The sequence below is a fragment of the Amblyomma maculatum genome, chromosome 6 (genome assembly GCF_055883805.1).
Source record: "Amblyomma maculatum isolate TAMU_Amacu chromosome 6, ASM5588380v1, whole genome shotgun sequence".
NCBI lineage: Eukaryota > Metazoa > Arthropoda > Arachnida > Ixodida > Ixodidae > Amblyomma > Amblyomma maculatum.
The window spans coordinates 154,028,690-154,317,047 of record NC_139349.1 but is presented as its reverse complement, the minus strand read 5'-3'; the positions used below and the strand labels follow the sequence as shown (position 1 = coordinate 154,317,047).

The following is a 288,358-nucleotide window of genomic DNA, read 5'->3' as shown; positions in this document are numbered from 1 at the left end:
GCTTGGGGCTTTGCTTAATATTGAAAAAATTTCAAGCATGTTTCACTAATTTGTAAGAATTGGCGTTGTACATGGTGGAAGTTTTCATCATGCGACACAGATAGCCAACAATTAATCGAATGTGGCACTAAAATTTGACCTTGACAACATATGCTATATAGGCTCACGATTCATTTTTGTATAGCACAGCCATCATTTTGCGCCTGCAGTCGTCCATGGCCCCTTTTCCACTAACTGTCGACCGCACAGCGCTCGCGCAAAATAATCTCAATGACAAGCATGCTTTAACATCATTTTTTTTTTCTTTTCGTGCATTTTATACTTATCTTTACTCTGCATGGATGCCAGGCGAATGGGTTCGAATGGAAAGCACTATATATTGCAGTCTCCTTCATTAGTTGGTTGCTTAAAACGCATGGTGGGAACACAATTCGTTCCCCGTTAATTTTCTTGCCGAAAATTGCATAATGAAGATGTTTTCATCTCTTTTTGACATTCATTCCTGCTAGAATGTGACAGTGTCGCCTTCAATATTGAAAGCCGGTTCATGAACACTTGTTGATCTCTGTATTGTAAACTTTGAACTGCGTTCTATCAAATTTGGCTTTAGATATACTGTTTGGTACCTACCTGTGTTTTTTTTTTTTTTTCAGCATATGTCATGGTTTGCATACGAGTGAAATATCTGAGCCACTTACCTTGCGCTGGAAAATTAATTATCATACCCTATTTGATTCCGCGAGTAGAATTCAGGATAACATGACAACTTTGTGGAAAATTATTATCAGTGTATAAATTCTATTTTCCGTAGTACGCATTGCAAGGTCAAAGAAAGTCCGCAAACCACGGGTGACGTCTCATCTACTCAGCCTCATTAAAAAACATGACCGGCGTTTACAAATCTTTTTGAAAGCAAATGCCCATCAGAGCATGCCAGTGCATGCTCTGCCAGTGACCCATGCCAGTGACCCCAAGCATGCCAGTGACCCATCTCTATTCATACAACTTAGCCGTTCGCTACAAACAGCACATTGCTACCTCTGAATCTGCAGTATTTTCCATCGCCAATTTAAGAGCACTTGCACGAACATACCCTTCACGTTCTACAGATACTTGGATTGTGCCTTTTGCGAGAACAACATTTGGCCAGCAAATGCTCGCATATCTTTTGCCCTCTCTCTTAAATTATCTTCTCCAAAGTAAAGTTGATATTGAAAAGGGTAATAAGAGAACAATACATTTATTTTTTATGTCACAGATGTAAATATGATTTGCTGTTTTCTTTCATTCTTTTGTATTTTCTGGATTTCATGCTGCATTCATTTTGATGGTATTCATTGGCCCTGTTGATATTTCATGTTGTGCAGTTATATTAAGCTTTTCCGCAGACTGAATTATGTGGAAAAGGAAGATGTTTGTAACTCTTGTTTAAAACTACGATCTGAATTTTGGATGCACCGATATTGTAATTACTAACCCCTCGCTGTTGCCATGTATTGGGGCCCGAGCGCCGTCAAGTGAATTAACGTTCACTTTTTGTCTCGGGTCCCTCATTTCTTTTTGAAATGAAAATAAACTTCAAACTTCAAACTTCAAGAGGCCCCAAATCTTTTCAAAGGCATAGAAAACACGTCATCAAAAACTTCGTGCGACAAAAAACATCATCACTATAACATTTTAACTTGCATCCAACCATGCTATCGTGACATTTGACAGAAATTAGGTCCAATTTTTTTGCAAAACACCTGATATTCTTACAAATATGGTCCATGAAGTGGCTCAGAAATTTCAGGAGGGCACTTTGCTATCGCACTGAGGAATCCCTTTTTCTCTCAAGGTCCAGTGTCGTCTGACGGTGACTCATCAATCAGTAACCTTTCTGCCAGCAAACTATTTTTGGAACCGTTCACAAAATCTGAAATATTAACTGCGTTTTACAAGCTTAAAATATGGCACATCTATGAACCGTCTGATTTCTATATACTTTCAGTGTTTTCAAAGGGAGTCGAAAAAGTTGTTCTCAAACGACTTACTTCTGTCATACTCATCACTGCAACGTATCGACTGACACACTGTATAGGTAATGGTTTCCTAAGGAGTATATGTCAAATAAACTTGGTCCATAGTGTTTCTTTTGAGTTTACAAAAGGCGGTCGATCAGATTATTCACTGAATTCTTTTTTTTTTTTTTTTACATATTGCAACGTTATGGCATTCGCAGTATAGCCATTAGGTTAACTTATCGTATACCTTCAACACTTATCCAACTTAATATTGATAACTAATAGTCATTCTTATATTGTAAAACCCGTTGCGCCAAGCGTTCATGTATAACGGAGTATCAGGTTCTTATCTATGAGCTAGATAGTAAGCACAGATCTCAATGCCGAGTACATAATTTGCGTTCACGTGACATATTTGTTCTCGCACTTCGCACTTCTGGCGTAACGGGCGCACTCTCACCGCATGCGATGCAAGCAAGGTCCGATGTTGCAAGCGCGCGTCGAAATTCAGGCACGTGCGCCAAAGCGATGGTCGGGACGCACCACTCAGGGTCCAAGGGGCGGACGGCCGCCGCCCAGGGTAAGGAATTGCGCAGTAATAAAATACGCAATAAAAGGCGATCGCTAACTGGAGTGAAAGTGGAAACAGAGAAATAGGAGTTCGCGTCGGGGTAAATCAGTTGCTATGCAGTCTTACAAGGAGAACTATTACATGCCGAACCTTAAGCGCAATATTGCAGTATTGCTTGGGCAACTTACCAGGTTTAACCAGAGGTAAACTACTGCCATTTTTTTTTTTTTTTACAATCCCCCATCTGTATTTGATATCCCAAAGAGACTAAGACTATGAGGGAATCCGCAGAGGAGATCTCCGGAAATATCTATCACCTGGGATTCTTTAACGTGCACTGACATCGCACATCGGACGGGCGCTTTGCTTTTCGCCTCCATCGAAAAGCAGCCGCCGCGGTTGGGATGGATTCGATCCCACATTCTTGAGTACAGCAGTCGAGTGCCCCAACCCCTCCTCCACAACGGCGTGCTGTTCTCTTTATGCACAGCAATAATGCCGGATGTGGGCATAAGAGCGCAGAGCCGCGCAGGCACCCTCTGTTTTTATATTCTTCCTATCTTCTTTCGACAGCAGCCAGAATATTGCTGCTTGAGCGATAACGTTCTCTGAGCAAAATTTAGGTCTTTCTCAGAGGCTGTATTTCCTATGCAGAATACGAGAACGGTTGCGCATTCAAAATATAAATATTCTCTGCACACTGGTCTGGAAGAAAAATTCGTCGGACACATGCAGATTAAAATTTTGTTGCATTTTTTATTTGTGTTCAGTTCCCTATAGCTTTTGGTTTGTTTGGTTTGGTTTTGTTTGCGGGGTTTAACGTTCCAAAGCGGCCCAGGCTATAGTTTTTGTTTCTTGTGTTGAACCTTGAGTTCCTGCCAACCACATCCTCGAGGCTCCTCTGCGCTTGCGCCCTTCCGCGTCGAGCGCAACGGCGCTTTGAAGACTGCAGGGGGCCGTGTTGAAACCAAAAGTGGACGACCCTGTGCATGCATTCCCTTTGCTACTAGCCTAATCACCGCTCTCCCAATTATTGCCACTATTATCGCACACATACTCATTAGTCTATGAAAGACCACCTGACATAGATGTATAGTATATATAGTCACCAAGTTGTACGGCCGTGCGCGTGACCAACTCGGTATCCAATTAAGGGTCAGGACAGAATTCCGATCTCGTGATTCCTTCCATATCAAGGGCCAAGCTGGACTTGACAGCGCCTGTCAACTCGTTCATGGTATGTGCTCTTCTGATGTCACACAATCCGACGACCATACAAAAGAGCATTGAACAAGGGTAGAGGGAGAGCCGCAGGTGGAGCCGAAGTTTCGACAAGTGGACTTGACTTTGACGAGCCCAAGTGGACTTGTCTAAACGTTGACTCCACCTGCGAACTGAGGCTTCTCCCCCTCCCTAACCTTGTTCAGTGCTCTTTGATACAGAGTAAGCCATCTTCTTCCTCTCGTTCTATTCACTGAATCCGATGATCAACAGTACATAACCATGCCAACCGTCACCTGCCGACCTGCCCATGATATTTCGCGCGCAAGCTGATGTCGACAAACCCGGCGCCGAATTTTGTGTAGAAAAGGGGCTTCTATTAATATCGTCTTAAAATGTTTCTGATTACTGACAGGGCAGGATATTCTGTAAAAGATTCTGGTTAAGTTCGACCAAGAGCGGGTATATCCATGTCCAGAACACGTACTACGTTTGCTTAGTAATGCATACTCACTGTGCTGCATATCGGTAGCAAACAATTTGTTTAGCTTCCCGTTTTCGGTTCGGCGAACGTCGCTTGCTTCCCTTGAAAACCGCCGATAAACGATCTGCGGTGTGCGTGTGGGCAGCAACGATGACGGACCACCCTTCCGCGCCTTTTTAACGGACGCTTGTATCTACTCGCCGCGAAATAACTTGCTTGACAACGAATGTCGAATCTTTTGTTGGAAGTTTAGGAGACAGTGTCACCCTTCACGGTGGTGGTGTCGGCTGATCCCTGCAGAAAAGCCCGACTCTAAGCCCCAGAGGTAACGGCGCTTCGAGTGGCGCACGCGGAAAGGGAGCCTGTTTACTCGGACCTTTTCACGGCGCAGCCGAGGACACGCAGTTTGTTTATCCGATCTCGACTGCACCGCCGTCGTCTTTGCGGCCGGTGGAAAGGAGGCAGCTCCTGACAAAGCGGTGCCATGATTGGTGCCCGGGGGAAGCCGCATTCCAGGCGTGGGGACGATCGCTTTTCGCTTCCCACTGGGACAATTACTTTGCGCGCCCGAAAAGTGGCCCCCAATGGACCCACCGCGGCGCGCTGACCGGCGGCACGAAGGGGGCTCGCTCATTGTGACGTCCGGAGGGACCAATTTCCCAGCCAACGGATTTGCGACCTCTTCTGGAAATCCGCAGAACCCCTTTCACGGAACACAGCGGCGACTTTCTGGCGGGGCGGCTCCGTACATCAGCGAGGGTCTTGTGGCGCAGTCAGTGACGCGCACAGATGCTTTCTACGCGTGAAACGGCGCTTGCTGAAGGGCTGGGTCGGGACTCGCATTCAGGCTTTCTTCTTGGTCTTCTAAGCCTCAAATGCTTACTCACGTACTCTTTCGCACGCTCATCACACGGCGGCGTCATGCGAGGTGGTCTGCGTGTCGTAGCTGAATGCTCACAAGTAACCGCTACACAGGGTGGAATTATCGAGAAAATAATCAAGTCGTGTTCTGTTACCGCAGCATATTCACAGTATATGCCTCTAAAACGCTCACTTCGGGACCAACGCATCTTCACATGACTCCGCTGTGTCCAGCACTATAGGCGTGACTATCTTATCCATTGCAGACTACTACTCGTTATTAAAAGCGCACCACTACTCGTCAGTAGACATTATTTCAAGCACATACCTGCTGCTGTCAAGGGTATACTTAAGGTATGTCATCAGCTTTCTGTGACTCTAACAAGTAATAATAGTGAGCGTTTCTGTCCTTTAAAGGAGCAGCTCAACCACGAAAGCCATATATGGCAGCTATAGAGGAGCATTTATTCGCACATTCAATCCCACGCCTTGCGAATTTTCTAAGTAAAAATATTTTCCCCACGAATCAAGACAACCTCAAGGTCAGCTGTCCGACAGAATTAAGTGCCGTGTCCAGTCAGGCATATCGCCCTAAACGTTCGCTGAAAGCGCAAATGTAGCATTCTTCAGTTATAGCCCTCAAAAATGGGGTATAAAGCGATACATTCCGGGGCCAGGCGGTTTCTGTCCGAAATAGACAGAATGCATAACGGTTGTCAAGCTCTTTTGCCTCGCTACAGAACAGAATTAATTCGTTTCGTACTTGTGCAAGTAAATTACTCTTGTTCGCTTTCGCAAAAAGGCAAAAAAAAAAAAAAAAAACGAGCTACCGCTGCGCAACTCGACAGCAAATTTTAGTTTATATAAGGCTGAGCATTCCAAACCGACTCAGACTATAAGAGCGGAAGGGAGAAACATTTGCCGATGATCACGTAAGTTCTTAACGAGAAATTTGAGCGCAGCTGATCAGCTGTTTCGGCTTTTCGATGGATTAAGGCAAAGAATTCGAGCAAGACATGTATGCAGAATTGCAGACTTTATATTTTTCACACATATTCCATACCAACTAGTTCCTTTTCCGCGAGTGGCAAGGGCTTTCCTTTCCTGTGCTCTGAGTTTTCATATGGAGGCGACACGAAGTGGCGTCTGTGTGCTGTGTGATGTCAGTGAACGTTAAAAATGCCCAGGTGGCCGAAATGATTACGGAGCCCTTCACTAATGTTACGGACGACATCAACGAAGAAAAAGCGGGCAGTGGCGCGGACAGGAGCGCTCGCGCTAGACCCGGCAATTGATTGATTGATTGATTAAAACTTTAATTTCCACCGATTTAGGAGGCCCCCTACTCCCCGCTCCTGGCACGCAGGCCTGAGGAACGGGGGCTGGAACCTCCGCGACTAAGGACTGGCGAATATACATTGGTTATTCGTGGCCTCAGCCGCCAGGCGGACGGCTTTCTGCTGGTCAGCGGGGACGTCGCTTCGCAGCAGGGTTACCGAGGCTTCTCTACTTTTAATGTTGTCCCTAGCGCCCGGAGACTTAGGGCATTCCCAAATAATATGGTCGAGGGTCCCCCTCGCTTCGCAGGCTTTACATTTATCGTTTTTTCTCTCCTCTATCTGGGTGCGAAACAACCAGACAGGGTTCGGGAAATTTCCGGCTTGTAATCGCCGCCAGGCTATGGCCTCTTTATTATTTAAGCTAGGATCCGGTGGCGGCATCAGACGTCTTCCTAATCTATAATTTTCGATTATTTCTTTATATGTTTGCAAACGTTCGTCCATCGCCTGGCAGTCGGGCGGCTCCGCGTTTGCCCGGAAGTAGAGATCTCGGGCTAAATCATGGGCCGCCTCGTTGCCGGGGACGGACGTGTGTGCTGGGACCCAAATTAGGGTGATTTTGCGATCAATTTTAGTTGTAGCTTTTAGAATTCGGGCGGCTTCTTGTGAGACCCTGCCTTTTCCGATATTCCAGAGAGCAGTTTTACTGTCGCTAAAGATCAATCTAGCCTTCGTTCCAACGCAAGCGAGCGCTATTGCGACCTCTTCAGCTGTGTCTATGTTTCTACTTCGGATGGTGGCGGAGACGACTGGTGCGCCGCTACCATCGACTACCGCGGCGACTGCCGCCCCTGATAGGCCGCTTGCAGCGTCTACGTAGGCCTTCTTTTACTCAGAGTTCTTTTGCACTTTTAACCAGTGCTTCTGCTCTCTTCTCCCGTCTCTCCTTGTGGTATTCTGGGTGCATGTTGCGGGGGAGAGGACGGACAATGATGTTCTCGCGACATTGCGGTGGTAGGGCAACCTTGTCGGCTGTGCCCCTATCTATTTTTCGACCCACCCATTCTAAGTTGGTTCGACCCGTGCTTGACCTACTTAATCTTTCATGTTGGGCGATTCTCACCGCTTCAGCAAGTTTCGTCCAGCTATTATGCACTCCCATTTCTATCAGGCGTTCCGTAGAAGAGGAGATGGGTAGACCCAGCGCCCTCTTGACGCAACGCCTGATGAGTGCGTCTATCTTATCTTTTTCATTGGTCCTGATGTTGAGGAACGGTGTGGCATAGCATATTCGACTTATTATGTACGCCTGCATCAGTCTCAAGAGGGTTCTCTCTTTGAGGCCTCTGCCTTTGAATGCAATCCTCCTAAATATTCCTGTTACTTGCGTCGCGTAGGTAGTGAGTTTTTTTATCGTTCCGTCATTATACCCGTCCTCTTGAATAAAAAGTCCGAGGACTCTGATTTGCTGGACTCTTGGTACGGTTTTGCCGTCGACCTTTATTTCTACGTTAAAGTCGCCCTTGCACCTCATTGATTTTGGATTATATATGAAAAGTTCGGATTTTTGCGGAGAGCACGAAAGACCCCTTTCGGCCGCGTAGGACACAATGGTGTCCGCCGCCGCTTGTAGGCGTTCCTCTATGCTGCCATCGCTGCCGTTGTTCATCCAGAGATTAACGTCGTCCGCGTAAATGCTGAACTTCAGGTCTTTTATGACTTTAAGAGCGGCAGGAAGGCCTCTCATCACCACGTTAAAAAGGAAGGGGGAGAGCACCGAGCCTTGCGGAGTTCCTTTATTTCCCAGGTGGACAGTGGGGGATTCTAGGTCCTGAAACTTTAGTTTCAACGTTCTGTTTGTCAGGAAATCCATTACGTAACTATATGTCCTCTCGCCGACTCCTAATTCCTGTAGTCCAGCGAGAATTGCCTGGTGTTTTACGTTGTCAAATGCTTTTGTTAGATCTAGTGCTAGAATTATCTTCGCGTCTCTGGATTTCGAGTCAATTATGTCATGTTGTAATCGGAGCATTACATCCTGTGTGCACAGGCCCGGTGGGAACCCGACCATCTCATGCGGCCACAGGTCCTTTTTCTCCATGAAATTAGTTAGCCTTGTTTGGATTACGCGTTCCATTAGCTTTCCAATGCATGAAGTTAGAGAAATAGGTCTGAGGTTTTCCAATTTCGGGGGCTTGCCAGGTTTTGGAATTAGCACAACGTTTGCAGTTTTCCACTGCTGGGGAAGACGACCGCTACTCCATACTTCTTGCATGTAGTTGGTGAGTGCCATTATGGAAGCGTCGTCTAGGTTTCGTAGCATTTTATTTGTTATTCCATCGGGGCCGGGAGCTGATCGCGTCTTTAAGCTAAGGATTTCGGCTCTAACTTCCGCTTCTGAGATGGGCGCGTCGAGGGCCTCGTTCGGTGCGCCCGCGTATTGCCTAAGAGGGAGGGATGTTGTATCGCCGACATATGTGTCTACGAGTTTAGTTATTAGTTCCGCGTCAGTCCCCTCGAACGCGTGTCTTGCCTTTGCTACTGTTGTGTTTGACTGTGTTTTCGAATTGTCGGGATTAAGAAGATATCGTAGCAGGCTCCACGTCTTTGAAAGGCTCATGTTGCCCTCCCACCGCACGGCTTCTCTGATTCCTAGGCCCGGTAACATTTTCATTAAACGTCATCTCACTGTCATCGAACATTTCTCTGTCCTCTGTTCTTCTGTTTTCATCGGCTTGCCGCTTCGTAACATTTGGTTGGAGGTGCTGGTACTTCATCATCACCCCCCCCCACCCCCCCATCCTGGTCCGGAGCGTCAGCGCCCTGCGACATCTTGCGCCGTCGGTGAAAGGTTAGGAGGCACTGCATGGCTGTTCCCCAGCCTGCCGGACCCAGCAAGACCTTGCCGTTCCTCCACCCGTCCCCCCTGCCCCGACCACAAGACACGACGAAGGAGAGACTGACCCGAGACGCCACACATGACCACAAGACACAAGGAGAGACCCGAATGACCTAATGTGACCCCACTGACCTGAAGTTCCGACCAAGGACCCTACGACCCAAGACACCGCTACACTTCAAGACATTCTCCCCTGCCTATGCCATGCAGTGCGTGCCTTGGCCTTCGCCATCGAGTCGTGGCAACGTCTGGCCCGAGAGTGTCCTGCCAAGGTTCATCGCGAATCATCGTGCCGGCAAGCCATTCTATTCTTCCTTCTTCCTCTTCTTTTCCAAGCATCTAGACACGCCCATCATCATGCCATGGAATCATCAACATCGTGCATTTCCTCGTCCACGATCGGGACGATCGCTCGGTGGCCCCGGGTCATGTTACGGACGTCATCAACGAAGAAAAAGCGGGCAGTGGCGCGGACAGGAGCGCTCGCGCTAGGCCCGGCAACATTTTCATTAAACGTCATCTCACTGTCATCGACCATCTCTCTGTCCTCCGTTCTCCTGTTTTCATCGGCTTGCCGCTTCGTAACACTAAGATATCCGTTTCTCTCTCTTACCGCTTTCACTCCCATCATCCTTCCTTTACGGCGTGGTTCAGGCATCCACAGAATGAGTATCACAAACATTGCGCCTTTCCTTTTCTGTGAACCAATTATTATTTTGGCTCTAACTAATTACGTAATTAAACCACAACCATTTTGTCACTTGCACACCTTTCCTTGACGCTCTATCGTTTTCCCGATATGCCAACTATAGTTCCTCTTTTACAGCGCCATCTTCCTTGACGCTCTATCCAATGGTGTCGTGCGCCGTGTATAAAATGAACGACACAGCCGCGCGTCTTTCTTTCTCTCTTGCTTTTCTTTCTTCTCTATATTCTCTTCTATCTGCACGAGGCAGCGGAGGTGGCTCAGCCACAGAGCCAGTAGCAGGCCCGTGCATTTTCTTTTCCTTCTTCCTACAGCCACAACAACAACGTTGTGCCTTATTGTGAACAAGGCTGTTATTGTTGTTGTGGCTGTAGGAAGAAGGAAAAGAAAATGCACGGGCCTGCTACTGGCTCTGTAGCTGAGCCACCTCCGCTGCCTCGTGCGGACAGAAGAGAAAATAGAGAAGAAAAGGAAGAGGGGGAGAAAGACGCGCGCCGTAACAAACCGTCGTCCACCACCTAAGCGATGGCGGGTGCAATAACGGCCCACAATAGATAAAAATTCTGTGGCAGGCTAGCCCCCGCCGCAAGCGGCGGTGACCTACCTGTCCCAGCCCCATCAGGGGAGTGCCCCTGAATAAGACTCCCGCGGGGGAGCCGAAAGTCATTCCAGTCCCCAGGAGGTCGCAATTACTCCGTAGCCCTCCACTACGGCTTCCCTTTCTCTCTTTCCCCTTTCACTCCCACCTTCATTCCTTCCCTTGCAGCGCGGTTCAGGTGTCCACAGAGCAAGTGTGACAGATACTTCGCCTTTCCCTTCCTGTAAACCAAACAACCAACCTTCAGAAATCATTTTGAGCATGCGCGGAGGAAATGCGACACAAGCGCCCCCATTCTGGTTGGAAAGCAAGCAGACGAAGCCCCTGACACGGCCGGTCGCGAGGAAGCGTAATTCCGTCTCCTCAACGGTAGGGTCCCGCAACTTCTTTTATGCGAAGCATATTACTAGAGCTAAGCCTCAGCTCCTCGAGCGCGGCCACCATTGACCTTTCATGACCTACCACGTGATGCGTGACGTCACGACAGAGGAGAGACCGGGCTGTATCTCGCGCCGTCGAGCGCGGCGTCGCCACCAAGGAGAACCACGTGATGCGTGACGTCACGACAGAGGAGAGACCGGGCTGCATCTCGCGCCGTCGATCGCGGCGTCGCTACCAAGGAGTACCACGTGATGCGTGACCTCAGAGCAGAGGAGAGATGGGCCGCCGGCTCGCGCGGTCGAGCGCGGCGTGGCTACCAAGGAGTACCACCGAGCGCTAAGCATAGCGCTAGGCCTAACGTCGCAACGTGGTCGGGGCTACCCGACGCGCGTTAGACACCGAGACCGGCCAAGATGGTCACAGAAGAAAAGGAACAAGAACTGGAATGCGTCGATATGACGGCACCAGAAGATGAGGCTGATAAGCCGGCCTTTCAAACCGGCTGGTTTCGACGTGAAGGCAAAAGATACGTGTCGGAGGAGGATGGAACGCAAGGGCTAACCAGTCAAGGCAAGTTCAAGCCCAAACTGGGAAAAAGGCTGGCGGAGAGAGCGGTGGAGAGGAAAATGATTAATCTACCAAGCGGCGCTATAAAGCTGCTCCTCAGACCGAGGGGCGGCATTACGGCGAATTGGAGAAACATAGAAGAAGCATAAGTTGCTGGCGCGCTAGCGCAAGAAGCTGGAGTCGACCTCAAGGTACTCATGAGAGAGGACGTGATCTCAATTAATATGACACAACAAACCATCCTCGTAGCGTCAGCAAACGAGGAAAGGGCAGTGAAGCAAACGAGGAAAGGGCAGTGAAGTACCAAGGAGCCAAGAAACTGGTGATCAGAGGGAAGACCGTGGAGGTGAACAACCATGCACCGATGCCGGAAGATACGGGAAAAGGAGTCATCCACGGAATTCCCATGACCATGAGCATGGAACTGATCAGAGAGACGCTGGATTGCGGCGCTAACCCACCGATATTAGGCGCGCGGAGACTCTGGGACTCCGGCTCGCTGCTGATTCTATTCGAGGGGAGCGAGGTGCCTGACCTGGTAAAGTGCTTGGGATCATTTAAAAGATGCTGGAGATACAAGAAGAAGCTGGAGGTGTGTGTGACGTGTGGCCGACTCGGACACCGAGCCGACGTATGCCCGGACCCGACGAAAATAAAGTGTCGCGGCTGCGGGAAAGAAGACCCGGAGCAAGGGCACACGTGCACCCCCGTATGCCAACTATGCGGGGGAGACCACATGCTGGGCGACAGCAAGTGCAGAAAAATATACAGGAAGCCATTCGTGCCGACGAACAGGCTGGAAGATGAAAAAGGCGAGGCTACGTTATCCAAGAGTGGGCCCAAAGGAGGGCCTGCATCTGGAAGGAGACCCAACTCCGGGAAACCCAACCCCCGGCCGAGTGTGGTACTTGCGGACGACAAGGAGTTCCCGTGCCTACCCTCCAGGGAGGGCTTGAGACTACCCAAGACGGGGCCCCAAAAGGCAGCGGTAAGCTACGCGAGCAAGGCCTCCCAGGCTAGCCCAGAAACTATAGCGCTAAAAAAAGAAAACGCAGAGCTAAAAACAAAAATAGGAAAACAGGAAGCCGATATAAAAAGGCAAGGATCAGAAATTGCAGAGCTAAGAAAAATGATGAAAGAACTTATCAGTAACAAATCTAGACCGGAAACGCCTTCTGTTCACGTTGCGGTAATACAAAAACCAGCAGAGGCGAAACAGGTAACAGAAAAAGGGGAAGGAAGAAAAAATGGACGCGGAGGTAACTAAACCCTCACCAGTAAAACGGAAGGCGGGCGAGTCAGACCCTCTCTTGGTACTCGAAAGGAAACTAACAAGCAGATTCGGCAGCAAAATTGAAAAGCTAGAAACGCGAGTAGAAGAACTAAGCACGCGGTTTACACAGCTAGAGGGACGAATAGATGCACAAATGCAAGAAATTAATAACAGGTTTAACGCCTTGGGCGACATAAAGGGGTCGATAGACCAAATCCTTGTGGCGCTAAGCAGCATCGCTGATAGGATGACGAAACTAGAACAAATAGTATACTCCAACAATGGACAAGAACCGAAATAAGAGGCAATGGAATTGCCGGGGGTACCGACGCAAAAGGGCACTACTGCAGCAGTACCTAGAAAATCTAGACGACAAACCGATTGCTATAGCACTGCAGGAGACCGGAGGTAATCAAGTCAAATTGACCGGATACCAAAGTTTTTGCAGCAATCTGGGAGAAAAATGCAGGGTGGCCACACTGGTCCAGAGAAACATAGCAACCTTAGAGCACGATGTTAGCACTGGAAGCATAGAAGCAGTCTTGGTAGAAATGATAACAGGGCGAAAGAAAGCAAAAAGTATCTTTTTGCTTAACATTTATAGCAGCCCAAGACAAAATAAAACCAAATTCGGAACGATATTCAAGAAAGCCATCAAATTGGCCGGGTTGAACCCGTTGGTGATAGTGGGAGACTTTAATGCGGCGCATCAGGAGTGGGGGTATGTAAGGCAGGACCCAAAAGGTAGACTTATCCTGGAAGAGTCCCAGACTCTTGGCTTAACCTTACACACAGACCCGTGTGCGCCCACTAGAGTCGGCGGCAGTGTAACCAGAGACACGGCGCCAGACCTCACTTTCAGTAAAAATGCTAGTAAAGTCGAGTGGAGCAACACCATGGAGAACCTGGGCAGTGATCACTACATAATAGCCACCAAAGTGGGAGAAGGGGTGAAACTGAGGAAGATCAAAAAGACCAAAATAACGGAGTGGGATAAATTCCGAGCAATTCGGAGAGACCGCGGAATTGAAGAAATCGAGGATATAAATACCTGGGCTAAACAGCTTAGAGAGGATGCTAAGAGCGCGGAAATGGCTGCCGAAGGGGTAGACACGCCGGAGATAATGGACAGCAAACTAATGAGTATGTGGAAGGAGAAGGAGAGACTTGGAAAAAAACTGAAATCCCAAAAATGGAACAGAAACCTAAGAAGAACGCTAGCCAAGCATATGAAAGACATGGAAACCTACGCGATAAATTAAACGAGCAAAACTGGTGCAGCACGTGTGACGAAATGGATAGGAATATGAGCTTAGCCAAAACGTGGAACCTACTGAGGCACCTCCTAGACCCGAACAAATCAAAACAGACAGCTAGCGTCAACCAAGTGAAGGCGAGACATGCTTTCCATGGGACGGATAAGCAACTAATGGAATGACTCAAAGAAATATACATAGGAGAAACAACAGAAATTAAACAAGCGGAATATGGGGTCTAGAGAATGGCAAACTAGATGCAGATATCATGGTAGCAGAAGTCAGAGCAGCTATTGCGGGGTTAAGAACTCGCTCGGCTTCTGGTCCAGATAAGATATCAAATGTCATGCTTAGAAGTCTATAGATGAAGGCTCGGTGGAAGCAATCACACGATACATAAACAAAGTATGAAAAGAAAGTAAATTACCGGACAAATGGAAAAAGGCCGAAGTGATTCTCATTCCTAAGCCGTGGAAAGAACCAAAGTTAGAAAACCTAAGACCAATCTCTCTGACATCGTGTGTGGGGAAGCTCATGGAACACGTAGTGCAAGCGAGATTAACAAAATACATGGAGGATGAAAACCTATGGCCGCATGAGATGGTAGGCTTCAGACCTAAGCTCAGCACGCAGGACATAATGCTCAGACTAATACATGATATCATAGACAAGAAAGGGCGAGACACTAAGGTGATCCTAGGCCTAGACCTCACGAAGTTCTTCGATAATATCAGACATGACGCGGTACCAAAAAGGTCTTGAGGAAGTAAACGTAGGCAAAAGAACATACAAATACATTAAAAACTTTCTTTAGGGCAGAAGGGCGGTGATTAAATTTCAGGACGCAGAGTCTCCCAGCATAAGGCCAGGAAGCAAAGGAACCCCTCAAGGTGCCGTGTTATCTCCATTTCTATTCAACATAGCAATGAGAGGCCTCCCAGCTAAGCCGAATGAGATCTCTGGAATAAAGTTCAGCATGTATGCTGACGATATTAACATCTGGATGAACAATGGAAGTGATGCAGAAATTGAGTGGAGCCTGCAGAGAGCTGCAGACGCCGCGGTGAAGTATGCAGCCGACAGAGGACTATCATGCTCACCGCAGAAGTCGGAGCTCTTTATGTACAACACCAACAGCAGAGACAAAAAGCCAATAAACATCAAAGTGGTAGTAGAGGGCCTAGAGGTGCCGAAGGTCGAGGAGATAAGGGTCCTGGGTATGGTTATCAATCATAAAGGCAACAATACCAATACCATAAAGAAATTAGCAACATATGCGGATCAAGTGCAAGGCATATTCAGAAGGATAACAGTAAAGGGAGAGGCCTAAAAGAGAGAAGCATCTTAAGAATATCACAGGCGTACATACCAAGCAGAGTCTGCTATGCAACGCCGTACTTAAATATGAACAAAGAGAACATGGATACTGAGGAAATGTGCCAAGAGGGCTCTGGGACTTCCCATATCCACATCAACGGAACGTCTTGAGAAAATGGGTATCCACAACAGATGGGCAGAGCTAGCTGAGGGAGTTAGAATAGCTCAGCTGGAGCGACTTAGCCAATCTGAAACACGAAGAAAAATACTATAATGGATAGACATCCAACTGGGATACACTGCTCATAAGACAGTGGATATCCCGGAAGAGATAAGAGCCAGGATACGCGTCCCGCCTACGCCAAAAAATATGCACCTCGAATATAACAAAGAGAGGCGCGGGCATAGAGCCAGAGCCTACGAGAAAAGAATGGGAGAACAACCAGCAGAACAAGTGGCCTACGTAGATGCTGCATGTGGACGGCAAGGAGCAGCCGTATCCGCAGTAGTTGGCGGAACAGGAGCACCTGTAGTATCGGCTTCAAGCCGCACGAGAGACGCCAACGCGGCGGAGGAATTGGCAGTAGCGCTCGCTTGTGTCGGTACCAAGGCTAAATTAATACTATGCGATAGCAAAAATGCGGTCAGAAATTTTGGGAAGGGAAGAATATCAGAAGAAGCGAAACGAGTCCTCGAATCGAGGCCGCTTGAGCGCAACGTGGAAATTGTATGGATACCAGCACATGAATCCATCGCAGGGAATGAGGCTGCTCACGAGTTTGCCCGAGCTCTCTATCACCGGGCGGCTGCCGAGCAGCCCTCTTGCATGGATATAAAAGATAGCCTAATCACGCATAAAGAGGTTACAGAGCACTACAAACTAAGCAGAAGGGTCTATCCGCCGCCAGACCGTTCCCTCGGAAACAGGGAGGCAATTGCATGGAGGAGACTACAAGGGGGCAATCATATTAGTCCCTTTTGGGTATATGCAACAATTTCAAAAGATGAAAAGGATCTACATTGCATAACATGTGGGAGATGGGGCACTCTAGATCATATATTTGGGAATGTAACAACAGCCCAGGAGCTAAAGAAAATATAGATAGAGACGCCTGGGAGACCCTGCTGCGAAGCGAGGACCCCGCTTAGCAGCAGCAAGCCATCCGCCTGGCGGCTGAGGCCGTGAAGCAACAATGCATATTCACCAGACCTTAGTTCGCGAGGCTCCTGAGTAAGGCTCCATCAGGCCTGCGTGCCGGGGAGTCCGAAACGGAGCTTCTTCTCGGTGGAAATAAACGTTTTCAACAACAACAACCGCGTGATGCGTGACGTCAGAGCATAGGATCAGAGGAAGGGGGGTGCGTCTGCTTCTGCTAGGCATACACGGGGTTGAGGTGCCTCCTGAAGACAGGGCTGCTCGTTGGAATTAGAAGCGAAAGCTGCGGCGTGCTACTTAGACCGATGAAGAGCGTGGAGAACGTCTAGCCAAGCGGCGTGCTCAATATGCGGCTCGGCGACAACGTTCTGCAACAACTGAAGAACAAAGCGAGGAACTTGTCAGCAATGCTTGCACTAGTGCGGCCAGTGAGTCTGACAATACTTCTACCAGTCCGGAACGCTGGAATGCTACGAAACGAATTAGGCGTGCCCGGGAAACTTCTGAAGAGCGACGGCAGCGACTTGACAAAGAACCATCAAGGCGAGAAAGGGAAAGGAGACGCGGAGGAAACGACGTATCCTTCGCATCTGACAAATATGCTTCGCATCTGACTAGGCTTAACCTTAGCTAAGCCTCAGAATTTTTTTCCTCACTGGTTGCCTCTCAGCGGGTTAAACGATGATAATTACCGAAAGGTGTCTCTGAACGCAACCTAAAGGTAACATACACTCACTGAAGACAGGAAATGATTACGGTGAAGGTAATTGATTAGTGTTACCATTGTCATGCCATCACCTCATGGCTCTGTTCCCGGCTGCTTTTGCGGCTATTAAGAAATGAAAACACTACTTATTGCAACCTAAAGGGGAACAGTCCCCAGGAATGTTCTTGTAGCTTAATTTAATGTTGTAGATAAAACAAAAATAAAAAATTCAAAACAAAAAAGTTGCTTTTACAGGATTCGAACAGAAGACGCGCGCCGCAACAGCCGTCGTCCACCACCTAAGCGGTGGCAGGTGCAATGACGGCCTACAACAGATAAAAATTCGGTGGCTGGCTAGCCCCCACCGCAAGCGGCGCTGAGCTACCGTCCCAACCTAGTAGGGCCATAAACAACCACCCTCCCTCCTTTCCCTTTTTTTTAACGGCTGTGGCTGGCTGTGGCTGTAGGAAGCCCTGCCGGGGTGGTACAGTGGAAGGACGCCCGACTACTGTGCCGGAGTACCCGGGTTCGAACCCGACCTCGGCGGCTGCGTTTCGATTGAGGCGAAACGAAGAGGTGTCCGTGTGCTGTGCGATCGCACGTTAAAGATCCCCAGGTGGCCGAAATTTTCCGTAGCCCTCCACTACGGCTCCTCTTTCTCTCTTTCTAGTTTCACTCCCACCTTCGTTCCTTCCCTTACGGCGCGGTTGAGGTGTCCACATAAAAACAAGTGAGACAATTACCACGCCTTTCTCTTCCTATAAATCAATCAGTTTTTGTGGCTGTAGGAAGAAGGAAAAGAAAATGCATGGGCCTGCTACTGGCTCTGTAGCTGAGCCACCTCCGCTGCCTCGTGCAGACAGAAGAGAAAATAAAGAAAAAGAAGAGAAAGACGCGCGCTGCAACAACAGCCGTCGTCCACCCCCGAAACGGTGGCAGGTGCAATGACGGCCTACAACAGATAAAAAATCTGTGGCAGGCCCGCCGCAAGCGGCGATTACCTACCTGTCCCGGCCCCATCAGGGGAGTACCTAGCTTACGCAATGCTTATACAAAGTACCCCTTTACTCAAACTAAACAGTGTAGAACTTTGGTGTAAAAAAATTGTAGTTATGCCTTTTCGCAGACAATCGTGTCTAATGGACATTCATTGCAAGTTGGTCCATGAAACTGAAAACGTCATCGCGTCTTGCTGTTTCAATACTTCTCTTACACACTTGTACGACAAAGCAATCACTGACCGCGCATCCAAGTCGCAGTGTCTTACAGCCATCCTACTCCTCCAAATGCTGTAGAGGCCCAATAGCATGATAGGATCACATATACTACTGGACATCATTTACAGTGGTCAGGCAACGAATTCCACACGGTGTGAATGGCAAGTCTTTTTTCAAGGTTTTTTGAAAAAGATTCCCGAAGAACACCGCGTCCCAGCAGTCCGTGAAAATGTGCTCTACTTTTTCTCGTTTTCCTACACTGCAGACAGTTTAGGCCCCAAGGTACAAAAAAAAATCAAATTCATGCAATAAAGCAAAAGAAATAACTGGTGTATCGGTAGCGGGCTCGTCTCGCAATCAGAAGGCGCGGTATGTTCGGAGTATTCGCGGACACTTTAACCGCGACGTAACTGATTGATTGATTTACAGGAAGGGAAAGGCGCGGTAACTATTTCACTTGTTTTCTGTGGACACCTCAACCATGCCGAAAGGGAATGGAGAAGGAGGGATTGAAAGTGGAAAGAGAGAAAGAAGAGCCGTACCACCTGGGGATCTTTAATGTGCGCGCGCTCATATCGCACAGCACACGGACGCCTCTTCGTTTCGCCTCCATCGAAACACAGCCGCCGAGGTCGGGTTCGATCCCGTTACTCCGGCACAGTAGTCGGGCACCTTACCACTGCACAACCCCGGCGGGGCTAACCACGACGTAAGGGATGGAGAGAAAAAGGTGCCGTAGTGGAGGGCTCCGGAGTTATTTCAACCATCTGCGGATCTTTAACATGCGGCAGACAGCGCACAGCACACGGACGCCTCTTCACTTCGTCTCGCCTCCATCGAAACGTATGCCGCCGGCGGTCGGGATCGAACCCGGGTACTCCGAGTCGTCATCGTAACCACCACTACCGCGGCGGGGCCTCAACAACAATGCCGACGACGGTTTTTATGCGACACGGGGCCGTATGGAGTAATAATTTACAGATGGCATCTATGCATGCTGCTCCCTTTTCCACATTCAGTTCTTTATAATATCGGAGTTGCTTCTTAAGATTCTGCTTGATACTGTATATATCATAACAGCTGCGTGCACTGATAGAAATACTTTGCGAATGTCGCACTCTAGCTTCGTTAAAGAGAACATTTTGTTTTCTGTCGTGATATAAATAAATGCTGGTTTGAAATAGTAATCGGGCTTTGTGGCATAAGGTGCAGGCCCCTTTACGTATGAAGGTTTGGATTCGTGTGAGGTTACTGTAAATATTGTGGTTGGTTTGGAAAGTTTGGTTATCGATGTGTTGTTTGTAAGAGAGTTAATAGACTTTCTCTGTGTGTTTTGAGTGGCGGCGTCGCGGGGGGTCTTACCCAAACGCTGACATTGTCCCGACTGATCGCTGCTCCAACTGCAGTTTAGAAGCGAAAAGCTTCATTCACTACCAACGTTTATAGAAGTATATCTATAAAGATTGTTCACTACGAGGGTCGGAGCCGAGTTTCGCGTATGCTGTATGCCGCGACAGAGTGACGTCACAGCCACGGCTAGCAGTGCAGCCCCTCTCCAAGCTCTGCCAGTGTTGCCTAGTAACGCTTAAGAGGTGTGCGACACCTCCTCATTAAAAAAAAAAATAAAGCCTCCATCCGAGAATCGAACCTCCAATTCTTGGATCCCCAGCCGAGCGCTGTACAGCTGTGCCACGGCCCGGGGGTATTTATTTTTTTTTTTCCGTCTTTATTGCCTGACTTTGGCACACGACATAAGACGAAACTCCGATAAAAACATAAAAACAGACACACAAGGTAATATACATGAATGTTATGATCAGCCAGTGTTAGACTGACCTCGTCGCATTAAAACTCCCGCAGCAACAAAAAAGGTTCTACCCTTGAGAGCCATTCAGGAGGTTCTGCAGCCACTTTTTGGATAGTAATAAACCACTCCATACTCTCTCGAAAATAAATTCAAGCTGGTCTGGCATCCTTATCACTGATAGCCTGCGCCATTCTGGAGCGCCATATACAGTGGAGGCCCATAAACATAGTTACGTCAAATGAATACATTCTAAAACAGCGCAAAAGAACAGGGACGAGAGAACAAAACGTACAACACGTGTTGTACGTTTCGTTCTCTCGTCCCTGTTCTTTTGCGCTATTTTAGAATGTATACATACCAACTCGCCCAGGCTTCTATTTTGTCAAATGAAACCTCATCCTCACTTTCTATGCTTAAATATCGAATGCCGTGCGAGTCTAGTGGAAAATCCTTCTTTATGCACCGTTGTAATACATCGTAGAAATATTCCGCTTGTCTGCCGTGAGGACGATAGCGGGATTCCGCGAGTGAGAGATACTGCGATTGGCGCGGAAGCAGCAGAAGTACCAAAGACTAAAATAGTTAAGTCACTCAATTAGGGTGACGTTAAGGATGTGACGTCACCCATCTGCCGTCAGCTATGAGAACCAAGTGGGAACGAGTGCGCTCCAACGCCGCCGGGCGGCGCTTCTTTCCTTCCGCAAGTATAGAGGAGCCTTATCCGCAAGTGACAGATGCGCGCCTTTCCTTAACGAATTATGGAACGCCGGTGAACTTAGACGCGCTCGACATGGAAGCCAAGGAGAGTTTAGCTGCTGGCGAACGGCGAAGAAGACTGGATAAATTCTTCTGATCCCGAGGCACGTATATCTTCTACGTATATCCAGGCATAGCAGAGCTAAGCCACCTTTCATTTTTTTTTTAGTGGCGGTGTCACTTGGGAGTATTACATACACGCCGGCGGCTCGCGTCTTGGGGCATTGTCCCGAATGATCGCTGCCCTAACTGCGGCGCGACAGAAACTAGAGCACGTTTTCTTCCATTGTTCAGTGGGACGCGTCATGTGATACCTTGTGAGTACGTAAAGGGCCCGACTTCGTCTGCCCTTAACTGCCTCTTAACTGTTCCTATAGAGTGAGGAGTTCATTTATGAGGGGTCTCGGGACTGAGCTCGTAATTTAGGATCAAGACTGGTCGTCAAGTATGGCATGACCTTTTGACCGGCATGCTTCTCTTAGTGAACTTCCGATGTGTATTGCGTGTGCATTGTCTTTATGTGATGTGTCGCATTCTTTGACGGATACTGGTAGCATTGACCACTATGGACTGTCTTTTAATTACTGAAAAGATTTCTCTTGGTGTAGATGTTATCAACAGCTGTCAAAAGGCCATACCGTACTTGACGGTCAGTCTTGATCCTAAATTACGAGCTCAGTCCTGAGACATCGCATTAATGAACTCCTCACATCCTGGCCCTATACGGGATTGGGCGCCTTTTGTAGTAAATGAAAATCCATTTTCCGTACTGTATCGCGTTGCTCCTGGCCCGGTGCCAGGAGCAGGAACCTTTTGACCGGCATGCTTCCCTTATAGTGGACAATTCCGATGTGTATTGTGTGTGCATTGTCTTTATGTGATGTGTCGCATACACTGGTAGCATAGACCCCTGTGAACTGTCTGTTAATTATAACGGAAAGCTTTCACTTTGTGTAGATGTTCTTCGGCTGCTTTACACACCTTGGAAGCTCGTCTAGTAATTAATGGTCTAGTAACCGACCCCGTAGCCGTGAGCCGTGGTATATACGACAGGGTTCTCCGTTCTCAACTGTCTTTGTGCTTTGTATGCAGCCGGTGTTAAAACAAATTCAGGATTTCAAACCAATGCATGGCTTCCCTCTCCCAGGCCATGGTGAGGTGAGAGTAGCAGCATACGTGACGATGTTTCCCTTTTTATTACAAATACAGATAGTTACAGGGTCTTCGTGTGGCTATTTCACACGAATAGCTGCCTGTCATAGAGCGCGGCTTAATCCATTTAGTGATGAGTTTCCCGACGGTGACCAAAGGGTAGAGGAAGCGAGAGTTTTGGGCGTCATTTTTCTGCCGTCTAGTGAAGTACCACCTGGGATCAAAACTAAACGCAAGGCTGAAAAGCGAATTGAAGCTTCCGGAACCTTTCGCTTACCTTTTTCTGAACGTGCGAACCTTATCAAGGCCAGTATTGCAACGTCTCTATACGTAGCTAAAGCTACGCGCCCTCTTCGTCGGGTTGTGTGTGTTGGCCTTGAGAACCGTGTGGGATCTCTTCTCAGACGCAGCATACCGTGGCAGAGATCTCACAGCGTACTTAATGGGGCCTTACGTCATTTATTTGGTCTGGCAGCCTAGACGGGCCCGGGGCGGTCACCAGCGTTTTACGCTTATGTAGTGAGGTCGCTTTGCATATTGCAAGAAACCTTGCCTGATTGTGAATTGAATGAGGTGTCCCCCACTGAAATATGCTAATATGTAGTTTCAAAACCTTAAATGTGGACCAGCGCAGGTATTCACGCGTAGAAGAAGGCGGAGGCCCGTAATCCCTGCCTCCCTCCCGCTTATGTTCGCGACTTCACCTGGCTAAGAGAATGGGAAGCGCTGCCAACGGCCGACCGCCATGCGACATGGGGCGTGGCGCCATCCGCTTCATGTCCGCAATGCGGACGGACAGAAACTCAAAATCATGTATTTCAACGGTGCTCTGCATCACGTACCTTTTTGGCGTCTATAGTAACGCGCATGCTCTAAGTTCGAAATCAGTGCCAGAGCAGAGATATCTTGTTGAATTAGTAATGTGCATAGGAGCATACGGCGTATATGTAAGTGGATAGGTTTGAAGGTTTATTAAAACTAAATACAAATCAATTATAAGTGCATAAAAAAGTTAGTACAGTAGGAGGTCCCAAAGTAAGATTGTCTGGGGGACCTCCCATCAGAATACATGAGTATAGATACATAAATGTGGCAGAGGGTCTGGAAATAGATATAGTAAAATAGAAACCTCTTAGTAAAATTTTCCGCAATGAATAAGTTACACAATACTTAGCGGTAAGGACTCCGGAGCCGGGGGGGGGGGGGGGGGGGGGGGGGGGGGACGCCCTCTCAACTTTTATTCCGAGGGGGCGGCGGCCCCCCCCACCCCCCCAGCACCTTCCCACTGCCCACACTAAAATCACTTTTATGAGCGCTCAAATTCTAGGACGCTAAAATGTAGACTGTGTTGCAAATTAGCTAGCATGCACTGCCACCATTCTGAAAACTTTCTTTGCGTGAACTAAATAATACTCTGAAAAAAAAAAAAACAAGTATTGAATGACTAACCACAGTTGACCAGCAAGAACCAGGGGATTGAAACAGGCCATGCGCGAACTTCCTTAACTCAAGTGTATATTGTTCGCGCGTATACTTCTTTGAACTAAGTTTTTTTTTTAAATATATTTCATACCAAATTAAGGCCCTTTTTCATTTCTTTGCCCAAGTTTCGTTCTCTGGCTTGAAAATTGACAGAATGCAAGAATAGGGCACCCCTGAGCCAACAACCCATTTCTTCTCGCAAAGAATCTAAAGGCAAGTAGCTCTTAAACAACCTTTTGTTGGCTGCCTAAAGTTATGTATTCTCTTAAACCAGCTGTCGATTCCTTGAACTTGAATCATGGTGGTAATTTTGAGTGAGTATAGTAACGAGTATTTTGAAAGTATGAAGTGCGATAGTGTTTTAGAAGGCTGTATTTGCGAACAATTCATGGCCTCATTCTTCTTTAGGGTAAAGCAGGCTTTCAAATCGCGTAAAACTAAATTTACAAAGTGTAAATTTGGGGCTAAATTTAATTTAAAAATTAACATAAAATAATAAAATGAAAATAGAACCAAATTAAAATAAAAATAAAATCAAAATTACCTGAAAAATATTAATTACGACCTGACAAAATTTGCCCCCCCCCCCCCCCCCCCACCCGCCTCCCACTCAAAAAAAAAGTTCTGGAGTCCCTGCTTAGCGGGCGTAGGTTTTCAAACAAAGAAAAAAAAAAGAAAGCAAAGGCATACAACCGGCAAAGCGCAAGAGCATGATGAAAAACACAAAATATATCAGAGACAGAATGGGCAACGAATGGATGCAAAGATAATAAAAACGGAAGCGGAGACAGATTAGAATATTCAAAATGACAAACACTTTGACCGTTTTCTGTCGGAGTAGGGAACGGAAAAAATGATAAGGCAACCTTAGGTAAGGTATGTTCTCAATTGTTTGATAAGAGGTGTTTTTATTGCGAAAATAGTACTACGCTTGGTCTAACCGCTCGTCGCTGCGTGCCGTGTCCGTGTCCGTGGTGCCCGATCCGGAGCTGCGCCTAACCGAAGAAAAAGAAGAAAAAGGAAAAGAAAAAGAAGAAGAAGGAAAAGGAGAAGAGAAATAAAAGAAGAGAAAAGAGAAATGAAAAGAAAAAGAAAGAAGAAAAAAAGGAAAAAAAAAAGAAAACCAGAGGAAGAGAAATAAAGAAAGAAGAAAAAGAAGCAGAACGCTCGGTCACCCGCAGCTAATGCTTTCGCTCTATATTCGGTTCAGCAGCGTTGAACCCTTCTAATATTTTTAGTAGAGTGTAGAAAGGGGGGTGTGAACGTGCTGATTTAACTGCTAGTGGTAATGAATTCCAAGTTTTTATGTCGGAGAAAAAAAAGTAATTTGTTTTCCATAATTCGTGCTCACTTTTAGTAGTAGCATATTGTTTTGTTCAGAGAATCGAGTGTTATTACTATTAGCGAAGAAAGATTCAGCGAGACAGAGAAGCTGATTATTATCATTGCGAGCGGAGTAAATTAGAAGACCTAACCTAAGATTAAGGAAGCATTTTAAGGGCAGAATGTTTAGGTCAGGGTGAAGGGGTTAAGCAGAGGATAAGGCTGAAAGATATAGTTCGAAACGCTTGGTTTTGAAGATGAAAAGTACATGATAAATGGCATGGATAGGTATTACCCCATGATGATATGCATTATTTAAGGTGACTATTAATGAAGGTGTAATACAGGAATAAGAGAACATGGCGTTGAAAGAAATTTCTAATTTTTATTAACACCGTTATTCCAAACAAAATGTTTTTACTGACAGATTTGGTGTGTAAATTAGACCTTAGATGGCAATCGAAACTGATGCCGAGAAATGTAACGGATTCGGATGTTGAGATATTATGATCTCCCACACCAATGTGTGGGCTCGTAATAATTTGCTTTTGATCACAGCGGAATATCTTGAAGGTGGGTTTTGTCGGGTGAAGTTGTAGCATGTTATTTTGGCACCATAAAACAATATTCTGTAAGTCTATGTTTAATTTCTTTATTAAGCGTGTGAGATTAGAATCCTGCAGTGAATATCGTTGTATCATCCGCGTGTTAGTTAGGGACAAATGCAAGTAACTTATGTAAATGAGGAAAAGAAGTGGACCTAAAATGGAACCTTGTGGCGCTCCTAAATTTCTAGTTACAGGGTCAGAGAGCGTTTCTTGTAACTGGACAACTTGTGTACGGTGAGTAAGATAACTACGTAAAAGAGCTAAAGCAGGTCCACAGATGCCAAGGGATTCTAATTTTATGTATAGTATTGTATGGTTAATTGCTTCAAATGCTTTCGTGAAATCTAAGAAAACAGCACCGGCAAAAAGCCATTATCTTTGTTTAATTCTGTCTGCGAATTCGATTAAAGCTAACTCTGTGGAGCAATTAGGACGTATTCCAAATTGCTAATCTGCCAACAGTTTTAATTTAAAGAGGTAGGTCATCATGCGATTAACGATTAGCTTTTCTATTATTTTACTAACGGAAGGTAATATAGTAATTGGACGGTAATTAGTGACGCACTCTTAGTTGCCTTTCTTAAATATCGGTATCATCTTACCCTTTTTAAGTTCAGTGGGAAAAACACCAGTCCTAAATACTAAATTAATTATGTGACTGAGAACATTTGACAGCTCACGACCAACCAGGCGGCCACTTTTCGATGTAGGCGAAAAGCAAGGCGCCCGTGTGCTGTGCGATGTCAGTGCACGTTAAAGAACCCCAGGTGGTCTAAATTTCCGGAGTCCTTCAATACGGCGTCTCTCATAGCCTGAGTCGCTTTGGGACGTTAGAGCCTACAAACCAAACTAAACCAATCCAAGGTAGTTAAGTGCGGTACTGTGAACCTGGGTTACACAACTCCATTATGAAGTATCGTGTGCGCTTTAAGGGCCATGACCTCAACTAGCAGACTTCTCGCTAGCTCAAGCAGATTACCCTGAGCAACTGCTGATTAAAATAGCAGATTACCTCTTGATGAAGCTCATAGGAGGTGTTGCAGCTCTAGACAAAGAAAAGGTTACTTTGGTACCCCACCTGTACGCGTCCGACAAGTTTTCCAAGCTTCGCACAGAGTGCTGTGCAAAGTACAGACAAGGACATTAAACTATGGGCCGTCCAGCAGGCCCGGGATGCGCTTGAAAAGCACAAGCCTGACAACCCATCACAAACGGGCCAAAATGAGGTAACCCAGAGTAGGGCAGAACCCCGGGTCGACGGCCAGCGGCGTCATGACGCTTTAAACCGTCGTTTGAGGCATTTTAATACATACATACATACATACGTACATACATACATACATACATACATACATACATACATACATACATACATACATACATACATACATACATACATACATACATACATACATACATACATACATACATACATACATACATACATACATACATACATACATACATACATACATACATACATGTACATACATACATACATACATACATACATACATACATACATACATACATACATACATACATACATACATACATACATACATACATACATACATACATACATACATACATACATACATACATACATACATACATACATACATACATACATACATACATACATACATACATACATACATACATACATACATACATACATACATACATCTCGCTCAATCGACGCCTGCAATAATATTTCTTTTTTGCTGACAACTATTCGAAGTTACCTGCCGAAAAAAGAATCTGTTGAGGCGCTTCTCGACGACCACGGCACTGACATCGCAGTATCCACCGAATCCTGGTTAACACCCGATATAGATGATATCGAACTTTTGCATGACATTCAGTCATTTCACTCCTACCGGGGAGACAGAATGGGTCGTCGGGGAGGCGGCATTCTTGTTCTGATGAAAACTAGCCTTTCTTCTACTCGAGTTGATATTAATTGCTACAGCGAAATATTGTGTATTAAATTTTGTTTCCCCTCTTGCACCAACTTTCTAATTGCATGCTATCGAGCCCCCGACACGGATGCTTCTTTCTTTAATGACCTTCGCTCTGTTCTAGAGGACTTGCAGTCTCGTTTCTCTCATGCCAACTTCATACTCTGCGGCGACTTCAATGTTCCCGACATTGATTGGAATAACTTGACTGCACCATCTCGTCCATCAAAATACTTCTTAGAACTGGTCCTTACCTTTAACCTTACTCAAACAGTGTGTGGCCCAACTCGAGGCTCAAACATGCTAGACCTCGTCCTTGTATCCAATCCAGAATTAGTCCAATCGCTTTCGTGTACTAGTGGTCTAAGTGATCACTGTATCATAACTTTCAACCTGTCAATTGAAATTCCTATACGCCAACCGTCTGTTAAATACATCCATAATTATTCCAAGGCCGATTTCACAAGCATTAACTCCCACCTTGAAGCATTTTTTCATAATTTTTGAAATTCTATACATGCCAGATCCGTGAATGACAACTGGTGTCTGTTTAAAGAGACAATTCTATCGCTTATAGAAGGTCACGTCCCGTTTATCTGCATTCGAGGGGATGCCAATAAACACTGGTACTCAAATGCACTGAGGAAGCTGTCGCGAAAGAAAAAACGTCTATTTCGTAATGCCAAGAAGTCAGGATGCGCTGCGAAGTGGGACAAATACATTGCAAGCCTACACGAATACACGCAGTTATTACGATCTTCAAAACGAAAATTTTACTGTCACGATCTCATAGAGATAATGCGCGTAAACCCTAAGAAATTTTGGAACTTACTCACGCCCAATAAAAACAGTTCGCACAATATTTCCCTGGAAACACAAGACGGCTCCGAAGTTCCAATATCCGAGCGCTCCGATGTAATGAAGTCCTATTTCACCTCCGTGTTTACCCAGGAAGCAACAGTAAGCACTTTTTCCGTGCCAAGTCTAAATTATGCACTTATGCCACCTATCATAATCTCAACAGAGGGAATTTCAAACCTCATTGACAATCTAAAGACATCCACTTCCCCTGGACCAGACAACATCCCTGCTAAGATTTTCAAAGCCACTAAATATTTCACGAGCCAAATCTTGCAACTCATCTTCACCCAGTCATTTAATACTAGTCAGATTCCAGACGACTGGAAATTAAGCAAGGTTACACCAGTCTTCAAAGCTGGAGATCGCTCCGACCCCTCAAATTATCGACCAATTTCACTGACCTGTATCTCTTGTAAACTTTTCGAACATATAATATACTCGCATATCGCATCTCACCTTGACTACAATTGTTTTTTCTTTCCCAATCAGCATGGTTACAGGGCAGGTTTTTCTTGCGAAACTCAACTATTCGAACTCACAACTGATCTTCACTTAAATCTAGACGCTTCTTTCCAAACCGATATCATTTACTTAGACTTCGCCAAGGCATTCGATCGCGTTCCTCGCCAGCGTATCTTTTCCAAACTCTCAGGGCTGTCACTTGACCCTCTTGTCTTATCCTGGATCCACTGTTTCTTAACTAACCGTTTGCAATTCACCGTCATCGCCAATCACGCATCCGAAACTACTAGAGTAATCTCCGGGGTCCTTGAAGGATCGGTTCTTGCTCCGTTACTCTTCCTAATTTTCATTAACGATTTGCCATCTGGTATTTTATCATCCGTCCGTCTCTTTGCGGACGACTGCGTCATTTATCGCCGCATCATCAATAGCAGAGATCAGGAAATATTACAGGATGACCTAACCCGAATTCAGAAGTGGTGCTCCGACTGGCTAATGCAGCTCAATGTCTCGAAATGTAAACTCATGCACATTTCACGTAAACGTTCCATTCTTCATTTCTCGTACTCCCTGAGCTCCATAGCGCTCTCTCAAACAAATTCACACAGGTACCTCGGCATCGAAATAACAACCAACTTAACTTGGGCTGACCACATCACCAAACTATGTGCTAGTGCTTCCAAATCACTCGGATTCATCAGGAGATCACTTTCCATGTCCACCGCAGCCACCAGACAACTAGCATATAAAACGTACATTCGGACTAAACTAGAATACGCCTCACCAATATGGAATCCTCACCAGACCTACTTGATAGATTCACTCGAAGCCATTCAGAATCGGGCAGCACGCTTCATCACCTCACAGTACAAATCGCAGTTCAGCATCACAGTCTTGAAATCATCTCTCGGTCTCAAATCATTAGCTTTCCGCAGGAAAATTTCTATTCTTTGTCTTTTTCACAAACTGTACTTTAACTTTCCAGCACTTCGAGAAAATCTTCTACGAGCTCTGGTACGATCATCTCGCCGTTTATTTATCTCTTTAAGCTTACAGCGTTTGCACGGCTCCACCAATTCCTTCAATAAATCCTTCCTTCCCAGTGCGATAGAAAACTGGAATAACCTCCCCGAATACATTGTCATTGAGGCTAATCCTTCTAGATTCAGACAGCTCCTGATAGACTATCTCAATGAAAAATAATCTTCCTGTACCTTATGTCAGCTACGAAGCCCTGCAAACTGACCAGCCGGTTTTACTTCCATAGCTGTTATTTGAATTTGTTTTATATTTTTGCCACTCTGCCATGACTTATCTGAATTTGTTACTCTTGTCTTTGTTCACCTTGTTTTGCCTGCTGTTTCTATTTTGTGTATTTATCTTATCTTGTTATATATATATATATATATATATATATATATATATATATATATTCTATACTTCTATATTACTTTTATATTTATGATCATGTATGACTGCTGAACAACCCTGTACCACCCCCCCCCCCCCTTATGTAATGTCCCGAACGGGACCTTTAAGGGTTAATAAATGAGTTGAGGACAACTCAGAGGGCTATGGAACGAAAAATGGTAGGGGTAACATTAAGAGATAGAAAGCGTGCAGAGTGGGTCAGAGAAATAACTCAAGTTACCGACATTCTAGTAGAAATTAAGAAGAAGAAATGGACATGGGTAGGACATGTAGTGCGAAGAGAGGATAACCGATGGTCGCTGAGGGTAACAAACTGGATTCCAAGGGAAGGAAAGCGTAGCAGGGGGCGGCAGAAAGTTAGGTGGGCGGATGAGATTAAGAAGTTCGCAGGGGTCAAGTGGATGCAGCTAGCACAGAACCGGGTTAAGTGGAGAAATATGGGAGAGGCCTTCGCCCTGCAGTGGGTATAATCAAGCTGATGATGATGATGATGATACATACATACATACATACATACATACATACATACATACATACATACATACATACATACATACATACATACATACATACATACATACATACATACATACATACATACATACATACATACATACATACATACATACATACATACATACATACATACATACATACATACATACATACATACATACATACATACATACTGTGAAAGAAGGCTAGGTTGAGACGGCAAGGTCGTGACGGCAAGGCCAGCGATGCCTTGTCTAGCGTTTTAATCCGATGACCAAAAACCCAGGCGCGTGCCGGAGCCGGCGCCACGGGACGATGATGATGGTATGTACAAATGAAAGAGGAAGATCATGGAATGACCAAATTAAAGAACATCCACGGAAGGCTCACAATACATACATACATACATACATACATACATACATACATACATACATACATACATACATACATACATACATACATACATACATACATACATACATACATACATACATACATACATACATACATACATACATACATACATACATACATACATACATACATACATACATACATACATACATACATACATACATACATACATACATACATACATACATACATACATACATACATACATACATACATACATACATACATACATACATACATACATACAGAGTGACCGTACCTGCAGTGGGAAAACCAGCTTGCACTGTCAAGCACCAGTCACCTTCAGTCAGATACAAAACTGGTATGTGGTCTACGAAATTCCCTCAAGCTGTGCCAAGGCTATCTATATACATAGAGCAAAGCGCGTGTTTACCTAATGAGAGTAATGGGGTGGCCTCATAACGTTTACAATAATGCAAAGAGGAACCTGGGAGTACATTGCTTAAAGTGCCTTTCTTCCAAACCTTTCTCGAGAAATGCACGTCAAATAACTCTCGCAATCAGAAACCGCCCAAATTATGAAGATAAGAGAACACGATGCCTGCCACCCTCTCATTAATACTATAGAATCCATCTATATTCCATCTATATCTATATAGATAGTCAAAGTAGCCGAGGAGTTCTATACAGATCTCTACAGTAGCCAAAGTAGTCAGGACCGTAATGAGATTGGCGGTAGGGAAAAACAGTCAGACGTTCCACAGTGACGAAGGACGAGGTCAAGAAAGCACTAGAAACTATGAAAAGGGGGAAATCGGCTGGAGAGGATCAGATAACCACAGATTTGCTGAAGGACGGTGGGGATATCGTGCTAGAAAAACTGGCCACCCTGTATACGCAGTGCCTGGTGTCATCGACGGTACCAGAACCATGGAAGAATGCAAACATTATCCTCATTCATAAGAAAGGGGACTCAAGGACCTTAAAAATTACAGACCAATCAGCTTACTGTCTGTTACGTATAAGGTATTTACTAAGGTAATCGCTAATAGAATCAGGACAACCTTAGACTACAATCAAGCAAAGGATCAAGCAGGATTTCGGAAACGGTACTCTACTATCGACCATATCCATACCATCACTCAGGTGATGGCAAAATGCTAGGAATATAACCAGCCTTTATACATATAGCATTCATTGATTACGAAAAAGCATTTCACTCAGTTGAAACCTCGGCGGTGATGCAGGCATTGCGAAATCAGGGGGTAAACGAGCCGTACGTGAAAGTGCTAGAAGATATATAAGTGGATGCACAGCAACCACAGTTCCGCATAAAGAAAGTAACAAAATTCCTCTAAAGAAAGGTGTTAGGCAAGGAGACACAATCTCCCCAGTACTATTCACAGCTTGCTTAGAGGAAGTATTCAGAGACTTGTAATGGAAGCAGTTGGGGATAAGGGTCTACATGGAGAACACGTCAGTAATCTGCGATTTGCTGATGACATTGCCTTGCTAAGCAACTCGGGGGATGAACTGCAAATAATGATTGATGACCTAGACAGGAAAAGTAGAAAGGTAGGCTTGAAAATCAATATGCAGAAGACTAAGGTAATGTTCAACAGCCTCGGGAAGAAACAGCAGTTTACATTAGGTAGCGAAGTACTGGATGTAGTAGGCGAATATGTCTACATAGGACAGGTAGTAACCGCACATCCGGACCATGAAAAGGAAATAACAAGAAGAATACGATTGAGATGGAGCGCATTTGGCAAGCACTCGCAGATTATAACTAGCAGCTTACCGGTATCGCTCAAGAGGAGAGTATACAACAGTTGCATCTTGCCTGTACTCACCTATGCATGGGGCTGAAACGTAGAGGCTAACCAAGAGTTCTGCTTAAGTTGAGGACAACCCAGAGGGCTATGGAACGAAAAATGGTAGAGGTAACATTAAGAGATAGGAAGCGTGCACAGTGGGTCAGAGAAATAACTCGTTACCGACATTCTAGTGGAAATTAAGAAGAAATGAACATGCATGGGCAGGGCATGTAGTGCGAAGAGAGGATAACCGATGGTCGCTGAGGGTAACAAACTGGATAACAAGGCAAGGAAAGCGTAGCAGGGGGCGGCAGAAGGTTAGGTGGGCGGATGAGATTAAAAAGTTCGCAGGAGTCAAGTGGATACAGCTAGCACAGAACCGGGTTAAGTGGAGAAATATGGGAGAGGCCTTCGCCCTGCATTGGGTATAGTCAGGCTGTTGATGATGATGATGAAATCACTTTTTGGCTCTTTTATTTGATCTTGTTTGTGTGATGTCGTTGAATAATGTTAATCGGTTTCAGGTTTCATTGGCTGCCACGTACAGCTGTATATTGATTGCATCTATTTGCTCCTTCCTTGCATTTTCGTTTATGCGCAGGTCATGTGGTGTCATTGCCGTGTCTCTTTCAAAGTGAAAGCCTTTAATGGCTCATGCTCGCGGCCACGATCGTGTCCGTCCGTCCGTAAAGCTTTCGTTACGCTGGAGGCGGTAGGTGGCAGCTGACATGGCCGAGCACTACTGGATGTAGGGATTCCTGACATTCCATTTTGCAGGAGCTGCCAACTCGGGTCCCTCGTTTCATATGGGAGGTGATATCACAATCAGCCTGCCAAGACGTTTACATTCATGTTATCCCTAGGCCACGGTGGAATAATATCTTGCACCGTGCCCTATAGGCCATGCAGGCACATTCATACGAATCAGTTAAAGTGGGGCTTTATATGTTGGCTGGTAGCTTACGCTATCGCGTCATACTGATTCAGGTGTCCATACGGCGCCTTTCATTTGGCGCTTCCTCGAACGCCGAACCACACAGCATGCAGACACAGTACAGCAGGCATCAGCGGCGTTTAATAATGGTAATAAGATTGGTTCACAGGAAAGGAAAGCCGCAGGCAGCGGAGGTTTCAAGAGTTCCCGGGTTCGAACCCGACCTCGGCGGCTGCGTTTCGATGGAGGCGAAACGAAGAGGCGGCCGTGTGCTGTGCGATGTCAGCGCACGTTAAAGATCCCCAGGTAGTCGAAATTACTCCGTATAATCTTCCAATATGACTCCTCTTTCTCTCTTTCCACTTTCACTCCCACCTTCCTCCCTTTCCTTACGGCGCGGTTGAGGTGTCCAGAGAAAACAAGTGAGACAGTTACCGCGCCTTCCCTTTCCTATAACAATCAGGCAGCGGAGGTGGTGGTGGTGGTGGTAGAAACATTTTATTGCCATTTGGAACAAATATTGGGGGCGAAGCCCCCTGCATGGCACTTGGGTGCTCCCTTACTACATGGGAGACACCAAAAGAAAGTCCTTGAAGTGCGATCCTCCTCGTAGCACTGGAAATGGTCTTCCGTTGGTCTTGACTTGAGATGCTCTTCATGAGAGACTCTCAGTAGGACTCTGCTAAGTTCGGTGATAGGGGATGAGGAGAGGTGGGGTATGTAAGAAGGATGTGTAGGAAGTGTCCTGGTTTGTCACAGAGTCTGCATGATGATGAAAACTGGTCTGGGTATCGGGCATGTAGTAGTGTAGGATATGGAGCAATCCGAGTCTGCAAGCTTCGCCATTGTACTGCCTGCGCTATGGTGAGAGAGGGGGCTGGGGGTGTATATTCCCTTCGTTTGTCTGGTAGTACAAGAGAATATCGCGGAAGGAGAGCAGGCGCTCCTCGGCCTGTAGAGGGGGCTGCATTCCTCTAGCCCGGAAAGTAAGACCTCGGGCTGGGGAATTAACCTCCTCGTTGCTAGGGAGACCAGCATTTGCTGGCGTCCAGATGAGGGTAATGGGGTGCCGGGGCTGCCAGAAGCATAGTATGCGAGCAGCGCTGCGGTATACAGCCATTGGCATAATTTAGAATCGCAGATTTGTTCAGAGATAATTTTTGTGGCAGATGTAGAGATGAGAGCAAGCGCAATAGCTGCCTCCTCTGCCTCTGTGGTGGAATTGGCTCAGCTACAGAACCAGAAGCAGGCCCGTGCATTTTCTTTTCCTTCTTCCTACAGCCACAACAACAACGTGCACTGATATCACACAGCACACTGACGCCTCTCCGTTTCACCTCCATCGAAACGAGCCGCCGGAGGCGAAAGGAAGAGGCGTCCGCGTGCTATGCGATGTCAGCGGCGTTTCAAATTGGTTTACAGAAAAGGAAAGGTGCAGTATCTGTCACAGTTCTCCGCAGACGCAGAGAAAGAGGAGCCGTAGTGGAGGGCTACGAAGTAATTTCGACCACCTGGGGATCTTTAACGTGCACTGGCATCGCACAGCACACGGACGCCTCTTCGTTTCGCCTCCATCGAAACACAGCCGCCGAGGTCGGGTTCGAACCCGGGGACTCAGGCACAGTAGTCGGGCGTCTTACCACTGCACCGCGGTGCGAGTCGCTTTCGCACCGCGGCAGATTTGACGCGAGCTATCTGCGCGCTCGCTAACGCCAATGGCAGCCGGAGAACGCCGATGGCAGCCTTGCGGAGCGGAAGCATCTGAACGAGCTCCGGAGGAATCGCTTTGCATCGGTGGAGATTGATGTAGGAATCGTTGGTGAAAGAGCTGGTTGGACTTCGAAAAGTGAGTGCTTTCGACGGAAGTCTTTATTTCGGTGGAGCTCAGAGTTTTTCTAGACTTTATTTAGAATTTTTGCATAAGCGGCTGCGTGGCATACATGGCAGTCTGATGCGAGGCGCTGCTGCCGGGCGCGAGGCTCTGGATGCGATGAAGGCGGTGGACCTTATGGAGGACAATGAGGAAGAAAATGTTCCCTTGCAAGCAGAGTGGAGAATGTAGATTAGAAAGAAGTTTCTGCCTGAGGACGATAAGGATGCTATCGCGCGAGAGCTTGAGCGAAGAGAAGCCCGAGCGGTATACCGGAAGACAATGACCACGATAGGAACTCCGATACCCCAATGCTGGATTAAGTAGTAATTCGCCCGGAAGGGGGGGAGGGGTCACTAAATGATAAAAAAATTTGAACTGGCGGATTTGACGGATGTCATCGCTTCAGCGACGGGTATTACGGTAGACGAGATGAAACGAGACCAAATCGGTGAACACGAAAAAACAGACACTGATGGTGGCGATGGACGATGAATCAGAGGAAGAAAATAGGCTGGAATCATGAAACTCAAGTATAAAGGAGGAGAATGCCAAGCGTCCGCGTACGTGGCGAAACCGGAAATTTTGGTAAGAGGAGTAATCCATGAAATTCACCCAAGGATACCGCAGGCCAAAATCAAAAGAATTGTTAACACTTCAGGAAACCCAGAGGTAATGGAAGTGCGGAGACTTGGAATCAACACCGGAACCGTACTACTCTGCTTCAAGAAAGAAAGGGTGCCATGGACAAGCATGTTTAAAGCAACACCTATCAAATGTGTGCTATTCAAGAAAAGTGCCAAGTGTACTTTAAATGTGAGAATTTTGGGCATCAGGCCGACGTGTGTCCAGATCCGGAGGCGCACAGATGTAGGGGATGCGGAGTAACGGACCCTCTTGAAGACCACACTTGTGTCCCGAGATGCGCACTATGCCAGAAACAGCATAACCCTTGATGGACAAGAGCGGCAGCAAGATTTATAGGACACCACATACAGTCATCAAGAAGAGATGCGAGCAAAAGCTTCAGAAATAGGAATAGGCCTCTGCAGTTGGATATGTCTCCCTTCGCAACAAGTTTGAGGGACTGAAAGACCCAACTAGTAGGGCAAGTTCTGGCTCCAGGGACAGGTCCAAGCCTACGCCCGGGAGAAGCAGCTCCAAGGTGCGGCTGACCATTCCCGCGCAAAGAGGCAGGGCTGATGGGTTCGGAGGTGCTGGACAGAACCTGCGGGCTAAGAAGCCGGCGGCACAAGAACAGGGATCCTCCAGGAGAGACCCCAACAACCCCTGGGACCTGGAAGCTGCGAAGTAACAGGTGAACCCGGGGATGGGGTTATTCTAGGATAAAAGTAATGTTTCCATCTTCCATCGAAAGGAAATTGGAGAAGTTAATCAAAGAAAATACAGAACTTCGGAAGGGACTTAGAAGGCTTGCAGCCATGGAGACTTAAGAGCAGGAGATAGTTGACACCCAGATGTGCAATGAGGAGAACGAAGAGCAGGGCCGCAGACCTGCCAAACGTAGGATCACTGAAAGGGAAAGTGAAGTAAGCGGCTCGGACAGAACGCTATTCAGTGTACAGTCGAATGAACCGTGGATATTTTGAATAAAATAGATGACCGATTGTCCAAGTTAGAAGAGAGACAAAACAGAATAGAAGGGACCATGCAGATGGCTAAACTTAGACAAACATACTCGAGTCTATGTTCTAGACTGCACTCTTCCAGACAGAATGGCCCGTAAGCGTTTGAAAACGAGACACCTGTATTATTTGGCAATGGAATTGCAGGAGCTATGGACAGGAGATGGATACTGCGATAGCTATTGGGGTCAAGCACAGCTCCCCACATAGCCATAGCACTCCAGGAAACAAATTCGGATAATATCAGTTTTAGAGGGTACAAAGGATACTGTAGCAAAAATGAGCGAGTTTCTAGGATTGCCACACTGATGGAACACAACACGGCAGTTACTCCGTACCCAATAAATGAACGGAGCGTGGCTGCTTCTAGCCCTGATGGAGCTGGAACAAATAGGTCACTGCCGCTTGCGGTGGGGGCTAGCCTGCCACCGAATTTTTATCTGTTGTAAGCCGTCATTGCACCCGGTGGTGGACGACGGCTATTGCCGGCGCGCGTCTTTCTCTCCCTCTTCTTTTTCTTTCTTCTCTATTTTCTCTTCTGTCCGCACGAGGCAGCGGAGGTGGCTCAGCTACAGCCAGTAGCAGGCACGCGCATTTTCTTTTTCTTCTTCCTACAGCCACAACAACACCCAATAAATGGGATCATTGAAGCCGTGCTTTTAGAACTACACTCGGGTAACGAGAATAGAGAAAACCTCTTCATCCTTAATGTGTATATAGTCGTCAAAGCAGAAAGCTGGGCTAGTTGGTGTGTCATGGTAAATGCTCGTCCTGTCTTCTCCTATGTCTGTGTCTGTGTTATTTGCGCTGGTCTTTTTATTTACCGTGTATATAGTCCTCCGAGGCAGAGTAAGGTTGACTTTACACCCCTTTTCCGGTCCATCCAACCCTGGCTCTGCGAACAGGGTTGGATGGACCTGTGCGACCAGGTAGGGTCGAATATGGGTCTCTCGAGAACCTTGGCGATTTTGCGTCACCTAATAGATCGAAGTCGTTCGAAGCGACAAACTAGGGTAACTCAGATTGCTTCTAAGCACTACTTTTAGGGCTGAAACGAGGAACTACTGGATCACTTTAGAAAGGTATATACATCAACCGAGAACAAGGCATGCTTCTCCCGGAGTACTCGGGCATACCCAATGCCGAACTGGACGAACCCTTCGAAGAGGCAGAGGTAAGAGCGGTCTTGGCCGAGCTAAAGAAGCGTTCAGCCCCGGGCCCAGATGGAATAACCAATACCACACTTAAGCGTCTAGAAGGCGATTCGATCACGTATCTGACTGAAATAATGAACACGATTTGGGAAACGGGGGAAATACCAAAGGAATGTAAGCAGTTCAACCTAGTCCTTATTCCCAAACCAGGCTAACCTCCGGACGTGAATAATATGAGACACATCTCCCTCACTTCCTGCTTGGGGAAGCTGATGGAGAAGGTAGTGCAGAAATGACTCTCTAACTACATGGAAAGAGAAGGGCTCCGGACGGACGAAATGGTTGCGTGCAGGCCAGGTCTCATCACACAGGATGTATGCTTCAGTTGAAACACAGTGTCCTAGATAAGGGAGAACAGACTGGCACAAGAGCGATTCTCGGGCTGGGCCTCATGAAGGATTTCGATAATGTGGAACACAGGGCAGTACTCGAAGGTACAAATGATTCCAACGTAGTGAAGTGCTTCAGGTACATTAAGAACTTCCTTTCGGGCAGACAGACTACACCAAATTCTTAGATCTCAAGTCCGAATCTTTGGCGATTGGGGATAGAGTAATGCCACAAGGATCTGTTCTATCCCCCATGTTTTTCAACTTCACACTGAGGAAACTCTCCCCTCTCCTGCGACAAATAGAGGGGATCCAAAATAGCATATACGATCACTATTTGGACGACCGGGGCTCAAAATGCCGATATCTCGCATAGACTTCAGATAGCGGCGGAGACGTACGGTAGAAGCCAGAAGACTATCCTGCTCTCCGCTTACGTTTGAAATTTTTATACTCTCATCGAAGGAACAAAAAAAGGAAAGAAAGACGCCTGCCAAAACGCTACCCGCTGGTGGAGGTGCTGGTGGGGGGGAATGGGATACCTAGGATGCCAGTAATCAAAGTTCTAGGCTTCCTTCTCCAAGAGAATGAAAAAAAAACAATATAGTCATAAACAAGATAGCCAATTATGTGCCCCTGATAACTGGAATCGTCCGTAGAATTTCACTCAAAGATAAGGGTTTACGGGAGCACTGCCTCTTGCGCCTAACACACGCGTTTATTAGCAGCAGGATCGCGTATGCAACCCAACCGGATATTCTGATTAGGAGGGCACTAGGAATTCCCAGCAACGTCTCAACTGAGAAGCTGTTGAAAACGGGGGTACATAATACGTGACGTAAAATCGCTACAGCGGTGAGGGAGGCGCAACTCTGGAGACTGAGTTCCACAAGGGCAGGAAGAAAGATCCTGGCCAGCATAGGGGAAAACCAGAGGAAGCTGTCATACGTGGCAGCAGAAATAGATCTTCAGGCTCGAAAAAGACCGAAGATCGCTTCAGTTCCGAAGAATATGCATCCGACACACATCAAAGAGAGCAGGACACAGAGACAAATATATAAGGAGGGGTAGACTCTACTCAAATTGCGTACTGCGATGTGGCCTACGGCCTAGAAGGCGTGGCTCTATATGGCAGTAATCAATGGAGGCTACGAGACAGTGGTCACCGGATCTCTCAACACTAGAAACTCGCTCATAGCGGAAGAGGCTGCTTTGGCGTTAGCCTGAAGGAACAAAAATCCAGATTCATAGGCTTTGCGACAGCAAGAGAGCAGTGAAACTTTAATAAGGGGATCGTTTCGAAAGAAGCAGTTAGGATGCATGGACAATCGCTATTGCATAGAGAGATCTCCATCATCTGGGTCCCTGCACACGAGGGGATTCCAGGCAATGAGACTGCTAACAGTCTCGCCCGATATATCTACACCCGGGCGGCCATGGAATCACCCTTACCCTGATTGAAGGATCCGCTCATAACGTATACGGAAATCACAGCTGCACACAGAAATGAAAGACTAGGCCTCCCACCTCAAGATCGGTCTCTCACGCCTAACGAGTGCAGAGACTGGAGAAAAGTACAAACAAACCGATTCTTTCCATCTTATCTATACAGGGAGGAAGAGGAACCTCCAAAGTTCTGCACCAAATGCGGGATAATAGCCAATCAGGGTTATCTCATTTGGGAATGCCCCGATTCTCCCGGGCATATTGATGGAATCAGAGAGAAAGAAACTTGGGGTGCCCTCCTCCGGCGCCGGGCTCCGGAGCAGCAAGCTCGAGTAATCGGTCTGTTACGGGGCGCTTTGCGAAAGACGTCTCCCTGCGGGGCTCCCTCTCCCTTGGAGGCCCCCTAGGGTCTTCCTGAGGACGCGGAGGGGCCTCTACATAGATGGCAATGAAGTTATCTTGAACTTGAACTGATCGAACTTCTCAGGCCGTCGTCACGTGCTGACAATTTGAGTGCTACCGACTTTTCCATTCTATTTAAGCAATCACACTGCCTTCGGAGAGCGAAACCTACATGAGCGTTCATTGAGTGCCATGCCACTCGCAAGAAGGGGACGCATCGTAGTCTACTCGGTTGTCGCTGTGCGACTACAGTTATGTCTAGCCATTAGTCCTCTGCCTTCGTGCTGATTCTGCCGTAAATATGCCCTCTGTATAGTGTATAAAGACGCCCTTGTTCATATAGTCGACGCTGACTCGGTTTCATCGCTACCGCCAACGCCAAGGGAGCAGGCAGCTCTCGATCACGAAACGGGTGACGTGAGCTACGGGCTATACCCCTTCGGCATAGCATCGTCTATAGTAGGCAACCGTTTACTATAAAAAGAAATACAAACTTGAAAAATTTTGATGAATGGCTCACTTACTAAATGTCCAAAATAATAGATTCTCCCTACTCAGCGCATGACGACTAACAATTTGGCAACACTTGAAGTGCGAAAAACGACATGTACCATTATCTTTCAGTATTCTCTACTAAATCGCAAAAACTGGAAAAAAAAAAAACCTGGCGCAAAAAGTAGCACACACAAAAGAGAGAGACAAGGGGACAACGGACAGGCGCCAAACAGGTCCCAGTTCTTAAAAGATGTTAGACCAACTAGCGCAGCAACATGCTTTATTGAATCATAAAAAAAAAGTTTCCTTTAGATCATTTTGCAGACTTACTTCGCTATCCACCCGCTCTAACCGACACAACCGCACGCCCTCACTATGGCTATATTTGCGAGAAATAATTGTTATAGATTTTCTTTTTTTTTTTCGTGTATAATAGGAACAACCTTATGGCTTTTTAAGAACTTGAGTAGAATAGACTAATTCTTTTTTCCCACATCTCTGATTTTGATCTGTATTGGTGTTTTGAAGGTTTATTCAACTGTAACTGTCCTGTTTAGACCCTCTTGTGGTCTGAAGTATGTAACAAAAATGAAAGTAAGGAACCAAAAAGGCAAACTGGCCCTTGTTCTGTGCACTTCTCGGTTTATGTCCATGTTTGCTCATGCTGCAAATGACGTATTCGTACGTATTGAAGTTCACTGCAGCAGCTTGTCTTGCAGTTCATTGTAAAAAAGTTGGCTGTGGTTTATCTCTGGTTAACCATAGTTGAATTGCGAAAGCAACGGCTGCATGGCTCTGCTTGTGGCTGAATGAAGAGTCGGATGCTTAAAGGCCCACTGTCCACCCTCCGGTCGAAAATATTTTCTTCCCCGGTGACTGTGAGACTTCGCCCCTAGAACGCAAGGCCGCAAAATGTTTTTGAAAAGAGTAGCTAATAACGCAGTTACAGCCACCGCAATCACCCGATTCTGTCATGCTTCTCTCCTTCCGTTCCCTCGCAAAGGTTTTTCACTCTCCTGCCCGAGGTCTCTAGCCTCCGCAAGACAAATTCCCCTTCCACCTCCGCGTTTGGCGGGAGGTGGGGCGTGGCACTCCGCGAGCGCCAAAAAAAATAAAAGAAGAAAAGAAACGGCCGAGGGAGCGCGCGCCGCTGGATTCAGTCCGGCCGCGGCGAGGGAAAAGTGCGGAGCGAGCGGTAGACACCCATCCTTCTCCCGTCAGTCAGCGAGACGGACCAATGGACGTCGTTCGCGGTACGTACGTCATTACTGTGGTCCGTCGGGCCAGCGCAGGAAACGGGGAAGCTGGCTTCCCAAAGGAGAGCATGAGAGAGCTTTGAATTGTATTTTCGATGCTTTGCGGCGCGCGTGTCACTGTAGCATTTTGCACAGACTATCTCCGGTACCTGATCGAAACACTGGGCTCCTTTGCTTAAAAGGGCCTTCCCTGGACAGTGACCCTTTAAGTTCACTTATCGGTGTTAGATCATTTTTATGTCACAGCCGGTCGCACACAGAACACACACTTTCAAAGGGGTTGTTCGTAAAGCGACGGTGACACTCGCGTGGCCAACTCGTGCTCGCCCACCCTCTCTGCAAAGTCTGCGCGTTGACCACCTTCGAGGTCTCCAGGCTCAACGATTAAATCGACCAAATCCCTCTTCACCCCACAGGGGGCACCTGTTAAAGCAGGTGTTTGTGTGTTTTGTGCGACACCACGGACCCCGAGCACCAACGCTGAGCCGTGCGTCGCATCGTCGTGTCTGGGGAAAAGGGGATCCTGGTGGTTGAGCCGATGCCGAGTGTTTGGACCTTTAAGGCCCCTCGGCGAGGGCAACACACCACTTTGGCCCACGCTTCCCATAGACGGCACCTTCGGGCTGACCCATCCGGGGGAAATCGGCAGTCGCCTTATCCTATCCTCCCCTCCATCTTTCACTTTCGTATCTTCTTTCTCAGAACTTTCCTGCCTTCTCCTCCCTTCTCGCTTTTTCCTTTTTCCTGGCGGCGAGGGTTAACCTTGTGTGGCTAACCACCCTGCGTTACGCCGTATTTGGTTATAGTCAGAGTGTACAGCTGACGTGGCCAGGACTTTTTATACAATCTCCTTTCCCGTCCCCTTGTTGGGCTCCATGGTGGGTGGCTGCCACTTTGGCCGAAAAATATCACATTTTATGGCTGCTTCTCTTCCTGGAACTGATCGCCCTCTCAAAAGAGGGCGGACCGATGTAACCCAAGAATTTTTCCAAAAAAACAAAGAAGTTTTCCCAAAGTACTATGTGATACATAGTGAAGAAGAGCAAAAATTAGCGAGGATTATCTCCCCATTCATAGTTGAGAAATCACTGACAAGTGCACTAGGTGCAGGTTACAGGGTGAAAAAACTCGCAAGTGGAACCTACTGCTAGAATTGAAAGACTACGTGCAATACTCGAAACTGTCCAACATTGAGTCTATCGGGGACATACCTGTCTCGATCACTGCTCATCGATCACTGAACACTGTCCGAGGTGTGATTTCAGAAAATGATTTCATACACTTGACAGAAAAAGAAATGTTAGAAGGACTTGCCGATCAGAACGTTGTAAATGTCCAGATACTTAAGATAAGAAAAGAAAACAAAGAAATCCCGACGAAGCACATTGTCCTTACATTAGCTTCAAGTGCTCTCCCTGACACCATTGCAGTAGGCTACCTGAAGATAAGTGTTAGACATTATATACCGAATCCTAGACAATGTTTCAACTGCCAGAAATTCGGCCACGGGTCACAGAGTTGTCGCTGTCGCCGAACTTGTGCGAAATGTGCTTCAAAAGAACACTCAACTGATGAATGCGCCGAAACCACATTGCAGTGTGCTAACTGTGAAGAACACCCTGCTTATTCAAGGTCTTGCCCCACGTGGAAAACTGAAAAAGAAGTAATCACTATCAAAACAAAAGAAAACTTGTCATATAAAGAAGCGCGACAATAACTGGCTACTACTCCCGCTTTTCAGTTCACTGCAAAACCAAGTTATTCTGGCATGGCGCAATGGTGCGGGGTGCCACACCAGTATTTAGCACATGCCCAGGCCACACAGAGTGAGCCTCAGGCAGGGCTACCCGCGCCGCAGGTGGAAGTGGCTCATGCTGCTCCCCCACCTCCTTCTAAAAAGAAGGCTATGCAGCCCTCCGGGTTGACAAGCCTGAAGGTTTCTCCTCACGAGGTGAGGCCCACTAAAGAACGCTTATCTGGGGCGCGGTCCTCCACTGCCTCTGAAGAGAAGGCAATGGACTCGAGCCCCGGTAGGGCTGTGCCTTCGACGTCAGACGGACGGCGGCACAGCTTAGATCGTCAAAAAAACCTAAGCTTGTTTTCACATCTTTATAAAATAAGATGGCGTATATAATACATTGGAATTGCAGAGGACTACTAAATAATTACAGCGACATAAAGGACCGGAAAGCGTGGCGTGACATGGTCCATAGGGTCACGAAGAGTCGGACACGACTGAACGACTGAACTGAACTGAACTGAACTGAAAGGACATCCTGGCTACATTCTCCTCATTGGCTTTATGTCTCCAGGAAATCAACTTAGGTCCTCAGAACAAAAATTTCCTTAAGAATTATAAAATTATCCGCCGGGACCGAAAGCTGTCTAGCAGACTCTCGAGTGGTGTAGCCATCTTCGCGAAAACTGGAGTCGCTGCTCAGGAGCTGCTAATACCAGACATGAAGCTGTAGCAGCCACATAACACATAAAACCATCACAGTATGTTCAGTATACCTCCAACCACACCTCAAGATAACACTAGATGATTTAGAAGACCTTTTACAACAGCTTCCCCAGCCATATCTTTAAGTTGGTGATTTTAACGCTCATTTGTGTCTTTGGGGCAGCGAGCAAACAGATACTCGTGGTCAGCTTATAGAAGATTTTATTTTATGCAGCAACGTGTGTCTCCTAAACTCTGGCAATCCAACATACTGCTCCCCAGCCACAGGCAAAGCGAGTTGTTTAGATCTGTCTTTTAGTTCACCGTCTATTTTTACCGATTTTAAATGGGAAGTTTTAAATAATCCGTACGGAAGCGACCATCTCCCTGTCATGATCAGCATATCATCCTCACCATCAGTCATCCCGACAAAACCCAGGAGGTGGAAACTGCATTTAGCTGACTGGTCTTTGTTCAGGCAAGAAGCCAGTCTAAATGAAATATATTAAGAGAAAAGTGATATAGACAAAATGAATGAAATGTTTACAGCATGCATTCTTGCGGCAGCACGTCTGTCTATTCCCCAATCCACAGGAGTAGTGCACCAAAACCACAAAGTCTGGTGGACACAGGACTGTAAAGAGGCCAAAAAAGAACAAAATGCAGCCTGGGGTATTTTTCGGAGATACCCAACCCATGAAAATCTGACAGTTTGTAAAAAAGCAAGAGCTAAAGCTCGATATATTCGTCGTAATGCCGAAAACAAATCATGGCAGAAGTATGTCACGTCTATAAACAGCTCCACAACATCAAACAAAAATGTGAGAACAAATTCATAAACTAAATGGCAGCTTCTCCCCATTCACAATTCCAATCCTCACACCTCCTAATACACAGACAAGCATCGAGGAACAGGCTAATATACTAAGGGAACATTTCCACAAAATTTCGAGTTCTGCAGCATTCTTAAAGTATAAGGACAGGGCTGAAAAATATAGGCTTCCTACGAGGGGCAGCACAAACACACCATACAATAGGTTGATTACGCTGCAAGAACTGAAGAATGTTCTCGCTTGCGGTAAAAAAAAAACTGCACCTGGTCCTGATGAGACTCATTATGAGATGTTCGCCCATCTATCAGAAGCGTCTGTAGAAGCGCTTCTGAAAATTTTTAACAAAATCTGGGTACTAGCCAAAATACCGGAGGCTTGGAAAAGAGCCATAATTGTGCCATTCCTAAAAGTCGGCAAGCCGCCAACCTGTCCTGGGAGTTACAGGCCTATAGCCCTAACTAGTTGTTTAGCAAAATCTTTTTAAAGTATTTTAAACACTAGATTAACCTTTATTTCAGAATCATGTAAACTTTTCAATATTCATCAGTGCGGTTTTAAGAAAGGATGTTCAACTACAGACCACCTAGTGCGCCTCGAAAACACTGTCCGAGAGGCGTTTATACAGAGACAGCATTGTCTCGCTGTTTTCTTCGATCTAGAAAAAGCATATAATTTTACCTGGAGGTTTGGCATCCTACCTGATCTAGCAGCGTTAGGCATCCGCGGTCGAATGCTCACTGTTTTAAATTACGTCGTTCATTCCAAGTGCGCCTCGGTACCACCTTGTCAAGAAGCTTCGTTCAGAAGAATGGGGTACCTCAGGGGTGCATTCTAAGCACAACACTTTTTGTCGTAAAAATCAATTCCATTACCAATGAAATTCCAAATTCCATTATGTGTTCACTCTACGTAGATGACCTCCAGATAGCCTACACCTCTTCCAATATATCAACATGTGAGAGACAAATACAAATAACAATAAATAAACTAGTGGCATGGGCCGACAAAAATGGATTTCAGCTTTCCCCACAGAAGACGGTGGCAGTTATGTTTTCACTGAAACGGGGTATTCAGAACAACCCTGTCTTGCACTTAAATAGAACCGAATTACCAGTAAAAAATGAGCACAAATTCCTAGGCATTACTTTCGATAAAAAACTCACATTTCTACCTCACATAAACACACTAAAAAAGAAAGTCTCAAAACCTTTTAACATACTGAAAGTTCTTTCGCGAAAACATTGAGGTTCCGACAGAGCATGTCTTTTACATGTATACCGTTCTGTTGTATGCTCCCGCTTGGACTATGGGAGCATAGTGTACGGTTCAGCTAGGCCTTCATATCTCAAAAAACTGAACTCGGTACATAACTTGGGCCTGCGCCTTGCATGCGGGGCATACAGAACATCCCCTATAAGCAGCCTGTATGTAGAAACAAATGAGCCTTCACTGGAAGACAGACGAATAGCCCTCACATGTGCTTACATTCTCAGAATAAGGTCACAGAAAAAACACCTCTGTTATCCAGTTATCACAACTTGCCCTTCTCAATTAATTTTCACAAATAAACCCGAAGCAACAAGGCCACTGATCATGCGATTCTAAGGCATGTGCAGTGAGCTGCAGATCCTGGACACCTTGCCTGATGTCGCACAAAACAACACTTATACCTACATGGTACAGTCTTCCTGCAATCTATGACCTCACTCTCACACAGTTTCCAACAACTAAAACCCCACAGGAGCACATTATTCAGGAATTCCTAAATTTGCAGAAAAAGTACCCAAACTTCACAGGCTTTGATACCGATGGATCTAAAACCACCATGTACACTGGAAGTGCAGTTGTGCGAGGAGATTCTGAGGAAATCATAAGGCTTCCACACTGTGCATTTATTTTCACTGCTGAATCCCATGCCATTTCTGTTGCCGTAGAGAAAATATTAAAAGAGAATGTCATAAGCAGCATTATATGTATAGACTCCTTAAGTGTTCTCACAGCTCTAAATTCCAGAAATGCAGCCAATCCTTTACTCGGCAACATAATACACAATATAAAAACAGCCATAGCTCCAGGATACAACATAAAATTCTGCTGGGTCCCGAGTCACGTGGGCAACAAAGGCAATGACAGAGCAGACACAGGTGCTGCTGAAGCCCGCGACAAGCAAATAAAGAGTATAAGCATACCTTACAAAGACTGTACGAAACTTGTACATCTCAAATTAAAAGAAAAGTGGCAGTCTGCCTGGGACAGTGAAGTGGGAAACAAACTACACTTAGTAAAGCCCATATTGGGAGAATGGATGTCGTGCCGGCATCAGGAGCGTTTTATAGACGTAATCTTATGCCATCTCCGCATTGGACACACGCACCTGACACACAATTTTTTGTTGAAAAAAGACCCGATGCGAAAAATGCGTAGAGGAACTAACTATTAACCCCGTTTTATTCGCATGCACAGGTCTTGAAAGGATAAGAAAAAAATGTTTTGCCAAATTTTACAAAGAATACACTCCCTTTCACCCTAAACTGATTTGAGAAGATGATGTACTTGTTGATTTATCTTGTGTTTTCAGTTTCATAAGGGAAGCAAGTGTTTTACACAAACTGTAGAAACAAAATGAAGCATACTTCACTAAGAGAAACTGAAACCTTGTGCTTCGCACATCACGGTGTTGGCAGGTTAAGCGCCATTGAATCTAACACAGCTCAAGTTTTTAAAAGGAGACTTTTTAAACAAACTAGTTTTTAACATACTCATTTTCCCATATTTCGCAAAACAAAATTTTCACCTTGCTCGTGGCGCATGATAGCCTTAGTTGCTTATGCGCCAAAAAAACCCAGCACAACACATCACAACACAACACAAATGCCTCTTCCTTCTTTTTTCGAGATGTGCAGCGCGCTCTTCACCCGTTTCTTCTGCCTGCCGTCTCCTGAGGGTTTTGTTGCGCCTGTCATATGTGGCTACGGCATACGAGTTTGGAGCGAAAGCTTTGGCTGCGGACGACCGAGCATTGCATTGAACACAACCAGCGTTCCGTTGAACGCATCAAATTTCACCGGCGTTTTAGGTGGCGATGGTAAAGGCGTTTACAATTGCATCTAAACATGGGGACACTAAATCTCTTCCTTTCAATGTATGACGCGATAGCGTAGGCTATCAGCCCACATATAAAGCCCCGCTTTAACCAAGCCATATGAGCGCGCCTTAGTGACCTCTAGGAGTAACGTGAATACGAGGGTCCTGGCAGGCTGAGTCTGACATAACCGCCCCATGTGAAACGAAAGACCCAAGTTGGCAGCTCCTGCCATTTACTGCTATGGCATACAATCATACGCGACGAGCCGAGCTGGCTGACGTAATGTTGCTTTCGCTACAATATTTCGCATTTCTCCGTTTCATAAAATGTTTTTCCACGACATTACTTCTCCAGATTAATTATTTATTCAACCATCGTGTGTTTCGTCTCGTACACATCATCGCCATACAGTAGAAGTATTGCTATGTCGTCCAAAAGCTTGCTTCCAGTTATTCAAGGCTGAGGCTTCGCAAAACTGCTTTCCTGGCCATGAAGACAATATTAAACCTCACCAGCAGTTCTGTGCCGCTACGTCTAGCACTTAGGCATTCCCATCTTTCTATAAGGACTTTAATTATGTATAGTATAATCTGGAAAGTAATCAATCTAATGTATAATTTACGTAGAAAAAACGCCTGCTGTAAAGCAGATTTCATTTAATGAACGATAACTCATTAGCATCCACCTTAGCGTACAGCCTTATGGGGACACAAAGAAAAACTATATGTGGTAATTGTGTACATATGACTACAAAGGAATTGTAGCTTTTGATTAAGCTTTTTGTAGCCATATACATCTGACTGTAGCACGCCTCTTTTTGTGCCGTACTTGTATGCATTAATGTCATGTGATATCTTGTGCATTAGTGCAATCTAGTATATACATAACTTCCTCGCATTCTGTTTTTTTCAATGCAATATCTGCTTCTCCTAACCTCTCTATCGCCTCATGGCCCCGATTATTTAATAGCTGAAATTAAGTTAACTAGGAAATTTAGAAATGGGATGCAAGACATATATCACGCCGGAGCAGGGCGTCGTCGACCCATCGGCAACGTCAGCTTAGGGAAGTCTGTCGAATCACGCCAAACAGCCGCCGCCGTAAACGTGAAGGTGAACTGGCCGAGGCTGGTTCAGAAAAGGTGGCTGGGAAGGGGCCATGAGCCGCCTTAATATGCTCCTCGGGACATTTTGTGCAGGCATCTGCTACATTTGGCGGCAACATGGACCACAAATTTTCGCAGTGAACAGCCCTTTGCAGGCATCCGGGATAATTTCTTAACTCGATCACCAGCTCTCCCTCCTAGGGAACGTTGCCTCAATTGCTCGGAAGAGTTTTGAGTGAAACACACGCCGAAACATTCCTCCGTCGAGCGATCCCACGGTGCTCCAGAGAGAGAAGGAGAGAGAAAGAACTTTTATTTCTCCAACAGAGTGACTATCCCGCTCTTCGGGGGCTATACCCGGAAGGTGAGACAGTCGCCTTAGTTGCAGGCCGGTAGTTCTTGAACCCCTGCGGCATCGTCGGCTCTTTGGGCTCTTGGGTCTGAGCTTCGCAGACGGATCTCTGAGGTGTCTTTAGTTATATTTTTAGCCCTGCCTGGTGTCTTCGCACATTCCCATATTATGCAATCTAGTGATCTCCTTTCGTTACATATAATGAACATAGATCTGATCGTATTACCGGCCATATATGGTTGACTATAGAACTGTTTTCGGGTATGTATTTTGTCTGTAGCTTTCTCCGTCCTATTGCTTCCTCTTTGCCTAACGTGGGGTCTGGTGTTGCTCCAACAACACGATGGTCATTCAAAGCCAAGAAAACGAAGCTTGTGAAAGTACGAGTGGTACGAGATCTCGTGACTGCTGATGCCATCTGTCGGTGGTTGGATATAACGGTACTACCACACAGCGGTGACCATTCAAGCCATAAAAATGAAGCTTGCGAAAGTACAAGAGCTCGTGACGGCTGACGCCATCTCTAGGAGAGTTTGGGATCATGAGCTTTGCTCGCTCTCGAGTGTTTCTTATAAGGTATCGCTTATTTAGAGAAAAGAGCGAGCTTCCCTGAAAGGCAATCAAGGCCGTCCCCGCCTTCGCTCGTTGAATCGGATAGCCGCGATGGTCCTTCACTCTCAAGAAGGGCCCTGTGTGGCCGAGTAAAAAGAAGCTGCTACCGGCGGGAAGCCGAAAATGCAGCAGTTTCCGAAAAGCAGACGACAAGCACAGAGCAGACGGCCGGCGTTGCGCCGTAAAGATACATCCTGGAGCAAAACAAGCTGCCGTCGTCCCGCCGGGGCGCGGCGATCATGAAACGTGCCGAGAAGGGAAGCACCGGGCTGAGGCAAATTTAGACGCACGTCAGTCGCGTTCGACGAAGAAACGCCGCCGGCACTGACTTGGCGGAGATGGGGAATGGAAAGGAGAAGGGGCAGAGTATATGGCGCCATCTTGAGTCCATTAGCGGGATCGCACTGACCTGCGGAGATCTGCAAACAAACCGCCTCGTCGCTTCGCATTGGTGCAGATGTGAGACGGTACGGGCCTGGTATATGTTGGTGGCCGTGGAATGCCGTATGCGCCAGGGGCTTTTACGTGTCGCCCGTTCCAAGGCGGCCGTGATAGAGGGAAGGCGAAAAGAACGCTTATACAGAGCGCTGGGACAGGAATACTCGCGACGGCGCGGGGCTTGCGCGCACACCAAATTGCCGTCCATCGACAACAGAAACTACGCCTTCTTTTTATGGCTGGAATGGTACTTTTTGACTAGCTGTGCTACATATGCGAATGAATTTTAGTGCTTTAGTGCGAATACACTATTTCACGAGGTCTAACCGAGCCTTCAGGATGTGCGCCTCAGATACTGCACCTTTCCTTTCCTGTAAATCAATTATTACTATATTATTCAGTTGTCCACAAAGAGCGAGACAGATATCGCACCTTTCCTTCCCTAACCAATTACTAATGAATCCATGACTAAGTCTGGCTTGGTTTATGGGGTTTAACATCCCAAAGCGACTCAGGCTATGACATGCCGTAGTGGAGGGCTTCGAAAATTTCGACCACCTGGGGTCCTTTATCGTGCACTTGTACGGTATGCAAAGATGATAAATAGTGATAATGGTGATTTAAACTAACACTAATAAAATAATAATCCATGATAATTAGTGAGATAAAAGAATAAAATAAAAACTGGAAAATAATAAAAATAAAATAACATCTTGCTGCCCCTTCTACTATTAGCCGCAGAAGCGCGGCGTGTGCGGTGTGCTGAGTTTGAGCGGGAGAGAAGACGTCATAAACGTGAACATGTTGTCCAATGTATTTATATCCTTGAGCGTAACCAAATCGAAACTTAGGGGAGAAAAAAAAGGAGAAAACAAATACCGACCAACAGCTAAACCGGGTTTAACCGCCGCTTTCGCACGTTTAACCTTAGTTGAAGCCTTGCTAATTTCTTTAACAGCGATGCTGCTTAAGCTGGAGGTTGTTCAACATACCGTTCTCAGCTGAATGTGTTCGCAGTAATGACGTCACCGTGACCGAGGATTATTAAATCTAATTTTGCCAAAAGTGCATTTTTTGCCGGCGTACACAAGTAAGAAATAGATAGATGGCAATTTTCAACCTGAACAATATAGTTTCATGGCGTTGTTATCAGTGCCCATTTGTGAGAAGGGCTCAGCAAAAGCGACATATATTCAATTTTGTTCGGAATACGCGTCAAGTAAGCCCCGAAATTTATAAGCACCCCGATATGCAACAGCACTTAGGAGGTACCTGCACTGTTCGATGAAAAAAAAAAAAAATGTTTTGCTTTCTCATGTTAACCCCACCCCTTATGTAAAAACCCCAACAGGGGGTCTTTAAGGAAATGAAAATGAAATGAAGTAAACACCACCATCCCGAACGCTCTTCTCTTTCTTCCGGCTGTACACCATAAAAAGAAAAAAAAAAAACAATACTAACAGCAGCGTGCTTCCTAGTATAAGCGAATCAACTTCCGTCTTGGATAAGGTCAGTTCAGTATGCAGCACTTTTCAACAATACGGATATATTTTTGTATCGAGGCACATCCTTCTAGATTCCGAACAGGTATAAATAAGTTAATATTATTACGTGGCGACAAAGCGAGCAGACGGCACAACATGGCGACAGGGTGGAAGATGATTTAGAGGGCTCCTCTTCTTTCCCTTCGATGCATAATACCCACAGTGGGGGATTGGCCAGAGTTCACTGCAAATGTAAGAATAGTATTCGTGGTGTCGGTTTAGACTGTATGATAGATAACCTATTAATAACCTGTTAATTAGGAATTAGTGTTCCTAAAATAATTTGGGAAATTTTGAGGTGACAGGAATAGAATTCAATAAATGAAGGGTGTGTGTGGGTGTGTGTGTGTGTATATATATATATATATATATATATATATATATATATATATAGATTGTAATGATTGAAGTTTAATGATTGAAACCGTTCAAAGCGAGATATATTTAGCAAAATAATATTCGGTACAACATCTTCAATAGGCCCATTGAGAGCTGAATTTGCTAAGAAACCGGCCATATTACATTAGAAGTAATGCCGCAGTGCCCTGGAACCCACTGAAAACGCACTTCCTGTAAATGTAAGGGAAGGAAAAAGGTTTGTTTTTAAAAGACGCATCTTTGGGCTTTCCAGTGCTGCTAAGACTGACAGGTAGTCAGAGAGATATATGATTACGCAAGTAACGTTACCAGGAACTACTTGAAGGGCCAAACCAATTACAAGCAATTCAGCAGTAAATATCGGTGGGTAATCTGGGATCCGTACAAAGAAAATTCAATAGAGTGCCTGGAAATAAATATCTATTGCTGCTTCTTCATCTGTTGTGAGGCATCTGTGAAAATAGCTATACGTGTCATGGACACTGTAATAGATAATCTTGCAGGTGGCCATTTATTACAGTAGTTGTCAAATGCTTTGCATTAGATGGCAACTACTGGTTAAAAAACAGTGCAGAAGTAGCTTGAAAATTACCAATTTTGCACAGCAAGCGCTGAGTAAATACAAAGTGTGGTTGCTTATACTGCGGCCAATGATAATCTATAGAAACTGAACTTGGTGTGCAATAAAAATGGGAGAAGCCACTTCAGACAGCGGTTCAAGTGCTCGTAAAAGGTTCGCAAAGTGATAAGCTCAAACCGAGAGTTCAAGTCTCGTACACGGGCCGCTATATAGAGGTCTGCATTTGAAACTTTTTGGTAACCCCAAACATAGTCGTAAAGCGCGCCTAGCTCTCCAAAAGCAACAAATGTCATAGTTTGTATCTAGGACTGCCAAAGAAAAGAACACAACCAAACTCCAGAATTGGTTTCACATATGTGTTATAGAGAAACAAAAGAGTATCTCCGCGCATACCGAACTTCTTATGGCTAGTTCTAATCAGGCGACAAAAGGCTCGCTCGCCTTTCCGGCAATTACTTTTGATATGAGGCCGTCAGCCTAATTGGGAGTGGTATAATACAACCAAGTATTTTAAGGATTCAACCTATGGGATCTGTGAACCGCAATACGCAAGGTATATATAGAGTGGGTGTGCCGGTGGGAAAACGAGTACTGAGGATTTTTTCACGTTAAGAATTAATTTTACCTTACCCAGCCAAACTTCAAGGGCATTCAAGTAGGCTTGCAATAACTGATATAAAGAATGAACATCTTTTACCGAAGAGAAAAAGGCAATATCATCCGCATACACATACACATCTATATTAGGATGAACAGGAGTATCCCTCATTAATATATTAAAAAGCAAATATCACTGATCCCCGAGGCACACCTCTAGTTTGGTAATAAGTTTCAAAGTTAAAGACCCTCTAGTGCAGAAAACTTTCCTATTCCTTAAGAACTCTTTTAGCCATGCAATAATGTATAAAGGTGGCCTAATTTTATCTATCTTATTCAACAGGATAGAGTGTTCTACACTGTCGTATGCTTTGGCGGTATCCAAAGTGACCAATGCCACACTTCTTTCTTGTCCATAGCAATCCTTGTTCTGCTTTCCAACGCTCCTTTCGCGCCGCTGCCGATCTTCTTCTTCCTAACATTATCATCTGCGTATTTAAGTATATGCGCCCTTTTGATAGTATAAGTAACAAATCGTTAACAAAAACATTAAACAAAAAACGAGCAAGCACTTTGCATGGCGGAACACGTTCACTATACTGTGCACTTCCGAGATCTCACACCAGAAATGCGGACATAGTTTCTGCGTTATGCTTTCACATACATAGAGGAACACTTATTTCATCCTTAATTTGTTTGGAATGACTTACTAAATCGAAAGCTTTAACGACATCCAAATATACACAGTTAAATTGCCCTCCGTTCGCAACTATTGCAGTAGTACATGAGCGAGAAAGGTCACAAAGCAGATTACTAATCGTAATCGATCTTTGTTTCATAAAGCCATGCTGAAAAGAATAGAGTTTTCTTTTTTCTCGAAGTATAGAAAGCAAGTGGCTTTCGGAGGAAAATTTCAAATATTTTTGGGAAGGCAAGAAAATAAACAAAGCTCGTAATTAGTTTTTAACATAATTGGAGTTGGCACTTTTAAGCACCAGAATAACCACTGACCTTTTCCAGTTCTTCGGGAATACCATTTACGATAAGCATAGATACTCCAGCCCACCAACAAAGAATTCACTATTAACATTTTACAATGAAAGATGAAACGCTGTAACGGGCAAAAGACAGTTTTGGTTTCATCAAACGAATGGCTTCGAAGACATCATGCGATGAAATAGACGGTAATACGATGTAGTCGGCTTCAAACTCTTCGAAAATGTTCCGCGCAGTGCATAGATAGACATGTGGGATCTGCGAACGCCTGCGCAACGGAAGCTGGCCAGGAGGATAACTTCAGCGGTCTTAACTTGCGATTTGTTCTTACTATATATACGCACACTTTGCCGAAAGAACTATGCGGATCATCGTTCATGCATGTGCTTAAACGTAACTATCATGTGTCTCGACAGATCTGAGGAGTGACACCTTAGACGGCTCCAAACCGAATGTTTTCTAAATCCCGCCATGGACCCGACATTCACGGGCAGGTGCAAATTCTTCGGGCAGTATGCTGACTTATACTACACTGTGCGGGCCTGCCAGCAAAATACAAACATAAAAGTTATAAAACAGCAAACCAGGAAGGGCTGGGAGGCGGCGCTGTCCAGCTCGGACCTGGAGGCGTGCCCTGGTCCAGAGAGCTCGGGCAGCGGCGGCGGCCAATGGCGTCCCGGAATTGGGTCTTCCACGCAGTGCCACAACTATACGCACCTCCCTTTCCCAAATAATTTCAGTAAATAAATATTTTCTCCTCCTTCTACTCCATCGGACAGCTCTTGGCTCATAACAGGTCTTGGTGCATGTGCACTGCTGCTCTTTTCAGGCACCGCAAAATGCTCGAAGGGTAGCGTAGTGTAGCTTTCGCTACAATTAACAGCTTTAGTTGCATGCACCCTTAGGGTGCTAAAATGTTGATATAAGCCTTCGATGGAATTTTTCTTCCACTCCCTATGGCATTTCTGAAACAAAAGGCCAATCAACGTTTCTTTTTTTTTTTTTTTGAACTTTAGAGATCTGTGCATTCGTAACTGCAGTAACAGATATAAAACGGCCATATTTGCATCATTCCAGTCAAACACCGGAGACCAGCCAACAGACTCTATTTGCTTGGAAATGCTATAATAGTCACCTTGTGAAGAAGCATATCGTTTTGTACAGCTTGTATTTACTGTTTTTAAGGAACTTGAAACCTTTCTAGGTGGTACGGTTTCTCATTATTCATTATAGCGTTCCAGAGATGAACACTAAAATAATACTGCATTCACTCTTCTAAACATTTTGCATTTTTGTCTCAGCATCCTCTTGCAATAGACGAGAGTAAATAATTTAACTGAATTGAAACGAACGGAAGTGCAGAGCAATTGGAACATGTCTTTCCTCTTGTTGCGGTAGTGGATCGAAGCACTCTTCAATGCTATTACCGCGAATATTTACAGTATAAAATCTAAAATATGCCTGGTTGGATTAGTAAAGTCGTTTAATTGTACAAGTGAAAGTAAAGACACAAGAAACAAGAGTGTGACAGCTTTGGCGCTAAAGCCATCACAACTCGAATCTGAATTCACTGAGACCAATATTTGACACTTGGAACATCGAAGTAGTCTAATAAAACAACACGATACTTAGTCACGTCTTTAGTTTCTCCTAGCCTTTCACCCTGTACATGGGAATCATAACATTAGACACTCGGGGCAAAATAGCAGCATTCAACAAATACGTTACGTCTCTCGGAACCTTTTCGGCACGGTAAACGATAGCGTTGCATTTCCGAAAAATCCACTGGATTTAATGCGAAGGCCCAACATGTTCTGGTATAACAATGAGCATTCCTCTGCTGCTTGCATTTCTGGTGTCTATATTTTTTTTCTTAACGCGCCGAAAAAAAAAAAACTTTGAAAGCACTGCAGAGATCTGCATTGGAGAAAAGTAAAAATATGTACGTTAGCTGCTCTTTAGTAGCTGCTAGAGTGTCATGACTGATTTACTTGCGCAAGTCATAGACTCTATAGTCATGCACATCGTATCTCCGATCTGACTGGCTCATGACAAGTGACTATGACTCATTGCTAAACTATAATGATATATATATATAAACTATAATGACATGACATTTATATACCGCCTGTCATTACATACACATTCATGACCACTAGTCTCATCTTGATGTGACGTCATAACACACGTTACATTTTGCTTCCATGTCGCTTCCACGCTTTGCTTCCACGTTTTGCTGACACGTTTTCGCAAATACAGCTAAGTAAGGCTTCCCCTTAGCACACACACATGCACACGCACTCACGCACGCACGCACGCACGCACTCACACACACACACACACACACACACACACACACACGCACACACACACACACACACACACACACACACACACACACACACACACACACACACACACACACACACACACACACACACACACACACACACACACACACACACACACACACACAAACAAACAAACAAACAAACAAACAAACAAAGTTGTAAACGTGGTAAAAGATTATGGCGTACGTCGCATATCGCTGTGGCGATGTGCTATCGAAGGTATGCTAATGGATATGTAGCTCTCTTGACAAATGTTGATGACGTCTCCTACTTGTTGATTTGTTGATCCAAAAGCTGTGGAATACATTCATGCGCTCGGCAGTGTTTTGCTATATATAGTTCACTTTTGATGGCGCCCTTTGGGGATCTTTTGTGCTCTTGAAGCCGTTCGTTCAGACAGCGCCCTGTTTTACCGATGTAAGTACGCCAGCACGTCGTCACAGATCGATCAACGGGCCCGGGAAACAGAAGAAGCCATCGACATTTCTCAAAACAGTGACGTCAGCATACCTTCGATAGCACTTCGCAACAGCGAAACTAATCTCGCGTGCGATGTCATAAGCGCGTATACCACGTTTACAGCTTGTATGTTTTATGTGCTTATAAATCTTTTTCCTTTCTTATCCGAATGATGGATGAAACTGATGAAAGTGCAATAAAATCCGGTTATTAGGCAACATCATATCCTTTCTCTAATCTGCCTCGAGCAAACGCTGTCTTTCGCCGCGAGACCACGCACCAACCAGCCGAACTTCTTACCTTGATATTTCACATAATGTTTTTGGTCGCCTACATGAAGCAGCGGAACGCGGAGAATCTTCTTGCACTTCGTTTTGACTGCACGCGCCTTAGCATTTCCGCACAGATTAGATAAGCATACATTGCATTTCTCAGATTTCCGCCACACTAGCTTGTCCATTCATCGAAGCGAAAAATATAGTGCAGGCGATGCATCTCATCAATTCTGATCGATCGCCATGAGAGGGAAACGACGTGGTCAGTAGTCCAGCTCGGGAATGCATAAACTGTAGTGAATTAGAATATGTCTTCTAGTTCACTACAGGAGCATAAGCAGAGCATATTGGGGCGGCAAACGGAATGTCACTTTGGCAAAATTCGGCATCTACGCGAGCACTAGCGACGCCTTCAGATCAATGAACTTATGGCAATGAGTAACGAAATTGAACTCTCGGCACGCCTTCCAGTATCAATCGTTCATTTGGAGTCACTGTGTGGTTATCATCACTAGGACGTCGCTTCATGGGCTTCAAAGGCAGTAGACAAATTAGGGCTGTACTTTATTCTATTCCTTTATTATGTTCATTTCTTAGTACAACCACGTGATGACTCATAATGCATTCTTTCACTTTATCGATCGTTCCACGAAATGCATTACCTCTGCATGTAAGGTGTAGAAGAAATGTTTTTGCGCATTTTTGTTACGCTCTTTATGGTACCTTGTAAGCATGTGCAGAATGTGCACTGAATGCGAAAAACGTCTAGTTTATTACGTTTTCCTTTGTTCCGGTGTTGAACACCAATACCGCGTCATCAGCTGGGGCGGCTTTTGTTGCACGAAATGAATTCTACGACGGCTGGTGCTTCCACACTTAACACGCGGTTAGAGAGACTACGTGCCTGATTTGAATTCGTAAGATGAAGAGAGGCTGCCAACAGCCCTCCTCAGTGTTAAAATGTGTTTCTCGTTCAATATGGGCAACCTGAAAACATAGTAGCCGATAAACAATATAGGTTTTCAATTTCAAAGAACTCTGTCATTACAATAAATATTTGTTAATTTGGTCCATCACTATGCCTTTTTAAAACAATTAAGGAAATTAACGTACATGATCGCTCTTGTTTTCGTAGCCTTCCGAGCTCACGCGTGGTGCAGTGCACGTGAATTCATTGACCACGCAGCGTTTGAATTCGAAAGAACTTTAGTCCAGTGCACGTGACATCTATACATCTTCAAAAGCGCTTGATGCGGCAGTATAGCAGGAAATTTTATTTAATAATGAGCACCCTGGGCAGACATTCTTTAAAATGAGCGAGCTACCACCTCTGCACAACCTCGTCAGTAAACGCATCCGAGACATATCATTTACTCGAATTATCACAGTCGCCTGATGACTTTCAATGCACCTCATTTAAACTTCTTTCTGCCCGACGTGGTACATTTTGAATATAAGAAATATAACAGCGTTTGTGTCTCGTTATGTGGCTGCATTTATTAGAACTGTTATGCTCCCTAAATTATAGTGTACCTGTCTAAATACCAATGCTTCCCGGCTTTTTAACAGTCATTAGAGCCTGAGAACGCAGAGGACTCACTCTTAGTACGAAATCACTACTTTTCTAAGTAGATCGGATAAAGAGGAGGTATCTGTGAAGTTTCGAGCACACCTCTGACAGAAGCAAATTGGCCGGTGTATGGTCGTGCACTGACATTGGATTCGGCAGGAGCTGCAAAAGAGATAGGAGGGCATACATCGTCGGAATGCATCCTTCTAGGATATATATATATATATATATATATATATATATATATATATATATATATATATATATATATATATATATATATATATATATATATATATTACTCTAATATATGTTCTGGTAACTTGCTATAATATATGCTAATTAGTACGCGTGCGATAAATGAGGCACAGTTTAAACGAATAGCAAAGTGCATATATACGTGGACGAGTATTTACGAGGAGGGCAGCGGAAGGGAGACTTATAGAGTAACTCCGGGTAATTTTTTTAACATCTTCAGTTCATAATCACAATACATTCCTTACAGTCCCCTCTATGCAATACAAGGACCTTTTTTTTTTTCTTCAGAATACCAAGTAGAGATATTTAAAAAAGAAAGCAAGAACGATGAAACCGGAAGCTCAGCCAACCTAAGGCGCCTCGACATACCAAACTATGACGTCACGGATACAGCAATGAAACCACTGGTGCACGCGTTAATTATAGAAATTGGTGATTATGACAGCTCGGCTCACTGTTCTTTTTTTTTAATGACTAAAAGCAAGCTCGATATTTTTTTGTTGCATCAAATTCAGAGCGAATATCGGACGTGCGTCAAGTTGTACCATGCACCCAAGGTTGCTCCTCTATAGACCTCCTTCACTCCGGCTACGTCACGAAAATGCGGTGGCGCTGTCGTCGATCGTTAGTGACTTTCGCGTGGTAGGCAAAAACACGCTTCAGTCGCTTTGCCTACCGTGATTGTGCGATGGCTTGCTGCTGCCGGGGAATGCAGAGCACCATGCCGACTAATCGCGTCGCTATGACATGTGTTGAAAGACACACAAGAGGAAGTTTAGTAAGCTTGCATAGGTTTCTTGCCGACAATGGTCGCCGTAAACAGTTGTGGGCCGCCGCGGTGAAGCGCCAAGGCTGGATACCGACGCCTGCTCATCGAATATGCGGCAAATACTTCGTCACGGCTAAGCTGAAACTTATTCACCTTTACTCCAGAGCGGTCTACCGGATCAAAGGTCGCGAATATCTCGAGTTTGGTTTTTTACGACGCGTGATGGGATCTTGGTACTGTTTTAGTGCTGGTGCGGGCGCGGGTGCGCAGGTAACATATGTACCTGCGCGTTTCTTTGTTGGAGCATGCGTAGATGTTTACCTTTGTAAACTGTTCCTCAAGCCCGCTTTTTCACTGTGTATGTAAGCGCAGTGAGCTGCTACGCAAGTGAACTGTGTAGCACTCCTCGATCCGTGATGTACCATATTGCATGGCTAAACTTCGCCGCGTTCACGCCAAATTATTTTAATCTACTTCCTGATGAAGATTGCCACTTCACGTTGACAGCTACTGATTTGGATTGGAGCTGCATTTTGTATTTATGCCGAGCGCTTTTATTTGTATTCACAGCGGCTGATTGTGAATGCGAGTTGTGGGGTTTATCCTACATTGAAACGCGGTCACAGTGGCCGAGACCGAACTGGGCCGCCCTAACTACGGAATCACGGGTGAAGGTAAAAACGGCCCCAGAAAAGAGTTCCTCAGAAGATACAGTCCCGAAAAAAAGGTCTCTGAAATATATAGCCCCGGAATAATCGTCCAGAAAGGTCCTATCAGGAAGCGGCCCCTAGGAAAAAATGTCACCGAAGAAATTGGCTGAAAATCTGCCCGGAACTCACTCCGCGAAAAATTTAACATCTTATTGGACGCCCCTTTTTTTTTTTAGAATAGATGTAACTATTGTTTGGGCATTATGCCCTCTGTGTGTTTTACAGGTTTACAGGAACTGGAGAAGGCTTGGCGAGAAAGCATTGCAAAAAAAAAAAAAAAAGGAACCCCACCACTATAACATCCAGCGAGTATTATACAGTGCATAGTTCCAAGTTTCCAAACTGGGAAATATCGCTCTTTTATATAGGTCTAATCACGCGGCTAATATTACACATTCGAGAGACGTGTTTGCCCTCGACAGCACAAATTTCGGCGCCATAACGTTTTTTTTTTCTTTGCGAACACACGGCATCAGTGCCATGTTTTGCAAATTTCAAGCGGACGGGTAGAAAGAAGCACTAGACACAAGGAAACTCAGTCTACGTTTTTAGTAAACAGAACTACAGAACGTAAAAAAAAAATAATAAAACGGCGGGGTTCAAAATATACATATTGTTCGCTAAAACCATAAACACAATGTAAGATAAAAACAGTGAAAGATTACAATGAGCGTAATTCATCGCTGATAAGCCAAGCACCAGGCAAGGGGAAAGCTCGACTTTGCAGTACGTTTCACTGCATCTGTTTGGAGAGGTTTTATCCGGGGCCATTTTTTTCCTGGGACGTTTTTACCGGAACCCACGGAACCACAGTCGCCGCTGCAGCTCGTAATTGTAATGCAAGCTAACAGCGCAACTACCCGTAATAAAATTGCTACCTTTAACGACGACAGCCGCCCACGAACAAAGCAAATATAACAGATGCGCAGCGTTGTGATCTCAACCAATAACGCAATGATACGCAAACCGTGCGGTGTCAAGGCTACCGTTGCCACGCTGACCTAAATCATCTTAACCATACAGCCGCTCGACGCTAGCGAGGTGCTTCGTGCTTACCAAGAACGCTCATTTGCCGCTCGGTGTGAAGAATCATCCGATTATGCTATGATGCTTCGAGCGGACTATTCGGTTTGCGAGCGCTATTTATGAGCGAGAAAAATCGCCGTCAGCTTACTCGACTCAAAGTACTTGTAAGCATCCGAAGCTTTGTAATTTTCGATGTGTTCCATGTATAATTTTCTGGGAGAAAACAGAAAATAGATGCCAACGTCGCTCATTTTCCTCGGCTGGCAGCAACGCTTCTCTTGTGCGCCTTGAACCCAATCCCCATCGGTACGGCGTGCGGGTCCGTACGCTGCACGCCGTGTACGTAGAGTTTTTCAGTGTATCCCTTCTGTTCTCACCGCTGAGGCTCACGAAATACTAGCACATATGGTCACTTCGTCTGCCTAGAAGGCGCCTGCAAATCACAATAACACGGCCTTGACAAGCTCGGCCACAGTGCCCCGGCTAGCCACTGTACACCGGACGCGGTCGTGCTTTTTGCCTACCATGGGATCGCTGACGAGAGCAGCGCCACCTCGATCGTCTTGTTTGTTTGCAAACATGAAGGAGGTCTATAGAAATTTAAAGTTCATTTGTGCTGTAATAATGCATTGCATCGTTGCGAAATTTGGTACATATGATATGAAAAGTAAACAGAGCGTATCATGACAGTTTCAGTAAAATCCTGGCAGGTTGCAAAAAAAAAAAAAAACAAAAAAAAAAACAAAGCACGAAACAGTTGTCCTTTGAAAGGGAGGAACCTCCCCATCAAAGCGGCGTGGGCAACAGCGCGGGAGAGAGGACAATGTCATACACCTGCTATATAGCAAGACAGACTACGCCACACTAGCATGTTACACTGCTGGTTTAGCCACGTTATACCTCTGCAGCGTGTTTTCTTTTTTTTTTTTTTTTAACCTGAGTGAATGACACCCATCGCATCTTTTAATCATAGCGAGTGATACTTACTCATAGTCTTCGAATACACGAGTCGTTCTTTAGGTCGTCGCACAGTTAGCGCTACATATTTCAGGCAAGAATGACGCTCGAACTCGGTCACATGGACGTTTCGCGCAGTTCGTAGAGATGCCCCACTCTGCTGCTTCCCTCGACATGATGCTGCCGAGTTGAACCATCGCCACCGGTATCTTGACAAGCAAGCGCACACCAGCAGCGTCACGACTACTGAATGGGCGATATTCACCGAATGAAGCTGCGAGCTGAATCTGAGTCCAGTTACGAGATGTTCCCTCGCATTGTACTCCCCTGTTGCTGCCTTTGTTTTTGTTTTTTTCGTTTTTTTTTTTTTTTTTATTTTTTTCAGGTCACATGAGCACCGGTTCCCAGAGAAATCTATCGCCAAGAAAATAATCTTTCATTTCTTGCCCTGATTCTCCGCTTTTATTATTTGGAAGCAAAGCTGTATATAAACCATGTCAGTGATGATTGCGCTGACCAGATGTAGAAAAGTCTCTTGTTGAAACGTTGGCTTGCGAACTGATTACTGAGGTTCCCCGTCCATCCTTGCTTATCCGTGCGTGCAAATTTGTTTGCCGACTCTTTTTTCCCCGTGCGGTATAGTCCTGGCGTTTGCTGCTGGAAAGAGGACAGCGGAAATTTAACAGGCGTTTCTTAAACACAGCGCAACAGACGAAGGACAAGCGAGTAGACGGGAACAGCGCTGACTATCAACTGCTTGGTTTATTGAAGCAACACGTATATGTACAAAATGTTGAGACACCAAATGCACATGTTCGCAGATAAAAACGACAATTCACTCCAACCAGTTTCGTCATGATATCAGATTTCGTGGAGATGAATGATAACCGATGGGGTGCCTACGCACGTGTCAGAATTTTTGTGAATGAGATAGGCCTCTTTTAATTCTCTTGTAAAACTTTTCTCCGTGCTCGTACAGCACTGTTGTTTCCTTGAACAGGAGAGTGCAAGGAGGGTGGAAAGGGGGCTTTTGGCTACACTCTTTGTGGTGTAGTGCCAGGTTCGATGACGAGGCTTTCTCTAGGGAGTTCTCACGTTCTCGTAGCCTTATGTTGAGACATCTTCCTGATTGGCCAGTGTAATTCTTGCCGCATGTAAAAGGTACTCAGTACACCGCTCCTTCTGTGCACGGAAGAAAAGCTACATCATGCTCCACTATCTGTGTCATTGTATACCTGCAATCCACCTTTTCTTTTTTTTTTTTTAATTTGAGCACCAATTGCATTTAAAAAAAGGGCAGGTGTGTGCATTGGGTTCAGTTTTGCACCAATTTTAAGTGAAATTTATCGGAGTTATTTTGACAAAGCCATCAGTAATAATGTTGGTCCTTTTGTGAAGAAAGTGTTCAGATACATGGACGATTACCTTCTTTTTGTAGAAACGGGTGGCATATCAAAGTGTATCGTAGAGATTCTAAATGTTGTTCAAGACTGCGGAAAAGGCCTGAACTTCAAAACACCGTCTGGCGATACTCTTCCCTTTCTTAATTGCAGGTTGAATTTAGGGCAAAATCACGTCTGTTGGGCGTTTGCATCAAAATCGAAGAAGTTCAATTTTAAATCTGACCGTCCCAAACTAGTTAAGTGCGGTATAGCCGTTTCATTCAAGTCTTCCGACCATGCAATTTTCAAGTTCTGTGACCATGTCATCATGACTATATAGCTTCAAAGATCAGGTAGATAGATTGAGGTCAGCAGGCTTCCTCGATGACGTAACCTTGCTTGCCTGCAACAAGATCCTGACAAAAGTAAAGGCTTCTAGCCAACGACAGGATCCTGAGACACCCCGTAAAAAGGAAAATATTGCCGTCATACCGTATGTTCATGGAATTTCACACCACCTACGGCAATTTGGACATAGGTTTCGAGTACAAGTCATGTTTTCTGCGCCCATAAAACTGGGCAGCATTTAAGGTAGACTGAAAAATAAATCACAAGAAGCGACGTGCAGTGGTGGTGGTGGTGACAAACGTTTATTGATTTAAAAGGGGTGGATGTATGCATGGACCAGATCTTTGAATATCCAGCCCTTACAGATACAAGATGGGGTCCCTAGTACGGGACCCCAGTGGCGTCGGCCGCTGCCCGGGCGCGCTCGACCAAGGCCTTTTGGGCCTGCAGGTCATAGCAGCCGAGCAGGGTCGCCTCCCAGTCCTCCCGAGTGGGGTTGGGGTGAGGAGGAATAGCTGGGTTGGATGGGCAAGCCCACACCATGTGGTAGATGTCCGAAGACTTCTCCGCACAGTGCGGACAACTGCCCGTGAAGAAGGGATTAAAATGTTTTAGTGCTGCCGGGCACAGCAGAGTGTTGGTATAAAGACGGAGTAGAAGCCGCTCCTCCGTCTTAGATAGACCTTTACTCGGGCGAGGGCAAAGGCTATGACAAGATTGATAATAAAGAACAATGTCTTTAAAAGAATACGCGGGTTCGAATTCGAGATCCTGATCTAGGGGGTCGAGATGGGAAGCCCGGAAAGAGAGCGCTCGGGTGGCGGCGTCGGCTGTCTCATTCCCCTCGAGACCCATATGAGCAGGAGCCCATACTATTTTCCGGTAAGCGGGGTCCCCGGTATAGGTGCAATTTTGAAATAGTCGGTAGGCTAAGTATGGCGCCCAGCCTTGCTCGACATTCCGACAGGCCCCTCGCGAGTCGGAGATAATTGTTTTGGAATCCGTGTGGGTAGCTGCCAGAGCAATGGCGACCTCCTCCTCCGCGTGGGTTATGTTACGGGCGCGAAATGTAAGCCCGTTAACAGTTTTAGGCTGGTGGACCACTGCGGCCGAGTACCATCCCCCATGGTGGGGGCCGGAGGCGTCCACGTAGCAATTATGCCGGGTTTCGACCCATAATGGCGGCCCAGGGCTTCCGCCCACGCTAGGCGCCGGCCATTGTGGTCTTCACGTGCCATGTTTTTAGGAAGAGGGCGTACGTGGAGGGCGCATCGGAGGTCGGACCGTGTAGGTCTGCTTCGAGTAGGCTCTGCTCAATCTATGCCTTGTTGGCCGTCTACGAGCATTGCATTGTCGCAACGTGCACCTGAGAAATTGCCGACACTTCTGGGACGCCACGACTACCTTCCTGACCAGGTGGGCTCGCTTCCCGTAAATTCTGAACCCCGAAACTCAGCAGTGGCCTGCAGCTAGGCCTAACCGCCTGAGCGCGGGCTTCGGCCCCAGATCCAGGCGTATGCTACCACCTACATCAAGATGGCTACCGTCACGGGATACGACCCCGACGCAATGCAAACCTCCACAATCCAGGTGAGCGATTCTCCAAAATTTAACGCCTACACGGAGACGCTACTCGAAAGGCAGAAAGAGATATGGACCCAAGTGCGTTCCAGCCAACGCCACGTCGCAGCGCCAAAAGGTCAGGAAGCGTCCGGCTCTGCAACGACAGACAGTTCACCACGGACGCGGCCGCCCCGCTGGCGTCCTTCAACACAGGCAGAGATCAGCAAGGACGAAGCGGTCGTAATTATAAAACCCAAGGATACCCTCGATCTAAGCCAATTCAAGAACAGCGGAAAGATCAGCCACGCGCTTCATGAAGCTACTGGAATTCAGCCGCCGGCGCGCTTACTGAGCATCTGGCCCGAATGGAACCAGAATCTCATCGTCATAGGAGCACGCAACGAGGAAGCTGTCCGCAAGCTCTTGAACATCAAGCACATTAGGGTCGGAGGTAATCTGTACGCGGTGACTGCATACCTCAAGCCTCAAGATGCGACATGCAGAGGAGTCATTCCTGTCGACTTGGAAACCACGGAAGACGAAATCATGCAAGCCATTTACTCTCCACAAGCTGCGGTCACCGGCGTTCGCCGCCTTGGGAAAACAGTCATGGTAGCCTTCACATTTGACGGGCACAAATTACCCCGACACATCTTCTTCTACCAGCAAGCGACCCCGGTCCGGCTATACAAGAAAACCACACCGACGTGCCTGAAATGCGGCCAGGTAGGCCATCGCCAAGACGTCTGTCCTCATCCGGACGCGTCATGCTGCCCCTCCTGTGGTGTTCAGAACCCATCTTCTGGCCATGAGTGCACAGTTACCTGTTTCACCTGCGGAGGCGATCACCTCACCAACTCAAACAAATGCAAACTTAAATATCGGACACCAACCCCCCGAGGTCAGCGATCTGGCACCGATCAAACCAGCACCCGCTCATCAAGGGACAGACAACGCTTGCAGCACCATGAGCCACATAAACATCAGCGCCTGCGGTCGTCCAGCGGAGGCTCTGCAAACTCCCGGCGTTCCAGCACTTCACCTGGGCGGCGAGGCGGCAGTCAAAGAGAAGACAAGCGAGACGGCTCCGCACAAAAGGTGAGCTGGGCTAAGGTAGCCATTACTTCCCCTCAGTTGTTGGCACAAACCAAAATGCAAGATAAGCTCAACACGCTCGAAGCCGAAAACCGCCGGTTAAAACAGCTCCTATCTCAACCCCAAAACAACACATCACCCACGCAAACCAACCCCCTACCCTCCACTGACACTAGCGCCTCTCCACTCGCACCCAACCCCCCTACCATCCGATCTGAAGCCACAGGGGAACCCGAGCTGTATACCGAAATTAAAACGTGGGTAACCCAGGCTATAGATAACCTAAGGACAGAACTTTTTCAAAGTATGCGGCAGATGATTCAGGAGGCTATGCAACCAGTCGTGCCACAGATGAGGGAAGAAATTAAGTTCTTGCTAGAACCTATGTTTCAAAACCAACGAGTTCACGACGCAAAGATAGCGCGCCTACAACAACAGGTGGCGGAACTCATGCGGTCTGCCTCCCCACGATTGATAGGCTTCCGTCGCCGACACGCTGTCGCGGACGAAGACTTGGAATCCTGCCTCGAACCCACCCTCGAACCTATGCGTTCCATTACCGAAGAATCTTCTCCACCTGTGCCATGCCTACCGCCCGGACAGCAACCACCCACAACTTAAGCGTCCTACAGTGGAACTGACGCAGCTTCCGCCGTAAGAGAGCCTCACTCCAACAATACATTGATTCTCTCCCAAACCAACCAGATGTCATCGCTTTACAGGAGGTTAACAACTCCGCAAAACTCATTAATTACTCCACACACCAACGCACTCAGGCAACTTGCATTATGGTTCACAAGGATTATACTGCACTTGCTTTAGATCTAGAAGAAGAAGATGATGTAGTGTACGACTTTGTACAAATCCTACCTAGACACCGCAACGGTACGGGCACCTACATTCTCAACATTTACAGTAAACCCACCCAAATTGCCTTTCCTTGCGCCAGGGTGTTCACAAAGGCACTCACTGTCGCCCGAGGAGCTCCGCTCCTTATTTTGGGCGATTTCAACACGCAACACCCATCCTGGGGCTACCCGAAAGTAAACAAGAAAGGCCGCATCCTAGCAGACACCATATCAAACCTCATGCTTACCATGCTGAACGACCCGACCCAACCTACTCGACTTGGCAACAGTGTCACGCGTGACACCAGCCCCGATCTCACACTAACCCACGGATGTAAAGCTTGCCTATGGGAAAACACACCGGAAACTTTAGGCAGTGACCATTTCATTCTGATCATCCATCTTGCAAGCAAAACGCATCGACATATGCGCGGTACTGCCAAAATCACTGATTGGACCGCGTTTCGAAAAGAGCAAGCTGACCTTGATCACCAAGATATCACTGAATACGCTTCCTGGGCATCGGACCTTAGGCACCTGTCCTCTAAGTACACCCGAACCCTGAAAACATCTTTAGACCGCCCTGCTATTGACTCCCATCTCCTGCACCTGTGGGACGCCCGCAGAGGCCTGGTGAAACGTTGGCGCCACCAGCGCCACAACAGAACGCTCAAACGCCGCATCGCAACCCTAACGCAAGCTGCAGAGGACTATGCATGGAACCTTGTTCAATCAAATTGGCTGGCAAGATGTGATTCCCTGAGTGGTAACCTTAGCTCGAAACAAACTTGGAGCTTACTCAGATGCCTCATTGACCCAAACAACTCCAAAAGCGACCAACGCAAGAACCTTGCTAGGGCTCTACATGGTTACCGCGGCTCCAATAGGGATCTCGTACAAACCATCAAACAAAAGTATTTCTGCACCACAGTCGACACGGACCCCCTCCCTCCATATAATGGGCAGCCCAGCGAGAAACTAGATGCAGAATTCACCGTCAAAGAAATACACGCCGCCATCCTAGCCATGCGCAGAGGCACAGCTCCTGGGAAAGAAAAGATCACGGTGGGACTCCTCGCCAGTCTCCACGACGCAGCCCTCACGCAGCTCGCGAATTACATTAACAACTGTTGGCGCATGGGCCGGTTGCCAAACGAGTGGAAGACTTCGGAGGTGCACTTCATCCCCAAACCGGGCAAACCCATAAATATTAACAATCTACGGTCCATCTCTCTCACCTCCTGCGTAGGGAAAGTTATGGAGAAGGCGGTACACATCAGGCTCACCCGATATCTTGAAGAAAACGACTTGTACCCACACACCATGTTCGGATTCCGGCCTGGCCTATCCACCCAAGATATACTCCTGCAGCTTAAAGAAGAAGTCATAAACCCCCCTAACAAGCCTTTCTTCAGGACAATTCTCTCTCTTGACCTCAAGGGGGCGTTTGATAACGTAAAGCACCACTCTATTTTGGAAAATATGAGCCACATCAATTGTGGTGCAAGGACCTATGCATATGTTAAAGATTTCCTTCACGGTCGTACAGTCTATGCCGACCTAGGTCTGGCAGAACCCAGCCAAATACAGCTAGGCACACGTGGCACGTCACATGGTGCTGTTCTATCACCCTTACTTTTCAATATAGCTTTAATCAAACTCCCAGCACAGCTAAATCAGGTATCGCATCTACGGTACGCCTTCTACGCGGATGACATCACTATTTGGACCACGGCCTATTCTACAGCGAAAATAGAAGACCGCCTTCAAGAGGCCGTAACCATCGTGCAAGCCTACGCCGCTAACTGCGGCCTTACTTGCTCCACCGAAAAGTCGGAGTTGCTGGTACTACACAGCTCCCGCCAACGCAGACCCACTGTTGAAGTCAACCTCAATGGAAACCCAATCAGAAATGTGTACGCCCTCACTCGGCTCAAAAACACCAGTCTGCAGGTTGCGCGTATGATAGCCAGGGTCACTACCAACAACAGGGGTATGCTCGAACAAGACACCCTGCGCCTGGTTCAAGCATTCATCATTAATAGAATTGTGTATTCGACACCGTATCTGCACCTCAAAGCGGGAGACTATAAGCAAATCGACGTCATTATACGAAACGCAGTTAAAAAGGCGCTGGGCCTGCCCCAAAGCACTTCCACAGAACGTCTTTTGCAATTAGGGGTGCACAATACGGCCGAAGAACTCCTTGTCGCCCAACGCGCCACCCAGATAAATCGACTAGCAGCAACCCGCACGGGCCAGACCGTTCTTATGGACCTTAATCTGACTAGCCCGCAAGGTCTCGTACAAAAACAGGCTATACCGCCCGGGTGGTCAGACTCGTTCATAGCCAATCCCCTACCCCGCAATATGCCTCCTCTGTTCCACCAAGGGCGCCGCAAGGCGCGGGCCAAATACATCCAGGAAAAGTACGGGACGGACACTGCATCCTACTACGTAGACGCAGCAAAGTCAGAAGCGGGGTACACGGTAGCGGTTGTGATTCACCAACAACAACTGGTTGATGCCCTCACCATCTGCGATGACAATATAGAAATGGCGGAGGAGGTGGCCATTGCTTTAGCCGCCACGCATACCACCTGCGCCTATATAATAACAGACTCTATGGCTGCCTACCGCAACTACATCAAAGGGCGAATATGTCCCCAGGCTGCCAGAACATTGAAAAATTATGGACACCCCGAACAAGACAAATGCCTCGTCTGGACACCGGGACATCAAGGCGTGGAAGGAACGAGTGCGCCCATGCCGCTACCCGAGCTCTCCTCCCCCGGGACTCGACCCCTCCATCCTCCACACCGCCCTATCCCGGCCCTCTGGCGACGTATGCGGAGAGGTTACAGCAATGCAGACTCTCTCGCAGAAAATATCCACCCCCAGCCAAGGGGCTCTCCAAAGCGGAAGAAGTTAGATGGCGACGCCTACAGACAGGTACATATAACACACCAGCCCGTTTAAACACAATACACCCCGGGTTCTGCGACCCCAAATGCAAATATTGCGGGGAAAAGGCAGGCCTGCACCACATGGTGTGGACCTGCCCACACAATCCTCCAGATGATCCGAATGCAGTGCCAACAATTGAGGGGTGGGAGGCTGCCCTATCCAGCTCTGGACTAGAGGCCCAACGGGCCATCGTGACACGTGCGCGGGTAGCAGCGGCAGCCGCTGGAGTCCCGGACTAGGGACCTCACCTACCATCCCCCTCCCTTAAATATACTTAATAAAGTTTTTCACTCGCTCACTCACTCGAAAGGGAGGCGTACACGATCTGCCATAAGGGTGGTATGTTGGATGTGTAGCCGGGCAAGGAGACGGTGACCCGACAGTGTCTTAGAAAGACGTGTGTATTGGTTAAGTGAGCCTCTCGGATCTCCCGGAACGTATTCACCATGCCCAGGCCCAGTAGACGCTGGTTGGAGGTGTTCACGGGGAGATCGAGGGCTCTCTTAAAAATTTTGCGCAGGACGACTTCGAGTGCATCCTCGTCTTGTTTCCGAAGGTGGAGGTAAGGAGTCGAATACAAGATTCGACTGGTCACGAATGCATACGCCGCAAGGCGTCTTTGCACCGCAACCCCCCCCCCCCCCCCCCCCGTTTGTTAGAAACCCGGCAGACCATGCGGCCCACCTGGTCACCCCCTTACGGAGTTTCGCCAAGGTAGTGTCCGACCATTTATGTTGATGAATGAAGAGCCCCAGTACCCGGACTTCTCTTTTTAGAGACAGGATTAATTCCTGAACGACGTGCAGGCCGTGGTGGATGCCAGGTAAAACATAGTGTGGCTTTTAAGGCGAAATACTTTAATGGCTCATTGTTGTCGTCAGCAAAAGTGTCACGCTTTTGCGGCGGCTCTGATGCTTAAAAATATATATTAATAAACCGTGTCTCCCATCGGAGATTCGAACTTCCATCCCTTGGATCCCCAGCCCAGCCCTTTACCACTGCGCCAGGCCCCGGACTTTTTTTTTTTTTTTGCTTTATTGCCTGGCTTTGGCACATGGTATAACACACAACGAAACTCCGATCAGAACATGAAGAAAGACACACAAGGCAATGTACATGAATGAATCGTGAAACGCTCTTCATAATTCCCCTTGTCTACAGTGCGAATGATAGATTCCGCGGGTGACAAATACTGCGCCTTTCCTTTCCTGTAGACTAATTATAGAACGCCGGTGAACTTTAATACGTTCAATGAAATGCTGGTGATGGTGGTGTTGTTGTTGCCACTGAAGGAAGAAGGAAAATAAAATGCACGGGACTGGTGCTGGCTCTGTAGCTGAGCCACCTCCGCTGCCTCGAGCGGACAAGAGAGAAAATAGAGAAGAAAGAAGAAGAAGAGAGAGAGAGAAAGACACGCGTCGCCAATTCTAGGCCGATCCCCCTGTGTAGGTAAGTGCCATCAAATTAGAGAACAACAGCAACAACCGTCGTTCACCACCGAAGCGGTGGCGAGTGCAATTACGGCCGACAATAGATAAAGATTCGGTGACAGGCTAGCCCCCGCCGCAAGCGGCGGTGACCTACCAGTCCCAGCCCCGTAGGGCTAGGAGCAGCCACCCGGGCATCTATCTCCTGGTGTTGTTCGACAAGGGGATATACGCAGCAGGGAGATTAGCAGGGGGTTGGATCTGGCTGCCTTTATTGCTTTCCGGAAGACTGCCCTGAATCTAACTGTAGGAGACTTCAACGCTTGCCCCCAAGAGTGGGGATATAATAGGCAAGATTCAAAGGGCAGGCAGTTATGGGAAGATTTTCACGAATTAAACCTCACCCTGCAGACGGACTCTGGCTGCCCGGCGAGGGTGGGAAACAGTGTGAGCAAAGACACAACCCCAGACTTAACATTTACCAAAAACATGGGGAAGCTTAGGTGGAAGAACACAGAGATCAACTTTGGGAGCGATCACTACGCTCTCGAAATAACGCTTAAACGGGGAGTCAAAGTAAGATGCGTAAATATACTAAGCGAAATCAAATGGGAAAAATTCAGACAAATTAAGGAATCCTCAAATATAGAAGAAAATATTCAAAACATCGATGATTGGACAGAAACCCTCATGCGCCACGTTAAATCCGCTACCATTACTCTAGAGGGGGACGATGCAGAGAAAACAGTCCACAGGAAACTCTTACACATGTGGGAAGCAAGAACAGGTATAGAAAGACGCCTCCGCTGTCAGAGATGGAACCGAAACCTATGACGAAAAATAGTTAGGCACAATAAGGAAATTGAGGGTTATGCAGTTAAACTCTGCGAGCAAAACTGGTGTAACAGGTGCGATGAAATGGAAGGCAACATGAGCCTTTCCAAGAAATAGAGCCTGCTACGATATCTTCTCGATACCGACAGTGCGAAAACACAATCGAACACAACAATAACAAAAGCAAAACACGCGTTCGAGGGGACGGACGCGGAACTAATAACTAAACTAGTAGATACATATGTCGGTGATACAACATCCCTCCTTCTCACGCAATACGCGGGCCCTCCGAACGAGGCCCTCGACGCACCCACGTCGGAAGCGGAGCTTAGAGCCGAAATCCTGAGCTTAAAACGCGATCAGCCCCCGGCCCCGATGGGATAACAAACAAAATGCTAAGAAACCTAGACGACGCCTCCATAAGCTCTCTACTTCCAGGTAGCCGTCGAGCCCCCCGAACACTGGGCATACGACGAGCGTCTGCAAAATTACGGGGAAATCATCGACCGTTATAAATTGGGACGTAGACTAGCACCTCCGCCAGAACGGCACTCACCAATTACATGCAAGAAGTATGGAGTAGCGGTCGTCTTCCCAAGCAGTGGAAAACTGCAAACGTTGTGCTAATTCCAAAACCTGGCAGACCACCGAAATTGAAAAACCTCAGGCCCATTTCTCAAACCTCATGCATTGGAAAGCTTATGGAACGCGTAATCCAAACAAGGCTAACAAATTTCATGGAGAAAAACGATCTGTGGCCGCACGAGATGGTCGAGTCAACCCCAGCTTGTTTCCTCCTTTTTATTGCTTCTAATGCTTGATTAACATCATTCTTCGTCATCGGCAGAACGTTTGACAGGTCTGGACTAAGTCGTCTTCATAATAGTCCTGACTCAATTTTCAATTATTTTATTTTTAAATTTATGGTATCAGGGTGGTGGTGGTAAAAAATTTCCAACAGATACAGGATAGGCGTCAACCTATCCTCAGGGTTAGCATCAGTATTAGCATCAGGGTTAGCATCAGTTAGTATCAGTATATTCTAGGCACTATAGTATCAGGGTTAGCATCACGGTGGAAGAAAGAGGTGCTCCGACGGCGCCGCGGGGAGCGGCCACTTTGTGTGAATTTTACGCATGACGCGGCCGCCAGGGGCAGCACCGGTACTGGGGGCCTGTCTCGTCGCTAGTTTCGCTGGCGTTTCTATGGGCGCGCCTAGGCCGGGCGCTTGATTTTGACACATAGGGGCGTTTGCCTGCTTGAAACAATTTTGTTTTGGTTGGAAATTTGTAACTTTATATCTCTGCCCATTTTCTGGGTTATAATTCGACTCGGGGCCGCATGAATGATTTCTTAACTGATATGCAGCTTTGCGGTTTAAGACAAACACGAGTAATACAATATTTTCTGAAACCACTCCTGTGAGCTGTGCGTAAAAAGCATCCAAAGAAGTGCAAGATGACTATGTGAGCATTCACAGCTGCCAACATGTACAAAGTTTCAGGTACTGTCGCACTGAAAAAAAAAAACAAAAACGAACACAGTTACGTTCACGCACTCCGCTGTTTGAATTTCTTCTCACCGTTCTTTTTTCCGGTTGATTACAAAAACGCCCTAATGTCCTAATTTATTGCATTGCATTAATTTATTGATCTGTACAAGGCTTTTGCTGCAACCCAAATGCAAACATGACGCAAGAAATTTAAACAGCGGAACCCGTAGGCGCGCCTTTGCTCGCATTTCTTTTTATTACCATGTACACATGCGTGCCGTGCATTACAGCACAATTTGAAGATAGGTTGCTATAAGGCGATTCTATGTAACATCAAACAAAGGATGGTCGGCTGACCTTATAAATTGATTTTAAAATTTGATATATTGTTGCCCGATGACTGCAAAGAAGATACCTGCAATTGATTTTGCTGCCAAAAGCTTTTTCAGCGGCATAGGAAATTAATAACGAAGGAGTGGAGTGCCACGCGCTTATGTTCTCTGCTGTTTTCGACAACTTTGGTCATTGATTACAGAAAGTATAATAAAGTTAGGTAGCTGAAAATGGTTTCAATAAAAATATGCATGCTTTTTGCTTGTATTCAGATAATTTTTTTTTTTGGGGGGGGGGAAGGGGGAGTGTAGATTTTTTTTTATTTACATGAACAATAAAGGAGAGGTTGGTGCCGCATAGCGGTTCTCCTTTCAACCTGATCTGTTTTTATAAAATTTCATAAAGTATAATAATTGGTTCACAGGAAAGGAAATAAGGCGCAGCATCTGTCACAAATCTATTCTGTGGATACCTGACCCGCGCCTAAAGGGAAGGGAGGAAGGCGAGAGCGAAAGCGGAAAGAGAGAAAGGGGTGCCGTAGTGGAGGGCTAAGGAGTAATTTCGACCACCCGTGGATATTAACGTACACTGACATCGCACAGTACACGGGCGCTTCTTTTCGCCTCCATTGAAACGCGCAGCTGCTGGCGGTCGGGATCGAAGGTACTCCGGCACAGTAGTCGGGCATCTTAACCACAGCACCACCGCGGCGGGGCGAAACGGCTCAGGAAATGAAATTTTGCCTATTTTGCAGGCCTTTGTCACAAAAAAAGGTTTGTAGTAGAGCGGCAATACTTCCACACTATGTTCTCAGCATATTTATCTATCAAGCTGCGAAAGCTTGTATTTATATAACGTTTCAATACAGACGTACGTGCGGCTTCAAGAAAACAGCGAACAATGAAAATTTCAGAAGACAACTAATTTTTTTATACTTCTTAAACTTTGTCCACCTATTCTCCTTTACACCAGCTTTCAAATTCACTGAAAACATATTGCATAATTTCGTTGCGCTTGTAATTAGGGCCTCCGGCCAATAACGCCCTTGCGCAAGTCTCAGCGCGCGACGCAGGTTTAAAGATTCTACATTTGTGAATCGCACATTATTTTTCAAGACACCTTAGTGAATTTTTCTGAAATTTGTACGCGTAGTGTTCCTGGTGCGCTAGTGGCATCGGGCTGCAGTGGGATGTTTTTCGAATTTTAGCTTCACCGAAACACGGATTGCACAAAAATACGATAAAATACAATGAGGAAGCAACCTATTCCAAATATTATAAGTGAAATGAAGAAATTGTGAAGGTAATGGAGAACCGCCTCATTAAAACAATGTTTCTTGGCTGCAATCGTTTATTTCAATCATTCGACGACGCAAATTGTCTTAATTCCTGCGCACAGTTTCTTTGTTTCTTTCATACAATCCAGGCTATGCGTGCCAGCAGGAAGTGTGAATCACAGATCTAACGCGCGGCAAAAGACCCAGTCTGACCGTGTGGATGCCGTCGTCTGAGATAGGTACGCGCATCTGGCTACAGATAGCCTTGCTTTTATTGTGTTCGATACTTCGCTTTGCCACTGGAGCGCTCCGTTCATTCTGATACCATCTGGTACAGCGCAGTTTCTTATTTGACAACGGTTGTCGCGTCAGCGAGGGTGAAGCGGGCGCTCAAATCTCCCCGACAGTGCTTTGATCTTGCTTCCTTCACCGCCGTGTTATCGGCGTCTGGTTGCGGTGCTAGCAAGGGGCGGATAGCATAGCGATGCTCCATTGCACATGCGTTGAACAACTACCCAAGATGCATTGCAGCGGCGGCATGATGTCATGAAGCTGCTTTTTTTGGGCAAGACGTGGCAACAATTCGCTTGAAGCGCGCCCGGTCCGTGCTCAGGAGCGGCGAGCGCAGCGTGTCGTCTGCTCGAGCAGACGACGCGTCTCTGTTCGCTCGGAAATGGAGTAATTTGTTTAGTCAGCGTTACGAAAGTTTGTACCTGCTCAGAAGTCGGGGTGTAAATATTGAAAAAGAAATATCTAAGCGTTGGGGCTAGTTCGGCCCGATTGAGGTGATGGTACGGGAGGTGGTACGTGAGGCGACTGATGATGAGCGCCTGAACTATGCGCAGCGTGTCCCTCTCGGTTGGAAACCCGTCTTATCATATGGGTGATTTGAGACATTTGTTTACGGAGAAGATGTACTGTGTGTGTGGCTCTACCATTAGACTGGAGGTGTAGCCCCAGCACCCGAAGCCTCTCCACTTGTGGTATTGGCGCACCTTTAAGGAAAAGATCGATCTCTGGAGGCTGTTTTCTCCTTCCATGGCTGTTCTTGCGTATAACCAACAGTTCGGACTTCTCCGCTGCGCAGATTAGCCCGCCAGCGGCGGCGTACGGCTGGACCACATCGATGGCTTCCTGAAGCGGGTCTTGCACATCACCGTCAGAGCCCCCCGTGACCCAGATTGTGACGTCATCTGCGTAGAGAGCATGACGAACCCGGGGAATGTTGTCTAGCAGAGGTGGCAGTTTGCCACCGCCACATTGAAAAGAGTCGGAGAGAGGACCAAGCCCTGTGGCGTCCCTCGGCCTGTAAGAGCGATATTGTCGAAGCGTAGTTCGCCTAGTCCTATGGTGGCCGTACGGTCCGTCGGAAATGCTCTGATGTAGTTGTACATCCTATTCCCACAATGGGACGATGCCAGGTTGTCAAGGATGAGGTCATGTGCAACGTTATCGAAAGCGCCTTTTAAGTCGAGCGCAAGTATCGCCCTCGTTTGCAGCTAGCTAGGATGGTCCATTACTTCCTCCTTCAGTTGCAGCATGACATCTTGTGTGGATAAATTTGGTCGGAAACCAAACAGCGTGTCCGGGAAGAATCTTCGTGCTTCGAGGTGGGGGTGGAGCCGGGATAATACGATGTGTTCGAATAGTTTTCCGATACACGAGGTGAGCGAGATTGGCCGAAGAGTTGCGAGTGAGAGTTGTTTGCCAGGTTTGGGAATGAGTCAGTCCAGGAAGCTGTGGACCCGAGCCATCTCCCGAGTTCGGCTGACCAGACTACGCTGGTCCTCCAGGCTGCGGCTTGACAGCAGAGTCTCCCACTGCTCTTCGGTTATGGCCATGGTGGTTATAGTACCAGTTGGTCCCTTGCATCTACACACCATATGTTGTAGGATTATTGGTACGTTGCAAAATGCGCATTCATATCTGTAGGTGGTGGGCGAGATTCTGTGTAGTAAGGTGCTGTGGACGTGGCTGCTGTTTCGATTTTTAGGAGGGTAGGAAAGAAAAAATTAGAGGGTCTCTTAGATGACTCTTAAGAGGAGAATGGCGAAAGCCTACCCTTCCTATCCTATAATTTGCCTCCCATCGTTAGCCTCTTGTCGGCATTTGTTGCAGTGCTACATATAGGGTGTTGCACAATTAGAGGCGCGATGTAGAATGCTTCTCCCAGCTAAACCGCGGAATCCTCGCAGTTCAAATTTTGCACAGAAATGGTATTTTGTCGCTAGTATTTTTTAATATCAAATTTGTTTGGGGTACTTGCCTGATTCGATCAAAAGAAGTCAGATGTTTCCATCTTATGCGGCGGCGACAACGCCAGACGAGCCACTGCCCCAACAATGGTACTGGTGGCGCCACCTCATGCTGCTTACAACAACTCAAACCTTCTGCCAACACATTCGCCCGCTCTTTTTCTGCTACAGAGTTGTAAGCAGCATGAGGTGGCGCCACCAGTACCATCGCTGGGGCAGCGGCTCGTCTGGCGTCGTCGCCGCCGCATAAGATGGAAACATCTGACTTCTTTTGATCGAATCAGGCAAGTACCCCAAACAAATTTGGTATTAAAAAATACTAGCGACAAAATGCCCTTTCTGTGGAAAATTTGAACGGCGAGGATTCCACGGTTTAGCTGGGAAGAGCATTCTACATCGCGCCTCTAATTGTGCAACACGCTGTATAATTATAATTGGTTTACTGGAAAGGAAAGGTGCAGCATCTAACTTTCTGCGACAAGTGCGAGTTTGGACGGTACACCATCGCTCCTGTCGCGCGGCGTTCCTTGGCGCGCGTTCGAGTGTGGCATTGTTGTTGTTGTTGTTGTTGTTGTTGTGGCTGTATGAAGAAGGAAAAGAAAATGCACGGGCCTGCTACTGGCTCTGTAGCTGAGCCACCTCCGCTGCCTCGTGCAGACAGAAGAGAAATAGAGAAGAAAGAAAAGGAAGAGGGGAAGAAAGCCGCGCGCCGCAACAACAGCCGTCGTCCACCACAGAAGCGGTGGCGGGTGCAATGACGGCCTTAAATTAAAAATTGGTTCACAGGAAGGGAAAGGCGCAGTAACTGTCACACTTGCTCTGTGGACACCCGAACCGCGCCGTAAGGGAAGGGAGGAAGGTGGGAAAGAAAGTGGAAAGAGAGAAAGAGGAGCCGTAGTGGAGGGCTACGGAGTAATTTCGACCACCTGGGGATCTTTAACGTGCGCTGACATCGCACAGCACACGGACACCACTTCGTTTCGCGTCCATCGAAACGCAGCCGCCGCGGTCGGGTTCGAACCCGTGAAGTCCGGCACAGTAGTCGGGCGTCTTACCACTGCACCACCCCGGCGGGGCAAGACGGCCTACAACAGATAAAAATTCGGTGGCAGGCAAGCCCCCGCCGCAAGCGACGGTGAACTGCCTGTCCGAGCCCCGTCAGGGGAGTCCTGTGGCATTGCAGATGGTAGGGACGCATCCCGCCTCGGCCAATCAGAACGCCGCAAAAGTGGGACGCACTTTGTCTACGACAGCAGGAGCCATTAAAGGTTTTCGCCTTAACATGCACTGACATCGCACAGCACACGGACGCCACTTCGTTTCGCCTCCATCGAAACGCAGCCGCTGGCGGTCGCGGTATCGAACCCGGGTACTCCGGAAAAGTAGTATGGCGTCTTACCACTGCACCATCGCGGCGGGGAAAAGTATAGCTAAAAACCAAGATTTTTTAACGTTTAGCATGCACATTATTTAGAGCAAATAATCATTAAAAAAAACGCCGAAATGTATACTTCAGGAGGCTTTGCAGGTCGGCATTGTAAAAAAAAAAACATTAGCGGGGATTTAACTTTGGTTAACCCTGGATGGAAGCTAAAGCTTCATGTGCGTGGCTACGCTCACTGTTACCAAGCTTGGGTTAAACACATCGTGAGACATGTTAACTTTTCACCCCAAAGTATACTCCGCCTTCCTTTCCCCAAGACATTAAGTCCAATACTCAAAGCCTAATTCGAGTCGTCAGCGTGACGCCGATTTACACCTCCAAATACAGATACTGCGCCTTTCCTAAACCAATTTACAGTTGAAGCTAAACGTTCACTACGCTACTACAGTGGCTAGCTAGCCACTGTAACGCTAGGTTCGCGTGGCACTAAATTTGACCGACTTTGACTTAATGAAGTGCGGGTGTCCACGATTCCGTGGTGTCCACAAAAACAGAATGCTGTTATACAGCTTCCTTATTAGTCAACAAAGCCCCGCCGGGGTGGTGCAGTGGTACGACGCCCGACTGCTGTGCCGGATCGTACCCGGGTTCGAACCCGACCTTGGCGGCTGCGTTTCGATCGAGGCGAAACGAAGAGGCGTCCGTGTGCTGTGCGATGTCAGCGCACGTTAAAGATCCCCAGGTGGTCGAAATCACTCCGTAGCCCTCCACTACGGCTCCTCTTTCTCTCTTTCCACTTTCACTCCCACCTTCCGCCCTTCCCTTACGGCGCGGTTGAGGTGTCCACAGAAAACAAGTTAGACAGTTACCGTGTCTTTCCTATAAATCAATTATTAGTCAACAAAATCAAATCTAAAGTAACTGAACAGCAAGTAATTAAACTGTGATGAAAGTACTTTACCAGAAAGTCTGGTGTATGAATGCTAACACATTAGTGTACGCCAATGAAAATAATTAAAACATTTCAAAGTTAAAAATTGGCTGAGGCTTAGCGTGGTTAAGCCTGGTCAGATGCGAAGCATATTGATTGCTAAACTCGGCTTTCCATGGTTACACTTGGCTAAACTTTTCTTTCCTTGGTTGTATATTGTATAGTATTGGGTACACCTTTCATGAAACCCATATCTCTCTCAATAATGTTTTCGACCTTTTCGGGATTCTCCACATCTTCTCTGGTCAACTTCTCTACTCCCCGGGTATTCTTGAAGACGGCATTAAGGTTATCACACACGCGATGAAGTATCACCTTCATGGCCATATAAAGTACATGCATCGGTAAAGCTCCTCTTCTATCACTACGCCTAATCTCGGACGTGGCCATGGTCGTGATAGTGGGCTTTGCTGTAGCAGGAAAAGAGGGGGCGAACGTTTTTTGCAGAAGGTTTGAGTTGTTGTAAGCAGCATGAGATGGCGCCACCAGTACCATCGCTGAGGCAGCGGCTCGTCTGGCGTCGTCGCCGCCGCATAAGATGGGAACATCCGACTTCTTTTGATCGAATCAGCCAAGCACCCTAAACAAATTTGGTATTAAAAAATACTAGCGACAAATGCCCCTTCTGTGCAAAATTTGAACTGCGAGGATTCCGCGGTTTAGTTGGGAGAAGCATTCTACATCGCGCCTCTAATTGTGCAACACGCTATATATATACTGCACCTCCCTTTTTCCAAAACCTTAAGTGAACGCAGCTCCGATCCCGACCGCCGGGGGCCGTGTTTCGATGGAGGCGAAACGAAGAGGCGTCCGTGTGCTGTGCGATGTCAGTGCACGTTAAAGATCCCATGTGGTCGAATTACTCCGGAGCCCTTCACTACGGCACTCCTTTCTCTCTTTCCGGTTTCACTCCAACCTTCCCTTACGACGCGGTTCACAATTTTTTTTTACCTTCAATGTTTTTCCTTTCAAGATCAAATTTGCTTCCACGCTGACGGCTTGAAAACCTGGCGTAGTGAAACCTTCGCTTCAAAAGCAGAAACGATTCCTTGGCGTCTTGATGCTATATCGGGCTCACGACACATGACGTGGCATTTAGGCATATGCCAAAATGAACCACGAATATAGCGCTTTACAAGGCCGGGGACCTCCACATATCATGCACCAAGGGCAGCTGATAAATCCCCCCGCCGGGGTGGCGCAGTGGTTAGGCGCTCGATTATGGTCCCAAGGACGTGGGATCGAATGCCGGCCTCGGCGGCTGCTTTTCGGTGGAGGCGAAAAGCAAGGCGTCCGTGTGCTGTGCGATGTCAGTGCCCTCCATTACGGCGACTCTCATAGCCTGAGTCGCTTTGAGACGTTAAACCCCACAAACCAACCAACCAGCTGATAAATCCGCTTTTCACTGTAACGGCATATCGATGCACATGAGCAGCAAGGAAAAGCGGACTGGCGAAAGCGTTCACTTTTCGTTTGCTGCCTCGATCAACACAAAAACGTGCACAGTTTTCCCCAATATAAAGTGAAGACATGGACGCGCGCACCAAAGGCAGACAAGTGATCGCTTCCATTTCTCGACCGTACAGCCAGAAACATAGCAAAGGCTCATACGCAACTTCACGCGAAGTCATTGACGTTATTCTGGAGAAATCAGATCAGTGAAATTTACTAAACAGTTACCGTACCTGTCATCATCATCAGCCTGATTATACCCACTGCAGGGCGAAGGCCTCTCCCATATTTCTCCACTTAACCCGGTTCTGTGCTAGCTGCATCCACTTGACCCCTGCGAACTTCTTAATCTCATCCGCCCACCTAACTTTCTGCCGCCCCTTGCTACCGTACCTGTACAGTGGCCATATATACTAGAAGTGGTCATTGCAGCCTTCGGGTGCTTCGAATCTCAAACAGGAATTGCGTGCGTTTTTGGATATCACGCGAAGCCATGATGATGAAAAACATTTATGTATTTATATACAGGGAGGGTACGGGAGCGGTCCAACGAACAAATTATCAATGCGGACGAAGCTGAAGAACCAAAAAACGCAATCCGCAAAACAATGAACAAGCCATATCCGAAGCCTTGTCTTTCCGGCATGCATTTTGCATCCATGGTGATGAGCGTGATATGCACTACCGCCAGCTTTGGTTTTGGTAGTTCAACGTCCCAAAGCGACTCAAGGCTATCAGACGCCGTAGTGGAGGGCTCAAGAAATTTCGACTACCTGTGGTCCCTCAACGAGTGACAGCACAGAACACAGGCGCCTTGCTTTTGACCTCCATCGAAAAGCGGCCGTCACGGCCGGGATTCGATTCCGCATCATTGGGAACAGTAAAGCGCCCTACCTAACCACTGCATCACCATGGCGGGGTGCACCGCCAACTTTCACTGTAGTTTTATGGCCTGCGTGGGAGTGAAGCTAGCACTCTCAACTGCCTGGCCTTCAGCACTCCTGTTTTACCACCATTGATTGATTGATTGAAAACTTTATTGCCACCGATATAGGAGGTTCTCCAACTCCCCCATTTAGGTACGCAGACCCGAATAGGGGCTGGAACTCCACAACTAGAAGCGCGCAAAGAATACACTGATTCTTCGCGGCCTCAGCCGCCAGGCAGATTACTTCTTTTTGGGTCTCAAGGTTTTCGCTTTGTAGAAGGGACTTCCAAGCTTCCGTGTCTTGAATGTTGGCCATTGTCCAGGCGAAAAGGGGGCATTGCCAGATTATGTGGTCTAGTGTACCTCTCTGTCCGCAGTGTTTACAGTTTTCGTGTTGTCTGTCCTCTACTTTTAAATGGTGCAGCCATACTGGGCTGAGGTAATTTCCGGCCTGTAATCTGCAAAGACTTTTGACCTCTTCGTTGTTCAGCTGTTTATGTGGAGTGGAGAATGTTTTTCTGTTGAATTTTTAGTAGTCATAGATCTCATGGTAGGTGTTTAACCTCTCCTCGGGTTCTGTGTTGTCGACCTGCTCGACGTTCGTTCGGTGGTAGATATCTCGAGCGAGCGTGTGAGCGGCTTCGTTTCCAGACCTGGGGTACATTTTATTGTGATCCTCCGTGAGACCTCCTTGGATTCTAGAATTTTCTTCACCAACACGAAGACCCGAGTGCGGAGCAATGGGAGAGTCGGCTCACCAGCGGCGAGCTCGCGACCCAAAGGGCCTTAGTGCAGCACGCGACTGATGCAGCACGACTCAGTAGAGCCTTGGAATAGGGGCCCAGCCTTGCTGACGAGAAGCCTCAAGTCGCCAGCGCCAGAGAAGACGACGGAGACTTCACAACCGCGAAACCCTTGAAATATCCAATAGAGTTTTCACTCACTAGCCGCGGCTGGTACTCCTCTTTTTGTGAAGTTCGAAACGGCTGTTTTGCTGTCGCTTATCATCACTTCAGCTTTTGTGCCGACGCAGGCTAGCGCAATTGCGCTCTTTGGCGACGACCGCATTTCTTTTTATCGATTCCGTGAATAGAGGGGTACAGGTTCCGTCCACCCCTGCCGCGACTGCAGCTCCCGATTTCCCGGCACCTGCGTCAGTGTAAGCCACGAAGTTCGGGTCAAGCTTGCTCATCTCCTTTTCGATGACTTTGGCTCTGTCTTGTCTCTGTTGTGAACGGGGCTCATGTTCTTGGCATGGGTGGGATGTACTTCAGGATGGTTCTGCAGTTTTGGCTGAGGTTGGTCTTGGTTGTCTCTCTGTTGTGCTGGAGCCCGGCCCATTCTACAATTTGCCTTCCCGTTTCGGATTGACTGAGTCTCTCCATTTGTGCTATTCCTCTGGCTTCCATTATTTCTTCCCACGTGTTCTGCACTTCCATTCCCAGCAGTCGTGGAGGTGTCGCTGGGAAGGATGAGTGTGCTTTCGATGCTTTTCTTTATTACGACGTGTATTCGTTTCCTTTCCCTTGCTGTCAGGTTTAGATATGGTGTTGCATATCGAACCCTGCTGATGATATAAGCCTGTACTAGTCTTAGGATCTTTTTTTTTCTTTGTGCAGTTTTTGAGATTTCCTTCTCATGAGACCAGTTACTCTCTTCATCGGGTTATTAGCGTCTGCATGGTAGCGCTACAGTCGCAAAGCTAGGAAGCAAGTTCAAGATAACTTTATTGCCGTCTATGTAGAGGCCCCTCCGCTCCCTCAGGAAGACCCTAGGGGGCCTCCAAGGGAGAGGGAGCCCCACAGGGGGACGTCTTTCGCAAAGCGTCCCATGACAGACTGATTACTCGAACTTGCTGCTCCGGTGGAGGCCATCCCAGGTTTCTTTCTCTGGTTCCATCATATTGCCGGGAGAATCGGGGCATTCCCAAATGAGATGATCCTGATTGGCTATTATCCCGCATTTGGTGCAGAACTCTGGAGGTTCCTCTCCCTCCCCGTATATATAAGATGGAAAGAATCGGTTTGTAATTTTCTCGTCTCTGCATTCATTAGGTGTGAGACTGATCTGGAGGTGGGAGGTCTAATCTTTCATTCCTGTGTGCAGCCGTGATTTCCGTGTACGTGACGAGCGGATCCTTCGACCCGGGTAAGGGTGATTCCGTGGCCGCCCGTGTGTAGATATCTCGGGCGAGACTGTTACCAGCCTCATTGCCTGGAATACCCTCGTGAGCCGGGACACACCATGATGATCTCTCTCTCCAATACCGATTATCCAAGTATCCTAACAGTTTCTTTCGAAACGATCCTCTTATTAAAGTTTCTTACTGCTATCAGCGTCTAACAGAACTGTCGCAAACCGAATGAGCGCGCCAAAGGATGCGACAGGCACATGACGTAAGCTAGATCACGCACTCCGCATTTCGTTTGGTACCGATCGTACTTTGGAATTTGCTATGAATAGTCTGCTGAGAAAGTTTCGCGTAACTTTTTTTTTTCTTTGCGGTGGTCAATAAACGTGAGAGCACTAAAACGGCAGGTTTTATTCTTGTGCACGCGCCCTACCCTGCGAGTCGGTTTCACTAGTGCAACCACTAGTGCAACCGAGAGAGAGAAATGCGAACGGACATTTTTCATGGCCGGGAGGGTTATACGCCGTACCAATACGATGCATGTTCACGGTTTTGGGAGTTTAACGTCACAAAGCGACTTAAGCTATGAGGAACGCCATAGTGGAGGGTTTCGGATAATTTCCACAAACTGAGCGGCGCACAAACAACGTGCGCAAGCATTCCTTCCAAACGACACTAGATTAGCGTATGTTCTAATACGGCAGCTTCATGTCCGGTGGAGTTCTTCTGGGCAAAGCGGAAAATTTCCGCGCGACAGTTAAGTAACGTTAGCGCATTGCCCGAAAGTGTCCAGAGTGCCGGGCAGGTATACACGTGGTAGATAGGGAAATAGTGTCCCGTTTATTGCAGCCGCAGCGGGAGGAGGAAAAGGCGCCGTCCTAGGGATAGCCACCGTCGTCGTCCTCGTCCGCCATCTCCTTGGCGTACTCCAAGTCCTGCTGCTCGCGTTCCCGCCTCTCCTGCAAAACAGGCATAGCACAAGCGTGGTAGGTCTGCAAAGCACCCCTTGGGTGCAGCAGAGATCCAACGAATACAGTACCACCCTAGGAAGCTCTGGTACTTATAGTACAGTACTCCAAGGCCATGATGAGCTGATAATTGTTCGGCAAAAAAGAAAAATGAAAAGCTGTTATATGGGATTTAATGGCGCATAAGCGACTACGCCTATCATGTGCAAAAACAAAAATAATCAGTGCGGTTTAACTGTTCGAAACCAAGTAGGACAAAGCGAAAGCTCCGTTACGCTAGGCTACACATTGCGAAACCTAACCTAGCATCGCCAAGTGTAACGGAGCTTTCGATCTGTCTTACTTTGTTTAGAAGAGTTGAGCAAGCTTAGCCTTGCGCATAATTTCCAGTGAAGTAGTTCGCCGAGCCACATCTGAGAGGTGGTCTGAAGCAGCCTGGCGCCCACGCAACAAAAATAGCTGCTGTCGAAACCACCGAAGACGGCCCTACAAGGCTCTCGTCCGCGGCGGGAAGCACGTCTAAAGCCCTTCTCGCACACCCAACCACAGGCTACCTCTCCTTTTAACCGAGTGCCGAATCACGTAATTCGTCACGTGGCCACAGCTGGCGAGGCAGGGTTCGGTGCGTTGCAGCGGCTGCGGCGCGTCACGTGGCATGACTTCACGACACACCCCGGCTTGAAGTGCACCTTATCGCTAAAAAAAAAAAAAAAAAAAAAAAAATTACGCCTATTGCCGAGGCAAAGTTCGTCTGTTCACGATTCAAATCTCCGGTGAGATGAAAACGGAATTTAGGGCCATAGTCGGCATTATACACGCCAACAGGGGAGAGGCTCATAACGAGAGTGACGAAGCACGGGCAGAACGCAGGATCCCGTATACCAATTTCCAATGGCCCTACGAAGAGGGAAGATAATGGCGGGCGAATTCTCGCTCTTCACAGGCAAGAAACCCTGCTCAGGTCGGCACAACGAGGAGACCAGAAGAGTTCCCCTGATAAGGTGCAAAACACGACGGGTATCCCATGGAACATGCATCGAGCAGGATTGCGTTGCCTGTACGGAAAGGGCGTGGCTTCTTTCCTTCATGTATTTTAACGAGTACCCTCATTTCCCCTTCATTTATCTGCTGACAGCCGGAAAAGTAATTTATGCCTTGGACAGCGCTCACTAAGGGACGATGTAGAACACGTGCTGAGCTGTGGGCCTAAGTTATTTACTGAACCGAGGCAGTCACCCGTTTAACTGGTGTTGCCAGGTAGGAAAGCAAGTCCTTCCTGAGGCTGTGCATTACCGTCCAAAAATAGAGAACCTGAAAAGAGCGCACGTTTGAGGAAAAGCAGCACCTAGAAAACAATAATCTTGTCCGGATGGTAGCCAATAAGGGTTCTTCCGTCCAGCCAAAGTTGCGCAGCACTAAGATAAAGCGATCCTTAAATGCCGCTTTTTAAAAGTAAAAAGTAAGGCATTGACAGTGCATGACAGCCTTCAGTTGTTATCGGCATTCGTCTGCACTGGGCTGCTTTCTGATCTTAATGCGCTGAAAAAAATAAATCGAATTTAATTAGGCAGCAACAATCAACTCCCCTGTCTCTCAGCGTCAGCAGGAACACTGTCGTCCACCGAAATACCTCACCGACATCGACTGGAGGAGGCGGCGGAAAGCGTGTGACAAAGTTATAAAACGGTCATACGTGAAAAAAAAAGAAAAAAAAAAAACCGACCCGCTCTCTTGCTGCCTACACTTGGGCCGGCCATTCCATGGCTTACAAACATCCTTATCCGATCTCGCGGGGCGGAATGGACGGCACTGCAGGCAACGAAGTTCCTCGTATGAAGCCTGTGCTCCACGCAATTTGATGGAGCTCGGATTTGCAAACAAAACGCCGGCAAAACTGCGTGACAAAGGCATCGCAGTGCTCTTTTTCAAGGCACGATAAAGATGATTGTAGGCGTCTTTTAACACTTTCAAACGATCGTTAATCACGACGCGGCTTCATTTCGGGACCAATTTGGTCAGTGCGTTTCAGAACCGTAAGGCCGCAACACGGGCTAGAGACGGGTGTCCTAATGGACACCTGTCTAATGAACCGTGTCGTAACATGGTCAACGCAAAGGGCATCTTGCTCAATGGCCGCTGTGATTTTGAAAAGCAGAATGCCCTTGCATGACAGCGGAATGGACTGCGCAGAAGGTTAGCAGTGTAGTACGCAGTAGCAATTAGTCACAATAACAATCACTAGTAAGGATAGAGTAATCGCAATAGATAAAAAAGAAACCAGACCGGCTCAACAGCTTTTTAGAGCAGTCTATTTCTACGGCTTACGATATAATAAGTAAAAAAAAAAAAAGCTTTAATATATTGCTCTATACAGCACTGTACAGTAAAAACGAGCACTATACAGTAAACTGTAAAGAAAGAAAGAGCGCACAATAAAAAAGGCTGGCGCTTCAGACGAGCACCAAGGAGAGTAAAAAAAGCCCTCCCCTTAGTCGTCTTTCTTTCTAAATCAAACATTAGCTTGTCTATTCTTACATATATATAAATAAATAAATAAAAAGTGACATACAAAAAGATGAATTATAGAATTTTTTGCTGTGTCTAATGTAGGCCTAGACATTTTTTACCACTCAATTCACGAAAAAAAAATATTTGGGGACATGCGCAGCCTTTCTCTTTGCTTACAACGCACTCTCAGGGTAGCGTGCTTAACCATTTTTCACCCAATAACATTTTTTCTTAATTACAGCATATATTGCATATGTTAGTGTGGCTAATAAGTGTCCCTATTCAATAATGTACAAAACCAGGTTATGCGATACTAAGAAAGCAACTTTCATTCGCGAAATTCGGGAATCTCGCACGAACATTAATCAAATGTATATATATCCACTCAGAAAGCAGGCAATTAAAAATCTAAATATACGTCTTGTGCGTAATTTTGTCAGAATAAGAACTAGCGTTAAATGTTAAAGTACTCTTCTAACTGAAATTACCGCCGTCAGCAAATTAAAATATTGATTCCTCGCGCAGAGAACGCTTTAGGCTACTGCGCAGTGCAGCGCTAAGGTCGACTCCGAACCATTTTCCGCCACATTGCAGGTGTTAGGGCTAGGCAGAGTAACGGTATCCGTCCGAAGCGCTAACGGACGTCATATTTTCGCACGAAGCTGTCGCTTGCCCCTACAAAAACAGGTGTCCATCGCTTCACGCAGACAGGCCATATTTATTGAGGCCGGACATGGTCTCCTCCTCGCCAGACGCAACTCTGCGGTGTCTCAGCCCTCTTGCGCATGCGCCGCTATGATCGGACCAAGCAGACGATCTCGCGTTGCGCCTGGCCAGCGCCATACGTCGCGGGCTCCCAAAACCGCGTGCAACAGAGAATACAAACTGTCACTGTAGGCGTCCAAACCTTTCGTCATCCGTGAAACGGAATGAGTGCATAAAAATGAAAATTCCCAACGCCACCCGGCCGGCTCTGTCTACAACATAGTCGATATGGGCGATGCAGACGACACGAGGCGAAGCATGACTAAGGGGTCACAGTGGCCCTTGCGAAAGCATGCGACTTCCTCCCCATTTTTAGTTATGCAGCCCGAATAGCGAAGGCTTCTCCTAAGCTTCCTTCTCCACGCACTGTGGGCTGAGAGAGGCCAACTTTCTCAGCGTCGCTTTTGAAGCGCGGGATACGTGATGCGTTTTCTTGGACAAAGTGACGCCCAGATAGATGTTTACAAGCGAAGTTCGGATCATTCCTTGAGGCGAAATCAGATGTGATCGCACACACACACAAAAATTAAAAGCCAATACCGACCTAAGAGAAGAGCAGCGACGCTGGAACCTGCGTTAAACGGCTACTTGGAGGGTGTATTGACATGCGCGCATTCTATCATTCAGCTAAAGCCGAAAGCAGTGCGGTAATATTAAAACGTGCCCGTTTCGTGGCCTCAGTCCAGACGATTTCTGCGAGAAACACTACGCCTGTGACATCACGACTTAGTATCTACGTTACGGACCATTCCCAGGGTGACCCCGCCGGGGTGGCGCAGTGGTTACGGCGCTCGACTACTGTTCCCAAGGACGCGGGATCGAGCTTTTCGATGGAGGCGGAAAGCAAGGCGCCTGTGTGCTGTGCGATGTCAGTGCACGTTAAAGAACCCCAGGTGGTCGAAATTTCCGGAGTCTCTCATAGCCTGAGTTGCTTTGGGACGTTAAACCCCACAAACCAACCAACCAACCATTCCCAGGGTGAACAAATTTTGAGGCCTTTATTAGGCCACGTTAGGTATTTACATGTGACGTGATTTCTAGCCTCAATTTATCGCATTCAATGCGAGCTGTAGTTTTTTCCAACACTGTATGTGACGTCACCGATTCGTAAACCGAAACTAGTTTCCGATCATGAAACCGCATAGGTTTACATTTGCTCTTTTTTTTTTTTTTTTTCGTTTTAATAATAGTACTATATAGATGATTCCGTTTATGGGGTTTTAACGTCCCAAACCGACTGAGGCTATGAAGGACACCGTAGTGGAGGGCTCCAGAAACTTCAACCACCTAGTGTTCTTTTAACGTGCACTGACATAGCATGGTACACGGGCGCCATGCTTTTTGCCTCCATCGAAAAGTGGCCGCCCGGATTCGATCCCGCATCTTTAGGAACAGCAGTCGAGCACACTAACCACTGCACCATCGAGGCGGGCAGTTTACAGAATTTTGGAAAACACTTTGTTCTGTCACGGACAGGGGACATCGAGGAATGTGATGCAATCAACAAATCAGTGGCGAAAAAAAAAAAAAAAAACGACCGCAGTTGCTGCTTAACAAAAAACCGCAAGTGCGCCCAGGTCGCACACCTCACGAGCGCGTTCTGGCCGAAGTGCAGCTCGAATTGAAGTCGGGTCCACTGGCTCAGTATCAGTAGAGCGTCAAACCGCGATGATACAACCGAGTTGCGGCAGGACTGGCACGCAAAAAAAGTACTAAAACGCCGGCACTCCACTGAGCCCGGAGAAATATACTTGGCTTAGCTACAAATATGCCTTACTGCATTCGTCGTAAATGGCCCCCGACTTATGCACTGTCCGCGTATGGCAGCGCTCGTCACTTATGTTTTTTACCCCTTGGCCTGTACAGTGTTGACAAGGGTTGTACCTAATACTTCGCAACTCACATCCGCTCCACAATACTGTATATACTCACAGGATACCCTCTCCCCCTGCTGAGCCAGAGAGGACCCGGGCTTGATCCCGGACGCTTTCTGATGGAGACGAAACGCAACGTGCCCGCGTACTGAACGACGTAGTGGTACGCTTTAAAGAGCCCCATGTGGTCGAAAGTGTGCGGAGCTTTTCACTTATACTCCCCCAGAGCCGGAGTAGAATACGATAAAATAAAAATCGGTTCATCCCAACCCGAGCCTTAATCTTTTAAACAAGCCATTAAAAGCCCTGGGATAACTGTCTCCCCTTGGCGGTCACCAGGGGCGGGAACTGACAACGGGCTATTTGCAGCCGAATAAAATACGATTTGAAGCAACAATTTCAGGTTTTGTAGCACGGAAAATCGCATTTTGCTCCAGCTATTGTAGCAGAAAGAAAAAAAAAAAGAGGTTCCACAACGAAGTACTGAAGCACACAGAAAAGGGGAGCTGCAGCAACATTTCCGCTTCTGGGGGGCAGCACGTTCAGGTTCTTACCGTGACATCCCTCCCTCTTACGCGAGCGCACCGCGCACGCACGAACAAAAGCAATAAAGAACCTACACAAAAATGTCATCATTACACTGGCCTTCACAAAAGAAAAAAAAAACTATAAAAAGGAACTAATACAGAATTCTGCTGAAAACGGTATTATCTTTATTCAGGGCGAAAAATAACTAGCCAATGCCGCCGCATTTCAACGACTAGCATGGGAGAGCCAGCAATTCTTCTCGGTGCGTTATGAACGCTCGAATGATCCCAGCCTGCATGTTTGGCAGTCCGTTACGAGTACCGCACGAAACGTCTCGCGGTGTTCCATTTGTTCACAAGAGTGGCGGTGATGTCCGAAGACATATGAATACCGCCTTTTCAAAACAACCTCGAACATCAAACACGTTCAAGACATTTTTCGAAATCATGGTTCGCGTGCAGCGTCAGTTTAATCGCAAGTGGTGATGTAGTCCCATTCCTGCTGAGGCGAGAGCAAATCACACAACTGCACGTGTGAAAACGAAACTATGCTGGATACTCCTGCGCGACCTGGCTCAGAGGCTATTGTTTCAGACTTCTGCTTTTACCAGTGTTTCCTAACTGGGCGTCTGACCACTATATAGTAGCACCACCATATGAAATTCGGCGCAGTCCGTGTGAGCGGTATTTTCCCTCGGAGCACCGAGATCTATGCATATACCACATCTTCCATGCACTAGTTTAGCAATGCCTGCCTCACGCGTCTTCTAGCGATCTGCGAATGCTATCTGCACCCTTCACCTTGCGGTGGAGTCTGTTCGGCAACGGAGTCCACTGCTGCGGGAGCTATTGAAATCCCTCTTCTTCGGTAGGGCCATGTTTTCTCTAGCTGTATAGTCAACAAGAGGAGGTTCTTCAGCAGTCCTGGGCCATTTTCCCCCTATTGAATATTTCTCGACACCAAGCCGAAGGCAGCATATCATGGTTGATAACGTAAATGGAAAATAGAATAGAAAAAAAAAATTCGGGTGCCGCAATACACGCCCCACGTCGAGGATGACTTAAGACTGGTCCTTTTCTGCTGATTTCCCTGTAACCTAATTTGTAGTGTGGATGCATCTATTGTAGAGTGCCCTTCCTGAAAACCTGGTACTCACTCACATAAGGCTGCTCCAATACTTTCCACTACCTTGCAATGAATGGAGAGTAACCTAATTGTATCGAATTGGCCCTGTTGCTATTTTACCCTTCAGGCATGTTCGAGTGCAAGAAGCGCTGCATACACAGCGCTGATCATAACCGCAAGTCATTCAAAACATCTACCATTAACTAATCCTCAACTGCTGCTTTCCCCTTTGCACTGCTTGCAACGCTTCACTTTCCCTTTATTTGAGGAATATCTGTCTCCGCGGCAGCAGCGCTCGTACTGTTAGAGCAATTATTTCAGCTGAACCGATGTCCACGATGACTGACAACAATGTTTTATTTTCGCCTTCCTATTTTTTAAAGGAATTTCTGAAAGTGAAATGCCCAGCATGTGTTCCTCCATTAGCATACTTCCTTTTCCCACTTGCCTACAATGTCTGATAATGAGGAATACGAGGACCCACAGTGTAGGCCTCTGCACTTATTTCAAGCATGTGGCTCTTTATTGTGCACCAATATTCTACACAGATGGAAGCCTTGCATTTAACCTCCATTAAAGCCTGCTGGTTGCCAATAGGATTGCACGGCCCTGTCCTTATGATCAGCAAGTGAATAGGCATTCCCCAATTGCATCTTTCAAATCAAGCTTGTCCGTATTCTGTCAGCATTTCACTTCTTTGCCTGCTGTGTGCTTGCAGCATGACAGCCAAACAACTACAAGCACCTTTACATCCAGAGTTCCTGATCTGTCTCAGCTTTGGGAAACCCCAGCAGCTTTTGAGATGCTAAGCGACCACATTTCTTCCTGCCCCCGCACAAAAAGGAGCACGCGGGCACCTTTGCTCAGCTCAATCACTGGCTCAGTAGCAGTGCATCACCACAGAAGAGTGCATGCAGTCCACAGGTGACACAGAATGAAGATCTATCCCCATTCACAGTTTCTAAGCCACTGGCAGAAACGATTAATGAAAAGGGGGAGACACCACCACTACCTCCACTGAGCACTATGTCATACCGGAGAAAGGATGTTAGCAAACTTTATTTTGGCAATAAAAGTGTTCCAACATGTACAAACACACACTACAAAGGCATATGCAATATGCAACAGACTACCCAGCAGCCCTTGCCCTGGTGAGCGAGTTAAACTTGCTGATGTTGCAGCATCACAGACATGAGGATTGCACAGCTCTCAACATGGCACAGTGCAACAACTACCGCACAGTGCAAAAACAAGATCAAAACGGGGGCCAACAACTTTCGCCGTGCATGCACGCATGACTTGTGGGGCCATTTTTCTCTCCTCTGCCCCACTGCTTGTGACACTGCTGCACCTCACAGCAGGCAGAAGGCATACCGATCCTCTCGATGACTGAAGTTGACAAATGACATTCCGGTGCAAAGCAGCAGCGACAACAGTCTTTCATGCACAGCAGAACGGAGCAAAGGAACAGCGCAGAGGACTGCAGCAGCTGTGGGGGTCAGCGGGCCAGTCTTCGCATGATCCGGATGCGGGCAGTTCTGCGCGGCTGCCGGCACAGAGGCAACAGTGCGACCACATGCGGCATCAAAAGAGAACGCTGCACGAGCGGACCCTCACCAATCCGTCCCCCCTCCTTGCTTAGTTTGGCAAGGCTTAATGCTCAATTCATAGCCATTCACTGTGCCCAAGATGAAGGTTACAAAAAACAAACAGAAAAAAACAAAACATTGTGGGTCTACTTGACATTGCTGCCCGTCTTTCCCGCACCACTGTTTTCTTCACATCGACCATGTTTAACGGACACTGACAATGAGGGGCCAGGCAAGTGAATTTCAAATAAAGGCTGCATGCACACACAACTCACCATTAAACACTCTTCTACTGTACATAACATAAAAGGGGCCTTAAACAACTTTCTGTCTCATGAGCCAGTAACTGGTGAAGGGAGGCAGAGGGGTCCAAGGCAAATGAAAACAGTAATGAAAAAAAAAAAAAAAAAAGCAAATGATTCAAAAGTTCTCGTTAAATTACTGTTCCTTCTTTTCCTGTCATATTCAAAGAGCCTAAGCATTTCCCAATGAAAAGCCAAATAGTGAGAAAGGCAAGAATTGCCAAACATCAAGGAACTGTTACTCATAGCTACAAGGCATCGAAAGAAATGGGCAGTGAGTGACACCCTTCCAGAACAAAGTGTCTAGGTCCAGTGGGCTGCAAAACAATGTTCTGCTGGCTACGCATTTCAGACCCCAGACTTCAGGGACCGCACATGCACCTCCCCCATCCCCCTTCTACTCCCCATGAGTTATGATCTGATTGCTCACAACCTTTGGGCTACACATTATTTGATCATGTATTCTTTGTTTTGTCAGTGTGACTGTGCTGACTTTGCCGGCACTCTTGAAGTGCCATTAGGTTATGCACTGTTCCTATTATGCAGGGCATGGTCAATGGCACAAGCCAGTATTCTCCGAGTGATACTCAGAGCACAAGTTCCTGACTCCTGAGAGTGAATAAATGTTATAAGGTTCGATACAAATATGCTTGATATTCTCGTCTTATTAGATTGGCAAAACCCCCAAACCCCAATACCTGTGTGGCCCATACCTTAGTCACCATGTGCACGAGTGAACGAACCGAGTCATCTTATGTGCCATGCCGCCTTCATACCTTCTCGCTGGTGCTCTAGGCATGCATATAATGACAGTGTGCAGTGTCTTGGTATGACGCTAATTCCTGTAGTGTAGATGATTCCGATGCTGATGGAGTAAAACTGAGTAACGAGCTAACCTCTGAAATTCATTTCAACAAACTAGGTAATGTGCTTGGTCGGCACACATAACAAGAAATGGGTCAGGGGAAGGTAGTGGAAAGAAGTATGTGTGTGTTGGGGAGGCAGTGGAGTAGGAACTCGCGCAATGCAGAAAAGTAGCTCCCTTGGGTTCCCTCGAGTTGCACGGAACTCTCGAATTCTATGCAACACAGTTTGTGAACATCTGATACAGAGGTTTCACTGGCAGGGCAAGCAATTGTGCTTAACTACCGTATAAACTGTAATACAGGCCGAATGGGAATATAGATCGTCCCCTTTACATGAAGTAAAAAAAAAAAAGTGGAGGTGCGCACATATTTACAACATTGGCTGTGTTCCTAGATGTCGGAAGATGACCCTTTACTGCTCGCTACCTCCCAGACTGTGTCACCTAGTTCCATCAAGAGTGTTGCTTACACTGCATTTCTTTAAAAGTTGCATGCGAACAGCTGATCTTGTCCAAGGCACCACACGCTCTTTTCTGAAATGCCAAACTGTCACCGAGAGAGTGCCCATGTTGCCGTTCGCTTCAGCAAACATCACTGTGAAAGCCACTGTAAGCTGTTTCCACATGCCATTATTCATTGCTGAAGAGGCATTTCATACTCTCATAGGTCAAACGAAAGAGCACCCGCAAGCGAAGATAAATGCGCTTGGGACGGAAAACAATGCAAGCAACTGCAGGATGTGCTGGATGTCTATACGGTTTTGGCTATCCGTTCACGAGCATTTTGGATTTGGATTTCTGGCTTCCGCTTTGTAGTGGGTGGTCCGTATGGCAGTGTCCTAGCCCAATTACGTAGGTGACTTTACAGTCTATAATGCTTCACGGAGATTTCCCTCCGCAATGCAAGTCGATGCTTTGTTGCTCTCATGGTTGCTTCCACATCCCCAACCACGTCCGCTGTCTCTCCTATCCCCGCATCCCCGGCAGTTGCTGTTGTTGGAGCATTGGACAAAACAAGAAAGCGTGTTCTGTGGTCTCTTCTGCTTGCTGGCACACCGTGAACATTACGTCTGTTCTGTCCGCATGCTGACTGCCACACTTCACCCACCAAAGCTTTGTCCTCAGCACCCCCAGCAAGCACGCCCCTTGTTGCCAGACTCATATAAGGGTTTCTAGTGCTGAGTGTATAATGTTCACTAACCGTTAGCCTTTTGCTTCATTTTATTCTAAATGCAGTCTTTTCTCCTTTATACATTAAACCAAGTATCCCTTTACGTCCTGTATAATAGTTTGAAATTGTCGCATTTATTTCGCTCTGTGTTACATGGCTTTGACACTTAGTTTATACATTTAATTGATATGACGTTGATACTGAAGTGCCTCAAATAACACTGCTTTGTATCCAGTATTTTGCTAGCTTTTTTTTTTTTCCCCTCTTTAAAATTTTTATTCCAGTCTGCACGTATTACTCGTGTGTCCTTCCTGCTATAATCTCCTGCGAGATTGGCAGTATTGTTAAATAAATAAATATTCAGCTAAAGACCGCTATATAAGGCGAGGGGTGACTTCAGCTTGCTTTTTTTGAGAAAAAATGACCTATATTCTGTTTTACACGGTACCACCCACTGAATGGTGCTGTAGAGAGCTCATGGAGACAGAACTGATACCAGTCACCTGCTGAACCCAAGAATAGATGTTTTCTCGCCCACTCCTACAGCCTAGAGCTGGCGTTGCTAGCGACCGTGCATGCACAGTGGCTACTCAATTTCCGGTACTCAGACTAGTTCAGAATAATTAAGACTAATGCGATATTTTATATCAGTATTTAAACAGCGCCAAAAAGAGTAAGACAGAACAAGTACGAGAACACGAGCGAGACGTGAAGCATTCGCCACAGCTGCACTGCTGCCACTCGCAGAGCGCCGGGGCAGGGTGGTGCAGTCAGAGGTGCTCGTCATGCTCACTTTCTTGTTGCGAGCTTTCTCTTTCAGTCTTCATGACCATTGCTGCCCATGAAAATGCTATGAACTTTTCTTCACCTGCTGCAGAGAGTCATTTGCAGCATGACCTGCAGCCATGTCGCACTGCCTGGCACCATGAAGTAAGGTGGCGCAGAAATGACAAAAGCATGACCGTTGCTCAGACACAGCCCATTATTAGAGAATTAACAGCATAGATCTGCTTTCACAGAGTGCCACTGCCGCATGCGCAGGTTACCTTAATGACGTTGCATATCACCATGGGCTGATCTACAGCTCAAACGTCTGCTACGCTGCAATCAATCAGCGCATGCAGACTGGTGACACGTAGAAGCAGGTCACGGTAGTGGGTTAAACTACTGTATAAACGCGTGTAAGGGCCACACCTGTGCACGGGCCGGCCCCCTATTTCCTGAAGCAAACATCATAAAGAATGCAGCGCAAGGGTCGCACCAAAACTTTTTATGACCTGTGCGGGAATAGCCTTCAAAATGCAAGCGCACAGAAGCTTCCAGATGCCACCCACGGATGGCACTCGAAGTCGCGGGTCATCATCATTGCATATTTTTCCTCTGCTGCGAGCTTCCACAATCCATGTCGGCATAGGTATCGCCAGCCCCTGCAGTTCCAGCTTTGCTTTGAGACTTGCGCAGTCAACTTGACGGATAGGATTAAAGAACATCTGCACAGTATCCGCACCGACATTGCCATTATTCCGGGAGGCCTCACCGGCATGCTGCAACTCCTGGACGTCAGCATCAATCGGCCTTTTAAGGTTGAATTTTGAAGGCAGTACTCAGAATGAATGGCAAAAGGCAATCGCGACTAGACGTCGACTGGTGGCTCAAGAGGGCACCGCTTGTGACTGTGCTTAGCTGGATTTTGTATGTGTGGAACTCCGTGTTTACGGGCATTATATCCAGTAGTTTCAAGGTGACTAGGATTTCAAAGAGTTTAGACGGGACTGAAGGCAAAGAGTTGTGAGGTGAACGTCCACCAGAGCACAGCACCAGCTCAGAGTTGGAAGACACTGCGAGTGACGATTGGATGGTAAATGAACGTAGCACATTCACTGCCTGGTTTTTCTTCATGTAAAGAAAAAAAAATAATAATTAAAATTTTCTTTTTCGCATGTTGCGTTGGGCCGCACCCTAAAAATTGACCCTGGAATCTGGGGAAAAAAACAAAAAAACAGTTGTGATTTAGCTTGTGGTTAAAACTGGAGTTACCGAGATAGCTATCTGCATTGCTACGCTTAGGTTCAGCTTGAAGTAAGAACATGGCTTTTGCACATATAGTGGTTTACTCTATGGTTTCAGCTTTATTTATGCTTTATTTTGACCGCTAAAGTTCAATGAGGCGAAAGCCTCTATCGCGCAGTGGTCCGAAGCCCTCCACTACTCCGTGTGAACGTGCCTGCGCGGCCTAGGGATAACTTGAATGTAAGGGTCTTGGCAGGCTGATTCTGACATAAACATCCCATATGGAAGAAGAGGCCAGAGTTGGCAGCACCTGCCAAACCTAATGTCAGAAAACCCTACGTCCAGTTAGTGCTCGGCCATGTCAGCTGCCAGCTACCGCCTCCCACCACTCTTTGTTGTTCTTTGCTCTTCGGACAGGCACGGTGAAATGGCGAGACTGTCAACAATGTAGCTCTCGCTACAAAAAGTGCAGCCCTTACACGAGTTTATACGGTATGCTCCTCTCTACTGTAACTTACAAACAGAATGATCTGAATCTGAGCTAGTTGGTGCATATTAAAGGTGGAACTACAGCCTAACATGAAGACATGCAAAAGGAAGACAACAGGACATGAGGCTGAACTGACAACTCAGCCTCAACAACTCAACAATTCAGTTGTTCAGCCCCGTGTACTGTTGTCTCCCTTGAGAGTGTTTCCATGTTAGGCTGTGGTTCCAGCTTACAGACAGAAGGTGGGGAACAGTAAAACTAGCAATTTTTGAAGGAAATTTTTTTTTACAGAAAAATTATTTTATTATTGCAAAAGCATTACTAACTCCGCGAGACAAAATTTCATTGGTAACTGTTATATTAGAGGTTGACATAGCCCCAAAAAGATCATCATATCATGGTCGACCATGCTATGATGAGTCATCTTTTATGATGTTGTATGATGCATCACAGCACAGTGGTGGCAAAGCTAGGTAACATGAGGCATGCAGCCGAGCGAGGTCATTACGTCAGGGCAAAGCATGCTACAAGAGAAGCAGATGGCATAGCATCTGGTGAGAGTAATGGCAATGACCCTTCAAGGCAAAGTACACTGCAAAGATGAGAGGCCACGCCCAGAACTGGCATAGCACTTTGCTTTTGGCACTTCTTTCGCTGACATGGAAGACAAATCATTCACACCTGTTTCAGCGGCTGCAAGCGCCCAGCCCGGCAACTGTGCACGCGCAGGCGAGGCTTGCAAACACAAGAATGAAGCTCATCATACAAAGAGAGCTGCGTTCACAAAAAGTAATGCTTTTGCATTCCCGCATGTCAGTAGTTTGGGACTATTGATTCTTTTTAGTCCATGAATTTTTGAGCATGTTCGATTAATCAGGCCATTTTTCGTCTCTTGCCAAGTCCAAAGAAATCATTACTGTAACTCCTATGCCTCTGCATGCGTTTAGAAGAAAGCGTAATAATGATCGGAGGGCTTCGGTAACTTGACGAAAGGATTAACAAATTCGTTTGAGGCATTCAGGTATCTCTTAAATGCGGTAAGACGAAAGCCCTTATGAGGCTCTTTGTACTCACTTGCCACGTTTGACCTTATTTGTTTCTTTCGCACTCATGTGCTTCTTTTGTGTATTAAATACGCTTTTCTTTACGATGTTTATTACCTCGGGGCATTTTTTTACTCATTTTGTGAAATCTCACACTGCCTAGACAATTTTTCCACTCCATGTTACGTTATCACATAAGTTTCTTCAATTTTTACCCCAATTGCAGGCCCTTCAGTGATCTTTAGTAATAATTACTTTTATTTACAAATTATTAATTTAATTTGACCCAAATCTGGCGCTTGTAACTCAACTTTGATATTTTTTGCACTGTTTTGATGTCCAAGCTGTTTTTACGTCCCCTAACTATGTTCATCATCATCATCAGCCTGACTATACCTACAGCAGGGCGAAGGCTTCTCCCATATTTCTCCACTTAACCCGGTTCTGTGCCAGCTGCATCCACTTGACCCCTGCGAACTGCTTAACCTCATCAGCCCACCTAACTTTCTGCCGCCCCCTGCTAGGCCTTCCTTCCCTTGGAATCCAGTTTGTTACCCTAAGCGACCATCGGTTATCCTCTCTTCGCACTACATGTCCTGCTCATGTTCATTTCTTCTTAATTTCCGCTAGAATGTCAGTAACTTGAGTTATTTCTCTGACCCACTCTGCACGCTTCCTATCTCTTAATGTCACCCCTACCATTTTTCATTCCATAGCCCTCTGGGTTGCCTTCAACTTAAGTAGAACTCTTTTGGTTAGCCTCCAATTTTCAGCCCCATAGGTGAGTACAGGTAAGATGCAACTGTTGTATACTTTCCTCTTGAGCGATACCGGTAACCTGCTAGTCATAATCTGCGAGTGCTTGCCAAATGCGCTCCATCCCAATCTTATTCTTCTTGTTATTTCCTTTTCATGGTCCGGATCTGCGGTTACTACCTGTCCTAAGTAGACATATTCGCCTACTACTTCCAGTACTTCGCTACCTAATGTAAACTGCTGTTCCTTCCCGAGGCTGTTGAACATTACCTTAGTCTTCTGCATATTAATTTTCAAGCCTACCTTTCTACTTTTCCTGTCTAGGTCATCAATCATTATTTGCAGTTCATCCCCCGAGTTGCTTCTTTCTACTTTTCCTGTCTAGGTCATCAATCATTATTTGCAGTTCATCCCCCGAGTTGCTTAGCAAGGCAATGTCATCAGCAAATCGCAGATTACTGAGGTATTCTCCATCTACCCTCATCCCTAACTGCTCCCATTCCAAGTCTCTGAATACTTCCTCTAAACAAGCTGTGAATAGTACTGGGGAGATTGAGTCTCCTTGCCTAACACCTTTCTTTATGGGAATTTTGTTACTTTCTTTATGCAGAACTATGGTTGCTGTGCAGCCACTATATATATCTTCCAGCACTTTCACGTACGGCTCGTCTACCCCAATTTCGCAATGCCTGCATCACCGCCGAGGTTTCAACTGAGTCAAATGCTTTTTCGTAATCAATGAATGCTATGTATAAGGGCTGGTTATATTCAGAGCCAGCCCTTATACATAGCATAAGCAGATTTGGCATTTGTGGCTCTAATTAATAAAATAACTTTTTACAGTCATCAAACTTGGCTTCTAGGTTCATTCTTTCACCCTCTATCTCATACAATCATTCTTTTTCTCCTATCTTTATTCGTTGAAGCACTGGCAGGAGTGGGCACTTCGTGCAAACTAGACGCACATTTCCTACACACACACACATGAGCCTAGAAATGCTTTTACTTTACAAAAAAAAAAAAAGTTAAAAATCAGTACAGACAGTTCAGACTGCTTACATGTGGAAACGCAAAAGCAACACCTTTTGAGAGTGCCGCTCTCTTTGCATGCCAAGTCTCATTCTTCCACTTGCATGCCTCTCCCGCAAGCAGCTACAGTAGATGTGCACGCTTTGCCTTCTATCTCTGTGAAAGATGCACCAAAGGCAGAGCCCTATATCCCCTTTTGGGGCATCCCTTCTTTGGCAGTGGCACTCTCTCTTATGCAATGCACTAAAGCGCGCTTGTGTTTAAAGGGTAGCTCTTCTCAGATGTGACACCATTTGATCCCCCTGTAGAGTGATTAGCCTTGACACATCGCAGGTGCTTCGCCAAGCCACATGCCTCATGTTAAGTAGTGGCTCTACCCCAGACAACAGTGCAATGAGCCACCTTGGTGAGACCATCTCCGCCTCAACTAGGCTAGGGATAGTAATAATTTTTGCATTAAAAGTTTACAGACGAAAGATTCACGTGGCAGGCATACACATGTGAGCATTACTTTTCTACAGCGTGCTAAATGATTATGTTATCATATATGAAGAGAAATGACAGAGACATAATGCTTGCTTCGCAATCACTGATTGTGGCAATTTCATTTTAGAAAATCTTTGACCAATTATTGCCCAGCTATGAACCTGCCAACTATCCCATGCCAAGGCATGCTAGTGATTTTTTGCAGCTGCGAGCATTTAGACGGTGTTTTTGAGAAGGTCCCGGGGTGTCAGATTCCCGTCCCACCCATTCCAAATGGCAATTTCGTTTTAGAAAATCTCTGACCTATTATTGCCCAGCTATGAACCTGCCAACTACAGTGTAGACCACTTATAATGTAAGTCGCGGGAGTTGCGAAAATCTGCGCTATAAGCGGTACCGCGTTATAACCAAAACATCGCGTTTTTAGGCTGTTACGCATGTGAAATCGAGCAGCTTACCTTTTAAACACAATTTATTGCACATTTCACATACACACACACACACACACAACAATTGCAACTCAGCAGGAACGATGTTTGTCACAAGTGAATTATCTGCAGAAAAATGCGGTGATCTTCGTCTGGCGGCGTTTTTTCACTGCACTCCGAACGATCGCGTCTTCAACAAAGCTTAAGCACTGAAGCGCCTTATCGCTCAAGCTGTTTTTCGCGCAGTAAATTTTAACTTTGTTCAGGCATTCGAGCGCGTCCTTGCAAGGCACATCAGGCATCGGGTCTACATCGTCGTCGTCAGATTCATCTTCGGTCGCAAGCTCCGCGCCACTGCGCACCGCTTCGACAATCGCATCGTCCGTGCTCACTTCCTCGCAGACAGCCAGCTCATTTTCGTCAGCATCGACATATTCTTTAAAAGTTTCTGTCGCAGAAACAAAGTTGCTCTCAATGAGGCCGGACCACACGTCGTCAGCGTCGACTGCCTCATCGACAACGTCGCCCTGCTCCTCAGCTTCAAGAGCCTCGGCATTGCACATGAAGCCAGCCTTCTGAAAGCATTTGCTTATCGTTGTGGCCTTCAACTGCCACCACGAAGCAGCAACCATGTCAATTGCGCCCCTTAGATGCACCTTGAGGGGCTGCTGCTGCTGTATGTTCAGCAGAACTCTCTCGCAAAGGCGTTTCTTGTACAGTGCCTTTACAGTGGCGATGACGCCCTGGTCAAGGGGCTGACTTTTAGCGGTAGTGTTAGCAGGCAAAAATTTCAAGTTGACTGCAGTCAACTTTGGCTGGATGTTATGAGCTGTGCAATTGTCAAGGATAAGCACAACCCGCCGCTTCTCTGCCACCATATCTTCATCAAACTTACAAAGCCAGCTTGTAAAAAGCTCTTGCGTCATCCACGCTTTTTTGTTCGCTTTATATGTCACTGGCAGGTACTCACTCTTTTTGAAGCAACGCGGCCTCGCCGATTTGCCAATTACGAACAAGCGACGCTTATCGGTGCCGTCCATATTTGCGCAAAACAACACTGTGATACGCTCCTTCGAAGCCTTGAGGCCAGAGCAGGGTTCGCCTCTCAGCGCGAGACTGCGGTTGGGCAGGAGGTTGTAAAATAAGCCAGCTTCGTCAGCATTGTAGATGTCCCTGTCCGCATACGACGAGAACATAGGTTCCAAATTTAAACGGAGCCAGGCTGCGATGGACTCGTCGTTCACTTCGCCGCTTTCGCCGCAAACAACTTTGCAGCTGATGCCATGGCGGTCTTTGAAACGTTGGATCCACCCATTAAGTGGATTAAAGTCGTCGTGGCCTAGAAGAGCACCGAGGCACCTAGCTTTTTGTTGGAGCAGGGGGCCACTTACTGGTATGCTCTGAGCCCTCACTTCTCGAAACCATCTGAAAAGTGCTGCGTCCACGTCCTCATACTTCGACGCACGAATTCTCTTTCGCGACAGCGAAGAAGAATCTTGCTGCAGTTGCTGCCGCACCTTCTCCCGATTCTTGTAAATAGTCTACACGGTTGTGTCGGATATGCCATACTTTGCCGCAACCGACACTTTCTTCAACCCGCTCTCGACGTCCTTTATAATGCATTCCTTCGTTTCGAGCGATAAAGCATGCCGCTTTTTCACGTCGCTTGAAGACGCAGACGGCCACGCCGACGCCATGACAGCAGAATCAACAGCACAAGTAGCACAAGTCACGACGACGGACACAACGAAAAGACTGGCGGGCCGGAAAAAAAAAAAAGGCTGCGCTACTGCTTCTACCTCGCACTCCGTGCCGCGCACGCTCGGATTGGGCGCTGCCAGCATGACGTACATGCTCCATGGTTACCATGGTGATGTACGCACCTGCCTTTCGTCGGGTGCTTCGGGGTTCCCTTCTCCCTCTCTGTTTTCGTCGCGCGCGTCCGCCCAACAGCCACTGCGGCCACTGCTCTCCACCGCGGACTGCGCTCCGGCGCTCCCTCGAAGGGCGCGGAGTGCGCCCTTCAACCTCCCAAATACCGCGCTATAACCGGTATTCTGGTTCGCGCGCCTGCGTATTATGCGGTCTGCCTATACATTGAGTTCTATGGTACGAATACCGGGAGTCAGAAAAGCCCGCGTTATAACCGGTTCCGCGCTAAAAGCGGTTACGTTATAAGTGGTCTCCACTGTATCCCATGCCAAGGCATGCTAGTGATTTTTTGCAGCTGCAAAGCATTTAGACGGTGTTTTTGAGAAGGTCCCGGGGTGTCAGATTCCCGTACCACCCATTCCAAATGAAGATGGTGCCCGAGCTGGCAGCTCATTTGAACTGGACCGAGACATCTGGTCTCATAGCATTGTGCAGCCCGCCAACCAATCGTTACCTGTCAATTAGCACCCACCAGAGGCACGCCGAATTTTTGAGGCTGCGACAGGCAACAGCAACGCCGCCGCACAACATCTTATGGGCTGCGGAAATGTCTACAGGAAATGTTTGCATGAAGTGACAATTAAGGAAACAAAAATTTGTCTCCACAGAGAAGCGAACCACTATACCTCCAATCCCCAGCTGAGAGCGCTATCCCACTACACGCCGGGTTCGTGGGAAACAGTTTGCAATTCTCCTTATCTAGTATGAGAATAATAGTAGCAATGACAATGCAGTCAGTGAAAATGGTAACAATGATAGTGGCAATGACGATGGTGAATTTAGTTGATAGCAGTGATAGTCATGATGATGGCGGTGGGGATGGCAATGACGATGCAATTAGTGAAAACAGTCGTGTAAAGTGGCTTTTGCCATTTCTGCTCTCACGCTTACTTTAGAGCAATCATGAATTCCCGTAGCTTTTCGAGGCTCCAAGGCTTATAACAGTTGACGTCACTAACACTGAAAGACAATTTTTTGGCATGTTCTAACACCCCAACGTTAAAAGCTGTGCTAGCCTGTAGCAATGGCAGCTGTCAGCTGACGCTTTCGCTGGTCATCCAAACACAGCTGCGTGCTGCTTCCCAGTGCCAAATGGTGGGTCGCTGGTTTGACTTCACCAAAAGCAATTGGTTACGTGTCTGCCCGGTCCTCCTTACATGTGTGCCTGTGGCAGGTTGTATGGCATCATAAAACCACGCGTCGTGGCTGAATTTTAAAGAGCTGCCAACTTGGGCAGCATATACAGTGAAAGCTCGTTAATTCAAACCTCAACAATTTGAATTTTCAGACAATTCAAACTACATCACTTGGTCCGGCCAAGCCCCATAGAGATCTGCGATGAAAAAGCCGGTTAATTTGAACGCGAGTCTGTTCCGCCATGAATAATTCGAATTATGCTCCGCCGCATCTGGGCGGCTTAGCACGCAGCACGTGGCAAAAAAAAAACAAAAACATGACACATCTCCGTGAAAGAGCGGCATAGTTAAAGGCTGCGCACGTCCAAAACAGGGACAGAAGATGGAACCAGGTAAAACCATGGAAGGGTGGATAAAGCCTAAATAGCGCCATGACTGGCGTGGCGGCCAGCGGCGCCGGAGGGTAGGGGTTGGCGGCCACGGTGGTGACTGCCTACTCTCTCTTCCTCTTCCACGCAACCTCCGAGACTCGCATCTAAATACTTGTTAATTAGAACCCTGTTAAATTGTAAATATGGATAAGTACTGTCAGCACAGTCCCAGCCAACGGCCATGAAAGGCTATGACTTCGGACGGGCACTACAAATTACGCAGAAAAAACTTCCTTTTTGCGAGTCTTCAATGGAAGCACGCGGTCAGCCGCGATCATGATGCTGGCTTTTTAGACACTGTGATGTTATCTATCCCTTCGCAGCATCTTGGCGCACTGCCAAGAAATGAGTTGTGGACCATGACAGTGCGAAACGGAGGGACGCGCTAACGACTGACACCCCTTTTTTTTTTTAATTCTTAGGCAAACATCAGGGATGGGTGGGTTCATATGTAAGTGAGTTCGTTACGCAAGTAAATACTTGGTACATTCACCGTAATGCAAATGGTTTTTGTCAGTTTTTTCGAGGTCATTCGATAATTCGACCCCCCCCCCTCCCCGTCCCGTGAAGTTTGAATTAACGAGCTTTTTACTTTATCGTATGATACGTCGGCCATGGTATGCATCTGATTGAAATCAAGCAAAACATTGAAAACTCAAGATAAATTGTGCAAAATTAGAACCATGCTAGTGCATGATAATTCGCATTTACTCGCTATTAGCTAAACAGCTGTAACTTGTTTTAGCTGTCTTATCAACGTTGTGCAAAGCCAGCGTGCATCCCCATTCGCTTCGCTTGCACTGTTCTTCGAGCACACTAAAACTGTGCGCTTGTCACCAGTTTTTCACACTCAGCGTGATGAAGGTTCACAGCGTTTTCAATTTTCAGCTGCTTCATTTACATATTTTTTCAAGTGTGGATAAGTCAGGCCTTTCTTCTATTGCCTTCCAATCCAAATAACCGAGATTTATCGCCCTCCATGTTGGTTACAGCTTCCAGTCCGGAGTGCATTCACGAATTTTATTTTACCACTCATTTTGAATGCATGCACTGCATGCTTTTCACTGGTATGTCGCCTAATTAAGTAATATACATTTCTGTACATATGATATTTTCCATATGGCACAGAGTCAGTCTAGTTTTGTTTATTTCAGCAGGAAAAATCTACTTACTACTATGAAGAGAAAAAAGGAGGCTACAACAGCTATCCAATTTTTCTGAAATAATTTTTCAACGCTGGACAGATATTGACATCAATATTCTAAGCTTTTTTTCTTCTTATTTGTATTTAATTTTAATATTCGCATGCCTGTAGGAACTTCTAGTTGGTTACATTTTTTACCCCATTCAAGCTTGCAAAAAGGAAGCTTTAAGTTGAATCTATCCTTTCCTCTGGGGCCAGCTGCAACGAGTGCAACATATATTTTTGGGATCATTAGCTCTCTTCACTAATTCCCTCCATTTTTTGCGGTGACATCATGCACTTAATACAGGCGCCTGCAACTGCTCGTTCGCACAACTGCGCAGGAAGGCTGACACGAGCGAACGCTATAGGATTCATGTTACATATTCAAAACATGAGAGGCAAACCTGTAGGTGTGCTGAACTGAACACAACTGAAGTGATGGCTTGTACATGCCACAAAGACTGACATGAAAGGCTGACCCTGACAAGCGAGCCCGATGTGTTTACAGAGCCTCAAAGACGTCAATGCGCTAGTCTCGAATCTCTGGCTTTGGCAAAATTAGGAAGGCAGAGGCTCAACGTGTTTGAAAACGCAGCATTTTAAGACATGCGTCCCCCACATCGACCTCCTCAATGCCTCGGGTGGCACTGAATCGAACAGAAGGCGGTGACAATCCCACACCGTGCACTCAACTTCCCTTAGGCACAAAACCGACTAAAGTGGGAACCTCTACAGTTGAAAGGCGTTTCAGTGAGCTTCCATCAGCAACCAAGAGAATGCATTTCTATCTCGCACATCGCACTCAACGCACCATTCCGGTACTCCCCACTGCAGATGCTCCTGAGAAAACGCCTGCCCAGGGATACAAGGACAACACTTTCGCTGCACACCGAGCTTTTTGCAAGCTCCTAAAAATAAAATACAAGTGTGTCCCGAACCGGAATATTTATCTACCGAACCGTGACACACGGACACGGTCTCTTTTCCAAGCAGAATCTCCACGCCAAGCTAGATTCTCTTCCAGCTGGATACCACGAAAACCTACTTTTACGTGGAAACGAGGTCCAGGGTTTGAATCGAGCTTCCTTTACATAGTGCATGCAATGCCCCCAGCAAAAAATGTTTCGACAAACATCAACAGGGCTACGCAATCAGCTCCTTCAATTCAGCATAAAAATTGCAAGCATGTTGCCCTTAGAGTTAATCTAGAGCTGTGCCATGCTAGAAAGCTTGGGGGTTGAGGGGTGGGCAGATTTCAGTATTTCCTGGCACTGCCCTCCTCCAGAACCCAGGCTAGGCTGTTGCTGCTATCTTTGTGTGCAACCGAGAGCTCTTCCAATCCATGAGCTGCATGCACAAACGCAAGTGGTGGATCTCTCCACTGCAGATGCTCTTGAGAAAACGCCCGCCCAGGGATACAAGGACAACACTTTCGTTGCACACCGAGCTTTTTGCAAGCACCTAAAAATAAAATATAACTGTGTCCCGAACCGGAACATTTATCTGCCGAACCATGGAAACCCATGCTTTAGAAATACAGGTTTCCAAAATCTCCTTATAAAATTCGGAAACAGCTTTTCGAAGAACTTAAACCGATTCAATTAAATGTGAGCCACGGTAGCAACACAACATAGTTCTCGCATCAGCACGACCACGGCTAGGCCTACTCGCTCCGCTCGGAAACGCACGTGAAACGCACGACGAACACACAGAGGAACAGGCAGTCAAAGCAGCGTCAGTTTAGCTGAGGAGCGGCACGCAAGGCCGGCACCGGTTTCGATGCTATCGAATGAAAAAGTAAACAAACAAGATGGCGGCTACATCGCTCAAAATGTGTGGCAGTTGGCCCGGCTGACGCCTGGAATGTCCAAAAAATCGAATAGCCCTCCTTATAGTGTCCGAAATTTTGAGCAGCATAATACATTGACTTTATAAGGTATGTCCTGGGGCTGGGAAAAAGTCCGAATAATCAAGCATGTCCGAAAAATCTGTCGTCGACAGTATGCACGAATCGCCTGGTGACGTCATAACCTGTCGTGACAGTACATCGTGTGCCCTTAAAGGAAAGGAAAGGTGCAGTATCTGTCACTCGCGAAATCCCGCTATCATCCTCACGGTAGACAAAGGGAATTATGAAGAGCGTTTCACGATCCGGGGCACGGCGCAGTTGGTAAAGCGCTTGACTGGGGATCGAAGGGATGGAGGTTTGATTTCCGGTGGAAACAAGGTTTATTTTATTTTTAACTATCTCCCTCGAAAGTGGGACAGCCTCTGCTGACAATGATGAGGCATTAAAGGCTTCCGCCTTAAAAGTCAGCTGCCCTTGGGAAGCCATCTACCCATCCTCTAACCACTTTAGCCTGCCTGTCACACATTAGAGAAATTCTGCAACACAAATGAGGCCCCGCTTCGAAGTAAATGCATTTGTTAGTTTTGAAGGCATGAATTATTTCCTTGGTCCTTTTATGCGTCCCTGCATTCAAATTCCCGCTAGCCTTTGCAATACTGTTTGGCATTGAGGGCCTCGAACAAAGTATATCGTCTGACCCACTGCACACTTCTAGCCACCAAACCAGCAAAAAGGTAGAATTACCGAGCGGCTAGCAGCTTCAAGGGCAACGAACCAATGCTACCGAAGGAGTTTTTAAGTATGCCAAAAAACATGAGTGTTGCACATTGGGCAGAGTATCCTAAAGTGACGAACACTGCAGACACTGTTGGTTGTTGGCATATTGCACACACGATGACAGAACCAGAGAAATTCAGTCCAGCGAATAATTTGAGCAGAACGTGTGTGGACCTGACACATTGATCTGGCACACTGTTGTTGCCCGAGACAAGCAGAAAAATGTGGCGGCATGACCAAGAATGTGTTGCAATTTCTGGAGACTTTTCTAGAAACTTCTCTCAGCTTCTCATCCATCGTCTCATTCAGTATGTGCTGAAAGCATGGCTCTCTGCTGTTCAGCATTTTTGTCGAAAGCACCTTTATCTCTCTGCGAAAAGTCTGGAACCCAGGGTTTAATGCCGGAATTAAAACTGGTTGGCTGGTTCATATGGTCTAGCGTCCTGAAGCGGCACAAAGCTATGAGGGATGTCCATGTGGATGACTGTAGAAATTTCAACCACTTGAGATTTTTTAACGTGCCCTGACATCACACAGAGCATATGGTCACCTAGCTTTTCGCCTCCAACAAAAAGCAGCTGCTGCGTCGGGATTTTATCCCACGTCCCTCAGTTCCGCAGTTCCCTAACCACTGAGCCACCACGGCAGGTTAGAGTGCGGACTGTGACAGATTTGAGGCAGATAAGTATTTGCAACACGATTGCGGTGTGTGTGTGTGTGTGTGAAAAGAAGAAATCTACTAACCTTTGTTAAAGATATACAGGTTGGTGGGCACGCACACGAATTTTAGTGATGTATGGACCATACAGGAGGGATAGTGGGTTCAAATGAAAAGGCTATAGTGCCATGTTGTGTGTCTCCTGTTGTCATCCTATTCATAGAATAAACTCCTTTTCCAGTGACGTTCTCACTTCACTGCTCAGCTCCAGCAATGCCTGTGTCCCAAAAGTTTGTTACAATGATGTTTGATTCACAGGATTTAACATCTCAGAGTAGTATCCCAGAGTGACCCCGGCTATAAGGGGTGGAGAGCTTCACATAATTTAAGGCGCCCAGGAGCTCTTAAATGTGCGCCGACAATGTGCAGCACACAGGTGCCCCCACCTGAAATGAAATATGGGCACTGCAGCCAGGGTAGAACCAGAGTCCCCAAGCTCAGCAGCCGAGTACCCCAACCACTAAACACGGCAGCAGGTAGTTGAGAACAATATGAAGCCCTCAAAGGCATTCCTGCCTTTGTAATGTTGAAAAGCTCACACATTTATAGAAAAGAGTACAAATGGGCGCGGCCGCATATGCTTTGCGAAATTCCAACTTTGGTTATGGACATTTGACTAGCAAGCCTAAGGACATGGGTTTAATCCAACCTTACTTCAATGCGGCAGCAAAATGGTAGGTGTAGTTACTGTATATTGCCGCGTATAAGTCAACCTTTTTCCTTCCAAAAGTTGCCGGGTCAACGTATATGCGGAGTCTTAAAGTCAGTTTATATGCGAGGTCAAAAGTAATTTCGACCGAGTCGCGGGTAATATCACGCCCCGTGCGTTTCCATAAAAGTTGTCAGACACAATGCGAAAGTGATCTGCTTTAAAAAAAAAAAAAAAAGAGAGAGAGAGAGATTTTTTAATCGAGATTTGCACCAAAGGTTTGTTTTAATGCGATAACTTGTTATCGACAAACCGTGGGCGTTCCATGAAACAAACAGCCGAAGCCGGGCGGGCTTGCAATGTTTGATACAAATGAAACAGCTACAAATCCAATCCAATCCAAAACGACCACACGCGACCAGTCACATGAGCAGAGAAGCAGTTTCGCGTGTTGTGCAACGTTGTGTGCATTTCGCCATTTCTTCTCGTCGCACCGCCTGGACTCTAGCCGATGTGACAGCTAACAGCGGTGTATGTGGTTTGTGTCACTCGACGGATGCCTTGCAAGATGCCACCACAACCTCGGCAACAGTACAGCGCTGCTTTCAAGCGGCAAGTCATCCTCTACGTCGAGTCGGAAAACAATGTCGAAGCAAGGCAGAAGTTCGACGTCTCAGAAAAGTGCTTGAGAGGCTGGAGAAAACAAAGAAGTAAGCTTTTTCCTTTTGCGGGCTGAAGTCCGGACAATACCCTGCCGTTCAGGAGGCGGTTCAAGGTTGGGTTCACGACCAGAGAAGCAAGAGCCCGAGTGTTTGCTACAATGACATTGAAACAAAGGCACGCGCTGTCGCGGAGGAGATGTGCATCCCGCGTACCAAGTTTAAAGTGTCTGAGAAATGGGCGACAAATTTCATGAAGAGGAACGGCCTAAGCCTAAAGCAACAAATGACCGTATGCCAACGGTTGCCCGAAGCCTACGAATAAAAACGGACCGCCTTTCTGCGCTATGTGAGTGACCTGCGGGCAACACATTCATTTCTGCTTGGTCAAATAGGCAATGGTGACCAGACTCCAGTCTGGCTTGATATGCCTAGCAATAGGACCGTGTCCGCAAAATGGGAGCACCAGGTCCGCCTGCTGACAATGGGCAACACGCACAACCGTTTCACGGCCATGTTATGCTGTACGGCAGATGGGCACAAGTTACTGCCATTCCTTCTGTTCAAGAGGAAAATGATCCCGACGAAGGAAAAGTTCCCGCCAAGAGTCATCGTGCGGGTGAATGAGAAGGGATTTTTTAATGATGAAATGGTCCTCGAATGGTTTCCTTTCGTGTGGTGCAGGCGTCCGGGGGCACTGCTGAAGCCCCGCAGCATACTCATCCAGGACTCTTTCCGCAGCCACATAACCGACCGTGTGAAAAAAGCGGTAGCGGACGCGGAATGCGACCTGGTCATCATTCCGGGCGAATTGACATTGTTCTTCACAGACACCTATTCTTCAGCCACTGGATGTGGCCCTGAACAAGCCATTCAAAGACCGCATCGGTGCATTCTACAACTAGTGGCCCAGCAAGAAAACCCAAATACAGTCGCCGACCGTTTTTTCGGACTTGAAGGGACCCGAAAAATGGTCCGAATAATCGAACAGTCCGAAAAATCCGTGAAGCACAAAAAATCACTTTATTCAGAGGAAATCGGCTTAAAAAAGTCGCAGATTTTACCTTGCGGCAAATTTCTTTTGCTGGCAACGATTTGCGCTTGTATTTGCGCCAAAGTTGTCGTTTCGCTGTACACGCTAGACAGCAAGTTCACAGCGTTCGTAATTTGTGCAAGCGATGGCTGTGGTAGGCCGCCTGAGTCGTCGTCGGAGTCCGACTCGTCTTCAGGTTGAAGAACCTGGCGTACAAGTTCGTCGTCCGTGAGGTCTCCTTATCTTCTTATTTTTCACGTAATCCGAAATAGTTTGCTTCGACAGTGCGAACTCCTTGGCCACGTCAGCTTGCGTTCGCCCACTCAGCACTAGCTTTATGATCGCTGCCTTTTTCTCAAGGGTCATGGTAGAATAGCTCCCACGCTTCTTTGACGGACCCGGCAGCACCGGCGGGGCCATGTCCACAGCCCGAGTGCGCACCACACCGCTCGTCAAACACGCAAAAATGAGGCACTTTTCGTTCAGAGCGGTGGAACCGCCGGACGCAATCACAAAACGGCCAAAGGATTGACGGCGCGCCACTCGGTTGACGCGGTCGGAGAAACTCGTGTGACAACACGGCGGACGTATGAGACAAAGCACAAAGAGATAGCTGCCCGCGTCAGCGTTGGCGACAAAAGCAGGTTGACGGCGATGACAATCCGACTGCCACCTCGAAGTGGCAGAGATTGCAGGGGCCTCTCCTGGCAAAAATGGGGCACCGAAACCATGTCAAGCCAATCCAACTGCGGAGCCAATCCACCTCAATCCAAGATGGCGCTTGTTGCGCCGGCGAAAAGCCGATAAGATGGCAGATTTTGGCCTGCAGGGGACTGAAATTAGTCCGAAAAATCAAACTTTCGGACTTTTAAAGTCCGAAATATCCGTCGCGAATATGTATGCGCTTCTATGGGGTGACTGACGGTGCCTCACTGAAGTCCGAAATATCCTACAAGTCCGAATTATTGGAGTCCGAATTACCCGTCGGCTACTGTACACCGACAGGGCTGCTGAAGCGAGCTTCTTTGGGCGAAGTGGCTCAATGGGTCAACGATGCCTGGTATGGAATACAAACAGACATGGTCTCTGCGGCGTTCTCCACGTGCGGCATCTCGGCCCCGCTTCCGACGACCAGCGGCAGCAGTGGCTCATAAGATGATGAGACTGTCCTCACAAGCGACGACAGATATCTCGTGAACGAATAACTGTTTATGACTCGGCCTTCTCAAATACTTTTTGGGCAAGCTAGGACCGCAGGGTGCGGCAGTGCCGACCTAAATTCGGAGCGTAACTTTTTGCCCAAAGGGGGTCGCGAGTTGGGGGGGGGGGGGGGGGGGGTCGACTTATCAGAGTCGTCTTATAATCTGCAATATATGGTATACTGCATGATGTCAACAAAAAAACCCCTGGGCAAGTCAAATTAATGTGAAGCCCTCCCCTGCAGCGTTCCTCATAGCCTATGTCTCCATACCATACCATCGTAATTAGCCTGGCTACATACACTGTGCACCTCAACCCTGGCCCTGGTGCATGCATAAGGCAAAATGCAAAAGGCATCCATCCGCTGCGTGGTACCAGCAAGCATAAAAGAATTCCAGGTGGTGTAAATTACTTCAGCCCTGCAATACAACATTTCTTTGGGATGTTGAACACCCACAAAATTTACATCCACTACAAGACAAAGGCACTCCTGAAATCTTAAGGGAAAGGAAGAAACAGCTCAAACAGATGGGACGTGTAGAAAGGCGAGACAGACAGATGAGCTCATGTGTCATCGCCTTTCTACAAGTCCCGTCTGTTTGAGCTGTTTCTTCCTTTCGTTCAACATGAACCAACCAGCCCAACAAAGCACTCTTCCTGAAATCTCTCCGCAGGTCTCCTGTGCCAGCTGCAGTTACCTTATCCCCTGCACTCCTATCTGGCTTCTCTTGGAACCCGGGTAAACGAAGATTGTCATGCCTTTGCATCGCACGCCATGCCAAAGCCAATTTCTTTTCCTCCCTGGTTTCAACCAGGATGTTAGCATGTTCCCAGACCCCCTCAGCTCCATTTTCCACTGCTTAGAGGCACTAGACTGATCATATTTTTCCCCATCACAGTAAGGTGCTCAGGGAGTTGGATGAGTGAGGGCAATTCTCCAGCAGCTCAAATTGAGACAAACTGGAGCAGTTTACGCAGTCACGCAGGTGCCAACGCCACTGGTGTCTGCTCCTATACCGCAAATCCACGATTGTCGCAGCATGCAAGCAGAGACGTGTACCCCTTACCTCGGCTGACTCCAAGTCTTTGTTGTACGACTTTGGTGGGAACCGCATGGCCTGGGGAAAAAAAAGAACGAAGAGAGGGAGAAAGAGAGAGAGAGAGAGAGAGACATGGTTCAGTTCACGATACAGCAGAGTGAAATTGCCACACTATTCCCAACCCCCTGCCAGTTAAGACTAAAAGCTGGAGCTATACTGTGTACAGATGGAAGCAATATGAAAGGAAACATAGGAGCGCGTGGCCTCCGCGCTTTGCAAAGCGGTGCCACCAACACAACACGAGAATATGTGGCACCAGCAGACGACCAAGCTTACTTTGGATGCGTCTTTACCGCTGATTCTAATCACCTGTTGATGGCAGCACATTTGAAAGCGTGGAAGCCACGCGCTCCCATGTTCCCTTTCATATTGCTTCTAGCTGTACATATCCCATCTTGCACACTCTTCAAAGACCCCAATTGCCTCCAGTGCTATCTTTCTCCACACAGTGTCACATTACAGAGCTTTTGCTTCAACTTTCAGCATGTTTTTGCTACACCTGCTTCCTACATTTGCGACGACAAACAGCACAGACTAGATGAAACACAACAGGCAAGAAAGGAAGGCACTAGTTCATCGCTTGCCCAGGATTTCTTACAAGGTCAATTTGTTTAATGCATTTCCCCTTAAACCCCATTTGAGCCTTGTTTTACACCATCACTGAATGAATAAACAGGTGTGTAAAGTCGCTGATCGAAATTTGAAATGGAACCTGCTTGAATATTTTAAATTTTTTCAGCACCACGTGACCCACCCAGGAAGCTAATGTAAAGGAGCGGCTAAAATTTAAGGTTGATCACAACTGACTGCATGATTTTTTGGAAGTCATTTTCACTCACCGCAGCTCTGCCGCCAATTGCCCCGAAACCATTTTATGCATTTTATTTTGCCCATCAAATAAAAGCAACTCGCAAAACCAGACAATAGCAGAAACTTTGCAGACATGTAACGTCCAATCTAGCTATTAGGCAAGTGGAGTTTGCCCTTCTAGCCTAGATTCAGGAAAGAAACTGACTGCAAACACTTTCTGCGTTGTCCTTAAGGAGAAAAAGCACAGGTCTACCGCCTTGCTCAAATACAGTGGCCACGTGATTTGACTCACTGCGCACTTGAAAACTTGAAGATGGGTCAGATCCGTGTCTTTTCTAGCCACATGAAGTTCTTTACTAGAGTTTCTCAATAATTTCCCAATCATTTTCAGCTGTAATCTTTTCATTCGTAGAATACAATCAAGATTATTCAGATTGTGAAAAACACAGAACTCATTCTTTTTAAATGCGAATTTCTGTGGTTTGGATCCATGTCTCTCTACAATGCACCTGGAACAGATCCGTGTCTTTTCTAGCCACATGAGTTCTTTACCAGAGTTTCTCAATAATTTCCCAATCATTTTCAGCTGTGATCTTTTCATACGTAGAATACAATCAAGATTATTCAGATTGTGAAAAACACAGAACTCATTCTTTTTAAATGCGAATTTCTGTGGTTTGGATCCATGTCTCTCTACAATGCACCTGGAACAGATCCGTGTCTTTTCTAGCCACATGAAGTTCTTTACCAGAGTTTCTCAATAATTTCCCAATCATTTTCAGCTGTGATCTTTTCATTCGTAGAATACAATCAAGATTATTCAGATTGTGAAAAACACAGAACTCATTCTTTTTAAATGCGAATTTCTGTGGTTTGGATCCATGTCTCTCTACAATGCACCTGGAACAGATCCGTGTCTTTTCTAGCCACATGAAGTTCTTTACCAGAGTTTCTCAATAATTTCCCAATCATTTTAGGCTGTGATCTTTTCATACGTAGAATACAATCAAGATTATTCAGATTGTGAAAAACACAGAACTCATTCTTTTTAAATGCGAATTTCTGTGGTTTGGATCCGTCTCTCTCTACAATGCACCTGGAACAGATCCGTGTCTTTTCTAGCCACATGAAGTTCTTTACCAGAGTTTCTCAATAATTTCCCAATCATTTTCAGCTGTGATCTTTTCATACGTAGAATACAATCAAGATTATTCAGATTGTGAAAAACACAGAACTCGTTCTTTTTAAATGCGAATTTCTGTGGTTTGGATCCATGTCTCTCTACAATGCACCTGGAACAGATCCGTGTCTTTTCTAGCCACATGAAGTTCTTTACCAGAGTTTCTCAATAATTTCCCAATCATTTTCAGCTGTGATCTTTTCATACGTAGAATACAATCAAGATTATTCAGATTGTGAAAAACACAGAACTCATTCTTTTTAAATGCGAATTTCTGTGGTTTGGATCCATGTCTCTCTACAATGCACCTGGAAAGAACATTACAACAGGCACAACAGGTAATTTAAAAAGAAAAAGAAACACCATGTACCATATTGGTTCAATTCTCATGTGCCTTTAATGGTGACGTGCATCAAAATTTCATACTGCGACGAAGAGACGAATCCTCTCTAGAAAAAACCAATCCTAACTGCAACAGCTCTGACGTCCCGATGAAGCAAATCAACCGCACCACCATCTCAATCGTCTTTATTGACGATACCTGTTTGCCTCCGAACTACATCTTTAAACGAAGTTTCATAATCAAGCACCTGCTCACTTTTTAAACTCTATAAACTTTTCTACCTCTGCATCTGCTCATCCTGCATCTAAGGTTTCAGAAACATCAAGCACACCTGATGGTAGTCTGATTGCCACTTGCCTTTCTGCTCATAAGATGACCTCATTCAAAGGGGCAAATTAACTGCGAGGCGTCCAAATAAATGAGCTTTCGACACTATCCACTAACATTGGCGCTCGGCCTGTTCAACAGTTCGAATTATCCCAATTAAAGGAGGCCAAATTAACGAGGGCCTCTGATAATGGCGGTAAAGCCTCTGGTGACAGCAGTGGCAGTGTTTCTGCGATCCTTCAGCCATAACTGCTTTCGAAACAAACTGCTTACATGGTTGTAAATGCCTAGTCATACTTTTCAGGTTCAGGGTGCACATTATATGCTGGATGGGTTACACGCACTAAATAATGCTAAAGAAATGGCAGCACTTTCTGTTCATCAGCACCCGTGGAAAACGCACCTTAACCGACTGGTTGTGGATGTCCAGGCAGAAGCAGATGCGCTGGTGGAATGCCGCCTGGGGCTCCCGGGTGCAGTAGATGTCCATGTTGTCCTTGGACTGCATACAGCCCCGCTCGTGGTCGATGGTGGCCTCAATCACCTCGTCGCGAATCGCCTGTCCAAGTGAGATCTTGAAGTTACAATCTTGCTTAATATGTTTTTCTGCATAACAGGCTTTTTTCGTTACCAGCCGGTGCCCCATAGAGGTAATGCATTTTCTTATAGATAACATGATCATATTCCCATGAGGGCTTGGATGATTTGGTCCTCCCAAACTGCATGCAAAACTTGTGTGGTTTCGAATTTCACTACAAGGGGCAGATACAAAGTCCCAGCAAGGGGAAATAAGAGCCATAGCAGTGGTAACACTCATGGCCAATTATCGACATTCGATAGAAATCGAATTTTCTCCTGTAATGAACCCACCTGCATACTCTGTTGTTATTGAGAATTTAACTCATTTTTTATTTTTACTGCCGATAACATCTCCAGGTGTTTATCCTCTGATGTGATCTCTTGTAGAGATGATCCTCTGGGGGAAGTGGGCAGAGAACCAAGATTTACGAGTTTTAGACGCTCTTGGTGGCTTTGCTGCTGCAGGTGCAAAACTAAGCAATGAACCTGTTTTTTTATATATATTAGTTTCACGAAAGCTTGTTTCTAGACATTGAGAAAGAAGAAGCCCAGCGGAAAGTGGGAAGTGCCTAAAAAAAAAGTAAGCTCGGTGCCAAATATGTTTCACGTGAGACTTTTAGAAGCCTGTTCTGCATAATACAGTTTTCAAATAATATATATATAATAACAGAGTGAAACGCTGAGCTAGTTGGTCACACATCTCTTGGAAGAAGGCAGCAGAGCAGGTAACAACACAAAGCGTAAGAGGCACACACATGCACACAAAGACAACGCTGCGTGGGTGTGCCTCTTGCACTTTGTGTTGTTACCTGCTCTGCTGCCTTTTTCAATATATATATATATATATATATATATATATATATATATATATATATATATATATATATACATATATATATATATATCAGGACTGTACCAATGAGATTCCACTGAAATAATGGAAAACTTGTTTATGCGACCTTCAAGAAGCCATGAATATTCTTGCAATTTTATTTATTTATTTATTTATACAATACTGCAGGCCTCGTTTCGGTCCAGGCAGGAGGGGCATACAAAGTACAGAATTATTACATTAGCAGACGTAAGAACAAAAGGACCAAATTATTAGTGTGCACAATAGTACAGTAGAACCCCGCTGTTGCGTTCCCGGGTGCTGCGTTTTCCCGGCTGCTACGTCCTTGTGGTCGAGTCCCAGCATGACTCTCATAGACTTCTATGTATTAGAAACCCCGCTGTTACGTCGTAGCTTGGGACACGTTCCCGCATGATACGTTGTGAACTCGCACTCCAAGCCAACCCGAAAAACAAGCAGCGACGGCCATGTTTACTTTTTCGGCGAATTGACTTGGCCTGGCTTGGCCTAGCGTAAGTAAGTAAGTAAGTAAGTAAGTGAGAAGTCCTGATCCCTTTTGACTCAGGGCAGGCGCTTGTCAACGCCACGGGGGAAATGGATAGTTAAAGGAAAAGAGCAGTACATCACACATTGCGTCACTGTGCACTGAAATATGTCTTTCGTTACACTATTGCACTTTAAAGGCACTGTCGGTCGAACGGCCTCATGAAGCCTCACGAATCCAATCCGGTAGCCACGTTCAGGCCAAAAGCCAAGTGGTGTGTGTGCGACTGACTTCACGATTGCCGAGCTTAGGACTTTCCGCGTGTATTTTCCGGCTGTGAATTCGTTCCGCGGTCGTGTGCACACGCGTCCAGCGCACTCAATCGCCCACCTGGCGCGTGCCAACCGTTCAGCACGTAAATACAGCAAGATGGCATCAAGAAAGCGCAAAGCGCTATCCTTGGAGGATAAACTGAATATTCTCCGCACTGTGGATGCAAACCCAACGCGGAAGCGGGTGTGCATCGCTAAGGAACTGGGACTTACGCCATCCACGCTCAACTCTATTGTTTCGAAAAGAAACGAGATCGAAGCAAATGCCCGGTCCTTTCACATCAAAAGCAAGCAAGCCCGCGGTGCGGAGCACGTGCAGCTTGATGAGGCGGTGTACAAATGGTTCAAGCAAGCCAGAGCTGCAGGTGTTAATTTTGATGGCACCATTTTGCGCGAAAAAGCACTGGAGGTAGCAGACAAGCTCGGGATCGTCGATTTCAGTGCGTCAAACGGCTGGATCGACCGATTTAAACGAAGGCACGGAATTTGCTACCGAACCGTGAATGGGGAGGCCGCAAGCGTGGACTTGGCTACTGTAGGCAGCTGGAAAGAGACCGTGGTGCGCATTATTGACGGCTACGAACCTAGGGACATTTTCAATGCCGATGAAGCGGGCCTCTTTTTCAAAGTACAGCCCTCGAAGACGCTTAGCTTGAAAGGCGAGGCTTGCCACGGCGGAAAATGCAGCAAAGGCCGTTCTGATTATTAACCATTTGCATGCAGTACGCTAGGAATTCAAGGATTTTCAAGAAGCAGAAAAAATTCCAGGATTTTCAAGGGCCTTGAAAACAAAATTTTCAAATTCAAGGGTTTTCAAGGACCTGTGCACACCCTGAAAGTATAATTCTGGCTGCGATAGTCTAACAGAGAGTCACATGCTTCCTGGCGACATACACACCAGACACGCTGGGATCAACCGGCGCGTGTACACTAGTGGCCCACGGCACTCGATCACACTAGCTCGCGGGCACCAGTGGCGCACACAAGCAGATCACGGTAGTGGAGGGCTATGCTAAAAATTTCCTTTGTTGAAATATACAGTGAAAGCTCGTTAATTCACAACTCGTTAATTCGAAATTTTGGATAATTCGAAATAGTCATCTTGGTCCGGTCCGCAGTGCATAGAAGTCTATGCGCATAACAGCTCATTAATTCACTCAAAAATTGGCGCCGCCACCCATAATTCGAACTGCGCGCCGCCAAGCGGCGCTGTTAACAACCATCGTTGGAAGCTTTCACGGCAGAACGATAGATGGCACAACCATCGGGGCGCCGCTAGGGTGCTGGAACAAGTACTAAACAGTCTTTCCTGCCGCGACTCCTTCGAGGAACGACGTTTTAGTGTTATCGACTACGGTTTCGTGTTGCATTTCGTGAGCCCTCGTTTTGCACGCCGCTTGTTGTGAGCTTGTGTCCGCGAGATGTGTTCGCGTGGGAAATACTGTGCCAAGACGGTGAAGGAGAAAGTGGCTATTTTACGCGAGGTGGATGAACGGAAGGCCAGCAAAGTGGAAATCGCGAAAAAGCACGGGATTCCACCAAGCACGTTGTCGACGTACGTCCGAAATAGGAAGGCCATCGAGGATGCCTATGAAGCCGAAGATTTCGCCAGCAACAGAAAAAGGCTTCGGTTAGCCAAGTATCCGGAAATTGAGACCGCTGTGATCACGTGGGTGAAAGAAATGAGAAGCGCTGACATTCCACTGAGCGGCCCAATTATCATGGCGAAGGCGGCCGATTTCGCCCTGCGCTTGAATGTGGAAGATTTTGTCGCCTCCGAAGGATGGTTTCACCGCTTTAGAGACAGACATAATCTTGTCTTCCGGGTGTTGTCTGGAGAAGCCAAAGAAGTGGATGCAGAAACTTGTGCCACGTGGCGAAGCGGTGCTCTGCAGCAGTACTTAGAAAGCTACTCGGCACATGATATATTCAATGCTGATGAGACGGCTTTGTTTTATAAGCTCCAGCCCGACAGAACAGTAACATTTAAAGGGGACAGCTGCGCTGGCGGCAAGCGAAGCAAGGAGCGGATTACTGTTCTGGTCGCCGCTAATATGACCGGGACGGAGAAGGTCCCTCTTTTTGTTGTCGGCAAGGCACATAAGCCTAGACGTTTCAAGAACATTAGGACGCTGCCGACGGAATACTCCGCCAACAGCAAGGCGTGGATGACGGGCGAATTGTTTAAAAAATGGCTCTTGAAATTCGATCGGAGGATGGAGCTAGGGAAGCGTCAAGTTCTCCTCATTGTGGATAACTGCTCGGCACACAAAGTCGACGCCGAGCTGAAAGCCACAAGGCTCGTCTTTTTGCCCGCCAACACGACTGCGGCCTTGCAGCCGATGGATCAGGGGGTCATCAGAAACATCAAATGTTTCTATAGGCGCCACATGATCGAGCGCATGACTTTGTGCACTGGAAACCAGAAGACCAGCACCATCACATTGCTCACAGCAATGCACATGTTGGTGCGTGCATGGGAGCAGGTCACGCCGTCCACAATTGCAAACTGCTTCCACCACTGTGGCTTTGCTGCCAGAAGTATGAAAGAAAGTGGCGACGATGGGAGTCCGGAGCCTCTGCCTGCGGCTGTGCGTGCTGTGCTGCAGGACGTCAGTTTTGATGATTACGTTGGAGTAGACAGCGATGCAGCAGTGTGCGGTGCCCTAAGTGATGAGGACATTGTCGCTGAAATTGTTGGGGAGCAGTCTGTCCCAGAAGAGGCAGAAGACGAGGACGACGACGAGGAGCAAGAGCCCGTGCGTCCATCCGCGGCAGAAGTTATGGGAGCGCTGAATGTCGCGCGCCTTTTCTTCAGCTTTGAAGAGGGGGAAGAAGACTCCTACGTCGCATTCGCATGCTAGAAGACCGAGTGAGTACGGTAGCCCTCAGAGAGAAGAAGCAGAAGATGATAACAGACTTTTTTGCTAAATAAATGTTTTTCGTGCCCTCCGGGCATCAAACGCCTTCATTTTTGCTCACTTTCATTAGTTCGAATTTTGGTTAATTCGAACTGGCCTGGCGGCCCCGTGGAATTTGAATTAACGAGCTTTTACTGTACATGAAACATGGCGAACGGCAAAGTATGCAATTTTTAAAGCCCCTATTTTTTTTTTTGAAGGTGATTGTTTTTTTAATGTTCAATGTTCATGAATTATTTGCATCCATCCAATTATCCGGACCATTTTCCAAGGCCAGCTGAGTGAAAAATTGGTCAGCAACTATATTAGCATGTTTGCAGATATATTTACAATGAATAATGGATATAACAAGCTAATTTTCACACCAAACCCAACTTCGTTTATACAGTAGAATCCCTTTATGGTAAAGTCACTCGGACTGGCAAAAATCTTTACTATATCAGTTGTTGGTGATGACATGGCCCGGAAGATGCTATCTGGGTATTTACATGGCTACTTACTAAATGTGTCTTGTTCTATGACAAAAAAAAAAAAAAAAGGATACTCTCAAATACCTTTCATCCCTCTTATCCGCTTTTGTAAAATTTTCTTTCCTTTTGCCAGTTATAAGATGTTTTGTTTATATCTTGTCAAAGTACAATCAAGGACAAAAGTTTGCGGGAAGCAGATTTGCTTCTTCGTTGCCTATTTTTTCATTTTAAGGGGCATTTATGCCTGCCCACGATTTAGCACATTTCGAAAATCCACTAAATCTGCCCAACTGCAGAAAAATATTTTCCATGAACTCTCGTTCCGTAAACTTTTGTCTCCGACTGCTACCTCTTTAGCATGAATGCAATGTGGCTACAGACACAGCTGAGTTTGGTTTCAAGTAAAAAACCAAAGCCTTGCATGAACACAGCATTGTCTTCCGCTATTTCTGTCATTTAAGAAGCAATAGGAGAGAAATATATGCGACAGTCGAGTGCGTCAAAATTGCAGGTGCTGCGCCTTCACTTCTTTCCCCCCTGCCTCGTGCCGCACAGTGCAGCGAATATTTGGCCATTTCTTTCCTTCCTTACCTGCTTCACTTTTACTCCAATTTCTGAACGAACCACGCCACCTTCTTTCCCCGTTTTAGCTAGCATTAATTTTTTTTCCCTATTGCGCCACATCTTTCCCTCACGGCTCTAAGGCCTATGTGAAGTTGGCTTCTCCACAGAGCTGGGGCACCCGATGATAAAGCCAATTAAAAAAAAAAAAACAAGCGCTTGGAGAGTTTTAAACAAAAATGTTTCTTAGCAACCAGAGGTATAGTGCGCGACATATGTGAATGTGCTGGAATCACCTGTTCATCCACATTTTGTAATTGTATAACTGCCATATTTAATCAATATGTTTATTTTGTATCTAGTACCCACTCCTTATGTTTAATTTGTATAATAATCTTCATACATGTACTCACCCCTTATGTAATACCCCTGAACTGGGGGTCCTTAAGGTAATAAAGTGATGTGATGTGAAGTCATTTTGTGGGAAATTAGGTCACTGTGGACACACTTTACTATTTATTGAAAATGTCTTTACTATAAAGGGGAAAAAAATGTAGTCATTTATGGAAGATGACATGGGACTTCAGTTTCACTTTACCATATCAGAGTTTACTACAGCAGGGTTCTACTGTAATGAGGTTTGACTACATATGCATTTGGACACTGGCAAAAAGGAGCAAAAGAAAATATCTCTTCTGAATAGAAGGGCAGAAGGTTAGAGCTAACACAATAGGCACAAGCAGCGATCAAAAGGATGGGTTTACCAACTAAGACAGAATTACAGGACGCACACGACTGTACTGGATTTAAGGAATGGTTCCTCAAAACTGGTGTGCTTCACATAATTCAGGAAACTACATTTGACCTTACTTGCATGCAGAAGTGGCATCAACATTTATAGACAAGAACAGAGAAAAAAAATTGGGCGCCACCATACTAAAAGTTCCTCAACGCCATCTGTTCAACGCATAGAAAAAAGTAGAACTACTGAATCGCTATGGGAGGTGACAAGACACAAAGCGCACATGAAAGAAACGGCTGGTCAGCACTTTTTAAGCTCTGCACGACGCTTTAACACAATTTGCAGTGGACGACATTTCCCATAATTATGTTAGTGAATGATAAACACAATATGACAACCACACAGTTACGCCGACTGTTTCAAACACATTATCCACGATTACTTGTCCGATCCAACTTCCCTAAAAATTTTTTTTTTTTTAGTGCACCATAGACATCCGACCTTTCTTGACATGGGCACAATTTTTTATGCTTGACAGTAAACAATGCAGGTTAACACTCTGCGATGGCTAAGCTCTAAAATACAGGCACTTCTCTTCCCCTGGTTGTGACGACATCCGTAACAAAGCAGTGGTGCAGGCAGGAGTTCTTGTACTTGCAGGAGCATGACATGGAGAAGTATATATATTCACAGGGAATACAAAGCCCAATTGTTCTGCAGTGTTTTGGCAGTCCAGAGAGAGATGACGCTTGAAGTTTGGATTTGAGAGTATGTGCGATTAAGTTCGAAAGTACTGTATTTCAGCATATAAAGTGTTTGTTTTTATTAATTTCACAGGCTCTTTTCATACCAAACTCTGATCCCTTCAGTGATGAGCTCTTCAAATCAACTTCTTTATTTGATTCGTGCAGCTTCAGAGTTGCTCAAAATTTTGATTCAGAGATAAATACTGCTGCAAAATGATGCTTCTGCTCCAAGAACTTCTCCAGAATTTTATATGGTCCGACCTCCACTTGTGTGTGCCATTAACTTTTAAATATAAATTCTGGTCACGTAACACAACTCTCAGATTTTATTTTTTCTTGCCTGCTCGCTAAATGTGGTTTGACAGCAATGTACCTGCAGAGAATCTGAACTAGCAATGGCAGCAGAGTACAGAAAGCTGACAATAAACTTGCAACTGAAATGATAGGAAAAAAAAAAAAGAAAAAAAAAAAAAGCACAAAGCGCCAAATGGGCATGCCTCTCGTCAAACCCCTCGAGCACTTGAAAGCAGAAGAGGGAGGCCTCACCTTGGCGACAATGAACTCGGCGTCCTCAGAGCTGTCCAGTTGCAGCTTTTGGGCCACGTCGGCGAGAGAGATGCGCAGGTAGGAGAGGTTGATCATGCGCACGCCCGTCTTGATCACGTTGTGCCGCAGGCGGATGATGAGCGTGAAGGTGTGGTCCGCCTGGAACTTGGGCCCAAAGTTCTCGAGCACCTCGTTGAAGCGAGCCAGGTTGCCCGCCCGCACCGCTGTACCGCAAATAGAGAACATCAGTGCACTGCCGCTGCTCCTGCTACTAGATGGACGCTGTGCTCTGAAAGACTCTGCCCAGAGGCGAAATCGCTTCCACTCAAGAAACTGCATAGACGCTACTAGTACATAGTTAAACCTCACTGCAACAGTCTTGCCAAGTTTGTGTTTAGAGAATAATATGCATTTTTAGCTTCAATGAAGTGCTACACTTTCAATATAACCAAGGTTGACTAATCGCTCAATACAAACCCGAGCAAAGATTGCACCACAAGCTAGAGTTGTTGAAGCACGCAGCAGTGGGAAATGCAGTGACGATGCTCACGTCTCCTGCCCATCAACTGGGGTACTTAGTATGGGAGAGGCTGATGGTGAACCCACACTAACATGGCGACCTCTTCGGCCAGTTAGTACGAATCTAACACACTGAACCAGCCAAAGATATGAGAACATAAGGAAAAGAAGCACACGAGACAGCGCTAGATTAATAACTGGTTTATCGGAACGAACTGCCAGCCCAGGAGATCAAACGACTCATGCATAGCAAACGCGTGAAAAGCGACACATATGCATGGTGAGTCATCACAGTACTTTGAGCATACCAACATTCATAGGCACACAAATCAGTTTGGTTTAGTTTATGGCGTTTAAAATCTGAAAGCGACTCAGGCTATGAGAAACGCCCCAGTGGAGGACTTTGGAAATTTCGACCACCTGGGGTTCTTTAACGTGCACTGACATCGCACAGCACACGAGCGCCTTGCTTTTCGCCTCCATCAAAAAGCGGCCATGGCCGCCGGGATTCGATCCCACATCGTTGGACACCGTAGTTTACCGACCTAACCACTGCACCACCACGGTGGGGCCATAGGCGCACAAAACACGACGTATGCTCCTTACAACTTACATGCACACACCGTTGCAAAATAACCAAACCTCTTTATTTCTAAATAGCAGTGATGGTGCACTGACGCACTTGCCAATGCCTTGCAACCTAATACGATAGGCCTCTACAAGCTCCTTTTCCTGCCGACACTTTCCTTTTTCGATAACTGAAATTCTGTCGAAAGCAGAAACACAGTTTTTCCTCTAACTGGGGTAATTCTTGCTAACACTCAAGGAATTGTCCTTAACTTTGCCATTCCACCAAATAGTACAGCAAAAGCGTGTTTATTCCCAGGTGCTGCATTTTCTTGACTGAAACATTACTTTGAGTCCCAGCATGGCTCCGATTGGGCAGCACGCATTGCAAACCAAGCTGTTCCGATCACGATACGCCGTGATTGGTCGTTCAAAGCTGTTTTGTGTGCCAAGTGCCAATGGTTATGTTTACTTTTAAAGCGCCTCGGCTTTGCTTGTTCTGTAGTGTGTAAGACAACCACGGGCGTTGTGCCCTACAAGTGGTTCACCTTAGCATATCTCTATTCCCCAGTGCAGCTGACTGTCAACACGCGCTTACTGAAACTAGAAGGTGTGCTAGCCCCATACTCCCATTTGCCAGCTCCCACAACTAGGGAGAAGTGACCCACCCTGGGTGAGTTGAAAGTAAGGTGCCAGGGTGCGGCGCAGGGGTGGCTGCCGGAAGATGGACCGGTCGGGGATGTCCCCCAGCAGCAGGTCCACCGTGGTGGCCAGCTTGTGAACCGTCTGCTTGAAGCCCAGGGCAGCATGCTGTGGGGCCTTGCGGATGGCCTGCAGCAGATGGCGCCGTGCTTCCGAGTAGTCAAGCTGGATGGCCCGGATACGCCCCAGGTAGTACAGGTAGCGAGCCCACTCGTTGTTGGAGGCCGCCTCTGGGAAAGCCGACTTGGACACCAGCTTCGAGGCCTACAACAGTCATCAACGTAGGAAATCGAAAGGTTTAGTACATCTGCACAGTGGGAGGGTGTTAGAATGTTTCTTGATGTACAGTCTAGCCCAGTTATAACGAAGTCGGCAGGAATTGGATATCGTTTTGCTATATCCGCTATTTCATTGTATATCTGGACTACGAAAACACCACTGATACAGCAACATAAATTGTTTTATCGTCGCCGGATGAAGTGGTCCAGCGTTCCCTGAACACGTTTTGAAAGTGCAGTGTTCAGGATCGCGGCCTCCCTACCGTCCAACTGCAAACCGAAGTTTGCTCAGAACTCCCAAGGTACATCCGTAGTGTGTCAACAGCTGCGATGACCACTGCGGTGGTCACCGACAGGGCGCAACCAGCGTCGTCGCAGTCACTGTCGGAGGAGCTATCAGTCCCTTCCGTGAAGATTTCGTCAACCATGCCAGCCAGCTGCTCCGTGGCAACAAGTTCTTCGTGGGTGGAAATGAAGCCCATGTGGGACAGACCTGGAGGCACAAAGTCCAACTCGTTAGCGGACTCCCATAGCTGCTCCAAGCAGGCTGTCATAACGGCACCATCAGCCGTTGTAGCAATGTCAATCGCGACAGCTTCGTCCTCGGCAGGTGCAGTGTCCGTGCTGCTGCTTCGGGAGAAGCCAGCTTTCTTAAAGCAGTGAGCAATAGTCAGGTGCATCATGGCCCCCCAGGCTCTGCTTGCAAAATAAATGGCTTTCACCAAAGGGACCTTCATCTCGGCCACGTTGTTGGTAGAGCAAGCATCGACCAGAAGGTGCTCGATCACTCAGCGCCGGTAATGGACCTTGAAGTTAGGAATAACCCTCTGGTCCATAGGTTGCAGCTTGGCAACTTGGTGAAGCCCAAGTCTTTTGACTTCACTAGCATGATGGGTCTACTGAGCGGGATGTCATTTGATTGGGCATCCAAGAACCACCTGTAAAGTGGGGCTTCTACATAGGCGTATGCCACCGCACCGGATTCTCTTTCGGTCCCCACTGCCAACGTAGTCGTCGAGAACGGCGTTGATCTTGCTACCGTTCTTGATTATCGTTGAGAGTGCAGACTGTGCAGTATCATATTTCCGTGTGATATCATACGTCATGTTTCGGTGCACTTCGTCTAGAATGGCGCGCTTAGTCTTCAATGACAACACTTTTCTCTTGCCCGTTGAGATGCTTGGGCTCACAAGACTCGACATTGCCGAGAAATCGAAGGGTCGGGTCCGAGAAAGGGGATAGCCGAGTAGGTCCGTTGTTTAAAAATTGTCCAGGCAAAGTTGGGGGTCGCGAGATATCAAAGGTAAGAGTGGAACAAAGCTGGAAGGCGTAATGGTATCAGCGAGAGAAGCGCATACAGAGGTCCACGAAAGCGGCGGAAACTCTCGCTTCTCTCGCCCCCTCTCACTCCCGCAACGATTTCTCCCTCACTCTCTCCTGGGCCCAGAACAGAGTAGAGAAAAATTCAAGAACTGAGATTTGCCAAAGCGACTGCTGCTCCGTGACGTCATCAAAAATTGTCTTTTATTTTCTTAACTTTTTACCTCTCGCGCAACCGGCTCGACGACAACAAGCAAAGCGATGCAGTAAAGCAACCTTTCGCTTCGCGGGAGTGCGCATGCGGCCGTCAGCCAAACTTTGTCCTTACTTTCGCACAATAATTTGCCTGAAGGCATAAAGGTCTCCTGATTGATAGATTACTTTTCATTTGGTACAAAATTACTTCGCAATATTCACTGACTTGCGCTTATTTACTTCGTTAAAACTGGACCCAAATTGTATTGAAAATGCAAAAATGGGAATGGGAAATTGAACTTCCTTTGTTATAACCACTATTTCGTTATGTGTCTTCGCTATAACCGGGCTAGACTGTGCAACTGACAGTGCAAGAAACTGCCTCAAAAGTAATCCAGGGTGGAATGAGACTTGATTATCCTAAAAATGAGGGAAACAGTTTCCTTAACTCTTTCGTTACCGTGAAAAAATGGGCATTTTTCACAGGTCTCAGAAGATACTTTTTTCCCAGTAAAAATAATACTACAGTACATGTCACAGCATACAAAATTCCACATAATGAAATGCTCTTTCCAAAAGCATGTTACAAAAATTACATAAGTTATAAAGATAAGGTAGAAAAGGCATAATATCTACAGATGAATTAAAAAAGAAAATTTAGAATATATTTTGAAGATCAATGACTCCGGAACGCTATGTAAAAAAATATATATATCTATACAGCGCTGTTCTTCAGCTACACACACACACAAAAAAAAGCTAGAGGTGAAAACACTCATTTCTCATGCCATGCGGTGAAGCAGTTCCTGGTTTCCGTGAGGCACCAAGCCAAACCTTGCAAACTGGCTGTAAATTCTTGGGGAAAAAAAACAGCGCACTCTTGAGACATTTGCAAAGAAAAAAACAACACAGTGCAGATTTCTTTTTGTCACTTGTGTAGTTTCTTTCTACGTCTATGTCTCAAAAGTGTGCTGTTTTTTTTCCCAAGGTGAACTACCGACTAGCCCATTCTTCCACCCTGGCTGTAAAGGCCCGGTCCACCACCTTTCCGGTGGTCGCTTTCGCCCTGACATGTTGTGTTGACCGTCCTGGTTAGCTCAGTTGGTAGAGTGACTGCCCCTTTCCAACATGGCAATGTATTTATTCAGTCCCTAGTGCAGTTTGTTTATCAGCAGCAATTCTTGAGCTAGGACTAGCGTGTCTGACTCTGGGTCCAAGGGTGTGTTTGAGTCCGGTGTCAGAGAAGGTACCCAAGTTGGCTGTTCCTGCCCTGTTAATGGTCTCGTGATATCACACAGCCGCAAACCATTCAGTGACTAGCACGTCATCAGCACACTTACGATTTTCCATTCGCAGCCCTGACAGCAGACTTTGCGCGGAACGGGTTAAGTGCCCACCTGTTCGTAGAGGTTGTAGTGCAGATAGTTGCGCAGAAGGCAGTTGACCAGCACAGCCTGGCCCTCGTAGTCACTGCGCAGGGTTGCCGTGCGCAGGCGGCTGTGCAGGAAACTGCGCAGTAGATAACAGATGAGGACAAACAACATTACAGCCGCTGCCCATGTGCCAATATCCATTCTCATCACTGCCGCTGCTTCAGCACTAGACATGTACACAAACGAAATTTTGAGCCTGTGCCTGGCTCGGGCCCGATGCTGCAGACCCGAGCCCGGCCCAGCCCGACTCTGAAAGGGCCCGAGTCCAGCCCGGAGCTCAGGTCCGGGCCCGGCCCAGCCCGTCATGCCATATTTGCAGTTGAAGCAATGATACAGAAGGAAATCATTTCAGGATGAAAATTTTATCCAAGACCTTGAAATTATGAGTTCTCACACCTGAAATGACAAATTTTCTGAATATATAGACCGACAACACATATGTAGAATGAACTTATTGTGCAAAAACCACAAGTTATGCATTCAATTCAGGCATTAACGGTGCCCTGAAGCCTCTGCTCCGTCATTGGCGGCTACCAAAGGTACATTCTTGGCGAGGAGGAAAGGCGGGTCAACGCCGGAAAAGAACTCTGAAGCTCTCGCATGGGCAGGACACGGGGAAAATGCTGTGAATTCTGGTTATCACACAATGGCTGCATTCATGCTTTCGCAAAAGTTTCATGTTGTGTTCGTGATCAGAGTGTACAGCCCGACCCGGTCCGCCCAAGACAAATATACCTTGGCCCGGGCCCGCCCTGAGCCCAAAGGGTTGCCGAGCGGCCCGAGCCAAGCCCGTGGGCCGGGCAGGATACGGGCTTTCGAACCAGCCTGAGCCCGTGCACAGAGCCCCTGACAAGCCCATGGGTAGCAAAAGAACAAGCCTGCTGCCTGTACAGTTATATAAGGACCCTGCCTCAGTGTTCAAAATTTGTCACACACACCACATTGGATACAGTGCAATATGAATAAGATCCCACTTAATGCATTCCTTTTTTTTTTTTTTCGCTTTCCAGTCGACGCTATTGAAAGGATGCATTTTTGCGCAGCTGATACAATGGCAGTAAATCTCGTTACAAGAGACAATCGGTTATAAGAGACACTTGAAAATGATTTGGTTAGTTTTCCTATGTTTGCCATGTTAACAACATTGCATACAAGAGACATGATTACAGGAGACACTCTGTTACTAAGGACAACTTTTCCAGGTCCCTAAAGTAATATTTTCACTATTTATAAGAGACACAACCCAGGTACACTCATGCAATGCAGCTGACTCGTACCAACTTGTATGTGTGACAGTTTAGATTCCCTTATTTAAATTCTGTTCCATATCAGTGTCCTGTTTTGTTGCAATATGTCAGGAACCAAGGAGGAGTGCCTCCTCTTTACTGAGGAGTCAAGATGTCCCTGTTGTTTCGGTCCCACAGGAATGTGATGATAGTGGCTGAAACAATAAGGACATTTTGACTTCCCAGTCAAAATGAGGCACTCCTTCTTGGTTCCTGACATATTGCAACAAAACAAGACACTGATACGGAACAGAATTTAGATAAGGAAATCTAAGCTGTCACACATACGAGTTGATAGGAATTTTTGGTTACAAGAGACACTTTTTTGGGTTTCCTTGAGTGTCTCTTGTAACGAGGTTTAAATGTATTTCCATTCAGGTTTGGATAATATGACCACCAAAATGTACAAAAAACGCATATGAGCTTCGAATTTCACTCAAAGAGGTCATGAAACAGTCCTTGCGGAAGACAATGGTAGCCACTGTGAAGACAATGCTCCTGGCCTATGTTTGATGTGATCTTCAGTATACTATACTGAATTTATTTAATCTTTCTTTTCTTTTTTTTAAATTTTTGTAGCATATCTCTCAGTATTACGATGTCGTCATTGCAGTCAGCAGCGTCGACTTTGGCAGCTGCCAAGGTCCTGTGCAGCTAATACCTCTTGCTCCCGGGGAAATTGACAGAGCAAAAATTTTAAGGTTCTCTTTGGGGCTTTGTTGAAGGTATGAAGCTAAGTGATGAAACAGCAATTGCTTAATACTAGTTTCATGAAATCTTGCTTCAGGACATTGAGAAACGAAGTGCAGCTCAGATTGGACAGATTATTTCAAATTGCTGCAATAAAAGCAAGTTCTGTGTCAAGTATGTTTCATTCCTAGCTTTTGGAGCCTGTTTTAAGGACTATGCTTTAATTTTAAATGCTCATAAGAACTGGATCAATGAGATTGCGCCATATTAGGAAGTAAATTTATACATTAACACAAGCTACTGGTATCTTTGCATTGACTTGAGTAACCATCATATCTGCCCTACGAAAAATGGTAGAAAATTTCAATTGCCAGAATCGAGCTCTGCATTATTTTGGCCGGACCTATGCAGTTTAGGACAGGAAACACGGACCATGCTTCTATGTTAAATTTCTTTCTGTTCTGTGTAACAAAAATAGAAATGTTTAGAGGCTTTGTGTGCGAAAATACAAGTTACTACTGGAGATAAACCACAATGTATTTAACTTCAGAGTAATGAAATGCTTGATATGCAACAAAGGAGGCATTTCTTTTTTCACTAATCTATGTCCATAGGACAGCATGTATTTTAAGTTTCAATATTATGAAGTAAATTTTGCCACACGTTAAACGCAACATATTTCAACCAGTGCATCTATCAATTCCTTTCACACAATTTGAAGGAAAAAAAAAAAGAGAAAAAGATGCTTACATGCAAGGGTACGAAATCATTACAGTCCCACCAGTGAAAGGTTTTTGAGTGCAGTTTTTGACATGTACTATTAAAAGTTCTTTTTGCTAGTACTGTATTCGGTGTTAGCATTTGCGTATCCAATGTAAACTGCATTCGCCAAGACCTCAGTTGAAAGCATACAATAGGGAAGTAAATATGTAGTTGGTTCAAATCTGCCACGAACTGGCCTGCAACTTGATTAATACATGTACACTGCAGACTTTTCAGACCTGATTACTGCCATACTGCTGACTGCTTTATGTACCTGGCAGTACCAATTAATTGTGACAGGTGGGAGGGGGCAAGCAGTAGCTCACACTCGGGGAGTGTGGGTTCCTCAGCACTAATGACCCAGCAGCCTCACTCCCCACCTACCACCTCCTCTCTTTACACCTCCACAACCCTAGCCCAAACCACTCCCTACGGCTATATATAATACATCCCCTACCTAGTCTCTGCTGCTCCATCTAGGGATCATCTGGAAATGCCAGCTGAAGAAAAGCAGTACAGCAAGCAATATGGTGACAATCAGGTTGGAAAAGTTTATGCGCAACAAAAAAAATCGCATGACATTACCTGAAATGCTGTACGACAAATGGTTGCATCCCAATTTTGATACAGACATTGGCAGAAACAGCTCCATGTAGAGATCAGCCGGTGGCATGTATGCGTAGGCAAATAACACGTATTGGATTGCCTGAAGTTGCATCTGCCTCAGTCATGGATGGGTCTGGATGCTTCCAGTGAGGCATTGTGGATGCTTACTGCATACGTCATACAGCAGCTTGATGACCAATAATACTTCATGCCAATGTTGGGACTTAATTTTAAACGCATCCTGCGAGCACAACAAACGAATGCTGGCGGCGGCTTTTCTAGTAATGGGACAAGTACCGTAAAAACCTGGTGCATGATCGTTTTTTTTTTTTTTTTTTTTTTTCAGATTTGATCATGTCAGATTTCTGCCTCATATTAATGTGAATCAAAACAAAATTCAGCCTAAATTAGCAGTTCCAACCTCGTTATTAATCAACACCATCAGTATCAGGCTTCTAGTGAGAGAAGGTGCTATCTAGCAATAGCGTCAGTCGACTGTTTTGATGGTTTCTGTTTCACCACGTTGACCACGCAATCCTCACGACCGCGGTGCCCGCGACGCACACGCATCCAGAAGGGGATCAATTGCATTTCGCACTCGGCGCGTTACATGGCTCTCTCACAGCCTATACTGGCCACGCCCTATACAGCCAATTCGTGGAAGCATGACCGTATTCCCAGAGAGAGCGTCGGTCGCGCTTTCAAGAAATGCGGTGTACCGAAAGCGTTCAGAGGTACCGAAAAAGAGTTTCTACAGAAAGATGTCCCTAGCAAGGGAGCAGTGGGCAGATGATACATGTACTGGAAAACGACGATCGCGAACACCCTTAACCCGAGAACACTTCTTGAGCCCACACACCATGCATGTTTGTCTGTGCGCAGTGCTTGACACGAACAGGTGCGGGCCCAGTGCATGATGACAGGTGCGTCCGAGCTGGAAATGGCTTACTGGTTTCATAAAGTCGGAGGACCAAGTGGCTTGCTCGATTGCCACAGCGAATGCGAGGTGCTCTGCTCCTCTGTGTGCTAGAAATTCTTCGATCGAGCGTGTTGGTGTGAGAAGGGATGTGAACTAGCACCGGCAGATGGAGGTCCACAGCACTATTCGATGCTTGGTGCGCGATTGCTTTGGAAGTGGAAGCACAGAGCGCATACAAGTCGCGGTGTAACTGCGAAATATAGTGCAAATAAATACTCTTACTAATCTTTTCTCGCTCTCATTCTACACGGATGCAACTTTCTTTTCCATTTTTGCTATCACGAAACTACGGTTTGTATGTGGGCTTGTATTATACGTGGATTTTATGGTAATGCTCCCTCATTAAGCAGCAACAAAAAGCAGCCTGGGCACTGCCAGCTCCGGTACCTGCGGATGTCGCTCATCTTGTCTGTGAGCTCGTAGCAGCGGCTGTGGTAGAAGTAGCACTTGGAGGCCAGCAGGTCCAGGGTGCGCCGGTTCTGGGCCTGAATCTTCTGCATCAGCAGGTCCGAGCATTGCACCGCCTGCCAAGGACAACCGACCCTTGTAGTAGCTTTGGTAGCAGAACGTTCAACATGTTAGGTGGGAATCCTCGCAATTGCAGCAAAAAAAAAAATTTGCTTTGAAACAAAACTTCGCCTTTGGAAAACATTAAATTCAGTTCGCTACAAAACTTCAGCTCCTAGAGCTAGGAAGTAGTAAAAAAGTCACCAATTCGACTTTCAGGGGATCGGAAGAAAAACAAAAACGAGTTGATGTTCGAATTATCGTTTCAAACAGCCTTGAAAAACTGACAGGCACCACTTGCATTTGAGCAAATTTATTTGGTGAATGATTGCAAAATAGCTGACTGCTTTTAAGGTAATAAAAGCGCGAGAATGACTTTTTTTTGTATTCCCATCAATGCAAACTGCTGGAGCTTCAAAAGAGGCTTCGCTGCACAATGCACTGAATGACACTTCATGAGAGCACATTTTCGGAACAGTGGTACAACCAGACGAATGGAGGCACGAAAAACGGCCTTTACCGCCAATGATCATCCGAAACGATGTGTGACTGCAGTCGGTTAGCTAGCCGATTCGCAAACTACGCCGCCACGAGTTGGCGTGAACAGTGCGAAGCTCATGACAGCGAAACAAACTAAGAGTCATCAGCATATTATCGGAGAGAAGGCTGTCCATGTTTCGTAATGCTTGCAATTGTGAGCACGTCATAGGTGCCCGGTCAACTCTGCAACATGCAGTTTAAATTTGAGGAGTGCTATTTCAGCGATTGCTTACAGTGTCAATCATACCAGGAGGCGGTACTATCGTTGCAAGAGCCGTAGTGCTGTTCCGTGGTTTTACCTTGTTTTATCTTCTCACCCATTTTGGAGGCATGCAGCCTCATAACTATGCTGCCCTATGCTGGGCTTCAGGCTGCCTAGACATGTAATTTGAAATATTGGTGAAAGAACCAATTCACATTTGAATTGATGGGATTTTTGACACAGACTTTTATAGAGCACGGCTAGACCCAGTAGTGCAGTTCAAATTATCTGTCGAATTATTGAGGTTCAAGTTAACAAGCTTTCACTGCATTCTGAAATTTTCATTACCATTTGTTAATTTTATACTCAGGCTTTTATAAACTTTTTCTGAATGTTTCTTCTGAAAGTTCACAATCAAAGAATTCTCCCCATGTTGCATTTAATTCTGAAGAGAATATTATACAAGTTTACTAGAGCATATTTAAACAGCCATATTATGGTATAATTAAATCAAGGTTGTTGAAATGCTGTGAAAGTTGGCACTTTTGCTAGTACTCTTGTTCTGTGCAGTACAGTAAAACCCACTTATAACAATACTACGAACAATACATTGGATATTATATAACAATGTACAGCCGTAGCACTGCCAACTTTGCCAAAAATGCAGCAGGTGACGATAATGAGCATAGATGAATAATTCACAACAAGAAGCTTTTATTGCGAAGCAATACTGCTTTAGCTACCACCTCAGCCCATGCCATGTCGCGGCCGCATAGCCACGCTTGACCTTTCGCGTGACTTTGCTGCGTGACGTCATACCATTTGTGTAAAAAACGGGGCACCATCTCACGGCGTCACCTAGCGCGGCGCAAAGCCACGGCTGCGGCCTGACTCCCGCTCCTCTCACCAGGGGCGCTGCGCGCTATGTGACGTCATACCATCTGTGTAAAAACGGGGCCCCACCACACGCCGTCGCCTTGCGCGGCGCATAGCCACGGCCACGGCCTGACTCCCGCTCCTCTCACCAGGGGTGCTGCGCGCTATGTGATGTCATACCATCTGTGTAAAAATGGGGCCCCATCACACGCCGTCGCCTTGTGCGGTGCATAGCCACGGCCGCGACCTGACTCCCGCTCTTCTCGTCAAGCCCATGAGATGCCGCCTCCAGCCTATAGCTTCGGCAGGTTGCAAAGAGAAAGCATCAGTGAGCTACGGAGACAGAAGAAGAACGAGAAGAAAGGCTTTCCAAGCAACGAGCTCAAGATGCAGCCAGGCGAAAAAAACACTCAGTGTATTCGGCAGCAGAATCAAGTGAGGAAGTTATAAGTTTGGCTGACAGTGTGGAATGTGCATCTCGTTCCAGCACTACTAGTTCGGAACGCCGGAACGAAGCCAAACGGGAGCGATGTGCCCAAGAAACTCCGGAACAGCGGCAGCAGCGACTCGAGAAGGAATGTTATCGAGATCACCGAAGCGTATTTATAGGTTTGAATAAAAGATGAAAACGAGTAACATAAGTGTGTCGTCATTCTTGTCTGTGCGTATTTACCCATGCCAAACATAGCAGAAACATAGAACAACCAAGAGTATCACCATAGCCATATTAGCGTAAGCATAACCAGAGCATCTCCACAAGCGGTACAATAGCAGAACCCACGTATTGCTTCACAATTACCAGGCTTAACCAAGCTAAGCCACAGTAAATTTTTTTAGCCAATCCAGTCTAATACGGCTGCGCATGCGTACGGCTTTGCAGCACAGCTCACCAATCACTTTCGTGCTGGCAGCTGCCGGCACGGTTATTCCTACTTTTTGTTGCGTACTTCTCTCATCCAGTACTTCCGCATATTTTATTGAGTACCCACCTCACATGCATACTGGTGCTTCTACTGTGGCAGCTCAGCCACGAGTTAGCGTCAAAGTAATATATTACACATCACTTTGCGGCGCCAGCACATGCACACACAAAACAAACCCTGCATGAATAACATACTTGTGCGCCAGCTTAAAATGAAAATGCACTGCAGGATATATAGTGCCATTTTCCCTGACTCAGCGAAATTTGCGATGGTTTCCCTGGTTTCACAGATTTTTCCCAGTGCACAAAAATTTCCCTGATAATTTCTGGTTTTCCCACAAATCCTAGGAGGAAAAAAAAACTTGCAAACACTGCAACCATGCCAGCCAAACCCCACATAAAGTCCTAAGAATGGCCAAGTTCCCATGGGACAACATTTGTGCTAAAAATATTTCACTCAGCTATGTGCAATAGTTGGATGCCCAGCAGAGAGATAACAATATTGGCGTAAAGCAGTCAAATTAAATTTAAGCTGATTGATTATGCATTTTTAGCTGCAAATAAGTGAAGAGTTTAAGCTACTTTCTTTTTAATTAAATATCTCAAGTTCCTCATGTTTTCTTTGCTGTTTTGGCTTATAACAATTACTGGTTATAACAATGATAGTTTCGTGGCACTTCAATATTATTATCAGTGGGTTTGACCGTTTTCTTGCCAGTTTTTTTTGTGACTTCTGTCCTGTAGAAGTTTCCTCCATAGCGTGCAGTACCTGGTGATTAATGTGTACGCCAAGTATGGCAAGGTAATGCTGCTCAAGAATCAAAGAACGACCTTGTCGTAGCGCTGGACGTCGATGAGGTAGACCAGCACCAGCAAGTGGATGTACACGTCCAGCTCGGGGAGGAGCGGCAGGTGCAGGGTCTTGGCACTGCGGATGCGGCCCTCCTTGCCACCGGTGCCACCCTCCGTATCCATGGGCTGTAGCAGAGGAGAAGACACTCAGCATGCCCGGCATACCTAACCTTACCAGTTCTCAGCCGGCACTCTCACCTCCTGGCTGACACCACTCTCAAGGAGACTTGAAAAAACATTTATATAAAAATCTGTCTGTTTCCCCAGTCCTGTGAAAGCCAAAGATGAGCGTACACTATCCTAAACAAAGTTACACCTGTCATTTCCATATGAAAGCGGATGGCGTAAACCATGCAGAGCTTATCATTTTTGCAAGTGCCACATACACCTGACCAGTTAAAAGCAGCATTTGTACTGCGCAGGGGTCACCACAGGATCAGAGTCGGACTCTTCCTCGATTTCGTTGGCAGGGCACACCTCACCGACAATGCTTACCAGTGTGCTTTCTAGCATGTTGCCATGTCACTGTCGATATAGTTATATTCATCAAATTGGATGCCCATGGCAGCAAAATTCGCCAGCAGATCCTCCTCGGCATCTTGCACTTCAGGCTCATACTGCGTGCATGGCTCTTCTGCAGTTGCAGAAATCCTGCATGCCTAAAGCAGTTTCCAATGACTGTGCACCAACCTGCCGCCAAGCATCATCCAATTGGCCTCGAGATCGAGCAGAGTTACCACCTTGCGGCTCAGCGGCGAAACCTACTCAGTGTGGATGCGTTTTCGCATCGCGTGCCAGCCAGCAGTGATCTACGTGCGCGCATGTGGCATGTACAGGAGTGTTTTTGTTTGTTTCGCAGTTCCTGTGAGCGTTTGCTTACCTATATGCCTCTTGCAAAATAAATATGAACAGTCAATAACCCCACGCTTCAATAAAAAAAAATATATACTTGTCCGTATCGAGCATGTCATGCTTGGATAAGGACATCATCCATCACGGTCTTCGGCGCTTGAAATCCTTTGACATGCAATGTCTCAAACGAAGTGGTACTGTCGTTACCGCCGTGTCAAAGCAAAAAAGGTTGTTGCAGTCAATAAAAGTTACTGCAAACGCTCAGAAATCGCATATTCCCGTTTCTGTTTGGAATATTGCAGCTACTAAAACATATGCCACCGCAGACTGCTTTATATAGCAGAATGCAGTTTGAACAGACCACTCTATGCCTACTACGCCGTCTGTATGCATGATAGAGTTATGTGAGTACTTTTGTTTTTGCTTTTAAACCTCTGTCGCGGTGTCTCAATGGTAAGGGCGTTCGACTGCTGATTTTGAGAACGGGGGACTCAATCACAACCGTTTCGAAAGGCGTTCCCCTGCTGTGGGATTTGACTGCACAATAAACAATCTCACGTGGTAAATGTGGTGTTAATGATGAAAAAAAAAGACACCAAAACCAGCCTCTGCAATCATCAGTCATAGCCGATGTCGCTTTCATGCGTTAAACCCGGGTCAATATGAATTTCTTTTTTCTTTTTTGTTGTTGAAGGCTTCTGTGCCTCCGTAAAAATTTTAGTGAGCACATTTTACTTTAGAGAAATGCTCGAATGTTTGGGAAACATATTCCCTGCACCTAATTGTTACCCCAAATATTACATAATACACCTAGATCAATGTACTTTACTGGTAGCCTATTATAATCATTATAATCCCTTTTCGTCCAAGTGCTGTCTTCCGACAAAACTCGTCATTTCTGACAAGGGGAGTAAAACAGCTTCCTGCGGGCTTAAATATCAGTGTTTAGTTCGGGAATAAATACATTTTTATAGTCGCATGATAAGATGGCCTCCATTTCTTTCGGAATAGTTTTATATCCGGCATCTGTTTTGGAAGCAACCCTAATATTTTACTTCGCATAAGATTTATTCACTGCTAAATAATTACTGATAAAGGAATTTTCAGCCTGTAAAATTGCTTCCCAGAACATAACAGTGCCCATGCGCAGTTTATAACTATGTCTTCGCAGTGAGTAATTCGTAGCTTGCACTTTAACGTTACTGAAAATTAATCGCTGATTATTGTAAATTCTGTCAAGTGTGTAAAAGTTCTCTCACACGGGGAAATTTATTCGCATTGCAAAACAAAATAATTACACTACTAATTTACCGTTATCCCTTATACTTTCCTCGGTTTCAGGAAATCATTTACAGTTAGTGGCACATGCATTAATACACTATCACATTCTATGACAGTGGCCGCAAAAAGCATCTCGGCAAATTCAATGCACTCAGCGCTGTACACGTGAACAATCAGCTTTCCAGTGCGGCGAGGTTTTCTGTATAGTGTCGGCGTGATCTCATTTTTGGGGAATACTTGTGCGTGGTTGTCTGGGCCAGAGTTGATGTGCACTCTGTCTAAAGCAACTCGCCATGCAGTGCGCTGCCAATGCTACATTTAACCTGCTTAATCCTCGAGTCAAGTACGATATAATGAACCAGGCTTTCTCGATTCAATCTAAATTACTGCAGGTCAGAGCACGAATCTTGTATCTGCGTGGGCTTGACACTAAATTCGCCGGTCTCACTCGCATGAGACGCGCAAACTGTTTAAAAGTCGATAAGAAAAACAAAGCTGTCATTAGACAGGCCCAAGCATTAGGCGCGTGAGCGCAGTACAGCGCAAGAAACGTGCAAAGTAAATCTAGAAGACTGGTGGTTGAGTGTTTTGTTTTCCTAAAATCCGCTCTTCTTCCGCTGCACTGGCGAAATCCTTGGATTTCTTTCTGCAATATTGCAGAAATACTGCAGAAGACATGTTTTCATCGCCAACAAACCCGCCGTAAACTCGGAAGCAGACCTACGCAGCGTGCGTTTCTGCGAGCGCCGCCGGCTGCCGATCCACACTACCGGAGTGACGGTGGCGCCACCTCTAGGTCAACCTCGCGGCGAATAGGTAAATGGCATGCAGCATATCCACCTTGTACTTCCTCCCCTAGTCCGTGCACAACAGCATCCTCCGACGACTTCCCTGAAAACGTGTCTTCACTGCTTGGATCACACCCTGATCCATGGGCTGCAGCAGTGCTGTGGAGTTCGCTGGCAGGAACTCTAGCTGTATGAGGCACGGCACAGTTCCATGTCACGGGCAGTTGTCAACGAGGAACAAAACTTTCTTCTTCTGTCACGTGAAACGTGCATCCTTGCGATGAATCCATTCACTAAAAATGTCCTGCGTTATCCCCGACTTGCTGTTGGCTTGATAAAAAATGGGCTAGGTTGCAATGTTCTTGAAGCACCGTGGATGCTTCGGAAAGAACGCAGACGTCACCCGAACACATTCGCCAAACAAGCCGCCAAAAAGTTTCCAAACCAACTTGTTCCCCAACAGCATGTCATACTACACGAACAGCCAAGAAGCCGAACAGGTTGCTGCAGTGTTGCCTCTGTGCGACAGTGTTCGGCAACCAAAACAAGCAGGAAACAGTGTCCGTCAACGCTGTTTGGCCCGTTCACCGGCTGGGCGAATTTCCGGGAGACAATACACCAACCAAAGTACTCATATTTGAGCTGATTGACTTATTCCTGCACAGTTCCTACTTGCATATACTTTTTTTTTTTTTGCAGACAGTTTCCTTACAAACCATTCCCCATGTTGTGGCGTTTTGCAGACAGCGCATGCAGGCGAGCGATCACGTGGCGACGGTCACTCGTCCCGTTGCCAAGGGCATGAGCAGTCGAGTGAGATTGCTCCGGCCGCACACCGGCGCTTCGTGAAGATTGTACGTTCATGCTGCGATGTCAACAAGTGTCGAGTATACCTCATTATAGCTAAAACTATACTTAATTGCCCTTTTCATTCACTAAAATGGTGAAGACTGCTGCAGGCGGCGGGCCGATGGTCTACGTTGTTCGTCACCACAGCCGAGACTGTGGAGCAGCGCAGCATATGCAGCGCCGCTTGGTTTGATGCAGTGCATGTTTGTATCAGAAAAAAGTTGCTATCAGGATTGCCTGCTATACTTGTGCAAAAGCAGCATGCCTGCACAAAGTGCGGAGCTCTCGGCGACGGCGCCTTTCGCGGGTGCGCAGGCGATAATATGCGCAGCTGCCTGCCATGCTCAGCCCTAGGCCTAGTCTGTTTTGGCGAACAGCACTCCCGATTCCTGAACAGGTCAACGGTCTCAGCATTGTAATAAAGATTCGTTTTTCGTTATCGCTTTACAGGGAAGCTCATCTCGGTAAAATACGTCACATAAGACGTGCGTTCGGCAGCCGTACTTAATATCTTCCCCACAAGTAGTGCCGACGACTGCTACTGGCCGCTTGTGGTGGACCAGGTTGCTCGTATGCATGTCTTGCGATGTAAGCAATCATTTAATTCAGTTCACTGTAGTTGATTCTATACTTGATGGCTATTATCATTCGCTAAAATTTGCGAACTCTGTCCACAATCGGCAAATTTTTTACACAAGAAAGCAGCGCTCAAGATTGTGCACGAAAGCGGTGCCTCAGTGCAATGCAAACTAAAGCCCAGCAAGCATTTGCATGCTCTCCTTCATCGTTGAAGCAAGCTCAGACTAAGGGACAGCCTCTTTGGCTGTCTAATTTTTCCCAGCCCCGCATATAACGCATTAATTTGAACGAAATTGTAGCGAAGTGGGCGGCTCCTGACATCGGCGCCGCAACGAGCAGCAAGTTTCCGCGGTGCGACATGGTGTTGCCCAACTGTCAAAGAGCAAGTTCGCGAACGCTGTTGGCGTGAGGCGACAACATGTTTCTGAACAGTTCGTGTTGGGGCAATGCAACAGGGCCACCAACACTACGTGAACACGTCGTTGACAAACTGAGTTGACTGTTTCCGCAGTGTGACTCCACCTTTACGGCTTTAATTTGTTGCTTCCCGTCATGTTAGCCCTGATGAGGATGGTCAGCCTGTCCTTACTAAGCTTTTCCCCGGTGCACCTCTCTCCTTTGAGCACGAAGGATTTAGAAGAAAGCAACTTGAAAAACAGTGCTGTCTCATCTACATTGTAGATGTCCTCTGCATTGTACTGCTGCATTATTTCAGGGGGCTGTATTGCTCGCCACTCTCCACATGCCGCCGTGTCGGCGGCGCCATCTTCCCCTGAAACGGCATGAAACACCAGGCCATTTCGTACCTTAAATCAAGTGAGCCATTTTTCACTGCAGGTGAATTCTTCAAGCAAAGCTGAAGAATGAATTCTTCCGCTTTTCCACGAATAAGTGGCCCACTGATTGGAATATTTTCACACCAGGCTCTCCGCAGCCAAAGCATGAGGCACTTCTCAAAATTTTCGTGATTAGCTGCTCGCAGTCTTTTTCTCTCAAGGCCAAAATGTGACGTTTGGAAAGCTTCTCGCAGCTTGTCCTTATCCTGCAGCATCTTTGTCAAACTGCCCTTATGGCATACTTCGTCACAAGGCCATTCTAGTGAAGCAATCATTCTCGAAGTAGTTGATATTTTCGGTCTTCCTTTTTACGGAAGCACACTGTGCAGGCACTTCCGCGCTGCCAGCGGACACTGACTGCGTGACGACACGCAACAGAAGCTTAAAGCTTAAGCCTAATCCGAGTGCGACCACCAGCGATGATAGCGAGGAAGCGATGGCAGCGCAGTGTGCGAGATAACCGGAAATCACCGGTGATGAAAATGAGGAGCAAAACGAAAGGAGGGTGGGGTGTAATGATGGGTACCGCAATGGCACTGTGTATCACCAATTAGTTGCAGTTTCAAGCACATTTTCAGTTCCGTTTACATGGTGATCAGAAAATTTGAGTTCCAATTAATGAGGTTTTTTTGCAATGCTTTATTAAAAACCAACCAATGCCGGTAAGTTTGTTCTCGTTAACCGATTTTCGTTTATCGAGATTCTACTGTAACCAAATATTCCTTTATTGCACATAGCACTGGGGGGGGGGGGGGGGGGGGGGGGGGGGGCTTATGTAGAAGCGTTGCTGTTGATAATCGTGGAGCTGACGAAAAGGCTGAAGTAAGAAACATGAGCTCAAATGCTCACTCAAAAGAGAACAGTCCAGTGATTGAGAAGAGCAGCAGCACCACCAGTCCGCTCTGCTCACCGACCAGATGTAGCTACTGGGCCCCCCCTCAAAAAAGGGAGGCAGCCTGGAAGCACAGGGCCACCTACTTCACCTAATGCACTGAGCATTCTACAGCCCCACCGTCTCACTCTCCATACCCCACATGGCTTGCCAAATCGTTACCACCCTTCGTCACTGTCAGAAACTTCCTCGTCACTAAGAATAAAAAGCATTCTCTTTCACGAAACCAAACATTATCCACTAGCAATAAGCACACTGAAGCTGGGCTACACTAGGCTACACTGTCGTGCGCTTCTCAACTAAGGTGTTTTACACTGTTGTATGCTGGAAGTTTGCAGGGAGGAAAAGTTCCAATTGTTTGGAGCCAGACATACATCAACATTACTACAAAAGGACACAGATTTAAAGTTACATGCTGTCTGCCTGCCACCTTAAGTGTCAGCATTTCAGCATACCTATATAGAAGGCAACGCTCCCTTGGAAGGGCCCGATAGATGCGTACCTCTTCGAGGAAGGCCAGCAGTGCGTCCCTGTCCTGGTTGGAGTGCGTGAAGAAGCCCGAGACAATTTTGCGGAGGACTTTGTCATTGAGTCGCTTGCGAGTGGGCATCAGCGCGCGCAAAATGCGCAAGATGAAGCGGGGCTCCTTGCTGTTGACGGCCTTCTCGATGTGCCGCGCATGCTCCTTGATGTCTGCAAAACACGAGCACCACTGAAGAGGCAGCCATGTCACTATGCACTATGGCAGGATATAAGCAGCTCTAATTTAGGGTCAAATTCTAAAGTTAAAGCTCAGCTACTTTGGTCATCTGATGAGAAGAGAGGAGTAGCTGGAGAAAGATTTGATGTTGGGAAAGGTTGAGGGTCGCCGGAGAAGGGGTAGGCAGCGAACGCGATGGTTAGATGGCATTTTCGAGGCATTGCAGATGAAGCTATGTGATGTTAAGAAGATAGTGAGAGACCGGAAAGCGTGGCGTGACATGGTCCATAGGGTCACGAAGAGTCGGACACGACTGAACGCCTGAACTGAACTGAATGCCCCAAAACTGCAAATAGGCTAAGCGGCAGCTCAATGTTATTCTCAGCCATATAAAGCTCTTTACATGCACTGACATGGCACGAAAAACAGGCTCATCACTCCTAAAATACTGCGTCTACCATAATTTGGATTAGATGATGCGGCCCAACCAGCATGAGCCAACCGTGTTGAGTCTAAGCAACTGAAGCATTTTCTTTAGGTTGCTTGTGTGCTGTACTGACAAGGCTCTGGATACACAGCACAGCATCTGCATTACACTATTCACAGTATGAAACTATCATGGCTACAGGGCACAGTCCACTCTCAGGTACTGCAAATTATTATGGATGGTATAGCTTTTACTGGAGCATGTGACAACACTGCCAAAAGTAGAAGCCAAGCTTTGATGCAATAAAGCTATACTGGATGCCATGAATGTTTGAGCTCCAGCTTGCATATCTGAAAGTTTACACTGAAATATTCGTCGACGTGATGTTTACATGAGTTAAATACTCTACCAACTAGTGACCAGAAAAGAAAGCGCCACACCACAAGGAGAGTTGAGGTGGTTCACATGGCTGCGTTGCCCTGATTCTGGAAACAAGCTCCTGCTCCACCCCACATGAATAGAGGCTTGTCAATGGCCCCATTCTGATTGCCAAGTAGCTCCGTGTGACGCATAGCAGGAAGCATTACGAAAACGTTTAGTGCGCAATTCCCAGAAAAAACGGCAAAGGTTTTCGAGGGTGTGACAAGTGCTATTTCAAGCAACTAAACGCTTCAAGATTTGTCACAAACAAGAAAGATTTCACTTACTCCAGATTAGCCATCGTGATAACAGCAGAATGGGCAGATATATACACACCGAGTTATAAGTAATGCGCAAGAACCGAACAATGCATGTCCAAGCAGTAGCAGCTCTAACCTTCGATGGTCAGCGTGTCGGGGTCCGCCTTGGCTGCTTCAGCCTCGTTGCCTGCGGCAGCAGGACTGTCCACATTTTTCATTTCCACGTCTGGCTGCTCTGCAACCATCTTGACCTGGCGACAACAATGAGCCCTTATGTCGAGTCACCTTGTTCATTTACGAAAGAACAAGAGTGCCCGCGCTGGTTCGCGACTGCCAAAAAAAAAAGCCCTTTGCTGGCGATGTCTAGGCCCTTCATTATCGAGGCGCAAGCAGCCAAAAACAATGCCAAACCCCGCCAACTCGCGAGGCGGGTGGCTTACGATGCAGTTAATACGAGTGGCATATTACTGCAAATTTCTTCACGCTGGCTGGCGTGTGAGCTGCCAAATGCGAAGTGAGGATTAAAACAATGAAGTAAAAAACAACGAACGCTATCCACTGCTTGCTTAGAAAACGCCGGGTCAGAGATCAACTATTTTTTTGCAGACAAGATACCCCCCCGCTAGCTTATTAACAGTAAAAGGAGGACTCAAAACGAATAAACGCGGGCAGCAACAGGTTACGTCTTCAAAAAATCCTATTGAAATGAAAACGAAACATGCACATCAACCTACGCGCTGTTCTGGAGCTGGCAATTTAGCCACCGCAACCTATACTTCAGAATAAAAAATAATTAAAGAAACTAAATGCATACATGCGCGGGAGCCCTTTGACATTGCAAACACATAACATCACGTAAAAATATCGCAAACAGCAACAGAAATTGTAATACATACCGGCTAGAACGCAAGTAATGCCAGCGGCGGAAGCCCTTAGTAATGATGGCTGCCACAACAATTGTACCGCAGCAAAAATTTAGGTGTTCTAAATCAAATTATTTAATCGCCAAAATTTTTTATTTGCATCAAAAAAATATAAAAAATTATTTAATGTGTGTTTAAAATTTACATTTTATTAGTCAAATTTCATTATAGTTCAGAGTTTGCATCAGTGAGCCAACATGGCAGACGGCAAAGGTGGATCGTTTACCAAGGTCGTCCAAAAACATGCAGGACGTGCAAAAGAAAGAGTAAGTTTTCATCATTTCTCTCAGAATACAAGACTACAAACCTGTTGTTACGGCTGCACCCTTTTTACTTAAAATTGGGTGTCATTTGTTCCTGCTAGCGATCGCTGTACCAGACGCTATCGTTGGACCTATTCCTTCTTTCCGCACGGCCGTCGCTCCTACGAGCGCCAAGTTTAGTTTTCGCCGCGGATTTCGCTGTGCATTGCAGGTTGACCTAACGGCGACCGATTGTCTCTGGTGACCTGTCGATCGAACAACGTTAGCAACGTGCGTAGTCGTTGCGCGTGGGACCGGAGACGCTGTCTGTTCGGAAGAAGTTTCCGTACCGCATCGCGGGAACGCCTCCTTTCGAAGCTTGTACGCCGAGGCGCGCGTTGTATTCGAGACGTACTGCGATCGCTGGTGCGGGTTCCTGCCCGCAGCGTCGCATTGCGATCGGGCCCACCCGACACCGGTCGCGGAAAAAAAGGGCCGCTGATCGTGAAGTGGGTTACGCGGCGCGGCGCATCTCCTAGCTGGTTGTCGTGTTTACGTCGGGTGTCAGCGGCGGCCTTCCGACCCGTATAAGGGTGCGCGTAGGCCGAGCATATATTCATTCGAGCGAGACAATCGCTGCGCCGCTCTCTTGTCCCGTGACGCCTTTCGACAACTACTCGTCGTAGTATCGCGCACACGCACGGGCGGCTTCGTCTACCGCGATGTGCGGCGCCAAGAAACGCGCAGCGTCGTCTGCTGCCGCCTTACCTGTGTACGCAATTTGCGTGAACAACCCTGAAACTCGTAGCGAAAGTGCCCAATGTGTCGCCTCACGAACCCCGTATGAGTAGGTTGCGGCTGCCACGTGGTTTCTGCATGGGGATGGCCGCATAGCTTATTTGAATGATAGCAATGAGTTTTCATGTTCTGGCAACGATAGTGAACGTCGATCTTCGCTTTCGCGTTGTTTGCGATGGCAGTTTGCCGGTATGTTTGGACAGCGGTAGGCTTTCGCTTTGGAAGCTTTTTGGACTAGCAGCAGCAGCACGAAAATGGTAGTTGCCGTCTACTGTGCTTTACTTAAAGTAATATAGACACACTTAATTTTGGGTTGCGCGTTTTACTCTTTAACGCTGACGTGCTAGATATCAGAATGCACGGACCACCGCGTGGTATTCGCCTGCGACCGCTGAATTATTTATTGAATTTCTCTGCTTTGTTTTGGTTTCGGTTTCAGTAGTTGAGCGAATGCTCGTGAAATTGACGTTATTTTTTCACTTGTTCTGATTATGGCTTCTAAATGAAGGCTGTATCTGGCATTGCAGTGCATAAAAGAAAAGAAAAAGTTGATTATATTGCTGTGTGTGCGCGCGCGCGTGCGTGCGTGCGCTCGTCACGTGACCCAAAAATGAACCTTACGTCACAACCATATTTATGTTTATGAAATGGAAACAGCAATGCGGAAGAAATGAAAAGAGTATGATCATGGAAAACAGTTTGGCTAGTACCTTTTGTCGCTGTCCTTTGTGTTTTTTCACGCTAGTTGCAATGTCGCAGTCATTAACGAAGAAATGAAATTACCGCAGTTGAGGCACCACAAAGTGGTACCTGCATTCTAATATCTAGCGTATCATTTGAGATAAGAAAGCACGCACTGAATTAGTGATCTCCTTAATAACTACAGTGTGGCAGACGGTACGAGAGAGAATGGACGCAAGACTGCTGCTTCCTATCTGTCGCGTTGTGGTTATTGAAGACCGTCACCAACTCCCCAAAGGACTTGTTTTGTCGAACTAAAATCAAGTGTCTATTGCCCTCTAAAGACCCGCGATGAAAGTTATTGGTGGCATGTTCTCCGCCACAGTCGTTGTCGATGGGTGGGATACCGCCCATGGAAACGCCTCTCGGACGCTTGTCTGCTGTGGAGGGTGCCAGCTAATAAGGAAGTACCCATGAAAAAGCATAGCGCGAACGTGCCCAGCTAGCCATTACTTGCGGGGTCGCCGTACAGCATTTTTGCCTTAGTGATCCGCAGCTTGCTGAAACACTCCATGGTCCCATTCGGACATTACATGGCAGAAGAGGGGAAGGCGTAACAGTATCATAACGGATATTTTCGTTGCCTATAGATAAGTCAAGGTAATATAGGAGCTGAGCAAATATAAGATAGAGGAGTGTTAATTGGAAATATTGTGGCGATCCGGAGCATTCATATATAACTTTATTTTCTGGTTCCGGAGCGATACGTTGGTGATCTGTTGGGCGGCAGCTGTGACCGTTGAAAAAGCGAGGAGCGTGCCTCGCGAGTCGCACGATCAGAGCGGTCGGCGCCAGGCCCACGTGGAGATGCGGTCGCTGTTGACCCTGGAATATCGTTCTCCCCGTCGAATCTTGGCACCTGCACGCCCATTCCCTGCCACAACACGACCTAAGTAGCGTTCTGCTCATCGTAGCTGCCGCGAAACGTGTGGGCTACTGAGTAAGGTAAACCATGTTCGACTTGCGAAACTCGCAAGATGGTTCTTTAAAAACAACAGCACGAATAGAGGGCGGAAGAAAAGGGCGCTACAACCATTTCTACCCCGTCGTCCCACGTCTGTTGGCGCTGTCGTATTCAGCACCTGTAGTGACTCACGTTATTGCCATTCTAGTGGAACAAAAAGAAATGGGCAGGACATATAACGCGAAGGGAGGATAACCGATGGTCGCTTAGGGTAACAATTGGATTCCAAGAGGAGGAAAGCGTGTCAGAGTTAGGTGTTTGAGGATGAGGTTAAGAAGTTTGCGGAGGTGAAGTGGGTGCAGCTGGCACAGGACTGCGTAAATTGGGGGAATATATGGGAGAGGCCTTTGCCCTGCAATAGGTATAGCCCGGCTGATAGCGATGATGAATGAAGCCTGGTAGCAAAATGTCCGAAGCCACTGCAGAAATGCATAGTACAGTAGTCCGAGAGGTAAATGAGGAGTAGCTATAACATATTACCGCACTTCCTCATTCTTTTTTGTTATGGCACAGAAAAATACACAAAGTTCACATTGATGGAGTATCTGGATCATTAGCCGGTGACTAGTTTCGGATCCCTTACAAAATGCTATATTCGACGACGGCTGGCGGCAGTTTCCGCTCCCAGCATGTGTATCGGCCACAACAAGATCACGTCTGGCTAGGTTCTCAGCAGGCCGTAGCCGGGCCGCACTAAATCGTATCGGCCGGTCACGGCAGCCGTGGCCGCGCTCGGGTTTACCTGTTTACGTCTGTTTCTTTATTGCTCCAGTCTCAGGCTTTTGCCCGGACATGTTAGTGGTTGTCCAGTGGACGCATTCAGTGCTGGGAAAATGGCATTTAAAAAATTAGCAAGGCGCTTAAGCTTAACGCCACGTTTTTAGTTGGTTTGTTTTTTTTTGTGTGTGAAAGTAAGGCGCAGTATCTATTTCACTCGTCGGTGGACACCTACAGTTACAATTAATGGCGTACTAATAGGAGGCACATATGTCGTCGGTTTGAATTCCTGTTGCAACTAGCCTCCATATTGACTATATACATATGGATGCTAATTGGGAAAGCGAAATGAGGCTGCACAAAGAACGATTGCGTCACAGTTTTGATATGGAATCGCGTATGTGTTTTCTCTCGACATGACACGCCGCCGACGGCTACTCTTACTAATGTACGCTATCGCGTGAAATGTCATTTCTTTTTCGCCGCCGCTCGTTCCAGGTTCGTGGCGTGAGGACGTAAAAAGATTCCATGATATCGATTGGGAGCTGTAAGAGCAACACGTGCACAGGAAATTACCTTTTATTCAATTTTACTTTCTAACGTAGACATTGGACAGTTACTTTCGAAAGGTGCTTCAACGACAGTATGTACTATGTTTTAAAACGAAATTAATGACCGCAGGCGGTGACTGTATTCCGCCCCGTAGGAATAGAGGACGTGCTACGGCTCCGCAGCTTCATTGCAACAACAACGAGAGAGCTCCGTTTGCTCTGAAAGTATTCTTCGTCGTAATTATACAACATATCGGTACAGACAGGTCTAATATTTTGTGCATAAAAGAGTGTGAGCACCAAGAAAGGTAGGGTATGCAGATTAGTGAACTTACTCGTCAGCAACATTGCGGTGAGGGTGATAAGCATTTATTTACTCTTTGTACAAGGAGGTGTTTGGACCGAGGCCCTATTGGCCCAGGCCCTCACAAATCTAGGTGGAGCTCCTATTCCGGGGCCCCAATGGCGTCTAACGCCGCTCGCGTCCTGGCGCCCAAGGTCTGCTGGGACTGTAGGTCATGGCAGCTGAGCAGCGCCGCCTCCCAGGCCTCCCTAGAAGGGTGGGTAATAAAGGATTGGGAACGGTGGGGATTGGCTGGACAGGCCCAGACCATGTGGAAAACGCGTACAAATTGCACTGTATAGCGGAACATAACTATAGACTTCTCGCAGCATTGTCAGGGTTCTCATTCCAGTTTCCTAATATCCGCCGGGGAGAGAAAAACGGAAATCTGTATCAGTCTGAGGAAATAGAAGGGTTACGGAACTGTAAAATTGGATCGCTGAGTTTGTCTCGGAACTATACGAAAGTTGTCCAGGTCGAATTTATCATGTAGGAGAAGAAATTAAGGAGTTTATTTTGCCAGCTTTGTACTTTCCATTAGAGCAGTCTGCATATTCAGTACCTTCGGGATCATCTCTGTATCATTTATGTTCAGTCTAGTATGCTAGATGTATGCTGCACATGTTCCAGTTGAAGTGTAATTCGATGTGTCTCCCCCTGAAGAACCACAAGTGGCCGGAATGGGGGCCCTTCACACTGTATACTGAATATCTCACGCGACGACTTCCGGGCCTGTGTGGTGTTACATAGCTCGCGAACGCCCGAGAATGACCGTGCACGCTCGTGTCTTAGAAGCCGTCGCCTGACGCTCCTATAGCTTCATCTGCGGTGCTGCTTCTTGGAGGCACGTGGAAGTCCACTGAACCCTCTTCCCCCCTTGCTTTGGCGCCGCCGCGGTGTGGTAGGAAGTGTGCGGGGCGCGCCATTTACTTGTTTTACCGTGGAGATTGACGTCGTTGAAGTGTTTATTATTTCGAAAATCCTGTTCAGAAACTTCGAGGCAAACGAAACGGGCTCAGCGAGCTGTGGAAATGAGTGATGGATGTAACGGTAAGAGATAGGAAGGTAGCTGAGTGGGTCAGGGAGCGAGCCGGAGTTAACATCATCCTATCCGAAATCAAGAAGAAAAAAAAAAAGGAATTTGAGGACTACATGTTTGGACCAGCCAACTGAGGCGGCAGGAGTTCAGGGTTGAGAAGTTTGCGGCGATGTTTCGGTCTGGCCGCGGTTTACCGATACAGCACGGGTAATTAATTAGAGGGATGCAGGACAGGTGGAGAAAGAGGCCTCTGCTTTTTTTTATTGAGAAACGCGAGCTTTTGTAAACGTGAATGAGCAGTGCACAGACTCGCACAGTGTCTCATGATGCTGAGCAGAGTCCGTTACGCCTCTCCCAACGTCCGCATACGAACAGACTGGAAGCGAATTGCGACTTAGCGCTTCCAACCGTTGTCGGCGGGCAATGTACGAGAGCTCTTTTCCAAACCGCAGTGCCGTGGCCGAGTCATGAGGTAGCGTTTACTGTGGGTGCCATGTCCCACGCTTCAGCGCTTAAATCCTTTTGCCCGGCGAAAAGCAACGGATGTGGGATGTATATGAGAGTGATATATTTACTTCTGCCCTCGCACACGACGGCGGCAAACATTTCCGTTGCGCAGCGCGACAGAGGTTTGAGCGCGGAAGCGGGGCTCGCTTTGTTCCGTCTGCGGCCGTATGTGTACGTTGCGGCGGGAAGATAGAACGTGTATTATTATAAACACGCTCAGCGTTTGACGCATTTTACCGGCCCCCTCTTGGGTATTTTAGTTTTATTTATTTATTTTATTACTGCTCAGTGTATGGCCTGTTAGCCCATCTCTAGATGTCTCCAGCCGATTGGGGGCAGCTTTCGGCGGAGAGTGAAAAGCCGAAGTGGACCACGAGTGGCCACAGGAGAATCGCCAGCAAGTTTCTTCTGCTTGGTGAATGCAGTGCGCACCATCTTCCTTTTTTTTTTTTTTTTTGCAGTTGAATTATTGTCGATAAACTTGCTTCTTTATGTGCGCGCTGTCTCCAGACACAGCAACTGCAGTTGCTTGCGTGAAAGAACTCCAACATTATCCGTGTCCTCAGAAAGTGCCTGAGAAATTACAGACCGATCAGCTTACTCTCCCTTCATTACTGAGTTAATTGTCAGCAGAGTTAGAGAAACCTTAGACTTCAAGAAGACTCAGTCAGCCAAAGCACGGGGCAGGGTCTCATATAAAAGTCTACTCGACAAGAGACCGCATTCGCATTGCCAGTCAGCTGATAGAAAAAAATGCGCAGGATGTAGCCATAATGGAAACATTTGATCGGTCGAAACCTCAGCAGTCGTACAAGCATTGCGTAACCAGGGCATAGAAGTACTGGCAGATGTCTGTAGCGGCTGCGCAGCCGCAATAGCCCTTCGCAGTCAAGTAATAAAATTCGAATAGGTGAGGGTGTTAGAAGCAGGGAGTCACGATTTTCTGAGTCTAGTGACCTCTTGCTTACAGGCAATGTTCGGAGGCCAGGACTGAGATTGGTTGGGGAAAACAGTTAACAGAAAACGCCCTAGTAATCTGCAATTCGCAGACGGCATTGCATATCTGATGGAGCCAGATAACGATTTGCAATACGATCATTATGGCGTAGAAAGGCGAAACATAACGGTACGTTTAACCGCTAATACGCAGAAAACTAAACGTGCAGCAGTCTCGTAATATAATAGCAGCTTACAGTAGGTAGCGAAGCATGACAAATAGTAAGGAATCTACTTGGGGCGGGTAATAGTCGTTTACCCGAACCACAAGGGCGAATAATAAAGAGGATAAGAAATGGGTGCAGTATTGTTTTGCGGGATACTATAAAATTATGAATTAAAGTTATGAACAGAGGTTAACAAAAAGGGCTCAGCCCGAATTTAGGGCAACGCAGCGAGCTATGGAAAGTAAAATGGTGGCAGTTTTAAACATATAAGGCAAAAAAAAAAAAAAAAAAGCGAGTTCATGGTATTCTTGTTGAAATCACCGCTAATAATATTTTTGTTAGCGTTGAAGCCCCCTTATTTGGAGACGGCAGGTATGGACGGATGAGAACGGGAAGTTTGCGGAGTATGGACGAGGGGTGATGAGCCGTATACAAGTTGCATTCGGGCTGCACGCGCTGCATCTGTGGCGTTCCGAAGCGACAGATGAGTTATATGCGCCGCAGCAAAGGCCACAAGCGGGCTTAGCGTTAGAAACTAATGGCTACGTCTACCGTTGCCGCTATTCAACGACAGCTGGGGCATTTGGACAGCAGATTCCGTGTGCTGTTCTGAGGCGGGGCATGCGGAAATACTCGGGTACTGAACATGAGTGCGGAGTCGCTCTTCTCCACAAGGGACGGGTGCACAGAACGTTGCGCAAACTCTTTCGAGCGAAAGGACGGGCTGCCGTATATAGCCGCAGCAGCCGAACATGCTAGGAGGACGGATTGCCATCTAGCCAGTAAGTACAGTCGAGGTCAGAAGTCCCCGCGCCGTATCCATGTTGCAGTGCACACACAGGCGACACGCGACGATGCTCATCTGGAGTCGAAATCGTAGCGCTGCGCTGTCAAAACTTGCTTCTTAGACTGTAGGCCAGGCAATGTTTGGGAACAAGTAACTCCCGTACAGCTGCAGCGGAGAACACCTAACTCAACTCGAGCAGAGTGAGCTCATAGCGGGGAGGTAGGAGCAACGGCCACTGTCCAATAATCCGAAGGTGTATACACATCAACATTCGATCGCTCTGCGGTCGGAACACTAGTAATGGCAGTGCTGGAGTTCATGCGCCCATACTGAAAAGAGGGGAGGGTCTTTCAACAGGTCATGTATAGTTTCTCTCCTCCTGCTTTTCGTTTGCGGGAGAACTCTCAAAGATAGCCTGGCCACGTATATAGCGGTTTTCGTCGCCCCTGTCGGAAGGATATGCGTCAGCGACATTGGCTGCTTCTTCCCGATGCCCAGGTTCTGCCCCCCCCCCCCCCCCCCCCCCCCCCTTTTGCAGTGTTCGCCCACACGTCTCGCTCTCCTCCTTCGCTGGAGCCATTTGTTTCCTCCCTTCGTCGGCGCTGCTTGTGTTGTTCCGCTTTGGAAACAGGAAGAGAAGCGGTGTAGCTATTCCTCCTCCTCCGAAGCCCCCAAAGTGGGAGAATGGCCCGTCATCAGCCACGGAGCTCGCACTCAGTACCTGTGTGGGGGGAAAAAAAAAGAAAAAAAAAATCCTTAAAGGATAGTTCGTTCGCCCGAAAAGTTACCGTTGGCGGCGGCGTGGCAGCGTCGGAAGCAGTGCGCACGTGAATTGGTACCAAAATTGTGACGTATACCCATTCTTTGTGCGGTGTTTAGGGTGACGTCATATCATGTCGCTTCCCATTTACCACCCATCTTGTAGTCTAAGTTGGAGGATAGTTTGCGATGTGGAATCGAACCGTCGACACGCGTGCCTCCGCTTGTACGCTGTTAATTGCAAGTGTAGGCTTCCACCGGGAAGTGAGACAGATACTTCGCCTTCATTCTCCCCAAACCTAAACAAAGTAAGGACGTTTAGCACTTTGCCAAACTCTATGCCAGTCTCTCGGTGCAGTAACACCGATGTTTGGGCCAGTTGGTAATGATCCATATTGAAACCCATTCGCAGCACGAATAAAACAACGACAGGTAGAAAACACGCACGTGTTTTCTACCTGTCGTTGTTTTATTCGTGCTGCGAATGGGTTTCAATATGGATCATTACCAACTGGCCCAAACATCGGTGTTATTGCACAGTATTTCTTCTACACTGGGCTCTTTCCTTTCCCACCAAGCCAGGCAGAGCCCCATTGTCACGTCGTGCGTGTTTTCTACCTGTCGTTGTTTTATTCGTGCTGCGAATGGGTTTCAATATGTCTCGGTGCAGAAAATTCGCTCAATGATAAGGCGGTGTTAATGAATGCCATATCGCCTATACTCTTCGAAGCCTGAACTTCATCCTATTTTGGTCTTCTTGAAGTGATGTGTCATATTGTACATTAGAGTGTACGTACACGCTCTATCCGCCTACGAATTGGAAGCGATTTGTTTTCCTTCATGCCGTTATTTCATCAGCCCAGAGGTGGATGTGACCCGCGAGGAGTGTTTATAGTCGGGGACAGCTTCGTGTGGCTATATTGTGGCTGTACAGCCAAGGCTGCGGAGGCGAAGCTTTTCCGATAGGGTTACTGTAATGGCAAGCATTTCAGGTATATCTGGCCTCAGTTACGATTTAGGTTTCAGCTCTGCCGTGACGTTGTACTAATTGCTCTTAAGCTGCCAACTACGCAGAATGTGCTCATTTACGTCACTGGGGGCCAGTGTGTACGCAAAATCGTGACCAATGAGTAGTCCACAGGATGTACAGCCTCAGAAACAAACCTCGAGGAGTCTGTTTCTCAGCCACTTCGTGCGGCTTGTTATGTATTTCTAGTGTTCCGAATCTCTTGACGGTTAGAATTTTTTTTTGTCCTACCCTCTTCAATGAAAAGGACTTCCACTAATGCTGAATGAGCGCCACTACACGCCTCAGAAGCTGACCACCTGGGCTCTACACTTTTGGCAAAGGCTATACGTCGTCAAAACAAACGTAGTAGCGCGCAGGAACCGGCAGGAGAATATGTGAAACGAGATGGGTTCGAAAAGTGGTTCGAAAGCTCCTTCCCAGAATTTTTCCACAATTGCTGCAATGACGCTTCGCGAGATAGCTGAGAGGAAGCGCAACCGTTTTGTTATACCAAAAGTAACGCTGTACTGGCTGACAGTGCAATATAATCTTTATGTAACGTTGATCATTCCGTCGTGGTGTAATGTTCGAGAGCAAGTTTTGTGGAATTTCTGGGCTGCTGCGGAGGGAGGTGGTGCACTCGAGCTTTGTAGCTTTCACTGCATGACCACAGAAAGTTGTCCCCGGTCAGACGGGTAGGCGGGTGGGTGGGTGGTCATTCCTGCTCAGTCTTAATTTTTAATATTTTCATATTTCTCTAAGCAGTTAACTTTGACGACTTGATTGGTCTCGCCTTATTTAACAAAGAGAAAAGCAATTTTTAATCCTGATCTGTACTGTCCTTACTTTCCCGCCCTCCAATTTAACCAGCAGTCTTCCAAACGGTTGTTGACCTACATCTAGTGCATGCAGATTGGGCACGATATCCGCCGCTGGAGCTAGCGGCGCTCTCGTCGGCGTAGGTAAGCAAGTGGGATCACGTGACCTCTCCTTTTGCCACAGAAGCATTATCCCATGTGTTCTGCAAGTTATAGCGATTTCCAGCACTGCACGTTTCGGTCTTTCATCGTCGCTGTGGCTGCGACTTGTCTCACGAGTGGCGGGCGTAGGCAAATAATGTGACCGGAAAATGTGAATTGTAACAGCAAAAATATAAATCGTTTTCGTGTACAAATTGCGAAGCAACTGTTATTTGTGCAGCGTTCGCAGTGATGTCATACCATTTCGCGTTACATTTAGCAACCGTGTACTAGTCTAGCTGGAGGCTAGTTTGCGATAGTTGTATGCCGTTCATTGTAGGAGACAAGCAGCTAGTGCGTCTTTCATTTCCCCAATAACCAAGCCAACTATAAATGCCTTTAATTCTACCAAACCAGTCTTTCAATGATAAACCGCAAGCAAATCATGCCAAACACTGATATTGCATACCTTAGTCGGTAAAATCCCTGTTCATTTTTTTTTTAAGTGGTTACCATACCGCTCTGTATTTCGGACGTGCGCGACGGGACCCTACGCAAGCTCCCATTTATACCTGAAAGTTGCGAGAAGCTTGCATAATCAAGCGGCAAATGGTTAAAAAAAAAAAAGCGAGTGGCCACTCGCGTGTGCAACAAGCATCTCAGCGAACGAGATTTCGTAAAGCATTTGGCGCTCAGCAGTTCGGCGAGCAGCGGCCGGAGGACCGGCGCACGTTTACGTCCGCACGCTTATCCATTAAGAAGGCAGCGCAGGCTCACTGCTGGCATAATAGTAAAGGCGTGCCGGCTTTTTCACTGGGCAGTACCCCACATGAAGGTTGGTCCTAATACCAGGAGGCCTCAACTTTTATCTGAATGAAGTCTCTGAATTATGCTGGACAGTAGAAGTTTCAATGAAGCGAACTAAAATATCGCTGCCGCAACGTGCCACGGTACGTACGATGAATCGTCTTATGCAGCTTCAACAGTATTGTAGTAGTGATATCAAATGACCGACAATAAAGCAAATAAACATAGCAAGAACATTACAGGTTGTGATCTTCCAAAGCAAGGGTCAACAAAAATATTCTGTGCGGTTACCTCGCGCTCCATCTACGGTTGAGCAGTGGAACGATGCCGCTTCCGCGAGCGCGCTGTCCGAAGGCGCTTGGCACCTGCCAGGCACCTGACAGCTCCGCTCCGATTGCAGAGAAATCAACCGATATCCAAGGACCGCTCACCTCTGACTGGTGGTGTTCTTTCCAAGACAAGAATGCACATCCATGTGCATCGTCGCCGCAGCAATTAGAACTGGTCGGGCAACACTTGGACTGCTTGCTGACTCAGTGGTTTGCTGTCTTGCTGAATGAGCGGGCGTAAAACTCAAACATGTCCAGCCCGTTGGGTACCCACAGTACGTCCTCGCGTCCTGTAATGGGGCGAAAAAGTGCAGCAGTGTAATCGCGTAATTCAGTGCAGTTCACTACAACGCTTGCCATTCAGGAGCAAACGAAGCATCAGCGATTACATTGCGCGGCTGGTTTCATGGTTTGGCTGACGCAAACACGTTTTACGCGCGCCACAACCACCGCTCAACTGCCGAAAAGGAAATACCATAAGGAATTCAATTGTAAATTATTGAACGGCCGTATAGGTGAATAGCCCGGAGTGATCCACGTATTCTGTAACGTCTAAAGCAACATATTAAACACGCAATCACAATTTTTGCATATCTAATCTCTTCGTAGAAACCACTCCATCCAATCCGACGCGACGGCATCGAATCTTTCGGCACGCGAGGAATGGCTGCGCGTTGCCGGAAGGTGTCCCGTAATCGGCTCTCGTTATTTCTCGGCTGAAACGGAGAGAAGGCCAGCCTGTTTCGCGAAGGCCTTGTCAGCGCTCTTCCCTCACGGCCGCCGCCATCAGCTGAGAAAGCCTGCCGTGTAATACGTATTCACTGGCCGTCGCTCGACATTCCTCGCCGCGAGTGGCGAGCATTGACGCCGTTTCCGCGTCGCGCGCGTGCATTGCTTTCGGTCGGCCAAGAGTTGGCTATCGTTCCCGACCAATTGGCAGCGTGCTTACAAACGGTGTTACGCGGTTAAGGGGTTAGGATAAAAATCTCTGATTCGCTATGGTTTGACATTAAGTGGGAGGAGGGAAACGTGACCACCTGCCGCAGTTAGCCGATGGCGCGGCTTCTCAAAGACGCCGCCGACACCTGACAGTGTGTTCGTACGAGTGAAGAACACATCACATTCTTCTGTCTTGTTAGAAATAGCCCTGGGATAACACAAAAGAGAGGGCATCACTAACAGGGACAGCTGCAGACACCAAACTTACTAAGCGTCGCTTTACAAAGAAAAAAAAAGAAGTCACAGCCGTCAGGTCATTGTTGCGTGCCAGAATATCGAGAGACTGGCGAGGTGCACGGGCCATATGCCGGTGAGTCCGGTGCGACGCTGATGACAGTTCTTGTCATTGCGGAGCCGTCGGTTTGTTTCTTCTTGTGTCCATAGCGCGGGCTATGGACACATACAGCGGAAAGTCGACAATAACTGACGGGCAGCTGAGTGGATAAAGTGCAAAACGAAGGAGGTGAATAGGAAGTATTTTCCGCCTTCTGAGCTGATGACGAGCAATAAGTAGAGCGGTAAAGAGTGATTCGTGTTCATTGAACCACTGCTGGAACGTCTTTTCACAGGCGAACTGAAAGAGCGGGGCAAAACTAAACTAAAGCGCATTTGCTTTCGTTTTCTCGTGTTCCTCGCCCATGCTGTGTGCCATAAAGCCGCTCCTCTGTGAGAGTGAGAAGCACTGTGAAGGAGCATATGCGCACTTCAGTGTTGGTTGTGACGGTTGGATGCTAGAACCGGGACAGATGGGTTAAATGTTGTTTGTTATATGGTATCCTGGGCGGTTGCGCATTCATATCGTTGATTAGACTAAGGTTGGGGTCGAACGCCTCGAGGCACTTATGGTGTCGAGACGCCCGGAAACCGGTTCCGCTGTCCCCTATTCCAAAGAGACGCACAACAAGAGCAGCGCGCGGTCGGCTGCAGGCAGAACGCGCCGCCGATGCGTGGGTGCGTCCTGATCCGGTGTTCGAATTAGTTTATTCGGCGCTGCCAGCTACATTTTGGTAGTCGAGGCAGAAAAAAAAAAAGATATTGAATGTCGAGGCGAACAGAACAAGTGCGCAGATTTTGTTTGTTTTTTTCCTTTCTTTAAAGATGTGCATGACAGCAGATAACGCATGACACGTGATTTGACAAGCAAGCTGCGTATTGCGGAAGCTCTTTCATCGCCTTGGTTAAGGGAGCGACGCGACTGCTTTAATAGCTCCCCTTGCGGAATCTCGTTCCCCGTACATTGCTGCTTCCTCCTTAATCCCTCAACTTGTGCTGCTCTCAGACACATTCTCGTCAGTGTGATAAGTGGAAAGAGCCGCTTTAAGCAAGCCATGTGCGAGCGTGTCTGTGTGGCCTATATAGGAGCAGTGTGCTGATTCGGCATTCAAGGGTCCTGGTTTCGGTTCCCATCTCACCCGCAGCAAAGCTCGTGCCAGTTTGGCCGTGCGTGTGCTGTCGTGACGCAACAGAATGGCCGACGAATGAGTACCTGCGAACCCCCGCTTGTCAGAGGGATATGCTCGTGGCTTTTCGCTGGACGGGAGCTTGACACTGTCCCGTCAAAATGAAGCTAGAGGTTGGCGCTGAACCTCCGACTGTCGCCATGGGGATTTCGGACCAGCGATAGACTCTCCTGTGTGGCTACTGAAAGCGGGGTCTGTCTGCCCGCCGAGATGCCTAGGAGGGGAAAAGGTGGCGCCGTTTTATATATCTATATATATGCCCTCCTCTGGCGGTTTTTCCCTTCCTCCGCGTCTGGCCGAAAATAACCGAACCGCGCCTCAGCAGCCGACAAGAAGTGCTGTGTGTGCGCCGTGCTTGCGGAGAGCTCGGGGCCGCCTCGCGTCGATTCCTTCTCGCCCTTACGGGGCGAGCAAGGTAGTTGCAGAAAAAAAAAAAAAAAAAAGAAAACGTGTTTTGGCGTTGCGATAGCATTACACGATTTCGATACAACTGCTTGAATGCGTACCTAACGGAAGTCTAGCAGCATACAGCTTATTCCGTTCGTGTGGGCTAACTTCAACTTTGAAACAGCTAGGGTGTATAAGTAGACGAGCAGGACGCATTGCTGTCCAAAGCAGGAGCTCCGCCCAGCGAACTAGAAAGATATCGCAGAATAGCTTGTTGCTGGGATAATCGTTGCGATTGTGGAATCGCACCGACTCAATTGCTCGGAAGCATGCTGTTCTTTAGTATACGTTCCCAAAGCGCTAAACGCGATTACCTTGGAGGTGAAGTGCCTTCTTGGAATCATCACCAATGTGGAGTATAGGTGCCCCACGGCGACGCCACAAACGATGCTGAAAAAAAGGCTGCTGGGCATCGTCCGAAGCGGAGCCTGAAAAGAGGAGTGAATTGATTTAATTGGTTGGAAATTAGGCAGAATCCTAATAAGACAGCTGTGAGGGAGACCCTGTGGGAACGAACGCTTAATTTCACAAGAAGTGATGAAGCGATGTGACGGTGTCTTATGATAGGTGGAAGCAAAAAAAAAAAAAAAAAAAAAAAAAAAAGAAGAAGAAGAAGAAGAATTGCCCAAGGTGACGGCGATGCCAGCACACGTGAAATATGAAGCTGAGCGACGCCATTTGCTTAGAAAAGAGCAGAAGAGCGAGGACGAGCGCTGGCCGTCTACTGAAAGAGTTCTATTCGAGGCTCGTCGAGGCGTTCGATTTCGTGAATAGCACACGTGCCCCGATGGTTTCATTTCTTTTGCTATTCTTTCATCTCTGTGGTTGCAGGACACCAAGCCTGGTTTAAACATTGGCGTGCAAGGGGGTTGTGGCGGCACTTACCAAGTTCTAGGACGGGGCGCTGTGCAATGAATTGTTGTGGGTTTACATAAACGTATACGTTGAGGCACCTATACTGTTTGTCCTATGTAGTTCTTTGCGCTTGTGAGGGGAACTCTGTGCGCGACACTTTGTACATATTTCACTAGGAATTCTCTACGAGTCTACAAGCAGTATAGTTGTTTGCCCACCACCCGTCTCCTGTCGATCCTAGCTCAGAGGCTATCTGACGTGCCGAGTGCAGCCGGAGACCAGAGCGTCCGCTTTGTCCGTCTTACGCGTGTCAGAGTTCAGTGATCTCTTGCGCCGTTTGTACGAATGCGAAGAAAAAGGTGAGCACATTTTCACAGCACGTATCCGCCCAGATGTGGACGCAGTCTCACAGCCAGTATTCGTGCATAAAGTGATTGCGTCTGGTTTGGAGGCTCAATTGCGGAGCAGTTCTGAAGATTTGTATCCTTAAAGAAAGTAATTTCCCAAGTTTAAAGCTGGTTTGGTTTTCTGGGAAAGGAAACATGCACCATCTGTCTATGTTCTGGGTGGGCACCTACACGTACAGTGAACGGCATGCGATTGGACGTGCATACGTCGTTGGTTCCAGTCCCCATCGGAAACTATTCTCCAACTTGACTAGTGCACGGTTGCTAAATGCAAAGCAAAATGGTATGAAACTACCCTAAACGCTTCGCAAAGAATGGTTGCGCCACAGTTTCGATACGAAATCAGGTGAGTATTTCTTCGGACACGTTTTTCTCAATCCCCAGGCACGTTGGCACACGGAACCACGTCGTCATTTCCGGGAGACGCGCTTAAAATCCACCCTCCGCGATACCGTCGACAGTTTGCTTGTGGACTCATGTGTGTCTGCGTAGCATCGGCAGCAGTTACACCGCACTTCCCGAGCGTCGTTCGTCGTCGTGTCCGCCTCGGACTGCGCTCGGGCGGCAGCTGCCGCCTGCAGCAGCAGCGTCGGCCGGTCTCTCTGCTGGAGCAGGGCGACCTTGACCGGCGCACGGCGGCTTTCGTTCGCCCAAGAGAACAGGAACGGCTCGTTTCCGCGTTCTTGCATGCGCGCACTCCCGTTGTTTCTTGGGCGGAAGGGAGCGTTGGTTGCTCCTCTCCCCGTTGCCGCCTTCTTGAACGATCGGGCAACGCGTCCGTTATGCGGCGAGAAGTGCGGTATCTAATGGATGTGCGTGGATTCTACGCTGGTGTGTAGCGGTACTCTGGCAGCTCACGGGTAATGTGCGTCGAAGTATAGGCGGTTTTGGCTGGAAGCGAATATGGTTCGGTCGTGCTTCTTGCTTAAAAAAATGGTGACTTATTCTCTGGTGTTCTCGCTTTGCGGTGTTGTCTTAACATGTGGCTTCACGGCTCGAGAAGTTGTTACGCTCACCCTTTCGTCACCTGTTGTACAAATCACGGTTTGTTGGTGGCCCGTGCCAGACAGTGCCAAAGGCGCGCATGCTCCGATATCGTCGACCATTTTTATTTATTTATTTATTTATTTTTCAAAGAAGGGGAAGGACTGCATGAGTGAACCGGGCCCATTTCCGCGCGAAGTCGCCTGCCTGGCGGGTGATGACGCGCGCCTCAGTAACAGTACGCGTCGTATGGTGTTCTTCCATCCTCCCCCCAATAAAATCAATGAGTTGCTAGAAGAGCCAGTGCCTCTCTCCTTCTGCTGTCCACTTGCGTTGTGAAAGTTGGTTGGTTGGTTTGTGAGGTTTAACGTCCCAAAGCAACTCAGGCTATGAGAGACGCCGTAGTGGAGGACTCCGGAAATTTCGACCACCTGGGGTTCTTTAACGTGCACTGACAACGCACAGCACACGGGCGCCTTGCTTTTCGCCTCCATCGAAAAGCTGCCGCCGATATAGGCCATTTCAATAGCATGCTGAACAACGTTGGGTCGTAGAGATCTCACGAGGCGTTGTGTATACCGCCTGTTTGAAGGAAGTCCGCCGCTGCTTTATAAAAAGGAGACTTTTCAAGATGGGAAGGCGACCTCTCCGGCGCAGCTGTGCCGGTTTTGGCGCACACCAGAAAATAGGCGCAAACGAATAGGGGCGACATTTAGGCTTTGTTTCTAAGAATGTTGCGTTACAGCGTTAATCTAGGCTGCCGTCTGCATGCAACTCCTCTTGCAACACGGATCTTCATTCGCACCTTGCTACATGGTTTAATCATTATTCCCTCTTATTATCTTATTATTTGTTATCTCATATGTGCCTCTATTCGTAAGATATATACCCAGTTATGAGCGACCACTCGACATAAAGACCTTATAAAGAAAACCCCTTGAACTATGTAGCCGTACGGACGTGCCTACGTGGCCTAGGCAGTTTTTCGTTGGCACCCATACGAGCCTCGTCCCGGCATGGCCTTTGTCTGTGTGGTGATTCGCTGCAGCGTTTGAGTTACGCCTTAAGGTGGCGGTTCTACGGTCGCCATCTTGGAAGTAGTTCAGATTCTGCCACCAGGCTACGCCACTAATCCATGACTGAGGAATTGAGTACCCAGCCACTCAGCCCTCTCGACTTGAGCTGCCTGAACGCTTTTCTTGTGTTGCTGCGTGGACTTTCAAAGATTTTTGCGGCTCCACAGCAGTGTCCAGGCAGAGAAGGGGAGGATTTTTGTCCCCGTCCTGCGCAGCATGGGCTGCCCCATTGAACTCCCCTCTTCAACCCACCGCACCACTACTTCGAACAATACGCGCCCTGACAATTGGACAAGAGGCTTCCCTCTCTTGCCTATACTTCGTCTCACAAGATGTTTGCAGCACAGCGAAAAGCAGAGGCACCCCAGCCGGTCCAACCAGGATCACGCGTACAATAGGCAATTGTGCTTCTAAGCGCCTCTCGCCCCCCCCAAATTGGCGGGGGTGAGAGTAGGAGCACAATTCTCTATTATAGTGCGCACAGGCTAGAGGCACTTAGGAGCACAATTGAAAGGGCTCCTCTGCCTTTCGCAGTGCTGCAGATATCTTGTGAGACGAAGTATAGGTTCCGCTGTAGAGCCACGAACATTGCTCCCACCCGCCGAGCGTGAGGGGGTTGGACTGGACTGCAGTAGGCTAGCTTGACTGAACACAGATAAAACAGGGTGTCAACATGATTGCACAGTGCAATCTTAGTACGAGTGAAAAGGAAAAGCGAATGGCACTATTTCTGCACACTTCGTCAATGAACCTTAGTTGAAGTCGGCGCCTGTCTTGTGTTCTTTTGATCCTCGTCTTTTGGGCTGTGCAATCGAGTGATCATTAGTGAGCTTTAGAATACGGCGACCCTATCCGTAAGTGGGATAGAGTAATAGCGGAGCATGCGCGCTATAATAGAGAATTGTGCTCCTACTGTCAGCGGCGCTATTGCCCTGTCCCCCTAAGCGGTAGGGGTACCATATTCTAAACCTCCCTATTGTTGATGCCATAGATATAGTAAGGATCGGAACACTCCTTGACTGTAGTGGAAGCTGTCAGCTCTTGCGGTCACCAGAAATTTGCTTTATCAAACGTGATTACAAATATGATAATATAGCTATAATTAGCTGAACTTCAGTCAACAGTCGCCCTTGTTTATTTTTTGTTCGTGCTTGTCCAATCTTGGGAACTAGAGCTGGTAAGTTACAATGTGCAAATAAGTGAATGATTGCCATTTTTTTCCTTTTGAGATGAATCGATATTCCGAAATAGATGTGAAATCCACCAAGAGGCTATGTATCGCGCAGGAGGCCGGCATGTATTCATGCTCTCTTCGGCACTGAGGAGGCGCATTCACACTAAACTATGTGGGAAATGGGGGAAGGGGAGAAGGGGTTGTAAAGGAAGGTTGTCAGAAGAAAGGACCTAACGGGGACAGTTTTTTAGGCGCTTATGGCGGCCACTTCCCCACTCCCAGTTGGATGCTCCACAGTCTTCATTTTATTTATTCGCTCGCGCGTGCGTGCGTGTGTGTGTGTGTGTGTGTGTGTGTGTGTGTGTGTGTGTGTGTGTGTGTGTGTGTGTGTGTGTGTGTGTGTGTGTGTGTGTGTGTGTGTGTGTGTGTGTGTGTGTGTGTGTGTGTGTGTGTGTGTGTGTGTGTGTGTGTGTGTGTGTGTGTGTGTGTGTGTGTGTGTGTGTGTGTGTGTGTGTGTGTGTGTGTGTGTGTGTGCAATTAAAGGAACACAGTATTTTCAGGCAATTAGAATAAAATTTTAACAATCAATCCCCTAGAAACATTTTTCTCCTGCAGAATTTCACTCGACACTGAAATCTGATGTGAAAAGTAGCATGCTATGGAAGACGCTGACCTGTCCTGCTGCAGCTTCCCGTGATGATGTATGCGCTTTCTGAACCAATATATTGGGTGGACTACTGTAGCCTGTAGCCTACTTTATTGTACTCATTTTACAGGGCGCACACCCGTATGCAACAAGTATACTTTAGTGTTGAGCCCGCCTTTTGGCTTCATGTGTTGGTAGTAAATAATTTCGTGATGTGGCACTTGTACATTCACACATTTGCAACATAATAAGCAGAGCCCAATTTTTACTCCATGCAAGAGCGCCCATGCTTACCAAATGTTTTCCTGCAAATGCCAAACGATTAGGCGCATCGATCAGATCGCGTTCGGTCAGATTTGGCATGTGCTATAATTTGTGAATTTGTCCATACCAATGCAGTACAGCGGTTTTGCTTCATGTGGTCAAACGGAAGCACGTTCTTTGTATGCTTCGAAATTCTCGCACGCTTCTATGTCACTTTTGCTAACATGATCGGATACCTTTCAGAGCACAGGAAGTCGAGTTGCTTCAAACAAGGTTCAAATATAAAGTCAACAAATTGGGCGTTGAGACGGCGGGTGAGTGGACGCCTGGCTGACACGGTATCTACCTTACTCGAGATAAGGGCCCCATTCTTTTGGAAACGCTCTGCCTGCCGACGGGCTTTTAGAGCGTTAGCTCTGTTGCTCACTTGCGCGAGTGGCGCGTTTTTCTAAGAATCGTAAACAGAGCCATCACCATAGCAACATTGCCGTCTTCACTGTGCCCAAGCAAACTAGACCGAACTCTCCAAGCCCCCGGCCACAGCGGTAAAGCGCGGTAGCAGGCGATGCTAGGCAAGTACGGCATTATAGCAAAATGAACGCCAAACCAGCTTCCCTGTCGAATGCATCAACGGTTTACCCTAGACGCCGTAATGCTTCGGACAATCCGCGGTATATCCCCCTCCAAGAAGCGGAATTACCTGGGAAGAGGACGGGACATCATGCACGTATAAAATAAATAAAGTAAGCGCAAATAAAAACATCAAACGGGAAACCAATTCAGTGTTTTCTCTCATATATATATATATATATATATATATATATATATATATATATATATATATATATATATATATATATATATATATATATATATATATATATAGGGCCATTGATCAAGTCAAAGTATTTGAAGAAGATATAAACGAATGCTTTTTGTCTGGTTTCTCGAACAAGGAAGCTGTAGGGCTGCCGAAACGATAGTACGTTTTCATGAAACTTTGACTTGGTCAGTGAGCCTGTATATTTTTTATGCCACCACCTGATCATACTGCATTTCGTCGAACTCTTGATTACAGTGGTTTCTCTCATTTGAGCTAAGCTCGACATTCGGTTCAGCAGCGTTGAGCCTCATCATTTTTTTTTTATTTTTAGTGAGGGAAATGACGGAAATGCAGTGGCAAAACCCGATTCAACATCACATTTTTGCATTGGAGAAGCTTCACATGGCTGTTTCCTACTTGCCCATTCACCGAAAACATCCCCGGCAGCTACTGCGGCACCTTTACTATCATCACCAGAACGCAACCTTCGGAAAAAAAAAAGGAAAGAAAAAAAAACATGACTGAAACGCTGATGATTATCTTCGGCTGCCCACTATATCATTTTTTCTCCTTTTCTTTGGAGCCTGCACTGCTTGCGCTATATAGGAACTTCAGTGGGAAGGTTGAAGAGGCATGCTTGTGCATGTTCAGGTTTTCAAGTTGCACTTGGCAGACTGTCGAAACATTTTATCTGTACCAGTAAAGTGGCAGAGGGTACAAGTATTCGTGCAATTTCTCCTAGGGAGACGCTCTTTGAAATTATATTATATTAATTTATGCAGTGTTATAGTTCCGTGCCCTATTATTCATTTTATCGTAGAAAGGGGAAGATATTTTTCCTTCTTGCCACTGAAAAAAAAAAGAAGTCTAAATTCCACATCCTCACAATATATGCTAACACCGCGAACATCTGAAGATAGCTTTGTGGCGGAGCTAAGACGAGGAATAACCAGCTCCGACAGCGTTCGGGTTCGAACTGTCCTTTTTTTTTTTTTTTCGCTGCTTTCACTGAGACGCTTAGTGCCAAATTCTTCTTTGTCCAGCGCCGTGCCGTTGTTTGTGATAAAAGCGCGGCGCGAGGGGCGCTACAAGACTACAAAACAAAACCAGAAAAAAAATTTTCAATATATCCGCCACGATTATATCTTGCTGAGTAAGTAGAGTAAGTAAGTAGCGCGAGAGCCTTAGCTGGCAACGTTTCGGCACACAAACAGTATGACACACTTAATTCGAGGCGATAAATAAATCTCAAAGCAAGCAAGTGTACATTTGTCAAGGGACCATTTTCAAGCAGCGCTACTGCGCATGCGCGAAGCACCTGAGTGCGCGAAGCACGTGCACCTCAGTTCGACCCGACCACTCGACCCGACTCGCCAGTGTTTACCTCTCTCGCCCGATGGAAAGGAAAGGGCAGAGGGAAAACGTTGTAGAAGCACAATACCCTCTCGTAAATACCCCTCGATTCAGGGTGTTTGTGGCGCCATCCTCGTAATTTTTCTGAACTGCGACATTTTAGTGCACATGAAATTTCATAGATGGCGCTACCTACTACGTTTATCACACATGGGTCTGTTATTTTACTATTATTTGACTTTGTAGTTGATAATTGTTACCGGTTGAATAAGGGAACGAAAGCCCGAACCTTTAAGTTATATTCGCCAGAAACAAACAAGCCATGGAGCATTTCAATCATGCTTAAAATATTTCATGAAGAGCTCGCGCGCTTCAAGTGAACCACGAAAAAATTAGCTGAAATCATCCTGACAGTGCACATTCCTCGAGAGTCGTAGAACAAAACCGATGCTTATCCTCGGACAGCGAGGTGCAAAGTTTTTCTACGCGAAATTTCAGCACAGATAAGAGCTTATTACTTGAACAGTTTAGCATATACTTTAAGCCATTTTGCAAAAAACGCAAAGTTTGATCACAAATAACTTTTACACTAAATGAAGCAGACAGATGATATTTTCAGGAAAAAGCGAACTATGTACGACCTCCAACTGCGCAAAAAATCTCCGCAGCAGAATGCGTATCTTGAAAGTTATTGTATGTATAATTACCTGTTTTATACACTTTTCACAGGCGCGTGGCTAATAAACTATGCGATACACAGTAATAAAAATGCTTAACTTTGTTCATTAACATCTAATATCAAAACATCTCAAACGGTGTTTTCCTAGGTGCAAAAGATTTTGCACAATTTTGTTTTTCCCGAGACAAGTAGAGCTGAAAAGCCGTTTCTTACCTTTGTGTTTTCCTTTACAGCTTAAACATCGGTGCAGCTATTTATAAATCAAATGCACCATTAGAAAGGAGAGGAAATAAACTTTACAAATATATTAAAGTCATATTTATAAACTAAACTAGTGAGGCGCAGTAGGCGTATGAATATCGCCAAAAATGTCGTCTCTTCACCGCTGGAGTGGGACCGCCACCTTAAGCGGCGTCATGTTGGTATGGCTTGATTGTTGCCTCGAATTTTCTCATTTTATCCGTTTAGGCAGCGTACGAATCAGGATCGGGCATCTTATAGACAGCCCCTAGATAGACATGTGGGGGGCCTCCCAGAGGATGACCGATGCCTGATTTATACGACGTGCATTCCAGAGGCGTAGCGGCAGTGGGGCCCTCCTGCCTTCATTTCACCCATCTTTTTTTTCGACCGGGCTACACCCGCCGAAAAATGTTTCTGGCTACACCACTGGTGCATTCTAAAATGGCTGCTGCCGCGGTTAGAGAGAATGCTGCAGGTTATGCCAGGGTTAACTCAGCTGAAGCTTGCGTTCATATTAGTCAAAGTTGCTCATAGAATCCAAATGCCTATCTCCGCCCTCAGGACATCGTAATCCGAGGGAAGAAAATGGGAAGGCGGAGACAAAAAGCACGAAACTACGATGCACTTTGACGCGTTTTCCTTTCTTCTACTTTCTAATCAATTTTCTTCGTTAGTACTTTATTACTTCGCACTGACCAACACGTTAAGAAATCTTGTATGCTTTCATTTCTGTTGGTGGCTGTTGGCTCTCTTCGTATGTTAGCCCAACTGACGTATACTCTGTAGAGGGAGAAATCAGAAAATTTGTTCGCAAGTACAGTTAGACGGGGCAGTGCGGAGAGGACTCAAAGAAACAGATATCTGCACACGCGCGCACATACGTCACATTTGCATTTTTTTCTTGGCCTTCGCGCTGTTCAATCGTGAGGCAGTCCAGAGGCGGTCCGTGCGAGGCGGGCGGAAAGACACACGGGGGGCCATGGCGGCCATTGCAGTGCCTTCCCTTGAAGTGCCGGTGCGTTGACTGTGCTTGCGGAAGCTGGTTGGGCGTCCGCAGGAAGCGTCCACAAGGCGCATCCGGGACGTTTTTGTCTCCCGGGAGTGGGCAGATGACCGCTGCGGCGTTTCCTCTTCCTCCCCGCTCCCTGGCAGTGCGCCCTTCGCCGCCTCCGCAACGTATGCGGTGATCGACATGCGCTGTCGGTGTCAAATAACTCGCTTCCCAGGCCTTTTCTTTGTGGGTGAGTCGGTCGTCATATTTGTTTTACGAGAACAGAAAAAGAGGCATGCTTCAGCCATAGGAGGGCTTACACTTCTTTTGGTTGCGGCCAATACCATGTATCCAGTTTTTATTCAGCAAGATAGCGGATAAAAAATTAAAATGCACAGGATTAGCGTCTCTAAACTCAGTATTTCGTATGAAAGCACTGTAGTTTGGCGTAGTTTATCTCGGTGGATGGTAGACGTGACTTCGTCTCTGTTTTCTTTCCCGCCCGCTTATGTAAATGCCTCTTGGCCTATATATCTTAGCCTTCGACAACTGCCGCGATCGACCAGGATCGCAGTCCATTCTGAATCGGGCGGAATTCACGAGGCTCCTCGCTCGAATTAAAGCTGTTAAACTGCGCGGCACATCGTCGCTGCTGATGTTGCACGCGAGTAAGCAAACACAGTGGCATGCGGCTAAGGCATGTTGCTTCGCAGAAACCTTTGACCCCCCCCCCCCCCCCCCCCCCAAAAAAAAAAAAAAAAAGAATTGCTGATGGTTTAGCTTGATGAAAGCTAGTGTGTAAGCGAAAGCTTCATTACTAATGGTGACACGTGGTAAAGCGGTTTATTTACTGAATTAGCCGGTGAAATGGAGCAAGAAGGTTCGGAAGTCGACAGGAAGAATAAGAAGCTGGTCAGCAAGAAGATTTAGAAGACGCCAAGAAGATAGAAGGAAAGACAAAAAAGGAGGAGACTGGCCGCGCATGTGCAGTTGTGGCCTGCGCCCAGCACAGTGACCTTGGCTTATACATGGCGTAGTGAAGCTTTCGCTTCAACTGTTCCTAGCCATGTCGCCTGCCCGAGGCATCCTTAAAGGGCAAAGGTCGAAGTTTAAGACATACCACCTGTTTTTCTGATTGACCGTGAAGTAGTACGTGCTTTCACTCTAAAGATATAGCGAGCGATGGGCCCGTGGTAGTGGGGCGGATGAAGTGCGACATCATCCGTCTGTCTCTCTCTTCTATCATTCTGTACCTCTGCTGCTCACTAAGCCACTGTAACCTATTCATTCTCGTCCATGTCATTATCAATTTTCCGTATAGTAGCCGGTGTTTTATCATCATCGTCTCGGGGCTAGGACGCCGCCTTCACGGCACTTCCATAGCATTCAGATATGTACTCTTCGCGGCTGCATCATGATGCTTGGGTCCGGCAAGGAACGCCGCCGAGAAAATTGGATGCAAAACTGTGACTTTTCTTCTTCTTCTCGCCACTCACTTGTTACGTCGGAATCACCGGGCGCTCTTTGTGGTCTCTGTAGAGCTGATCACGGTCATTCGAAGAAACTCTGCAGAGCACAACTGAAGGCGAATTTTCTGTGCTCCTCCTTTCTGGTCCTGTTGACGTTTCTCCGGCTGTGAAAGACGCGGCGCTTGTTATCTTGACAAACATGTTTTCGCCACTTGACTCAAGCACGGCACACGAAGACTGAAAACAGACTCGTTTGGAGGTTAAGAGAATAACTATACTTACTATGGCGTCCACGAGAATGTTGTAGGAGTCAGACTATGGCCAAAAGAAATTTCTGCAAGCGCCCTGCTCACCGGCGCAGCACTAACTCACCGTTCTGCTTTCCTTGCTAAGATGTGCCCGGCAGTGGCCCGGGGCAGGAGCGAACCAACTCGAAGCCGTTACCTTTGAATCACCGTCGGCGTGATCTGTCTTCGGTTCAGTTATTTAGAAGAGGGCTAGTTGGTGAAATTCGTTCATCTTCAAAACTGCGCGAATAAAACAAGGACAGAGCGGAGACACAGCACACGTGTCTCCCCTCTGTCAGTGTTTTGTTCGCGCAACCAAACATGAACACTGTTTCTCTATGTCCTACACTCCTGCTTCGGGTAGCCTGCCTCTGCGTGGAAGCCGCTCCGACTGTCCAGGAAGCTCGCTCGTCTCACAGTTGCTGTGGTGACTTCACAAGTCTCTTCGTTCCGAGCATCAGCAATAACGAACCGCCGATGCTATCGGTGATAATAATAATTGGTTTACAGGAAAGGGAAGGCGCTGTATCTGTCACATTTGTAGCTGTGAACACCTGAACCACGCCGTAAGGGAAGGGAAGAAGGTGTGAGTGAAAGTGGAAAGAGAGAAACTGGAGCCGTAGTGCGGGGGGCTACGGATGAATTTCGACCACCTGGGGATCTTTAACGTGCGCTGACATACCTGTATACCGTTTTAGAGAAACGTTGACGACAGCTCTATCGCGTTTTTTGCATTCCCTAAATTCAGTAGTACGTCATTTCGCGACTTTGTTGTCCGGCAGCAGCAGAAACATTTATTGCCGAGATATTTCGATTCGCAGTTGATGAACTTTTTCTCCGCGCCGTTTTAGTTCAAAGTCTTCCTATATTGCGTGGATGATGAAAATGACGTAAAACATGACGTAAACGCGGACTCCTGGCGAACGGCGAGCGGGGTGCTTGCAATCGCTGTCTGTGGTCGTCGCTTTGTTGGCAACAACCACAGACCTCTTTTCCGAGCTTGATAATGAGGTTCTCGCGGCGAACGCGTCGCTCTCCACTTCATCGACCTCGGCCCCACAGAACGTACAATGCTTTACAGTTTATGCGCGTCGACCAAAGATATCAATAATGTTCGAGCGCGGATGGGGCGGCATACGAGCGTTGGCAGCAAGTGATGGTATGGCCGCTGATATCGCCCAGCCACCGTCACAATTGACAAAAACTGCTACGTACGTGCGTGTTTAAATAGTAGCAAGGGGTGAACTGTGAATTGCGACATCACAGAAACAAAAGAGAACACAGGATCTGGTTTGCGTGATTTCTTGTTTCCTTCGGTGTTGTATTTCTTAATATGAACCAACCAACCCGCCTTGGATGCTTACGTGTATAGCCTCAAAAGTTTTCAGCGTCGCTTCATGGCTGCCTAGAGCGGGATTCGTCATCGACGCCTTCCCGGCCCGCCTTCATCATCATCGTCAGCCGGACTATACACACTGCAAGGCGAAGGCCCCTCCCATTATCTCCCAGTTAACCCGGTCCTGTGCTAGCTGCATCCAATTGCTCTCCGCGAACTTCTTAACCTCTTCCGCCCACCTTGATTTCAACCGCCCCCTTCTACGCATTCATTCCCTTAGAATCCAATTTGTTACCCCAAGCGACTATTGGTTGCCCTCTCTTCGCACCACGTGCCCTGCTCATGCCCGTTTCTTCTTGATTTCCGCCAGAATGTAATTAACTGGAGTCATTTCTCTGACCCGGCTTAAACGCCTTCAACTACCTCGAAACATGAGAATATGACAAGGCAGTATTCCCGTGGGCTGGCTGAGTCCTTTGGTGGGTGTCGGCAAGCCTGTTGTTGAGTTTATCTCATATTATTGCTCATCTTTCTTTGCGTGCGGATGCCAACGCACGTCTTGACGACGACACTATCAGTAGTTACGCGAAACAGCGATCCTAATGCTCCCAGAGATTAGAGCAGACTGCGTTAAGCAGTAATGAAAAGTAAAAGCTTTTTGAGAAGCTTTTAGCCCGGGAGACCATCCAGGTTGCTTTTTGGAAAAAATAAAACCCATTGATTGATTGATTGATTGATTGATTGATTGATTGATTGATTGATTGATTGATTGATTGACATCAGCGCCCAAAAAAAGTTATTGTCCGGACACACCCTGTATAGCACCACAGAGAGCCGCTAGGGCATCACACTAAAACGGCAGCATTCGTCGGGAAATTGGGGGCACTGAGTGATCTGCTTTCTGTATTTGAAGGGTTGCTATTCAGATAAGATTCGTGCTAAGCTAATGGCGGCCATATTGCGATGATTGATGTTCGGATCTATAAGAATGGCGCTAAATGATGCAGAAGATTTTTAGCCTGGCCTACTAAGGACGGAGTTGCCGACATTGTCTGGCTGGTGTACCAGAAATTGCGACGAGAGGGGCGGCTCTGACGCTCACTGATCGGTGGAACTGTCGAATAAATATTGGGACACGTTAACGTTAGGGCAGATTCAGTTCTCAGCATTCTTTTTTTTTTTTTTTTGCAACAGTGAGCCCAAGACGAAGGTTGCTGCGCGCTTGCGAAAATCTTTTGTCTGCTCCATGACAGTGCGCCGCTCCACTCGGCACAGGTGATGGTGACACACGCGGGCCTCTTAGGTTACGAAATATTGCATCATCCTTCTTATTCACTTAACCTAACGCGAAATAACTTCTTATTTCCCACGAAGCACACAATACGCGATAACACTTCCAGGACAACGAGGAAGTGATTTTTCAAAAAAAAGTGTTCTTCTGGAACTCAAATAATGAAGAAGCCTAGAGCGATAGTCGGCGCCAGCTCGTCCATCAGTGGCAGAAGTGCGGGGTCTTGCGTGGTGAATATGTATACAATGATGATGAAACTCCCACTCAAGTCACATGTTTGTATCAGCCTTCCTTCGTGCCAATAATACGAACTTTATGAACGTCTCGTATATCCGTGACGGTTTTCGAACTAGACAGAAACTTGGTTTCACTTTGCGAGCAACTCTATTTCAGATTTTTTTCATGTTTATTCTATTTCATTCTGGTAAAAGGAGAGCCGTAAGGTATACTTTGAAAATTGGTCAAGCAGTTTTGGGGAAAAGCATTCTCTGGACGGGTAATGAGTTTATGCATATTGAATGGTTTAACGCGCTACCATTGGAAAATTACACACGACACATGGATAAAGGCTACAAAACAGTCGCGCAGCCGGTTGAGCTGGAGAATATGGAAGCAGGGCGACAATTGAAGACTAGTTTTGTTACGGAATGAAGGTGTAGTGCAGTGCCAGCGTGTTAAATCCTGCAATACGTGTTGCGCCGTAAGGACTGTTGAAATCTCAGCCGGGGTGTTGGAGGCGGAAAGCAAGGCGTCCGCGTGCTGTGTGGTGTCAGTGCACTTTAAAGTTGTCCAAATTTCCGGAGCCCTCCACTGGGACACCCTCATAGCTATAAGTCGATTTTGGACGTAAAACACTACAAATCATGCCAAACCTTGAGTACGTGCGTAACCAACTGGCCCCCATTGCCTCCCTGTTTGCGTTTCCTTAGCGCAACTTTTGTACAATTTTGCGGGTGTGGGGAAGTGACGACGCGGCTGTCAGGGCTCTATTCCGGGTGGTTCCATCTGCACTGACTGATGCCACTGAGTCGGATCACTTGGCCGATATGAGTCACGTGTGGAGTTCGCTATGGAGACGCCACTGCGCTGGTCACGTGCCTGGTCGTGCTCATGGATTCAGTGATAGTATCTTTGTAAGGCGCTAGCTTTTCCTAAAGGGCGAGCAGCGCTAGCTAGCGTCCAATCTTGCTGCGCAAGGGTGATCACATTAGTGCGCATGATTACTGAGTTTTAAAAGGTAGAGGTGCCGCGCCGCGGTGGTGCCGTGGCAAGGCGGCCGACTACTGTGCCGGTGAACCCGAGTTCGATGCCGCGGCCGCCGCTGGCTGCGTTTCGATGGAGGCGAAACGTAGAGGCGGCCGTGTGATGTGCGATGTCAGTACACGTTAAAGATTACCAGGTGGTCGAAATTACTCCGTAGCCCTCCACTACGGCTCCCATTTCTCTCTTTCCACTTTCACTCCCACCTTCCTCCCTTCCCTTACAGCGCAGCTGTGTCCACAGAAAACAAGTGAGACAGTTACCGCGCCTTTCGATTCCAAAGAACCAATTATTATTAATTATTATTACAACTTCCCTTACAGTGCGGTTTAGTTGTCCACAAAACAAGTGTGACCGATACTGCGCCTTTCCTTTCCTGTGAACCAATTATTATTATTATTAGAGGTCGCTTATTCTTAAGGCGTCAGCTATAGGAGCCCTATATTTTGGAGGAGATTCAGTGTTTGGCGTAGTTTCATGTGACGAACGCGTGAATAAGAAATGCTTGCCATGCTTATACGTCCTCGAGAGCGATTGGAATCAGCGGCGGAGCGTATTCAGCTTCGCTTGCCGCTGCTTTATACCACTCGGCCATCAGCATCGATCAGTGCATGTTCAGAAAGAAGGCCGGGCTTGTAGCGTGTATGCAAAAGTCGCCCACAAAATAAAGTGGCAAGCAGGCATGGCCTTTCTACTTTTTTTTTTTTCTTTTTTTTTTTCTATGCCACGTAATTTCGCCGCGGGATTAGGCCCGAGGATAAGCGCCGAAAGAGCTTGGCTTAGCGGATGCCGAATAAAACCCACCGAAGCATTCCTGAAATGTGCCTCGGGCGTGATGTATCGAATCCCGCTCAAGCGCGATATGTTGTCCGCTGCGTGAATCAACGCGCACGGAAGCATACACACTGTCTATTCGGAGTAGAAAAGGAGCGAACTTGCCCGCTCGCATGTGAAGGCTGTGAACCACGGCTCAAAGTAACAAAATTTTCGGCATGATCGAAGAAAATAGCCCATGAGGTTTTAAAAGCGTAACACTTAAGGCTAAAAGGGCGGTGACTGCATCGGTGTCACTTTGTGTTACCCCGTAAGTGCATTTTTAGGCAGTGTGTGCACGATCTGTAAGCAGTAATAAAACAAACCAATTGACAGTTAATTCTTTTCCCTCTTGATCGTTTTCCTTCGTTTTCAAAGTGTGTTGCTCTATTGCGTGTGCGCAACTAGATATTTGCAATAGCCATCAGCCCGTATAATAAGGCTAGTGAGAACTGTAGAGGTCGGGATCAGGTGCGTGTTTGTCGGTCACTTCAACGGCTTCCGCGCGTCTCCTCCAGACCAGTGTCGTTACTCGGAGACAGCAAGAACCAAACCTGGACGACAACCCCGCCATGGCCTGAGGAGCTTGGAAACCTCAATCGATACTTAGTGAACAACCGAGCCGAGATCTCAAAAGACTGGCGGGGACAGTTAAGTTGCTCCGCCTGAGAACTAGCACCCGAGATACCTCTAGGGATGGAAAAGCTCTGGAGCAGTGAGAGTACAGTGAGACTATACCCACGTTATTCTCCCCTGTAACGCCCCATTTGTGGTTTTTGCTGTGCTAATCTGTCAAGAGCTGTCTGGTTTTCTAGCCCCGACTGAACCACGTGAACCGTGTGAATAGACACAAAAACCGCATTCTCAGGCCAGCCTTACAGGCACCATTACTCCTTTCTAAATACCTCGAACTATTCGTACACCTCTTGCACAGTCTTAAATATCTTGGTTCACATATGTTCCAGTTTAAGTGAAACTAAGTACCACTTCTAAGCGGAATTTTTTAAAAGCTGCACTTATAACTGGAACCTATGTGGAACGAGATTGAGTCCTGGCACGTAGTCAAGCAGGAGGCCATGCCCTCCTCCTTGCTTCGCCCGATGAACGTCGGGAAGAATTTGGAACAGTCAGAAGGAAATGAAAGGACAGAAGATGGTTGTCATGAGCAGCAGCCAAGGTTGAACACGGAGCAGCATGGAGTGTTGGCGACCGAGATCTCCAGTAATCATTGCAACGCTTTGCAGCGCGGAAAGCTCGCTGATGGTGGGACATAACGAAAGTCTACCGTGGCTGCAGAGCGATCGCCCGTGAGCTTGAAAATATTTGTTTTGTGGGATGCCGAAATGGACTTCTCATTGTCTCAATCGATTTGGAAACATCAGATTCAGCTAACCTCCGGCCATAAGGGAAGAAGCGAAAACGCGATCAGCGAATCAGCGCTGCTCTTTGGTGTCTATGTTTTAGGTATAATGTGGAGGGTAGGCGGAAGGCTATATACTCTGTGGAAACATACAGCAAAAATCTATACTGGAGATACAAACAAGGCTACCGGGATTGCTGATCACTCCGAAAACGCGATGCTGATGGAAATATGAGGCCGGAGGGGGCAAGGGGTATAACTGAATGGTAAAACACGCATTTACGCTCACAGGGCACAGCTATTGCGCAGCTGTTCTGTCAAAAAGCGCAAGCACGTACTCCTCCATCCTACGCGTACGCTCCCCTTCCCCACGCGCACACACGCACGCGCCCATATCCAGAGATATTTGTGTGTGTTTTGACATATCTTTGTCATCTTTTAAATTGGCGCCCTCTGTTGTTCAGTGTTGGCAGCGCGCGGGTTTGGGGGCGGCCGATGTCGCGCAGAGATGGCCTGAACGTCGGTGAAAGTGGGCCGAGCGGCCACATCGCCTGGGCGTCGCTCGAGGAAAGCGTCGATGGCCCATTTACCGTGGCTGAGTTCCTCCTCTGTCAATGCCTTTGTGGCCAGCGCAGAGTTTTCGAAATTCTCCCGCATCGCTCCGCCGGGGTGGCCCAGTGGTTACGGCGCTCGACCACTGTTCCCAAGGACGCGGGATCGAATCCCGGCCTCGGCGGCCGCTTTTCGATGGAGGCGAAAAGCAAGGCGCCCGTGTGCTGTGCGATGTCAGTGCACGTTAAAGAACCCCAGGTGGTCTGAATTTCCGGAGTCCTCCACTACGGCGTCTCTCATAGCCTCAGTTGCTTTGGGACGTTAAACCCCACAAACCAAACCATATATAAACCAGTTTTACGGCCACCACCTAATCTCACCCGCCCCCTGCTTATTCCGTCCTTCGGAATCCGTTCATGGTTCTGTAAGGAACATGCTTGGGTTACTTTGCCTCCGCCCTGGGTTTTTTTTTTTTTTTTCATTTCTTGTTGATATATGCCATTAAGTCATGTTTGGATTATTCTGCGCTGTCACTAAGGCCCCTAATAACCGATTTTGCCGTTCTTTGCGTCAAGCTCGACCTTGAAACCACAGCCTCAGTCCGAAAGCATCACATCACTGTTATACCTTAAAGACCCACAGGAAGTGAAACGTGATTCCGCTCATCCTTCAAATCGGGTGTTCCTCCTTTCGGGCGCCAACGTTCACCGCCCTCGCGTCCATCTGCGTAGTTTTCTTCTCTGTGTGGCGAAGTCATCGCCTGTACGGAGGCTCAACCACTATCGCGTCGCACCTCTTATGGAGATCTTGGAAGCCGTTGCAGTTTGGAACTGTTCTGTTGTGGTATTCACGAGGGTTTACATGCAGCACTAAGTGGCTGAATTGCGAAATACGGTCATATTCGCGCAGCTTTCACTCAAAGGCAAGCAGTCATTGCCTGTTTCTTTGTTAGGTAATTTAAATATCTGCTGTGGTGCAAGAGTTTTCTTTTTTTTTTTTCATTTGTTTTGTAGCGTTTAAATTATTCAGCGTTCACGTTATTCTTGCTCCTTTTTTTCCAGTCCCACGCGGTCGCAACAAATGTAGCTTTACTTTTTTTGGGAAACCAGCGCAGTAGTGATAACTTTTAAACCACGCGGCCCAGTTTAGGGCTGCTAGTCGAGCAAACCCATCTGTGCGTTCCACTCTTTATTTGCATACGCTGGGCTTATTGCTAGCGCTTTAGTATAAAACAGTTCTAAAATAGTGTTTGTGTGCAGATATATATCCATGATTAAAGCAAACTGCAATCAGCCTTGAATCGTTGTAAAGGTGCACTTTGGTAACTCAAACTTCCGGTAATTCAGACAAAAATAATATGCTACGTGAAGTGAAGAAAATACTTGAAGTTGAAGCTTTAATGTCTACTGCATATCTCAAAGGCGTCTACTTTGTAATTCTGCGGCGTAAAATTTACACTTGAAGACCTCTTATGTGCGATTCTGCGGCAGTACAGACAAATATAACGGTGTAACACTTTTTGCATCACACCAACTTTTCATAGCGTCGTTTGGCGTTAACCGAAGATTGCTTCTAAATCAATGCTTCATCGCTCCATAGTGCTTCTAGTGCTGCAGAATGTTCCTAAAGTGATGTTTCGTGTGTTCCGAAGTGCTTCAAATCTCCATTGCGTGCTCCAAAAATTGCTCCAAATTGGATCACGTTAGACAGAGGCGGATAAAGCCCGCAGAAACAGAGAGAGACAGAGATGGAGACATACATATGTAGACTGGATACGCTCGATCAACCACGTGCACGTACGTTTTGTAAACAGCACTGCACACAGGAGAGACACTTTCAAATGGGCTTGACGTATTTTTGTTGCCTGTTTATGCACATGCCTTGAAATTACGCTGAAGAAAACTATGGGATCTACCTGCCTTTATAGCTCCTTTATTAGCATATACGCCGATAGTGTGCCATCATTGAAAAAAAAAAAAAAAAAAAAAAAAAAAGATCGCACCGATATGTAGTTTCTGGTATAATCATTCTCCGTTCGTGAAATACTGACATTCCAGCTTGTTTTTATTTCTTCTGGTGAAGCATGCATGCACACATTTTTTTTTTTCGAACCACATTTATAGGGACATTGCATCAGTGAGTTGTGCAGCATCGGTTTCATAGGAGTGTTCATAATCACAATCATTAACGAAAGATGGGACTCGATCTGGTCGATAACGTCATTTGATGGCCCCACTGCAGAACACTAGGGAGCCTTGATGTGCTCTAATGACTCATTTTCTACAATCAATTTGTCATCCACTCTCGACTGCGTATGCATTGATTTCGCACCATAGATTACTAATGTTTAAGATTAGTCATGTTGAACCCGACATTCTTAAATGGATGGAAGGCCTTCAGTCTCCGTTCTAACGATTACTGTTCATGCTTTTTATTTTACTCATGCGTTTTTATTGAGTGCAGCGCAATTCGGCGCCCATTCCTGCGTTTCGCGTCGCCGTTGCCGTCGGCGTTGCCTCTTGTAACCAGGGAGGTAAAGCTGAGACGAAAAAGAAGTTCCCACGTGTAGTGCTGCCATTATCAAACTGATCACTGTAGCCAACATAGTTTTTCCCCGTGGCGTCAAAAATGAGCGAAGTTTGAATTGAAGGTTTAAAAACTGCGATAGATAACGCAGCTTTACAAAATTTTCACGTGCTTTTTCAAGTTTTGAAACACTTTTCAGGCATTGTTTGGGGCTTAAGGAATTGATGTAGGGCAACTGTGGATCATGTTCCCGAGGAGACGCTCCAAGTTTCGGTTTGAAAGTTCGGTTTCCGACTGTCTCTTCAGCTTCAAGTTACAAGATCAAAGCGTTTAAAATAAGAAGCTGTTCGCAAGAAAGAGGCGCTTGCGCTCTCATGCAGCTTGATGTAACTTTCATGCGTTGTATGGAAGGCCAAAGCTCCAAAAAGATTCGCCATATCGCCTCATGCACATATTAGCAAACGCGCCGCATCGAACTTACATTTGGAAATTTCATGGCAGGTTTTTCTTTCCACTACGAGAGCTATACCAGAACTTTGGACAGCAAGGCGTGCGAACGAAAACATCCCGAGAGAAATGACAGCAAGCGAACTGCACGTTTTATTTTTATTCTCCAATTTTCTTGCGAGAACAGCAAGACTGGTGCAACGCTACGAGTTTACCCCCGTCTCATTTAGACCAGAACACGCTGCTCTTCTCACAGCATTCTCAACCGTCATTTATAAATGAACACAGGGCAGGTATAAAGTGAATAGTAAACACACACGCGACCACTCTTTGACGTTTACTGTGCGGAGCGCTGGCCATCCAGAATAAGCCAGGAACAGGGTGAGATGCGTGTGTGCTCGACGGACGAAGTGCACGTAAGCGCGCAACAATCACAGGGCTAGCTGGCCTTAACAACACAGAACAATCTTGACTCCTATAAGACCTTGCAATAGATACACGACGCAACATACCATCACAAAAGTTCCGGACGCAACGATTTTGCCGTTGTTTACAGCAACTACCCTACTGTAGCCGTTAGTTAGCTGCGCGCTGCCATCTTCCAACGATCTACGTTACGTTCAAACCTCGTTCTTCGGCCAGGTTTAGCAAGCAAAAGTCATCTGGCAACCATCAAACAGTTTGATGATGGCGCAATCACGCGGTCACCGCTCGAATGCATTGGCTGAACGAGCAGCTTTCCCTCTAAAGTCTTTGTATTAGCTCTGTGCTTGTAACCAGCTCCGCAGGCGGTGCAGTCCCTCCCCACTCCTTCGACTCGTGTTATCCGGTTGCTGCGCGCGCTCCCGCCGCCACCGTTCGCCGCTGCGTGTACACCCTCCTTCCCCACCGGGGTGGCGCAGTGGTTAATTACGGCACTCGCCTACTGTTTCCAAGGGTGCAGGATCGAATCCCGGCCCCGGCGGCCGCTTTTCGATGGAGGCGAAAAGCAAAGCCCGTGTGCTGTGCGATGTCAGTGCGCGTTAAAGAACCCCAGGTGGTCGAAAATTTCTGGAGTTCTCCACTACGGTCTCTCATAGCCTGAGTCGCTTTTGGGACATTAAACCCCACAAACCAAACCAAACCTATCTTGGCGGCGACGGTGTGCTCCGGTTGCCGAAGCTATAGAGAGCGCCTGCTCTGCGTCAGCGGATCACGGTGCGTGCATCCCAAGCGGAAACTCAGAGCCACGTTGACTTGACTCGCTAGCGGCGTGAGCGGCATAAGTCCCTCGCTGCTATCTCTTCACCGCGCAACTATCTTATGGGCCCACGCGCCGCCTCCCGCAACCTCCTGATAACTTAATTGCTCTCTTAGCTCCTCCTCCATTGCCACTCCTGTGCGGCTGCAATCAGAGCGCCGGATCGGTGGTGGCGAATCTCGATATATGCACCGCCCGAGCCGAAACGCATACCTCGGTCTATCGAAAAGCTGGAACAGCTGATGAGCTGCGCTCAAATTTCGCATTAGGAAGTGACGTAATCGTCGGCAAATGTTTCCTCTGCATTGAATTGGACATCTCACTGAGTGTAAGCAATGGGTGCTATCGAGAAAGTCTAGCACCTTCCGCCTTCGTAACCTTGGTGGTTTGAAAGCCTAAAAGCTGGGACCCCAAATGCGTCCCAGTCCCAGGGGGATGTTTCTTCGCTTGTTTTTCGGAGTTTGCAAGTTATCAAGGTTGGCGTGATGTAGTGAATGATTGAACGAAACTTCGTCTGGAAAGGGTGAAGAAAGGCAGTCTAATACGATGAAAGACTTTTCGGGACCCACTAGACGAGTCGGTTCGAATGGATCGATTACGAATCAAAGAGAATCAACGTTGTTCGATCTGCGGCTAAAGTCAGACTGTATTTATGGCAGGTGCTCCTCGAGCCGTGGCCTGAATCTGCCGGACGATATGTAGACCACCGATTGTAGACCAGCCGCCGCTAAGAGCATGCGCGGTAGACGATGCAGTGTTGACGTCTGGGAGGCGACATTCTGTCGCTTGCAGGTTGACACGTGCTCTTTGCTTGGACCAAATAATACTCGGCAAACACGCTGAACGAAGCAATGCCGCCATCCCGCGAATATGCCGGCAAAAATGTTCGGGTTGGCTGCCTCCGTTTGCTAAACTTTAAGCACATTCTGCTGTAACTGCTCGCGCATGTTTTCCACCTACCTACTGGCCATAGCCATTGGCCAATACTGGGCGATTGTTATTTCGTGCTTGAACACCTGGTCGGCGATGTAGGCTGCGTTCTTCGGCGTCGACGCTAGGCGTTTGGAGACGCCGTCGTCCTACGCCGCCGTTTTCTCCTACGGAGCGCGCGCGCGCCTTTCACCGCCGCGCACAGCCGTCGTTAGCCCAGTTGCGGCAGGGCGGCCTTCCTGTTCGCGGCACGCGGAATGCTGCTGCTGCTGCGGGGTGGTCCGGTGCGGGAGTAGCCACGTGATCCGGCCATCCCTCTCTGCCCCGTTTTCGCTTTGAATGGACACGAGCAGCAGCGCGTTCGTCAATCAGCTGCTGCGCGGGCATACGTCATCCCACGCTGTATTGTGTGCTGGATGTGACGACGATGCTTTTCTGTGGCGTACGGGCATCAGCGGCCGAAGAGCGCGGGACACGTGGTTCGCAGTCGACTTGTAGGCGCTACATATGCTCATAGTGGCTTCAGGTTTCTAGGTTGCTCGTACACGTTTTTGGAATGAACTGTTTGTTCTTAACTAGTCTTACATACTTTTTTTGCTAAGTTATTATTACTATTATTTCAGGGCAGCCTTTTTAAAGCACCGTCCAGTATTATCTGTGGTTAATTAAATTAATGAACAATAACCATAGGACTTTAACCCTGGTTACATTCATAATCGAGCGATAGCTCTACGACGGTATATATTTTCTAATTCTACTGCTCGTAAACTTTTCAGCGATATATGACGATGTTGTAGCTTGAAGTTGAATTTTATTCACAATTAAGTAACTAGCGGTAATTAATACCTAAATTCATCAAATTTTGTTTAGCTCGTCATGAGCTATTCAACAATATATGACAAACTTGGTGCGTAAACTGTAATATTTATTCACAAATAACTAATTAATGGTAGTTCATACCTGTACATAGTTCAGTGGAATTATATGTAAGTTATCGAAATATAGATGAATTTGTGCTGTAGCCCAAAGTTCAGTTTTTAATCACGATGAACTAATTAAACAATCAGTTATTTCGGCTTAAGCTATCCAACGATATATGACGATGCTGTTGCGTAAAATTCTATTTTTAATCACAATTAGCCATTTAAATGCATTTAATTATGACGCGTAATTAGTAAAGCGGTCATTTAGACATGTAGTCATGCTCCAGTTCACCATAGCACACTTTGTTAAGCAGGACGTGTCACTGTGCAGGCTAGCCTGAGTGACATAGTTGACATGGAGGCTAGTCAGTGACCTTGGTTTACCATGGAGGTCCGCTGACCGCCGAAGAATTGACGCGTTTGAAATGGGGTGCTGGCGAAGACTCTTGAGAGTTCCTTGGACTGCCAGAAGATCAAATCAGTCCATATTGTCGACCATAAGCCCTGACTGCTCATTGGAGGGTCAAATTCTAAAGTTAAAGCTCAGGTACTTTGGACATCTTATGAGAAGAGAGGAGTCGCTGGAGAAAGATTTGATGTTGGGAAAGGTTGAGGGTCGCCGGAGAAGGGGTAGGCAGCGAACGCGTTGGTTAGATGGCATCCTCGAGGCACTGCAGATGAAGTTATGTGATGTTAGGAAGATAGTGAGAGACCGGAAAGCGTGGCGTGACATGGTCCATAGGGTCACGAAGAGTCGGACACGACCGAACTGAACTGAACTTCAGCAATTAGTTGCGTTTGACCTGCTGCCAACTTATGTCATGATAGTATCGCTATTTATTGGACCCACATCGCAGTGTTCCGATGCACACATTTAGTAACGAGTAATGCAGCACTGTGAACTCTGGGGTTGTACGAGGCAAATTTCTTATGGCTAGATTATACCATAGGATGCACGATGAAAGGAAGCGCAGCTTGTAGGGCTTTTAATTTCACGCTCCGTTTTCTAAGCCGCGCGTGTCGCAAAAAAGCTTTCCTAACGTTCAACTGTTAGCGGAGAGCACATGTGAAGGACGAAAATTATTGCATTCTGTCAATAAACGGATATGGGGTGGGCGAAGGCAACAACATTGCACCGGCATCCGATTTCATTACGTGCATGACAGCGGAACAGAAGTGTGACCCCATATGCCATGGATGATTCTACGATTGGAAGCTTTAGCGCCCTTCAAACACATTAACCCCCGTCGTGTATGTGCCATAAAACCCGGCAGCAGATATAGGATGTGACAAGGACGGTTCTTGCCTAGCGGCCGAGTCGTCGTCGGCCGCATCTCGCAAACTGGTTGTCTGGTGGCAGCGCGACACCATTCCCGCGTTGCGCCGTCCCTTTTTTTCGCATCGGTCCCCCGCGTGGGTCATCTGGCGAAGACCCGTTGATCAGAGCAGAGCCCGCCTGGTGCACCGTCGTCCGAGCGGAACACGGGCCGCGACCTTTCGCTGGCGCCCGACTACACCCCGAAGACGCGGACTGCGCGATTTGCTGTGTTTCCCGGAAGCGCGACGGAGCATGTCGACGGCGAAAGCGACGAGGTCGGGGACCCCCCTTCGGGGCCGCGAAGGTGGAGACGCGCTCGTCTCCTCCGCTGCGCGAACCTAGCGCACGCGCGCAGTGGGTGCCCCGAACATATCCGGGCTTCTTCCCTGACCACGCCGTTTAGATACAGTTCGGGCGTCGGCATCGCATTGACGCGTCTCCGCCTCCGCTCCGTCGAGAGGCTTGACTGTCGTGAACCATTACATTGTAGCGGTGCACGGAAGTTTCGCTGTATCGGTTCATGGGCCCCACACAACAGCGGGTCCAGTGGACGCGCGAAGCGCTGGGCCTGCACGGGGGTTTAGCTCGCGGGGCAGCAGAGGAAGCGTGCCCCAGCGAAACCTCCGCGGGCGGTTTTAATTGCGCCGGGGTCGGCCGCCGACTTGCCTCCGCCGCGCCGGGAACGGGTTTTCTCTGCCGCCAATCGGTGTCACAAGACCTGTCTGCAGCGGCCGACTTTTTAAACTGCGGGCCGACTGTGTGTGTGTTGGCCAAGGTCACGTTTCTGCAGCCCAACAATTGCTGGGTCAGCCCCATCGCAGCGCCGATTGATCAGCGCACAGTGACGTCACGGGTAACGTTTCTGCAACGCGCCATGCTTAAAGGACTCGATGTCGTCATTAGCAGCAGCTTAGTTATAGTATTCTATCGCGGACGATGTAATGAATCAGCAGTGGCCTATATTCTCCAAAGGGGGATTTAGTTCTTTTTCTGTTATATACTCCGGCCCCAGTCACCCCTCGCTGTATAATCGTATACCGAGCCGCACTCCAGCTATGAACAGTTCATTTTTCCCCTACGTGATTACTCTCTGGAATGCCCTACCTAACGACATAGTTTCATGCGACGATCGCAAATCGCAAATCATTTCGCACAAAGCTCGCTAGTCATTTCCAAGATGTATAAGCATTTCATCTGAGTTATCATCAATCATTCATTGGCTTTCAACTTTGCTTGCCGCCGCACGTGCATTTCTTGCTTTTTCTGCATGATCCCACGGATACCTGGATGCTCTTTATTTATTTTATTTTTCTTGCCTCTTACAATTTGTAGTGGTGTTAATTGTGCCTGCCTTCATCAAAATTGTATTTACCCCAACTGTAGCCCCTCCTTATGTAATGGCCTCGGGCCTTTAGGGATGAAGTAAATGAAATGAAATATAATCGTGATCTGCCGTGGAGCCATGTATAGAGAACTCCATCAGATCTCATTAAACACTGGCTGCCTTGATGCATAAACATTTGCCGGCGTATAACTGCGGCAAAAGGGGCATTTATGCGCTATATTTGATTTTAAAAGTTGTATGAGGGAGGGGGGTGGGGGGTAGAGGAGGGACATGGTGTGACAGCGTTACAAGCTCCCTTCCACTGCTCCCCTTTCGGATCTTCGCTCGCGTACGTATACATTTTTATAGGCTCATGGATGTGCGCAGAAAGTTTTCGTTTGCAGAAGGTGTAACACCGTCTCCGTCGAAGAATGACGTTATTTATTAGCAAAATAATGGTTGTGTGATTATAGAGGGTGAAGAAAATGTATCTGTGCAAAATTTCCTTTATGGGGAATAATTAATGAATTAGGTCCAAAAAAGAAAATGTGACGTCCGTCGATAAAGTGCGCAGACGTCCAAACAACCACGGACGTCGAAGTTGTGAAAAATATCTCAAAATTGTGCAAGAAACATGCAAAAACGTTGCAAAGCTTCAATTTTAGACCTCGTCATTGCGTTACGACATCGAAAACAGTCAACAGTAAAAGAGGAAAAAAGTATTAAAAGAGGGGAAAGAAAGCAAGAAGTGTAAGGAAACAGAAAAAGAACCAAGGGGAAAATGTAGAGAGGGAAAACGAGAAAAAAAAAAAGCAAATGAGGGAAAAAGCGGCAAATGAGGGCAAATGGTCGCTGGAAAGGCTTTCGCCTGCACTTAATAGAGACCGAAGTGCGTGCAATGAATTTTGGCACTCGATTAACCACTACTCTTTTAATTTCTACTTCTGTTGCCTCACAAATACTCATTAGGATACCGTCGTAAGCTACTTTAAACTCCTTCCGACATAGGCCGTATACTAACCTGCCTGTATACATCATGCCTGACTGGCCATGCAAGTTTCTTGGAAGGTTCAATTCCTCTCGCTTTCCCATCTCAAGAAGCCAAAATTGGCAGCCCCTACCGAATCGGTCATGTCACGTGACCGCGTGACGTCGCACAGCCCAAAGACCAATCAGTGCCAGTCCATGTCACCTGCCACCTCCCAGAGCCATGCCGGACCTTATTCGCTAACCTGCGAACTTAATCATTCTGTATGCGCGAAATGTGGGCGCGCAGACTTCCGCGGGGGAGCTTAGCTTGTTTACAGCCCGCCGAGCGCGCTGGCTCTCATCGGCATCTGCAAAGGTTGGCCTGCACGTGCATGAACACGGGATCACGCCATGTTCTTACTGCAAGACGACAAAGGTGGCGCTAGGCCTCTCGGGTCGTTCCTCCGGCATATTTAAAGATCCTTCTTCGTCACTGCGATATTTCGTCGGGAAATAGCGATATCATCCGACGCGCTCCACGATCTGTGTATATAACGATTGTTGGCATGGACGTGATCAAATTATTCTATACCGGTGCCGATTAGTCAGTGATCAGCCGTGCGCCCTCTACCGTAATTTGATTTATACACCATGGTTGGGACCTAGCATTCGCACGGCTGAGGGTCACCATGATTACCCCTGCTGGAAGGCGCAAAGTTGCTTTCCTCCATGACGTGGAGGAGTTATCCAAAGGCGAAGCCACACGTGTCCTTCATAAGGTCAGTTCGTGTACCTGCTTCAGAGGAATCTCCTTTTACTTCTGTACGCCAGCCCACTTTGACAGTTGGTTCCACGAGCTCGAAGATCGGATGTACCCAAGCGTCGCACTCCGGCACGCCGCTGTTATATTCCGGTGTCTATAGCGTGCATTTCGAAAGACGCCACTGAAACGCAAGTGAAAGAAATGCCTGGATGAGGTGTCCAACCGTCGACAGGCGCCTGGATATCGCTGGGGAACTTACAAAAGAAAGACAACGCTTTGAGGTTTTGTGTCGATTACCGGGAACTGAACAAGCTGACCTTTTTAAAAGTGATGTTTGCCCGCTCCTCAGTATTAACGACGCGATCGATCGACTCGGCGCTTATACCGTTCTTATCCTGTTTATATCTTGAAATAAACAAATACTGCAAGATAGAAGTGGACGAGAAAGACGAAGAAAAGGCGGCTTTCATGGCGTCCGATGATGTGTGCGAGTTTGTTTCTGTTTGGGCTGTGCTCCGCGCCGACCATTTTTCAACGCATGGTGGACATCGCTAGATCTGGCCTGAAGTGGCAATTATGCGTATACCATACCTGCACGTAGTTGTCATTTTTTGTCGATTGCGCATTGTTTCAAGCTCTCAAGTGTGCGAAACTTACCATCAAGTGTGAGAAATGTAATTTTGGCTTCGAGGAACTTCGCTTCTTCGGACATTTCAGCGCGCAAGACATTCTCGCAGACCCTGAGACCGCTGCTGTCTCCAGTTTTCCACGGCCGACATACGAGAGGCCCTTCGACGTTTTTTGGGCTTCTGTTCATATATATAGTAACGGCGCTTTGTCCAATATTTCTCCAGAATAACCGAGCTGTGAACAGCTCTGAATAGAGATGACACAGACTTTTTGTAGACGTGCACCAAGGCGAAACTTTCAGTGAGCTCTATAACGCCACTTCTAAAGTCTCCTGACGCTGGCCCATATCAGAGAAAATGCGGAAACTGACACACACACACACACACTGACGGCAGCAACATCGACCTTGGGGTTGATACAGTGGCAGGACGGCACAAAACTAGTTATCGTGTACGCGACCCAAACATTTTTGCAACCGTAAAGAAACTGACGACAGAGAAAGAATGCCTTGGCGTAATCTGGGCCATCAGTAAGTACCGGTCATGTCTCTACGGAAGACCCGTTCGCGTTGTCAGCGTCCACCACTCGTTATGCATGCATGGCTGGCAAGCCTTGAAGGCCCTTCCGGCCGATTGGCAAGATCACAGATTATGCATCCGGTCGTTTGCAAGTGGGACCAGCAGCCCATACGCGGCTTCGCAAGAAATCATTGAGCATTACCCTTTTCTTTGTACGGTTAGCGCTCCCGTATGCCACAGCTTCAAAGGGCAGACCGTGAGCTCACTCTCCGAATACACCTGGAAGACTGTAATGCTTGTTTTCCGCGTGTTTACTTTTTTTCTAATGGGCTGCTCATTATGCCAAGTTTGAACTTGTTATCCCATCCGCATTACAACTGTAAATCTTGACTGCTTGTCACTATAGAGCCCTCAGCCGGTCACATTGGACTCAGTCGTACGCTCTCGGATTAGTGAATCACTGCGGACCTACGTTAAAACGGGCCGCGACAACTAATGCCGGAAGTCTGTTCCATTGAAACCAACCGGCTTTCTTTAACTCACAGCGCATCCACAGATTTTCTTTTCTTTTCTTTTTTTTTTTTCATGTAGTGAGCATCTTTCTGGCCCTTTTCCAAAGTCGCCCACTGGGAAACGCTGGATTGTGGTCGCTATACTGAACACGATACGTTGAGGCCACGTCGTTTGCAAACGGAACTGCAGTAGCAAAAATATATTCAACATCCTCCTGCGGCTACGTCGTGGCGTATCTGCGGTTATCTTTACTGACAGTGGAGCTGATTTAAGGCGATCCCGCTTCACAGCGTTGTGCTGAATCTGACGCTCGCCCCATAAACATACGACGGTGCACCGTCTCGGCTTGTTCGGTTGGTTTGTGGGGTTGAACGTCCCAAAGAGTGGAGGACTCCAGAAATTTTGACCACCTGGGGTTCTTTAACGTGTACTGACATCGCACAGCACACAGGCGCCTTGCTTTTCGCCTCCATCAAAAAGCGGCCGCCGAGACCGGTATTCGATTCCGCGTCCTTGGGAACAGTAGTCGAGCGCCGTAGCCACGGCACCACCCCGGCGGAGCCCGGCTTGGTGTAACGCCTCAAACGGACCCTGGCTGACATGCTTTCCATGTGCGCTGATGTGGAGTACGAAACCTGGGATCAAATTATTTAACACGCAGCATTCGCTTACATCAAGTGACCGTAGAGAAGATGACGAGGCTCACTCCCTCCCGATTTGTGTTCGGTCGGGGGATTTCTGCTCGTTTGGGCGTTCGCGGGCCGTTAACCCTGACGGTGAAAGTCAGCCTGACGGCGATGTCGCCTCATTTGTTCAGCACGCAAAAACGCTGCAACTGGCAAGGAAGCGTATATACACCGTGAACGAATACCCAGCAGATTGGCGCTGGCCACTGTACAGCCTGGGACGGAGAATCACTACCAACGACCCTGGTGGCAATGTGTAGGCCAGGATACCCGTTCATCGCCGTGGGTTGTCCGAAAAGTTACTGCTCTGATACATCGGTCCTTACTGTGTTCTTCGCCGCCTCAGCGATGGGACTTACGAAGTTACACCAGCAACACTCGGCCGCTCATCGCACATACGTGCGGATGAATAAGCCACAGCATGATTGAACTTGATGCTGAATGCAGCCTATTACGCGTTGTGAGACTCGTGTTTTAACTTAACTCCCTTGAACTTGGCGTAAGCAGACAGCAGCTGGGTGATATTGCGGGATATATAGAGAGCAGGGACATGAGGATTAGGAGTCGAGGAAGCAGAAGCTAGGGGAAGCCTGTTCTTTGCGCGCTCGCTCAGCCTGCTGCAATAGTTTTCTAAGTACATTTCGCGCTTATGTGTGTCATCCGTTCTAGCATTGGTGTGCTATCCGTTCCATTATTGCAGAGCACGACCGGTGAAATTTCTGAAGGCACTGTACCCTTTTGCGGACAGAGGTGGGGGGCTTCGGCTCTTCAGCTTCCGCCGCATATATAGCCACAGAAAGCTACTCGAGGCGTCACGCTTGCGGTACCTCAAGCGCGGTCGGCGCCGTTGTGCGGTCCTTCTTCCTGCGTCGTGCGTGTATTTGTGAAAAACTTGATAGCTTGAAGCATACATATTTATCAATGATATATATTCAGTGCTTCGAATTTAAGCTGTGCCCAGTGTAGAAATAGAGATCTATAGATAGAAGTATTGCATGGAAACTTCCCTCACGGCTCGAGGAATGCAAGAAACAATAACCTTCGCGCAGTAAATGAAGGAGCAAAAAAAAAAATTATTATAAGCGCACCCTAGCCTGCCCTGCACAATTAAAGGGACGTAGTCACCGTTCTCTGTCGGGGGCAAGCAGCAAAACGAGGGGAAAGTTTCCAGCGGGATTGTGCCACGTCGTCGGCAGTGTCCTCCACTAGTGCACTGTGTTGGCAAAATCATCGTCTGGGAAAACGTGTCCTCCACTAGTGCCGGTAAAGCGGAAAAGTCGTCGTCCGATCTACCCAAGTCGTGTTTGGCTATTTGCGTTCCAGCCGTGTAGGAGGCGAGAACAGTGCGGCCATGCTGCATGCCCGAGACGGAGGCATTTCCCGTCGGTGCTAATTGCAGGCAGCGCCGCGGTGGGGCTGCGTTGATTCAGCCTCTGGAGGCCGGCGCACCGACCGGGAGTGTGCGGCTTCGTCCTCGTGGTTCTGGTCCCGAGGAGGAGCCCCGCGTCCTTGCGCGACGGCCGCGGCCGGCGGCCCCGCGGTGACGACCCGCACCTTCCCACCATCGCAGCCGCCGGCGACGGTGCCGCTCCAAAATAGCCGGCCGCTATTTCGGGCCCTTCCGCGAAAGCTGCCGCCTCCTCCCGACGCTGTCCGTTGCCCCGAGGACAGAACAACGGCGAGATCATCCGGTGGGACCCAGTGGCCGGCTTCGAGGTTGGAAAAGGGTGCACTGGCCGGTCCCGGAATTTATTCGCGGATCCATTCACTTTCCGATGCGGGATTTGACGTCCCATTTCCACTCGAATGGCGGGGAAATTTTCGCGCCCAACTTATTCGGCGATAAAATCGGCCGGAAAATCTGAGCTGTAGAACTGATTTCCGACGAGGGGAGAAACTGAATGCCCAGGTTCCCTCGGTGTCTCCCTAAAGGGAAATGGAATTGTCACTATTTATTCGTATAGCAGATGCATGCACATCTAGAGTGTAAATTAGTAAGCAAATTTCAGAGTTATCCTACATATACTTTAAACTAGTTGTTATAGTTGTTGAGTAATTACAATTTACATCGTTGTGACGTCCCTGAGGGGCTAAATAAATTGCAGCTCCATAATTGTTTTGCCAGCATATTCACAATGTCCTGCTCTGCGCTGAAAAGAAAGAAAGCACATTTCGCCGGTGGAATACGAACCGACCACTTCCATACTTCACGTCCGATGCTCTGTCTCTGGGCCACCCCGCCGGGGTGGCGCAGTGGTTACGGCGCTCGACTACTGTCCCAAGGATACGGGATCGAATCCCGGCCTCGACAGCCGCTTTTCGATGGAGGTGAAAAGCAAGACGCCGGTGTGCTGTGCGATGTCGGTGCACGTTAAAGAATCCCAGGTGGTCGAAATTTCCGGAGTCCTCCACTACGGCGTCTCTCATAGCCTGAGTCGCTTTGGGACGTTACACCCCACGAAACCAATCTGTCTCTGAGCTGCGTGGACGGCTTTCAGTCTTATGTCGGTTTGCGGAGTTTAACATCCCAGAGCGATTCCGGCTATCGCAAACTCCGTTGTGGAGGGCTCCGGAGATTTCGACCACCTGGGATTCTTTAACGTGCACTAACATCACACAGCACAGCAACCGCCGCGGCTGGGATTCGATCCCGCATCCTTGGGCACAGTGGTCGAGCGCCCTAACCACTACACCACCGCGGCCGTGCTGTTTAATCTTCTATTTTGTTGCATATTTGTTACGTGTAATCGTACCCACCGGCGTCGTGTGCTTTTTCTTCTACTTTCTAGTGAACTGTCCCCCCGATTACATTGTTGATTCACATTTATTAAATATTATTATTTTCTTGTGATTTCTCGGTGTTGGTGGCTGTTCGCTCCCTTCGCATGTATGTCATAACGAGCTTTCCCTTTGCTGACTAGCGTAACGAGGGCCTCAAATCTGGCAGCTTTGATGTCATATCAGCGTAGAAGGGCAGCAGCTGGAAGCGCGTTCGGGAATTTAGAATCAAGTACGTCACTGTGTCGCGTCGTTAACTCATGGCGTTTCTCTCCTTAGCAGGCGGTTGTATACATGTTCGGGGAGCACTGGAATGCACTGCTTCTCACAGATTCTTGTCACACGGTGTCTCTTCGTGGCCGCGTGTGCTTGCACATCGTTCTGCATCCTAATGCCGTCACCGCCCCAGCTGCTTAAGCCGATCAATGGAGCCTGATGAAAGGAAAAGCTGGAAGCGTTTTGCAGAAAGCAATCGCTTTGAGACTCAAACGTCACAACAGAAGATTCCTTGCCGACAACGTGCTATGCCCGCAACCATTTCATGCTTACATTTCTCGATTGTAGAAGAGGTAGAATTTTCTCTTTCTTTTTTTTTTCCAGTCAACGATCGCCATGATTGCTTTATTATTTCACACTGATGAGCACACACACACGCACACACACACACACACACACACACACACACACACACACACACACACACACACACACACGCACGCACGCACGCACGCACGCACGCACGCACGCACACACACACACACACACACACACACACACACACACACACACACACACACACACACACACACACACACACACACACACACACACACACACACACACACACACACACACACACACACACACACACACACACACACACACACACACACACACACACACACACACACACACACACACACACACACACAAAATTATATCTGCTTTCTCGGTGCCAGTGGCAACTGCCGTCTGGATCACCTCATTGGCGTAAAGCTTTTGCACGGCCGCTGATGCTGGTGCTTAGGTGATCGGTATCTGCTGATCAGCCTCGTCTTCGCACGTCGCCGTTCATAGTGCATCGCGTAACCCTTCTTTCACCTATACTGACCTATGTCGTTAAAGATATGGGTCTCGGTCACAAATATATTTTAAGCCGTTGTCGCGCCGAATCGCTGGCCGTAGGGGCGACTCAGACACAAGAAATGCATAACGTTTTTTTTTTTTTTTTTGTTTTTGTTTTCGTTTTTTTTTTTTGTTTTTGTTTTCGTTTTTTTTTTCTCGCGAACATGCCCTTCTGTGTAAGAAATCTAAATAAAGATGCGGGCCTGTAGCGCTTATGAATGCCAACAACTCTCGGTGATGGGGCCTATATGTGTATTGCGTCAGATGGTCGGGTGGTAACCTTGACTTCGAAGGTGCAGCTTGCATTCCGCCTAAAGGACAAGTTAAGAAATGATCGAGCGTCGCCTCGTAGCAGGAGTAAAGCCCATTTTAGGATCGGCCAGGACAGAACGGTCAGGATAACAGGTTTTCTAAGCGTATAAATGCGGCGTCTCAACCACTCTAACTATATCATTTATCCCCTGTTCGCGCGCTTCCAGTGCTGTTTTACGTTGAAGCTTCATCGCAAGCGACGTCACCACTTCGTTGCTTGTGCGGAGAGACATTCACCGTTCCGAAGGAGTATAGGCGCCCCCGACGGCATTATTACACCTTGTGCGTTGACTTCCCTATCAGCGAGTAAGATATCGACCAAACTGCGGAATATAGTGTTGGTTTCGGCAGACCATGGTTTTCAACAACTTATACCTACCCAATCGATCTCTCGTCATACGTCTGCTACGGGCTTTTCCCTGCAAAGAGTACACACGTCGCAGATACCAGCGTTTCATTATGGACAGGCTGAAGCGATTACGAGACGGATTTCTGTGGGTGCGAGGCGAATGTCGGGAGGCGTCGCCTGCTGCCGTCACTTGCACGCAACCCGGTGCGAATGACACCTGCCGCGCACACGAAGACGCCGATGTGCGAGGGTGCAAGAAGGGGCGAACTTTACTTTGCGGCACTTCGAAAGCCGTGAATGCCTGCTTTCATCTCGCCATTCCTGTGAGACGTATGACAGTCTTTGAAAGACCTTTTCTGGTTGTCACCTGTGGCACACAGATTTAAAAAAAAAAAAAAAAGTATTTTTCATATGCTTTGTTTTAGCTTTTCGCACCTTCCGTCCGAAGGTTTAATGTTGCCTCGATGGTCTTCTTTTGCAGATACTGCAAAACCTTGGCAGGGCTGACAAGACGAAGGATGAAGTTTTCGAAGTCTACATGTACAACTTCAGCAGGCAACAGGTGAGAGGCCATTCTCTGCTTTTTTCCCACAGTGGCAACTCATTGGCCGGGTCTCTGGAGAGGTGGTGACCGAAGGCCGTTCATAATCGTGAGATCGCCCCCGATAAATAATTAGATGACGGCTGTGGGCGCAAGCCTGAGCCACTGACCAGGTCAGCGTCACTTTGTTCTGCGGATGCCATCTGCTGTTACGCAACTCTATCTCTGCACGCCTGATTAGGATCACCCTTGAGCGAGACATACAAGTGAATGTAGCCAAGCTCGAAAGCAGCGCCGTCGCGCACTACGCATGTCTCCCGATGTTCTGCAGAAGCGCGTTCTCAAGTTCATCGCGATCATCCACGCCACATTCAACCTTTGTGATTTCAGATTTGTTTGTGAGACACAGACAAATCATCAGGACCTCAATTAAAGGGACTGAACACTGATCGAAACGCATACTGAGATTATGGTAGAAATAAAAAGATTTGCATGGTGTTTGTATTGTACAGATTGAGCGCTCCATTATCTAAAAAATATTTGCAATTTTAATTGCCATTGAAAATCTCATAAAGCAAATTCTAGTGCAGTCTTGCGCGAAACGCTGTTATTATCGGTATAGCCCACCAGGTGGCCTAGTCCCGAAAAAATATCGCCGATTTCGTTAAGTTCATCATGTTCTTAGGTGCTTGGCATGCTTTACTGTAATCAAGGCTCTCTGTAATGAACCCTTTAATAAAAATCAACGCTCCCTTCTGTCACCCGTTAAAAATATAACGATGCTTGACTTGTTGATGTGCACACACCGAGACACGCTTCGAGCGTGTTGTGGGTATCTGCTCCGGTCGAGATACCCTCGACTTGCGTGACAGACTCATCCGGAACTATACTGCCTAGTGACAAAAGGGGTAGCCGTTCGGTCCGAAGCTTTCGCAGGTTGTGAGCCAGATAATTGGTCGGAGTCAGAGTTAACAACGCAAACTTTATACAGCGTGAGACGAATTTCACACTGATAATTCGAACACATACACAAGGTTCACAGTAAGCACCGCAGACATACAGAGCTTAAAGTAAAAGACGATCTAAGAAAGTAAGGTTGAACAGCAATATACAATATACGATAGAAGCAGAAACAAATAGGCACCAGATTGTTCACAAAGCGGAGAATGGCCGTCCGGAAGGCCGGCGCCGCTTCCTCGCAGATCCCGTGGCTCGTCGAATAGCTGATTGGCCCCGGGGAGCCGATCACTTGATGAAAGTCAACTGCAACGCGTGCCGATTGTCTAAGCGACGCAACCTTGAATTTTAGGTCGCGCCGCTTTTATTTCGAGGTGGCCGCACAATCGTTCTTTCCTTCCTGCCGAGACCCGAAATCTCTCGAAAGTGCAGAGTGCGTCATCCTCGCCGGCCGATCGTCGCCGCTTCCGAAAGATGTGGAGAGGGCGACGCTTGCTCTCCACACGTGAGCCGTAGTGCTAATGCGTAGCACTTGCCTCATGCGCGCCGTGTACGGGATGTGTGTGCGCGAGTAGCGGCAAGGAACTTAATTCGAGACACGTAATGTGCGTGCATACAGAAAGCGTCCGCAGTGGCCGTCTATAGACGCTCAGACCCCCTATCTCCAGCACAAAATGTGATTTTTATAACGAATCGAAGTGTGTTATAGAAGCTAAAACTAGGAAACGAAAACCTTGCTCCGACCAAGGGATGACGACATGACATATACTGTCCAGCTACGTCACCGATACTGTCACGAAACCTATTTTATACGCATTGTTTGGTTTAACTGTCGACTATTAGCCACAGCTTAGCCTTGTCTCACATGATCGAAAGCTCGAAGGGAAGGGAGACGCTTGTCGACGCATGCACTGCTTCATTGGAAGCGCGGCATATAGGCACCGCAGAGAATGACCTACGAAGCATGCATCTTTCGGCTCGTCTTGATGTTCTTTCAGTTCGTCACCCTGCCCTCCACCGGTTCGGCGCCATGTTCTTACCGGTGGCGCGCCAACAACGGCTGGCTTTCATATATAAAAAAAAAAAAAAAAAAGATAGAAAAATAAATATCGAACATGCGATTAAGCCGGCTTCATTGCCAAAGAGCGAAAATCCCGGGCCGAGTACGCAATTTCGCCGACACTGCTTTTCAGGACAAAATGTCACTGCCTCTCCCGTAATCGACAGTAATGGAAGCATGTTCTGTTGCCGTACACGCAGCATATATTGGACAACGCGCCTCAGCGTCTCTCGCTGCGTTTTCTTGTCGCGTGTGCATAGTTTCGGCTGGTGCACGCTGTCATCTGCGGCTTTTTTTCCTACTGCTTCATTTTGCTCAAATAACTTTCTAAAAAGAGCCATCTTTCTCTGATACAAAGTGTTCGAGAACACCGAGTAGAGCTGTTTTAGAAGAGCAAGAACCGGGAAATCGAAACTTAGTTCTGACCACCAAGGAACGACGTCAGGACTGATCGTCCGGTGACCTCCAAAATACTGTCTATACTGTCCAAAACCGGATCCCGGGCGTGGCGCAGTTGGCTAAAGCACTCGGCTGGGGCCCAAGGGGCCGAGGCTCGATTCCCGATGGAGACAGAATTTATTTATTTGAACTATCTTTCGCACGGTAAACTGGCAAATTACGTCACCGGGTGATGACGTCACAATCTCGCAGTATCCCGCGGAATGTCGCGAAGTTTTCATGGCCGCGAGTATGAATAAGAAAAATGACCAGCATGCAAGCGCCAGTCGGCGTTACAAATAGCACAGCTAGGTATGGACGGCTGGCAAATGCGTGGTCGACAACTGCCAACGGCGCGGGTTGATCAGAAACCTAAACTATGCGGATAGGCTATTTTTCGGTGCTTGGGTCAAAGGTGCACAGGCTAGAGTTAATGTTGGTTTGTTGGTTGGTTTGGGGGGTTTAACGTCCCAAAGCAACTCAGGCTATGAGAGACGCCGTAGTGGAGGACTCCGGAAATTTCGACCACCTTGGGTTTTTTAATTTGCACTGACATCGCACAGCACACGGGCGCCTTGCTTTTCGCCTCCATCGAAAAGCTGCCGCCGAAGCCGGGATTCGATCCCGCATCCTTGGAAACTGGTCGAGCGCCGTAACCACTGCGCCACCCCGGCGGGGCGGTTAGAGTTAATGTAATCTGCCGGGTTTTCTACATGAACTCTTGCCCTGTGGGTAACTCGTCAACTGGGCCCTTCTCTGGCGTCCCCTTAAATATTCTGCTAGTGCCGCGCCTCCCCTGGCGGCGAGCCCCCGAGGCAGGGAATCACGCGGCGGGCGCTGCCGGCCAGACGGCGGCGTTTTTTGCTCGGAATACATGCGGCGTATTTTTTTTTTTTTTCACGATTTTTTTTTTCTCATCGAGGAATCCGCTACGGCGCTCGCGCCGCTTCTTCGTCCCCGGAGCAAATGTCCCCGAACGGGGCTGAAGTCTTGCGCTATCAACTATGTTTCCCCGTGGCGAGCTGCAATGATGAATGGTGCATGTTAATATAAACTTATTACAGTGGTTTCACCTGTCGGCTTGGAATTGACCGCGAACATCGAACTGATGCGGGCATTCATAATAAAAAAAAAATGATGGCAGCAGTAATACAGTAACAGCGCCTCGTCTTCGCTTTGTTTTCGGGGGAAAGGCGAGCTGATCACGGGCTTTACCGGAGAAGCTTGGAGTGATGCCTTAATATGGCCATGATGCATGACTGGTTAAGCCTTGCCCTGCTTCTACCATCGTCACCCTTGTCACAATTCTACACCATCATTAGAAGAACGGTTGAACCTCGTTACCAGAAGGTCTGGAAAATAATTCTTATGATGTTTTCTGCTTTGGGATGTTCCCCGAGAGTGCCATACGCTGGTCCGCTTGTACCTTTCTCAGTGGGCAGTATTTAGACCTGCCATATATGATTGCTTAATGGGCTGCGGAGCTTAGAACCTCGCAACATACAAAGAGCCAGATGGCTCTTCACCATGCTTTTACACTATCCTTGTAAACATTTTGGGCCCCCAGAGGATGCAGGTTCCAAATGATGATTACATTTAACTCAAAGCGAAGAAAAAATGACATAGAATGTATTGTGTGTGTGTGTGTTTTTTTTTTTTTTCATGTGAGTTCTGAAAGAAATCGTTTTCAGGGCCGATTTTGGCCTTGGGGACATTTTTTCCTGGTTGCCACTTCTTCAGGGGCTGTTTCTTAGGACGTTTTTTCCGGGGACGTATCTTCCGGGGACCTTTTTTTCGGGGACATTTTTACCTACCCCCGGTCAAAACATTGGCTTTTTATTGTCCCACTAGCTGGTGCGTGGGCTTACTTCGTAATAATTACGAAGAAACAAGTTTCAGCTCGCGATGATTTTTACAGCTATCTCAAAGGTGCTATGAGCTTCCCAAAGTTTCCTCAGAAGATGCTAACCTGTTAACATACTTGTGCAGTCCTGCGGGAGCAGATACAAAAAAACTGACGCAAAAAAAACTTTTTAACTCAAGGCCAAACAAAGTGACAGACCCAAAATATAGGAGAATAGCTTCTCAGCCTAGCTCCTATAGTCAGGCTTAGCTTTCCAGGGCTTAAACGTTCTGCTGTGTCATGAACAATTCGGTGAGCGATGTTTAAATAGATGGAGGAAGAAAAGTTCCTATCAACAGCTGAATTTACCGAGTTTTATGGAGTTGTTATTAGTGTTCCCCTAAACGCGTTTCATTTGGCTTCTGTATAATTTTTCTTTGGTTGGCATTGAACTTTGGTTGGCATTGAACTTGGTTGGCATTGAACTTTGGTTGGCATTAAACTTAATTTGCCTTTCTTACATTCTCATGGATATTGACTGTTTGAACATCTTTGTCGGAAATCCACCTGGCTGGGTTCTTGTAACAAAAGTTTGAAGAAACACTAGCACCAACCAGATAATTTAATCTTAACAAACTGAGTCGCTTTGGGATGTTAAACCCCAAAACCAAACCAAACCAAACCAAACTTTTCAAAACCAATTTGGTTCCTTCATTTGAAGGTAACTGATCTGTGAGCGAGCAGCAGGCAGCAGCCTTTCTTTCCCCTTTCCCAACATGCAATGTAGTTGTAAAGGGGAAGCGAAGGCAGCTGCCTGCTGCTGCTACTGTGATGCACGTCAGTTACCCCTGCTGAAAGGACTGAGCTGGTCCTGAAATGCTGGGTCAAAATTAAATTATCTGGCTGTCATTAGTGTTTTTCAAACTTCTGCTTTTAAATTCACTGTTGTGAAAGTTGGAGGATGTGTGACCTGGACTGGACTGGGAAGGTGTCTGAGTGGAGTGGTGTCAATATGTGCAGACGGCAGCAGCCAAGCTGCAGAAGGAGTTCAAGAACTACGTGTTGTGCATCAAGAGCCTACAGCTGGCTAGCAAGGCGCTCATGGACACGCTCAGTGAAATCTACGAACAGGAGTGGGTGGGCCACGAACAGATACCCGTCAAGGCACAGGTATGGCCGCCTTCACAAACACTGCCTGCCTCGAGTGTTGCCTATGTAGCTGTACCTGTATGCATAAAAGCAGAGTTTACGTGGCAACCAGTAGTAAGAAAAGAGTCACAGATTATCACACTAGCAACCACTGATAAGCGCAAGAATGCTCTGTACTGCACTCACAGTCAGGTTCTGCACATGAATGTGCTGAAAGTATTGAATAACAAGGGGTTGTACTTACGGTTTTTATATATTTTGAAAAATTGGCTGTTCTTTTTTGTTTACCAGTCAGTTCGGAATGCAATTTGTTTTTCTTTTTTTTTTTTTTGTGGAAAAATTTCGTGAGGAAAAATGACAGAATTTTCGTCTGTGAAACATATGGCACTCCTTTGTACTCAAAAGTCCCTTATACTTGACCTTTGGTAGTCTTCTAACAAAGGCAACTTATGTGCAAGCAATCAAAACACAAATAGTCATACATATTAAGAACCGTGGTTATAATATAAAATGATGTAGTTGTAAAGAAAAGAAAGTAACAGCATGTAGTTAAGAGATAAACATAAATAGAAGTTTGATTCTAATGCGGGGCTGGCACAGGGCTTCCAATTAAGCGAGAAACATAAACGAGTAAAAGCAGCGAACACATTCTTAGGCTAATGGGACCAGGTGCTAGTTTTAATTGCCTGCACGTCTCAGTAGCTTTATCTGGTACTTGTAAATGTGCATGCATTTCTTGCTGATGCCACAATGCTGTCTCCTTTTGCCAACAAACTATGGAAATAGTATACATTTCATCAGAAGGATGTTTCAGACTAAAAAGAAAGATTTGGCAGAGGCACTTAAGACAGATTACGTGTCGATTGCAAAAGCATTATACTCCCATGGATGAAATGTTTTTGAGTTAGAGTTTGGACACATTAAAGTTATTTATGCTACTATTGTATGAAGTGCTTTTCATGTAATGAGAGAAGTAATGCTTCCACATTCAAATTAAGTGACTGTGGACTAAGTTCAGAAGGAGCCAGAGAAGCATTAGTTGTGTAGTCTGTGTGCAGTAAGCGGCAGTGCGTGGAAGGACTGCTGGATCGTGGTGGACTCCAGAATATGGCACTTTCTCATCACACATGCATGTGCTGTCAGTCTGGTGGTTGCTTATTGCAGTTAGAGAAGCTGTCAGTGGCTGCACTATTGGAAAGGCCTTGGTGCTTTCTCTGCCTTAGCCAGGCAGACCTGAAAAGGAACCAAGAAGGATCAGAGCAAGAACTTGCTCACCTTACTCCCTTCCCACCAACCATCTACCCTTTCTCATTTTCCTAGTCCCAAGTCCCATGGGACTCTTCCCAGGCCCATTCCCCTGGCAGCTTTTCTCTTAAATTTTTTTGCACCTTTGGGTGACAAAGATAACTTGTTCCTTCGGGACCTCTTTATTAAGGAGTGCTATTGGCTTTGAACCAGTTATAATCTAGTATAGGTCAGATGCTTTGTTCTCATTCATTTATTAGCCTTAATTTATTTTTGCCTCTGCATGCCATGGGAAAACTCCTTGAGCACAAAGCGGCTCTGATAAGGTGATGACAGGCTGCGAATGTAAAATGTTAAACTGAAGAAGCTTGAGAATGTAGTGGAATGCCTTGTTTGGCACTCAGTATTCCTCTAAAGCCATTGTCTCACTGTGCTCCTGACTTCTGCACTCTCTTAATTTCTCTTTTTTTGCTGTCTCACTCAAATATAACTCGTCATGTGTCTGAAGTGAAGCAGCTGAGAATTCTGCCATACAATAAATCAGTCGTCACACATAGTGCTTGGCTTGTGCAAACTTTCAATGTACTTTGTTCTTTTTGGCAATGACTGATGCATAATTTGGCTGCACCGCTGAGCACACACATAATTTTAAGAACTGAGCTCGTACCACGCCTTGTTGGCTTGAGCTCATATCATGTGTAATTACAGTATACGTATGAACAGTACTGGCCCTTCTCTGTTAAAGCCTAATTTGTGAAAAAATAATAATTCAGGGATCATTTTTTTTTTTTCTTTTAGTTGAAGCCAAAAACTCAGACTCTAGTTGTTAAATAGCACCGAAGGAAGGCTGCCAGTAGGAATAAAAATCATAAAACTGGAAGATCAGCAGTGGTATATTGTACTTGACATGACTTGAAGACTCATACTCTGGGCACAGGCAACAGAAGTCATGCAGAAGTGTACTGTGGCGCAAGGTAAAGAATACTTGAAGGAAAAAAAGGGGTGCATGTATGTGCATTCATTCCTATGCAGACTCTGGAACTCCTCTGGGATGACTACCACAGGAAGATGAATGACCAAGTTATGATTCCACTCAATAGCTATATTAACCAGTTCACCGATGTCAGGGTGAGTGAATGCAGATTTTCAGCCCCACTGCAGTCCCATAATAGTTGCTGAACAATGTGGCCATTGCTTTTCAAGGGCAGCAAGCACCTGTTTTTCCTCTGGCAGTTGCATGTCTCTTCAACATGCTCACTGCCCTGCAGTTGGGATGGTAGGGGCGCTGCCACTCGGAATATGTCATGTTGCCAAGCATGTTTTGTTGCCCCGCAGAAAAAAGGAAGGCCCTTGGGAACTACTAAATCGTGTATACATAGCTTAAATGCCACCTTTATTTGGGCACAGTTGCAGGTGCTTAAAAGCAGGACTCCTCTCTTCTCTCCAACTAAGTGTGATTTCAGTTCAGCATTGATGTCGGAGTCTCTTGTCTCACCGGCTGTGCCATATGGGAACGGTAGCCGTACACCATCATGCACATGTAACATGAGGCTGCAGTACTGCCTGTCTCTTGCAATCCTGTTGATGCTTTCTCCATCACTAGCTGGTGCATTTTATATGACATTTCGCTCAGTTGTCATGTGGTGGATGGAGAGATGAGAGACTAAACTATAACAAAATACTACATATAGCCCTGGGTCTAGGATGTAGAGTCTATCCTTTTGCTTTGAGTCTGGGATTGTGTTTGCGGACACATATCTGATGAGATTAATTATTTGGCGTGTTTGAGGTGTATCCTGCTCTGTACATGCAGATATCTCAATCCTTACAGTGGAATCTCTCATATGATTAGCCTAGACATTGTGTTCTGCTATGGAGTCTGCAGCATCAGACCTAATTACATAATGATCTAAATTGATTAGGCATGCACAAATTTTGATCGTTCTAGTTCGAAGTGAATAATAATTTTCTTCGAATAATCCCAACGCAAAAATAAATTTCAAATACTGCTTGCACAAGACTTTTTCAGTACAAAATGTATTTTCAAAGCCATTTCCAGGCAAAATTCTTGAGCAGTTAAACTGAAGTTAGTTCTAGCTGGAACCATAACTGCTCTGGCTCTAACTGGTTCCAGCTGGAAGTAACTGAGAATCATTTGATTAACCAGTTTAACTGCTCAATTTTTGAACACTCAGGGCCTTTATGCGGTATAAGTAAAGTGTATATATCTTACTCATTGAAATTATGTCGGCACTTTGTGAAATCTGCCATTGTAAATTCGGGGAGCTAGCTTAAGTGCAGAGCCGTAATATTTTTGGGGTGTGGAACCTAGTTCTTGAACCTCTAACTTCACAGGTTGCTGTGGCACGGTCGGTTCATTATAAGCCGCGTTATACATAAATTCCACGTCCCTGTCGACCCCACGTCAGACGTTGGAAATGGGAACCTACTCCATGCATCTCATGCTAGCTCTTGCTCACACTGTCGCACTTGATTGGCTGATTGAACGCACGAGAGGTGTGGTCCATACACAATGGAGCCTTGTGTCCTTAAACTGGACCATGCCATTTTAGCGGTTGTATGGTGCGGGTAGCGTGGGCGCAGACAACTGGCACGGTGCAGTGCTCTCGTTTGCTCACATTTGCTGCGCACACATACGCAGACCCATTTCGGCATACGTGCACCTCGGAGGGGGTCATTTAGCAGGGCCATTGATTGTGTGTGCCACAGTGCCATCCCCAAGGAGGTAGTTAACAAAAGCAATGCAAAATGACTGTTCTGCAAACGTTTACTTGAGTTGCAGTACTTGCAGATTTCAGATACCAAACTGTCAAATTGAATATTGAATACAGAATTATTTGGTCAAATATTTGAAATTATAAAATATTTGCGTGCCTAAAGTATATTGACTAGTTTCAACTATTGAATTAGCGGGGGTGAAATTGCTATTGAATAAAACGGAAACCACCCTTGGCAGGCGGCAAAGTGCTGGAAGAGAAGTAGTCCTCCCTCTTCACTTGTAAGGAAGAGAAGTTGGAAGGTGGCTGTCATGGGGTGAATTCCCATAGGGTGTAGGAAGCTGTGATGTGATTTTGATGCACATGAGTGACAAATTTCTTTAAGAAATGAGTGATTGCGAGAAAGGTAGCCAGTAAATGGCTTTTTGTGCTGGCCAGCTTACCTATCTTTTTAATGAGTGGGCTGTAGGCAAGGTTGAGTGGATGTGTGTATGCCAGTGTATCACTTTGTTATATGTTCTTTGTGTGGCCTGGAACTCCAGTGAATGACCAGACTACGATAGCATTGGCATATTTTGCACACTGGAGGTTTGAGATCTTGTCAGGCTGTTTAGCTAGCGGAGTGTTATGGTAATGATGAACAGGATGGGTGCTAGAACCGATCCTTGTGCTGTCAATCCTAACGATGTCACTGCCCAGAAACCCTTGCTCTGGAATAAGGCTTCGATGCAGAATGCACGTGGTGCAGGAAAGCGTTGACCTTATCTGCATGCGTTTTAAAAGTACCCTTAGTGAGGATTTGTAGAAAATGCATTGCTGGGTACTTTGCACTGTAAAAGAAGTCCCTCAAGGGCCCAGGTGTAGTAGCTTGGGTTGTGGTATTTAGTGACTGTTTAACTAAGGGATTCCTGATTCGAAAGGCTTCAGAGCACATCACACACTATAGGAATTAAACTGTGTGAGAGCACTTGTACGGGGATCACAGTTGCCCATTGTTGCTTCTTCTCTGCCTCTGCCAGGGCCGGATAGCCAAGCGGGGTCGGAAACTGGTTGACTACGACAAGTGTAGGCACAGTGTAGAGAGCCTCAGGAACTCGGCCAAAAAGAAGGACGACTACAAACTAGGCAAGGTGAGGAGCGAGGCATCTTTTCTTCTTTGACTGTGCTAAGCTTGCATGTCATCTCCTCCTTTTTTGTTTTTTTGTTTTTCGTCGCTTTGTCAGTCTGTCTCAGCTAATCTTCCAGTTCTACAGCTTATTCCACAATTTTACACACTCTGTGGAATCCTTCTCCCAACAAGACAGGTGAATTGTTCAAGCTCAAATTTTGTGCAGCAATTGAATTCGGTTGGAAGCATTGTTTTATGCCACATTTGTTTAGGGTGTATTTACCTGATCCATTCAGAAGAAGTCTGATATTCGCATTGTCTTCGGGGTACAAAACAAGCCACTGTCCCAGCAATGGCACTGGTGTCATCTGGCTTTGTTTGTAGCAGCACTGTCATGTAAATTCAGAAAATAAAGAGGTGGTGCATGTCATTTAAGCTAGCTGATATAGTAGTTGTCGAGTAATTACAATAAACACCATTGAACTAGTTTTGGATGTTAGCATGTTTGCAGGTGACTGCTGTGTAGAATAAAGTTCCTTTTACTGCACTTCGTAATTTTGAAAATATAAGTTAAAATTTACCATATATTTACCTGACAACTGTTTTTACAAAAATCTGTTTAAAAATGTGGCAGTTTAAAACAAAAGCAGATGAATTGAGGGAAATTATCAGCTTTATTGCTCTGGTCAATGTTTCAGAAATCACGCATAACGAACAGTCATTCTACGACCATTGGAATGCTGCAGGGGTGGATTATGGCAACTGCACGAAAAAGTGAAAGGACGAAAGTCGTCTCCAAAGTTCATTCTAATATTTGTCTCATTTATTGCCTCATACACTTTTTCTTTTCACTAGAGAAATGCAATGGTGCCACCAATGGAAGTCCTGATGCTTCTGATTTTTCCACTTCTTGGTATAACTGAGATGGCAGTGCTGGGAACAAGTGGATTATGCAGTGTGTCAGGACCAGTAGGACCCTGACTCATTTGAAATGTTTGCTGGCCATCCGTTAAAAAAATCACCCTCTTAATTTGTACTGCACACTTTGCTGTAATTTTTTTCTTGACAAACCAAATGAAGACTAGAGGATTGCAAAAAAAAAAAGTGAGAAATAAAAAATTTTGTCCAAATAGAGCATTTTGTTTGCTGAACCCCCCTTTAAGTGAGAATCTAAGTCTAAAGAAAGGTCATTCAAATGAAAATGAAAAATTTCGCAGGGCACTTTTTTGAATCCAAAGCATAGAGAGGCTTCTTTTTTTTTTTTTTTTTTCTTTATGTATTGCTTTAGCAGTGACAGCTTTTAGGCACTGTGTTGCAGTGTTGCAGTTTCATTTTCATATGTGGCACCACCCTGAGGCAGTGTCATAGATCATGTGAATAAAAAGGTGGCACGGCACAAGCAGTGCAGGTGTGATGTGTGCTCAGTTGAGTGTGGTGTACCTGTGCCTGTCTTCGTCGGAGTTCAGCGTTGTCCGCCGAACCAGTCGAAAATGCTCTTAATACACCCCAAGAAGCGGTCTGTGTTTACGTTGTGCCTCATAGGGCTTTCTAAATAGGCATGAGTGAATGAAGCATACAGCGACAGTGCTCTGGTAGGGATGATGGAATGGTTCTTCCTCTTCTTTTCCCAGGCACGGGAAGAGTTGGAGGAGGCGAAGCAGATGTATGAAGTGATCAACAACGAACTGCACGAAGAACTCCCGGCCCTGTACGACAGGTACGATTGGTTATACTGCGATCTCTCGCTGTTTCACACACACTCAACAGAAGAGATTAAAGTTGACTGTGGTTGTTGGGAGGAAGAAGCAGAGTGTTGGTATTTGCTGCTCTCATCTTGCTGTTGAAGTGAGGCAGACCATCGCATTTCAGAATGTGAGCCTAATGCGCCTGTCATGGGCCTGACTGGGTGCTGCATCAGTTTTTAGAGGCATTCTCATCACAGTGTGCGCAGCTTTGGAGCCAAACATAACCGCAAGTGTCATGTTGTCACAACGTGTTACATCCGTGTCGCACCCACTAGCCTACCATCTCGTGGTGCAGGAGCCCGTGGGAGCAGAGTTTGAGCTAGCCTCTGTTGATGCAGCTGTCATCGTCACCGTGTGGTGCATCAAGGCGGAGGGAACGTACTTTATCTCTTGATGAAATTGTAAGGAGTACTGCTCTAGACATGCTGAGTGGATGTTTCAGAATTGCTGCCCTGCTCTGGCCACTATATTCTTCTTGCTACATATTTTGGCACCTTTTTTGGTTGCCGCTTCAGAAGGCGCTAAAACTGCATATCTCTCATTTTCACTGGCGGCAGTTTGCTTAATAGTTGCTTGGAGCATATGAACTGGTCACATGTCATTTGTGCAGTCTCACCAAACATTTAAAAATGTGAATCAGTTGAAGCCTCATTTTGCTGATAAAAGAAGAAATAAATGTAGGAAAGCATGCTCTATTTTAGTAGAGATTTTGCCCTAGAAAGGACAGTGTGCCGGCATTTAGTGTCTGCAAAAGAGCATGGCTGAGGCTAAACAGCAGGAAATATTTCTGAGGCCTTTGCAGTGTCAGACTTTTTGTAGCTGCACCATATTCTTTTTTTTGGTTCCTTGTTGTGGCCACTTGAATGTTTACTGTGAAGAAGGCAGTAACCCCTAGGTATAAGGAATGATGGGGTGAGGAAAGATTGTTGAGGGAAGTCCTCGGTGATGGAGAGAGTGCTTCTAGTCTGCAGGTGGGTTGTCATCATTAGCTGGAGAAATATATTTTGTAGAGAAAGGGATTATGCTGACACTTGCTTCTCCCCTGTGCAGCCGCATCCCATTCCTGGTGTCAAATCTGCAGACCTTCTTCACTGCGGAGAGCACCTTCCATGCAGAGAATGCCAAGGTGTTCTCCTTCCTGGTGGAGACCATGCAGAAGCTGGCCTCCTCCGAGGGTCAAGCCAGCACCAAGGGCCTCTCCTACAACATGCCCAAGTGGGTATCGTGCCTGTCTGTTTTTCTGCTGGGATATGTGGCTCAGCGGATTAACCATTTCTGTAGCTCTTGTCTCACCACAGCAGGGGACACATTTATTGTCAAGGAAATTCCTTCCCCCCACCTATCTCAGTTTGGGCTCATGACATCAAGACCAAAAAAGAAAAGGTTTCGGCAACCCCTGTTGAGAAGTCGATAGTATTGTAGCATAATTTGAGAGGTACTATCTGTGACCGGTAGAGTGGTATACATTTTATTAGAACAAGCGAAATTACCATAAAACCCTGTGTATTATACAAGGTTGCTTATTATTATTATTATTATTTTTTTTTGCTTAGATTTTGCCGTGTTGAATTTCTGCCTTATATTATATGTGTGGACCCAAACAATTTTCAGCCTAGTCTTGCAGTTCTAGGCTGACTATTATTCTTCACTGTAATCATCGATCAGCCTTCCAGCAAGAGTAGGCGCTATCTATGAGTTGACTGTTTCAATGGTTTCGATGCTACTTCACCGCACTTACCTCACAATGTTTGTTATTAGAAGTAGGACGATTGTACCTCACACAATATCACGGCCACTGAAGCAGCTTGGCCTCTATTAAAAGAAAATACCAACACCTTGCTGATGAAACCACTAGCACAGCGTCAAGTACTGCCGCAGTGCATGTAGCAAGGAGAGCCAGCAGTTACTACCTCTCTTATTTTGGAAGTATTTAAGATGGCTCAGAAAACGAGGCTGACTTATTCAGCTTGGGTAGATTGAATGTTGATGGACCAGCAGCTCATGACATGCCTGTAGAAGCCGCCGCAGTTAAGGTATGCTGACTGAAAGGATTAATTTCCACTCAAAATAAAATGCAGCAGGGCTGCGAAATTTGGCTGGAATTGTTGGGGAGACTTATTGAACCACAGTTTCTGCGCTGCCATCATTAATAGTGTGACAAGCCCTTTATTGCGGGAAATATAGCGTCCACATTGTTGGCATTGTTAGCATGCCTCTCTAGCAGGTGGTAGTTGACAGATAACATGGCTGGGCACTGATTGCCTGCCATTGATGGTGTCAAAAAGCCGCATGCCGCGGCCAAGCTGCCAGGAGCCTCCAACTTGGGTGGCTCCGTAACCCTTTCGCTGTCGACAGTTTCTGGCTGTGATGCACCTCCAGTGTAGACTTGGTTTCAGGGAACACGCATAGCGATTTATTTTTCATTATGACTGCTATGCAAAATAACATAGTTAACGTAATGTACACATTTCCGTGTTTTTCAGGTGTTGTTAATAAACATCATCAGCCTGACTTTAAACGAGGTAAATGAGGATAACTTGAAAAAAAAAAGATAGATAGACACTGCTCAATATTTCTTGAGAGTCCAAATCTGAGCTGGGTTCTTGTTCAGAATCAGAAGAGCCATCGCTCCAGTCCGCAGTCAAAATTCCCGCGCAGTTAGCTAACGGAAAGTAACCGCGTGCACGGAAGGCGCACTTTCAGTGGCCCGCGCAACCGAGAGAAATGGCACATTGTGAAATCAAGATGACAGAGAGAGATATGGAAAGAGGCTAAAACAACCTCATTTGCTGCTGCTAGCCACGAACGAGGGCGTAGCAAGAGAGCGAAAGCAGCAATAGGGCCATGTGTTGGTCTTCTGGAGAGGCAGCGGCACGCGCCCCTGACTTTGATGTGCGATGGTAGCACGCCAACAGAATAAAAATAAAAACCTGCAAACCTGCGACTGATTGCAGAACAACCTTTGAACCCGTAACCACACGCACGAACCGCATGATCGCTCAGTGCGAGAGAGTAGTGTACGAAAATAGAACTTGTAGAAAGATTTGACAGATCATGCGGCCAGTCTAAGCACACCAGCTTTGCGTTCAGGCGCAAATTTTTAATGCACAATAGAGAAAGTACTGGTTCGTCAGTGACACTGTGGAGGGGCGCAAGTGCGAAAACGGGCCGGTACGTCCGTTACAGCGAAAGGGCTATAAGATGGGAATCGAACACTCTGAGACCCTTCCATCCTGAATCAGGCATCCATGCAGGCACATTTTTTACAGCTTGGTTTAGCTATGTTGGGTGGTCATTCACATTACTATGTTGTAGTTAACGACTGTGCTAATGAATATGTGTGAGATAAAAGGCACACGCAGTGTGCTTATATTGTGTTTGTATTGTGTGAATTAAGAAAAGAGTGTGTGTGTATTTTGGATTTGGGTGCAGTGCAAGCGGTGACTTTAGTGTTGGTATGGAATTGTAGGTGTAAATTTGTGCACTGGGCCACTGCGATAAGTTTGCCTTAGCTCAAGCAGCTGTGCCGGAGGTGAGCTAAAAAAACAAGTTGCTGCTGTCAGCCCATTGGTTAAAAATGTTCTTTGGTACGCTCATAGTTGGCAGGCGACGCGGTTGGGAAGGAAAAAAAAAATGTGGGCTCTCTTTTTCTCTTCTCTCTTCTCTCTCCCTTCCTCCTGCTGCATGTTCCGCTTTTGCATGCGTAACAACCCCTTCCTTACCCGTCCTTCTGCATACCCCCTGCCTGTGTGCAAAGGCGCTACTCGTCTGTGACCCGCATTGATTCACTGTTGCACAATGCCAGCCTAAGCGCAGCTCACTACCGAAACCACGCGGGGGGGCCAGTTTCACTGCGGCGCTCGCACTCTGACTGCCGAGATCGGCCCTCGCTGACCGCTGGAGTAGATGGTGCCCCTCCAGTCAGGAACGACACGAACGACTACCGAGCGAATGCACAGAACGAGCCGCCCTTGCCTCCAAATCACCCACCGAGGCGTTTCTCATCGTCCGATGCCTTTCGGCAGCGGGCGGGAAACCGAGCTAGCGACTCGCCTCACCCAAAACACGAGGACTGGGCGAACCTAACTAGCGACTCGCCGCAACTGAGGCGCAGAGATGATGCTGCCGTGGTCAACAATGACTCCGAACGCAGCAGGGCCATTGCGGCCCAGTATGCTCGTGTCAGGCGTCATTCAGCAAATGCACCTGACCTGCCCAAGAGACCGGCGTCGGTGGACTGTGGGCCTAAATACTACCGGCGCTCGGTGGAGCGTAGCGCGGGCGCTGGGCTGGAGCGTAGGCATGTTGGCGGGAGCTTTATCTCGCTCAGTGCTGCCGACTCGAGGGGTATAAACAGGCCCGTAGAGCTGTACCTGGTGGTCCGGCCACCCACAGGTGCACGACCGCCACAGCCACCACCACAGCCACCGCCGCCAGTGGAGGTGCCTCAGTTGGAACCGAGGTAGAGATCTCCAATAAGTGCTCTTGGACGTTGCTCTTGGGGCTGTTGTTTGATACAGTCTGTGGCATGCAGGCATTTAGACATCTGAGGGCTTCTTTCAGTCTCTTTGTAGCAATCAGTGGAGGTGCTTTTGTTGGATTTCATTTCTCTTTCCAGCCGTTGGCATGTGTGCTTCTTGGGTCTGCTTGTATTCAGCACGTGTCCATCGCTGCTCAACTCAAGTGTGCTTTGGCATAATTGGTCTCGTGGGCAAGCAGTCAGCCTTTGTATTCGAGATTCCATAAACCTTCCTGCATGTAAAGAAAGATCAACTTTAGACTACAGCCAAAACCCTATTGGGAGGCCTGCCTGCAGGCAAATATTGCAGCAGAGTTTTGGCTTGCAGGGCTGAAGCAATCGCACATAGCCAGGTCATCAAACATGTTACTCTGTGCACTGGGCTAATTGTTACCTGTTTCCAAGCCTATTTGAAATTTTCATTGGTTCTCATGGTAGAGTGCCTTGCAATGTAAATGTCACAAACTAGAAGCATGATGGGTTGGCATAATGTGGGAGAGGCTTTTGCCTTGTGATGATGATGATACTATAAGGGACAAGACAGAGAATGGACAAGCAAGGCTCTGTGTTGGTCGCTGCATTTGTCTAATGATGCATTGGTCTTCCATTGTCACAATAAATGTCTGGCATTGGTGTATGAAGCCATGGTGGACAGGAGGGAAAATGGAGAGGGGCAAATACTTCTCCCACTTTCAGTAGAAAGAGGAGAGAGGGTGGGGAGAGGGGGCATCACACTGTGATGGCTGAATTGAATTAACAGTAGGGTGGATACATCGTGTCACGCAGTATTTGATGGAGCGTATCGCACCCCTCTCACAATTGCATAGTCTGAACATGTCCATGCCAGTGGCTGTTCTATCAGCTGGTGAACACTAATGCTAATTGCCAAAATCATACTGATTATCTGTGAATGTTCTCTTATTTTTCTTATTACCTCTTATAGCAGTTGATTACATAACAACAAGTAGTTTATTGTCAGACTACCTCTTGGAAAGGTCTATGTGCTCCAGTGCACGAAAATTTGAGTTCGGCAGAATGTGCAAAGCAATTGCCCATGTGTGATTGATGTCCTGTTGGGCAGTGCAAAAGTAAAAAGAGATAAAAGTCATTTATAAAAATATCTGGTATGACACAAATGTGAAATGTTAGGTATACTCAAAATCAAATTCCACATCTGAGAATCCATCAAAAAAGAAATGTAAGAGTTTTAACATAGAGTATGACATGTGAAGGCTTTTGTGCACAGATGGGGAAAGTTGATGAAGTTGAAGCTGAGGAAAATGACATGCGTTGCACAATACGAGAGTGTGTTACAGTTTAACACCTGGGATAATTAGCTGCAGTGATAGCTATAGTTCTCCATACTTGCTTCCCACGAAGAATTCTTGGATTTTATTCCACTGTGCTCTTAGTTTTCTTTCCCTTGGGGCCAGTTATATGCGCTAGAAAAACACTGTTGCTATTGCTATGGCAACTAGGCTGAGGCACCAAACAATTTTCTTACTTCTGTAGGACGGCTGAATGAGTGATTTCACACGACTAACAGGTAACTTCCATTTTTTTGGCACATGTAGCCCCTCATGAATAGAAACAGTGCTAAAATAAAAAACCCTCAAACCACAATGCTCGTTGATATCTTTACTTGGTGACGAACTTCTTCCATGTCAAGGTCCTGTTAGCAAGCTGGAGGCATGTTTCAGAAATTTGTCAAGCCCAGCTGTCTTTATGTATGGACTCATGAGTGGGCTCGCTCCTCTTCGTGAACATGCACTATAGAATGTGTTACTCATCACATAACAAAAGTTGTCACAGAACAACTAGAGCTGCAAAAGTTGTGGCAGAAATGGCTCCAGGAACATTGTTTTGAAAGTTGTGGCTCTGTCTTTGACTCTGGTCCAGCTGTTTCTTCTTTGAGACGGTGGCTTAGTCCTGAAGTCTGACCTTGTGGCCTGCCCTACTCATGCACGCTTGGGGAAGATTACAGCGATCTTCTTATTTGAGAAAGGAGCACACTGCCAGTTTGCAACTTGTAAAGCTGTTCCTGCTCTCTGCTCCTCATTACGAGGCCTCCTCTCTCTATCTCTCTCTCTGCCCCTTTGCCCATGATTTATGGCTCTAGATCAGTTTTCTCACCGTGGTGCTCTGCCCTTACTGACACCGAAGGTACGCATCTGCAAGCCTACCAAGTCATCACCTGCAAGCTCTCCCAAGTGGAGTTAGTGGCGTGGGTCTTTTGCACATGCCCGCAGTTTTATCAAGTGCACTGTCGCTGAGGGTCATGTGATGACCCTGGGGACCGCCACTGGTGCCTAGGAGCTCCAGTGCCACAGATATAGCTGGTTGCGATTATTTACATGAAATATGGGGCTCGTTTCCACTTATTTGGTCTTAGAAGGAGTTTACAGTCGGCGTCACTCTTGTGTAGACCGTTTGAACAAGACATATCGGGCTACAAAAGCCGAAAATAGACTCCAGCTTCAGGATTCTGGGGTAAGTGATAGTGTCTACCTTGGTTGTGTCTACCTGTGGCACTACTTTCACTCGAGTGTTGCCGCAAGAACCTACTAGCTGCAGCGATATATGGACTTATTTGCAGGGACGTGTGTCTCCCGAGCACTCTACACAAGCGTGATGTCGACTGTACAATGCCTTTTCCAAAACCTGGCAGAGGATCACCAGCCTGTACCACTTGTAGTACTAGAGTGCAAATGCATTGGTTACCCACCAAAACTAGTGAAGGTTAACAAGCTCTCCAGCGCTTTATGAATAGTGCATGCATCCTTCCATAACCCATTGAGCTCAGCGCATTGAACCAGATCAGGGCTGCAGCCTTGCTCTGAATCCTGGTGTAAAAGCCTTTCATGGCACCTGATGTATGGCGCACAGACATCAGCTCTGCCGTGGCCTCCACTATCTAGGGCTCCTCAATTAGATGTGTTGCCCGGGCAGCTGTCACTCCTTTCCCACTTCCCTCTTCCCTCTCCTTTTGCAGCGTAGGCGCTGCCAGAGCCGGCGCTTAAGAGAGGCGCGTGCAGTGCGTGGTACTGTGGCACGTGCGCGACCCGTGGTCGTCACTCGGCAGCCGTCCTGCAGCTCCCTGTTTTCTCTCCCCGTTTTTGTTTTTCTGCCCCCCTTCTAGTTCGGTCTCCAAGGAGGCGGACACCCGGCCCTACGAGGAGATTGAGTTCAAGAAGGGTAAGAGCAATCGTGCCAGCGACATTTCCATCAAGGTTACCGAGACAAATGGCCAGCTCAGCAGCCCATCCCCCCTGATGGTGTCACCCGTACGTAGCGGTGAGTGCTAGCCCTACCTGCCGCGCTCCTCACTGCTGCCGCTGCCACCTCTGAGAGAGAGAGAGATGTATGGCCTTTGCCAAAAGGGCCCAGGCTACAGGGTTCGCTGTTGAGTCGCTCTAGTCAGATGCGTTCATCACTTCTGAAGATGCAGGTCTCGGCTACAACTGTGAGGACCAGTTACAGCTTGTCCCAGAGGTTTAGGGCTTTGGGGAAAGTGCCGTGCTGAACAACCCGACAGCGAATCCTGTGGGCATGTGGCCACTTTGACCGACGCCTCAACATACTGTCAAGTTCTAAGGGCCGCACAAGACTATCTGTCCAGTGCATTTATAGGAATCCATAAAATTAAGCTCGGCTGCAAACGAAAGTTATACCTTGTAAAACATTCGCAGCACGAAAAAAACAAGGGCACAAAGAAACCCACGACAGGACAGAGCATTCATCCTGTCGTGTGTATTCGTGTCCTCGTTTTTTTTTTGTGCTGCGAACGTTTTACAAGATGGATCAATACCAACAGGCCCAAACATCGGTGTTGAAAGCTACGCAGCTTTCACACTAATATTTGGCTGGGGATAACCACTGGAACATGTGAGTGACTAGGTTAGCATTCTGTGGTGTGTGCGTCCTCATTTGTGCGCGGTGTTCATTGTGCCATTCGTGCCACCCTGTAGCCAGCCTGGTGGTTCACATTATGGGAGCCAGACAGACGAAAATGACCAATACCAAAGCCACCCATCAGCACTGGGAGAGCAGTGTTTCAGTTTGGAGATAAGACGAATTCTCATCGCTTGTTGTGCCTGTGAACTGCAATTCACAGTCGCAGGATTGAAGCCCATACCTCGGAGATCCCCTGGCTGCAGTGAAGAGCGCGATGGGGAATTTCCGACACTGCACAACGCAGCGCTTCGTGCATTTTTTTTTCTAGAGCATTGGCTGCTGCATGGAACTGTTGTTACAGGCTGCGATGTGAGCTGCACAGTTTTAACAGCGTTGAGACGATGGGCGGGCAGAAAGAGGCAAATGGCACTTCATTTTATCGCTGTCAAGACCGTGCATGTACTGCGTGGGCGGGGCGCACGGCTTTGTGTTTCGTTAACTGCATATTGTGGAATCTGTGTGGCGTGGATTGGCCGTTGTGGCTCTTGCTAGAGTGATGAGCTGGGAATTGTACAGACAACCAGCGGGTGGGCTGTTTGGTGCCCGGCTTTCAACTGTCTCGAATTGGGTGCGTAACGTTTGATGCGAACATGCGCTATGCGTCTGGGACTGAGTGGGGCATTGACGTTTTCGTTTCGCCCGTAGTGCCTCTGCGGTTCCGTTTAACTGCAGTACCTTGGCAGTACTGCCTGTACACTTAGTGACAAGATAGTGGCTTTAGCGTGGAAATCACATGAGGTTCAACATTCGTGCTCTCACCAAGGGTTCACTGCCCATTAATTTGCATGCTCAGCAGTTTTCACTGGCACCGATGCAGTGTTTAGACTGCATTGGCTCGGCGCTGTACAAACTGCACGCACACTGCCCTCATTACTTTTAGAAAACCAGCCCCATTGTTTTCCATCTCCTGCCTTGTCATGCTGTAGCAAACTGTAGTCACTTCACGGCTGTCATTCGCATGAGATAGCACTGTGGCACGTATTGTTTGGACCACACTTTGCACAGTTTGTGTGGAAAGAGGTGGTCTTTGTGCACCAGACATGCAACCTCTCCCAGCATAGCAAGCGATTGACCCAGTGGTCTGGGCTGCTCAATCTGCGATTAATGGCCTGCATGAATGCCTGGTGCGACAGCATCTACCTGCTTTCTCACTGTTGTGTGGCGAGTTGGGCTGTTTTGTTTTTCTCCTTTGGATGTTGTTGGACCTCGTCCATGAAGACAGGTTAGTGAAGCTCTGTTTCCATTTCTCGTGGTTGCACAAATTTCTGCATGGTGTAGTTCTTGAAATGCATCGTTTCAATAAAGTAGTATGCTGTTTCTCTGCTGTGTTTGTCGTAAAGTATGGTCCTGTTAGGATCTGCACTAGTGTTAAAGGGCAACTCTGGGGGTTTCTCGAGGTTAATTTGTTGTGGAAAAACTGTTAGAGTACAGGTTTTTCTCTCCATTCTGATCATTTTGTGCCAACTTTTACAACTGTGCGGCAAGTTGTTTTTGAGAGAATCAATTTCAAAATTTGCCTTTTTCGGGGCCTAAGTTTTGGCGATGTTCGCGCTGTTTACGGTGTAAAAAACATTGCTTGCAGATTATTGACCACTCCTTGCGTGAAAATCAAATTTCGAGGCTTGCATTCGGCCTTCCTAGGTACCTGCGAATGAAGTCATCATTTGCTGTCGCTGTTTCAGCCATTCAGCGTCCATGTGAGTGTTTTTTACAGTAATGTTGGTGCATTGTTACACCATCAACTGGAACGTCGTCCCCAACCATGATGAAGGGTTTTTGTTTATCTTCAAACCGTTATTGCTGTTTTAAAGTAGTTCTACTTGGAAATTTGAAAAGCAATTTCCTGTGGATGGGGAGGTACAAAAAAATGTGATGTGGTCATGAACTCAAAATTTCGGAAAAACCTCTGGAGTTGCCCCTAAGGTGTAAGCTAAGACTTGAAGTGCGAGGGAATCTTTTTCTCCACTCCTCAGCGACCGCATATTGTGTGTCAAAATTTTAAATTGGCTTAGATGCCTGCAAATACTGCAAATACAAAGCGAATAAATGAATTCTTGTTGGTGCTTCTTACACCACTTTTCTGCGTGGTTTTTAAATCAGTTAAATAGACTCCCTAGGCTCTAGCTTGGCGGCGTGACAAGCATGGATTCCCCGATGTTGTGGGGCAAAGTGATCAATTAGGGCCGAGCCAGCTTGCAGTGTCGACTTCTTAGGCTCCACAGAAAGCTGTCTTCTTGTGTTGTGGAATGCCACAATAGGACCGCTTGCTAAATTCTTACTCTCTCCAAGCGAGTAGCATAAACATGGGCACAGAACATAGAGGGAAAAAATCCTTAGAGTCAAATATTGCGTTCTCATCGCAAAGGAGAAATTGAGCAGTCATTGGGGTGGGGGAGGGACATGCTCCGAATTGCATAATCTCATGTTTTGCGTACAGTGTACATTTTTATTAAGTATGGTTCAATATATTTGATAGCATTGGAATAATGCACCTGACAAGAGTTTAGTTGTGCTGTAACGGGCCCAAGGTCATGTCAGATGGTCATTTCATCTGATAAGTAAAGCAGTGCCAGGCGATTTATATGGAGAGGCTTGCATACTGGGTCGCTGCATTTCAAGACATGCCTAGTGCTTAGTCATTTAACAGAGCATGGCAACTATGCAGTTCAGAACTTCTTTGTTTCCATATCACTACCGCTAGTTGGTCTATTATTTGCAAATAAAGAACCATGCTTTCCTTGAAGCAGTTGACGTGCTGGGTTCCGTCCCTTGTTTGCAGCGAACTATTCTGTGGTGAGGCTGGTTATGTGACCAGTGAAATTTGTCACAGATCAGCATGGCATCTCTGCTTGTATCGATTCACGGTGCCTCGATCTCTTCATCACCGTCATCTCTTCCCCTTCTTTTCTTGGTCTGGTTGCCTGCACGTGCTCTGCAGTACAATTTGACAGCATTGTGGGCTTTTCTTGCATCACTCTGGCACTGCTTTGACTGCCCGGTGAGAGTGCCTGTTTGACGTAACCAGTGGTCGCTATGGGTGACAGTCTGGATGCCAAGGGAAAGGCAAGCATATCAGGTGTCGACAGAGAGGTGGGTGGATGAGATTGGGATGTTTGCGGGGTTAAAGGGGATGCAGCTGGCACAGGATGGGATTAATTGGTGGGATATGGCAGATGTTGTCCTGGAGTGGATGTAGACAGGCTGCTGTTGGTGATGATGATTATGATAAGCTGCTTCATAACTGGCACAGTTTTACGTAGATGGCGTTGGCAACCATGGCACGAGGGCCTTTGATGCTCATCAGCTCCATCTGCAAATGTGCATGTTCAACATCCACAACTTGATTACAATAAACGATCAATCATTTTTATGTGCATTAAACAAGCACTGGGTTTCCATGAAGCAAAAATGCTTTGATCGCATCTTTACTGCGTACCCACACTGGGCATAAGGCAAGTTTTGGCAGCTGTTTGGTTTCCATCAAGCAAAAAAGATTGATGGAACATTTTTTTGTGTTGGGGTCTTGTCAATTCCTGCATATGTCCGCATTGCTTTCTTGCTGACCTTGTGCTTCTTGAAGTTTTCCTTGTCGATAGTTTGATGAAAATCACCCAAGTCTGGCTGCAGAGGAATGCGTAAAGTTAGTATGATCCACTCGGCATACTCAGCTCTTTTTAAATTCAGATGGATAGGCAGGTTAAACAGAGCTTTCCAGCATGCCCAAGAAGGTGACGCTCCCACCCTTGTCTTCTTTATTGGCAGACTTGATTGAAGGCTCCAGGTGATCTGACTGACGCATCATTAAACTTGCCCTTTTTTGAAAACTGGGAAGTTGTCAACCATCAGCATATCTGCATAAAAAACATTGATTCTTCTTGGCTTTATGGCTTCCAGGAGTTTGGACCCAGTGGTTTTTATGGTTCATTTGGCTGTACTGTGGTGACAGAAGCCAAAACCCTGATCCCTTGTATATGTAAATGGGAATGCTATGTGCAAAATATGCAAATGCAAAATGGAAGCTTCAGCAGGCTGGATAGTTTGCTTGAGGTTGGGGCTCACGTCAGCTTGCAGAATGTGGAAATACGCAAGCAAGTTTTTATTGGTGTATATATTGAGGCTGCATATGTAACGACCACTGCCTCGGTTCTGCCTTTGGCACTAGATACTGCAAACTGGCGGCTGGGACATTGTCAGCGGTTCCTCCAAGGGGGTCAGTGATGTATTGGCAACATGCACAAAAGGGGAATGGACCAAGGAAGGGTATGGACCTTGGGCAGAAAAGTGCTGTGGGTAAGGACCTGTCTGCCGCCGGCGCCACACAGTGGCCTGCCATCTGGTGAGCGAATGATGGGGAGCATTGTCAAGTGAGGCAAAGCTTGACGAGCTACAGCAAGGAAGAGAATGGGGTATTGGGGATGGTGCTGGCCTTGTCAATGGCTCTTTAGGCTAGCTTTTGTGTGCACTTATTGTCGAGGATGTGGGCATGCCAGAGGTTAAGCATGAAGGGGGGATGAATGACCTCTGCCATACCTCTTATTCTGTCAAAGCTTATACCCTGCACAGCAATTTCATGATGTCTATGTTTACGCTAGGCATCTTTGGATGGTGTATGGGTTGAGGACATTGCCTCTGCATGTGCAGAAGCATGGTAAAGATTCTTGTAGGGACTTCCAGGTGTTAGAAAGCCCTCCCCTATGGTGTCCCTCTTACCCTGGGTCACTTTGGGGCACTAAGCACTATAAACCAAAGCTTCTGTGGACCGTAGCTCGGACTGCCTTGTAGAGCAGCTGAAATGCATGCTCTCTCTGCACAAATCATTCTCGGCAAATATTGACTGGAACCTGAAATGTCAACTGTTTCCGGAGCATGTTCGTTCCTAGGCTAACTTGTCAAGCAGTGTCGCCCTCTTTGAAATGAGCACATAGACGTAGCTCGGTGCAATTATGATTTGTTTAATAAACTAAATTCTTTGCAGAGTGACCTAGTTGCGCTTGTCAGCAATTAGTGGGTCTGAGCATATGCAAAGAAACTGAGTCCATACTACACGGTTTTAACTGGCTGATGTCTTTCTTGATACACAGTGAAGTTAAGTCACGCGCGATCGTATCAGCTAGACAGCTGCGCCTGGATGTAGAATGCTCGCTAGGTGCTATGCTGCAATGTGAGCAGTTTCTTACCCTCCGTGCCTGTATGCTTGAAAGCAACAGCTTATAAAAGATTCCAGATTCACAATATATTTAATGCACCTCAGACCGCACGAGTCATTACTGCCAAGTGCAGTGCAGAAATGAGTGTGCCAGTGTATGCGGGTAGAAAACAAAAGTCTCTCAGCATCCACAAAAGCGCATTTGCTGGCTAAGAAGTAATGCACTTGCCTCTAAAATCATGTTGAGAAATCCCATATGTTGCGTTGTGCCAGTGGAAGCAATGTTAGCGTGCATAACATGAATTCAGTGCAATACACACAAGCTACCAGCCGCTTTCATTTTTGCAAATACCAGTGCATTAAGCTACATGACAGACAGTCATTTTCTAGCGACTGGCCTTGTGAGTCGCATGTTGTGAAACTTGCGTTAATGGGCAGACATAAGCGCCGCCTGGCCGAGGTGTGGGAGTCTGGGGTGTGGCGCGTTGAGGGGTGCGCATAAAATTAGGTCTGGGTGTAGGAGTAGAAGTAGAGGACGCTGTGCTGTACGGGCACCATGGGGACCGGCGCAGATCCCCAGTGCGTGGCGTGCGGCACTAGCTCCCGTATGAAGTGCATCTGGCTGAACGACGCCGAGTTCTCTTTCCTGCGCTACCAGCCATGGCAGTGCCTTCGCTGCGCCGTCAACCACTCTTTCGAGACAGTGCACCCGGGTGGCCCCGCGCCTCGACGCAACCTGTGCATCTGGTTCACGCGAGTCACCCGGCTCAAGGCCAACTACACCGAGCTGCAGTGCAAGATGCTCGCCGGGGCCGAAGGTCAGCCCCGCGCCCCATCCCCCCCTTAGCCTTGCCTCGTCACTGCACCTCCACACGTGTTGTAGCCGCGAATGCAGCACCCTTGGGCGTTACTACTGCAACTATGACAACTCTACATTATTGCCTTAACACAGTACCTTTGCGGTTACATTATTGACGTGAATATGTTACCCCTGCACTTTGGTCTGCGCGGACACGCTGGGTGGTGGCAGGGGCCAGCTTTTCCCAGCCAAAACACAGACATAGCTGCACATGTGTAGGTCTGTGTCCATAATTACCAAAATTAAGGAAGTAGGATTAGACGGGTGTATGTCTGTCTGTTTTGAAATGCACCACAGTTCTTTCATTTAGAGTGCAGCAGGCTCGGATGGGCACATTTTTGTCTGGCATATTGCACCTGCTCACACTGAACATCTTTGACACACTGTAGGTGCATATCCATGCCTTTGACGTGCAGCTTTTGGCAGGCTTGCTTGTGTAAAAGGGCAGCAAATAACACCTTGGTGCTTGGCTGTTGTTATGGCGATTCATGCCTGACAGATCATTCCCAACAGTCTTCCTTGACTGACGGATGGATGGACAGGCAGGGGGTGGGCACGGGTGTGCATGCATTTGTGCCAAGAGCGCAAATAAAAAGACACCAGAGCTGGTATCTTTTCAGGTTTTATTTATTTAACCAAGCTTTCGAACTTAAAGGTGCCAAAAAATAACCCTTTATGAATAATAGATTTCATCAGGTTCTATACACTATGTCAATCATTAACCTAGATTTGAAGCCTTAGATACAGTATCCTCCACATTTTTTAAAAGATATGCTGGCGTCTGAAGAGAACATGAAATGCTTACACCCGTGACTGCTTCTTTGTGGCTGAGAGCAGAGGTCGCATAGGGCTGGGCCAGTTTAGCGTCAGCACTGTCTGTGGCATTGCAACGCAGTTACCTGACAAGGCCATGCACACCTCATTGGAAAATAGAAAATTGGTTTTGAGGAAAGGAAGCATGCAATGTCAGTTTCACTTCTCTGTGTACAGCTGAGCTTCACCATGAGAGAAAGGAGGAAGAAAAGGAAGAGGTGCCTATTGGAGAGCTTCTGAATAGTTTCGACCACCTGGGGATCTTTAATGAGCTCTAACATTGCACAGCACATGGATGCCTTTTATATTTCGCCTTCATTGAAACATTGCTGGCTGCCATGGCCAGGCTCAAACCTGGGTACTCCAGCTTAACAACCGAGCGTCCTGGGCTGGAGTAGGTGTCTCTGTGGCTCAGAGCGGAGCTCACATGGAGCTGGGCTGGTAGTGTTCATGCTGGCACTGACATTGCAGCAAGGTCATCTGACTAAGCTTTCTGTGCCTCATGCACCAATGATCATCTGTGGCTCAGACTGGAGCTTGCATGGGGTTGGGCCAGTAAAGCACCTGTGCTGGCAGTGGAGTTCCGAGGACATCCTGATTTGGTTGTGGCTGCTTTATCTTTGTGGCTCGGAGCAGACGTCGTGCAGGGCTAGGCTGGTGGAGCATCTGTACTGGTGGGAGTGTCGCTTCGAGACCACCTAATAGGTTGAGCGCCCCTTGTTTTCCGTGCTGCTTCGACTTTAGGGCTCAGAGTGGAGGTTGCATAGAGTCAGACGCATGAAACATCGTTGCTGGCAGTAACATTCTAGCAAGATCACTTGACCGAACCGTGTTTGCCTCATGTGCCTGCAACTGCTTTGTCATGTGGCTCAAAAGAGAGGCTGCGTGAGACTGGTGCCACGGAGCATCACTACTGGCATTGGCGTTAGTTAGATCACCTGACCAAGCAATGTAGGACGGTCTGAAATATTACGAGAGCACAGAAGTGTGCTTGAGTGTAGAAATGTGAAATCATTAGCGTTTGTTGCTCATAATCCTGGGTAGAACTTGGGGAAGAAGATGGCTACACAGTATGCAAGAGAAATGAACATTGGTTGAGGGAAAGCCTCAGTTTGCTTGCTACCATATTGTCTCTCTAGTGGGATCATCACTGCCAGGGTTTATATACGCTTTTGCTTCCAAAGAAGAAAAGTAAAGGAGGGGAGGAAATGGAGTAGGGCACGGAGTGGAAGAATTTTTCCTTGGGGATGGATTTCTTTGAACTGGAAATTGGTGGTCCTGTGATCTGAAAAAGAGTAAAAAGACGGTAGCAGCAGGGAAAAGGTCAATGTGAGGTAGAGGATGAGTCAGCACAACTTGCTTTTAGTACTGACTCATCATGTACCTCGCATTGTCCTCTTCTTTGTCACATGATTCTGGGGTGACATCATCACTCTTTTGCAAGTCATTCTGAATCACAGGATACCTCCTCGCATCATGACTTAGTCATGACACCACATGATTAGTATGAATTTACATATACTCACATGACGCTACATATAAACCATTTTCCACTTTTATTTTTGTGCCTCATGGCTTCACATCAGTAGGTATGATTGACTTGTTATAATGTCATATGACTGAGTATTGCACTATATGACTTAGCATTATGCTACTAATGATGATATATAACTGATTAGATGATGTACACATTTTTATGACCCCACATGAACTTCTGATGTCATGGCTTCCATTGACACATTCTACAGACACTTCCGACGGCATTTTTTCCTTCTCGTGAGCCATATAAGATTTTGGCCTTTATGATCGAGGTGTCAGTAATTTAACACTTTAGCCACAACACATAGTACAATTAAATTGCGCAAGCCTGCATTACATGCTTAGAGATGAGCAAGAATGGTTGCGACACGGGTTATACTGCTATGGGTGGGAGGTGCTTTGATGCTATATACACTGCCATGACCATGACCGGTCTTGAGAGGAGCAAAGGGTATGAGCACTGCTGCCTGCAGTCTGGCTGTACCATGTCTTCTCTGCAAGAGTGCGCTTCGGTGATACGCAAGCCATACTACAGAGTGGATTTTTGTGCTGGCACTGAATCACTATGGCATATTCAAGCATCACCATTGCTTTGCAGCAAAATTGAGATTGGGCATTCCTGCGTAGCAAACCGAATTTTCGAATTAGACGGGCTTGTGCATTGCTGCCACTTCAAATTATCCTGTCAAATTTGCATGAGAAATTGTGGGACCGCTTGGAATTGTCTGTGATTTCGAGTAAACTGAGGTCGAATTATCGATGTTTCTACTGTGATTGCATTTATTTGGTGAATTTCACTGTGTTGTACCCTCAGATTAGTCTTCGATGGAACCTATCTGATTACAATTCTTGTCTTGCAATTATCAACTAAGCGCACCCCGTTCTGTTAATTTAGTCTATTTGTTATGTATCATAACATATTGTCATTTCAAATATGTAATAATTTCTGCTGTGGGCATATCCAATGTTTCATTGTTATTGCCATTGTTTTTATACTATTGTAAGTTCTCTTATTTTTCTTAAGCCCTCTGCTATTTCATTACCAGTTGCGTAGTTTTTCTCTCTCTGTGTGCTTTTGCATCTAGCCATCTCTATTGTTTCCGTTCTCTTGTGAATGGCTTTGTGGCCCACTCTTTTTAACATCATGTTCTTGAGCTCTAGTCTATTATATAGTTTTCTTTTTCTTATTGCTCACCTTCTAATTTATTTAATTTTTAGTGGTCAAGGTATTGGGAAGATGAATGTGCGTCTCATCTTTTTTTTTCCAAGACAAGCATTTATTTGCAATTGCTCTTTGTTAGCGCCAGTTTGCCGCAGCTGGCATGGTTCTTGGAAGTTTTCCATGAGGTCCTCTAGCTTGGTTTGGTTTGGTTTATGGAGTTTAACGTCCCAAAGTAACCTAGGCTATGAGAGGTGGCGTATTGGAGGGCTCCGGAAATTTCAACCACCTGTGTTTCTTTAATGTGTACTGACATCGCACGGCGCACGGCCGCCTTGTTTTTTGCCTCCATCAAAATCCGGGTTGCTGTGGCTGGGATTCGATCCCATATCCTTGGGCCCAGTAGTCGAGCGCTCTAGCCATTGTGCACCACCATGGCAGGGCTCAAGTTCTGTAGTGTTTTTTGTGGTGTCACCATAGTCGAGCGTATAGCCTGCCTGCCTCACAAGCGTGAAGCAGGAAGACCAAATTATGTTGTCAGCTAATTTAAATTATGATGGAGAAATCTTGATGATCTTGACGTCGTTTTCTTGGTGGAGTTTCCTGGTGGTTCATGTGATGTACACTTAATTACATTGCGTGGGGTTAAAACAGAACGTAGGTCACATTGGCCAGCTTGCTGTGCTCTGGCTGCCACAAATGCAAAAGCCAAGCTGCTCACCAGATCCCCTCCAAGCACCAAAAAAAGAGCTCCTTAAAATAGGCTTAATCAGTACTATGATTCCTGCTTCGTTATCCAATAGGAAACCAGCTTCTCAGAGCAATAAGCAAAGGAGCGTGTTTGAAACTGAGCTACCGCTAACTAATGATATGGTGGCATTCCTGCAAGATTGGTTCCACATGAGCACCATATTTTAAGGTGAAAGCCTTTAATGGCTCGTGACCCGCCAGCTTGTTCGTGCATTACCAGCGAGTGTCTGCGAGGAGTGTCCCACTTCTTCACTAGATTTGGGATACTTGTCAATCATCCTGATGACGTCATGAGAAAAATAAAAATCATGTCTCCACCGGGAATTGAACCTCCATCCCTTTGGTCCCCGGCAGAGCGCTTTAACCAACTGCGTCACGCCCGGGATCGTGAAACGCACATCATAATTCTCTTCTACCGTGAGGACGACAGTTGTAGGATTCCCCAAGTGAGAGGTACAGTGTCTTTTCTTTCCTGTAAACCAATTACAGGACGTCGGTGAACTTTGATGCATTCAACGGAACGCTGGTTTCTCTGAGGGGCGCATGATGTACCGCGTGCAATTAGGCTTTTGCATTCTCCACTGCAGAATCTGCAATGCTCTCGGAATTTTTTCAATCCACGAACTGATTTATGTCCAGTTGCAGTGCAGATGCACACATTGAGCCAGCAGGAGCATAGCAGACAGAGGCACGCAATTGGGACCACACACACTTTTCTGTCCACACTTCCCCCTTTGCCAGTAGCCTCTTACACATTTGGTAGCCGTCACTCAAGAAATAAAATATTGGGGATTCCATTTGGAAGCAGTTCATTTTTGGACACAATTCAAATTATTTGGGTTTGAAATCAATTCCTCTTGCAGTCAGTCAGCTCCAGTTGGTCTCTATAATGTCTAAGAATCAACTGATTGGGTTTGCAAGGCCACACTCTGCTTTGTGCCAACATTCCCCCCCCCCCCCCCCCTTTGTAATACCCTCCTTAGAGGGGCCTTCAAGGGTAGCTTTAATAAATAAATAAATGAGTATTATATGCTTATAGCAAAGTGAAGCTGTGTCACAATGTGCTTGCATCACACAGGAAGCTTGATTTGGTTTACGGGTTTCAAATCCTACCAGTGCTATGTGGTTGCTTTTTCTCCTACTTTCTGAGCAGTTATCTCCGCGATTTTATTAGCATATTGATCAGCACTTAAGGAAATTTGCAGAGCTAGGCATATTGGCTTAGTGAATCAATTAGCGTGAGCTTTGTGGCATTTGCCACAGTATTGTGTGGAGTGGTAGCAAGCTCCAGATCTAGGCAAGGAGCACAGATAAGGAGTGAGAGGCTTTGTTCTTTTTCTATTCTTTTTCCTACAGCAGCGGCGTAGAGCTGTCCGAATTGTTGTTGCTGCTCAAGCGGATGTAGCCACGCAATCAAATTTTGGCTTGTATATGCAAGTGCCTGTGTGGTCTTGCTTTTGACTGGATTTGTGCAGGGGTGATGAAGACAGCGATGCACAGTGCAAGAAAGTGGCTGTTTAACTTGCGCAATAGTGACAATGACTTAGTCACCTAATGCAGCGGCTAATGAAGCTCACCTGCACACTTCGCAGTGAGTTTGAATGATGTTCACTGGCTTATGAGATTTTTTTGTTGTTTTATTTTTATGCACCCTTTACGTGGTGCGTGGCATCGCACTGTGATGACGCCAGAGTGGGTTCAGCGCCTCAGGACTCCATTCCAGTTCATACTAGGTTCATAGAGATTCGTACCAGTGCATCAAGAATAAACCCAGCTGTAGGTTTCTTGCATCAGGTTTTATGACTATTTCTTTCTGCCTCCTTTCCCATGTCTTTCAACAAACTGGCACATTCTTTCCATCCGGTTGGGATGGGTGAAGTTTTCTTATCACTCACCATTTTAATTGACACAAATACATGGACCCAAATGTGCCCAATGCAGTTTCGCTGTCTGTTATTTGGGTATTGGGTTTCCGTGTTAATGAGGCTCAAGTGCATTAAGAAAGTTTGCTTCCTAGAACAACTCTGCATAATTAGACTCGTCCATATTTATGAGGGTCATGTTTTTGAGGAGGCAGGACTGTAGTTCTTTTGTGTGACCAAAAGCAGCTGTGCATCAATGGGTCGATAAATGTGTCACCTCATTGCATTTGGCATATCTGAATGTAGGTTGTAATGACCCATTGAACAGATGTCCCCTATGAATTACATTATGGAGCTGTTTTGGACTTGTGTTGTTGTGGCCCTACAGTTGTTCACGTCAGTCACCTCTTGCATTACTATCGGTTGCAAGGGTGGCTCGTCCTTATTCCTGGGCCATTGTTGCGAAACTAATGGACACCTGCCTGGCGTTGTCCATGAAGATGAAAATGATGAGGGGAGGGTGCCATGCTCTCACACCTGAACGGGGAGTGTCTTCTTTTGCATTGTCTGTGGTTTAGCATTGTGCCAACCACATCTGCAGTTCCCTTTCTTGGTAGCCATCCTTTCAATTTATATAGTTAGCACATTTGTTGGGGGTTCACGGTCTGATATTTCTCAGGAATCTTATTACATTCTTCACACCTCTGAAACTGCACTGGAATGTTTTTCTCAGTTCGCTTTTTATTGCCACTTTGTGATGGTTGTTTACGTCACCGCATGATTTCTGTTCACTGACGGCTCAGCCCATCCTGTTCAGGGTTTCATGGATGTTTTCATTCTGCTCCTTTGTGTTGTGCTAAGTTTGATGGTCCAGTTACTTATGTATTGTTCTGATCTTGCATTATCAATAGGTATTGGTTCATCTCATTCAGACTGTTACTGATCAAGTTCTTACTTGACCTCTTTAAGTCGATGGGAATGTTTCTGTGTTCCCTCGCTTTGAGTTTGGCCTTATCTATGTCCTCTCGTAACTTCCGGGAGACCTTTGCAACCTCTTTTCACATTTTTCTGGTACTCAGGAACACTTGCGGTGCAGAACAAAAGGTTTGGGGACAGTAGCAGCAGAACTGCTTTTCTTATGCAATTATGGCAAGGGGAGCAGTTGCTGGCCTTGTAACAAGCGGGAAGGCTCCTCAGGCACTGTGTGCTACAATCGCTGCTGCCAAATGCCACGTCCAGAAAACCTGCACTAACTTCATCATTCGTGCAGTGTTCAAGCATTGTCTCTCTTAGTTGGTTGTTGTCACAGCCAGATGACGATTCTTAAGGATGATGGAGGTAGCAGTGCAGGACAGATCCCTAGGGCAGACTGCGCCTCTGTGACATGCAGGAGGATTTCTTGCTGCTGCTGCATTCACTTCCAGTGGCAGTCATCGCTACTCCCTGAGGGTAAGCGGCTAGTGCCTTCCACCGGTGGCTTTAGGGGTGCATTGTCGTTCAGTCTAGCAGGAGCCCAGTGCTTTTATGGGTGCGGTCGGACGGCAGGTGAGCAGCAGTCTAGGCCAAAGCCCAGTGCCAGCCAACGCAGGTAGGTGCGTTGCGGTGGCTTCCTCCCATCCAAGGCAATCTCCCTGGCCACTGACACAAGCTTTGCTGGCATGTGCATGTGTGTGCGGTGCACTTCAGATGGTCCTGCAGCTTCTGGCAGGAAAGAAGCGAGTTTAACTGGGGGAGTGGGTGCAAGCACCAAATGCATCGCAGAAAAGCTGTGGCTTCTTCCCGAAGATTTTAGCTTCCAGGGTGGGACGCGTTTGTCTGACGATGGGGTTCGACGCATCAATGGGCAGTCGGGCTGACCTGGGAGTCACAGAATGCCATTTGTTCAAACGCATTGCTTAGCAGTCCTAAGCATTCTTTTATCCCTTTCTTGGGCATACACAGACTTAACCTTGACGATGTAAAGGCCATCGACACTAAGTGCCGTGCCACCGTTTGGTATACGCGTTGTCAAGGTACCATGGCTCTGGAGTGATGTGAACAGGGAATCACTATTATACATGCAGTGCTACTACTCACTGAAGCCTTTACTGTGAATAATCTTCTCTGTCGTCTGAAAACACTCCAGGACACACACATCATCCAGGCAGCAAGATTTAAAGTATTCTACCTCAGATTTGGCTTCATTCAGCTGCAGGTTTCTCACAATTTCTGCACGATGTTTGGCTCAGTCTACCAAGTACAAAGCATCTGATTGCTTAAAACCTTAGTGTTGCATTGGTTCGCATGTTTTGACTGCCTGTTGACACATGTTTACTGATAGTGAAACCTCTTGCACAAGCAGTGTACTTCCAGTACGCGCTCTTCTCTGCAGAGGTTCGTTGGTTTGGTTGGTTTATGAGGTTTAGCATCCCACTGCAATTCAGGCTATGAGAGACGTTGTAGTGGAGATTTACAGAGTAACTTCGACCAACTGGGTGATCTTTAACGTTCACTGACAACACTCAGCACACAGGCACCTGGCTTTTCACCTCCATCAAAAAGGGGCTGCCCTGGCTGGCATTCGATGCAGCATTCTTGGGCATCCTTGGGAGTAGTCGAGCTTCCTAACCACTGCACCACCACGGTGGGGCTCTGTGCAAAGGGCCACTGCACATGATTGACTGGCTGTTGAGATCTGTGTTGCTTTTTCATGTTTCATTCACATTCATTTAAATAAATGGGTGCCAAGAACAAGTCCATGCAGTTTCTTAGTCGATTCTTTTTCTCTTTCTTACTATGTTCATGCTACCTATCGAGGAGCAAGAAAAGCTGAGAAAACTTTGTGTATCAATGGCACTTTAAAGGCCACTGACCAGGGTGTGGCATTTTTAACAAGCAAGCCCAATGATTCACTCGGCCAAAATAGCCTGGGCGAGTTGGTATGTATACATTCTAAAACAGCGCAAAAGAACAGGGATGAGAGAACGAAACGTACAACACTAGTTGTAAGTCAGCACTCGTGTTGTACGTTTCGTTCTCTCGTCCCTGTTCTTTTGCGTTGTTTTAGAATGATTCACTCGGGTATTGGAGATACTAGTTTCTGCAAAATACTAAAGCGAAGTGTGCACTGGAAAGCAGCAAAAATACAAATCAAAGCTCTCTCATTGTCCCCTTTGAAAGCCAGTTTCCCTGCTCTCTATTCTGGCTGCCAATCCAAGGATAGACTTCAGTACCCAGGATAGCATCCACTGTTTTTTCTCTGTGGCTGACAGGTGAAGGGTGGGTGAAGACTACTAATTGTGTGAGCAGCTTGCTGCGTGCTTCTCTCTCACCCATTTCGTTGTCGTGCACTCGGTGTCCCTTCTCTGAGGCCATTCTGTGTAGTGTGCCATTCCTAAAGCCTTCCTACGGACTGCGCTACTAATTGCTCCTTTCAAAAAATGTTTGCTGCTTTGTGTTCCCGGGGCAAAGTCTCTCAGTCAGCAGAGAGGCAAATATTTTTAACCGAAGGGTGGACCTTGACCCTTTGGAAGGTGGACCTGGACCTTGAAGTGAAAGATGGCATAGCTTAGTCTGTGGGATCTGTGCTCAGAAAATTGTCCGCGCACAATGTTTGAGCAAAATCTGCTGCCAGTGCAAATACCTGCTTTCCATTTTTAAGTCATCTTCAGGGGAAAGTAGTGTTGTTAACTTATAGATGCAGGCCAGTTTGAATTTGTTCTCAATTTGGCCATTGTCATGCGCTACCTGTTAGAAAAAGCGCATGCAGCAATGCTTGACTTGAGCTATGTCCACTCCACCAAGGAGTGAACGTGAGTCTGAATCAGCTGTTAGTCTTCGCTGTGCGAGTCACATCTTCCATTCAGAGCTGGGATACAGCATTGTGGCTACAAGGTGCCCCTGTGTAGCAAGATAAGTTTTCCACATTGAAAACAGTACACAAGTGCCTCACACATTTTAATAATTGGTCAGTGATGAATTGGTGCCTTTTCCAATGTCTGTCTTGACACAATACTGTGTGATGGAAACTGTCAAAAGCGCCAATCTTGGGTACCCGGTAATTTAGATTCCTGTTTACAGCTGCAGAGAAGCATTATTGAAGCCTCACTTCAATGAGCCACTGCGTTTGCCTTGAAGTGAGGCTTGAATAATGCTTCCCTACAGCTGTAAACAGGAATTTAAATTACAGGGTACCCAAGATTGGCGCTTTTGACAGTTTACATCACACAGTCAACATGCTAGAGGTTGGTTGTAGCATTGTGGGTTTTATTTGTTTTTGAGCTGGCAGGTAGCTGTTCTAGCAGCATATGAAAATGGACGCAAATGCGACTCGCTTTTTCTCACTGCTCCAGGAACAGATGAGGAAGGGGATCTTTTTTAGCGCCAGTGTCATGCTGCAATAACCATGGTGCTTCCTCGATGCTCAGCCTCGGCTTGCTGTTTGAGTTCTGCACAAACATTATGCTTGCCATCTGTCTTCTGCCTGAGCATTGCATGCACATATTGCCACAGCTTGGAAGCGGTGTTGCCGAGGCCAGCCAAGTAGCTGTGTGCATACTTTCCTTAAATCCTCCACAGTTTATGATGCTTACACAATTTGAAGATAAAGTCAACTTAAAGGGGCCCCGCAGAACTTGTCTACTGTGTTTTAGGTAAATTTTTTGTCGCACAGATACAGACTCAGAAAGAGAAATTGGTAAATTGGAATGGGAAGTATTAAGGAAAGAAATATGTAATAAGGAATATACAAGCAAAGTCAAAGTTTTATTCAACTCCTCAGCTCTGTTTTGCAGGTCTTTGTTCTTCCCATTTCAACCAGTGACTTCATGCAGAAGGACAAATCAAAACAGCCTATATGAGCATGTCACGACAACATTGTGAAGTACTTTTTATGGTTTCCTGGTCACTGTAACATTTTTTCACTAAATTTGACAACATCTCTTCCGTGGTTATGACCGCATGAGCGCCTTGCAGAAATAGAATGAGGAATAAACAGACCGGAATCTGGCAGGGGAAGGAGATGTTTTTTTGTCACCATGCACTGTGATAGTGCTTTTCTCGTGAGCCCGCTCCTTGGTGTCCCGTTCTTCCCATCCGCAGGCATCCTACAATAGGGAGGAGTTACTGGGAAGGTCACTCAATTCTTTACTCCCTAATATTTTAATTTGCCCAAGAACCAAAACCATGGTACTGACGGTGTCGGCACAGAGTGATGGTCCTCTGTAGTGGATATGATTTCAGCTGGCGGGCATTTGACGATTGGATAAACAGAAAATTATGTCCATTAGGAAAAATATGTTATGTTATGCTGTACAGTTTTCAACGAGGTAATAGCATTGGCATAACTCAACAATTACAACCAAGCAAAACAGTGCATTCAAATTACGTTGCGGTACCCCTTTAAAAGAGCGTGTTTCGGCTGCCTTACGTAGCTAGCTAGCCCACAGGTCTTATTTCAGTCAGAAATCTACTGGCTTCATGTCTATACTTGAGGTTACTGAGTAATTGAGAGACAAAATGACAACTCCAAGCCATACCACAGTTGTCGCCGCCCTAAGCAGCAAGGTGACATGAAGGCGCCCAATGTGTAGAATCGAGCTTCACTGTTCAGAAACTCTACTGTTTAGGGAGACGGTAATTGCACTATTTTCAGGCACAGGTTCAATTTCTTGGCATCACCACGCAAATCTAACAGGCTGTGTTTTGAGATGATTGGGGCCACGTGGCTGTTGTGTATGCAGCAGCCTTGATCAATTAAGGCATGATGGTAAAACTGCGCGTAACAAGATGAGACAAAGTAGCAGCACATGACGACACTAGAGTTAGGTCTTGTTTATCATTATGAGGTATGCACTCATCCAGCAAGCATCACTTCCAGTATTCAAGGCAGTTATTTACTGTCTTTGTATCCTTGAGACGAAAAATTGTGTCATCCAGCTTTTTTCATCATCTAAACCTTCAATTGCCCCCGAGTGGGCCAGCGGTGGAGTGGACATTCTCTGTGTCCAATTCTTATATGCTCTCATTTGTGTCCCCTGATTTCCGACTGGTTTGCTTTTACATCTGTCCTTCCAGTACCAGTCATCCTTTGCTATTTTTTCTTAAAGGAAATTACTCTTGCTTACTGTTTTGGTATTGTTCGTGGTTACTAGGACGAAAGCAACACAAACGAGGACAAGGAATGATAACGCAAATGCTGGCTACTACGAACAGAAAACTGCTTATTTGCTTTCACAATATATACCACCAGGAAGATATTGAAGCTACCGTGTGATCAAAGGGATGAAAAAGAATGGTCAGAATTTTCAGATAGAACAATTCTTTCTTCAAGAGTGTTATTGAAGGTATACTCAAGCAAGCCTTTGCCCTGAAAGGAACAGTGAAGGTCTTGTAGATTTGCCTGACAGCTTTTCTTTGTTTTTGCTGGGTAAATCTCACCTGAGATAGCTTAGGTCTACAGCCATTGAAATGTTTGCAATGGATGGGTGGATTGCTCCCTGTACCAGTCTCCAAAGAAATACATATGCACAAAGCTAATAATTCAGGCATAGTCTTATCTGACTGATGTGTGTGCGATCACATTTTAGTGGTATATTATATGCTACACCCTTGTGACATTGCACAGAGTGGATCGCGAGTTTTTTGACAGAGAACTTGCTTTTGCTTCTTTGCATTTCATTTTTTGGCAAAGACCACCAAGTTTGTTAGGGGCAGAAAACGCAACCCAGGTACCTCGCAGTTTGCAGCTTCCTTCAGCCAATGGGAAACGAAATGAGCATAGAGAATTTGGTGGCCTTTGTTTTTGAATCCTGTGTGTTGTGACACTTCAGTTTGCCTTTGGGAAATTCTGACAAAACGAGTCATGCCAGATCTGTTGATTAGGGCCAAGAGGAATCCAAAACTGAGGGCGGGGGAGTGATCTTCTCAGCATGTTCCTCATTGCAATGATGGCGATGGTGTGTTTTACAGCCTTGGAATGTGCCCACTAAAATGCTAATGGCACTGTTGTTGAATGGCGCATAAATCCAGCACAAATAATGTGGTCCAAAAGTTTAAGTTGCATTCAAGGACTTTGGCTGGTTGTCGATGGACTGAAGTAAAACTTTATTAACTTTATTATGAGCTAGTCTGTACGTGATATTTGAGAAGTGCTTTGCGCTAAATAAGCGGTCATGAGAAAAGGAGTGACGGCAGGCTTCTCTCTGATTGCGGTCAAGGCGAAGAGGGTCATTTCAATGCCATTTGGGATTTTAAATCTTTTACTCTAACCTTAAACATTCGGTGAGCAAGGTGTACACCAGGTTGGCACTCGAACAAGATGAAGTAGTCGCCAGCATACCGGAAGATCCGGGTGGTCCTTAAATTACTGAGCTTTTCTTCCCATCATGGCGGACCAGCAGAAAGAGGCCTTCATCATTCACGTGAGGGCAGAGGCCTGCATGAACACACCTTCATTCACACTCTTGAAGAAAAAATTGCTCTGTCTGAACTCCTGAGTTCTAGCTTCTATGAGATTGATTTTGGCCAATTCTTTTGACCGCTTTGACAGTGTGGTATCTTTAATTTCCCTTTAGCAGTATATAATATGCAAGAAAATAACACAGCATAGCTAATTAGTTATGTTTCAATACCTGTGTCAAGAATTATTTAATCGCTGTCCGTCTTTCTTAATTTAAGCTATTTATTTTGATGCACTGCAGACATTGCACTAGGAAGGAGAGCTTTTATTAACTATTTATTTTACTGTGACTGTTGGTGCACATTTAGTTGAAACAATTTTATGCAAATAAAAATATTTTGGTAATTGTTCCCGATGAGTCCTAACATTTCTTTTCTTTCGGTACTTAAGTCTAACATTAGGCCTTGAAGGCTGAATGTTCAATGTGCAGTAGGAAGGACACACGAATCTACAGACTTCCACTTCTACTCATTATTTTTTTATTTCAAAATAATGTACTAGTAAGGCACTAAAAATTTATAATTGGTTCTTCATTAATTTTATCCCTAAGCAACTTAAGTTATGAAGGGCCTAGAGGGAGACTCCAGAAATTTCGGCCACCTCGCGATCTTTAACATGCACTGACATTGCATGCATGGGGATCTTGCATTTCTCCGGCATTGAAAAGCAGCCGCTGCGGCCAGGATTTAAACCAGCGTCCTCCTCGATATCAGCGGTCGAGCACCTTAATCACTGAGCCACCACAATGGGCATTTCTTTATTATGGAGTCAACCTCTATGGTGTGTCGGGTCCTTCGTTTTCAGTTTTCATGTTTCCAGAGTTAGGCAGGTAAAAATGGGGTGGTACTGCTTGCGCTCTAGTTTTGGCACAAATGTCATAGTTGAACAAAATGTTCCAGCCTCGGGATTTTTTCGGATCATATCTTGTGTGAACGACCCACCCCGCTTTTGTGTGAACACCGGACTGTGACTTTTTAGGTTCGGCAGGACAGATTGATGAGCTCCCATGTGTGCAGTGTGTAGTGTTGCCTGACATGATCTTACGGCCTTTGCAGCGGCCCGGTTGGAGAACGAGGACTCAGCGTTGGTGAGCCCACCCGGATTCCGAGCCAGCTACGTGGGGAGTGACCGCAATGGGGAGACGCCACACCACCGGCGCGATGAGAAGGACTATGAACCAGTGGACGTTGGCGCACAGGTAGGCGCCCCAGTGGACGAATGACATTAGGAAGTTTGCTGGGATCAAAAGGATGCAGCTGGCACAAGACTGAGTGAAAGGGAGGGGTCTTTTACCGGATTGTCCTCAGTGTCCCTCAGTGGCCGGTTTCGCAGTCTCTGTGGTCGCTGCTGTCTCACCTGTGCATTGTTCTCCCCCTGCAGATGAACAGTGATGGTGACAAGCAGGCTGCCACAGCAGACGAGCTGTATGACATTCCTGTGGGTGCCACAACCACAGATCTGCCAGCGGGGGTGCTTTACAGGGTGTGTCCACCATCCTTTTCTCTTTGGACTGACGTCACTGAAGGTGTTGACATGCCAGTGCTGCCACTGACCATGCAAACTTCTTGCTGTCATAGGAAAGACTATTTGCGTGTAGGCAACCATTATTAGAGGATTAGGTTACAGTAACACATTACTGTCATTAATGTCAGCAGTGAAAGTATCATGTTGTTCTTCAGCATGGTACGATATCACTTTTTTCCGGGTCAGTCTATAGGGAAGGGAGCGTACATTTGAAATGAAGCTTTAAATTTCTAGAATTTAAGTGTACCACGTCTAGCAGTGACACAGTCAAACCACGAATAGAACACATATATTGCAAATTATTGTCTGTTTTGAGCTGTTCCTAAATCATTTTGATAAATACAGCTAATTTTAACTTTATATACAGAATGTGGTTCGCCTTAAAACGGATAAATATCAAACTGCTCAGCTCCAGTGGTGCTGCCTCAGAAGCAGGCGCCAAGCTTTACCGCGTTACACAAGTGACTAATGTTTCTAACGGTACGAGTTGCATATATTTAATAAGTAAACATTGATGTTCAACACGTTTTCGTCAAAACAAACAAGTGTCAGCGCGCAGAATATTTTGGTGCACTTAGACTATGCTGATGGCACGAAATGGAAGAATTATCTGAGATGTAAGAGGAGCTAATGCTCTTAAGATGGGTTTTAACGAACCAAGCACTGTGCCTGGTCTGCGTAAGTTGCAAGAAGTGCAGCAAGGAAAGAAGTGATGGGAAGTCCAGTGTCTGGGCTCGCTGAACCCACGAAAGTAGCCCGCAGAACCTCCTAGTTTCTGGAGAACCCAGTTTGAGAATTTCTGGAGTAGAGCAGATCTCTTGGGCCCATAGCACTTGACATAGGCTGCACTACCAAGCCATAATGAGGTGCAGATAGCAGCTGCAAGGTAAGCAGAGTATTTTGCCTGCGTGTGGGCAGTTACACTTCTCAACTACCGCTCTTATCCTAATCTCTGTGTGTGGGTGGTCCAGCAGAGTGTGCATTTATACAAGCTGGTTGCAAAGCAAGACAGTGGGGCACATGCATGTCAGTATTTCATTTGTGCTCGATAATACTTCCAAATGTGTAGCAGTCTCGCCCATTCGTGACAACATTGTGCATATGCTCCCCTTGCGCCGGTCATTAGAAATTGACTGGCACGCTGCCTGTCACACGACAGGGAAATCGTGTGCACAATATGTTCATTGCATGTGATACTCCACGGGCAGTGTAAGTGAACGCCCATCAAGCCTAATTGTACTTCTATTGCGGAATAAGCAGAATCAGCGTCGCATACTAATGTACTCCTTCTCGGCTCCCAGGTGCGTGCCACATACAAGTACACAGCCGAAGATGTTGACGAACTGAACTTCGAAAGTGGCGAGATTATCCGAGTCATCGAGTATGACGATCCAGAAGAACAGGTGAGAGCACTACTTTTTCACTTTTTCTCATGTGCCCAGCTGATGGCAATTACTTTTGTGAGCAGAATAGGCTCAGACTGCAAACAAAAATTTTCAGTGGGGTACAGTATCACAGCTGCAGATTTTTGCCTCCTGCGTTTTTCCTTGCAGATTTTTGAACGGCTGTTCTGGCTCAGCAGCGCCTTGCAATCTAAGGGGTGCTGCAGTATGATCTGAATCTGAGCTACTTGGTTCATGATAGTGTGTAACTACAGCCTAACGTGCTTTTTCATTAAATATAAGTTGTTAGTTCAGCCTCGTGTCGTCTTGTCTTCTCTTTTGTGCGTTATTTCATGTTAGGCTGTAGTTACGCATTAAGTGGTGCACAGCGAGGGGAGGTGGCAGGGATTAAAAAAAAAAGATGCACGAAAACTTTGGGGACACATAAACTCTGCCTTTTAAGGATATGACGCAAGCCCCTGTCTGGTGCCTCTTTTACGGATCTTCACTTGTGTACATCCACTTTGCTGTTCAATTTATTCCTTAATCCTGCATTCATTAGGAGCATGTAGTTGTAAGCTACCACATTACGTGAAACACCCCCGCTTATGGGTGGCATGCTCGGCTCAGGGTGAAAGGACCCTGGGTCAATCTCCCATTTCAAAGGAGCTATCCGAGATTTTCCAGTTAACGGGGCCTCTAATGCTGTCACGGTAATAAAATTTATGCTGATCAAAGTGAATCATGCCCATACAGGTGCAGATGGGAAAAAGCACCTACCATTGAAGTGACATCACAATGCCTTAAAAGATGCAGGCACAATTCTATACAAATTGTGTGGTGTTTAGTGGGCAAAATTAGCTGGGCTGGCGCAAGCCACCACTTCAAATCGTCCGGTCTGATTTGCATTAGAAATTACAATATCACGATAATTCTTTCAATTTTTTTTATTTTTGAATTAACCAAGCTTGAACAGATTTTTACTAACCCAGTAGCCAAATTTCAAACCATTGAGGAATGATGGCAGGGAGAAAAAGGCATTATTCCCTTGGGGATGATAAGTGTATTTTGTGTATGTGTAGTAAGCCTGAAGGAGGAGTTGAATATATTAGCTTGCTGAAACGTTTTAATATCAATGCTGGCCAAACAAACACCTCTGGGGCACTATAGTCATTACCAGAGTGTTTAGTGAACTGTGAGACCTGAAATTATTAGGGGAATTTTGTGTACCTTGGGAAACCGGTGAAAGGTCAGGGATGCTGTAAAAACATTTAGCCAACTCGAGAAAAAAGACTTATTAAAGTGTGCACTACTAGCGTACACAGAACTTTTTAAGTGATCGTTCTTGTTTACAACAGCTTATTAGTCCTCTACAAAATAAGTGAGGAAAAAAAAAAATGTCCTACATTGAATAGTAGGTTGATGGATTAGGACAGATTAGTTGGTGGGATACAAGTGCAGAGGTAAACCACATGCATCAAGCCGATGTGCCATTGAGAGTGCGAAAAGTACATCCGAGATATCTGAATGCTTTATGATGTCGTTGGGGCGTGCGTAATCTGACAGCAGTATAAAGTAAAATTTATTCCACTTCAATATTAGTAGCACGAAACATTGCTGATTGTTTGAAGCGACCTGGATCTTGCTGCATACTCATCAAGACTACTCAGAAGGCTGCACGGGGAATCTAGATGGAACGGCAGACGCAGATGTGTTGATTCCACGTTTGGAAGATGGCAAATAAATTATTTCACTAAGCTGTACACTTGCAGGGCTATATGGCTAAATCCATGCTGTGACAGTTTTCTCTTTAAAAATGCTGAGCCCGACACTGTTTTGAATAGGATAATTCTGTTATCCATCCACTCAAGTGAGACTGTGCTGTTGTTGAGGGGATGCAGTCATTGTTGGTGTGGGCAGAAGGGTGAATTTCACTACATCTAAATCGATGGCTACCTTTCCTGGTTGAACCTCGAAATGGGACAAATGTTTTTTGCACTGCAAACAAAGTTTCCCTCTTGAATGTTTGGGCAAGGTCGTCCTACTCTAGTAGCACTAGTTCCATCTTTCAGTGCTTTGAAGCAGCGCAACATGATGAGGATGCAGGAACAGACACGGGCGTTGACTTGTTGCTGAAGCATTCATTATAGCGTGTAAGAATTGGATGCCCTCCACAAAACAGTTTTGCTTACAAGTCAGCAGCGCCCATATTTTTTTTCCTCTGTCCTTGTCATGTATGCGCTGTTTTAGGAGTGACGTCAGCTGCACTGTGTAATGAATGTAAAATATTGGTGGATTCTCTCTCTTTTTCTCTTTGCAGGAGGAAGGCTGGCTAATGGGCATCAAGGAGTCGACGGGCGAGAAAGGCCTCTTCCCGGCCAACTTCACGCGGCCCATTTGAGTGTAGCTCGCGCCCTGCCGGCCGCTGGAGCTCAGCTTGCTGCCTCACCATTGCTCTCAAGCCCCATCCTCCTTGCTTTGCGATAACTTATGCAACTCACTGAGCACTCGCGGCAACAGCAGCGTCGCGTGCTGCAAGGTAATGAGGAGCGGACTTGCTCACCAGCGACGCGACTGGGGCGGCAGCACTAACAACCCCATTTGTTGCGCGTGTGTGTTGTCATAAGCACCGCTGCACGAGCCTCGCGGCCGGTCGGCCAGCACTGTAGTCATTAAAAATCTCTCCTGTTTTTTCCCGCTGGCCAAAACCTTTTCCCAGCACCCCTCGAGCCAGGCCGAGCTTCCGGAGTGTTTTCATGGGTTCACCTCTGCCCAAGCAGAGTTGCGACACTGGGGCCCCAGCTGTGTGTGCCGGCTGTCTTCTGACCCCGTTCCTTGCTCGAGTTTGCTGTGCAGATGAGTGCCGTGTCGATCAAACGCTCTATGCCTCTGTGCGTGTTCACTCTGCCGCGGGTTTCATGAAGGTGGTCTGTGCCTTCAGACTTTCCGACCTTTTTTTTTCTTCCTGACGCCTTCATTGGAGTGGGCCTCTTTCCACCGAAATAGGCGCGCTATGTATGCAGCTGTACAACTGAGCTTTAAGAGAAATGCCATCTCTGTTGCTTCATTTCAGCTTGAAAAATGTTTTCGCATTTGTTTTGGACCTTGCAGCACCCTTTTTGTTTCCAGTTTGAAGGAAAGCCATTCATCAGCACGTTTGCTTCTGTCTCACTTCTTCTCACTTTTTTCCGTGTACAAGTCCAGTTCACATCATTTGCAAGTTGCAAGGCCTCTTGACTGTTCTCTGAGCATTTGGTTTGTCTAATCATTTTCAAACGCTATGAAAAAATGGTGCGAGACATTTCACATTGCAGGCTGCCAGCTATGCTGGAAGCTGAGCTGATGGCAGCTCCCACTTGGGCTTCAGAAAGAGAAACCTGGCAAACTCACCACTCATGGCCGTACGTCAGTGCTGGCAGCACAGCACCAGTTCACGGAAGGGGGCTCAACTAAATGCCTTGGCGTCAGTTGCTTGTAATCTTGGCTAGGAGGCACCGTCCTCCATTCTTCCGTCCAGCAAGGCCTCTCGTTTACGAGCTCAGCATTTTTGGCTGTTTCACATTTGGACGTCGCGTGTATCGCACCAAGTGCCAAGCAGATGGGTACTTTCTCCTCTCTAGTGTGACGTCTTCCACATGCTGCCCTATTGCAGCTGTCCTTTTGGAGAGCCTTCTTTGCGGTATCGGTACCTTGCCATGCCACACTTCTAAGGAAGGAAGGGGGCTGACTTTACGCCAAGAACCGAAACCTTCCCTTCGCGTGTATTTTATGGTGAATGAGGCCTGGCTCTGTGGCACGGCAGTCATGTACCTCAATAGGAAATCGACGGCACTTGCTTTAACAATGATTTCTGCTTTTCTAACGCTTTTATTGGCAGCAGGATGGCCTTTGTTGTGCAGGGGAAATAAGTGCCTCACTGCCTTCGGGCTCGACTTTGGACGCTCCATTGTGTTTTTCCGGGTGACATATGACTCGGAGGCCTCCACCTCGGCCAGCAAGTGCTTGTTCAAAAGCGAGCTCAGACACTCGCACAGACTTGCACGAAGGGGCTTTTCGGGGCGCTGCTTACGGATGAGCTTGTGCACCTCTCCTTCTCTGTCCGTACCTATGACTCTTCAGGCCCTTTTTTTTTTTTTTTTTTCGAAATTGTGCTCGCGTCGACGTTGGCCTCCTGCGATATGTGGAATAAAGAGAGAGACTGTTTGTATCCGAGCTGTTTATAACACTAAAACCCCACCCTGTACGTTAACCATGTCACCCATGTCTTCCGTGTTTACGGTGTTGTTTTTTTGACTGGCAGTGTAACACAGAGATCTGAAAGTGTCTAATGTATAGTAAAGGAATGAGTTCCCCACTGTCTTTGTCCTTGCTTTTTTTGATGGACAGTGCTTGCTGCTTCTAGCAGTTCTGAACACTGCTAGGGAAATCTGTTTTGGGACAGTCCACTCAGGTAAGTGAGGTGCAAGATGATCTCTTGCTGCTCTGCTTGTATTTTAAACTGCTTTGAGTTTTTGCTGTACTTTGCAGTGCTTTCCTTTCTCTTTTTTTTCGCTAAATGGACAGGATAGCAATAAAAAGGTGGAATGTTTCTGGCAGCCATTCTGAAGTTGTCAGAAGCAGGTTCATAGATAACCTTAAGAAGGAATTCACATTCTAATTTTCTTCTAATTGCATTAAGCTCCATTTGAATAGTGGCAGCGTGCAAGTAAAGTACAACAGGAGGCCTAGAAACTACATGGAACCTCTACTGCAGTTCGTTCCTGTTGGTATATGTTGCAGAAGCACAGGGGGTATGAGAAAGCTTAAAGTTTAATGGTATAGCCTGCAAAAGAGAAGAGCTATGAATGGATGGAAAGGGGTGGGCGGGCTAACAAGGGGGTAGGTTGATTGTTTTGTAACTAGCCATTGGTAGATGCCATCATGCCTGCTTGTAACATAACAGCAATAAAGGGTACCAGAAAAGGTGTGAGAATCGTGCCTATCAAATGGTCCCAGGCAGCAGGATCATTTTATGACTTCCACAAACAGTACAAACATCCTCGTCTCATACAGGGCTTACTCGGAGGTCAGTTTGCATCCTGCTAGATGACACAAGAATGAAAGTTCTTTAAATGTCGTCCAAATGCTCTATCTGAGGACAGCATCACGGCATCACACTTAAGCCTGGTTTATCTTGCTCAAGCGGCTATGTAAAGCAGCAATAGTAGGTTTAATTAGCTTGCAGTAGTAGTAGTAGTAAAGGACTTGATTGAAGTGCTACACTTCGGCGCCTAATACATTGATAGCCTCCTGGACGAGTGCGCTGTTCTTCCTCACCCTAAGCTCAAAGCCAATCCACCCAGGTCCAGATAGTATGGGAGGAGGTGGGAAAGAAGCCCAATTGCAATGCAATCGGGCATGAAAATAGGCAGTGGGAAAGGTTGGCATAAGGCGAAGGGCAGTTGGGGCATGATGGATCACGGCGGAATTTGTACAAATATAGCCGTGCAGGGGTTATGAGCGTATTCAGCGGTATCTGCCGGAGGACGTGAGCCTCCTGATTGGAGAGATTAGGGAGGGTCGGGGTAGAGCTTGCTGCCTAAGTGAGCAGCATTGTAATATTCTCTGATGATGGCGCGAAGAGACAGTCTCCCGCTCTCCAGGGGATGAACGGTGCTCGGTTACGAGTTTCACGGGCGAGCTGGTTCGCCAGCTCATTGCTGTCAATCGCCTAGTGTCCAGGGATCCATCGGAGGAAGACGGGACAGGGCTGCAGCGCAGCAAGTGCGGCCTTGAACTCCGTGGACAGATTAGGTGCGAGAGGTTTAGATTGAATGACACGGATAGCCGCGTGGGAGTCGGTGTATAAATATACTGAGGCACAGGTGGGAGAGAATGGAAATGCCATGAATGATGGAGAGGACCACAAGCGAGATAATATCCGGAGGGGGGAGGAAGGGTCCGCTATAGTGCGAGTGGCAGGGGTAGATAGACGAGTATGAAAGAGGACCTGGCTTCCAGACCCGCGAGGAGCTGCATAAGAGAAACTGGAATTGCGATTAGAAAGAAAAGCTCGAATGAATAGTTGCGTGCGGGAGCCGCAGTCGGTTCTGGAAGTTAAAGTAATATGGTCATGGGAAACGCAATCGAGTGCCGGCCTTCCCAGTAAAAAAAGAAATCAATGGGTCCAATTGGGAAGGCCAGTCAAATTGAATTGGTTCTGCCAATCCCAAATGGTTTGTCCAATGGGTACTGTCGAACCCAACCGGTTTCATGATTCCCAATTAGGAATAAAGAAACCATTTGGGCGTCCCAATTGGGACTGAAGAAACCAATGGGGCTTCCCAATTGGGATTGAATAAACTCACTGGGCTAATGGGAAGCCCAATGGGTTACTTCAATCCCAATTGGGATTCCTTCGCTCCCAATCAGGACGCCCATTTGAAATGAATTGGGCTTCCCATTTGTTCTAATTGGTCCTAAGCAAACATTCCCAATTGGGAAAGTCGTCAGTGATATCCTTGACTGAGATTATGCACAGATATACATACCTCTATAAAGAGACGACAGTGAAAATTTTAAGTTCTTATAAAAAGTATATGCCGCTTAATCTTATTGATTATATCGTGTTCACTGTAAGTGCAGGCATAATTAAATAAGTTAACTCTGAATAACAAAGATGTTTCACTGGTCCCAGCAGCACTGTTCAATGTATGCAACCTGTGGATATATACATTGAATCTGTGTTATAGTTCCGTGTGTGTAATGCTTGCTTGTCTCTCATGATTTCTGTAAAAAATTGTAATTTCATTCCACTTGTATAAAAGTTGGCTCCCCTAAACTTCTGACAGAAAACATTGAAATTACATCTCCATTCTTTTTTTTTTTCAAGCGATGTGAGTTCAAACCATTTGGTCTTCATGGGTGACCAATCATTTCCAATTAGGAGCACCAATTCATATCAAATGGTCAGGCCCAATGGGTGGTGAAAACAATTGGTTTTGACCAATTAATTGCAATTGGGAAATTACCAATTGGACCCATTGAATTTTTTTGACTGGGTTGCGGGCATTGACTGTGACCAGGGCGTGAAGCTGCGAGTACCACAGGTGAAGAATTAGTATGCTGAAGTATGAGGAAAAGGTGCAGACGCGGGGATGAAAACCAATGAGGGAGGGGCTGTGAGTTCAAAGCCTCTAAATGCCGAGTAATTCCATCGTCTTGCCGACAAGGGAGGTCAGTGAAATATGAGCCGGAGATTAGAAAGGGCTGAGCGTACCAGGTTTAGGAATGAGAAAAGTAAGTGAGGAAATCCAAGACGATGGCGTAGAAAGCCGCCTTTCCAGGCGGTGTTATGTGGTTGAGAAGCTGCTCTGCCGTTATCGGGAAGATTAAGCGGACTATATGTGATTCCGTCCACCGGCAGCCGAGCGAGTGCAGTTAGCAAGAATTGCAGCATGCTCGCGCAGTGTAAAAGGGGCATCGAGGTCAAAATCCCAGTCAAAAAATTTTAATGGGTCCAATTGGGAATTTCTCTACTGAAATGAATGGGTCAAAAACCAATTGTTTTCACCACCAATTGCGGGCCTGACCATTTGATATGAATTGGATGCGTTCTTCCAATTGGAAATAATTGGTAACCCATGAAGACTAAATAGTTAACCAATTGAACTCATATATGGCATATACCCATTGAGCCCAAATGGTTTGAACTCACATAGATGAAAAAAAAAAGAGAGGAGATGCAGTTTCATTGTTTTCTGTTGAGAAGATACAGGGGAGCCGACTTTTATACATGTGGAATAAAATTACAAAAGTTTTTACAGAAATCATAGCGATGAATCACATACACAGAACTAGCACAGATTCAATGCATATGTCCACAGGATACTTTGCAGACTGATATACTCCATTCGTTGAGTGTTGCTGGGACTAGTCACACATCTCTGTTATTCGGAGTTAACTTATTTTAATATGCCTGCACTTACAGTGGACACGATAAAATCAATCAATGAGATTTAGCGGCATATACTTCTTATAAGAATTAACTTAAATCATGGTCATGTCTATGTGTACATCTCGGTCAAGGATATCACTGACTTGACTTTCCCGATTGGGAATGTTTCCTTGAATCAATTAGAACAAATGGGAAACCTAGTTGGAAGCCCAATTGGTTTCAATCTGGAGTGAAAGCATCCCAATTGGGATTGAAGAAACCCGTTTGGCTTCCCAGTTAGCCCAATGGGTTTCTTCAATCCCAATTGTGATGCCCAATTGGTTTCTTCATTCCCATTTGGGAGTCACAAAACCATTAGGTGTCCAAATTGGGAGTGAAAAACCAACTTGACATCCCAACTGGGATTGAAGAAACCCATTGGACTTCCCAACTGCGAGTGCAGAAACCAGTTGGGTTGGACAGTACCCATTGGACAAACCATTTGGGATTGGCAGAACCAATTCAATATTTTTTTCTTTTTAACTGGGTTGTTTGCACAGCCTTTATATTCAGGGTAAAAGGGGCCACAAGGAGGTGGGAGATAGATTGATCTGCAAGGGTCGCGAAAACCTCATCGGGAGACTGTGGCTAGGGCAAGAGTGGTGGGGGGGGGGGGGGGGTTGGTATGAAGGAGGGTTCGAAAAAGACTCCAGGTTGATTTCTTATGGAGCGCTGTGTCAAGATTGTTGTATAGAGAATCCTCAAGTATATAGCACAATATGCCACAAGATAATCTCGCAACTTTGACAGGGAGGTCTGCAATTGGAGGTTGTATAGTTGCGGTCTGGCTGTTCTTAAACGTTTTTTCGACACTTCCATAGCCTATGAGATGGGGCTCGGGGTCAGAAGTGGGATATGCAGCGGTCTTCGTGCGAGTAGAGGAGGAAGTCGCTTGGAGAAGGGCATGTGCATGTGCCCACCAGGTAAAAGTGGATCGAGCGATGAGGGAATGTCAAGGGCTGCTACCGAGAGCTCATGGCAAACGTAGATAGAAGATAAGTTAGTAGCAATAGTGAAGTGTTCTCACGTCGGAGTCTGAGGCAAAACTGTTTATTCCAGCGAAAGCGTACAAGCATGGTAGACAGTCCAGACAGAGAGAGAGAGGGAGTAAAGAGAGTTCAGTGTCCTCGCGTAACTTCGTACATGCTAGGACCGAAGAGCTGCGGGGACGCGGGGATGAGGTGTTGAGCGAAATACGATGCTCAGGCCAGACAAAGTACAGCACGGGAAGCGGCGCTTGGAGCGGCAGCATGTGCGATACACAGTTGGAGCGGCAGTACCACGATACACAACACTCCTCCCCCCTTGCTAGACGTAGTAGTCTCGCAGGTGAGAAGGAAACTTTCTTTCACGGGCGGAGCGTCGAAGAACGGTGCCGGTTGCCGGAGGAATTCCGTCGGAGGCATCTGCGTTCTCTGAGTCGGAGCGGCTGTGCTCGGGTTCTGGTGAGTCGGCGTCTGGCTCGGGCAGGGAAGTGCGAGAAGGTTGTTCGTTCTGCTCTTCCGACTCGGAGTGCGGCTCAGGCATTTCGAGTTCAGGTGCACGGCGAGAAATATCGGGTAGGTTGTAGTCCCTCTTCCTAAGGTGGTCGACGTGCCTGCGCCATAACGTACCGCAGAGGAGTCTGACTTCATAGGACACAGGCCCTTTGCAGGAGCAGATGATAGCGGGAAGCCACCGAGACCCATATGGCGAAAAATTCCTAGCGAAAACTGAGTCACCGGGCACAAACTTGCGGACCGGTGTAGCGCGGAACTTCTGTGACAGCTGGTCACGTCGCGGGTCACCCTCCTGGGAATCAGGGTGCAAGTAGTCTAGGGCAGACTTTAGCTGACGTGAGAACAGTAGCTCCGCCGGGCTTCTTCCTGTAGTCGTGCAGGGCAGCAAGTGCTGCTGGAACAGGAAACGACTCAGCTGAAGTTCGATGTCACCTCCTTTCAGTCGTTTAAGGGCTTTCTTTGTTTCCTGAACGAAGCGCTCGACCTGTCCGTTAGAAGATGGATGGTATGGCGCGACTAAAGCTTGACGAACATTGTTCCTGGCGAGGAACTGTCGGAACTCAGCTGAGGTGAATGCAGAACCGTTGTCGGACACGACGACGTCAGGAAGTCCGTGTGTGGCGAACAGCCTTCTGAGTTCTCGGATGACGACTGCAGCTGAAGTAGTGTTCACCACAAAGACCTCTAGCCATTTCGAGAACGAGTCCACGACAATAAGAAATATCTTGCCCTGGACTGGTCCAGCGAAGTCCACGTGCAGCCTAGACCACGGTCTCGTAGTCTGCTCCCAGGGATGGACTGCAGCGCGTGGTGGAGCGTTCCTGGATTCTTGGCAGGTCTCACACGCACGTACGGTGCTCTCCACATCGCTGTCGAGTTTCGGCCACCACACGTAACCTCGCGCGAGTCCCTTCATGCGAACGATTCCTGGGTGTGATGAGTGAAGTAGCTGAAGCACTTCCATGCGGAGTTGCGGTGGAATCACGACCCGGGAGCCCCACAGAATGCAATCACGATAAGCGGAGAGTTCGTCGCGGCGCACGAAGTAAGGTTGGAACTGGTCCTCTACTTTTGTTGGCCATCCAGTACGAATCCACTTGAGTACTCGAGACAACACACGATCCTTTTTTGTCAGCTGAGCAATCTTGGATGCATCCGCGAAGGCTTCTGGTGGGCTTTCGAGCAGCAGTACGTCTGCCATAGTGGGACTTTCAGCATTTGTCGAGGGCAGCGGAAGACGGCTGAGTGAATCAGCGTTGCCCATTTGACGCCCTGGTCGATAGATCAGCTCATAGTCGTACTGTGCAAGGAGCAAATTCCATCGAAGCATCCTCGGTGAAAGCACGCTAGGTATTGGACGACTGTGATGCAGCAGACCCAGCAGAGGCTTGTGATCCGTGTAGACCTTGAAATGCCTTCCATAAAGGTATTGATGGAACTTCTTGACGCCGGAAACGACAGCCAGAGCTTCTCGGTCTGTCTGAGAATAGTTCCTTTCGGTGGAGCTGAGAGTACGGGAACCGAAGGCAATAGGAGATTCGTGTCCGGTAGTATCCTCGTGACTAAGGACAAATCCTATGCCGTAGGCAGATGCGTCGCAGGCAAGCGTGAGCGGCTTGTGCACGTCGTAATGGACTAAGACATCGGATGTCTGTATGAGCTCTTTGGCGCGCTTGAAAGCGTCGGCTTCTTCTTGGCGCCATCTCCACGACTGATCCTTTGCAAGCAGGCGGTATAGAGGCTCGAGGGTGTGAGCTGCACCGTGCAAGAATCTGTTATAGAAGTTTAGCAGTCCGAGAAAAGACTGAAGTTGCTGCTTGTTCTTTGGACTGGGAGCTTCTTTAAGTGCTTCGACCTTTTCTTCGGTCGGATGAATACCGGCGGCGTCAATGCGGTATCCAAGGAAGGTGACTTCCGGCGTGCCGAAGGTGCATTTCTCTCGGCTCAGACGAATGTTGTCGTCCCTTATGCGTTTCAGCACAGCTCGCAGGCGATTGTTATGCTCGTAGGCATCTTGACCTCCCACTATAATATCGTCCAAGTACACGTGAACTCCAGGTAGTCCCAAGAGGAGCTCTTCCATGTAGCGCTGAAATATGGCTACGGCCGGCGGACGACACTCCGAACGGCAGGCGAGTAACTTTGAACAGTCCCCGGTGCGTATTGACTGTCAGGAGATCGGCTGTTTCATTGTCCACGGCAAGCTGCTGATAGGCTTGATTGAGGTCTAGTTGTGAAAACACAGTGCATCCAGCAAGGTTCGAAAAAAGCTGATCGATGGTTGGAAGAGGATAAGTTTCCATCTTGATTGCTTGGTTAACGGTGCTTTTGTAATCACCACAAAGCCTGATCTTGCCGTTCTTCTTAACGACGCAGACTACCGGTGTCGCCCATCTGGAGGATCGCACGGGCTGGTAGACGCCTTCTTGTACGAGACCGTCGATGGCTTCGTCCACTCTGGGCAGTAGAGCCACCGGAACTTGACGTGCTTTCATGAAGATGGGACTGATTTCAGCCTTGAGCTCGATGCGAACGGATGGTCCCTTGCTCTTCCCTAGTCCTTCAGCGAAGACTTCTGGGTATTCAGAGACAGCGTTCAACAAGGTTAGCGGAACTTCGATTTGAGACGCGTGGTTTATTCCGCAGAGTGAAATGCCCAACGCCGAAAACCAGTCTCTCCCTAACAGGCTGGTGCCATTTCCTCGGACAACGAGAAGGTGTAAGCGAGCGTTCTTCGTTCTGTATGAGACAGTGACTTCCAATGATCCCGCAATCTCTAAGCATTCCCTTGTATAAGAGCGCAGCTGTAGAGAAGATGGCTTTAGGTCTTGCCTTGACAGCCGAAGTTTCTGCATGGTGTTCTCGCTGATGATGCTGCAGGCGGCCCCGGAATCAACTTCCATAGTCAGAGGCCTACTGTTTATCAAGACGTCCACGCAGACTGCCGGAGAAGTGACGTTGTTGGCACTACCCGTAGACCTGTGGTCTTGAATTTCGCGATGAAAACTGACCGAAGTCGTAGAATTTACGTCTTGAGCCGGATCAGCTGATTGCAAGATTTGGTGGTTGCGTCCACGAGAGTGCTTGTTTTTGCGGGAAAACTCCTTTCGATTCTGAACAGGCTTGGAAGGTTTTTCTTTTGCTGCCTTTTTCCTGCAGGCCTTCTCGAGGTGCCCTTTGTTTCCGCAGTAGTGACAGATGGCGGAATGGTAGGAGCAAGTACGAGCGTCATGCTCGCCGGTGCAACGCCAACATTGCTGACTCGGAGGATGGTTGGCTGGCTTGACGTCCGGGCGCTTGGGGTTCCTTTGCAATTGTTGAGTTTCCGAGGGGACCCTCGAGCGGCGAACCTCTTCTGTCTTGGCGGCCGCTTCCTCTGCAGCACGTGCCAGTAGGATGGCCTTAGAGAGTTTTAGATCTGGTTCAGCCAGGAGACGTCTTTGAATAGGCTCTTCACGCAGGCCACAGACTAGGCGGTCGCAAAGAAGTCGATCCAGCCAATCCCCGAACTCACAGTGGCGGGCCAAGAGTCGAAGAGCGGCGAGATAATCCGGTACCGATTCGCCAGGGTGCTGGTCTCGCTTGTTGAAGCGGAAGCGTTCCATAGTGACGGAAGGTTTCCCGATGAAGTGGTTGTCGAGCTTGGAAACAATTTCTGAGAAGGGAACCTCCGAAGGTGCCTTGGGTGCGCAGAGCGAGCGAAGCAGGGTATACGCGTCGACACCGCATACGCTGCAGAGGAAAGCCCGTTTCTTCTCATCGGACTGGATGTCGTGGGCTTGAAAGTAGAACTCGAGGCGTTCTAAGTAAACTGGCCAGGAGGAAGGCTCGGCGGGCGAGAATTCTCCGATCGTGGCCGAAGGCAGAAGCGCTGCCATGTCGACGGCTGTGCAGGGCTGGAGCGGATCCAGGAGCTTTGCCTGAGGCGGTCAGTATTGACTGAACTTGCGCACTCGGGATCGCGGCGATCCCATCCTCGTCGCCAGTGAAGTGTTCTCACGTCGGAGTCTGAGGCAAAACTGTTTATTCCAGCGAAAGCGTACAAGCATGGTAGACAGTCCAGACAGAGAGAGAGAGGGAATAAAGAGAGTTCAGTGTCCTCGCGTAACTTCGTACATGCTAGGACCGAAGAGCTGCGGGGACGCGGGGATGAGGTGTTGAGCGAAATACGATGCTCAGGCCAGACAAAGTACAGCACGGGAAGCGGCGCTTGGAGCGGCAGCATGTGCGATACACAGTTGGAGCGGCAGTACCACGATACACAACAAATAGTGAAATACCCGGTATCCAGGAACGTTAGCGGAGCAGCGATCGAGTTTCCTGGAGGAGAAGAAAGGGGGCAGAGAGGAGAGAAAGATGGAGTGCGGTTCCACCGCATTATATTGAGGTCCTCCATGTTGACATCTAATTTTATTGCGCCATTGCGTTTGCGAAAATGATAACTGGCCCAGTTGGTTTAAGGAGCGAATTTCCAGTTCATACCAGTTGGTTCCCATTTGGATAACAAAGGATCCCCAACTGGGATCAACTGGGAATGGGTCCCTTAAACCAGTTAGACCAATTAAGATTTTCATGGGTTCTTTGAGGGAGGGCGTAGAGAATCCGTGATGGTTTGCAGGTGAAAGATACAGATGAAATTAAGGAATTGCGTTCGAACTGAACGGTGACGTGAGTATTCAGCCGACTGAATTTGGCATCAGTTTGGGTGATAGCCTCCTTAAGCTGTTGGAGGCGGCGGTCAACGTCAGACTATAGTGTTTGAGACAGTCTGCGATGACATATATCTATGTTTGAGGGTTTGGAATCGATTGTAGTGAGAAGCTGATCCATGCGAGCCTCAATATCATCCAGACGGCGATACTGTTGAGGTCTTGTTTGAGGGGGCGAATTCCAAACTAGCCACACGTACGGAGCTCGAGGGTATGAAAGAGTGAGGGTACGAGGGTGAGACGATGGAAAAGACAGCGCCTGAATAGACTTTTCCGTCTGCGGATTGCGCAACTCACGGAGGAAGCCCAGACGTATGCCACCAACCTAGCACAACAAAATTGGCAACAGTTTTGCGAGTCATTGAGACGAACGCTGGGAACGTCCCGTACTCGGGCAATCCTGCGGAACCTCATTGACCCCTTTAAATCAAAATCCACATCTACACGGACCCTGAAGCGCATTGCTCACCTCTTTCCAGGGGACGACGCCACGCTGCTTCAGGCTCTTAAGGACAAATACATCGGCACCAGCCCTGCTCCACCCTGCCCTTTGACCTACCAGGGCGAGGAAAATCCGGCACTCGATGCTCCCATTTCTGAAGCCGAGGTGTATGCTGCTGTTCGATCATGCACCCGCAACACGGCGGCGAGAACGGACAAGATCAGCAACGCCATGATTCGTAACTTCAGCAATTGGCACAAATCAGCGACCTCACCAATTGTATCTGAACGACTCGCTGTGGGAGAAGAATGAAATTCCCTCTGAGTGGAAGCGATCGGAGATAATCGTAATTCCGAAATCGGGCAAGAAGGCGCGCGGTGGTCGAAACGCTACGACCCATATCACTCACCTCGTGCCTGGGCAAGCTCAACGAACGAGTCATCCAGACGCGACTTCAAAACTACATAGAAGATAACGGCCTCTTCCATCCCTCCATGATCGGCTTCAGATCGGGCCTGTCCACTCAAGACGCTTTTCTTCTCCTCAAGGAGGAGGTACTTTACAACATTCCGAGAGGAGGCGAGCACCTCATTATGGCGCTAGATCTAAAAGGCGCGTTTGATAACGTGTCTCACAAGACAATCCTCTCCGAGCTCAATAACCTAAACTGCGACGAACGCGCCTTCCGACACGTCAAGAATTTTTTGTCCAACCGAACGGCAACGATAGGAATATCATATCTTCAAGACATTCCAAACAGGGGCACGCCACAGGGATCGGCCATCTTCCCCGCTCCTCTTCAACATCGCCATGATTAGAGTCGCAAGGGCTCTGCAACAGGCTCCGAACATTGGATACACCCTGTATGCTGATGACATTACGATCTGGACAACCACCGGCTCTCTAAGTCAGAAAGAAGAAACACTTCAAGCAGCAGCAACCTGCGTGGAAACAGACGCCTTTCGGTGCGGGCTCCAATGCTCCCCAGATAAATCTGAAGTTATCCGCATACGTGGGTTCCACCATACATCACCGCGGCAATCTTAGCATCCTCCTACATGGGGTCCCAATCCGGGAAGTGCCACTCATACGAATCCTGGGTCTCTGGCTCCAAAGCGATAGAAAAGTAGACCACGTGCTCCACCTCCTCAAGAATACAACACAGCAGATCTCTAAAATGATCCGCCGGGTGGCCAGAAACAGAAAAAGCATGCGGGAAGAAGACACGATCCATCTGGTGCAGGCGCTGGTTATCAGTCGCCTCTATATGGACTACGTACTTACCTCACCCTGCTCCGAAGAGATCTCAACAAAGTAAATGCAATGATACGTGCAGCTTACGTGCAGATTCGGACCATGAAAAGGAAATAACAAGAAGAATAAGATTGGGATGGAGCGCATTTGGCAAGCACTCGCAGATTATGACTAGCAGCTTACCGGTATCGCTCAAGAGGAAAGTATACAACAGTTGCATCTTACCTGTACTCACCTATGGGGCTGAAACGTGGAGGCTAACCAAGAGAGTCCTACTTAAGTTGAGGACAACCCAGAGGGCTATGGAACGAAATATGGTAGAGGTAACATTAAGAGACAGGAAGCGTGCAGAGTGGGTCAGAGAAATAACTCAAGTTACCGACATTCTAGTGGAAATTAAGAAGAAATGGGCATGGGCAGGACATGTAGTGCGAAGAGAGGATAACCGATGGTCGCTTAGGGTAACAAACTGGGTTTCAAGAAAAGGAAAACGTAGCAGGGGGCGGCAGAAAGTTAGGTGGGTGGATGAGGTTAAGAAGTTCGCGGGGGTCAAGTGGATGCAGCACAGAACCGGGTTAAGTGGAGAAATATGGGAGAGGCCTTCGCCCTGCAGTGGGTATAGTCAGGCTGATGATGATGATGACGTGCAGCTTACAGGAACGTGTTAGGCCTCCCACCATACACCTCCAACGTCAAATTGGAAGCTCTTGGACTGCGAACGCATTTGAAGAAATTCAAGAGGCTGTCCTCCTGTCCCAAAGGGAACACATTCTGTCAACTGAGACAGGCCGGCTCATTCTCGAGCGCGTTGGCTATCCTTAAACGTACAAGCTATACAGTCAACGACTAACATTCCTGTTCCGTACCGGGCAAGAGTATATGTGGCCCCGCTCCCAAAGAGCATGTCTCCAGTCCACAACGAAGGCAGAAGACACGCCCGAGTGAATTATCTTAAGCGTGCAGTGGAACGCAGTCCGAGAACTGTCTATGTGGATGCAGCTCTAAACGAGCATACATCGAACGCAGCAGCAGCCGGGGCGGTGGGCTCTTCGTACACAGAAGTCCCTAGCATGTCCATCCCGCACTGTACTATCACAGAAGCGGAAGTGGCGGCGATCGTGCGGGCCATTACCTACGGAGACGCGACCAATCGAGAGCTTCACGTAATCACCGACTCACAAGCGGCGTGTCGGCTCCTTCTTGCAGGCAGAATACCTACAAAATTAGCTCGCTTCACAATTAACCCATGGTTACAAACTCACTGCTCAAACATCAGATCACTTGGATTCCGGGGCACTCTGGATTGGAAGGTGATGAGGTCGCGGATAGGCTAGCTCGAGGTCACACAAACCGAGCGGCCACCAATCCCGAGCTCACAACCAGCATTCCTGTCCCAGCGGAATGACGGCAGTGACGGCCAGATCGAGGAGACTACAGATAGCCATCGATCGCGTTGGTACCTACCTGGCCACAGTCGGCCTATCCTGCTCGGCCACCAAGTCTGAATACATCATTGTCCCAACCCAGGGAAGACGCCCCAGATCACCTCCAGCATCCTTCAATCTGCAAGTAAAGGGCACCCCCATACCCCGTATTGACCGAATCCGTATCCTTGGCCTTCATCTACAAGATAATGGAGGAAACGCCACTACTCTTCAGCGAATAGATCAATCTGTAATACAGAGCAGCCGCCTGCTCAAGAGAGTCGCCAACAAGCATAAGGGCATGCGCGAATCCAACCTTTTGCGCCTCGTACAAGCCTTCGTTTGTACGCGCATTGCCTACGTTGCCCCTTACCTTCGCCTCACGCGAGCAGATCGGGAGCGACTGGATGCATCACTGCGCAAGGCATACAAGACAGCATTGGGTCTACCCATGTCCACTTCCACCACCAAACTGATGACCCTCGGGATCTCCAACACAGTCGACGAGCTGATTGAAGCGATTCAAACTTCCCAATATGAGCGCCTCTCGCTGACACATGCGGGCCGTGCACAACTGAGCCAGGTAGGAATCACTCCTCTGAGGGCGACTTCTACGTACATGGACCTCACGCCTGAGCAGAGACTCAGTCTTTGTATACCTCCGCTTCCCAAACATATGCATCCTGAGTATCATACAGAGCGCAGAGCCGACCGAGCCCGGCAACTCCACAAACGTTTTACCGGTCGCCCCGACGTTACATACACAGATGCCTCCCACCACCCCCGTCGCTCCGCTATGGTTGCGGTTGCATTGGCACCGCACCGAAACTGGCACAATGCCTGCAGCGTCCTCAACGCCGCAATTGTTACCACCGCGGAAGAGGTTGCCATCGCGTTAGCTCTGACCGACCCCTCCACCAAAGTAGTCGTTAGCGATTCCCAACAGGCAATTCGTAACTTCGATGCAGGTCGTATATCCCGACAGGCGCACACTATCCTCCGATCTCTCCCCTTACCGTCTACACCTCGTCTTCTCATATGGGCCCCAGCTCATGAGGCGCTCAGCGGGAATGCACAGGCGCATGCTCTAACCCGAGAACTCAGCTACCGGGCGGAGCACCCTCATCAGCTTGCCGCTTCCTCTGACACTCCTCAAGGCACTCATTCACGCCTTGTTACATACACGGACATCCTCCAGCATTATCGGCTCGAACGGTGTCTATACCCCCCTGCACACCGGGAACTATCCCGGCGCGAGGCCGTCCATTGGCGCAAAATACAAACAGGAACCTTTCCAAACCCATGGCTATATAGCAAAATTTTCCCAAATCTTATTGCACCTAGTTGCAAACACTGCTCACAACCGGCCACATTCATTCACATGGTGTGGACATGTATACGACAAAACGCAGACAATATAGCTACAGTGGATGCGTGGGAGTCCCTCCTGCGTACCACCGAGCTCGCCCAACAGCGCCAGCTCATTTTGCGCGCATTGGAGGCCGCAGAGTCCCAAGGGGTTCCTGCTGACCTTCTCTAAGCAGTGCAACCAGTCTTTCGGCTGGTTCCCCTTCTTTGGGAGTACACAAAGAGTATCATCATCATCATCCTGTCCCAGCGACTTACGGCGCGCGACTTAAGTACCTACGAGAACAACGTAGGATTGATCCCCCTCCACACAAGGGACTAAATGCACAAGAAACGCGGGAATGGAGACAGCTCCAACCTCAACCTACGTCAATACAGCATGTTCCCAGAACACTACACAGACATATGCCCTTGGTGCAACGACCAGCCCACCGCCTACCACGTCACATGGGGTGCACAGGCCCCAAACCTCCACACATAAACATGCACCATTCGGAGACGCAGTGGGAGGCCACTCTGCTATGCTATGATCTAGAGACCCAGCGTAGACTAGTAACTCAGGCAAGAGCGGCAGCCAAGGCCACTGGGGTCTTGAAATGAAGACTCCACTCACTGCCCCCCCCCCCTCCCTTTTTTTTCTTTTTTGAAATAAAGTTTTCTCTCTCTCTTTCTGAAAGCGTTCTTCAATTAAGGACGGGGGATGGGACGCGTGGGAAAACGAGTGACTGCATGGAGATGATTGGAGAGAGTATAACGATCGAGGCTTGGGAATCGGACGCGTCGGAGATTGACGAGATGGAGAGCACACGACTCTGCTAAAGCTGGGAAGGTGCCTGTGCTACTGTTGTGTAGGAGCCGAGAGGGGAATTGAACGCGTGCTCGGCACGACCCAGTCAAAAAAGACCATTGGAACCAATTGGAAATTTTCAAACGGAACCATTTGGTTTTCCAATTGAAACCAATTGTGTTTTCGGACACTTAACCCATTGCAGCCAATGGGTGCGACCAACTGCACACAACTGGATCCAATGGGTCACACCAACTGCATGCAATGAGTCCAACCGGATATACCAATGGGATCCAATGGGCCACACCCAATGCATACAATGGGTGTGGCCCATACCAAATGGGACAAAAGGAAGACTGACTGACGATTTGCATGTTTGCTAGGCATGTGGAAACGGATAATTACATGCTTGATGGAAATGAAGGAGTACAGACAAACACACATCTCACACAAGAACAATATATAGTTGCACAGTAACGTATAACACGGGATCACTACATAACCCAGCAAACACACTTCTGCACTTGCTTATATACATCACTTATCCTATTCTTATGCTGGGGCAGTGACTATTGCCATTTGAGTGCAGTTCGTTCGTCCTATTAATGCGCGCGCAAGAATTAAGTGGGTACGTTGGCGGGTTCTGTCATCACGAGTTTGTCCGCACGATTACGGTCGAAAGAAACGAGTTATATAAAAAAGAATGGTTGAATAGATTGAGGATGAAAAATCTCGCTGGGGAAAAATTTGGTGCATGTGAGCTAGTTAGGCAATTAGAGCCAATTAAGTTAATCGGACGTCGAACTAGCCTACCGGAGTATTGGCGACTTTCAAAGTGATCACGTGATACCTCATTTCCGGTTAGTTGGGGCCTCACCTCGGTTCACGTGACCTATGAGGACGTCAGAATAGCGGACATGTTTCGACATGAATGAGCCGAAAACCGGAAGTGGACGTGTTTCGGCATGATTCAGTTGAAAAAAACCGTAAGCGGGCGTGGTGTGTGTTTCGAGATGAGTCGAATAAAATAGCGAATGGGACCAGAAAGTGTAAAGTGCTGTTTAAGTGAAGGAGAAAGAAAAGGATTGGGGGTTAACATGGCTTGAACCTAGTGATAGAGCGAAAGCTGTGAGTGTTGCAGCGGTAGCCTCTGTAACACCCCCTAATCCGCGGTCTTTTCATATTTTGTCTAAATTGGAAGGGAAAGGCCAAAATCTATCACACTTGTTCTGTGGACACTTGAACCGCGCCATAAGGGATGGGAGGAAGACGGTAGAAAGAGAAAAAGAGATGCTGTAGTGGTGGGCTGCGAAGTATTTTCGACCGCCAGGGAATGTTTGTAGTGGAGGGCTGCGGAATAATTTCGACAATCTGTGGGGCCTTTCGATGCGACTGGCAGAGCCGGCGATGTCAGCCACGGTACTATGGTTATAGTGTTCTACTATGGTGTTCTATAAGCGTGCCGTCTTCAGCGCGCGGCAGTGGGGGAGAGGTTATGGCGAGGTGGTCGCCGGAGCGATGAAAATCGTAGGTGGCGCTGTCAGTCGCAGGAGCGCATCGGAAGCGCACGCGCCGCAGAGGAAACGTTCGGGGCGCCTGCTTCTGCGGCACGTGTCCTGCGGGTTGGGTTGGGTTGGTGGGGTTTAACGTCCCAAAGCGACTTAGGCTATGAGAGACGCCGTAGTAGAGGACTGGGGAAGTTTTGACCACCTGGGGTTCTTTAACGTGCACTGACATCGTAGAGCACACGGGCGCCTTGCTTTTCACCTCCAGCGAAAAGCTGCCGCCGAGGCCGGGAATCGATCCCGCGTCCTTGGGAACAGTAGTCGAGCGCCGTATCCACTGCGCCACCCCGGCGGAGTGGCACATGTCCTGGTCCTGCGTTGATTTCGTTGCATCGCATTGCTTCTCTCGGACTATGATATGCTGTTGATTATTAATCAAGCAGGAAAGCACGTGTCCGCAGATAGCGCAAAGTTCCAGTTTGGCTCCAGATTACGTTCCAGATTACGGGGGAGAGGGTGCGAACACGGAGGAATGAGAGCGCGTTCGCTGGCGCAGAACTTGAGAATCGGAAACCTGGGACAGGAACGGATCTGGGAGAAGAGGGGAAGGTGGTGGATCGCCTAATGTGTTTATGTGTGTCATAGCATCCGCTTGAATATTATGTGGATCGCGAGCATGGCCGCGAATACAGTGTATGCGCACAGAACAGAGGTACTTTGAACAGAGCAAATGAATGGACTGTGTTATTTGGAATGTGCGTTGAACGGCCTTAAGTTGGTATGTCACCACCTTTTTGAAATCTTTTTTTAAATTTTGACCTTTAAATTTTTATTTCACACTGACCTTATAAAGCATCGTTTTATATGATATTCAAAAGCGAAAAAGAGTTTAAAAAATGATGCTAGAATTTGTTATTGACAAAAAATGGTCCAAACATGGCTGTTACGCAAACATTCATAACTAGCCAATGGAGTGCAGAAATTCTAAACTTTTTGGCACAGATCGAGTTAGCCAAATAACCAGGCTGTGCAACAAACTAGGATCTAATTGCCATCCGATAATTGGGAATCATGTTATACAAAAAATTCCAAAGAAAACAAATGTGTCATTTTTGTTTGCATTCCTTGGCATAAAACATGATTACATCAAAACTTACCATTCGATTTCATTCGTCCTAGTTCATTGCACAGGTTAGTAACAGAGAAACGAGCGTGCAAAGTTTCATTGAAAAATGTTCCTTCAGTTCAAAGTTACAACTGTTTGCACAACAAGAAAGTGCAAGAAATCAAGTTTTGTGAAAAACACGATATTCCAAGCCGCGAGCATTCTTCCAATGTGAGCGACGTCTTCTTGCATTCCGGGCAGGCCAGTTTTGCAAAACAGATGATAGGATCTCCATATCAATAATCCTATTACCTTGCAGTAGAGGTTCTTGCAGCGGCACTTCACAATTGTTCTCTAAGTTCCCAAGCATTGCAGCACTCGCCGATACATTCATCCGCATGGTCTTCGGTCGGAGCATTCCTTGTGTGTCGATTGCCAAGAAACTTCTGTTTCAATCGCCTTTTTGCCCTAAACTTTGCCATACCTTCTTATAAAAACGTCCAGCCTATGTTATTACTGTTGCTAATAAAAATAATGGCTATAAAAAGGATGAATCCGGCAGCAATCAAAGCGGTAGCACAAAGCACACGCAAAGTAAACAACAGAGACGTCATGGACCCCCCTTGCGGAAATTTAAAGAAATATTTAAAAAAACAAAGCCTTACAAATTGCCCTTAAAAATCTTTTACATATGAGGCTAAAACATAACAGAAAAGTTTCAATATGCGCCGTAGATTACCGTCGAGTTATCAGTTTCTGTTACCAAACCACATCAGTTTCGGTTTCGGAACTGTTCATCATCTGTTGGAAAGTTCGCTATAACTTTTGAACTAAATAAGATACGACATGATTCTTGCTGCAAAACATTCTTGAATGTTTGGGGACTCTCTAAATCTAAAAAAGAAAAAGTGTCATTTTTACAAAAAAAAATAAAATGCCTTTTCAAAGGTGGTGACTTAAGAGAGTCTGTGTAAAGATGAACTGCATTTAATGTAGGGACGGGCGGAAGGGAATAAATGGCATTGTAAATGGCTTGAAGTTCCAGTGCCAGAGGGGTGCACGTATCCGCGGTATATGTCACGTGAGTGTTCAGATGCGGATGAGAGGGACTATACACAGAAGTAACTCCTCGCTCTGCAGTATGTGATGCATCGGTATATAATATGCACCCTTCAGGCAGATGTGCGGATGATACCGACGGGGAAGCAGTGGGGGTCCGTGAGCTGGCAGTACGACCATATGGAGATAGTGTCTTTAAACGATGGAGTTGTAAAGACTGCGAGCTCTGTTTGCCATCCGCTGATCAGTGAGTTCACTGAGCGTATTTAGCTGGGCGTACTCGTGAAGTACTGGTATGGGTGTTATACGGGGGAGACATGTTATGGCACGCATAGCCTCACGATTGATGGCCTCAAGGGAGTCGCACTGCCTGCGGGTGAGACGTTAAAGGGACACTAAAGACAGCCAAAGATGGTATGAAAATCTAATAAACTACATTTGGTGACACTGTCGCCGCCTATCCGGCAGCAAAAAATCGAATAATTGCTGAGATACTGCGATAAGAAGTTGAGGTTTTTTCTTGTTCCCGCCGGTCGAATTCAAACTGTGCCCTCACTCTAAGAAAAAAGGGTGTGCGAAAGGGGTAAAAAGGGCATAGCATGGTCCTTTACCCCCTTTAGAAGGCCTTGGGGGTAACTTTGCACCTGCTGGAAGCAGGTCCCTATTCACTTACCCCCTCTTAGAAAACTTGCACCCTACTGCAACCCTACTTACCCTCTCTACCAGCGTTTGTGTGTTTGTGTGTGTGTTCGTGCCCCTTAGACAGCGGTGTGAATAGTTTGGGCACATGTCACGATGGGGCGCTCGTGCAGCATTCTGTCCCATCATGTCTCGTTCCTGCACCGTCGCTTTCAGAGAGGGGACGCCTTTTGTGCCACCTTCGCCACCATTTTTCTCTCCCAGCGTTTGGGTCCCTCTCCATGTTTACTCTCCCCAGTCAGGAACTGCAAGCTGCAGGTGTGTCCTGGTTTCTATGGGGTGACGTCATGACTGCAAAACTGCTTCTAAATTGTAATGAAACAGCAGATAATTTTGTTTTGCTTGTGGGAGTAATGCTCTGGCAGTGCACAGCCTGTTTCAGGCTTATAGTGGAGCCACTCCGACTGCATAGCGAACTGTCACGGGCCGTTCTGCAAACGTATTTCCTAAGCTGCTTGAAGGAAAGAAAAGGCACAGTATCTGTCACACTTCTTGGTAGAATCCTGAGCCACATCGTAAGGGGAAGCTTGAGAAGCTTCGAAGGAAGGTGGATTAAAAGAAAAGAGAGAAAGAGGTGCTGGTTGTGTTCAGCAACAAAATTATGCACATATTTGATTTTACCTGAAGCGCATACAGCTCGTTCGGCCGAAAAGGCATCGCCATTGCCATGGTCGTCGCCGAAACTCGCAACTCGTGGAAAAATATATGCTCTGTTTTATATTAAAATCTTGATAAAATCGATTCCTTATACAGCTTTCAGGGTGGTGTCATACCCTTTTCGCGTCACATTTAGCATCCATCTGCTAGTCATATTGAAGGTTAGTTTGCGACAGAGATTGGAACCAACGACCTATGTACAGCTACCGAAATCTTAACTGACGTTCGTGACGGCAGTACTTTCTGTAATTCTGAGTGTTACAGAGCAGCTAACCTTCGAAAAGTCAAGTATAAGAAATGGCTCACCAAGCTTTTGCGTAATCTTGATCATCTGGCAAGTATTGTCCTTATTAAGGCGCAGGAGCATGCCTTTTATGCCTTTCATTTTAAAGTTCGCCGTTCACCGAGAAGTGAGGCAGATAGAGCACCTTCCGTTCCCCCAAACAAAGCAAACTAAAGGCGTTAATCACATTGCCAAACTCTGCGTCTCTTAACGGCAAGAATTCGCGGAATGAAAACGCCGTGTTAAAGGCGCTATCGCGTCTACAGCTTTGGTGTCATGCTGGCTTGAAATTATTTAATTTTATAGCGTTAACTAGAGGCAGGCTGGTGGGCAGCTGAAAGCTGTGACACACGAGGACAAATTTCATCAAAAGTTGATTCTTTCTACTAGTTTTTTGTTGAATGCGACCAGCTACACTGAAAATAAGGATTTCTTCACCCTCATTTACTGTACCGCGGAAAGTATGCCATTTCTGCCCGAAATTTTGATCTATATATATATATATATATATATATATATATATATATAGATCAAAATTTCGGGCAGAAATGGCATTTTGTCGATGGTATGGTTCTTGCCTGATTATACCAGAAGTCGGATGTTCCCATTGTATGCGGCGGCAATGCCGGTGCTATCGGTGAGGCAGTGGCTTGTCTTGCATCGCAGCCGCCGCATATTATGGGAACATTCGACTTCTGATCGAATCAGGCAAGTACGCCAAACAACTTTATTATTAAAAATACCAACGGCAAAATTCCATTTCTGTGCGAAATTTTAGCTGCGAGGATTTTGCGGTTTAGTTTGGAGGAGCATTCTACAGCGCGCTGGTAATTGTGCAACGCCCTGTATATTCCTGGGTCTCCTCTTTTAGAGTTTTTATGATTCTGCAAACGACCTACCTGCTTGTCTGTCCTATAAATGCACTTTTCCACGGGCCGTCGAAATGCGGTAAATAACTCGTCTTGCCTCGACCAAGGATTTCATTTGCTTGATCTTACTGTTCTACACACATGCTCTCTTCTTCATTCCTTTTTTTTTTTATTTTTAAAAATAGGCTAATCAGTTTGGAAAGTGAAGAAAACATAATGCGTACACCGTGTCGTATTGCTCTGTATTAATATTGCAGGAGACGTTATTTTTGCATGTCATCATTCATAATTTTTTCATTCATTCCGATTTCAGCAGGTTCTTTTAATTTTAAGGTGTACAAACTGCCCCAAGAGCTAGCTCTATTGTTCTTAGTTTACCAGGGCTCCTTTTTTTTCGCAGTGCTTCGGCGTGTTTCGTACTTGCTGCACCAGGCTGTCGGGTGGTTCCAATCGCCACTTCTCCGGCGCTTTTCTGATGAAACACGACGCACGCATTTTTTCCGCCACGCCGCACACCAGGCACTTCGCGGTTTTCAATGCAGCACACACGTGTTTGCAGCAGCATTGTGCGACACGATGCCTTCGAGCATAAGTTGAGTGGAAAACTTACAAAAGACCAGCTAGCTGGCTGCGGAGCCACGTACAACCTGTGATACTTGCACGTGGTCACTTATCCTTTCTAGTTCCGAGAATTCAGGAAACTGGGCATTGATTCCTTCGCTCGCCGTATGACACAGCGCAAAGGTGACGCACGCTCTTTTGTCCTGATAAGCTTGCCCCTTCAGTGAACATCAGAATTTTGGACACTGAATCTCAAGCGCCAATGATGGCGGTGGGGTAAGGAACAATCAGAAGAGCCTGCTGCTCCCCGGAACTCTTTTCTTCACAGCATGAAGTCATTTTTCGCCGGACTTTCGGAAACCAGTTTGGCTGTAGCTTCCACAGTGCCTAGGCGGGGTACACAATACTTCATTGTGAACAATATGACAGGTCCCAGGGAGCCCAAAATGCGTGCCTCTTTTCGACGGCGCGCACATGGTGGCTCTGAACACATACTCTTCTCAAGGCTCCGTGGGGTCACGAGTCATTCCAGCAGAAGCGATGTCCTGTTCGGACGCGGAAGCATCGAGTGGTCTCAGTCTTATGCCTATGGGCTGCACTGCCCTTGAGTTGTAAATATTTGTATCATACTCAACATACAAATAGATATGTGCGAGCAAAGTCCTTCGTTGTCACTGCAGGGAACTACCCCCTGTAAAGACGTAATCTTAAATTACCTGACGCGGCAGAATTCTGTTAAGGGCACAGCTCACGACGACTCTGCAATCAGCGACGACGTGGAGCTTGGATAAAGCAAGAGGTATGCATCTTCTAGTGCTGCAACAGTCTTGGGCTGCCCAAAAGCAGCAGCGGAGGAGAGATCACGTTAGCAGATTCGCTGGGCCAGCGTTGAGAACAACTATGGACTTGAAAGGTTGCTGCTGCTGCGGTGGCGCCATGTACCAGCTTCGGACTCCATTACTCATGTCAATAATGGCCGACAGCAGCAGGTGCGGCGGCAGCGGTCAACGTAAACCGGCGCGTGGTGCTTGTAAGTTCCATTTTTCAAACTTTTTGCTGCCCTTATTGTGGGGTTAAGCCGGTACTCGTTTAATCAGCATGCGTCGCAATAGTGAGCACGGTGTTAAGTCCGAGGTTCGAGTGGTCCCAATCTCTATGATCAGCAGGCGTGACTGCATTTGAGTGACCACCCATACGTATAGCATGTGTTTCAGCAAAGGTGAACCAGAAGTTTTAAAACTGCTTTTTGCGATATTGAGGTGGTTTCAAATTGCAGTTGTTTACATCAGGATACAGTTTAATCAAGCTAATTTGGTGGTTAACTAAACTCGTAACAATTGACTTCTTATGGCACTTACGTAATCAATATTCGTGGTTACCCAAGTTTGCAAGTGCGAGATGCCGGGCTAGTGGGTACTGCATTCTTAAAGAACAGCGCAAGGAACAACATGGAAACACACAGAATGGATGGACACTGCCGCTGACTATACTTCGTCTCACAAGATGCTTGCAGCACTGCGAAAGGCAGAGGCACCCCAGTGTAATCAGGATCACGCGCACTGCAATAGGCAATTGTGCTCCTACGCGGCTCTTGCCACCAAATTGGCGGGGGCAACAGTATAAAAGCACAATTCTCTATTATAGTGTGCAGGGGCGAGAGGCACTTCGGAGCACAGTTGCAAGGACTCCTGTGCCTTTTGCAGTGCTGCAGGTAACTTGTGAGACGAACAACAACTGAAATTTTATTACCGAGCAAAACATATATAAACATGCATAAAGAGGTGTAGCCAGGGCGATTACTATAGACTGTTTTCGGTGATCGCACAGCATCACCTTGGCTTCACACCTTTGTGCATGTTTACATATGTTGTGCTCCGAAATAAAATTTCAGTTGTTATTGAGCGCCTGTGTCCGTCCATTCTTCTGTGTGTTTCCGTGTTGTTCCTTGCACTCTTGGCATACCTAAGTTTGGTCTAGTTTTGGGACATGTCCTTCAGAGTTATCTGGCGTTGAGAGCTTGCGTTGTTGATTACTGTGTCATATCCTTTCTCCTACAGTAAAACCGCTTAAGAGAATCATGCACACAGCTTTGAACTTCAGGCCAGTTCGCGCAGCTTAATTTCATGTCTCATAATAGACATTTTTGCAGTAGCTTCATGCAATTGCACAAAGCCCCCTCATCTACCATTTTTGATGACCATGCTTGCGAAAATGGAGGAGTTTTCTGAGCGTGATTTTTCACGAACGTCCCCTCAGTTATCGACGCCCTGGCCTACTGCGCAATAATGGACCTTTTCTCAGCTGCGCACCCCTCTTGTGACCGCCAGGTGAAGTACCCTTGACGGGACGGCTAGCTTACTGAGGTTCCCTTGCATATTTCCAGCAAACATTTTTTCACAATAGTTGAGTGGGCTTATTTTCTGAGCAGTAGTTGAATGCAGGGCTGTCATGTAGGAAGCAGGTCAAGTGCAGGGGGAAGGTATATCAGGGCGTGTCCACAGATGCCTAAAGCATATCACTACACATGCTAGCTGAAAGTAGCCCAGCACTTATATATACTGCTTGGAAAACAGGCCGCCACCACTACTGCGAAAGAATTTGTGCAGAAAAAATAGGAGCGATCCTCGGTAACCCGTCCCGTCAGATGTTCCTCGCTTGGCGGCCACAAGAAGGGTGCGGTGCTGGAAAAATGTTCTCAATGCAAGAGAAAGGGCTTGCTGTATCTGCAGCCGCGATGCGGTTCCAACACGCTTCCATTTTTTTTTTTTTTTTTTTTGCCGCGCCGCCGCAGTTTAGTCGCCGAGGTGTTTCCATCGCTTGCATGTGTATACATTGTGAATGTGTCTATTCCCTCCACATCTCATTTTTCTCTCGTTTTTCTCTCACACAGGTTCCCTCGGAGTATGGATTCAACCACGACGATGACAAAAGACTGCTCGGTTATCCTGCCATTTTCAAACGCAATAAAAAGTAAACCCTGCCTTCCGTTCTCATGTACTAATATCGGTGTGCAAACTGCACCCTGAATGGCTACATGGCCCGTCACAGATATGTCGCTCTAGCACGAAGAAACCAACATTGCGGAAGCGAGGGCGTCTGTGACCGGCTGACGAAGACATCACATATTTTCACCAAACGTTTTTCTTCTGTATAGGGCGTATGTTAAGGCTGTCTAATGTTGCAGCGGAGGCAGCATTACCACACATATGCCAAACGGAGTCGCTTGCGTTGCAAATAAAGAAAATGTATGTCTCGTATCGCTTCGATAGCGGCGATGTCTTGTGACTGAGTGCACAATCAGTCGAAGTGTGGTTGTTTTCAAATTACTAGCATACCAGTGTGCACCTAGACTATATTTAGAAGGGCGCAAACATACCCTTCGAAGGAAAAGAACATTATCTTAAATGGGTGTAAAAAACACTATAATATGAATTTATTTTATTCCTCTGGGTGGTAATATTACCCTTCCAAACAAAGCATAAATATGAACGTAAAAGTGCAAAGTTACGCCCATTCATAGGGTGCAAACATGCACTTACGGGGTGCTGTAGTAAGCTCATTACGCTGGCATAAATGCAGACCCTGTGAGGGTAAGTTTACGCCTTATGATTAAGCATAAGCTTATTCCAGCTGGGAGCAGACATGCACCCGATTTTAGAGGATATTTTTGCACTTTCATGGCCTAACCTTTAGTCCTTCTGAGAAAGGGTAACGTTACTCCCCAGTAGCATATACTTGCACTTCACCACATGGCATAACGTTAGCCTCGTTGTAGCGTAAACTTTACACCAGACACACTTAAGAGGGCTCACCAGTGCCAACGTCCATAGAAAATACATGGTAACTTTCAGAAGCTCTAGCGTGTCCAAATGCGGTTAAATTTTCATGGGGTTTGGGGCAGCGTTTTCGTCTTTAGAGAATAGAGGAAATGTTGCGGGCAGATTTCATTTTTAAGACTTCATTTTATTTCAAATCAGAGACAAATATTCCTAAAAATTGCGTTTTTAGATATGTCGGTCTTCCTTGTCATCTCATAAAAAAACTAGGCTAAACATCAAAATTTCCTCCGCAACATTTCCTCCCTTTTTCTTTCCTGATTGTTAACCTGCAATTTTTACCTATATCGAACCTATTGTTAGCGTTTTACAGGTTCTGAAAGTTGTGAATGTATTTTCTGCGAGAATTGAAGTTCGCGCCAAATTTAACTATTTGCGTCGTGGCTCCATCTGGTGTCAAACTGTTTAGACAATACTACACTCTACCACCAACCTTTTGCTTGTCAGTGTTAGTGCGCGCATGTTTTTCTCAAAATTTTGACCAACTTGACTTCTTTCTGTCCTTTTTTCTTGCTTGGGCTGTGAAGTGAGATGCCAGGCGCAGACAAGAAGAACCCCTCCCCCGCTGCTGGAGGATATAACATTTTTCGCACCAAAGCATAACCCCCGTATTCACGAACCAACCTTTACCTTCCCTTTCGAGGTTCTCACCTTTGCGGCTCCTTATCGCGTTTCAGAAACCAGCCTTCCCTTTAAACTACACCTTTAGCCGGCCTTTCGGCCTCGGAAAGGGAGCGTTCGCTAAGGTAGCGCCTGACCTACCTTCAGCAGCTCCTTTATACCACGGTACCGCTTCGGTGATCGGTGGAACGAAGCTGCATTTACAAATATCATAATTTATAACGTGGTTTCAGGAGTACCGGAGTGCCGTCCGACGAGGCGTCAACAGCGCTGTCAAACACCCCACGATGGCAGCACCTCCTCGACCGCCGTAAACACCGCCGTGGTAGCCCCTCCTCCCGTAAACCGTGCGCGAACGACACGGCGGATCGCTAGCGCCGATGTCCGAAATAAACGTGATAAATTTGTTGGCGTCTGGAATACTGAGCCGAATATCAAGAATGAAGCACTCGTGAGGATCGTTGACCAGCAGCAAATTGCTGGTATGAGCGATAGCCGCGATACAAGCAAGTTTCTGCTCAAGCCAGCTGCCGCCGGTGCATTGCGGTTCATTCGATCTGCTTGTACTAGCTCTGCGATTAATGCGTCGCCATGCAGACATAATCCTATCATTCTTTTACTATGGCAGAACAGGTCAAAAATAAGGCAATTTCATAAGTAGACGATTTACGATAGCGTTGATCAATTCCAAAGCGCCGACCGCCGCGGCTTCGAAGCGAAACAAAATTAGGCCTAGCGACGACTAGGGACGGTCACGCACGGCGCCGTCGTGCGCCGCGCTCTCGGTAAGTGTAACGTAGCTCAGCCTGCTCGCTGCATCCCGAGCTGAAAGCGTTGCAAACTCGTGTACTTTCATGATAGAGCTAAGGCCGCACATTTTTTTGACGTTCCGTTCAGCAACAAGCCGTTCAAATGATACTGCAGGCAGGACGGGGCTTCAGTACGCAGTCGCTGCGCTGTCGGCCGTAACCGAAGACGTCGGGCGGTAGAGTAGACACCGCCTGTTTTATGCATCGATCTTTAAACGTGATGAAGTTGGAAAATGAATAACATTGTGAAGCAGACCCGTTCGATACGCTTCGCGCACTCGGGCGCCGACGATCGAGTAGCCTCCGTCAACAGACGCCTCGCAGTTAACGACGCAAACCTAGGTCGCCAAGCTCGGTTTGCGATAACCGCGGAACCGCGGTTTGGTCCGCCGTAGCATGGTTTCGCGTAACCGCGGTTAACCCTGCCCGTCCGCTCCTGTGACTGCTGATCGCCCTGTGCTTCTATGGTGCAGGGACATTTCAAGTTGCGACAGGTGATCCCGTGCTGTATGCCGTACCATCTGCGTACTGGTGATCTCGCTGCCTGGTTTGCCGTCTGCATGCCCCTGTCGACTTATTCTCAAGGGAATATGCAGGCAATAAAATAAAAACGATACTCGCGGAGCTTTATCTTAAATTCTTCTTCAAAAAAGACAGGTTGGCGTTCGCGCAATGATAACCACGATTCCACTTGTACTACGTTTTCCGGCTAGCAGACGACGCGCACACTGTCTTGTAGTACTGTTGACAAGGTCTACTAGCCTCGCTCATTCTCCGTAAATGAGCATTTTTTTTTGTTCCCAATTTGAGACACCACAAAAAAAAAAAAACGAACGCTCACACAATGCAGCACGAAGCACATGGCAGCTCTTGCATATATTTAACTGCGATTTCTAGGACAAAAACAACCTACGCGAACATATGCTGCTGATTGAAACATTATTATTTGCTTAGCCTCGCTACCATATCGCTTACAACCGCGCTAAGGCGCCCCTTCCGGAAGGCTGCCCTAAGGTGGGTCTTTGAAATGCGGCTTGGCCTTTGCGTTACCATCCCCTTTCCGTTACCTTTATGAAGGTCGCCTTTGCAGTTGCAGGAAGGTAAAGGTTAGACCGGTTTGTGAATACGGAGGTAAGTGACTCACAGGGCCATTTATGTGGGAGAACAGCATTGTTCCCACCCCAACAAAGGTGTGCAGTGGTTCAGGCGACCTATAGTGGGATACAAGTCAAGGCAGGAGCAAACATCCTTGGCACCTATCCATTGTGCATGTAGAAGAGGCCCGACAGGAAAGCAAAGGAGATGAGCCTTTGTTGGCTTTTGTGCCCATGATGTGGGAAGTGGGCTCTTGAGCTCTAATCACCTGGCACCCTTTCTCCAACCTCCCCCTTCACACCTCCGCATGGAACATCCACTCCCCACAGCAAGGGGACAGAATCCTGTCTCCTTCCTTTTCCTGCCTAGCCTCTGCCAGCCTCTGCTGCATTGTCCACCAGCTGAAAAATCAATCCAGCGAGCCCGATGGTACATATTCCATCAGGTTGGAAAGGTCTATACACGCTGACATCTCCCCAAGGCAAGGGGTGAAATAACCATTTTGTTCCTTTTCTTGTCTAGCCTCTGCTGTACTGTAGCTCCGACCTCATGAGAACTGGTCGAACCGGTCTGTCGTGTAAATAACATGACCTCAAAGGCGAGTAGCCTGGCAGGCAAAATCATTTAGTTCCACTTCTGAACCGGTTTCGCTAAGTCAAGCATTCGACCACTGCCTTTATTCTCCCATTTAGAGCCGGCTCGGTATGCGCCGCAGCTAGCAGGACCTCCTGCACCACGCTGCAAAATACACAGCGACAAAAAAAAATGCAACTCGAAGTAGGGCGCCTACTAAGCCTTCCTTGGAAATCATATGAGGTAAGGAATTTCAGCTTGCAAACCAGTCGGAATTGGAAGATTTCCTTTTAGGGTTGCTGCCCCGTTTTTGCGTACAAAAGATCATACGCGGGTGGCGTGGCCACCACCCCTCTTTCCTTCTGTTTACATTGCATTTTTTTTATTTGAACAAAATAAACCAGTAGCAAGAAACCTGTTCCAATACATGATCGTGACAGTGACAAAAGGAAAGGGGAAAGATGCTCTGTAGTCAGGAAGGGTGTCCTAGACGATTTCTCGGCGTTCTTCATTTTTAGTTTTTGCATTCAAAGGTCGCTTGAGTGAGCGTGTCATCTGTGCTTCGACAATGTAATGAGGTTCGCGAATTGGAAGGCCACGGCTTCTTCTTGGGTCCACGAGTTCTGGCAGCAAACAGTGCATATAAAATTTTTTAAGACGTGGCAACATCTCGTCCTCCCAAAACGATTCATGCCTGGAAATCACCTCAATACTCATGCCATTTTTGGTCCAGATTACAAACAAGCACTTCTGACGGCGAGCAATATTGAGCTGGCCTTGTACTTGGTACCAATAATTGCTGTTAGTCTTCAGCTGCAATCTTCCGTCCTTGTTTTCGACACAGCAGGTTATTTTTTTGGCGCGAACTCCTTCTAGTGGAGTAATGTCCCTCGCTGAGTACGGACACTTGACTTCGACGAGGGTGTCCTCCCCAATGAGTCCGTCAGGGGAAGCGCCAAGAAAGGGGTTTTCCTGGTCAACAAACAGGCCGCACTCTTTTACCACAACGTTGCATTCCTTCTCGATTTGCTTTAGTGCTAAGCACTCGTGGTCCTTTCCGTACCTTATGGCTTCAGATGTGATTTCTTTGTACAGGATATCGCCAACTGTCCGCCCACATCCCGTCGTTGCTTTCATTTTACACACAGCGCCAAACAGTGATGCTGTCAATCTCTTTCGCCTTTCCTGCTTCCATAGAGTGGATCCACTTTGCTTTGACGTTGCTCGCTGCAGGTCTTCAATGTTGTTTGCCGAGAGCGAAAGCGATTTCAGGAAGTTGTCCGAAGCAGTTGCAAAAGCATCGGGCTCCATGTCTGGTAGGCCGTAGTCAGCATCGGCACCAAGATGTAGCTCTTTATCTCTGCGCTGGCAGCGTGGCGTGGTTGACAGCTTCTTTTTCGGTAGCTTTCGCCTTGAATTCCTCTTGGAAACTGATGCCTTCACAAATGATGCTGTACATCTTCCAAGCTGCCCTCCGGAAATCCTGCGCGCTATTTTTTCGTGGTATGTTCCTCGGCAGTTCACCGATAAAGACGCAGCAAGACACCTTGTCTTGTACGATCCTTTCATGGAATAATTAATCCGCTTTCCGCCTGCAAATTTTGCCACAACGGAGTTATAATGCTCGGCAGCATTATTGTCGACGTCCATTATCAGGCTCGCAGCGTTTGCAACCACTCTGCTCATGGCCACACAAATTTCTTCAAATATGCCTTTTTGAAGTATTTCAGGAAATATATTTTCTTCTCCCGCTTTGCCCCCGGAACAGAAGTAACCAGCGCAGTTGGCGTGGTCTCCAAAAACATGATTTGGGCCGTTCTTTATGTCCTTAACAAGGCGCTCTACTTTTTCAGAAAACGATGCATCTTCAGAGCCTCTAACTTTTATTGCTGTTGCAACACCATGCCGCAGGCGCACAGCTGCTTGGAGAACAGAGTTTTTTACCTTCGGGGGAAGCTTTTCCAGCCGTTTCTTCTGTGCAATCTCTCTTATCTTTGAGGCATAGTTGCGAAGTATGTGGTTCCTGCACTCAATTTTTTCAACCCGCTGGTTTCCATATGGTGCTGCTGCTATGATAGAGCGGTAAGTGCTCGAATCACCATCAGCTATAAGTTTTGTATACTTGATGCCATGCAGTTCAACGCTTTTCTTGAAGCCTTCAACCACAATAGCTTGCTCCATGCTGGTTGAGCTTCCGTGCCAGTTCTTGTGGCACTGATGCTGTTTCGGGGTGGCATCTTGTGGAGTACGAGCACACATTGCGCACACCTTGTTTTTCACGCCAAGGTACAGGACTTTTCCAGTTCTGTGACCAACGATAGCAGCCTGAAAGAGTAACACCAATATTAGTCACAAAGCTGCCCTGCTGATTGCAGTGCTTATATCTAGAACAGATAGGTATTTCAGCTTATCATGCAAGTTGCGACTCAAGTGTTACTTTTTAATGACCTTTTTCGATCCAAGTGGTACCTATCCCTGTTGTCATAGATGTTCAACATTCTTTTTTCTTAATTGTAATGTGGTTATTTGTAAAAAAAAAAGGAAAGTAATATAATCATTCAGGTCCGTGTGTTTGCACGTATACACATGTATACTCAAGCACACATAACATCGCTGGCAGCACTTTTGTATTCACAATTCTAACCATCGCACACTTGCCCTCTTCGTTGACGCTAGACGATGCAAGCGAAACCAGTTTTAGTGCTAGGTTATGGAGGTGTGGGCAGCGATCAAGACAATGGGGCAGTGAAAAAAGGTCAAGCATCTTTTTGCACTAAGTATAAAATATTTCCATGTATAAAATGGAGCGCTTTTTGTTATTATCGTAATTCAATAAATTTGTGCACTCACCACTCCTGACGAAGCGTCATATTTGTTCTTGTAGGATCTTTTTGACCACGCTCCATCTGCGATGACTGCTATCGTGGGTATACCATCACTGTCAATGTCTCCACATTCTCTTGCCAGCCTTGCCTCTTCCGCGCCCGCTTTTTTCATTTCCTCCCAGGCGGCTTCATTGATAATTTGTCCAACGTCGTCTTCTATTTTTGTGTAAGTGTCCGATGACATTCGTGGGATATTCATGGACGCCAGCAGTTCGTTGAGGTTTGAGAAACCGCAGCCGATTGACACTATTCCACACACTGCTGCCGTGTTTATGTCGCCGCAGCCGCTGGAAGCTTGCGCGTCAGGTGCCGGGTCGGTGTGGATGACATCCTTTCTTCGGCACATCCTGCATACAAGAATCAGCTTACTTCGAAGACCTTGCTTCCTTTCAGACACACAGTCCATATCCGCCAAAGTGCAGTTGAAGGGAACATGAACGGCGGTCTTTTGCAAGCTGGTCAACAGGTGCTGAAGGTTAACAATGCGTCGCCCTTGTATACCAGCATTCGCACTGACGTCCTCTTCTGCAGTGGGTGCGGAACCTCCATTAGCAACATCTTCGTCGGACGACCCTGTTGCGCTCATTACTGAAGATGACCGGGTAATTCCTGACACCTCTACATCTTTGATGAAAGCTTCAACGTCTGCCGGCCTGGGGCTGTGCTTGATGGCTTCTGGTGACGAAGGCTCTTCAGCAGGGTGGGAAAGGTAGCTGCCACAGCGAGAATAGTGCGTTTTGCTCGTAGGTGGGTCATTATCCAGAGCTTGCCTCTTTCTGGTGTTCGCAATCAGTGCACCAGCCCGCTTACGCTTCCCGTACCTGAAATTCTTTGCTGGCATTTTCTGCTGCCTCGTTGCCTTCTGGTATTGAAGTCACTTGATACTAATTCATTGTTCACTAGACTGAAATCACAAGTCGGGCGCAGCGTTGCGCGAAAAACTGTCATAAGATTACGATCAAGGATTGAACGAAACACACGTCTTGTTGGTACGAAGGAGCGGAAGATATATGTGTTCGGCGACGTGAACGCTGGCAGGCAACTAGGCAAAGTAAACGGTCATACACTCGCGGACACCTCTCTGTGGCTATGTAACCGAGGCAATGCTGGAAAGGGAAGCAGACAAGATTTTGTGCACTAGGAGTTCCTTTCTTTCCTTTTATCTGGGGGCTGAATACTAGGGTCCCCAACACAATGGATTGTTTTCCAGTAACCAAAGGCTAATATGGGGGAAGGTTCCCTTCACGCGTTTTCAACTCTGTCAAAAGATGATTCACACCTTTCTCTCTCCCTAGTCGAAACCAGCCCTGCTTAGTACTGCCTGCAAAGAATCCTCACCCTACCACTGTAAAGAGTAGTAAACCGGTTTCTTTTACGAGTTAACCTCCCTGCCTTTCCTCCTCATCTTCCTTCTCTTCCTTCGCACAAAAGATGGGAGGGGGCATAGGCGACCCAAACTGGAAAACGCTACAATGGTGGGCTACTGGAGAAAAGGACCATTCTCTGGCCCCCACTCCGGTCCCCCAGGTTTGGCCGCATATCAACTGAAAGTTCTCGGCTCTACTTTTTGTACGCGGAAGAAGTAACACTTTCGTGTCACGGTGTAATTTACACACCTGGACGGGGAATAGAACTTTCCTCCCTTTTGTGGTGCTTAAGTGCTGCCATCTATCGACAAAAAAAGTTCAAATCTGAGTTGCCTTGCAGCTGGTGAGCCCTCTTAAGCCCCCATCGAGGGTGTAACTTTGCACCCAAAGGGGCTCCCCAGTGCGTCAGTGGACTTACCCCCCTAAAGGGGTAAGATCACACCTTTTTTTCTTAGAGTGCTCCAACTACGTAGTTGGAGTTGAGTGACGTAAGCGGAGACTCCGTGATAGCTAGTGAGCCGGCGCGGCCCGCGGCGTCGCATCCCTCAAGGGCCAACATGGCAACAGCGTACTCGCAATGACAGCCTCAGCCGAAATAAATAAAACGACGAAGAGAGTAATTTACCGAGCGATGGGCCCATAAAGGAAGAAAAAAAAACATAGAGCGCTTGTAATGCACAATACTTTACATGTTTCTCAAGCTTTTGCGCTCATTCTTGCACTGTGTATAAACAAACCGAGCCCTCGGTCATCGCAACGCTTCCTGGCATGTTTACATACAAATAAGATTTAGTTACCAGCAAAATAGTGTCCTCGCTGCTGCGCTTGTCAGTTTTGAAGCTTCGTCGCACTTTTTTCCTTCAAGGTTTGTGCTACAGCTCCGTGTTCAGCGAAAATTACGTCCACGGTAGCAGAACATGACCGAAGTGCCGGCGCCACTACATTTGCCAGCGCTGTGAAATTCCACATGTTAAAATGGATCCAGTGCACAATATAGTGCGCATAGGCATCCAGAACATTAGTTGCAAGACGTGAGAGCAGGCAGCATGCGCCGATGATCAAGAAGTTGTAACTTTTAGACCGGCAGCAGAAACACTTTATTGTAAATGGGGCCATGACATAAAAACTAGAAATATTTCCAAATGAACCACGTTTGGGCAGTGACGTTTAAAGACGCCGAGGCCACACGTAAGCTGCTCGCTGTCAGTGATGTGAAAGTGAAGGACCATCGCTGTGTAATCGTCGACCCCAACGACCAGGGCGTCCGGTTAAAGATTCACTGGCTGTTGCATGGCGTTCCTGACGAAGACGTGCGAGCCGCACTGTTGCTGTATGGGACGGTGTCTGACATCGCAAGGGAAAGGTGGCGCGCACAAGGCGTCACCGACAAAGGGTCAACTACGCGCACCGTGTCCCTAAAGCTGAAGACAGGGGTGAAAATTGACGACATCCCACACCAGCTGCGAGTTGCCGGTGAGCCAGCGCTCGTCGTCGTTCCGGGCAGGGCTCCCCTGTGCCTTCGCTGCAAGACGACGGGCTACATCCGGAAGGAGTGCCAGGTTCCGCGCTGCGCTCGTTGTCGTCGTTTCGGCCACGACGAACCGCAGTGTGTAAAGACGTATGCAAACGTCGCAGGGCCCGTGAGGAACGACGACATGTCGGAACACCTCATGGACGAGGCGGATGCGGAAGAAGCAGCTAAGGAGACAGGCACCAGCTCAGCAGAAACAACGGTCACTCCCCCCTCCCCAAACGCGGACGAGGTCAAGGAGCAGGGTGTCAAGAATTTGCAAGCGTGTTCCGTCGGCGTCGCGGCCGCCAAGGTGGCCAGCAGCAGCAACTCAACTGGGGACACGGAGGTCAGTCACAACACAGTATTCATTCGCGAGACAGACAGCATGGTCGAATCTGAGGCAGCGAACTCGCAGCGGTAGCGAAGCGGACACACGACGACACGGAGGACCGAACACCAGGTCACGAGAACGCAGACGTCGAAGGACCGCCGACAAAGACTTCCGCGGCGGTACGGCGGGCGTCCTTTCGGCCTAGGCCGAACTTGTTAGAGAAAAGAGGGGTGGCTGCACCGATCCCACCTCAGACTTAACACCTGCCACCATGGAGGGGTGCTCGGCCACAGACATCACTGAAGGTATGACCATGCTCCCGGGTATTCGTTCATCAGCAATGATTTGTCTAGACAAAGGCATTAGATTCGCGACTATTAATGTTCGAGGGCTCGCAGCAAGGCGCAAGCAAAATCAACTGTTTCGTTTGGTTAGCGAGCTGGAGCTAGACGTCATCGCGATTCAGGAAACTAAAGTTGATGGTGAAGAAGAAACCGGGAGAATGGTTAGCCTTTTTACTTCAAGATACAATGCCGTTGTAAGTCATGCAGTTGGAGCAGCGGCTGGTTGTGTGCTGTTTGTGCGTCAGTGCCTTGGTGTCACAATTCAAGCTGTCACGACTTGTGCGTATGGCCGCTTCGTTGTTTGCGATCTCGTGCTGTATTCATACGAATGGCGCATCATTTGTGTTTATTCACCGAACAGCGTTGGCGAAAGGCGCGATTTCTTTGAAGGTATTCGTCAGTATTGCAACTCTGAAAGGCTAACTGTGATAATGGGAGACTTCAATTGTGTACTCTCCGCATCAGATAAAACGAGTAGAAGGCCGCATAGTGATGCCAGCACCTGTGTTCTCGCAGAACTGGTAAATGAATTTAACCTTGTTGATGTGGCTGGATGTCTGGAGGGTGGAAGAGCTGCTCTGTTCACTCATTTCCAGGCTTCTAGCCACGCTCGACTCGATAGGATGTACATATCTCTTGATCTGGTGCCTGTATGCCACGAATACCACGTTAAGCCAGTATCGTTCAGCGATCACTGCTTGGTCACCGTCACTATCGCTGGGAACAAAACTAAAAGTCAAGGATTTGACTGGCAAATGTGGAAGTTAAACTCAAAATTATTATCTGATGACAGTTTCCAAGCCGACGTTGAAAGGCATATAGCAAATATGAATGACAAAGGCGTAACAAAGTTAGAGGCTAAATGGGAGGTTTTTAAACAGAATGTCAAAATGACAGCATTGGAAAGATCGAGCGCTATAGCCAGACAAGAAAGGGCCGAAGAAAGGTCCCTTCAAGTGAATCTACAGCGTCTAATCGATGTGGAAAGCAATAACTCCGGTTTGTTCATAGACGACATACGAGCCCTTAAGGGCAAGCTTGAACTACTCGACGCTGACCGATATCACGGTGCCCTTGTCAGAGCTAGAGCCGAACGGCTGATAAGGGGGGAAGGTCCGACAAAAAGGGCGTTAGGCACAGAAAAGTGGCACGCTCGAAGGAATCAGATAGATGAAATTGAATACCAAGGGACCATTACCAACGAAAAGAAAGAAATCCAGCAAGCTTTCTTCGAGCATTATCGTCAGCAGTTCGCACGGCGTGCAGTTGATATCGAGAGTTTCAAGAGAGTTTATTTACCTTTAACGCCACAACTCGACGAAAAGACGACACGTGTGCTAAAGACCCCCATCACGGAGGACGAAGTGAAATGCGCTATTGGGAATTTGAACCCCGGCAAATCGCCTGGGCCTGATGGACTTAGCGCCGCATTTTATAAAGCTTTCCAGGATTTTCTCTCACCGGTACTGGAAAAAGTGTATAATGAAGCATATGAGCTTAATGTGCTGCCGCCGTCCTTTGCATCTTCTCATACTGTGCTAATTCCCAAAACGGAGGACCGAGGTCAATTACGCAGTGTTACCTCTTACCGGCCGATTAGTTTAACCAATGTCGACTATAAAATTTTTATGAAAATACTAGCTAAAAGACTGCAAACAGTTATTAAAGATATTGTTGGATACCACCAAACATGCGGTATTAAATACAGGTCCATTTTTACGAACATTCACATCGCGAGGGCCATTCTTGAATGTTGCGATGCTGGTGGACTTGGAGTAGCAATGCTCCAAATAGATCTTGAAAAGGCTTTTGATAGAGTGCCCCGCGACTTGCTTTTGTGTATATTAGACTATGTCAAGGTCGGATGCGTCATCAGAGAAGGAGTGGCTATGGCTTACAGTGCTTGTACAACTAGGCTAATTGTGAACAAATCTGTCGGTGACAGTATTGCTGTCCAACGCTCAGTTCGTCAAGGTTGCCCCCTTTCACCTCTTCTCTTTTGTATCTATCTTGAACCTTTATGTTTAAGCATTATCAAGCATGAGAAAATGCGGGGCTTCAAGCTGCATCAAGCAGAAGTGAAGCTTTTGGCTTATGCCGATGATGTCGCGATGTTTTGTGTAGACTACGAAAGCATTGTAGAAGTTGTGAAAGCTGTAAAAGATTTTTGTGCTGTAAGCGGCAGTGCTGTTAACTGGGGCAAGTGCCTGGGCTTCTGGCACGGTGACTGGCCAGCGACCCCAGGCATTTTTGCTAACATGAAATTTGTTACCAACCCTGTCATCTACCTTGGTGCCCCTCTTGAATCGTATCGGGACAGTGACCCATACTGGAAAAACCAAGTCGGTAAATTGAAAGATGGAGTGGACAAATGGAATGGATGGCAGTGGTCGGTGTTTGCTAAGGCCACGATTTGTAATTTGTTTTTAGTGACAAAAGTTTGGTATGTGCTTCAAGTGTTATATTGTTCAAGAGCTAATGTCCAAAAGATGCATCGTATCTTTGCCGTCTTTGTGTGGGGGTCTTCGTGGGAACGGACAAGTCGGACAAATCTCTTCCGCCGGGTGAAGGACGGCGGGCTTGGTTTGGCACATCTGTTTCTGCGCCAGTTAGTCAATCGTTTCATGTTTTTGAGGAATGTGAAAAATCCATTTCTTCGTACGGTCTGTCAGTTACGCCTGGGTCAAGCTCTCCCGGGAATTGTCGTTTCTTCTGACCGCATGTCAGGAGGTGTCCATGGGTATCTAAGGGAAGTGGTCTTGGCGTACAGGTTCTTGATGGTGCGGTTTACTTTAGACTATTTGTGGAGTGTAAACCAGAAAAAACTGTATAAAGACTTGTGCGATGTGGTGCTTCCAGAACCGTTGTACAGAGCTGTGTACACGTTCACAGGGGGAAAAAATGTTCTTAAAAGAGTGAAGAGGATGATGGTGCCGGCAGGGGTAAAAACGTTCTTTTTTAAGCTGCACACTGGAACATTGGAGGTAAAGAAATGGAAGGAACAGAAAGGCCTTTTTGTACCCTGGGGTGTCCACTGCATAATATGCAGGAAAGAGGAGACGATTGAACACGTGTTTCTCGAATGCTGGAATGCCGTATTTTTATGGGACGTGCTCCAGAGGACGCTTAAAAAAGAACTACCCATAAGCCCACATGGTATCCGATTCTTGCCAGTAGAAGCGAACAATGATACACCGTTGGATCTTGTGATGCTACTGGCTCTCCACAGCATATGGAAAAGCAGAATGGCTGTAGAGCACGGTGACGTCGATGCACGTTCAGCGAGACAGCTCTTTAGAGAGAGCATACGGGCATATGTGGACGAACAGAAAGCTTTAGAACTAGAGCCAGAATGGTTAGTTAGTTTTGAAAGGTTGTCACATATGAGGGATTTTTAATCCGACAACTTCAGCTAAGGAAGGCTGAAGCTTTAAGTCAATGCTTGATCTTTTATTTTGTCATGTTATTGATGTCACATGTGTCTTTTTTCTGTACGTCCTCGGTCAGGAAATAATAATAAAAAAAAAAGAAAGCGCGGCGTAGCCGAGTGGTTAGCGCCGAACGTTGCGGAGCAAGCAGTAGCGAGTTCGAGTCTCAACGCTACTGGCTGTTTTTTTTTTTTTTTTTTTTTTTTACAAATTGATTTTTTTTAATCTTTTGTAATGTATTTCTGGTGCTTCGTTATTTTTAGTTTTTACTTTTTACCCGAGGCCCCTTTTTTCCGCCGGGCGACGAGCGCAATATATCGCTCTCCTTGGTATGAGCGGCAAGTATGCCCCTTTTGTTTACGACGCCTTCAAATAGAACGTTGAAGGTCTTGTTGACGCAGTATATGTTGGTCAGATGTGCCATGATTTAGTGAACAATTGAATGACAATGCGTTTTTCCTTCGGTACTTAGCATATGTATGCTTTTCGTGGCGTACGTAGCTGCAGTCGAGCGGTCAGGTTGCAGTCGAAGCGGCGACGGCGGCGATATGTTGGCGCAGAAGTGTGAACGAAGGAGCGTGTCGGCGGCAGCGAATTTCGCTCGCTCGTGCCTCCGAATGCTCAAATGGAAACCATCAAGGCGCATCTGCTGCTCCAAGCTCGTACTTCAGGCGCTGCAGGTTCAAACAAACTATCCGAGTGCGCACGAAATGCTTGAGCCGAAACATAACCAAAACTGAAGTGGGCGCCTGTGGCGCCTCCAAGTATATTTTTGTATTTGCCTTGCAACGTTTACGTTGTCTTTTCGCCGTCGTTTACGTATGATAAAAGCGTGTTATCATGTTTGAGAAAAAAACGTACTACCGCATTCAAACATGCAACGTAATTCGCATTTGTCAGCCTCCGGGATCCCTAGCGCGTCACGTGATTTGTAATTGCGAGCCTCGGCCGTTTGGCTGGTTTGGCTGTGGTGGCGATACCTGTATTTCTGTTATTCTTCTTTACTACCTTATAACAGCTCTGTTTTCAGTAAGAGTGATCTTTTTGTAATCAGGAACTGGCATTCTATCGACGCAAACCCACTTCCTTTCTCTCTTTAGTGTCCCTTTAAAACTGTACCTGGTAGATTATACGCTGCTGGAGAACAGAGCGAACAATCTGGCGGGCCGTGTGAGCATGCGCGCCGCCAGAGCGCATAGCTATGCGACGAATCAGACCTAGAGTAGCGTGAGCGGTCGTACGGATGGCTGTCAGCCACGGGGTGCCAGTCCCAGAGGAATGAAGGAGAAGACCAAGAATGCGAACTGTTTGTGCCTGAGGAATCGGGGTATTATCTATCATAAAATTTATAGTGGGAGATTTACGTAGGCCAGCTTTATTTCCAATGCGAATGAAACAAGATTTTGTTTGCTAAAGAGTTAGACCCAAAGGAGGAAGGTGAAATGTCAATACATCCAGCGCATGCCTTGGAGGGCCGCCTGATGGACAGACGTATCTGGGTGACAGCACTATAAGGTTATATAATCGGCATACGCAAGCACGCG

General features: G+C 47.0%; 3 protein-coding genes across 4 annotated transcripts; 1 reads left to right on the top strand and 2 right to left on the bottom strand.

Moving 5' to 3' along the window:
- Nucleotides 1-87,485: 87,485 nt before the first annotated feature.
- LOC146187100 (26S proteasome non-ATPase regulatory subunit 3-like) lies at nucleotides 87,486-150,249 on the bottom strand. 2 transcript variants are annotated; one of them, XM_084607570.1, is made up of 11 exons: nucleotides 150,186-150,249; nucleotides 149,426-149,540; nucleotides 147,985-148,175; nucleotides 141,385-141,531; nucleotides 137,894-138,030; nucleotides 133,148-133,259; nucleotides 129,924-130,221; nucleotides 128,170-128,393; nucleotides 120,339-120,494; nucleotides 117,243-117,293; nucleotides 87,486-87,627 (listed from the first exon to the last, which is right to left on the bottom strand). In XM_084607570.1, exons 2-11 carry the CDS (start codon nucleotides 149,532-149,534, stop codon nucleotides 87,547-87,549), a joined length of 1,506 nt encoding a protein of 501 aa, XP_084463696.1. In that variant the 5' UTR covers nucleotides 149,535-149,540; nucleotides 150,186-150,249; the 3' UTR covers nucleotides 87,486-87,546. The 2 variants fall into 2 exon arrangements, with proteins under 2 accessions (XP_084463696.1, XP_084463697.1); XM_084607571.1 differs by lacking the exon at nucleotides 87,486-87,627 and adding an exon at nucleotides 95,477-95,982.
- Nucleotides 150,250-150,403: 154 nt separating this feature from the next.
- Nucleotides 150,404-248,167, top strand: Amph (amphiphysin). Its single transcript, XM_084607569.1, has 12 exons — nucleotides 150,404-150,478; nucleotides 200,529-200,609; nucleotides 205,907-206,056; nucleotides 208,313-208,408; nucleotides 211,038-211,148; nucleotides 212,758-212,843; nucleotides 213,922-214,086; nucleotides 220,530-220,684; nucleotides 241,966-242,108; nucleotides 242,291-242,392; nucleotides 243,736-243,837; nucleotides 246,137-248,167. Exons 1-12 carry the CDS (start codon nucleotides 150,410-150,412, stop codon nucleotides 246,215-246,217), a joined length of 1,341 nt encoding a protein of 446 aa, XP_084463695.1. The 5' UTR covers nucleotides 150,404-150,409; the 3' UTR covers nucleotides 246,218-248,167.
- Nucleotides 248,168-277,354: 29,187 nt separating this feature from the next.
- On the bottom strand, nucleotides 277,355-279,037 carry LOC146187098 (uncharacterized). The gene has a single exon (XM_084607568.1). The coding sequence runs from the start codon at nucleotides 278,630-278,632 to the stop codon at nucleotides 277,433-277,435; it is 1,200 nt and encodes a 399-aa protein (XP_084463694.1). The 5' UTR covers nucleotides 278,633-279,037; the 3' UTR covers nucleotides 277,355-277,432.
- Nucleotides 279,038-288,358: the final 9,321 nt, after the last annotated feature.

Bases quoted from the DNA above. Each gene is read 5' to 3' on its own strand.
- LOC146187100 (XM_084607570.1), bottom strand. From the start codon at position 149,534: ATGGTTGCAGAGCAGCCAGACGTGGAAATGAAAAATGTGGACAGTCCT. The intron at 133,260-137,893 runs GTACCGGAGCTG...TCTACTGCGCAG, and splicing joins AAGATGAGCGACATCCGCAG to TTTCCTGCACAGCCGCCTGC. The intron at 87,628-117,242 runs GTAAGGGGTACA...CCTGTTTTGCAG, and splicing joins AAGACTTGGAGTCAGCCGAG to GAGAGGCGGGAACGCGAGCA.
- Amph (XM_084607569.1), top strand. From the start codon at position 150,410: ATGGCAGACGGCAAAGGTGGATCGTTTACCAAGGTCGTCCAAAAACAT. The intron at 242,109-242,290 runs GTAGGCGCCCCA...CTCCCCCTGCAG, and splicing joins CAGTGGACGTTGGCGCACAG to ATGAACAGTGATGGTGACAA. The intron at 243,838-246,136 runs GTGAGAGCACTA...TTCTCTTTGCAG, and splicing joins ATGACGATCCAGAAGAACAG to GAGGAAGGCTGGCTAATGGG.
- LOC146187098 (XM_084607568.1), bottom strand. From the start codon at position 278,632: ATGAGCAGAGTGGTTGCAAACGCTGCGAGCCTGATAATGGACGTCGAC.